This window comes from Nyctibius grandis, chromosome 19 (assembly GCF_013368605.1).
Source record: "Nyctibius grandis isolate bNycGra1 chromosome 19, bNycGra1.pri, whole genome shotgun sequence".
In the NCBI taxonomy this organism is placed as follows: Eukaryota; Metazoa; Chordata; class Aves; order Nyctibiiformes; family Nyctibiidae; genus Nyctibius; species Nyctibius grandis.
This window is the reverse complement of record NC_090676.1, coordinates 4934839-5222337: the sequence shown is the minus strand read 5'-3', so window position 1 is coordinate 5222337 and position 287499 is coordinate 4934839. Positions and strand designations below refer to the sequence as shown.

Genomic DNA, 287499 nt, shown 5'->3' with positions numbered 1-287499 from the left:
AACATTGTGTCTCCGCAGATGTTTGTTTCCCTTGAAGGAGTTTGGAATTTGAGTGGGGAAAAGCAGGGTAGGCAGCGAACGGAGGCTAATGCAGTCTGGGGCAAACTTCCCAACTGCAGTTTTATAAACAGCTCAAGCTGCTCCCCTTTCTATCAGTGATGTCACTCGTACCCTTACAGTGGGCTGCGGCATCGCTATCCATCATCTGCCAGCTGCGATTCCTTCGCCGCCGTACAGCAGGAGGCACGTGGTGTGCGAAGGCGGCTGGAGTCTTGAAGCGTTTCAGCTTCATGCGAGTGGAAGCCAATAAGCTTCAGATTCCCTGGATTTTTCATACAAATTATCTCACCCAAGTCTGCAGATAATGCCGTCTAACAGTCGTAGGTTATAATTTCCAAACAGCAAGATAACCTTCATCATCAAGCAAAGGCAAAAATGCCATTAGCAGATAGAGAGGTGATTTAACTCAACCTAGCCATTTGCTCACAAGTCTGAATTTATGTCATCAGCTGTGATGAAATGAGTGTTTTCTTAGATAGATATGGATGGCTAACACAGCGCAGAACTCGGCAATCTTCAAAGGACTCTGAGTTTTAAATTCTCTGGCTAAAGTCAAACATTTGTCTTTCTTATCACTTTCACTCAAAGGATGTGTTTTTGCAATATTACATCAGGTTCATTTGCCAACAAAGGAGGCCAAAAGGTGACGTCTAAGACATGAACGCTGCCTTCGCATACACAACAGTAACCCATTGGCTGCACTGGAATTACTCTGGGTTTCCAGCAAAGGACTTGACAGCAGGACCATAACACCCTGCTAGAATATTTCTTGTATCACCATTGCAAGAGCTCCGTAAATCCAGCACTTTCCAGCCGAGACATTTCAGATGAGAGCTCAAAGTTGAGGTGATCAAACAACTAGCAAAGAGGTGACCAAACAGTGAGTAACAGCAGGACACTCACCTTCCTCCCCCTGTCCAAAAAATGTGTTAAAGTAGAGTAATACTAAATGCAGAGTTATTCTATGTCTAAACCTATTTTGTCTGCAATTATACCCCTTCACAGCATGAGAGCTGGAGGCTTTGGGAACAGGACATATTCTTTAACAGGTCACCTGCATTTTCTTTTTCTCTTCTCACATGGCAGCACCTTGGATCCTCTTGTATCATCCTTTAAACTGTTTCTGAGCCAATCCTATATGATTCCTTGCGGTGCTGCTCTCATCCCTCAACAGGCCATGAAAATCAAAGCAAGTTTCGTTTGCTTTGGAAGCAGATGCCTTGTGAAAAAGCCTCTGTCTGTTTAGCAGCATGGCAGATTCATTCCTCCTGAAGTCAAAAGCTTTTAAGTTTAGTGAGGTCACACAGTCAGAAATTGGCCAATTGAATACTCACCGAAGAACCTCTGCATAAGTCTGATGTGATTCTATAGGACAAAGTACCTTCAGCATCAGGTAGAATATTAGTGCATCTCTCATTATTCAAATACAGTGAAGTGGTTTCACTGCAGTCCATTGTTATGATTATATACAGCAAATGTTGCTACATCAGTTTTGCTTTCCTGCAGCCTCCCGTGGGGCTCACAGCAAGAGCAAATGAAGTGAGAGAAGAATGATCGTGGGCACTGGACTCCTTCAGGCGTAGGAAAGGCTGAAGGTGACCGACTGTTTTGTGCAATACATGACTACAAATCCTGAGCTGGTTGTTTGCCACTCTTCTAAAGATAAACAAAGCACGCCCCTACTCAGCGCATGCAATTTTCCACAATGCCATGAACTCTGCAGGTGACAGCCTGGGCAAGGGAACAGAGCCAGCTCTCTGCACACAGGCCGACTGAATTTCAATACACAGTTGTGACAGATGTGGATATTTTTCAAAGCTATCTGTGTACTGGAGCATTTGAAATGTTTCTTACCTGAGGCTACCTGCCAATAACTACTTCTATTCTTTGCAGCTGCAAACACCTTCAAAATGAAGGCAAAGTTCCAACTGAGCCTGATGTTCAAACTCCAGCTCCAGCTTTAAGGTATGTGAAGGATTCAATCAACCTACTCGTGCATCTTGTTGAACAAAGATGAGTTGTTTTTCGTGCCCATAGTTTCTGGACAGTGGTGTCAAGCTTTTTGCTATACCTAGCCAAAGACTTGCCTAAACCCAGTTGCATCACTAGGTTAGTGAGGTTAAGTCATGCCAGTGTCTCCACAGCGACATTAAAGAGAGCAACACTCTTTGTGTCACAAGCAGCCACCTTCATGGCTTGAGACAGATGGGTCAGCTGGGAATACCTGGGCAAGGATGACCAGAAGGTTTCTGCACAGAAGCAGCTAAAGAAAAGCACCCTAGCACAGCGCATTTAGCCCTCACTAACGCTTATCAAGTGCATCATTTGAAACAAAAATAAAAGGAGCTGTAATTCCAGTCTCTGAACTCCCTGTCTTCAAAGAGCTTCCAAAGGCAGCTTGAATTCTTCACCCTTTTGCTAGCATGCTCAGAGTGACATTAGAAGCCACTTTTGGCACTAGCTGTTATCACATCCTGGTAACTGCAGCCCCCAGCTAGCCACATGTTGGCAGCAGCAGAGGAACGCAGCTGTGACACTGTCTGACACACACCAGGAGAGTTTGCGCAGCCCCCCTCACAACTCCACTACGCAGCAGATATCAGCCCTACACACTAACTATAGACTTGCTGAAACATTGTCATACATGAAGGACTAATTAGGTGTGCTGGGCCATTAGCCATCTCTGAACATTGACTGATGAAAAACATAATTAATGGCACCTTTCATAAACAGACTCCAGAATGGAGAATTAAATTAAAAGGAAAGCAGCTGTTGCTAATGGAAATAAGGACCATTTCTTGATTAAAAGATCTGCCTGTCTTTCCATGGGAGTTCTTCCAGAATGGTGAGATGGAAGAGCGTAACGAGATCTGGGAGCAGAGAATCTGCAAAGCTTCCTGCTGAAGAAAACACAACTTCTCTGGCTGAAGAGTCACATTGTTTTCCTTTTGCAGATTTGAGTAGAGGAAGGAGCTATACAATTGCCTTGTTCATCTCACTGCCAGTCTGAATGGCTTTATAAACCTTGGAGACCAACCCTGACACAAAAGAATCCAGTTCACCTTTAACATAAGATAATATTTCATATTACATGAACCCACAGATATAGGAGGTCTGGATTTCAAAAGCTACTCTCTAAGGCCCTACGTACTAGCACAGAGCTCTAAATCCAGAAGACAACATCTCCACAAATCTCACTTAAGCACATATATTGATTCCAACACCAGACTTCAGCAATGAATGCACAGCTGAGAACATCTATCAGAGGGAGAATTCCACCCAGAGAGCCACTACGGACTCAATAAAAGTTTGCTGACATAAATGAAAGAGTCTGAAGGACAGAAAATGTCAGAATCAAGATTTTTTTCAGGTCATGAGGCCTTTCCTTCATGCTGTGATGACTCTGATCCTCTCTGACAAGTAGTAGTGCAGGAGGAACCTATAGTATGGAAGAGTTAACATCCAGATTTTCATAGACACTGAGCAACACAGCTTCATCTGCCTCCTGTCGTCTTCTGTGTGACAGAAGTCACACATCTGTGGGGTTGAAAGTCTTCTTTCTGAGTCCCTGAAGTAAATTAGTTTTACATTTCCTTCATTTAGCATAAAAATTTTCAATGTGCTTCCAACTGCCATTGGGACTTGTTTGTCATTAGACGTGGCCTTCTCATGTTTTACCCTTTGTGTTTCAGTGTGTCCTCTCCAAGGCTCACAGATGCTTTAGTCTGCCTTCATACAAAGTCTTGAATCATGTGTTTGATTCTCTGGGAGGGCCCTGAGCACAGCGTGTTACAAATTAATACTGGTACTTAACTGTTGAGCAGCTCTTTGTAGATTGGCACCCCGTTCTGTACCTGGGGCAGGAGAGCCTCTGCTCTGCCACACCGACTCCATCAGTCTTGCTCTGCCTTGTTCAAAATGATAGATCTTTTCCATCACTGATGCCTGAGAGCTAAGCCCTGGAAATCCTATGCCCCATGAAGCCCGCTGACAAGGAAATACACGCTCCGTACCACCTGTGCCTTGAGGAATGAAGGCATATGAAAGGCTGCGTTCAGGCTGCTTTATCAGATTCAAAGTGGAAGCTAAAGAGAGAGAAAGGTCTGAAAGATGAGCCAGCCAGGAATGCCTGTCGCTTTCACCTTTGATCCACGTGGTGCTTTGATGTGGTATTTCAGTCCTTCAGACAAGGTAACTTAACCTAGTCTGCAGCTCGTGGCACCTCCGAGGGATACAAATGAGGCAGCAAGCCGTGCTCTTTGGCTCTCACCAAGGCACTGCCACTTAGCGGCATAATTCAGTCCCGGCTCCCTTCCTATGCCCATTTTTCTCTCTGCCTGCAGAGTCTAGAAGGAAATTCCCTCAAATAAATACAAAAGCACTTGATGTTCATCTAATGGCATTTCAGGGAAAGGAAGCATGTAACCACACAAGTTATTCATCTCCATAAAATGGTTTTATCAGGAGCCCAGAACACAATTCCTTAGCCCGAGGAGATCTGATCTTCCTTGGGAGATGTAAATGCATGACATTATGTGCAGAATGGGTGCTGCTTAACAGCCCAGATAGATAGAGAGCAGGCATGTGGGAATGATCAGCATAAAATATTTCCTTTTAACGATGTGCACACTTCTGCTCCTTTGAGGGAGAACACTATGTGCACTGAATGCTGCAGCACATTCTTCCGGTGATATGGAGGTCTTGATCTGCTGGTGAGGGCTCTGACTTGACACGGTATTTGTATCATTGACTCAGCCACAGTTTTGCCTCTCCACCGCTCAGGATCACTCAACCTCCCTGTGCCAGGGATTTCCCATCTGCAAAATAGAAACAAAGTTCATGGCCATGGGTTCGCCATCTGGGCAATGAGCTGAGCTGGAAAACCTGGCTCCAAACTCCCTGGGGTTTGTCCCTCTCTGCAGTCAACAGCAGCACGGAGTTTATTTTTCTCCTGTAAGATTATCCTTGCTTCTTCTTTCACTGTCACAATAGCATGAGCCTGAACTTCGGAACCCAGGATGACTGAATTATGTCCAAAGGAGCCCAGAACCAGTGCGGGAATGCAGACTTTCTTGCTGGGGGCCTAGGTGTATGGCAGAGGGGTCCTGCTGGGTGGGAAAGGATCTGTCAGGCTTAGCTGCGGCAGTCCGAGGTGGTGGCACCAGAGCCGATCACTGCTTCTCCACTGGAAGCCGCTGCCACAGCCCAGCAGCTATCACAGAAATCACGGCTCGCAGCCACTGCAGTTCACAGTTCATTGCCATAAATTAAATCACCAGCGTAAGGTAATACAGCAGACTGGGAATTGCAGAGGCCGAGGACCTGGCAGACACTTGTGCCTCTCTCCCCTTCCATTATGAAAACAAAGGCTTATACCTTCACCGCCCCGGGAAGATTTGGCACAGTTTGTCTGTCGGAGTCCCAAGCAGCTTGCTGGAGGTCACGCAGGAAATATCTGTCGGCACAGGCTGTCGTGCGGGGTGTTGGATTAGCATCTCCAGAGGCCCAGGCAAACTCACCCCCACAAGACAAACCTTCTCCTCTGAGCAGGGACTGGCTGTAAGCATCAACCCCGAGCCCTTCGGTTACCACCGCTGCTGCCTGCCGGGCACATGCCTGTCAAGCCGCCTTGCGAGCGGGTGGCATGTGTGTTATGAGGAGCATTATTCTGTAGTTGCCTTTCTAAAACCCTGTTGAAAAATCCGTCACAAAGAATAGAAAGAGACATATCAGTTTAAACAAGCACTCCTTAACATGCACATGAAGCAAGCCCTGGAAAGAGAGCAGAGCTGGAGCTATTCTTACTTGCTACCTCCTGTGCAGGCTTTAATTGCACGTTATTCATTAATCCTTTGCTCTTCAGAGCAAACAGATCCGTTTCAAGACACTTGTGTTACATAAACAACCAGAAACCCTTCTGGATGAGTGTGTGTGTACACATCCACCCAAGGGAGCATCACAGACGTGTCAGAGATTTTTATTTCCCTGGGCAAGTGCTGTGCTAGAACTGACAGACATTTGTATTTGTGGTGTGGCTTTGTTGGGCTGGTTTTGAAATTGGTTTTACAAAATCTGCATGGGAACCCAAAAAGAATTGCCTAGCTCTTGGTTAAGTTAGGAACAGAGACACTCTCAGGAGTGGCACTTGGAGGGGGGCGGATATTTGCAGAGCTGCTCTGAGGTACCGGAGGCGTCCTGTATATAACACAGGTTTATAACACAGTCCCTGGAAGGAGGGAGATTCCTCCTCTCACCCACCAGCTGTTAGAGTCTGCTGCCACCCCCGTGCACTTGCTCTGCTGTCAGACCATGCGTGGATTAGATATTCAATTCTTGATCTACAACCATGAGCACTCACTGCAGTGATACGGTGTCATGGTCGCTCTATAGACAGCATCATTCTGGAGCTGGGTCCATGAAAACAGGAAGAACCTAACAACAGAGACGAAGGAGAGGGTGAATTCTCCTCATTGAGGGCTTTGATCTCTGTAACACAGCTGCCATCTTACTTAAAAAAAAAGATAAAAGTTATGTGGAAACAGAAATGAGGGAGGAAAAGGTGGAGAAGCAAATGCAGGGAGCACAGAAAGGCGTTCACAGGTCTCTGTCGTGCTTGGACTGCATGTTCAGGAGAATCAAACACAAATGCAGCTCTGTCGTTCTTTGATTCAATAGGAAAGTGAGCGGCTGGTCCCGCAGGGAGGAGGACGGGGTAACTGGCAGTCAGTGCAGCAGGGAGGCATTTTGAGCTGGATCTGGAGCCAGACTAACTACTGGCCAAAGTCGCCTCTGATATAACACTGCCAAAAGCAGCTCAGCATTCTTCACCTCCCTTGAGCTTCACCAGGAACAAACCTGGCCAGGCTGTGCTCAGCCCGGATAATCCAGCTGTGGTAGGACCCAGGCTCAGCAAACCGAACGGCCTTGCGGGCACTTGCCAACCTGACACGTCTGAGTTCGCGAGCTGCAGATGGTGCTGGCCCGTGTGTTTCATTTTCCCATTTCCCTCGACATCCCCGAGCAAAGCGAGTCAAGCGTGCCTTACCACAGCGCCTGGGAGACCGCGGGCAGTAAGGGATCAAATTTTCCAGCTTTGCCTCAAGCGTGTCACCACATCAGCAGACAACTTCTTTGCCTAATGCCAGTGTATTGTGTGTCACCTCATATTTCACACGATACAACACAGTCCAGTGATGCAAGTCCCTTCTCCTGCTGGCCAACTGGTATTTATGGAGATAGCAATTACCAGGAAGCCAGGATTTAGGGCACGCAAGGGCTGGTGGTGGCATAGAGCCCTTGCTACTGGTGGGTGGGATTCCTTTACCTCTCCCTGAACTCCTGCCAGGCCACTCAGCACATCTCCAGCCACAAGAAGTTTGCAGCTGTTTTGGTTTGAAGCACCAGAGGAGGAGGAGAAGCGGGGGAGGCTCTATCAGCTCTTCCCAGGGAATGCGGTTCAGTTCCTCGCACCTCATCTTTGGTCAGGAAACCGAGATGGGGATAGGCAAAGCTGCTGAGCCTACTTAGACATAATACCTCAAGAAAACACGCGGAGCCAAATTATGTCCCGTTAACTTCTCCCAGCCCACCATCTTCGACAGCTATGCTGCAGGAAAAGCAGGTCAGCATTTGGACCGTTACCTTGGCCCCCTGCTCGTCTCTAGCGTGCTCTTGTTCGCAATGGTGGGGAAAGCCACTGCTGGTAGCTGGGACACTGAAGCACCAAGAATAACCCAGATTCAGGCACACTAAATCCCACCATCGTCCTTGTGCTTCATGTTTCCTGCTGGCTAAGTGCTTCTGATGGACTCTTCCACAGATTTTAAGGCGGATGCAGTGGACAGAAGCCAGGGCTGACATCCCCATGCAAGGAAAATGGGGTGGCTGTGTCAGGATAACCAGCCAGCATGAACTGGCACAGGCTGGATCCCTCCCTCCTTCAGGTACAACAATTTGGACATGGGTCTCTTTATCTCCTGCAGCTCAGCTCAGGGCTCCAAGGATCCCAAGCCCTCTGTGGTCAATGGTGGATGTACTCCAAGCATGAGAAGATGTGACCTGCAAAGCACAGTCAAAGGGCACGGGACTATCTTTCCCAGCAGGGATTCAACAAGGACAGCAGAGCATAGAGATGGGGCCATACGCCCTGGAGATCCTAGATCCTCCTAGCCCAGCCTATATAAGGCAGCACAGAGGTGGGAGATCAAAATAACCCCCTACCCACTCTGGCCACATCATTCAGTGCACTGGATGATCCTCTCCCGGCAACGGGGTGAGTGGGGATTTCACGGCGCAGATGATTGAAGGGGATATTTACGACCACTGCAGACCAGCTGGAGCCCACAGGCAACAGCTGAAGGGTCCTGGCCCAAAGCCAGCCCCTGGGACATCAGTGGGAGGTAAACTAGTTGAGTCTGGGCTGCATGAGTCAGCCAAGGTCAGATATCCCCACCTTCAGAGGGATCAAACAAGGACAGCTTGGAGAAAAACTGATTGTCAAACCAGCATCACTCTCCCTTGCCTCAGTTTCTTCACGTATAAATGGGGGACAATAAGACGTGCTTTCCCGTGAAGCCTTGCTCTGTGGAGTGGAAGTTCACAGATGGTGGTAAAAGGGTTTCTAGAGACACTGTAATTCTTTTGCCTGAGCAACTGGAAGAAAAGAGAAACCAATGAGAGCAGTTCCTTTCTTGGAGCTGCTATTCTCCTGTTCCTTGCAACCCCTCTGTTTTTATTTCAGATGTATGGTTTTCTCTCTTTGTGTTTTTTTTTTCTCTGATGTTATATAAGGCAGAAAGGGGATTTCATCATCTCCCCATGGCCATTCTCAGCTGCAGCTCTGACCCTCCATCCCCGCCTTGCTCCACTTGGTCTAATAAACTTTTTTTTTTTTGCTTGGTCTAGTTTCCTTCCTTGTGCTCTTACATCATCTTTGTACTTATCTCAGATTCTAGCATTTCCCATTTCTAAGCACCTCTGAAAATAGCAATAAACACCATGTACAGCAATATCTTGGCATAATATGTCAGCTGCAGGCAGCAGTCCTACATGACAGAAAACCAGTCTGGAAATCTAAGATTCCTTCTTCAGACGATACCCACTTGCTAGCCACTTGGCACCAGTTCATTAAGAAAATCAGTATTTACTGTTCCTGAGTTTACAGGAAGATCTAGGCCAAAAGATGGAAGATTTGTTAAGTAGGAACCTGCTTTTATGTGCCCTCTGCTGCTCCCACATGGCATTGAAATTAGCAGGATCGTGCCTTCTTTCCCTCTTGTTTCAGAATGATTTATGGCTAAATGCTGTTCATTACAAAGCAGAGTCAGACTACTTTGTGCAAGATAATACTCATTATGCAGACTTTCTGACTAGATTTTTTTTCATTATTTCATTGATTATTTTTACACTGTAATGTGCAAAAACCTATTCATGTCTTTATTAGCCTGAATTGTTTCCTACATTTATGAAAAAGATATTTCTTTGATAACAGTTGTTATTGCTGGAATGAATGTCAGACAATGATCTACTGTAATACATCTTTCTGAATTGCCTTCTCTAATTTTATTACTTGAAAAAAACACCACCTAATTTAAAGAGATAAAACCTCCTGGAAGTGGAATATTGCCACTAATTAGGATAACAAGAACATAGGTATGAGTTGCTGGAGATACTGGAGTCTAAGCTTCTTTTTCTAACACAAGCACGGGCATCTTTTTCTGGAACAGTCTCCCTTCTCTTTCTGAAATTCTGCTGCTTTTGGGGAAACTGTTGACATTAATCTCCTTATCCATTATTCCCTTGGGAAAAATGCTGACCAGGACTCTGCAGCTCCAGATTCAGGTTCTGGGTTTGCTATAAATACCCTGTGCGACCTTGAGCAGGCCACTGTTGTTCTGTGACTTGTTTTTTCCGTCTGTAAAATGGCAGTAATGATGAATCCTGTGTTTTACTGCCAGCTCTTACATTATGCGTATCTGAAGGGGAACTGCTCACTGAATCTCTTCATGGCTTGGCTCCTCATCTCTAAAAAATTAAATACTTCCCTTATCTACTTATTTTGATTACAATCTCTTGATGTATGCATGTACTTGAAGTACTGTGGGACTCTGCCACAGTATGCAAACACCACATTTCCCTCCTCTCTTACTCCAGACGCAGCACTGTTCGACCCTTGAAGCTGGGTTTGCAGAGAGGCTTCGAGCTAACTGCCCTCAGCACTGCAGTGTGTCAGCTGCGGTGGCTTGACCTCTCAAGGAAAGCTGCTATAGTAGTAACTAAACAGATCGGCTTGCACTAAAGCACTTGAGAAGCACCCACAGAGCATACTGTGCTAGCTAAATTGCAGGGTAACATCATTGTTATGGTCCATAGCAAACAGCTCAGGGACACAAACTTCTTGTATTCACACTGCTCTTTCTGTGGATGAACACCTAACCACTGCTGTACATCCAGCCCCACAACTTTTGCTCAGCTAAAACATACATCCATGATAGCTAGGTATCCCATCTTGATCTAAAATCTTTGGATATATATCTCACAAGAAAGAGACTAGTAACAAATTTTTACATTTGATACATCAATTTAAACACAGAATATCTTCACATGAGTACTGGAGAGGTAATTAGGATAAGCAGAGCTATAAATGCCTGCAATGAGCAATATTTTATCTTCTCTGCAGAGATGACCTAACACAACGGCTGCACAGAAGATTTAATATAGTGCCCAGGGGCAAAGGAATTTTGCACAATATTAGATGACAAAGTTGCTCCATTGTTTAAGTACCATAGGCATTATTAGCCTGTCACAAGACTGGAGTATGAGCTCATAGACTGTAACTCTCACATCTGAACAAGGTTGCCTGGCTAATTATGTATGTGAAGTATGTCTGCCTGTAAACACCAAATATTTGCAGCTGAATTTTTGATTAAAAAATTCCTCCCAGCCCTCCAAGCAGACACAGCAGTCTTCACTGCCTACCCAGCTTGAAGTAAGACTTGATTCCACCTGGATTGATTGCATTCCAGTAGCAGGGGAGGAGTACAGACACATTTGCAGGATCCATTCTACAGTTCTTCTGTGTGCAGAAGAGCAGCTGAACTCAAGGCAACATTTAAGTGTAGAGCAGAAGAGGACAGAGCCCACTTAGAGATGTGAATTTCTTTCACTTTGTAATTTAAACGTCCATTACTTAGGGTCTCTGCATAACCAACTTACTATTCTTTTTCAGATGTTCTTCTCTAACTCATTAGTTTCTACAATCTGCTGTTAAAATTCTGGTAAAGTTAGATCAATGTGAAAAGACAGTTTGTTCAACTGCGGTTTTCCAGGAAGAGTACACAATGCCAACTGTTTGAACCCAGAGAAAATAACAGTTCTCCTCTGTTTGTCGTTCCAATGGGTGCATTCATATAGCTCATCAAAATAAAGAAATTATGGGCAATTATGTCTAATTTTCTTTTAAGAAAGTTGGAATACAAAGAGCTGGTTAAGAAACCAAGGGACTGAATCTTAAAAATAGCTTAGGTGATTCTTACTCACATCTCGCTGCCTTGCAGCACCACCTACAGAGAGGCTGTCAGAATCACACCCACCCCCAGAACTCGGGAAACTCCCAGTTCACTGTCCAAACAAATCCTGGTTCAGTGATTAATACACTCTGGAAACTGCGAGTTTGACAGCCCTGAAGCCTGAAAAATCTTCTGCTACAGGATAAGGGCAAGAATATGGTCTATTTTTTCCCAGATCCACTCAATGCCCAGGCAGGAAATGCACCTCTAGCAACGACAGAGCTAACCCAGCCACTTTGCTGATTTCTTGTTTAGAAACTTTCCTGTAGAAGTGCTTCTCTGGCAGCCAAGTGTCCCAGGTGCAAAAGGATGGTGGGATTTTCCAGGGCAAGGTGCACTTAATGGTCCATTAATCCTTCCTTTGGCACAAGTCGATTGTTCTGGCTTCAAAAGACAGCAATATTTTACCTTCTCCGTGTATCTACTCAATTACACAAGATAAAATGTTGTGGGGATTGACCTTCATCTGATCACTGGAGCATAAGGTCTGTTTGCCCTTGATTTAGCCTGGGTAGCTAAATAGTGGTGATACAGGGACTGGACTGTGAGAAAAGAGTTTGCAAGCACAGATTAAAAGCTGGCTTTTGAAATATGGCTCTGATTATCTTCCCATTTTAAAAAAAAAAAGCTTAGCTATTCGCCTCAAAATAGGATGTCCTTCTGAAATATGGAGTAGTTTTGTCTTCCTCCAGAAGCCTAATCCAAATGCCACCCTAGTAACTGGAAAGTTCCCACCGTTTTGGATCAGGCGCTGGCTGTGGGAGGCAGTGGGTGCAGGAATGTGCACGTGCAGGCAGCATTGCCATCTCATTGCTCATTAAGAACAACAGAAAAGAACAGGCATTAAAAAAGTAGATAGGAGGGCAAAGGAAGACACAGGCTCCAAACCTACGACAGTGAGCTTTAGCACCAAGAAGCAACAGCCCAAAATATTAACAGTATATGCTTAGAAAGAGATGTTTAGGAAAATGTGCTGTCTTAGGAGGGGAAAATATGAACCTTTTAATGAACAGATCGAGTGCTACCTTATAATGTGTTTGTTTGCCCTTGCCAGGCCTGCAGGAAAGATATACCAGCATCTCATTCCTCTGATGGTTAAACATTTTCTTCTGTTTCTAGCCTACATTTATTCATTACCAGACAGAATAGATCTACTATCTTTCCTCTGTTTAGAAAACTTGTTACCTTGCAAAGTCATCAGGATATTCTAGCGCTATCCACCTTCAGTAAATTCATGTTGTATTTTAGCCCATTTCTATCTGCCATCATGTCTGGTATTATTCTTTCCTGCTAAATGTATCCAGAAGTCTTGTATTTTATTTGGAACCGACTTCAATCATTTTTCTTCTTTTTAAATGCTGGAACAATTTTTCCTGCTCTCAAATTGTTTTGTGTTGCTCCTGTGGTGATGCTGTTACACAGCCAGATATGACCTTGATAGGCCAGTGCTGTTAGATGTCTAGGTCAGAAATTAGGATATTTCAGTTGAAAGGGAACTACAACAATCCTCTAGTCCAAATTATCATCACATTCTGATTTTTATGTTTTGTTCCACTTGGATGAGATAATTTCTATCTCCATGAATTCATTTCCTCTATGTACATTTCCACTATATATTATGCATTCATTTGTGCCCTGCCTCTCCTCCTTTCATCACTCCTACCTCTTCTCTCCTTGGTCTCCTGGTATGTACGCCTGAAGAACATTTTGCTATTTGTTTTAATTTCCTTTGCGAGGTCTAACTCGGCTTTGCTTCTGGCACATTTCTCTTTATGCCTATACTTCCTAACTTCTAAGACATATTTTTTTTGATTAATCCTTTTTTCCATTCCTTCTACTCCCTTTGCGTATTCCCAATATCCACTTTGAAGTGGTTATTCACCAAGTTAGGACTGGACCCCTTCCTTACAGAGTTTTATCCCTCTGTGTACAAGTCACAAATACTTTTATACCCTCTGCTTAAATTCCAAGCCTGCCCAACATTCAAACCTTTTTAAGCTGTCAAAAATCATGAAGTAAAAGACATTAATTGCTGGCGTATACCAACTTCCAGCACATTACACTTCCCATTGGGTTCATGTTTGCCATCCCACTGTGAGAGATTCCAACTGGTTTTCTCCACACATGCATCCAGAGCTAAAAGATCATGGGGAGATCGCTGACGGCAGGAGAAATTCCTCTCGACCTACAGCCACAGCAGCAGTGCCAAGAGAAGGCTGGAAGGTCATTAGCTGAAACTGTTCTCATAGAATAAAAAATTGTTACAGTAGATTAAAAATTAGCATGAAGAAATGAAGTATGTACATATATTTTTAAAGCCTCTGTCAGGCAGCCAAAATGAAAACAGATTTCACCAGACCACGAAAAATGAAACGTGTGCGCTAGTCCTTGTATGACTGGAGCTTATTTCCTTGCTAAATTCCAAGTTTCAGGTCTCTCCCGCTGAGGCAGAAGGACCGCTCAAGAAAACTCCCCAAATGTCTTATAATAGCAAAGGAATACTTTTTTCTGTTTCTCACTGTACACGTTTGCCCAGGCGGCTAGATAAAACAGGATAACATTTCCAGAAAATGTGGTTGTGATTATAGTCACTGTTCCTACCATATGTGTAAATACTATCCCGTTTTGGGGGTGGGTTTTTTGAGAGTTTAAGCTAAGGAGTGTCCTGACAAGCAGCATGCAGCAGCTGCCCTGGCCTTGCCAGGCAGTGGCTGCTGCTGTTTTCACAAGGGACACGTTGGACATCCCTTGGGGTGCAGACCTGGCACAGGCTGCACAGGAGGGAGCCTGTCGTGTCACGTCAGCCCCACGCAGGGGGGACCCAGACCAGCCTGACAGAGCAGCAGGGAAAAAAATCGTTTCAGTTCACCTTATTAAAAAGCCACTTTCAGAAAGTCAAACTCAATATTGTCATTTTAAACGGCTTGTTCATTTTCAGGGAACATCGTGATTTTTGAATGGTTGGAGCCAGCAAAAAGAGCTGTGCAAGTGTTTTTTGAAAACAGAAAATTCACTGAAATTGGGGGGAAGGTGGAAGGATTCAGAAGAAAAAAATAAATGGGAAAAGAGAAGCCGTCAAACCAAAATAGTCATACAGCAGTATTTTGTTTTGAACCAAACTTGTGCTTTTTGAGGATGATTTGAGCATGTTCACAGCAGTGAGAAGGAGCTGGTTAACTGAAAAAGCTATGGAGATGTCAGGGTTTCTTTGTACGAAGCCATTTGGCCAAGGCTCCCCGCCAAGGAAAGGCAGGACAACCCCTCCAGGGAAAGGCAGGGCAAGGGCCCAGCCACCAGCGAGGGAGCCCAGAGACAGGCATAGAGGCACAGGGGTTGCCATTTCTCCAGGGCCCACACCTGGCTGTCATTATGGGCAACCAACATAAGGCACTAACGCCCACACACTCCCCCCCGCTAAGGCCAGGAGCGGCAGAGGGCTGCGCTCTGTCAGCCCTAAGTGGGTTTTACAGCTGTTTGGGCTGGATGTGTGGTTTTTGCTGCACCCCGGCCCCAAGGCGGGCCGGAACGTTGGTGCAGCGGCCGGCAGGCCCGGGCGGAGCGGGGCGGTGGGCGGGGCGGAAGGCGCCGAGCGATGCACAGCGCGGAAGTGAGCCGGGCTGTCGCTGGGGCTGCAGTCGGATCCGGGGGGGATGGATGGGGCCGGCGGCCGGCGGGGCCCGGCGCTGGGGGCCTCCGCCCGGGCCCTGTGAGCGGCCAGCGGGCCTCGCCGGGGGCGGCCGCCGTCTCTGCCCGCGGGCCCCGGGCTGAGCTAGGGCCGAGGGCCCGGCAGCGAGGCGCCGAGCGGCCCCGGGGCGAGGGGGCCCTGGGGCTGTAGGCCATGGCCACCCGGCGTCTAACGGACGCGTTCTTGTTGTTGCGGAACAACGCGGTGCAGAGCCGGCAGCTGCTGGCCGAGCAAGTGAGTAGTTACGGCTCCTCCAGCCCTCTGAGTTCACGTAGCATGGCTCCTGCGGTGAGTCTCCTCCCTTCATCCTACTGTACCTTGCCGCGCCTAGGGCTGTGTGCCCCGCTCCTCCCGTCTGCCCTCCAGCCTTCCCCGGTCCCCCCTCACCCGCCCCGGCCCTCCCTAGCTCCCTCCTCTAAGCCCTCTCCTTAAAACCCCACCGTCCTCTGTACTTTCCCCCTCTGCCCCTCCCTCCCCACCTTGTTGATACCTTTTTCCTACTACTTCACATAAAATGAATAGAAGAGATCTGTCTTTGTACTGATCACGTTTCTATTCACTTCATAAATAATAAATACAGTTATTGTGCTAATAACTTCATGTTAGCATTGACATGAGGCTTTTTGTCCGTTGCGCTTTTTGATGCCTCCTTTCCCTAAAGAAAAATATCCAAGTTATTTCATAGAGCAGGACTCTTCTATTCACTTCAGTGTGGGCACCGTTTAATATGCTAGTGTAGATTATTCACATTGCTTGAATTTTTCCATAATTTGCTCTGATGTCCATTGCTATTTTTATTTTTTTTTTCCCCAAATACAAATAACCCTGGAAGTCATCTGTGAGAGAGGGGACTCAGTAGATTCTAGTATGAGTTCTCATTACAGAAATTCAAAAAGCAGTTTGTTCAGTGGCAGTTTATGCCGCTTTTTCTAAGTTTTGAGCTAGTCAGACTGTGATGGACTGCTCAGCAGCTCAGCTCTCCTGAGGTTCTTGCACTTCCTGTTCAAACTTGTTTATTTGTAATAGGCACCAGTAAGTATCTGCTGGCAGTCTCATCATTCTAAAATGCTTTGCATTAATGCATTTGTGTTAGGAAAAGCAGTCCTTCGTGCTGCAAATTTTATTTCAACTGATGAGTTGCTGTTGAATGGTGTTTGTTCGTTGTTAACTTTATTATACCTGTGTCTAACAAGCTACATATTAAATTGCATTTGCAGAACAGGAAATATCAATAGCATTATACATGTTGAATTTGGCACTGCATTTAGCTCTTGTTACCATGGGCTTTTGCCAATATTAATATAACTTTTTTTTATTTTTAAAAAATATCACCTCAAAAAGTTAGTGATAGTTTAAACTCTCGTACAGACTACTGAGCAGTGAAACTACACTTTTACTCAACAGAGTGCAATAACACTTAGCACTTGCATAAAATGTTTATTTACAGTGTTAATGTTAATTGAAACTTTTCTAGGATGCTCATTCAAATGTAATCAAAGCTGACAGTGACTGGAAATTGTCACTCTTGTGCAGTGGATGAAGTTAGTGGCTCAATTTTGATCCTGGCGGACAGTTGAGAGTTCCGTAGTTACTTACTACAAGCATACTATTTTAGCAAGAAGTGTAAAGCTGGTAGTGTGAGCTATTTGCCTTTGATGTTGCTAAGGTCAGAGTTGCTGCTAATTACCTTTTCTTTTGGGTGGTATCCCCAGAGCACAGCTGCTGCATGCCAGCAGGGCAGTGTTGCAAAGTCTGGCTTGTAATACGTTGGCTCACCTTAGTTCACTCTCCAGGCTTCTGCTAAAGAAATCTGTTACTATGAGAGAGCTTTGTCAGAAATTGCATTCTGCCCTGGAAGATGGGTTCTCATGTGGGCAGTCAGCCACTCCTTAAAACTTGGATAATCACAGTAGCATACTTAACAGTATAGTCCTGTTTCAAAAGCTTGGTGTAGGATAAAAGAGATAATGAGTTGAAGCCTGCTGCTTTGTTAAACCACAAGTATTTTGTCCTTGTTTTAGATCTGACATGCTTGCTTTATTAATCTTTCAGTGAAGTATCCTATTGCTCACACTTGCCTTCCACAGTACAAAGACTGATGAATACAGAAGGTGCGGATACGTTGCAGATACTAGCCTTGTATTTTTCATATGCATGTAGGATTAACGTTACCTGAAACTAGAGCACAACTGAAGTGTGTACATAAGTGAGCGTGTACTACATTTGCTTTTGCTTTTTGTCTTTTGCTGTCTGTTTTATCCTGTGATAACTGGGGTGCTTGTCAGTGTCTTACAAAAGCTTGTATGTGGATCCTCCAGTCATACTCAAACCTTCTAACTCACCAGTGGGCGTTGAATACTGCAGTCAAGTTACCCTTGCTGTCACACTTCAATGTATTCTATTGCAGTTTTTCTACCCAAAATTTTAGTAACTAGAAACTTCACTCTGCAGTTACTTTGGAAAACAAACCAAGCTCTTAACTTGATCTCTTGCATTCTTTCTGTTTACCAAGCAACTGAAATATTTTTTTTTTAAGTCTGCATCAAGCACAATGCTGACTTAAAAAGTACAATAGCATGATGTATTTATTGAATAGCAGTGTTTTAAAAGCCAATATGTTTTGTTCTTGGTAAACAATCATGCTTAAAAAATAAATCAGTATTTTCTCAACTGACCATACCCTATATCTGTCCTATGTATCTTTTTTTCCCTTTGTCTTTTGCTGTCTCTGACTGGATGGGGCTGATGGGATCCACAAATCACTTCAGGAGCTGGACGAGGTATTGTTTTTCACATTTTATTCTGCCATGGCACATCAAGCATACATTGTTGAGCTAAAATGTTCCTTTCTTTATTCTGCTGGTTTATTAAATTTCATTATCTAGGATGAGGTGTCTCTGTGTACAGTAGGACAAGGCTGCATAGAGACAACAAGCATTTTGTGATATCATGTTACATCGTTTATAGATACATGTATGAACTGATCTGATTTACTGTATACATATGGGATATAGTGACTCTGTACAATGAAGCTGTTAACTATTTTTTATGCTATGTGTAAATTGTACAAACTTTATTGGTCAGGAAATAAGGTCAGGGATAAAAAACAGAAAAGAATTGCCAGGAAGGAAGAGGGACTGTTTTTTTTTTAAAAGGGGTGGGGAACAACAAAGCTTTCCAGGCCTGAAAAACAGAAAATCGGAAATCTGGGAGAAACTAGGAAGTGAAGTTTTTGTGTAAAATCTTTCCTGGAGAACAAACAGTGAAGTAATTAGGTATGATTCAAGTGGTATCACTGACGATACCACCTCTTTCTATCTCTAGCAAAGGAAGATTATTTTATCTCTGAAATTACAAATCCTGGTTCAAATGGCAACAAGATCTATATTTGTCTTCCAATTCCATCCATTCCGCTGCCTGCCTCTCAGAGGCGGAAGATGACTGGAAGCGTCTCTGGCCCCAGTGCTAAATGTTGCTCTGTGGCCCCACATGCTGTTATCATTGTGATATAGGGAAGTGTGGAGTGGTCACCGCTTTGGCTATTTTTGTTTAGCACCTTTTAATTTCCATTAAATAAATAATCTAACAATTTTAGTTGTATGTCAGTTTGCAAGAGTGTTTGTTCTTCACCTGCCTAGTAGGTGAGTGGCTCAATACAGTGTTGTTTGAGAACAATCACAGGATACTATTTTTATTTCTTGGAGATATAATAAACATTTTTATTTGGAGATTTTCACAAATGAGATTGTCAGACTTGCCTGGCCCAATATAAACCATGCTGCACCATTGATTAGTGATCCCTTGGTTGTGAATCATTGTCTAATACGAAATGTACCAACATGAGAATTACTTGAATTCTCACTGCAAGACCATATTTTCTCCTTGAAAATCTGCTAAGTATTTATTCGAAGCATAAGTTTCATTTTTCAGATCCTGTAGGAAGTGGGAGGATGTAGGTCGTTAGCATATGGGGACAAACCAGGAGGTGTGGAGCTTGATCATACCCGCATCATGCACAGACACATTTTTGAGGTTAATTTTTATGGGATGGCATACATGGAGTTTTTCCTAATGCTAAAGGATTTGGATCTAATTTAAGTAAAATTAATTTGCTGTCTTGTCTTATCTTATGTAGCTTGCTGATGATCGTATGGCACTGGTATCGGGGATAAGTTTAGATCCTGAAGCAGCAATTGGAGTAACAAAACGCTTACCTCCCAAATGGGTTGACGGAGCAGACGAAGTAAGTTGTGTGGCAAATCCAACACAGAGTTTGATTTCTCATGTAGGGATTTATTAGAGTTGACAGTTACATTCTCAATTCTGTAAGTTTTATGATAGAAGTAGTCAAAATAAGTGTGGCTTCTAAATTGACACCCTTGTTTAAAGGAAAAAATTTTTTTAATGATCTTTGGTCTGCTTTTTATGTTCTATGGATTTCTTTCAGTGTTTTTTGTCTAGCATTCTTAAGAACCTTTTCTTCTGAAACATGAGTCACTTCCATTTTTTCTTTGTTGGGCTTTCTGTTTTAGATTCAGTATGATATTGCCAGGGTTAAACAGAAGATGAAAGAGTTAGCCAGTCTTCATGATAAACATCTAAACAGACCAACACTGGATGACAGCAGTGAAGAAGAACGGGCAATAGAGATAACAACCCAAGAGATCACACAGGTACAGACTGCTTTCAATTCTAAACTGACAGTGTGGCATATCTGTAATGCATCATGATGAGGCGGTGGTTTCCTTTGAGTAGAACGTTTCTCTTGTAATCGGTGTTAAAGTGAACTAGAAGTCCTGGGCTCTGTGCTTGGTATGCACTTGCTGACTCAGTGACTTCCCAACAAGTCACCCAACCTCCCTGTTCTTTTACTTACCTGTTTGCTTTTCTACTTGGAGAATAGGATTGGGAGACTTAAGCAAATCACATTTACAGATATCTCGGAGAAATATATATATATAAAAATTTTCTGAGGCTTCAGATCCAAGCAGTTATAATGAAGCAAATGTATTTGGTCAGAAGTAGTTGGGTTACTCTGCTACCCTGTTAGCTTTAAGTTGTTTGTTCATCTGTGTTCTGTGTTTCCATACCTTTTTAAACATTGCACTGGGCAATAAGAAATTAATTTTAAAAATCTAGAAATCAAAATATTTAGTCTTCTATTTGGAACTTTTCCAATGTGATATTTAAAGTGTGTGTTGCTGTATGCTTTTTACTAATGGAATTGTTTTCTTAGTTATTTCACAGATGTCAGAGAGCAGTCCAGGTCTTGCAGAGCAGGTCACGTAGTTGTACAGAACAAGAAGCACGTGTTCTCAGGAATGTAGTGTCTTCCTTAGCACAGTCCCTTCAGGACCTATCCACCAACTTCAGGCATGCACAGTCTGACTATCTCAAACGTAAGCATAAGAGATACAGTAATACATGGGCACCTTCTGTGGAAACCACTGATTAAGATGTGCTTATTTTCTTGGATGGGAAAACTGAAGCACAGAAAGGTTAGGTGATACACACAGGAACACCAGGGGTATATTAGAGTGAAGGTTAGAATTTGGGAGTTTCTGGTTCACAGCCCATGTTCAAACTGGTTTACTCTGTCTCTGTTTCTTACTGCTAAAGGAGAAATGTCATGGTTAAATATACCAATGAAACCAGTGTATTTCATCCATCCACATTTTTAATGCGTCATTGCTTCTCAAATTGTGGTCTACAAAGCTACTTCTGTTACACCGGTGAAGCAGCCATTTGTCTTCAGACATGATACCTGCTATTGATTAGTAGTCTGTGATAGGTAAAACTTCAAAAGGTCGTCTGTGATAAATTAAAATTCTGCATCCATAGACAGATTGGAAATGGAGTATCCTCTGTTTAAAACTCTAAAATAATCTTACTTAGCTGAAAACACAATGGCAGACAATTTTAATCTTGGAAGAAGCCCACAAAAATTTGATCTTCAAATTTAATACTGATATGATATTTCTTCCTCCCAGGGTATAAATGGCACAGGTGGAACTCAGGATCACAATTCAGATGAGGCATGTTCCTAAGAGAATTTGTTAGAAAATAGCCTAGAGAGATTGCATTTTAAGGCTCTTAACTTACCTAATTTTTTTTAACCTAATGGAACATAATTACTTAAAATCACTGATTTAATCAGAGTCTTGAAAGTCTGGTTGAATTTGTTACACTTTGTTAAATAGTAAGCCTATGTGACAGTTAAATTTTAGATACTGCTATTTATGTCATTTATTAGTCAGATTTTCTTTCCTGTGCTTTTCTGTCTGGTGCTTCAGACCTTACTCTTACTCTGATTTTAGTGTGTGTAAATATTATGCTGAAACATAGTTTGTCTTTTACAGGCATGAAGAATAGAGAAGAAAGATCCAAACACTTCTTCGACACCTCAGTCCCACTGATGGATGATGGGGAGGATGATACACTTTACGATAGGGTAAGTTAAGATATTATTACACAGATTAAATATGAAGAAACTCTTTAATGTGCCTTTAATTCTAGTATGAAAATATCAAAATGATATTCCATGAGCACCAAGCTACATGGAAATTATATTTCTGCAGATTTCTGTGATACATTTTCCTAATTAGTACTGCTCTTGCAATGTTAAGACTATTGTGCCAGCAGCCTCAGTGTTGCAGTGTGACGGAACTCAGTTTGACTACTGAATTCTCCTTACATGACTGACAAGGGACTAGAAGGTCTGTAAATAGAGTGCTGGTCTTTTTTCATTGCACCTTTCTGGGCAGATGCAAGAGTAATTGTTAGAAAATTGTGTGATTCTGAGTTTGGGTGGAATGTGGCACTCTTTAAAGTTAACTCTAAAGTGTTAACTGAAGATTTTCAGTATTACAGATGGTTGCAAATAATGGTGTAATGATTTGTTTCTGCACAGTTAAGTTGGTATGTCGCACAGCAGTACCAGACACACTTCTTTGGTTTACTCTGTCGTGGAGTTTGGGGGTACTGCATTTCTAAGCAATGGTGGGGTCTGTTCTCTTGCATCTGATCTAATAGTGCCACAGAATACTCTAACAGTAATGCATAATGTTTAACTGAAAACTTATGGAAAAAGTTAAGGCAGCTTTTCAGCTAATCTTGTGTATAAGGTTTTTTCACTATCTCTATATAAGTGTGATGGGGGAAGGATAGTGTTCTGTTGTGAATGGCCTTGGGAGACAAAAACAGTAAGGTGTCTACAGTTTAAAACAAAATTGGAATTGCTGCTGTGTCTTTCTTTACACATTTTAATGACCATTGACATTATGGGACTTTCTGTAATGCTGATCAATCAGATATTCTATAACTTCAAGATACATGTACTATGTTTGTACATCAATAAAAACATTCTTTAGGACAGGTCTTATTTTTAAAAGTTGTTCAGGTGTTCAGGCAGGATGCAAGATTTAAATTTTCTCTAAAACTATAAATAGCTGTCCAAGTTATTTTAGTGGCCCTGAAACTCTGTTTTTAAAATACAATAAGATTATTTCTTAGGTAGTTGTCTACTATGGAAATTCCAAAAGGACTGTTGTGTTATGAAATCTTACAATATTTACAATTATTTCTAGTGTTTTCATGCTGTTAATGTTAGTTCAACATCTAAATCTTTTATTTCAACAGGGTTTTACAGATGACCAGCTAGCATTGGTGGAGCAAAACACATTGATGGTGGAGGAGCGGGAACGAGAAATCCGTCAGATTGTACAGTCAATCTCCGATCTCAATGAAATATTTAGGGACCTGGGAGCAATGATAGTAGAACAGGTACATCGACACCACAGTGTTAGTAAGAAATAGGAGATTCCATGTAGTGTTAAGGCTTCCAGACTCTTACTGTTGTAACGTCCTGTATTCATGTGCTTCTCGCTTTCTCCAAACTTACTTCTTCAGCCTAAGGTTTTCCTCTGCTTGAAATCTGCCAGAAGATGAATTAATGGAAAAAGCAAATTAAAAAAATTCAACTGGTTATGGACATTAGACTGAAAAAAACCCATAGAATCCCAGAGTTCTGGGATTCTTCTGGAGATTCAGTTTAGGTTAAATGTGTCAGACAAAACCACCTGAACTAGACATAAGGTGATAATTAAGAGATGTGATATGAGATGGTGACAGAGCTGCCAGATAGGCATTGAGCAAGAAGGTCCTTTAATGAAGTCCTAACTAGTTCTTCTGTGAAAGTTCATAGTTTACATAGTTCATTAGCTGCCGTGAGTGTTAATTACTCTGCTGCTCATAATAATTGCTTTATGAAGTTAATTTAGGTTCAATTTGGTGCTCATTCTCTCCATTTTATTTAGGGAACAGTTCTAGATAGAATTGACTACAATGTCGAACAGTCATGTATGAAAACTGAAGAGGGTCTAAAACAACTACATAAGGTAAGCTGACAGAATACTGAAGCTGCTTTGCATATCTAATAATATTTTATAATTTAATAGCCATTAAGTTGTTCAGTCATTTTTAATTGGACATTGTCCCCTTTAGAAATGATTGCTGTACAGTATAAAATGTCCAACTCTACTGTAGTAGGAACTTTCTGTATAACTTTTGTTAACATCATGTGTGATGCCTAGTGTTAATTTCTTCAATAACTTTGTGGGCATCCAAGCAATGTGCTTTGATCTTTATATTGCTGACCTGGTGGGACCTGTCTGCAATTCCTCCTCTGTTTTGAGAGCCCAGCACTTGTGAAATAGGACTGGTTATTGCGTACCTCACTATACATTTCAGTCAGTTGATATGTCCTAGTTTGAAAACATTATCTCAATAGTGTGAGCAGCAAGAATAGTTTTTAATGTTTTCTCTTAGCATCTGACATTTATTAGAAGTTAGGCCCAACTTTATGCTTTTAATGTGAAGCTTTTACTATGAACATCTGAAAAGTTTGAATTGGCAGCAGAACACAGAGTTTTGTGGTTGTTTTGTTTTGTTGGCTTCTTTGTTTTGTTTTGATTTTAAGCTAAGTTCTGACTTGTCAGCTCACTTCATTCCTTCCATTGCTGGAAATAAAGTAGAATGAGAGATTTATGCAAAAGTCTCTTAAGTAAAACATTCTGTTTTTGAAACGTGGACATCTTATTACTGCACACTCAACTTCTTCATATTATGGTAGACTTCTAATACATGGACAGCAAAAAAAGTGCTGTTTGAGGAAAAGCAAAATAAATTGTTTATTTTTGTTATACATAAAAGTAAATTGGGGATCACTAAAATAAGGCATTGACCATTGGTGAACAAGGCTTAAAGTAATTGCAAGCAATTTGCACAAACTGAACTGGAAATAAATGAATCTGTTGGAATCAATGCTGTTCCTAGTCTAGTGGTAGTTAATGAATTGTCAGCAAACCCCTGTTTGGATTGCTGATAGGAGTATGGATTTTTTGAAGCAATATATACCTGTTTTCAGTACAGCATAGGAATTTTTTCACCTCTCATGGAAGGCATATACACAGGTCTGAATAGTATTATCAAACATACACTCTGCTGTTTCTAATACTTTGGTAACTTGGTTCTGGTTTAATATCTATAATGTCAATTTTCTTTTCTGTTTTAATTGGCATAATTATTACAAACTACTGAGACAGCACTTTCACTGAAATTGCATTAATTCACTGCAGATCTGGTGATAAGAATCACTAGTTACCAATTCCTGCTTCACATGAAAATTGGAATTGGCTCTAATACTTTGTCAGGCTTTGATACTTAAAGCCTAGTTAAGTAAATAATCACAGTGGTTGCATGTTACATAGTTTCAGGTCAAGAACTCCTCTTTAGCAAATCTGATAATAAATAATTACTTTCTAGGGACTATAAAGGAGAAGAATGAATATATTTTTCCCTTTAAATTTTGAAGGTTTATTAATTTAAAAAGAATTAAATGTAAGTTTTGTTTTGTTTAGCTTCTATTAGCAGACTTTCGTTTGGCTTTTGGAGAGTTTTCTCCGCATTGCCTCCTTTTAATTCCCCTGGGAAAAAGAGGAAAGGGATGAGAAAATGTGGTTAGAAGAAAGAAGGAACGAAGCAAAAAACTAAGAACCAAATGAAAAAGAAAGCTTTTGGTTCTATTTGAAATTAAATGAAAATGCAGACCTGAACCAGGTACAATAAAAATGCCTATTAAAAAATGAAGTTTTGTTGTGAATTTTGATGTCCTTCAAATATAGTACAGGAATCTTATCAGCAAAATAAATGAGTTAAAACATCTTCACAGCTTTTACTGTTCAGACTTTCACATACGCAGTTGCCTGATCTTGTTTCCATGGTCTTCATAGCTCGGTGTTCTTCCAAATGAAGTATCGTCTTCTGTGTATCTTAGGTGTTGTGTGGATGCATAGGGCCCTCTTGAGCACTGCAGAAAAGAAGTCACAGTGAGGTTGCTTAACCAATATGAGGATGCGTTGCTCTTTGTAGAGCTTGCTGTTTAATACACATAAATGTCCCTTCAGTGTACACTTACCTTTGCTGAAGTCTATGGTGCAGACCAGAGTTAGTTTGTGGGAGTTGCTTGCAATATACATTGTATGAAATGTCAAGTTACCAAAGAACAATTCTGAGATACACGTACTTCCCTTACACTAAACAAGAGTCTGTACTTTGTAGCTTTGCACAAACCTAAATATTAATTCTTTTCTGTTTCTATAGGCAGAGCAATATCAAAAGAAGAATCGGAAGATGCTTGTTATTTTAATTTTGTTTGTTATAGTAATTGTCCTTATTGTTGTTCTTATTGGTGTAAAGTCACACTAGGTTTCACTTCATTTCCTTATTTTTGGAGTTTATGTGAACTTTTTTCCCCGATGTGAATGGATGGACCTGCACTCCAGAAAGCTGCCTTTGAATGTATAAGCCCTTGTGCAAAGTCTGTGCAATGTTTCTGTGGAATTCCTCAAAGTACAAGTTTGGTGATCTGTGAGGTGTTTGTAAGGATTATATGGAAAATATCAGGAAGCTTGATGGTCCCACACGAATAATTTGGCGCTCTATGTAGAGGTATTTGGAAACACAGTACTTAAAAATAATTACAAAATTGAAGTTTACCAGTGAGTACAGTAATTAGTGTGTTACTGTGAACAAAAATGTGCTGTCTTCTGTATTATGTCACAGTTGTTACAGGCTTCAAATTTAAACCATGTTACTGAGTCATGGGACTAGATAACAAAAATTGATCTAGATGTAAAATATGTTGAGGCACAAAAATGTTTGACTTCATCTCCTTCCTTCCAGACTCAAAAACTCCGAAGAACTGGATAGACAGCTAAAAAAGAAAGCTTTTAGCAACCAGAATGTAATCCAACCCCTGTGATCTTAATTTAGATACTGCACCGTTACTAAGAATCAGAGTGGTACTTGATCTTGTAAATAACAAGATTTAATCACTGGCATAATTTAACACATTTAGTTAATTAAAAAATTTTCTCAGCTTGAGTAATCATGGGAATGTTTTTCCTCACCAGAATGATCAAGTATATTTTTTTCATGTGCAATTTCTTTAGCTTAAAGTACAGATATCTACATTAAAGCAGTGGTGAAGTTAAACCTAAAAAATAGAGATTCTCCTTTTGGCTTTCTACTGCATCTGACCTACTGTAGTGGGTCTTGGATGTTTCATACTTTAGTTGTTGTATAAGCTGTTTATCTTACAGTGCATCTGTCCTTATGTGTTATGTTTTTTGTGTGACTTCACTACAGTATACGTTACATCCATTTTCCCTGAGAGAAGATGATTTCTTTCAAATGCCTGCCTGGAAGAGGATGTGTTTACGGTCTTCTACTGACAATGAGAAATGTCATACAAATGACATGTTACTAGGCTTTCAGTAGAGAATTTGGGTGTTTTTTCACTATTTTTTTCAGTGGAAAACTTTGCTGTAGGCCATAAAAGAGAAATTAGGGCAACATCTAAGTAATAGAATACTCATGATTTAATTCAGGCCTGAAGTGGTGTGCAATTGTAGAGGGTCTTGCCTTAATAGTTTTAATATGGCTTTTCTCTATGGATTTTTTTTTTTTCCCCAGGGGACTCTGACTTATTTCCTTTGTTTTCTGACCGATGCAGTGCTTCCCATAAACTTGCAGAGATGCTCTGCTCAAAGCCCCTGAAGTGCAGTTTCATAATATTATGATATTAATGTTGCATATGTTGCCTGCCCTGAGTTTATCTTTACTGTGTACTAAGGAGGACTTAAGATGTGGCTTTAAACTGACTTAGTGCAGGAACAGACCTGAAAGCAAAGACTACAAAGATGTGAAAACCTTGGCTTTTTGCGTGGCTTATTGTGAAAAGCTTTGTACCACTCTTGTTACCTCTAAACAAAGGGGATGTTGAACTTCCAAAATTGCCAGTTCAAACCCTTGATTAAATTCATAAAGTAAATTGATAAAGAATGATGCTTGTAGTGGGGTGTGCAGCTCCCCTGTTCTGGTAATAGATCTTTTCAATGATCGTGAGTAAAACTACTGTCTCCCTAGTGTGCTGTCTACATCAGTTGGTGTGAAGCAGCATATTGCTATAATTTAATATACTGTATTTGCAACTTTCTAACATGAGATCGTGTTATTTATTTCTGTCTTGACTGGTGCTTTGGACATTTTATCATGGCTAATGAATTCAAAGAAGTAATAAAACACTTCCAACCTAATTGGGCAATTCATTTTTTTAAGTATAAACTGAAACATACTTGTGATGTTAATGTGTCTCTATACAGTCTTCATAATTAAATGAAAGCAGCACTGACATGAAATATCTTTGGAACAAAAAATGTAACTTTCTGTAGCACGATGTAAGTTGCATTGTCAAGAGTTATTTCCCATGAGCTATGTCTGTGGTATCTTAACTCCGCTGAAGTAACTGACTGCATATTTTTCTATCCAAATTCTGTAAAAGGCAACGCATTTTTAATATACATTGGACAGAAGTTAAACTCAGATGTCAACTGTCCTGTGTGATGACCTGGAATTTATTGAAGCTGATTATATCTAGGAAAAAACAAACAAACAAAAAACACCAACAAAACAACTTCTAGGCTTCTAAATCATTTCAGATGTCTAGCTTGTTACAGTTCAGTCTAAATAATTACCAGCAGCTCAATCACACTCTTAGGCAGTTCTTTGTAAAAATCTCTCTATGTGGAGTGTTGCAGAATCGGTACCATCTGTGCTATCTATTGGGCAGTGGAAGCCCAAAAAAGCCAATGCAACTGAGGAGCAGCTTGGCTTTGGTAGTGGCTGCTGCCTACTCAGGTGTTACGGGAGCAAGAGCTGCCTGAACCTACTGCCTGCGTTTCTGTCCAGCCCTGTAATCATCTCTGGGTGCTGCTGCAGAGGAAGCTGGTACACTCTGTTCTGCAGGTTGTGGCCTCTTCATGGTTGCTGGATGATTATTCTCTGCTTGTGTTGAACCTCTGCTTACAAAGTCCAATGGGAAACGGCATGACTCAAACAGAACAGCGTTGCTAGAGCATCTCCCAAGAATCATGGCTCCCTACCTTGTAGGAATCACCTATAAAGCTGTTGGCTTGTACAGAATTTCTCTGTTAAAATGAGCTGCTGCTCCTTGTAAGAGAAGTGAATTCTAGTGATAGGTGAAAATGGTGGTATTGAAAGCACTGTAATAGCAAATTTATTTCTACTGCAAGCCTCTCTAGAAACTGAAGAGTAAAAGGGAAGAATTATTTTCTTGCTTGGTGATTTTTTTGGAATGCTAAGAATTTGGAGTGCTAAAAATTTGAATTAATATAATTGATGCAGTGTTCACTGAGGCTGCCTAGATTGTATTGATTTAAGGTTTGCTTTTATGAAACATCACAACACAAAGGAATCTTATGTCCTTTACTTTAATCCTTAGAAACCTTGTCTTTGGTACAGCCTTACAAAATGAAAGTCTTGGATCGGTGACAGTGAAACTGATGTTGTTGGAAAAAATGTATATTTACTGTCTCAAAAAAAAACCCCAACAAAATTTGCTTTTTCCTCTCTTTCTGGAATATTTTGTAGACATATGTTTTATCCAAAGTTTAACTTCATGAGAAAAACAGGAATTTAGCTTTTTCCATTTTTATCCCTATGTAACTTTACACTTTCAAAATGAAGAATTTCCATCCTAAAATGGTATTATGAGGGGAAAATATGGACTTTCACCTTGATACAACTGCATGTCAGTTGTGGAGGGAGCTGGATGAGTACTAACACCTTTCTCTCTGAAAAACACCGGATGATCTGATGCATGGAGTGGGGCACAGGGGAACTCACACTTTGCACAGCGATGTTACTGGGGTTTTTTTCCCATTTTCCCTAGAACCTACGAAACTAAAAACCCTGATCCCCTCGTGTGCTTGCTGAAGCCCGGCTCAAACACAAAGACCTGGCACAGCGCTTCTTTCTAACCCAGACCGCCCAGGGCAGGCAATAAGGACCCGCCGTTACACGCGCCGTGTGTGGGGGAGTGCCGGTGCGAACGAGCCGCAAACCGTGCCTGGGCGCGGGCCCCGTGCCGGGGCTCTGCGGGGCCGTGGCACGGGGAGGCCGTTTCGGAAGGGGTCGGGCAGCTGCCCCGCGGGCCGGGCCGGCTCCCTCCGCCGCATCCGGGTACCGCGCCCCGCCCGGCCCGGCGCGTCGCCCGCCTGCGGTGCCCGGCGCGGCCGCCGGGGGCCGCCCGCGCCGCCGTAGTGCCCGCCCCGCGGAGCCGGCGCCGGGCGGCGGGGCGGAGCCGTGCGGACGAGCCGAGCCGAGCCGGGCCGGGCCGAGCCGAGCCGGGCTGCGGGCAGGAAGATGGCGAACGTGCAGCTGGAGTTCCAGGCCAGTGCCGGCGAGGCGGACCCGCAGAGCCGCCCGCTGCTCGTCCTGGGCCAGCTCCACAACCTCCACCGCCTGCCCTGGGCCCAGCTGCGGGGCAAGCTGCAGCCGCGGGTCACCGAGGAGGTGAGGCCGGGCCGCGGCGGGAGCGCGGTGTCCCCGTCCCCCCCTCACACACGCGCACAGCCCCTGAGGCGGCGGCGGCCCCGGCGCGGGGGGGCGGCAGCGCGGCCCCCGCCCCGGCACCGCCCCCCGGGGCGCCCCCGGGCCCCCCCGGGGACGCGTCTCCCCGCCCCGGCCCCGAGCGGCCTCGTGGTGCGGGGGAGGCGGGGGCTCGCCCGGCCTGCGGCTGCCTGAGCGGCGCGGGGCCTGCTGCGGCGCGGGTCGGGCGGGGACGGAGCCTGCCGGGCCCGCGGGAGGGGAGCCCGGCCTTGAGCCCCCGGGCCGGCGCGTTTTGCCCTGTGAAACCGCCTCGGAGCGGCCCTTAACGGAAAAATAAAGGGGAACTCAGCGGGCTCGGCCCGGGGACGGCAGCGGGTCCGGCAGGAGCCTGTTGCCGCGGCGGGGGGACCCGTGCAGCCCTTCGCCACCCGCGGGTGAAGCACCGCGGCTTCGCTCTGACACCCCTTGTGCCCCCCTCGCCGGGTGCAGAGCGCTTTGCCTTCCTCCGAGGTGACACGGCGGGGTCTGCAATTAGCTCAATTACCGAAACACGCGTTCTCAGGTGCCAGGTGGCCAGCGGGAGGCTGCGCCTGGCTCCCTGCGCGGGGGCAGCGCATGGCAGCGCTTCCCCTCTCCTGCTTTCGGCCCCCGCGGTGGGATGCGCGGACCTGTTTTTATTTAGACGGTGTGGATGGCTTGTGGTAAAATGATAAATGTTTTGCATCGCGGCTTTTAGGTCGCTAGATGCTTGGCCGGTTTTTTTGCTGGACTCTTGAGTCTCTTATTACAATATTTAGCCGCCTTTTTATTTTGTACTTTTTAATTAAATTGCTGTGTGAAACAATAACTCAGGACTATTAAATCAATGCATCTATTTACACTAGGAAAACTGTCAACTTAAAAAAAGCTCTGAAGCAGCCTTTGCACTAATGGTGTGTTTTTAAATTGTAATTCATATGGCTTAGAAGAGGTGCTTGTAATGGCAAGTACATTTGTATTTTCTGGTTAATAAACAGCTTTGTCATATTTCCTGTTTCTTTTCACTCTGGAGGTTATTGCATTTAAAAATATGTGCATAATTTTTTGTTTCCAACACCTAAAACCCTGCAATTAAAGAGTGCCTCAATATAGTGGGAATGAGATGGAAAGAAAAGTCTGATACAGTTCTTTGTCTTTAAATTCTTTTTTCCTCCCCAGATATGGCAATCTGCTTTAAGCACTCTGAATCCAAACCCCACCGACAGCTGTCCTCTCTACCTGAATTACGCCACTGTGGCCGCTTTGCCTTCCAGGGTCAGCCGACACAATAGTCCATCTGCAGCTCAGTTCATCACCCGCCTGGTTAGAAATTGCCTTCCAGGAGGTGTCAACAGATGTATTGTTGTAAGTGGCTGTTGGGAAATGCTTCTGGTGAAACGTCTAGTCAAGTATTTTCTCGACTTTTCAGGATTTTAGCTGTATCCAAGGAGACTGGACGTGGGCAAGTTTAACCAATATAATTATACTGACATTTATAAGTGGTTTTGCACTGACATGTAAACAAGCCCTAATTATAATAGCTTATGCATGCTCAAGCAGTTGGAGGGAATTAAGGTTGGATATGTATGGAATGTCTTGAACTAGGAACGTCCGTGCAAAGGGAGCCGCTAGCAGCTTTTTTCAAACTAGGATTTATGACATTAGCACATGCTTTAGAAGATTGACGTAGCCTGCATGCAGGGTGCTATGTCTTGTTGCATAACCCATTTAAGGTGCCTTGTTTGTGTTATTCAGTGAGTTTTAATAGTCTTCATGCAAACTAATGCTCCAACGTGAGTCCTTTGCAGGACAAGCTCTTGGACTGCTTTGGTCATCTTCTGTACGCGCCTGATGAATTGGTTATTTGTTTCTATGGCTTCCCCAGATTAATTCAGATTTCTAGGTTGTTAGAGAAGACTCATACCGTCAGTGTCAGTAACATAATCTAATTATACTCTTCACTTGGAAAACTTATTTGCAAGAGTAATAACTCTCCTTAATTTTTTCCCTTATAGTTAACTTAGAAAATGTTTAGCTAAAACTGCTTTCCATTGGTAATTTCTGTAATGAGCTTCAGAAAAATATTTTATATGTTAAAAAGCTTTTGGGTTAATATTAGCCACGTTCTCATATAATTTCTCTTTGTTTCGTTTGTTTTGAACACATATTGATGGTTCCCATGCTTTTTTTTTGTCTTAATCCGGAGGCTAACCTGTGTTAATTGCATTAGTATAATTAAAGTAGTCCAGCTCCCTTATAAGGATATACTAATGCCCACACAGTCATGTCCAGCAGTGTAATTAATTTCCATATGGGACATGAACTGAACCAGTTCAGTGTGGTGCTGTTCATACTGCCACCCAATCCGTGCAGAACATGACATACAAGTATGTCTTGATTCAGACATCAGTTATTTCCAGCCCCCTCCTTTTTTTTTCCTCTCTTCACCAATAATATCACCGGTTACAGAACCTTTTAAATGTAGTCTTCCACATCCCTAATGTTATCTGACTTGTTTGTCTTCTCGCTGGTGTTTCAGATGGTGTGTGAGCGGTCTGAAGTCTTCGCTTCTGCTTGTGCTTTGGCCAGGGCTTTCCCGTTGTTCACACATCGGTCCAGCGCATCAAGACGCACAGAGAAGAAAACTGTAACGGTAGAGTTTTACCTGGTTGGACAAGACAACGGACCAATAGAAGTGGCAACGCTTAAAGTAAGATTTTGGTTTTTTCCGCCATCAGTTGTTTCCATTATTCCTTGAAATATTTTTTATATTTTTTCTTCAATTTGTTGCATGCACGAATACATCTGTCTCAGGCTACATATGCAATAGGTGTTTTATCTAAAGTAATAAATTATTCTAGGTCAAAGTTCCTTGAAATGGATCAGTTCACAGCACCTGTGAGTAGAAATATTGAACATATTACTGCAGCAAAGGCTGAAGATGTTATCAGAATTTAGATTTCAGGGGTGGAAAACACCAAACAAGTAGCACAAAGAAAAGGTGTCCTTTCTCATGTTTATTATAGATGCAAATAGTGTATTTTTAGCCTTTAATATTACATTGCCTTCAGTGTATGCGCTTCTCACTTTCTTTTATCTGGGCAAAATCTGTATGTGGCTATGCAGGTCAATATCATAGTGAAGTCACTAAAAGTTGCGTGAATCACATATGGCCTCTGCTATTTCTGTCTGATGTACCTCTTTGGCTGAGTTTTTCTAGCAGAACTTTAGCCAGAAACAAGACCCTAAGAAACAATACAGCTTGGAGATGAGCTGTTCATAACAGTTAAATATGTCTCGAGTCATCTTTCAATAGCAGCTGATCAAAGACTATTTCCCTTGTACCTGACTGTTACAGAGAAGAAACTCCACATCAGGTGACTTTTAATATGCTAGGTCATTCCTCTTCAAGATCCTCACGTAAAAGCTCTTCCGAGGTTTGCACTTAAGCTGTCAGGCAACTTCCTCTTCAGTGTTCCAGGCTCTGTGCTTCGGTACAGATGGACACTCACTTAGCTGATCAGTCAGTGAGGTTATACAAATCCCTTAAAAATTTTGACAATGGATTTGACAAAGGGGACCGTGTCACTGCATCTGAAATTTGCAGAATTGCAGCTTTAGGGCATTTTTTTTTTCCTCTCAGTATCTTTTCCTCCATACTTTGTCCTTACTCTACGAACTGGGTTAGCCACAGCAAATGATGCCAGACCAGTTTTCAGGAAAGTGACAAAGACAGACGTGCTATGAGTACAACTGTTGATTGCTCAATTTTTCCAGGCTCCAAATCAGAAAAAACGTAACTGGTATCAAAAACAGTTCCTTCAGATAGGCAGATTCCAAACCACTTGAGTTATTTATAACTAAAAAACAAAGCTGAAATGATTTCTACCTCCTGTTCTTCCCCTTGATGTCAATGCCAAAACTATTACTGGTTTCCTTCAAGCTAAGTTTTCACCCCTTAAATTCAGCCGGCACCAGACAGCTAACACGGAGTGTGGAAAAGGCATGTGGTGTAGGATTTTTTTAGCTAAACCTCCCCCTCGGCATGTAGCTGTATTTTGCACCTACTGCATTGTCCAGGATATTTTATGGTGAGGACTAGCAGGGATTGTCACAGTTTTACAAGGCACTTCTTAAAACTGTCTTTATCCAGGTTCTCTTGAGTACCCTGGAAGCCAAACCCAGGCACAGATTATTTCTGTAAGTCATGTTGTTTCCCTTGGAGTTGACGTTTGGGCTAGAGCACCTCCATTTACCTGCATGGCCCTAATGGTGAATCACTCCAAACGTAACCTGGCTCCTGAGGAGGTCCTTATCCCTTTGGGGGAAGTAAAGCAGTCAAAAGTAATTGTAGGGAATCAGGCACCATTCCAAAGTAAGCCAAGGTTTATGAGTCTGCTGGGATACGGAATGTGTAGAGTCCTTAGGCCGGTCTGGCCAAGCCAAACTTCGGGTACCTCAGCAGGAATAACTGTCCAACGCATCAGATTCCTTTGTAACCCCTCTTGACTCACCCTTCTGCTGTGTGTGGTCTTCAGTGTAGTGCGGCTACTGGAAAGCTTGAACAAAGTTTTCTTCCACCTAGTCTTTTTGTTTCAAGTTGTTGATTCACAGGAGTTAAAAGTTGAAGCTTAATGCCTGGTGCCCCCATTGTCCTTTTTGTCAGGAGGATCCTTCTTTAAGGAAACAGCCTCAGCATGCTCACTCTGGACCATTTTGATTCTGTCCCACTCTTGCTTAGATAAGTTTTCCCTCAGTCCAGGTGAGGGTCAGTCCATTTTGCCACAGGAATGAGGAAAGAGTTGCATGCATGTTTTACAGAAATATGAAATATTCCACATTCCCCGTGGGCCTGCCATAGAGAATGTCTTAGGGTAGTAATCTCTGTTGTGCTCAGCCACTCTGCCTGCCATATATAAACTTTGCGGTTTCCCATGTTGTAGATTAGGTAATCTCTGCAGGTTTCCAACCCAAGCAGCCTACAAGCTCATTGTGACTTCCTGAATTGGCTGCCTCTTATCTTTCTTTCCTCCACCTCACATTGCCTTCCTGGTCTCACTTTGATAGTGGAGAAGGCTACTGATTTTGCCATAACAGTTCACTGTGGGAAGGAATACAGTTGCTTAGAAATTAGAGCACAGGGAAAAATAATTTAAGCTTAACACGCACAAAAAATAACGGTTAGCTTGTTTGACATTATTACTGTAGAACTGCCTGTGATTGGTTGCAGTTAAGCATTAATGTGCTCCAGAGGAACCACACATCTGGTATAGGCTGCATGGGACTAAATGCAAAGCTGTGCAGAAAACCAGCCAAGCCAAGGCCAGTTCTCAGGTGTCCTCACTTCTTTTTATAGTGTCTGGCAAGTGCTGCAGAAGGAGTCAGGCTGGCTGCTCGGATTGTGGACACCCCATGCAATGAGATGAACACAGATAACTTCCTGGAGGTAGGTAATAACACCTGATGAGTAAGAGTTACTAATTGTAAGTCTAGACTACAGTAATCAAGAACTAGTGTTGCTATCTCTTAGCAAAACCTGTATGTCAGCAGTGGGAAGCACATCAAAGAACCTGTCCAAGGATGCTGAGGCTATTTCTTTGGACTTTAATATTTCATAGAACTTTGCTAAGTTGGAAGGAGGCAGAGCGTACAGCTTGGGGTAAGGCACTGGGAGTCAGAAGACATGAGTTCTTGATTCAGTCATGACACTGGCTTCTTTGCCTGTGCTAGTGTTATCTTAAGCGTGATGGTGATAAGTGTTTCTGAAATTATGGGACAGAAGTTGTCATGTTTCCAAATGAGTTTTATCATAAAGATCTGGAAAGCTGTTGAGAACGAAAATATGCCTGTCCCATTGCATCATGATCCAATGGAGTGAACAGCTGGCCTTTACCTCTGAAGATTTCTTTTATTGGTGGAGCTTAAAGGTCAAGTTTGTATTTCAGGCCATAGTAAGTCAAGGATGTCTCAGCGGGATTAGGCCATTGGAAAACCAGCACCACTCCCAACATTGTGTATGTTTGTATGTGTACGCATGCAAAAATCACACAAAACCTTTATGTGGGTACCCATATGTGTGGAAAGACACAAATGTGTCCTCCTGATGACTGACTGACAATGTCCTTTTTCTTTTAATGATTAAGGAAATCAAAAAAGTTGGCAAGGATCTTGGGATTACTCCTACCCTTATTCGAGATGAGGAGCTGAAAGAGAGAGGCTTTGGAGGTATATCTTGTTGAAAATTCAGCTTTTTTTCCTAGCAGTTAATTGGAATATTTTGCCATCTCCTTTGTAATGTTTTATTTGACCATTTTTGAAACAGTTTTATTGCCCATAGTATTCCAAGATGTTTTACAGAAAATAGCCACAGATTGCTCCCCACAGGATTTCTTCCCCACAAGTGATTTACTTCTCTGTTTTCCAGGTATCTACGGAGTTGGCAAGGCAGCTCTGCATCCTCCAGCCCTGGCAGTTCTCAGTCACACTCCAGATGGTGCTACACAGACCATTGCATGGGTGGGCAAAGGTATTGTGTATGACACTGGAGGACTCAGCATTAAGGGAAAGGTACATAAACACTTGTTCTTCTGCTGCCTTTGCTTACAATGTTGTTTTCTGATGGAAATAATTCAGTTAATGTCTGTAGGAAACCAAAGTATATTTATTTGAGTAAAAACTTGATCTACTGTCATCCATATGGACACAAACTACCAAGGGAGAAGACCAAATAGGATTCAAGGAACATTTTACAGAGCAGGTAGATACCTGATATTTTGCCCTTTAACTATTGTCCACTGCTAGGCAAAAGCTAGAAACAAAGATGTTTAATTTCTGATTTTGGAGACAGATCCAAAACCCAAGCGAGTTGGCCTCAGTGCTAATCTTGTGAACAACCTTTTTCTTTTCTCTTTTCTAACAAATTAGCAGCAGAGGTTTAGTGTTTTCCAGTTCTAAGGCAAGATCCGCCAATAAGCAGATGCACGTGTTCTGTGTTTCTGTTAATGGCTGAGCACTGTCAAGACCAGAGTTACACAAGCATCAGAAATACTAGTTTTAGCAGATGTTAATGTGAAATTCTCTTTTAAAGGAAAAAAAAAATCACTATGGTTCTGTTTAAACAGACTACTATGCCTGGGATGAAGCGAGACTGTGGTGGAGCAGCTGCTATTTTGGGTGCCTTCAAAGCCACTGTAAAGCAAGTAAGTAAAATGTGTTAATTGATATCATGTAGCCTAGTATTGCCAAGGAGCAGTCTGGCTTTGGATATATTCCCAGATATGGGGGCCAGTCTAATCCTGAAGTTATGACCTGCCACTGCTGTTGATGATCTTGAGCCACTCTGCTCTTTCTGCTGTTTCAGGAAAATACTTCAAATCTTTACCGGGAACTTGAGAATTGTGAGAAATTCCTGGAGTGCTAATTTTTTTTTTAAGAATCTTTCTTGAATTTCAGGGTTTGTACTGCAGACTGAGTGGTTTCTAGTTCCTTGAATCAGATTTATACCTGAGTTATCCAGTGCTGATTTTGTTTAAGCTGTGGGATTTGGGGCAGCTGTCGTCCCCTTAGCAAAGAAGGGGATGAGTGACTCTGGGATATGAATTGTGTCCATATTCCAAATCCTGTGCCAGTTCTAATATTAACCTACTGGGGAAGTGGTAGCTCTAGGCTCTCAGGAGCTGCATCTTGGTTTGCTCCTGTGGTCAGAAAGTAGTAGGGGAGCTGAGAGGAAGCCAGGTATTGAAATACAAAGAATTAAAAAAATGCATATTGCACTTTAACAATATGAACTGGGGAAAAGAAGTGGCCACTGCCAATAAAACTCTGCCCTCTCCACAAATCCAGTGACTGAGTCTTGCTGACAGAGCAGCTATTGCCTCCAAGGAGTATCCAAAGTTCAAAGAACATTTACTGCTGCAGATTAATGCATAGATCTGATGGAAGCTTTGTCCAGGGAGTGATCAGTGCCAAATTCCCTTTTCTCAACAGTTCAGCTCTGTGCCTTGGCCCTAGCAGCATGTTTCATGTGGAAAGATTGTAAACTTCACAGTTATCTGCAGAGACTTAAAATTGAAAACAGATTTGTGAGCAGCATCTCGGGCAAAACCGCTGGCTTTCCATAACTAAGTCCTTCAGAAAGTTAGATCATGCGTTCGCGAGGGATGAGAGCTGGAACTTAAACAATGCTTTGGGAGAGTCTGGGAAAGCCATGGACGTGGTACCTTCTTTTGGGGATTCAGTCCTTGTGTCCGAAGTAGTTTTGTGTGTAATTATCTGCACTGAGAGAAGTTGCATTCACAATCACAGTAGGTGGGAACCAAAGTGATCTGTCATTTCATACGCAGTTACTGTAACAATGAATAAACTGGCAGCGACATGTTTGGACAAACTGAGCCTGATGAAGCTGTCATACCTCACAAGAAATCTGTGCCTTTGTATGTAAAAACAAAAGTGATCTCACTGCTTAATTTTACGACCTTATGTAAGAAGACCCATTAATGAAATCCCTGCAGAAAATGCATTCAGATAGGCAGTGGAAAGAATTTGGGTTTACTGTTTTGAGACTTTTTTTTAAGTGCTCTTAAGAATAATATAAAGCTGGAAGGGGTTTAAATTAGCTATGCTTTGTCACAGAGACTGAAGTTGGAAACGTGTGTTGGATAGAAAGCTCCATGGGAAGAGGGGCAGAGGTTATTATCCATCTTCAGAAAATACCTACTTACATGTTGTTCAACAATTTTACAATGTGATTTAAAAGGCTTTGGGTAGCAAAATTAAGTAAGTGATTTTTCCTAAGTAGATGCATTTCATCTGATTTGAGCTTCCCAACACAAGGGAGAAGAGAAAAACATTCACTTAGATTCTTGAAATCCTTCTTGATCCTGTGTGTTAACATAGTGAATTCCTGCTTTTGAAGAGCTACAGACAGAACGAGATTCAGGAAAAGGCAACTGATAGTGGAAGCAGGTTTTCACTTTTTGACAGCAGATTAACCACATCTCCCACTTGGAGGAGGAAAATGGTGCAGTCCGGTGAGAGATTGTCAATGTAGTGGGGTTTTTGCTGTGCAGACCGTTTTGGAAGAGCAAAGGGTCGTAGATGGAAGGTTATCTCATCAACAATGCTGTTTGCCCACTGGCTGGACTAGAAACTGCAAAGTTACTTTATGGCTTCTAGATGCTGCCTGTTACTTTGAAAGGTTTTGATTGATGCATTTGCCCTTTAGATTTCAGAATGTGAGCTGATAGAGCAAGTCCAGATTTCTTCAGCTACAGACTTTTATCAAGAGATTAACAGTAAAACTGACCCTGGTTTCCCTAGGAATTTGATGTTTTTAAGGCTAGCTATCCCAGTTGAGGAGGAACTATGTTTTTATTTGTTAAATGCTGCTGTCTCCCTTTCTGTTCCTAAGATCCCTCCACACAATACAGCTGTTGCATAAATAAGAAAATCATCATCCATAAATCCATTTAAAATATCATCCATAACCGTATAAGCACTTGATTTTAAGCCAAAGTACCGTTTCTCTCCTATTGTCGTTACAGGGTTTTAAAGACAATCTTCATGCCGTTTTTTGTTTGGCTGAGAATGCAGTCGGACCACGTGCAACAAGACCTGATGACATTCATGTTCTTTACTCTGGAAAGTAAGATTGGATCTATCCTTTTCACAGAAACATTGAGAGGAAACATCATCTTTGGTTCTATTTATCTGAGTACCATGCAAATTGTGAACCTGTCCCTCACCAGCTTCCCTAAATATTGATAATAGTATTTCAGACAGCCACAGTAGTGAGTTTTAAGTGTGCTTAGTTTCCTGTTGGGTATGTAAATACACATCAAAATATATACCATATATCATGAGCTGAAGTTTCCTTAAAGCACTCAGGTTTAGGCTTTTTTTCCAGTACAGCCAGTTTTCTGTGTCCATCTGTAGTCTGTATTGTCTCAGTTGCAGAGGCAGGCTACCATTGTATAAGAACCTCTTCCTGTTTTAAGCAGAGTATGATCCCTCTTTGTATGGCAGTAATTTGTAAAATCCCAGCTCAACATGCCAGCCATTATACAGGCCCAACAAGTAGACGCAGCCATGGGGACAGTACTATTATAATCCTTTTCCACATACGCTCTGTCTGGATGCTTGCAGCTGGGGAATAAGCAGCCATACAGACTTGCAGAGTCAAATAAGAAAGCACGTTAGGTTTGAGTCTGCTTTCTCATCCAGTATTCTAGTCCAGACAGCTGAGTCCTAACTTCCAGCCTGAAGCACTGGTGTATTAAATGCCCTCTCTTCTTCCTAGAACTGTGGAAATCAATAACACTGATGCAGAAGGTAGGCTGATACTGGCCGATGGAGTAGCTTACGCATGCAAAGATCTTGGAGCTGATATCATTCTTGATATGGCCACTCTTACTGGAGCTCAGGTACTGATACAGAACTGCTAGTGGACAAGGGGGTGTGTGTCCTTCTACTGTCTGTGCATCGTGCGCTGCTTTGCCTCTGTCCTGCTAGTCTTTGGTGGAAGGTAGATACTGTGAACTATTGTGACTGATGGTGGCTTCCAAAACTTGTGCAAGAGAAAGTTGCCAGCAACCACCCCAGTAAATGGTAATCCTCTGTGCACATGACATGTGCTGTGAATGTGTTACATTTATAGCTGCAATACTCAAGCAGGGTTTTTTTTGTTCTTTATGAAACTTTTATCCTTTTGCATACTTAAAAAATGGAATTCTTCTGATGACATTAGGAGCTGATGTAAGCAATCCAGTATTCAATGTTTGCAATTCAGCAGCTTTATAATTAGCAAAACTGATTTGATGGTAGTGATTAGAAATTTTCTTGTCCATAAAACGGCTTACATTGTAAGTCATACACAGAATGACACAAGGGTACAAATTTAATGCTATTGTTTTTTGAAATCTGTTCCTGTTTTATAGAAGGTTGTATTGACGAGCAGTGATTCTTGTGGTTTAATTGCCTAGAAAATGAATTGGTCTTCATATCAGGAAGAGAAATGGTGGCAAATTTTAGAGGCATGAATGTTGCATACGTTCATGTAAACATCAGTCCTTTGAAAACTTCCCATCATTGTCCTACTGGAAAACTGATGTGATGGTGGCTTCTGGGTTTTGTATATTTGGAAGGAAGCAACCTTTCCGATTAATGAGGACTGTTTGTGTGATTGACACACATTGCTGGGGTATCCTCTGTGTATGTGTGTGTGTGTTAGATGTTTTATTTATAATTCATTGCTGATTTAATTTTATTTCTAAGGATAATGTAAAGTGATATGTTTGCTTGCTCAGTAACGATAAAGAAATATTTTTGTGGGACAGCGGTTTGAATAGGCCAGACAAATGCAGACTATTTCACTGCAGAATGGATTTTCAGAAATTTTTAAGGATTCAGCAGTAACTACAATGTCTTTTTCTGCATTTGTAACACTACCTTCTTGTTTTTGAGACTTTTTTTTCTTGGTGGTTTTGTTAGATGGAAAGCAGCTGTTAATGCTGAGAGGGAGTAGTACAGAATTATCTTACACAGCACAGTTAAGATGAATCCTTCCTGATTTTGTCTTATGTCTCACTAGGGAATTGCTACAGGAAAGTATCATGCTGCTGTCCTTACCAATAACGAAGAGTGGGAAAAGGCTTGTGTTAAAGCTGGCAGGAACTGTGGGGACTTGGTCCATCCTCTTGTGTATTGCCCTGAGCTGCACTTCAGTGAATTTACCTCTGCTGTAGCTGATATGAAGAACTCTGTGGCAGTAAGATTTTTTTTTTTCTTTAAATTTCATTTATTACATAAAAATGTGTGTTTTCTAGGTAATGTGCTGGCCTGTTGATAGCTGGCTGAAAGCTCTTCACAAGGGCTGTAGCCTTTTAGAAATAGGCCGTATAATTATGGTCTTCAAGGTCTTTGACCTGGGGATTTTGCAGGCTGTATGTCACTACACTGATATTTAGTGTCAACGTGCAGCAGGGTAGCCTGCTGCAAAGGTATCTTTGGGCTGCTTGCCTTTTAAGCATGGCCCTAAGATGAATGCTGAATTCCTGGATGGAGATGGTTTAAGAAGACAAGTATTCCTTAGGTCATGTGTAACCAACAGGAAATTGAGGACAGAGGCCTCAGAGATTGCTGCAGCTGCTTTTGCTGTGTTTGAGAGTTACAATGCGTGCTAAGTTCCATTAACACTGCAGAAGGAGCATGGGCAGAAGAGGAATTGAGCAGGGCCAGACTGCTACCAAGGATTAAGTCAAAGGATTTACAGGGTAGTTGGTTTGCAAGACTGTGTTTTAGGGCCATTCATTAAGCTCTGAACTAGATTTGCACAACTGTCTTTTCTGTAGGCAAGAATAAAACATTGACATTTTCTTTTCTTGCAAGACCAACTGTATTTTTATTATCTCTACAGGACCGAGACAATACTCCAAGCTCCTGTGCTGGGCTCTTCATTGCTTCTCACATTGGCTTCGACTGGCCTGGAGTCTGGGTCCATATAGACATCGCTGCACCTGTTCATGCAGTGAGTATGTTCATATGACTTCTGACATTTTCCTGGTTGAGCAAGCTGGGTAAAGAGAACTGCTTGTGCCTGCAGATACTCTGAATTCTGTGCCATCAAATTCAAAGCAAGAGAATTAGGTGGAGAAGAGTTGTTTTCAAAAGTGTTGACTCTTCACCTGTGTTGGCAATTTCTTTGTTTTGGTAGCTTCATCTGTTCATATGTTTCATTTTGCTTTTAAAATATTCTAACAGTCACTTTAACGAGCAACATCTTTATCAATGTAAACTTTGACAACTTGCATGCTTTCTGTTTGTGGCAGTAATCCTAGCCTGCCATTTTCACCCGCATTGTTTTAAGATGGTTGACCAGAGTTGATCATCCTGCCTGCTGACCTGCAGCAGGGAAAACATTTGTTTCCTCTTGGGGGTTTCCCCTCCTCCCTTTGATGAAACTTGTGTATGTTCTTTTTTCCTAAAAAACAAGCCAATTTACTCCCCCCGTCTCCTTTTTCTTTAAACCTAACTTACGTAGCTCATACTCCAAATCCATGCTCATGCTGGATGAAACATTCCCTGGCCTGAACAATGCTGGTATAAATCCACCCTCAAGTCAGTGTGAGCTCTGTTCTCATGTGAATCAAGCGATGTGTTGGTTTAATCTAACGGGGACAGATTCCAGTAGCAGCCAGGATGCAGAAGCACAAGCTGAGCAGGCCTGCCAGGGACCCCAAGTGTTCACTGTGCCCATGAGCCGTCACTGCTCTTGTTGAATGGGTGGGTAAATTGGAACTAGATTCAGATCATACAATCTGAAGTGTGAATGGTTCTTTTTTTTTTTTTTTTTTTTTTTTCCCCTAGGGTGAACGAGCTACTGGCTATGGCGTGGCTTTGTTGCTGTCCCTGTTTGGAGGGGCATCTGAAGACCCTTTGCTAAACATGGTGTCCCCTCTAGGGTGCAATGGAGACTCTCCCACTGAAGATATGGAAAGAGATTCCAAAAGGCGGCGCCTGGTTTAACACGCCCCCCGCCCTAGGTGACGGGCGGTGTGGGTTACCTCACTTTGCACTGATTCATTCTCAAGCAATGAAAATGTCACACAGCAGAAATTGCCATTTTTTTTTACTATCATTATAAGATTTATTACTTGTTTCTGATAAAACCAGCCTGATTTATTGTTGGTTTTTTTTTTTTAAATTATTGGTGCACACAGTTGCTGAACAATATCAGTGGTGCAGAGTCCAGGCTCAACTAACTGTATCAGGAAGAGGGCGCATCCTCCTCTGAGCTCCTCACAAAACCTAACTAAGTGCATTAATGCATGAGAAGCTCTCTCTAGTCTGAAGAAGCAACTGCAGCTATTGCTTACGAAGCCTTCTGAATTACTTACTATATGTGAGGTTTTATCAGACATTTCTGCAGGCCCTGATACATCTCAGAACACAGGACAAGGAAAAAAAACCTCTGTAGACTTGGCTTATTCAGTGACAATTTAGCTTAGCAGCAAAGGAGATGTAATGAGAAAAGGCCTATAGTTTTAATAAGGTGCTGTTTCCGCATGTTTAATGTTTTTCTGACCAGTAAAATCAGCAAGAGTGGTCCAGAACATATCTCTACATAAATCTTTCACATACAAATTACAGAATGTATTCATTTTAAATGAGGAAATAAAATAGGAGGACTGTGATTGAGTAAAATCGGTTTACAAAGCAGAGTGGCTTCTTGCCACTTAATAAATTTATTATTATTAAAGCAGCTTACATATCCCATGTGGTGTTTCGTGGTGTTATTTACATTTATGAGAACACTGAGTGCTCCAAAAGTTTGTGTGTGACATCATTACTCTGTTCAAATTCCTTTTCCCAGCACTCATACATCTGAAAACAGACTTAATAGAGTAACAGCTTATACTGGATGGTTTGAGGCAGTTCTGAAGAGCTTACACTGCTTCACTTTGTTCGATTTAACGGGAATCAGGGATGCATCGTATCAGTTTCTGTATAAGCCAGTCACAAGGACCTTCCAAGCAAGAGTTTGACTGGGCTGCCCCTGGGAAATGACTTGCCCCAATTTCTGTAATGTCAGCAGCAGCGCTGGGAACAGAGCGACCAAGCTTTAATCAGTGCTGGTCCCTGCCCGGTGGTTCAAGCGTCAGCCTTTGGAAACGTTTCTTGGCTCAACCAGAGTGTTGATGGTGAAAAATCCCACCCAGCACACACTTTTGGCTGCTTTGCAGATAAAGTCAAGCTGAGTTGTGATGAATTACACCTTTCCCTGTGTCGGGGGTGATCTCTGGAGAGAACTGGTGCTAGGCTTTAGATGGTGTTCCAACAATGAGGTACACATCTGGTTTAGGCCTGAGTCTTTTTGATTAAAGACCTCATGGAAAGCTTAACACAGACAGGAGAAGAAACATTTTTCATTTTGGTTTTGTGGCTATGTTTGATTCTTAGGCAGAATGTAACTTTTTTAAAAAAAACAAAACTTCCTTAGTTCCTGTATTTGCTTCTCCCTTGCTGTTTTGGTTCCCTGGTCCACTTGATCATAGTTTTAGGTGATCTATATATAAATGAGTTCTGCCTTTGGTCATTCTAGACAGTCAATATAAAGCACTAAGGTACCAAAAGGTACCAAAAACTGTGGTGGGAAACACGTTGATGAAGAGTTACTGTCATTACTGACTCAGTCTGACCACTGAAGCTAATGGCAAAATGTTCCAATTTCAGTGCTCTGAAATCAAGTCTTCACTCTCCATCCTGTAGAAACACTCTTCAAATTAATCAATTCCAATTTTGAAATTTAGTGTTTTGCCAAAATGAGGCAGATTTTTACGTAAAAAGTAGCCTGTGGTTTTGTGGTATAAGGCTAAATTCTAATGTTATTCACTGAATGCAGCAAGCCCAGATAAAGGAGAAATTAGATTTTGATGACTGATTATCATATTCTCCAATTTCGCCGTGTCTCAAAGCATATAATTCTGCTGGATTTTATTTGGAAGGCACTTAATAGAAGCCATCTTTAAAAAGAAATGTCTAATATTAAAGAAATCTAATATGCAATACCTGAAAAGCAAATGGGATAAATATTTAGGAAATTAAACACTGAAAACCAGCTTAGGTTTGCTTAAGCAGAGTAAAATAATCAATCCAACACCTAATAGTAAAAGGTCTGATGCTTCCTCAGAAGGAGCTGTTTCAGGGGTACAAAATTAAAATCAAGGCTTTTTTTTTTTCCAATTCTGTAATAACATCACTTGCTATTCCCAATGTACATTATTATTTCCTTCTGTTTAGACAAGAGGTCTGTTCTCCAGAGCAGAAGCTTAGGACCTACACAAGACAGTGATTTGTGAGCTGTATTTACCAAATAAATTACTCTCTTCTGTGTTTCACAGAGCTTGCACTGGAGTTGTTCCTGTTAAGCTCACAGCGTTTCTTAACCTCCTAACGAGTGGAATTTTAGTTCCCCCAGGAGCCCCTTCCACCACCTCCTGGATTTACTTACCCACTTTCAGGCCATGGGCAGCTTTAACTTCTGCTGCAGCGTTTGCCCTGAAGTATCTTGGTATTGCTGGAGGCAATCTGCAAAAGGGGAGATCCCAAAACTGCCTTAGAAGTAGCAGATACTCAGTGTCAGAAATTAATATGTGGGATAGTTACCAAAGAGAAATAAGCCCCCATCGAGCAGCACCGCTGGAGCTTGGTCTCTGCAGCTGCCGCCCAGTTCTGCTGATCACTGTGCGGCCTGAAGTGAGTGATTTGCAAAAGCTCTGTGATGTTCTTACTGCCTCTGCGGCCATCCCGACCGAGTGCTCCGCAATTACTCACACATTTAACTTTACAGTCTCCTCTGTGTGACAAAGGAGCATGGTTATTCATGGGAAACAGTTACAGACACCAGAGGTTGACCTCAGTGGATTTAGGTGACTACACTCGAAGTATCCTCTGACACCACTTAAGCAACTTTAAATAGAAACATTCCTACAGTGGGCAGTGTGCCCTAAAACTCTACTAGGGCCCAGGTCCTCCATGCTGCGGGGTACCCTGGACCAGCCCTTCAAAGATAAGGAGGCAGCACTGGGTTCAGAGGACCTGACAGCAGGCTTCAGGAGCAGCATAAAGCCAGGGAGGTGCCTCTCTAGGTTGTTTTGTAGGAATTAGAGTTTAAATTACTACAGCTGTGGGCCCAGCACTTTTAAGAGGAGGTTGACAATTAAGCACAAGCTAATACACTCCCCCAGGAGATTTCCTTCTCATTTCCTCCTTCTCCTTTCCTCCTTGGAGCTGTGCTTCTGTTACCTGAGGATGGTCTAGTGGAAGCTGACAGAGGTAGCAGGTGAGTTAGCAAGCTCCTCTGCCATGGCCACCCGGTTCTGGGGGCTGATGGTCCACAGCAGACCAGCGCTGCTCTTTATCTTGGAGACAACAATGTCCTCTGGGTAGTTGTTTGCTGTGAACTGCATGGTACACTTGGGAGGGGAGGACAAGGGTGATCTGCTGGTTTGCGTGTTAAAGTGAAGAGTTGTTGTTTTATAGATTGTCCAAGGCCAATGTGCTCAGCCAGGGAAAAACCTGTCCGTGATGTTTTTAACTTGTAAACCTTACTGCAGGAATGGCTTTTTCTGACTTAGCTGTGTTTTGTATGGAGCAAATTAAGCCAACAGCATATTTTACCACGTTTTGGCACTGTCAAATGCTGTCTGAATTGGGGACTGGTGACAGACACACCACCAGAGCTTTATCGAGGGCTCAGTCCCTAGAGGAAAGATGGACTTAAGCAAAATACTGCTTAGGGATTAACTCTTGGTGGGCAGCGCTGACCCTGGGAGGGTGTTTACATGGTGCAGCACGGGTGAATGCGCTCCCTCTGATGCACCGATGCGCTGCTGGACGCGATGTGTGAGCCAGGTTGAGTGCAGCAGCAGTGTGACTGCCAGAGCTCTGGCAGAGGAGCAAGTGCTGTGCCGTGCACGAATACCACAGCGATGCTGTGTGCACATCTTTAAACCATACAGGGGTCCATCCTGCGCTCGCGTGCTGTATGTATCAGGTTCTTGGACAGCATGTACCGGGTGAAGGGCCTGGTGATTTGTTGGGTCGCTGTATGCTGCTTGAGTAAAAGGGATCAAACTCCTCTGCTGAGAACTCATGGCGAGTGATGACTCTGAGAAGGAGTCTGACGGGGTGCTCTGAGGGCAGCCTTTATAGCATCGGGGCTATGTGTAACCTGAGGAGGTGAATTAGCCTCGTCCCTCACCAGGAATATGGAGAGAAACACTATTCTGGAGGATACTGTGGGCTGACTGCCAACGAGGGCAAACTGTTTCCCACTGACTATAGGGAGCCTGGGCTGGTGGGTAAATACCTCCTCCTGCATCGGGGACAGCAGTTACTAAAGCCAACACAATCTGTGATGTTGGAAGGTAGAGAGAAACTAAAGTAGGACTTGCTGCGTCCACATTGCTCATTCTCCCTTACCTTTCTTCTGTCATGGTCCTCCCTGCTGCTTTATACGTGGGACTGAACAGCCTTCAGTTAACAGTAAGGTGGTGTGTTAAAGTCTTTTAGCTATTGAGTTTTGAACTTGTGTGTCATGCTTTGGTCAGAGGGACCCCTTACCTCATAACCACTCCCTGTGAGGAGCCTGGAGATGTCCAGGTGCTGGTTGGTCACCCCTGCCACGGACTGAAGAAGTGGCATACGGAGCAAAGGAGGCCACACGCAAAGAAAGATAATTTTAGTTAATTTGCCACAGCTATTTCAGACGTTTTTGTGAAAAGGGATTGCACAACAGGAGTCACTTACCTTCTCAGACTCTCTCCAGCTTTTCGTAATGAAAATGTTAGCATGTAAATCATATAAACACAGATCCAGCTGGAGAAGCTGAAGGTTGTGTTAGTCCAGACCCATTTTGGTTCCCTTTGGGTGGGTTGGACTTTACCTGTAGCTTCTGGTTTGAATTCTGGGTAGCTGAGCCATGCTGGGTGTCTGGGGGTGGAGGGATCATGGACACCTACTGCTCTCTTTGGGTACAGTATGAGAGTGGGAGGCATGGAAATCCCATCTTGTTTGTAATTTGGACAAAATTTTGGACAAAGTAGTTTTTTTGAACAATCTTGATGTCTTTGGGACATCAAGACAAGCGTCTGTATTCCAAGACTGTTCTAGGTGAGTCAGGGCATCTTTTTATCTTCTAGTACCCATGCACAAAGCTACTATTCATCATGTTTTCTACAGCAGGGCTAGGGCCCTGCTAAAAAAGCATCCCTACAAGCAAAGGGTCGTTTTATACTTACACTACACTGAATCAGAAGCTGCACAAAGTCACACGAGACAATCAAATTGATTTTTTTCCATTTGCATGTGTAAGGGATGGAATTAGTACCTCTCATTCATTCCTTGGTCCCCATTCTGGTTTGTGTCCTGGAAATTCTGTTGCCTTGATGTGTGATGACTTCTAGGCTTTGGACGGGCAAGTAAGAGTTTTCCAAAACTGCAGTGCGAGGATTTTTATTTTTCCCTTTCGTGTTTTCTTTCAAACACTTCTCTTACACAAAACCCACAGAGAGAGTTCCAGGCAGTGTCCACCCCTCTGAAACCAGACATTTTTTCCATAATCTTTTTATAGATTTGATAATATTTAACTCAGCATGTATTAAAAATGTATGGAGAACATAAAATTCATTATAGATGTCACCAAATGGGCCAACGGCTTTTTAATATCACTGCCACAAGACTGCATTTTAACCTATTTCCTGCCTGGATCCATTCCAGTGGCAATTCCAGGAGGGGAATATATTTAGTCTATATTTACTTAGTCTGTTTAACTTTCAGTTAGTGTCTTTGGCTCATCCCGTGGCCATGCTATTTTGGGATGATTTATACAATATTTACATTAAATTCTGCTAATATTTCCTTGCCTCTTGAAGTCGGATTACACTATTTACATCTCAAAGGCCCAAGCTGGAGGAATAAGCAGCTGTTCCAGGCACCAGAGAGAATTTAGCGTAGGGGAGACTGCCAGAAATGAGACCGTGTGTCTGAAATACCCACGGAGGAATTATTTAGAATTGAACCAGTCCTCCATGAAGGGAGGGGGAACACTTACCATAGCAGTAAGAAGTGTGGTTGGTATAGAGGGGTCAGACAATAGCATTCAGATGTAGTTTTTGTTTTCTTTAAAGAATTTCTGGTGCACTTCCCATCAATTGCAAATGTCCCGAGCTAAACCACAGCAGGACCGTGCTGTGGGCTCCTTTGTGGGTAGGACTGGGCTTGCAGTTTTCATTCTCTGTTGGAAAAGCTGAATGTCACTGCTGTGCTTTCCCCTGAAATAAGGGGTGATGCAATTGTGTCTCCATCAGAGCTTCGCTGGGGACTGGGCTGGGCTATAGCCACGCTTGGTCTGATGGTCTGACAAACCAAGATAGGTGCATTTGACCAAGTACCAAAGCTGAGCCATGAGGTTAAACCTCCTGGAAATGAGCAGAGCATAGGATTTCTGGAGTATTTTGAAGGATTTAATTTTAAAGAATAAAAATGTGACTATTTAAAAGTAATAGATTTGACCTCTTTGTTAAGGCTGAATGAAAAAGCAAGCAGACAAACAAAGGAGAGTAGCTGTAGGTCAGAGGAAATTCCCACCACGTCCCTAGTGGCACAGCAAAGCAGTTACCTAAAGGGAATGAAGTGTGTCTCCTATTCAGGCCTCTGTGTGGTGTAGCATGAGAAGTAGGGACAATGGTGCGTAGGTGTGTGATTTAGCCTTTTACAAAGCTGAGAGACACCTTCAAATCAAAGTTTGGATGCTGAGGCCATATTCCCTGAAGCACAAAAGTAAATTTTGGATTTATAACAAAAATTAAAACAAAGTACATTCAGCAACGCTTAATTTAACTGCAAACATGCATCAGAGTCGGGGCAAAAAAAAAATATTCCTCTTCATTTGTATGAAAATTTACCTTCAGGATTGACCTGTGAAGTAACAAAGCAAGCAGCTGGATGAGATCAAAGTGCACGTAGCCAGCCGCCTTCTCAATCCCAACAGTATTTGGCAGAACTTGTTCTTCTGCATTGATGGCACAAGACAATTTAGTGGTCCAGGGAACAAATCCAAACTGTGAAAATATTTGACAACTACTGTTATCTAAAGAAGGGGAGGGGAAAAAAAAAAAAAAAAAAAAAAGAGACCAAATTAGCTGGAATTTTGGACTATAATTATTCTCAGAGGAATCTGCAGATCTTTTAAGTATAGGAGATGGTTCCAACAGACATTCTTAATGGTTTGAAACTCTGGAGAACAAGTCTTGCTCTGAAAGCCAGTGAAACTTTAGGGTGGATAAATATTTTCTCTTTTTACTCAATTTAGTTCTCATTTTCAAGTCAATGAACTTTCTACAGTTCATGAATAAAATGTTTTAAGTCTTACATCCTTGCTAATCCACTCTAGCCTTGGTCCTAAAGGACATTCATTGTACTTCAAAAATGTCTTGTTTGCAAAGTTACTCACTTCAATACTAAGAAAAACTTTAGCAGTAGTAAGAAAAACGTACCTGTGTATAAATAATAGCTGTCATCCAGAAGGATTTTGTTGGCCTTGGAACAGATAAAATGACCCAGAAAAAAAAATAAAAATGGGCAGAACCAAAGTGAGAATTGAAGCATAAATCCTGTAATTCAGAATGATCACGAAATAGCAAAGTCTTCCTGCCTTGGACACCATAGTGTTGTACAAAGCAAAGCACAAGGCAGACTGATAAAACTTCTCTGACTCCTCCAGTTCATTGTCATGAAACATCCTGAACCACGGTGGGTTGGGGAGGGAAAAAATATTCAATGGAATCATTTTTATTTTCTAGGAAAAAAGGTGTGAGGCTGCTAAACAGCGTTTTAAACCCAGACAATTAAATAAATCAGACCAGGGGATGGCATAAGGGAACCTCTTAAGAACTGCAGGTGTGAGGTGGTAGCAGCACGTTAACCAAGTCTGCCACAAAAGCTTTTGCTGACTCAATCACTGATGATCACAGTCCGGGATACTAGATGTATATGGGGCTGATTTATAGGTACTAAAAGAATATGAGTTAAATCATCTAAATTGCACCTGTCATTAACCCCCCTAAGTTACAAGGGTGTGTTTACACTCACACATCAAACAGGGCACTAAACAGCTGCCAGATTACTTTGTCAAAAGTTTAATTTCTTTAAAAGGCCGTAGAGACAATGTATGGTGTGAAAATGAGCATCGGTTCCTGCGTAGGGCACTAGCGATAGCCCTGGCAGAGGCTGCAATCCCGGGGCGCAGACACACGCGCTCTGTCAATGCAGTAACGCTGATTTAGGACAACTGATTTACACCACCTTTTTTGTCCATATGGGAGTCATGTCCTTCTTAGAGGACTGGAAACTATTAAGTGCTATTATTATATTTAAGATGTTTTGCACCAATCACGTGCTTATTGTAACAGGTGGGTTTGCATTTAGGTTTTCATGCCTGTCCAGAAACAGTTCGCTGGCAGCAATCGTAACAGGAACTTCATTTAACGGCCTGTGTGCTTCTTCACTCCTCTGAACTGATGGGGAAAGGATATGACCTGCTGCTAATGACCAGTTCTCCAGGCTGGGAAACTGAGCAGGGGAAGCAGGTGAAGGTTTCATCCTCTGGCATCTTGCCTTCGATGCTGTTCTCAGCTTTCATCTCTTCTGCCGCTTCATCTCCACTTACTTCTTCAGCATCGTGTGTTCCTTTGACCATCTCTGAACCGATCAGAAAAAAAATTAATAGATGGTGATAATTTTAAACAGAGCTAACAGAAGGCTCTTGCCAAGTGGCAAATCTCTCACCTGTGCTTTCCTGTGTGCCCTGGGCCGCCTCCTCCTCATACTCAGCCTCAATGAGGTGCTAACCACCAGTTCAAACCACTAAAAAAGTTTGAAAAACAGTGGAGTTGAGAGTTGTATAGATGATTTAGAAAGACAATTCTCAAAATCCAAAGCAAAATCCAAAGCCTGTAAATCACAGAATCACAGGCTGGTTGGGGTTGGAAGGGACCTCTGGAGATCATCTAGTCCAACCCCCTGCTAAAGCAGGGTCACCCAGAGCAGGTTGCACAGGGTTGGGTCCAGGCAGGTTTTGAATCTCTCCAGAGAAGGAGACTCCCCACCCTCCCCGGGCAATCTGTTCCAGTGCTCTGTCACCCTCAAAGTAAAGAAGATTTTTTCTCATATTTAGATGTAACTTCCCATGTTTCAGTTTGTGCCCATTGCCCCTTGTCCTGTCACTGGGCACCACTGAGAAGAGTCTGGCCCCATCCCCTTGACACCCGCCCTTAAGGTATCTGTAAGCATTGATAAGATCCCCCCCCTCAGCCTTCTCTCTCCAGGCTGAACAGACCCAGCTCCCTCAGCCTCTCCTCATAAGACTGATGCTCCAGGCCTCTGATCATCTTTGTAGCCCTCCACTGGACTCTCTCCAGTAGTTCCTTATCTTTCCTAACCCTTTTAAATCATGCATGTGCTGTTGAACATCTTAGTGCATATGTTTAACTTTTTAGTACAAGTTAACTATAGCATAATGGAACATACAGTTAATATTTTTATTCTCTTTATTAGTATTTTTAATGTAATTTTAATATAGTTTGAGGCAGTTATTGAGCTCTAAATAGGAACATCTGGGAAGAAAATAATTTTCCACATACATTGAAGTGTGTTGGGCAATGGTAGTGTCTGAGAGGGACAGAGTGGAAAATTGTACACATCTTGCTAAAACACACACGCTCCCCCGAAACGAGGGTAGCTCTTGGTGCAGCTAGTGCAGAGCAGCGGGGTTTCGTTCCTGCAGGTCATGGCTGTGTGCAGAGACACATCTTCAGCAGACTGTGTGGTTTCCGCTTCTACACATCATCTTTCCTACAAGTAATGGCTTTTAACTCCCTCGAGGTGTGGTTCAGCCAGGGTTGCCACCGTTTCTTTTTGCCATCATTTTTTCTGCAGGAGCCGAGGAGAGAACAGGGACAGAGACACAATGTGATGCTGCTCTTCCTCCAGTGGAGTCACAGAGCTAGGGGTTTGCTTTGAACTCTCACATTTCTTCTGTCTTATTTTGATTAGTTTCCTCACAGTGGTTGAAAACAAAATTAAGGCAATAAATGCTCTAAATTAGGTGTGCACTTTATCTGAATTCAGTATCTTACAAACACTGTTCTCGTGACAACTCTGTGGCATAGAGTCTGCAACTTCAGTGTTCTAGAAATGATCAGAAAACTCAGAGTTGATTTAGAAATTACTTAAGAAATGAGAAATGTTCATTTTTTTAGTCTACATTTTTTTTTCAACTAGTCAATTACTTTTATTATATTGTATTTTACCACATTTTTTATTTCCTGTCAAACCAGCCCTAATGAATAAAGCCAGATTGCAAATCTGGAATTATTTTTCCCAAAGCCATAAGGTTAAGACTAAAACCAAGGAGACACTGGCTCTAGGTCTCGTGTTTAAAATACCAGTTGTTTGTTATGGGCATTCATGTTCACACACATTACTTTCTTCCCCATTGGACTGTCACGCTCTTTCTCATAAGACTGAGTACCCCACCAACATGCTGCTTTCTGAATTGCACTTCACAAGCCATTTCATAACATTTAGCCACTCTTCATATCTGCCTGAAATACTGCTGGTGATAGCAAAAGAACATTCCCTTTGTCTTCAGCAGACTTAAGAGTGGACAAACTCGCAAACCTAATCCAAAGCCCAGCATATGAATATCATAAGGGATGGGGATGGGTCTTAAATGCATATTTTGTTGGATATCACTTTGACACGTAAGATATAAAGGCTGTGAGAGTACAGAGACTTTTTGTATCTTTGGCCAACAGGAATTTAGCATATGTCTTTTAAAATTGCCCTCCTCCTATGAACACATGTAAGCTTGCAAGCCAGGAAATAATAGAGAGACAATAATTCATCTGAGTATTTATACTACTTCTGATATTATTGTTTTTATTTTTGTGGAGCACAGCTTACTTTGGACCTCGCTAATATTTGGAAGCTCTCCATCCCGAGATCTAATATCCAAAACAGGAAGCGGATTTGACAGGCACATGCAATACTATAGGCAAACACAAAGCAACATCGTAAAGGTTTGGCTCTGGACCAGCTTTGTATGTGATGTTGAAACATTTGGTATTCTGCTTAAGGTTTCTGCAAGGAAACATCTGTGAGATGCTGCAGCAGATAACGTGAAGTGTTTGGTCAATCTTTGTTCACCTAGAAAGGCGTTGAGAAGGCTTCACTCAGTCTTAGCTGTAAGCAGCAGTGAGGCGCGTCTGCAAGACGGCAGCGACCCAAGTAAACAAGGTGGCATGTTTTGTAGGTTATAACATACTGTCATTTAGAAAATTATCCTGACTTGGCTTGTGCAGCTTGAGAACAGTTTTAAGAAACACTTAAGGGGAGGGGAGGAAGACAACTTGTGGAATAAGAGTGTCTATACTTGGAGTTTACTTGTATAAATACAGTGGTGTAACTATACAGATACAATTTTGCCGTATGAGTGAGACCTGTGCTTATAGAAGTCAGAAAGCAATGTTGTTATTTACGGAGTGAGACATTAAAAGCAATATTCTGTTTTTCTGTACAAGTGGGTGATAGCCCTGAGAAGTGATGAGAACCCCTGATACTATAATCCTCCTCCTGCTGTGCAGTGCAGCCCTCGGAGCGTGGTGTGCACCTGCAGTGTCTGATATCACTGATACCACATGGGGAGACAGCAAGGGAAGAGAAGACATCTGCATGTGGCTGCTGTTGTGTATGATTACGCCGTCAGAAATTGGCTTCTGTTTAACTGAGTTTGCTACCGGTGTTTTAATGCCTCAGCAAATTGTTGCTGGTGCCAAGATGACTCCTCCTCTCCTTATACTTCCTCACCTCCAATCCAAATTTGTAAAAACTGTAGCTGACAAAATATTTGACACGGCTGAGTAACACATCATCCAAGTGCTCCCAAGTAATGCTCTCAAATATGATCCCTGTCATGGGTGGTGGCAGATGGTATTGACCCCAGTAGACAAACTGATGGTAATACACTGTCATCTCCATTGCCATTAGCCCCAAAATAACTGTGTGGTTCTTCAAGATCGGTGCGAAATGGTCTCAGAGTTAAAGAAATCCTGAATGTGACACTAAGCAAGAAGTACTGAGAAAGGGAAGGAGTGTCAAAACTCACGGCATCTGAAATGCTGTTCTGTGCTTTCCTCTGCTAGGAAACAAAACTGTTGTTACTGCTCTCTGGGGCTGGTCTTAGGAACAGGAGCCCAGTGTGAACTGAATAACCCGTAGCCCATTCCCAGCCTGGAACACCTGCAATATCGTGATGTGGGAAGATCCTCCTCGTAGTACTGCAGTAATGACAGTAATTAATGGATTGGGGCCAGTGGTAATGTCAAGGAATAATGTTTCTGGAGTTGTGTAATACGGATCCTAGGGGGAGAGGGCCTAAAGCAAAGTGAACTGAGAAACTAAGCACTAAGATAGCTGAGAAAATATCATTTGTTTCATAAATCTCCTCTCTCCTCCATTTGCTGTCACAAAGATCTAAACAGGATTTTTGTTTTAAAGACTCTTTCACACCCTGTTTATCCCACGCAAATAATGGATTATTTAGCCTACTGACTGAACCAGAAGTCATTTAAATAAGTTCTAGCCAACTGGCAAATACGTCCCAGCTCTCTTCAACAGAGAAAACCAAACAAAATAGAAGAATGAAGGTTCGTGCAACTGTATTTTCAAAAAAAACCAATCAGTGCAAATCCTGCTAATACTGTGAGTACTTCCTCCTCTTTGTAAACACCACAGCCTGATATGCAGCAGAGCCTGGTACTGCTTGGACCTCCCATGACATTGTTCCAGCAATCTTTCCATTATTAAAATAAGGCTCCTACCTTGAGGCAGGGTAAAACAGTCATCGCGTTCCTGGAGCCCTCCGCACCGGTCTGCAGGACCAACAGGAGCACGGCACAGTGCAGATTTGTGCGGCAGCTCATTCAGGCTGGCACAATGGTGTAAATTAAACTGAAGTTGAAGAAACCTTCCCCCCCCCCCCCCCTTTTTTTTCCTCCAACAAAATTCAATAGAGATGTAACAATTTACTCCAAATGAAAATCTGCACTAAAGGATAATATTAGTTTGATTTTTCTGCTTACTTGATATTGAGCCACACAGAACTGAAAGACCACAGCATAGAGTATTTTGCATGCCACTATGCTGCCATTGAAGCTGAGAATTAAAAACATGGCAGCACAGAAGTAGCTCCAGTATTTAACTAGCGTTCTCTTAAGCAGAGAGCCAAGGATTTCCAAAAGAAGGTTATGTGGTTTGTCCCCTTCTGTAATAAGAAGAAAACAAATCTGTTGGGCATGATGCTATCACCGTACCATCTTGACACCTTTTTTATAATTATCCCTGCCTATGGCTGCAAATGACTCTCTTAGTAGGTGACTTATCTTGCCTTCACATAGCAATGGAGGCCAAAACTGCAGAGGAGGCTGGCAGTCCCCTAAAGGGATCGTTGTTCCTGAATACATGGAACATGCTCTCTTCTACCATACATGGCAGGCCTCCACTTGTCTGTCCAAAACCCACTTACTCAAAACAGCAGCCAGAGTGAGCTGAACAATTGGTAGAAACAAAGGTATGTTCTTGGCAGCAGAAACTTCTGCTTCAGGAGCTGTGCGTGGTCCTTACGATATTCTGTGTTGCTCCCAGAATGGCTGGAAGGTCTCTACTGTGAGGGTCAATGCATTCCCCATCTCTTCCGTGAACGTTGTTATGAAGCTTGTGATATCCAAGAAGTCTGTTCTCATTCCAGCGCTGAAGCAAACACATGGCTGAGCTGTTTGCAAAAGCACATGTGCAACTGCATGGACAAGCCAGGTAGCTGTCTACACAAATCAACCGCTCATGTTTGCACAGCTGATATTTAGTAAAATTATCCTTAGAGTATTTTGATAACAGGCTCCAGCTTTAGTTTAGCAAGACTAAATGCTTAACTGTATTGCTAAGAGAAGGTCGAAGAACCACACTAGGATGAACTTGGGCTGTTTCTTTATCATTCTCATTCAGTATCACTTCTCGGAGAGATTGTTGTTTATCCTTCAAATGTCTCTCAATTGTGTGTTGCCTTAGCAACAGCCAGACTGTGAATGCATAGAGGATCTGCAATTAAACCACATTTCCACCTTATTTTTTCCACAGAACTCATAGACGTGCACAAGCAACACCTTTCCTTGTTTGGTAATTGATAGAGGTCTAGATCCTTACAAACTATCTAAACAGGTCAAAAAAGCAGCATACTTTAGAGGAGATGTCTGTCCCACGGGCTATATCTTTTAGACATGTAAATTAGGGAGTTCAGGTTGCAAAGACTTTGAAGGCATGAGTTGCTTTGTGTCAGTATTGCACAGAACACTGTGAGGTCTGAGCATCATCAGAAAATGGGGGGCGAAGTCTAATTGCTGTACTTTTATTCAGTAACAACAAATTACTGTTTTCCGTGACAGTTAATTAAGTTAGCATAGGAAGAAGAAGGTTTAACTTGGCTATAGAGCAAGATCTCATCCCAAACTCCACGTCCCATGTTGAAGTGTCTTCGACAAATCAAATGACAAGTGTTTCCAACACCACAGTGCTCTCCTGTGCAGTCTCCAGGACTGTCCATTCACCACTCTTGGCTCTCCTACAAAGCCTAATTCTTGTATGATAAACCCATAGGCCTGGAACAAGCTCCCAGGCTTTAACAACCACCTTTGCAGGTGGCCAGTCCTCAGAGGCTGAAAATATACACACCAAACTGTGCATGTATTTCATGAATGCCTTTGCCAAGGGATTTTTGGTTTGTCCCTCGTATCATTTCTAACATGGAGCTGGGTATTGCAGATTGAGGGAGAGTACAATATAGCACAAGAATAAACATACAGTTTTCTTTTCTCTCAAAGGCTGAATCACCTAACTAGGGAATGAAAAAATGTGGAATCTCTACCTTCATGCCAAGAGGCATGCTTGGCAGTCTATGTGCTTTTAAGCCAAAGCTGATGAGAACTGATTGTGGGATTGTAGGGAAGAATTCCTCTGGGGAGATATTTAGCCCTGCAAAGAAACTTAAGACAATCAGGATGTTCCCATAAGCAGGAAGGAATGGGGAACTACGCAAGGCATAATGCCTCTGGTCACGAGCCATCCAAATGATGCAGGACCAAATCAGCAGAACAAACGTCAAACAGCTATGATGTGCAATGCTCCAAATTTGCAAGGCAACACAAACGCACAATGGAAGAAATGCTGCCATTTCAGTTTCAATAGGCCTCCAAATCAGATATATCAGAAAAGCAATGCACTGTGTTTTCCCCTTGTGCAAAGCAAAATTAAGGATTAATCAGCTCCAAAGTAAAAACGTTGTGTGGCTGCATGAAATAAATGGGCATCCAAAAGTCTGATTTGGTGTGTCTGAAAGGAATGAGGTAGGACAGATAGTCCCTTAGGCAATCAGGGGCCAGCACCCTTTTAAACATGTTCCTTGGCCATTCTGGTCATGGTTTCCGGCACACTTACAGAGTCTGTGCCTTTCATTTTCTGTTCCAAATGCCATTATTGTCCCATTTCAGTAGGAAGCAGATGTGACACTGGAAGGTACTTTAAAATTACCTGCAAACATTATACAAATTATACTGTTAGTGTGTTGCAAAGTCAAGTTAGATAGACTTAACTGACCAGATCAGCATGTTGTATTTGTATGCGCTTCATCATCATAAAGTTCTTGCAAATGACAACCAAGTGGAGTTTTATTTTAAGAGCTTGTCTGACACTGGAAGAAGTACTTTCAATTGTATATTGCCTAGTGATAGTCAAAAAGTGACCGAATATAGCACCTGCCATGAAAACAGATGTATTTCCCTTCCCCCTTGGCCCCCTCCCTCCCCCAAAAAACCCCAACCTTAAGAAAGAATCATTTGCATTTTCTTCTATTGGTAATACTAAGGGAAATAAGTCCCTCTATAGCATGTACATGGCTGACCAGCACTGATCAATGAATGGCAGGCAAGCTGCATTCATGATTCTGTGCTCCCTGAGGCTGTGAATTTACAACAAAACCGCCTCCATTTTTAGGATGGGATTAGGTGGCAGCTTGCTTTGGTCTGCGTCACGCTTAGTCATGTAATTATCATTCTTAGCGTATTGTACCTGCTCAAGAAGGGCTATGTACTTTGCTGATGTTGGTAGGAGCCGTGCAGGAAACGCTGTGTACACACGGCAAAAAGAGAGTGTCCTGCCAGCTGCCACTTGCAAAATGAGCTGCCTAAAAATGAAACACAAGAATATTGTAAGTGCAACCTCATCTTCCCACAGAGGTTTCTAGTGCACTGGTACAGGAAGCTGGAACTGCTCCCCAGGGACCCACAGCTCCTGCGTGTTGGCATGGCTATCAAGGTGTTCGTTTTCTGAATATTGTATTTGTTTGTTAAGAAACTCAAATGGTTGGAGAGAAAAAGCAGGAAAGGAAAAACAATAGCTCTCAGTTTCTCTGAACACATTTGTGTTGATAAGAGGCAATGCTAGTCCATCTTATTCTCTTCATTCTTGGTCAGCCGTAGCATATTATCCTACTCCAGACTTCTGCTTTCAGATGGTCACATTAGGCTTCTTGCCTGCACTCCTGCATTAAATATCATGCCAGGATATCATATTCCTATCACACAGCTACACGCCATCCAGTACCAATGTTACTAGCTGAAAGTAACAGTACACTTTCACCAACACTCCTAAAATTTTTTTCTGTTAGCAGTCCCATAAAAAGCAGGAGGCAAACATCAGCGTGAAGAGTAACGTGAAAACCAAGCTATTGCTAAACAAGGCTCAAAACGTCTTTGATACGCTTTCTTATTAGGGCAGATGGGATCCAGTCTGGTTGTGGTGATATGCAGAACAGTACATAAGAGTCTCCAGAAAGGTCAAGGTACATCTGCGTCTCTAAATGCTATATTGAACATTCACAGCTGGTGTGGGAGAACCTTTTCTGGGAGATCACGTAGGGTACATGATGAACTAGACAAAGTGAAACGTCTCTTTAGAACTGTTTCTTTAGTTCCTGTATATGCTGCGAACAAACTTTACCCCAATTGTATTTTTGCTATTTGTTGGAGTTTTAATTCAGGTAGTGGAATACGACATGTACCTCTTCATTGTTCTCTTCTTCCTCCTCTTGTTCTTGGTCTTCAGAATGAGATGGTATTTTGGGAACTTAGGGCTTTGTCAGGGTTTTTTTGCAAATTCTTGTAACTGTGATGCTATGAAGAAACATTCCAAAATCAGGAATCAGTAGGCAGAAAATGTTACGAGCATTGACTTTGCTGAGCCTGCAGAGCAGAAAGCAGTGCCTAAAAATGTACAGCTTCACCATATTCTTTTGAATAATTACCTTGAAATCTCTCTTACTTCTACCACCAAGGAACGTAACTTGCAGTAATACAGAAAAAAGCACTGGTGTGCTTTAAAACAAAGCAGATTGCATCACAGTAATCCAACGCGCAATAAAGTTGCTCCAGTAAAGCATTTATTCTCTCTTCCAAGGAAAGGTTCAATCAGACCTTTCAGAAGGATTATTACAGTTCTTTGAGAGAAAAAAACAGATAGTGCAATTTAATACTTTTTGTTTGTTTGTTTGGGTTTTTTTAATAGCCAACAGTGAATCTGGTTTGATGTATTCAATACGCCATTTCTTTGTACTGCATTTCAGAAGTAGAGCCATGCTTTGGTATCCCACCTTACAATTCCAACACCACAAACCCAATTTTTCCAACTGCAGTCTAGTAGATAAGAACAAAAAGATGTGTTTACGAATGGGTAACTCCCGATTTTCAAATCCCCAAACACATGCTTAGCATTTCTTCATGCTTTTGTAAAGGGAGCCTGAATTACTATATATCCTGCCCTGTGGCGTGTAAGCAGTAACATGAAATGTTTCTTTCCTTCCCACACCCCAATTAAGTTGCCGTTGGCTTTGGTCAGGACAGTGTACAGGTCCTTTCATGTCGCAATAAAAAGAAAATGACACAAGTAGAAGCTGATTTTGGTTCAAGGAGTTTCAAGAAACTTCTGAAGAATACACTGATGTTATCTGCAGTCAAAATGATGCATTCATCTCTCTACCAGCGATTCTGGGATTTCAGTGGAACTGCAGTTGGTGTTTAAATGCCCAGTGAATCAAATCATTACAGAAACAGCTTCAGTAGTGATTAGAGATGTCACTGAACTGTGACATCTGGACCCTGTCCAGGTAAAAAGGCCATCAGATGAAAAAGTGAGATCAGTATCCAAAGTCCTTTAACTTGGGGGTGGTTGGAACAAGGCTATCAGTGACGGCACTTTGCTCCAGTAAATGAGTTTCTGAGGCTTTTACTATCAAGTAACCAACTGCCATGAAAAATGCCCCTACCGTTAGACAGCAGGCAAGGGTAAGCAATCTGAAATGCCACTTGGATCAAAAGGAAAGAGAAACTGCTGAAACTGGTTGCTCTGAGTAAGGTGTGGGTGCCTCCTGAAACAGCAGATACTGGTTTTGTTGTGCCAACAATAGTGTGTATTACATAAAGCAAAACATATGATGAAGCAAGTACCTTGCTCTGAGTATTTAATAGGCTATGTCACCTAGATGCAGTACCGCAGGGCAACAACGAGCATGTTCCCTTCTCATGCACAGTTCAGATAAAACCACACCAGAGGATCCTGGCATCTCTTGCGGAGAAGCAGCTCTCCCGTCTGTCGCCACTGCAGAGGCAGCGGGTGAGCAAAATGCACAAGCTAACAAAATAACGATGACACAGCCAGCGCTGGGCTCCTTAGACATCGTATTGTGAAGGTCTGTAAGAACACAGGAGATCGTATATTTATATAGGTCCAGTTCATAATGCTTAACTGAGTGGATTAGTAACTAGCATGTAATTATGCAGTATTGCTTGTCAAGAATTTGACAGAAGTCTTCTACCTTTCACTGTGTCAGCTGTAGGTCTAGGAAACCGCAGTAAAATCAGCAGGAAGATGAGACAGGCAACAAAGTCTGTTGTATCGGGTGACATAGCTGTGAAATAAGATGTGACTTTAATTGAGATGGATGGTGGAATTAAAAAAAATCCTACGTCTATTCAGCAATACTGTCGATATTGGGAATGAGGTATTTTATTTCAAAGCCATGTCACCTCTCCATCTTTCCATAAGCCATACCATGTCTCTGTGAGACAGCCATGAGCATGAACTTGACTTCTCTGCTACTTAGTTTTGATTATAACTTTAACATTTTACCTCTTAATGAAAATTATTCTGTATTTCATTTTTTTCCTCTTAATCATCACAATCAGAATGTCCTAGACCCTTTCCCTGGAGTGCCTGCAGTTTGAAGACAGCTCCAAGGATAAGGGAAGAGTTAGAGTGGCCCAGTGGTGGTGGCTCCAGCCTGAGATGTACCAGCTCCTTGCAGTGCCGCAGGCTCTGTGGGGTCTAGAGTAAGTGACCCCAGCTCTTCACGTTAGCTTCCCAGTTACACGTGGGGGTGACAGGATCTTCTAATCACCCAGTGTGTCAGTAGTAATACAAGCTGAATAATCAACATAGTGAATCCGAAGCTTTAGAGGGATTGAAATGTGTTGTATGATTTAGACTGCCTGATCTTTGGATCAGCCTCAAACTGGAAATGTGGATTGCTGCTGCGTTTTGAAGGGGAAATGCTCTGATAACGTGAGGCTGAAGGTTTGGAGGTAGCTAGAGGCCGATATGAATGCAAACAACTTTTTTTTTTTTTTTTTTTTTTTTTTACAATTCTATTAACAAGAAGCTTTGGGTAAACTTTGACTTTAAGATAATGAGAGAGGGTTTGGTTTGGTTTTAAAGTAAAGAGAAGGACTTTTTCCTGGGTTTTCTTCTGCCCCAAATATAAAACATCTTTTATTGAAATCAAGTGGTTCTTGCCTAACCAATGAAAGTAGAATTGAGCTAGTAACTTTTAATGAACAAAACCTGTGGTTTTAATTAATAGCACGTGAAAAATCCTGAATTACTAATTTTGTTTCTTCAGATACAAAACTGACAAAATGCCAGTTTAAAGTAAAACAAGAACTGGCACGTTTTTTAACACAACAAATTTTTATTGCTAATTTTTCTTTCAAGGTGTGGGTCTGTAAAGAGTTTGGATTACTAATGAAACAGAGAAGCATGCATTTCAGTTACCTCTTCAGTGTAGTAGGTATTGCCAAGCTAATAATGCAGTTACAGGGTGCTACTTTCAATGATTGGTCAGTTGTGCCAAAAAAAGCAACACTCATAAATTAGGTCATATATTCATGTTGTCCAATTGTTTCATGTACAAAGCTGTACTATTATTTGCAAAGTTTACTAAGCTAGTATTTTGTTTAAGTGTAAAGAATAACCAAGGGTATATTGTACAAACTATTCTTCAAAACAAGTTTCCAAAAATAATAAACACAGGAAAACCAAGTTCATATCAGATAATTAAAAACTAAGCTATTAGAATTTAAAGTAAGTTTGTGGAAATTATTATAATAGAACAAAGGAAAAAGTTACCCTTATTTTCGAGGAGAGCTTTCCATGCTAAGTTGCACTCATGTACAAGAACTCTATGAATGCTAAAATTTCAGCAGGATAAATGAAGTTATATATGATATACTAGAATTTTAACCATGTACAGTTTATGAGTAAGGCTGTTTTAAGGAGAAGAAATCCTTTACTAAAGAAGAAATCTAACTGCTGATGACGGTGAAGTGCAACTAGTGTCCCTGTGCCAACAGCATGACATTTTTATAGCAACTCTTCCTTTCCAAGCATCATCGTTCTCTCCCCCGCCCCTCTCTTTTTCTCTGAAGTTGTTATGTACAAGAAAATTCTTCTGAAAAAAATGACATCTTCCAAAGTTCTGACAAACAAATATGTCAGAGAATTACTGAGCACTGGAGAGTTTCTGAGGCTACCCTGCGTCTAGTTCTCTTTCCTTCCAGATCTGCCCAGTTCTTTTGTCCAGACCATGCCTTATCTTTCCACACAATGCAACGCTGCTGGGATTTTTTTTTTTTAAGTGAATGTAGATCCTAAAAATCATATTTCTAAATCTCAAGTTTTCTTCTTTTTTTGCTTCTCATCTGTAGTAACGTTTGGTTACATTTTAAATACATGGTTTGATTTCAATCCTGCTTCATCTTCATTGAACTTTGTGTGATTACTTTAGGAGTAAGTTTCTTCCCATCCCCTTGCTGCATTGTTCTGGCCATGAATAAATTGTCTTACTTGCTATCAAGGCAAATGGCAAAACCATTTTTGAAAATCAACCCAGAAGCTAAATTATTCTCCACGATGGTCATGGCACTTCTGTGGCTGGTGTAGCAAACTGTAAGGCTTCCACAAAATCTGAGCTAGCAATTGTTTACACTGCTTAAAAAAAGGGAGAGCAACCTTACAGTGAGCTGTTTCTGTTTTCTTCCCCTTTCTTTAGCTCTCTCAAACAGAAAGCACAAACTCTGTTAATCGATTGCTTGCAGGTACTTTTAATGTATACGTTTCTAATCATCAAACCAAATGCTGGGATTTGTTTCTTGTCCGATAATCCTCATTTGCTCTGAAATGGGAACTATTGATCCCTTATGTTTCACTTTAATCCAGACTCTTTATTGCTGAACAAGTATTCTGAAATGTGGCCGTCGGATCATTCTTTCTAAATTAGAGTTTCTTTGCTTGGTTTCTTTCCAGATACAAATAACTAGTCAGAACAGAAGTGTTCTTCAAATTGCAAATAAAGTTCTGTTTTTTCTTTTTTTCATTAATGTTCAAATACCTAATTCTTGCGTTTAAGATGAATGCAGTCTGTATACAACACATCCTTAAACATTTAACAGGCCAAGTGAAGAGACTTTAAAGAAAACATGAAAACATAAAAGGCTAATAGTCTGTGATTCTGTGATTCTGTGATTCTGTGAAAATTCTAAGCAGCAAACCAAGCATCACAGAGGCCACATAGAGGTGCCTGGATTAGCCACCAGAAAGTTTATTCCGAAGAAAGGTATTGATGCGTGGGCACAAGCTTGTGGAGTGAGACAGAAAATAGCTGTCTATGGACATGGTTATGTCCCCAAATTAACTCAAATACTTTTGATGAATAGCTACAGTATTAAATGTTCCAAATTTCATCCCATATCGCTGTGCCCACTTCAGTGAACAAGCAGAAGCTGTTTGTATCAGCTGTAGTTCCAAGTGCAAACTCTGAGCTCACACAGACCAGTGTTGCCCGAAGACACCAACCCAGCTCTGAGCATACTAGCCGGGAGATGGGGAATAGCAGAAGTACATCGGCACAGTACTTCACCTGAGTTTTATCCTTAGTAATACTCAGAGCAGCATTAACTAGCAAGGCAGAACACAATTAAGTTGATAATATAATACTGGTACAGTTGCCTCACTCAGCAAATCCTTTCTATCATATTAATTATTTACTGAAGCCATTTACTACTTAAACTGTGAAAGCTGAAATATATCTGTTAATTTTCCTTTTAAGCTTTGGCGAACGATTTTGTAGTAGATAATCCAACAGAGAGTATATGGTGGGTCTGTGGTTTTTGTTACCAAATTTATCTGTGAATGAACTTTGCAGCTCTGAAAACACAGAGCTCTTTACAATAATTTGCCAAAAAAGCAATTACAAGCTGTTTGGAGGCTGGTACTTGTGTGCAGTCTCCTTTTACGTTATTGTTAGCTTTAAAGGAAATTAATCATAGGGTGAACCAGAGCTCCCGTCCCAGAGACTAGCCAGAATGCTGTAACATGTTTGTACTAGTCAGCAAATGGATGCATATGTTCAGTTGAAGTAATGCAGGTGGCCAGACTGTACCCTGAGTCACATCGATTCCCAGGGCTTCCTCCAGCCCTGGGCAGCTGCGTGCTACTCCCACACTGGAACGGGAGTTAGTTCGGGGACTGGTGCCTTAATTACACGCTCTGTCCAAAGGGAGTTTGTCTCTGCAGAGTATCAGTCCCGCAGAGGAATGAGTATTTCTAAAGTCCTTAGCGTGAGTGAGTCAATTAAGGAACGACACTGTGGGCTATGTTCACTCGTCTGTTTACGTATTTCATCTCCAAGTTATTTTTACTCTCAGTGGAATTTAATTCTAATTCTAGTGGATTCTACGAACCTCTCTGTGGCATGCAAAGGCTGAATGATAGTTAACATTGCATTCTGCACCTAAAATCCTGTTGGAGAGACCACAGATATCTACTCCAGAGCTGGCTGTAGAAAGAATTATTTCATAATGGGAGCGCAATCAAATGTCATCAGCAAAAGTTAATAAAGCTCATCAAAACTTCCTTTGCTGTCCAGCAACAAATACCGCTTAAGATACGACTGACATCATTGCAAGGAAAAGCACATTTTTCAAATGGAACAGAAAGCAAAGTCTCTTGTATCGTATAAACAAAGGAATGATTAAAGTGATAAGGCGATGTTATAATCCAAAATACAAATGTTTTCCCTGTCCTATAGTTTAGTTTCTAGACACTGGTAGAAGCTGATGTACTGGTCTGCCTTGCTCTTCTCTGCTTTGCCTGACTCGTCCTCACCCTCCCGCGGGGCTGGTGTAGCTGTGGTTGACCCTTGGTACAAAACTTGGCCATGCCATCACAGGCGCAGGGTTTCAACCTTGGTCGCTAGAGTTAACCAATTCTTACTTTGTGGAAAATATAGGGAAGTTGAAAAATATAGCAGTTAGTGAGATAACAGCAAAATATATCTTGTGAGGAGGATGAGAAGGAATATTGTGTTTTTCCCAGGGTTTGTTTTTTTTGTTGTTGTTGCACTAGAAGAGGAAAGGTTGTAAATTACTGATCACTCCCCTTTTGTGCCTGCAACCTGAGCACTGTAGCGTTAGCTAGGACAGGAGAACACGCGGACACCTGGATTGATCAGACACCAGATGTGAGAAAGCAAGTAGTGAAGTTACAGCCGAAACTGTGAAAAAGAAATGAAGTGGTTTTGTGCTTTTTTTATCTTTTCATGAGGATGGTGTTAATACACTGGGGCCTCCTCAGCAACTAGAAAACGGCTTTAAAGATGGCTATCTCGAGGCAGGAGCTCTGCCTTTGCCCTGGGTGCCCCTCGCAGCGGTGGCTCTGCCTTTGCCCCTCGCAGGGGTGGCCCTGCCTCTCCCCTCGCCGCTCGCCAGCCCGTCGCAGCGGTGACATCTAGAGGACTCGAGCTCTCGGGGCCGCAGCTCACGCCGCCCAGCGATGGCCCTTCCAGCCACGGGCCGTTTTCTGCTGCCCCCTAAATTAATTTCCCAGTGATGTAGCCGAGGACAGCACTGACAAACGCTCCGTGTGCACATGTAGCTGCCCCTGAGGAAACACTGCCCTTCCCTCACCCTGCAGCCCTCGCTGTAGTTTCAGAGTCCATCAGCTAATGGTGTAAACTGTACTACAGCAAGCGAAGAATCGAGGAGCAAAACCCATCGCTTCACTGCTGTGACTGATCGGAAGGCCTGTGTCTGGGGAAACTCCCTGACACTGTTCCCAGTGCCGGGGTCGAGTGACGGTGTGTGATGCAGAGCAGACGCAGCTGTTGTGCTCTGGGGAGTGTTTCCACTGTTCCCCTCCCCATCACCGACAGTCTCTTGCCCTGGAAGCCGTGCACGAATAATCAGAATTATGACTACAACTGCAGCTACAGTGAATTGGTGCCTCTGTTTTCTGCAGTCCTAATGAGAGGCGAGAGGCAGGTGTTCAGGCAATGTGAGTATATGAAGAGGTGTAAGTGGGAGCTTAAACTCCTCTGCAGGGCTGCTGCTCCCCATTTCTTTGCGGCATGCTGCTGCAGTACCTTCCCGAGAGCCCTGGGTTCGCTCAGCCTCCTGGTCCTGGCAGCTCCAGCTCTTTACCTTGGCTCGAGTGCCTTGGCACAGAATTGCTGAGTGGCAGAGCTGCCAGGCTGCCCTGGGGCTTGCTGGCAGTGGAGATACCAGCCTGCTTTCTCCACCTCCCATGTCCTGCACAGCCAGCAATGCTTTCATGTTCGGTGCTTTTTTTACCAAGAAAGTAGATCCCTTGTTTCTCTGCCATTTTCTCCTTTAAAGCTGCATGAGAACAATGAAGTCTAGCAGGCAGAGTCAGCCTGGCCCAGTGCTTCCATGGGAAATACTAAACTGGAGCGCTCAAAGAAATGATGAAATCTTTACTGGTAGAATTTAACAGCCTACTTACACTGGAGCCAACCAGGAGAGATTTATAAAGCTGTAAGATAAGCTAATTCTCTTTTAAATTATTTCAAAACCTGAACAGCACAAACTGTTTTTAAAATCAAAGGGCAGATTTGACTTTTAAAAATGAGATTATACTTCGTAAGGCCAAAATTAAATACTGTTGACCCAAGCATTTAACAAGTATTTGTGAGGAATAGCAGGGAGAAGGATTTCTGGTATTGTTTCCACTCAAAAAGGAAATAGATGGTAGTCTCCATCTCTCTTAAGTCTGCCCCTCCGGTCCATACCATCCTAAAAGTCCTCTTCTGTGTAACTTCCTCCCGTGCTCACAATACCTCCGTGCTACTTGTTTGCTTTCTCTCATGCACAAAGCGCTGTGGTCACATCAGTGCCCAAAGCAGCTGGGCACCATGTTTGCAGAGCATTTCTCAGAAACCCCCTTGGGCTGCACAGTCAGACTTGGGACTTGCCACGCTTTGGGCATTAGTCACTTAAAAAAAAAAAAAAAAAAAGAGGCTGTAATTGCTTCATCACTAAGCCTGACAGAGAAGTGGGTAGCACTGTTACCCACTTCAGTTAAGTCTTGTGTTAATTCTGTGAATAAGAGCACTGACATATGAGTACAGTATTTGCAGGAGCTTTTAACCAAAGCAGGATGCTGGCTGAACTCCAGGACATCCAGTTGTTCTTTGCTTATTACACTGAACATAGGGTTGTATTATCAAAATTGTACGTCTGAGTAAGACTTTGCTAGTTCGAGTGAAACGCTTTGCTCAGTTCTTACATGTTTTTTCCAAAAGGTTGTGTGATCTTTTCAGACACTGATTCATAAATGAGTGTTCATGTCCTACAGTTTTAATTAGTCACATGGACTGAACAACACGCTTTCAGGGAAGCACACAGCTTCTTCAAGCTGGCTTGAGCCTTCTCCTTCAGAAAGGCACCTCGTGCTGTTTCAGAATATGAGGAGAGCCACAGAACTGGAAGGATGATCGCTGGGAATTGCATGTTTCACAGGGAACATGGTACATCACCAACTTTATAGGAGGCCCTGAGCTTTTAAACTTATTTGACCCTGCCCACTGGACAATACCATCTATGAATTACTTCTCACTCCTGGATGCCAGCCAGTGTTATTGCAGGATTGCTCGCCCGGTTATTTGCTTCTGCCTGCAAGAGCTATCTCAGTGTACGAAACCAGGCGGTTTGTGTTTCCGTACCTCGGTGTATCGGAGCCAACAGATGTCAGTGCAGGCTGAGTAACGGGGCCGTGGGGCTGCTCGGGGCTCTGCTCCTGCAGCAACATCCCTCCGGGGGAGCGTCACCCTCAGACCACTGCGGCATGCCCAGGAGAGGGGGAGAATGGTGCCGAGAACAGTATCAGTGTGTTAGGGGAGGCCGGAGAGGCTCTCATAGCTAAAAATACCCACCCAAGTATTTTTAAAAACACATTTGAGGGTCCTTATAAACACACAGAGTTTTGTTGACAGAACAAGGCTGCTCATTTATGCTGTGTATTATCCTTGAAAACCTGCTCTGTTTATGCAGGGAGTCCCATGACAACCCCAGCTTGCTAAAGGTGCCACAATGATCTCAACAACAAACGTGTCACTTTATCTGCTGGAGAGGGACGGAGGGGAAGCAGGAAGTATCTGCAGGCTGAGGAAAAGCAGTTAAGAAATGGAAATAAGCCGCTTTATCAAAATATTGCTTTGCTGTTTTCACAAGTGCAATCCCAGTGGCTTTCTAGCCCAACTTGGGGCAGCTCTTAACATGACAGGTTAATGCTAGATATGTATATAAAGTCCAGTAAAATCAGTGGAATTGGGTAGGTCATCTGGTTAAGTGATTTCTGAATGGAAGGAATTTGACAATGGTGTGCTTCTTTTCCACCTGAAGCCATAAATATTTTTTCAGGTGACATCTCTAGGACCCAGAAAGCCACTGTAGGGAACCTCACACATGGTCTTCAGTGGGTAAAAGGAAAAAAAGGGAAAATATTTGGATATTCCTGAAGGAAAATTGGGGCATGATGCTGAAAGCATGGACACTAAGTGTCCGTAAAGATAGTAAAGGGGAAAGGTAGCAAGTTTTATTGGATTCAACAGAGTGAAAAGTTTGTACTTTGGAGTTTGGATGGTGACTCTGGCTGGTTTTGTGCTCAGTGAAGCCTACCTGTCAGGGAGCAGTTAGTCTCCCCAGAGCACAGGCTGCCGTTACTGCTAAAAGACACCTACGTGAATGCCTTCAGAAGTCTGGCAGGAGAAATGGACCCAGGAACAATCAATCACACTTTAATTTATACCCACAATGTCAGTTTGAACCCATAATGCAGTACTCTCAGATATGGGTATCCAAGTCCCACTGCCACCTCTGAATGCCCATCTTCTTGCCACGGCCAGTCTTTTATCCTTCACTGCGTTGTCAGGACCGGAGAGAAGACAAATGCTGGATGAGGTGATGAAGGATCTCATGGGAATTGCTTCAGGATAACGAACATCTGCATAAAATCAATCAGGATATTAGGAAGTTGGATACTTTCCTATACAACTACCTGCGGCAAAGTGCACAACTTTGCTCCTGAAGTCTAGGACTTCTCCCTCTGGCTTATGGGAACCAAAGACAGACTGGAAGGGTATCGACTGGAACTGGCACTTAGACCAGGATGTCGTCCCCTCCTGCAGCCATATTTATACGCTTTGGTCTCCCCACATAAATACTTTGTCCTCTTCACACAAGGGATGGATTTGCGCACCTTCCTAGATGAAGGTGGCTTTGCTCAGCCTACGTCCTCATGAGCCCAGGGTGGGAAGCTGAAAGCCTGCTGTGCAGCAACAGGAATACTGCATTTGCTGACCATGTCCTCAGAACACTTTCCCATGACTAGACACACTAATACCTTTTGTCATTTTATATCTGAAATACAAATCAAATGCAGCTAATTCTACCCATTGTGCCTTACTGAGATATCATTTAGTTTATTTTACAGATTAACTGACTTTTAAGTTAAGAGATGTGACAAGGCCACTGACAGTGGCTTTGTGGTTATAGGTATCAGGAACTCTTGGCTCTCACACTTTCTGAAAGAAGACAAAAAGTTAACAGTTTAGATCGATACTTACACAGGGTTTTAGGAGTCAGACTAGATTTAAGAAAGAAATTTTTTACGATGAGGTTGGTGAAACACTGGCACAGGTTGCCCAGAGAGGTGGTAGATGCCCCATCCCTGGAAATATTCAAGGTCAGGTTGGACGGGGCTCTGAGCAACCTGATCTAGTTGAAGATGTCCCTGCTCGTGGCAGGGGGGTTGGACTAGATGACCTTTAAAGGCCCCTTCCAACCCAAACCATTCTATGATTCTATGAATCCATGATTGAAATTAGGCACTTCGTCACCCTTTTAAATCTAGACTTCAGTGTAGGAAACAGAGGAATGACAGCAAAATAAGTATTGACCTGAAGTAAAAGACCAAACATAGAGACCAGATAGAACCTGCTTCAGCTAAAATTAATGGAAAACACTCGCAGCCTGTAGTGGGTGTTCAGTCATATAGACACTGAGCAAACTTCACAAATGTAGATTCCTCTCCCGACGCCCTAAAAGCCTTGTTTCACAATTGGATGGCACGGTTTATTTTTCAGGGGTGCTCAGCACCCGTGTTGCTCCAGCCACACTGCAAATGGCAGTTACGGGGCCTGTTTGAAGAGCTAACTCCTTCGCTTGAGATGCCTTTAACAGAGGTGCCAGGCTGTAGCCACCTACGTTGGAAAAGCTGAGTGCACATCAGTGCACCGGAGGGGGACTGCCTGTGGGAGGGCAGCGCCAGGAGCTCATGAGCGGGTCTGACACGAGTGTTTTGCAGCAAGAAGTGAACATTGCATGTATAGATCGCTTACAGTAACAGGGGTGGAAGTTTGAGTTCAATCAATTATTTTCCCTCCCAAGGCACAAATAAATGCAAATTTTACTCATTTACATTTCCTTGCTGACAAATTTCCTGGTGTTGATCCAGGTTTTTTTGCGTATGTGTCCATGTCTCTTCTTTTAACGCTGCGGTCTCACAGTTATTGCCTCTCTTCCTCTCTTCCTTGGTATTCTTTGCATTCCCAGATGGCCCGCTCTCCTTTTTAACCTCTCCACTTTTTTTTCCTCCCTGTTGCAGATGGTAGCAGCAACAGAATAAAAATATAGAGAGATCTGCAGCCCAGTGCTCGGGGAAGGACAACTCTCTATTCCCTTCCTTCCCTGGTGGGAGTCAGGAAGAGGCAGGGTCTTAAGTCATCCCCACTCTCCTTGGCTGTCAGAGGAGCAGGACTGGCAGAGGAGATGGACAGCGGAGTAGCAAACTCTACAGCCATGACGCTGCTGCAGACTCAGCACCGCAGAAAGCCCTCTTACATCCCTGATGCGAAGAACTCGTCCTGGGCTGGTACAGCCATGCCTCATCCCAGCGGGCAGCTGAGCTTTACAAGCTCTCGCTTCAACAGGCATGGAGAGGTTCTTCTTGTGATGTTTGTTGCTTAGGGAGTTTGAATGAAGCTGAACACATTGCCATGAGCTATGCAGTTTGTCATGCACCGGCCAAGTGGGGTAGATGTGTAGTCTGTGTCTGTGGGCATGAACAGTGCCCTTTAGAAATATATTCTTCAACTGCATTTCGTGAAACACACTTAATTTGTGCTTTTTAAGCCTGAATCTGTCCCACAGCATACATGCTCCAAGTACTACGTGGATGAACAATATTCACATATGGCAGAAGATGGTTTGATCTTTGAGGTCATTTGCTCTATCTTTGAAACCGTGTGCCATTTCAAAAAGCTGTCAATCTGTGTTATGCACTCTTTGCCGAGATGAAATATGTGACCTTATCCTTGCTGTCACTTTTTGCCACCAACTAAAACTGGTGTAAGCTGGGAAGCTGACGAACCATGCCTCTGACATTGTTAACAGCTGGAATTTGAGTAACTATATCTACACTGTAATTATAGGCAGGGTCGTAGCCAGGAATATACCAGGATCTGAAATTTCTGATTTCCTGAAACAAGTAATTCATAAGTTGTATGAGTTATTTTAGGGGTTTAGAATAATAGGATTTCAGATTTCTACTTCAGATCATACCTGGGAGAGGATGGACATTACAGCGAAGACAGGCTTGGTGTGCTTTGCAGAACTTGTCACCCGCACTGGAAAGGTTTTGCAAGTAACGAAACCAAGACGAACGGATCTGAAACTTGTCTTGCTATGAACTGCACAAGCAGGAAAACTCTGCTTGCCTACCTGCAGAGCCAGGGGAACAAATTTGTAGGCTGAATGCTGCTTTCTAGTTTCACATTTTACCTTTTGGGTTTGTTTGGATTTTTTTTTTTTTTTAGTTCACAGCCTTTAAGAGTTTGCTTTCCTTTTGCAGGTGGTACGTCGATAGATCCCCACAGCATAGTGTGCTTCCCAGAACTGTCCTGTCTGAAGTATAACCTTCCTCTTGTTCCAGCGTTTCTCCAAAAAGCACAGGAAGAAAAAGAAAACCACTATTAATAATCGTCTAGGCTGACCTTTACATTTTCTTGGTATATTACATTCTCAGGGGTGTGTTCATCAGAAGGACGAACTCTCAGTCCAGTGGAGCAGTGGAGACAGAGTGCGAGTCATGGGCACCTCGAGCCTGATGTGAGATGGATTAATTCCTGCAACACGCAGCAACCGTTGCTGAAGCTTGGGCTCACAGTGATGTGTAAAGTGAACCTGTCTGCTGTATAATGGTTTAATTTGTACACTTACTAATTGCTGTAACAGCCAGGCAGCAGGGTATTGATTAGGTGCCTTGAGTGGTACACAGGAAACACGATAAATGGGAAGGAGATGATCTCTCCCTTTGCTCAGGTGATGTCTTTCTCCAGGAAGAGACCCACTGACTTTCCAGGGTCACTTGCAGGAGTGAGGAGGTAGGAATAGGGCCATCAGTTACCAGAAAGTGAGTCAAATAGAAATAAACTTGTTGAAATAACTAACATCCTTCCTACGAGTGGGACACACACACATAGTCTCCTTAAGGAATAGGTGCAAGTCTTTCTGGGCATGTTCCCTCTGTGAAGCATTTGCTCATGTCTCTGCCTGAGCCCAAACTCACAGACCATTTAAACACGTTTCCTGAGCTTTGTTCTGGCATCCCCACTTGCCGTCACTGATTGTTCCTGGAACCACTCTGGGAACAGGATGCCAAGGAGCCAGTTTGCAGAGGCTCACCTCAGGGCTCAGGGTGAACCTCACCGAAACGCCGCCGCTGCCTGCCAGGAGCACTGCTTCTCCTCTGCTTCAGCGTAATGTCAAACGGGTTGATTTAAGGCTGGGTCCCAAGAGTAGGAGTAACAAAAAGTACAAAAAAAGAGAGCTGATCAGCTCACCTGGTTAACGGGGACCTCGTGGGCAGCTCTGTCATTCCTGCAGGGCAGCTCCTACCCCATCAAAGCTGTCCTGCTGAGTCAGCAACAGAAACACTTAAAGGTTTCCTATAGGATTTGACCTGCTCAGCCTTTTGGATGGTGCTATTAAAGAGGGAAGAAAGGGTCACTGCAGCCCTCTTAACAGATCTATCCTTCTGCTGACATAGACTCGCAGATTTGGAAAGAGGAATTTATATCAAGAAGACATCTAACTTGTGAGAAAGCACTGACAGGAGAAACTGAGATTTCCGTGAGAACCACACAGGCTATTTGCAGAAGATAGGCTATGGCAGATAGCTGGTTGGAAAGACCTAACTCCAGAGTGCAGGATGTGTGGCCAGGCCCCCGAGAGTATTAGTCATATTGTAAGTCAATGTTCAGAGCTGGCCGGAGATGAGTATAAAATACAGTATGACAAAGTTGGCAGTACTGTGCACGGAGCGTGCTGCCAGAGAGGGGGATATTACCACAACCAGCATCATCGCCCCAAGCCAGGTGAATTGATAGCAGGTGAGGAGGTGAATTTGAAGTTGGTTGTAAGGAAGTAGATGTGGTGCCTCCAGAAGAGAGGGAAAGGGTGAGAGAGCAAGCGCCATCATTAACTTCTCCACTGGACCATGGTGTCGATAGTAACAAGAAGCCACTGACAAATGCAAGTGTGTGTGGCAGGAAGTAAGAAACAGTAGAGCATGAAAATGGCGCATGTCTCAATGTCACGTCCTTATTTCCAGTGGGCTGAGAAGTTGTGGTGGAGGAGCTAAGCAGCACTGTTCAAACTGGACATGTGGACCTGGGCTCTTCCCACCGGCCGCAGCATCCCCACGACATCCCACAGGCTGGGATGTCACCTCAGCTCCCCACCTGGATCCGAGGCTGGGGCGAGAGCCTCACCCAGGCCGGGGTGAAACATCAAACCAGCGATAGCTACGGTGGTTTGGGGTGCTGTAAATGGGACGAGCTGACCGACGGCTCTCCCGGCTCCCCCAGCCCGTGCCGTGCCCGCAGCGATGGGCTGGCCGGTGCCTTCCCCGCGGGGCAGGAGCGAGGAGGGGGCCCCGCTGAACCGCAGCCGGCCCCGGGCGCAGCGTGACGGAGACACCTTCACCCCGAGGGGCGCGGCGGGGTGCGGCGGTCGCACCCCCTTTCCCCTCTCCTCCCCACCGGGAGGCTGCGGCGGGGGCCGCTTTCCAGAGAATACGGTAAACATGTCCGCATCACGTGTGGCCGCCGGCCGCGGCGAGGGGACCGGCCGAGGGGAGGGGCGGGCCAGGACACCGCGCTCCGCAGCCCCGCCGGAGCGGGGCCACTTTAAGAGGCCGCCGGGCGCCGCCGCCTCGCCCCGCCCGGCCCGGCGGAAAGCATGCCCGCGGCGCGGTAGGGCGGGCGGCTCCGGCACCATGGGGCTGTGCTACAGCCTGCGCTCCCGCCTGGCCGCCGCGCACCCCTCCGCGCCCTACGGCAGCCGCGGCGAGGCGGACATCCCCCCCTCCGCGGCGGCGGGGGAGCACGGAGACCCGCAGGTGCGGCACCGGCTGCGGCAGGACCTGGTGGCCAAGGAGCGGGCGGACAAGAAGCGGAGCAAGAGCATCGACAAGACGCTGAAGGCGGAGAAGCGGGAGTACAAGCAGACGCACCGGCTGCTGCTGCTCGGTGAGCGAGGGCGGGAGCGGGGCGGCGCGGCACGGCGCGGCCCGGCAGGTGCGGGGCGGCCCGGAAGCCGCTGTCAGCGCCGGTGCCCAGCGCGCCCGGCGGCCCCGCGCTGGCGGAGTGGGCGGCGGCGGCGGCGGCGGCGGGTGGGCCGGGGCGGGCCGGGGCGCCGCGCTCACGTGGGCGGCCGCGCCTCACCGCGCCCGGCCTCTGCCGCCCCGGGGCGGGGGGTACCCTCGGCGGGTGGCTGCGCTCGGGTCCCGCCGGTGCGGGGGTCGGGGCCGGGCTGCGGTGCCGTGCCCGGCTGTGAGTACAACTGGCGCTGTGGTGGCAGCTTGTAGCCAGCGCGATGGAACTAACGACCCTCCTCACCCCGCTCAGAGGTACCTGCTCGGTCCCCGCTGAGATGCGATGTCCGCTTCCCTCCGCCGCCCTTAACGAGCTGGTGACATAAAGCCACTCACGGGGACCACGGGAGAAGGAGAGTTCTTGAAGCTGGTGCAATTTTTCTGTGCACAGAAAGCCTGAGTTTTTATATGTGCGTTAATTTTTTGCTGTCGCCGCCTCCGCCTCCCAAAATACACACCGGGGAAGTTTCAGCCTGTAGAGCTGAGGCTCTTTTGATCCATCCCTGCCTTGCCCTCCATGCACTAGGACCTGCTTACGGCATGGCCCTGGGCTGGGCAGGGCTCCCGGGCAGGAGATGCTCCTGCAGGGCGACAGTTCCAGCACTGGGCTCCCTTCCTGAGGGAGGCCCTACGGAAAGGCACCTTCTCTTTGCCTACCTCTGTTGTGTGATGTCTGAGTTTGTTGTGTGACCCCAATGCAAAACGGTCATAGGAAGTCATGTATTGGCCTCCAGGTACGTCAAAGGGGTTTGGAAATGTTTCCACTCCTCCTCCTCTCAGCACACTGCAGGTAGAGCACAGATTATCGATCACAAGTGAATTGCTAAACTCTGAACTTCTTGGAGTAATAGAGAATATTTTCAAATGTCTGCAAATAACTTCAGAGCCTCCTACCCCCCTGAGGCGTGCATGATACCGCAGGTAATATATGGCAAGGTTTAGCCCTCGTCTTTTCCATCTGTGTTTGTAGTCTGTAATAGAGGAGCTGAATTTTAAGGAGCTTTAGGAAAGAATATTGGATGTAGTTTTCTGCGTCTTGGTGGTAAAAGTTTTTATTCTAGAAGTACAGCCTCTTTTGATGTGGTTGTAGCTATACTGATGTAAGGCAGTTCATAAAGGTGTACTTTCTTCTTATGAGAAGGGGGTTGAGCAACGCTTATGTAAAGAGTAAAGCTGGTATGCTGTGACTGTCTTGGTAAGAAATCACACCTCTAACCAATGTGGCTTTCCTTTTAAGCACATGCTACGCTGTAGGTATTTTATGATTTGGGTTTGTTTTTTTTTTTTAATGTATTTGGAGTTTGTTCTGTAGTGAGCAAGTGCTTGAAAAAGGTGCCGTGAGAACTGGTTTGTCTTTGTAGATTAATTAATTAGGGAAAAAACCCCAGCTAATTGTGATGTTAACCTGCAAGTCATAAAGGCTATCTGATAGGCTTCTGTATTTGCAGGAGGCAATATTTCAGTTGCCTGTTTTTTAATATTGCTTCTAACATGTTGTGCCACAGAACTGTTTTTTGCAGAAATTACATTAAACATTGAGTGGGTCAAACAACATATCTTAGCAATTGAAAATTATCTATGGTGAAGCCACCAGAGAGAGCATTCTTTGTTGAAGTGCTGATTTATAAATCTGATGGATATGAGTCAGTGTTATGCTGGCAGTGCTTTATTATATTTCAGCCTCTACTTGAATAGCAGGAAGTCACTTTTTGGCCCTCCTGTAAATCTTGGGATGCCTAAGAGACCCATTTCCCTGCTCCTTGCACAGAGACTGTCAGTTTTCCAGTTAGCTTCCTTCCCTTGCCGCTTCTCCCCTGCATCCCGCTCTCACTGTTACTTTGTGAATCTTCTATTTCTAAACTGGAATAAGAAGTTTGGGGTGTATTTGGTTATACCTGATGTACATCTGCAGGTATTGCTGCCACAGCTGAGTGTCTCTGTGCTGAGGCTTTGCCTACATGCTTATGGATTGCATGTGCAAATAGTGCAGGGCAGTGAAATTGAGCGAGGGGGGGCAGGAGCATCTAGCTGGGATTTAAAGCTGCAACTGAATCGTATTCCAATGGAGTTACGGTGGGGAAAAAAAAGACTGAAGAAGTGCAGAGCCAGGGATGTCTCCTCGCTTGGCGTTGAAGGCTCAATAGAAAAAGCTGCAGTAGGTACTCACGGTTTCTTACTTGTGCTCCCAAGTTTTTAGGCTGATGTGCTCCTGCAGGAGCGTGTCGCTGACATGGACAGTTAAGGACACCTCAGACGGCTGCTCGCTCTTTGAGAGTAACAGGATTTAAATGAAAACTGCACCGATGCTTCACGTCTGGTCTGTCCCCAAGGTTACGTTATTTTTAACGTATGGCTACATGAGCTCATATACTTTCACGAGCTGCAAAGTTGCGCTGCGAATCTAGAGTGTTTCCTTCTATCGCGTGCCGGGCTGCACAGAATACAGGGAGTGCACAAAGTCACAGGTGTCCATGCCCGTGTGTGCTTTGATGTTGTAGTGTATATAACATACCTTACAGCTGTAAACTCTAGTCTGTTACTCTGAGTGTCTCTCAGATTAGTGCTCTTAAGCACAACTGATACTTATGTTCCCATGTTGCAGTTCCTTTTTTGGAAGGAAAGTTCCTCACTTCATCCGCGTGCTCAGGGATGTGCAGTGCACGGGTGTAGTCACTCAGTGGATATCTGTATGTCCTGTTACTTGATTTTTAGGTCTTTTTCATCATTTTTTTTCAATCCTTTTTCATCACCACAGATGTATAAGGTAAACTCCCGATTCCTGAAACTTCTCTAATTTCAGTAGCATAAAGATCTTACATCTGCTCTATTTTTGAAGCAATAATCTGACTTTGTACTTGCAGGAGAGTAGTTTTTTGCTTTGTTTCTGTGAAAGGAAAATGCACAATCAGGTGTAATCTCATTGGATTTTGTTTAGTGTACTGTACAAGTCACAACTCCAAGATTACAATTATTGTTATGTTGGCACCATAGTGTGAGTTCAGGGTTAGTATTGGGTATTGGAGGGTGATTTGCAGTGCGTGGGGGTTGGTTTTTGTTTGAGAACACTCTTGGCTCTGAAATTTAAAGCATGTGCTTATGGGGGAAAGGATTTTAAACTTTGCCATAAAACAATTCCATTCTGCGTGTGCTTTCTCATTGGTGACGGTAATGTGGGTCTTCCTCTATGTTATTCTAAGACTTTAAAGTATAATTCAACTTAAATTGTGTTTTTTATCTTACAACAAATATATGAAAACAAGGAACTGTAGTCCTGTCTGAGGGGGCTTTAATGCTTTTGATCAGTTAGTATTTTCCAACAAAACCCCACTCTGTCCGAAACTGTTGTTCAGCTCCCTGGTGTATGCGTTGCTGTACCATGGCCATCCTCCTCTTCTGTGATCTGGTTTGCTGTAGGAGAGTGAGCTTGGGCTCTCTCCTCTTGGTGCTTTGCCGATCTTTGTGTACTTAGTTTTTTCACTCTCTCAGGCTGAACTCTTACCTGTGTAAAAAGTACTTGTAGCTTATTCCCATATTGAAAAGGAAACGTGGGTATCAATATACCAATATAGGTATATGCACTTGTCATCTTAGGTATTTCTATTAAACTACAATATATTAAATAATGCCCATTCTGAATCTTACCTACATCAGTGCTTAAGTAAAAATGTTTCTAACAAAAATATTTATATTGGTACAAATATGAATACAGGGCATGCAAATTTGAAGTTTTTATAGGGGGAATATATTATACAGGAAGAAAAACATACTTTAAAAAGCTAGGAAATATCAGCGTGAAGACTAACCACAGTCACCCTCTCTGTGTGTATGCTGCATGGTAAGCCCCTCCATACCGTATAATTAAAGACTGTCTTGTATGGTTTACATTGTATTTTTTTTTCCACAGGGCTTGTACTTCATTCAGGGCACAAGATGGATGTTGTGCAGTGAATGAGTGGCTATTCAATATTCTTATCCTCTTCGTACAATGTGTCACCCTGTGCCCTATTTACGACACTCCATCCATACCCTGTACTGAATAAAGAGCTGTTGAACTCATGGGCTTTTCTGTAGTACTGATCACTGCAGGGACTGAATGCTTCATAAATGTCAGTGCATGGCACTGCTGTGAAATGAGGTGGTATCGTTCTCCTCCTTTCGTGGCTGCTGGAGAGGGAAATGCCACCATAGAAGGACTAAGGCTAAAATTGTCTAAAGCTACCACTGATTTTAAATGCCCAATCTTTGCCTAAAGCTACTTTTTCTCTGTAGTACTCGGCTTTTTTTAATGATGCTTCATGTGTTTAGAGCATGGACCTCATGGTTGTGAGCACTCAGCGCTTTTGCAAGGTGAGCTTTAGATGCTCTTAGGTGCAACCCAGGGAGTGAGAAGCACAGATGGGCCCCTGCTATGGAAGCTGCGTGCTGCTCGGTCGGCCATGGCAGCTCTGCAACAGAATGGAGCTCGTCTGGTTCTTCAGGGCAGCATTTAATCCCACAAGATATCCCTTCTCTTGTTGTGATTCCCTGTCTTGCTTGTTTACAGCAAGGTGGTTATCCTGACACTGCTGCTCGTGCGGATTGGGTGGGCGAGGAGGGGAAGACATCCAGTTATGAAGACAGGCATGTGTTCAGGCACTTGGTGAAATTCCATCTTACAGGAGCTTGCCCTTGTTGACAATAGTTTCGTTCACTTACAACTGATCTGTTTTTTGTGCCCTATGTATTGTGAGCTAGAAGAGGGGGCATACACCCCGCAAAAAGCGTATGATCCTTATGATTGTGTAAAAGATGTGCAGAACAGAATAGACTAAAAATGTAGAGGGAACCTTTATCCTGGCACTACCTAATTCTTGAGAACAAGATTTTTGACCCTGAGCATCTTATACCAAGTTGGTATTTAATTTCCCCTTTAAGAAAAGCAGGAGTAGGAAAACCAAAAAATCCTGGGTTCTATCCTAGGGGATGCTGGCGATGTGAGTATCTTGTAACGGGCTGCTCTGCTGAACAAGCTGCCCCCCGCACGCTGCGATAGCGGCTCGCAGGGCAGCAGCACACGGCCATTTTCCAAACGGGCTGTCATTAGTGGTGAGGGAATTACAATATTTTCCAATAGGGTTCCCAGTAATTACCAGATACTACAAGAACACTTGGGCAGGGGAATCTCTGTGGTTTCCATCTGCCCAGTACTTTCCAGTGCAGAGATGATGATCCTGCTGTGGACACCAGGAGGTGGTATGCTAATTATGGGTCGTCTTTGACGATGAAGAGCCTCTGTAAGACAAGTCCTACTCGGTTCCCACTGTTGTATACAAAACGTGCTCTATGGCATAGAGTGCTGCCTGTTCCGTTGGTAAACAGAGATCTTCTGGTTCTGGAGCATGTTCGCTCTGAACAAAAATACCTGGAAAGCTTTGCAGACTTCAGGAAGGCTTTACCCAGTATGCAAGCACTGCTGGCTCCAGGACCTGGGATGTGATTTGGTGAACGTTCACTGAAACTCAGAGCAATGTAGTGTCTTCAGCACTGGTACCTCTGCGCTTTAGATCACTTAGGTAGTTTCTCTCCTGCTCCTGTTTTAAAATTTCATAGAAAGGAGACAGGCAAGCTACTCATCATTCCCTGCTTTTTTCTTTCTTTTGTTTTGCCTCTTTTTTTAACTCCTGATCTTGACTTTTTCACTTTTTTCCTTGTACCACCTCCACATAAACAAAAAAATCATTAACCTCAGGCAGACACATGGCATGGAGAGCTTCAGCCAGCATATTTGAAGTTTGACAAAGTTTGAGCTGCTTCAAACAGGGTCTGGCAGTGGAAGGTGTCAGGAAACCTACAGCTGCACTGCTATAAAAGTGGTATGATGAAGGGCTGCTGATGGATGGCATGCTGTATTGATGCTAGGGTGATGTTCTCTGTATAGACATCCAAACTGCAAAATAGTTACTTGCACAGTTACAGCTAATGCTGAAGGGATGCTCTGTGCATGTGTCCACATGGATTTTTATGGGAAGAGGGTGAGAAGGAGAAGTCTGGGGGATCACCTGATCCCTAGGACCAGCCACAGCTGTGCAGCCACACAGCAGCATAAATGTACATCAGCTCTCCGCTTCCCCAGCGTATATGCAGTCTCTGTGTTAGTGGTAATCTGTATTTTTACTCATTAAGTGCCTGGTGGGATAAAGATCATCATCCATCACTCTAGAGAGGCCACATTCATGTGTAGCCATGGACCAAATTTCTGAAGTTTGTTGTTAGGGCAACTGAGTCCTATGAAGTTATTCTTTGGGAATGGGAAGGGGTCAGGGAAGATTGTTTCTTTATGATCATTTTCTGCTGTATGGATACCCACACATCTCCGTAAGGTGTGTTCACGTTCATTGAGGAAAACCTTGAAGAGCGCAGTTAGTTCTAATTACATGCAGTTCTTCCCTGACTCCCTTAACTTTGGGAGTGTACTTATTCACAAATATTCATGATTTCATTGCATTTCCTTCTAATTGCTGTAAGTTAGAAAAGGCAAGAAATAAAAGCTTGGCAATTCCTGGAGTGAGGACAACTCGGATAAGTGTCGTAAGAAAGCCCAGTTACCAGGTGTGTAAATCCATAGTACTTCAGATATTCAGACCTGAAGGATGTGTCTCAAGAAGGAAATTTGAACTCCACGACTTATTCTCATTGTTCCTCTGGTCAATGAAGCATTTGAGGAACAAGCTACCATATGCTTTATAAATAGCTCAGCTGAAATTTTCTTTACTTCCTCTAACATGTTCCTTCTGCAAAGAAAATCCACAGTATCTGTCTCTGAGCAGCGTTTTGTAAGATTTGCATGTCACTAAGGGGAAAATAAAGATTAATATTTTCTGCATTGAGGAACGTGGGGTGGGTGGGGAGGCAGAGGGTGTTAAACAGATGTCGGAAGGTCACCACTATTTATTCTGTGAACTGAAGGAAGTGGATGCTGGGGAGGGTGGGTCGGTTCCTAACAAGGAATAAGATGCAGTTTTACAGTCTCTAGTCTTGCTCTATTTAGGCACTTTAGTCTCTGCTGCAGTGTGCTGGAAGAGGGGGGTGGAGTGCTGAAATTCCTGGGAAAACCCAGAAAAATTCTGATTCAAATTGGAGGAAGAGTTGGAGAGGTTTCCTCCAACTGAAGGACTATTCCTTTGCCTTTTGCACATCCTAAGCACAATTAAATCTTCTTGCAAGGAGGGATTTGCATATTAAAATCATAGACAACACACCAGGCAAACAAACCTGGTTCTTCCCATCCCCTGGTATGTCTCCATCCCAGAAGGCTGAGCTTGGCACTAGGCTGTCAATGTATTCAGCACTATTTTCAGAAACCAAATCCACACGCTTCTGCCCCAGCGCAGCTTCACACAGGTTTGTTTGTGCATAGCAACACTGCCGTGGCTTCATGACTTTGACCTCAAGAAGTGTATCAGGTTCAGTGGAAAAACAAATGAACGGAGGGCCCAACCCCTCACCCACCCTGTGCATGGCCTGCGCAGGGATGGCATTTATCACGGCGCCGGTGGAAAAGAGCTGTGGGAGCTGCTCGTGAAAATGTCCCCTGCAGCTTCCCCTGTCAGCCGCAGGTGATTTATGTGTGAGGTGGAATTCTGCCAGTGTGAATGGAGAAGTGTTTTTATGTGGATTTTTATGGACGAGGCTTTCATTTTAAAGCACAATGTCAGACGTGACTGGAGAGTTTTCTGAGCTCTCGCTAGATCCTCCTGCCCTGGGCTGTCCCTGTGCAGGGCTGCAATCCCACCCCTGCGTCCCTAGCAGGTATCACATCTGCGCCCACCACAGGCTTCCTCCACATTAAATTACAGGAACACTAACCCAATATAAGTTGCATTTAAAAAATCTAAGGCTTGCATTTTGGGGACATTCGTTGGATTTTGAAATTCGGTGATGTTTCGGCCAAGTGCTGTCGCTGACCACTGAAGAGCAGGTTGCATTGCAGAGGAGCTTGTGAGGCGCAGTGCACGTGTGCTGCTGCCTTGGACCGTTCAACACTGGTGATGGGGTAGTCGGGGCAGCCCGAAACGTGAGCCTGAACTATAAATTGTTCCTGCCATGTTGCAGAGATTTTAGATTTCCCTGATATGCTGTAACAATTCTGATTGTGGTTTTGCTGCTGGTGAATGTGTGTTGTGTGCCAGCATGTGCAGGAACCAAAGGCTGGTGGTGGAAGGGACTCTCCACGCTCCAGCTCTACGGTTTATAAAAAACCTGTAAAGTTGTTCATCACGGACTAGTTGGCACATGTTTGTGGAGAGCTCAGCTCCATTTTCTCATCATTGCAAATTAAAATAACTTCAGAACTACATTTTTACTGTTGCTCTCTGTCCTTTCTCTTTTTGTCAAGGCAAAAATAGCAAAGTACCCCAAGCAGTCGTCTTCATCCCTGCTGAGACTGAAGGGGCTCCATTTTCACCTCCATCTTCCTTTGCATGATGAAAGGAGTTGTGAGGCAGTGCAACAACTAGGCTCATACCTGCTGGTTGAGTAAGTGAGGAGGAGCTACAGGTTTAATTTCAGTGTATGGGTGAGTGCCCTAACTGATGCCTGTGCTACACCTACTCACTTGGGTGCCATTCACAGAGCACAGTTGGCATCTCTGAGAGAGACACGCTTAGTGTTACTCTGAGCTTCCCGTATTGCCATGCACTGTAGGAGACAAGTTTCAGGCATCAAAGCAAGGTGACCACTTTAGTCCTTTCTTACTCTCTAATTTTGCTTTATGGCAGTTTGACTGGGGCACCAACAACTGTGCAATCCCATCACTTTCTCAGAGCTCATGAGCTCTGCTGGCTTCTTGGTGGAGATGACAAACAGGTTTGAGTCCACGTAGCCTGGAGCACAGAGAGCCCGTAGTGGAAACCAGCAGCTTGTCTGTCTGGGAGCTATTACAGAGCGTGACTGCCCCGTGGCAGTGCCTGGAGGGTGGCCCCGGTCCCCCGGGGTGTGCAGGGTGTGGAGCTCGGGCTGTGCCTGATCAGCAGCTCTGACGGGGAGATGCTGCTGTGGAAATGAGGGGGAGGAAAAAAAAAAGAGCACTTTATAGGGTTTGTCCTTCTCTTTTTCAGTGCCACCCTCATCACGTGTTATACCACAACCTCTTCCTCTTCCCCTCCCCACCATCTACCGAACAAAATTTTTAGTTTGTGGGCTGTATTTGTTTGGGTTTGCATTTTTCCTGGTTGTTTTTTATGCTGAAATCTCAAGATCGCTGGTTAGCCGGGAGGTTTTCTGGGGCACTGGGGGATTTGTGGGACTGGGACTTTACAAGGGGAGGAAACGGAGATACTGAGGAGAAGGACATGCTATTGTGAGCTGAAAATCTGCATTCAGATTTTGTTTTTTATAAATACCAGTTAAAACTGCCTGCTTGGAAGAAAAATAATGCATAAAATACTCTCTTGATGCTTTCCCTGCCTCACCTCCACACAGGAAATTTGCAATTTAATAGACCCGATTTTTCTCTGGTGATTAAAAACATATAACAAATATCTGTTAGACTGTAAGAGCTGAAAGATATTTTCTCCTCTAAGCCTGATTCCTTAACACTACCTGTGCTCTCATTTCTCTTAGCTTCTGTGAAGCTTAATCTCTTGTCCGTAGCATTTCATGGTTTTAGGTGGTGAGTGATGCAGAACTTGATTTGCAGATACTTCAGAAGAATATGTATTTTAAAAACACTTAAAATATTCACAAGGAAAAGACTCCTTCTTGTCTTTTTTTTTTCCCCAAAACAAAAATTGAGATAAAATTTTAGTGGATAGTCCTTAAACATGCAGATATTCTTGTATCCAAAAGCATCACGTGCGCTGCTATTGGAAAGTTGGAAGCAATTTGCAAAAGCCTGTTTGATTAGCAAATAGATGAAATGGGTGAAACTTCATTCTTGGCCTTTGGATCAAACCAGGAGTTTCAGTCTTGCAGCCTCCATCGCAGCCCCGGCCATTTCAGTGGGATTATTCACATGAGTGAGGACAGTATCAGCCGTCCCCTCTGTCGAGTGACCTGTGTGCTGCCGTCCCGTCGGCAAGGGGACAGCACTCCGTCCCCTGGGACAAGGCACAGTGGCACACCCAGAAATCGTGCTTAATCCACTTCAGTGCAGAACCAGCCAGTTGAGCCTGAGTATCGCTGTCGGGCCCAAATTGGAGTTGTACTGTACAAAGGAGTTTAAGAAAATGTTATTTGAAACTTACTCTGCCATCGAATTATTCTGTATTAGAAGGTTTGAGAATCTGTTGCTTCTAGTAGAGGTCTAAGCAAAAACTAAATACTGCAAAGATATTGACCATTCAGGCTTATTTTGGGAGGGGGATGAGGAAAGGCCTGATAAGTTATGTACTTGACCGCATGTAGTTAAAAATATTATTTGGAATATAAACTTCCTTGTCTGAAGACCAGCTTTATGCACTAAGTCAAAAAGCACAAAAAGCAGTTCTCCTCCTGGCCTCCGTAAGTATACCTTAATGCTGCTGAATCCTGGAAATTATGCAGGGCATGCTTTTTAAATGTTGATTTTGACTTCTTGCCTGGGACCAAGTGTAAAGTCTTTCCAAGGAAATACTTAGAAGACTTGCAATGAAACCCAAAAGCTGCTGCCAAACCTTAGTTTTTAGAAAGGGAGTAGGGGGCAATCCAGACTGTTAAAAACTTCCAGTTGTTTGTAATTAAATCCACTTCTTCTGTGCACAATAAACATATACTTAGAAAAAGATCATTTTACATAATACTTATGTGGTTTACTGCTGCTCTTCAGCTGCTAAAAAATCAAGCAGTAGGTCCACTATTTTAGTCTGGAAAGGTTACTGGAAGCTGGGAAGCCAGGGCTGGTGCAGCTGTGCCACCGCAGTGGCACGTATCCATGTATCCAGTGGTGACACGCAAAGCGAGCCAGGGAATCCTTTTCTCATAGTGAACCATCTTTCCCACCTCTAACTAGCTAAAGTTTGTTTTGGATTGACAAGGATGGGAATGAAGAGGAGATAAAAATATCCTGTCCACATGTCCCTCCTCGCCAGCAGCAGCACCACTCGTGGCGTTGGTGGAAGCTATGGGATTGCAGGAACTTCTCATCATGCTGCTTGCTTCTTTGAGGGCTGGCAGGAGACAGGACCACTAAATCCCCACTGCTTTCCCCACCCTGAGGTTGGTCTGCCACAGTTCATTCAAGATCGTTTCAAGTCCTCTGCCATCGTTCATCTGGAGGACAGGACGTGTGGGGTGGAAACACCAGCAGCTCTTGCTGACAGCTGCTTCTCTTCCCAGCTGGCATCCAGGAGATGCCCCTGGGGCTGAAGCAACTGGTAGGTCTGTCAGAAAGCCCAGCACAGATACCACCTTGCTAGGGAACAGGGAGGCCAAAGCTCAAGTGAGCCCCTTGTGCAGAGAAGGAATGCCACCAGGCTGGGGAATGTGACAGATTCCTGATGCCTCTGCTTATGTCTTGGAGAAGGGAGTCAGTTCAGGCTGCAGAGTGGTCTGTCTCTTGTCAGTACTGCAGTCACCTTCAGTTTTGTTGTTATTGTTGCTTAATGCCAAATATCAAATTCTGTTTGTGTATATACATGTTTGTAATGGTCACAGAAGTGCCATCATGGCTTTCAGTGTAGACACCTTGATTTGGCCAAGCAAAGTGGCAAAGAAATCTCTGATTTTCAGTTAATGGAGTTGCTTATAAACCCAGATCTTCTCCCTTTGTTCTTTATGTACTGTTTAGCACATGCACAGACACGTAGCCCAAACCAGGAGCCTGAATGAGAGCAGAAGGTTGCTCCCACCAACGATGGACAAAACCTTTGAGACCCCTGCCCAGTGCGTGTGACTGTCCTGCCTTAGACTTCTTGCAGGTGGCAGCGCTAGCTGGGGAGGGGACAGCCTGAGTGTGATTTTATCCAGGAGGTAAATTTTTTATTTACCCTTGGCAAGGGAGGGAAGTTGTTTTTTCTAGGATGGTGCAAAGAAGTGGTCAGTTGTTACTGGGCAGGTTGCAGGAGCCTTTGGGTGCTGTGAAAGAATAGACGCAAGGCATGGAAAGAGCAGAGAGGAGCAGCTGAGAGCTCTGTTATTTAATGTGACATAAGAAAAACCATGAAGCCTTGCAGAGCAGATTTGTTAGGATTTGAGATGAAAATCCATGTTGCTTGCTGAGATTATCCCCCAGCATATGGCGGGGAACGTAACAGAGATGAAGCATTAGTTGCTCATGATGTGGACACCTCTTGAAAACAGATGTTTGTAGTCCTGTATAACTGCGTGCTGTTTAATTCAGCTGAAATCTGGATTACTCAACAGGCTTGGCGTGGTATTCGAATGCTTAGTATCTGCATTTCCCACTGATCTCGTCCAGTACAGATCACCTCTTTCTTAGGAATACTGCTGCAGTAATTTCACCTGAAACTGGAACTTAGAATTCAGGAAATCACAGTCAACGCGGTGAGAGCAGACAGCGTTAGCCAAGGGCCAGCGAGGCAGCATGGGGAGCTGCCGTCATCTCTTTGGGCAACCCAGCACGTCCCCATTGCACCACGTCACAACCCTGCTGTACTGCTTGAGGATGGGCAGTGTTCCTTCGTAGTTTCTTTAGAGGATGACTTATTGATGGATTTCTATGGCTAATGATGCTGCAGGGGAGGAGACATTTGCTTGTGGGTTTAGGTGTGAATGGCCTGGCTTTTGGAGGCAGAGGTGCCGTGTATCGTTAGTGACGCGTGTTTGTTTCTCAGCTGATGCCTGGCCGATACACGTGTGTATGTCACGTGTTGCTTCGGCTGTGCAGGAATGCAGGAGGTAGGAGCAAGTCATATATAAGTGGAGGACTTTATGCCTCCATTAATACCAAACTATAATTCAGATTTTTACGTGTGCAACGTTAGAAAATTCAACACCGTTCCAACAGGAACAGCTTCTGTCAGTTTTTACCAAGTCTTTGTTAAAGGCTGCTACACTTCAGGTCCCCTGCATCTCTCTTAGCTGTTTCCTAATCATGGAGATTGCTGAATTCATTGGTACCTCTCTTGCTTCCATGAAGTTTTCTCGGTAACTGTCTTCCCCCACATGTGCCCAGGGCTGACGAAGACTCGGCACTGCTGCATGGGCACATGCCTAATGCGAAACCCCCTCTGTTATGTGTTTCCCATCAGGTAGTTTTGGTACGCCCTGACTCACCCTCACTTTGAGCTGCTGTTCAGAAATACCGGACTCATCCTCTCCGTTGTTTAAGGCACTGAAGTGAACTTAGGGATGTAGTGAACTTCTAACTTAGGGTTGTAGTTTCCCCTAGATTCCCTTTGGGGTCTCTGCATTTACTTAAGCCTCACTCAAGTAATTTGCTCTGATAATGCTCTAGTTATGCTTATATTTCTTCGTGTTCAAAATAATGCTTCCTAAGGTCTTTTAATTTACTTACCTCAATTTGCATTATTGGAAGACATCCTCCGGGAGTTTGAAGCCTTTATTGTTCACAGGGGAAAAAAGTTTGTTAGCTGTCAGTTCAGTTCATCTTTTTTCCACCCCTTCCTTCATGTTTAACTTCCTTTTGGACTTAGTCTTTTACAGTAAAAGCAAGACCTTAACCTCAACCTTTCTTTGTAAGTTAGATTCCTCTGACCTGGCGTCATCTTTGTTACAAAGCTTCACACGCTGCAGTACAATAATATTTTTCTTGTGGTGCAATGAGCAGCACTGCAGATGCTGTTCCAGATGGGGTCATTTTTTTCCTCTAAATTAGCAACTGTCTTAATAGATATTTTCTGTGGCTTCCAAACTATGTGGTATTGCTTGAACAAAAATGTAATTCCACTGAGAGGTTTCAAGCGCAACTTCGGCTGGGCTTCCAGAAACTTTTTTTTTCCAATTTAATTGCACAGTCAAAACAAGGTTGCTCGTGTACTGCGTTTGCATTTTGAAGCTGCATCTTTAGAAACCGATCAAAAATACTAATATTCTCTGCTATGTTTTTCTGACAGAATAGAATTTTCATGCAGGCTTATGTGTTAATGTAAGGCTTAAACTATGGCAAAATATGTCTTGAAACAATTGAAAGATTTAATCGCATCAAGAGCAGAAAGCCCAGTTCTGTCACCGAAGATACTACACTCATAAGGCTTCACCTCAGACTGGTTAATTTTCTGTCATTTTAAAATAATCATTTGAGAATGTTGGACTTGGAAGCAAGTTGTCCAAATTAAAACTGCAGAGTCATTTATTCACTTGAAACTTCTTTGGAGGAGTGAAGAGGATGCTTTTATACAAACCAGCCGTGCTGCGGACTAGCACGTGAGCTCCCTCATGGTGGTTAGCAAGACGTGAGTGGACTCTCGGGACCATTTGCTTCAGTTCTCTTTTGTCACACACAAATGTGGAAGATGGAGTAAATCAGGAAAAAATCCACCAGGATATACTACAAGCCTTAGGAGCACAGGCACCTTCTTAAAAATTTAAAGCCCTAGGGGCAAAAAAACCCCCAAAAATCCAGAAGCTTCAAAAAATCAGTCTGTGAGGATGGCTGGGGAAGTGCTCAAGGGACTGGACTTTGACCCCCTGCAATAGCAGGGAAGTTGGTAGATGAAATATGAGAGAGGGCCAAACAGAAAAGCTGAAAACAAGAAACTGGGGGTTTTTTGTTTTGTTTTTTTTTGGGGGGGGGGGAAGGGGGTTGGTTTTGGTGTTTTGTTTTTTTTTTTTTTAAAAAAACCCCCACCAAACCAACAACCAAAGACCTTTGGTAAAGGCAAGCTGTATAGTTCCATATAATCCTAAACCCTAAATTTTTTTAACAGTTTTTAAAACAGAAGGACTGTTCCAATTTTTTACGGTTTCATCAAGTGAAAGGCCCTGAACCAACTTTAAGCCTTGCCCTGCAGCATCGCGATGTCTGCTTCCGAGGACGGGCAGCTATCGCCCAGTTTGATTCTCACGCTGCGTTTCGGTGAATAGCCTGGTACAGGGGAGCGTGTGCCAGCTCGAGGGTGATGACAGCAAAATGCACTGGGCAAGACCTGATTCTGAGCAAGAATAGCTCTTTGTGTTTGTGCACTTGGAGTCGAGCACGTTTTGTGTTGGAGTACAGAATGGCTCATCCTGTCACGCTGGAGGTCTGTGAGATGCTGTTGGAGCTATTGTGTTTCAGGAGAGAAAGTGGGATTTTTTTTTTTTTTTTTTTTGTGTAGCTGAAGTGCTAAAGCTGTGCCTGTGGGGTGGGAGGGATCCCTGCCAGTTCCCCATGGGAACAGAGCTGGGAGTGCGTGAATTTCTTATGTCTGTGGGGCTGGTTTGGTTCGGTTAAGCTCTCCTGTGAAGATGTTGCAAGAAGAGTGCGTGTCTTGGTCATTAGGAATTTGTCCATGTTGCATTATTAGATGAGATTTCTATTTACTTTTTAGCTTTATCCTCCACCCGCATCCCACCGTGCATAAAGAAAATCCTGCTGCTGTCACTTGGGAAGCAGAAGTTTTCCAGCACTTCCCAAAATTCCCTCCAGAAAGAGATGATGTCACATCTGACCCAGATGCTCAGGGAAAACCAAGTGTCTCAGCATAATCAGCTCTGGGAGACACCCTCACACGCAGGAGCCGATCACGGCGGTGAGGATAGTGTTGGGGGAAGAGGGCTTTTCCTTGGGTTAACTCAAGTAACAGCCAAACACTTCGGTTTTAATTAGTAAGAGAGAGCCAAATGCTGGCTGGCCCTGTTTCCAAGCTGGATGTTTCAGTTTCTCAGGTGGGAGTGGTGTTCTTGGGCCTCTAAAACCTCCAGTATATTTTCTCCTCCTGTCCTCTGATTAAGGATTTCTTTGTTGACACTCCAGTGGGTTGTGGCTCTAATGACAGCAGCCCTTGTGTCAACCAAGACAGAGCTTCTCTCTGTTGATAGTTCCTGGCTTTGTCTCTGCTTCCTAGATGTGGTCTGATAGAGGTTCAGATGATCTTGGGAGTAGGAAAAATTCCCAGTACAAAAGAGAATTAAGTGGATTTTTGTATTTCTCAAACTCTCCCCTGTGCGTATCTGTGGACCAGACAGATGAACAATGACCATGCTATGCAGATCTCTTTGACAGGTGTTTCTTTTAATAGTTTGCCTGCAAAAAGCAGGTATATAGGATGAAACAGAAGACTCCTATTTGCTCAATAAGTGTTTAAAAAGTTAGCTCTGGACATATTTTAAGATAACTTTTCAATGGAAAATAACTGACTGAGCCTACCATGGTGGTGTTTCCAGCGAACTAAATGTGGTATAAAGTTCACATTTACATTTCTTTTTATAGATCAGAGGGTCTCATCTTAAAGGGGTTTTAATAGGTGCCAAATGTTCTCAATATCTGTCAAGGTCAATTATAGATGAGATTTTTTTTTTTTGCATGGAGCAGGAAACATGAAGCATCTTATTGGAATTGTTCCTAGAAGTTTGAACTTAGCAGATGTATGAGGTTTTCCTATGTCTTGGTAAAATGCTAAGTCTGAAGCTCAGCAAATTACTATGCTGGCTATTAACAGAAGATTCCAGCCATGCTGGTTTGGCAGGAAAAGATAACAAAAGATTTCCACCCCTACCAAATGGAGATCCCTTGGTAGGTATCTGATCCCAGGGAGCAGCTCGGCTGTTGGTCTGCCTGCCATCTCAAGGCGCGTTGAGCCTCCTCAAGGCCTTCAGCAAGCCAAAAGTCGGGGCAGAATGTGCTCCTCTGGTTTCCAGCTAGAAACAGAGGTCAATGTCACGTCACAGCTAGAAGAACTGTTAAAATTGGACATGCACTGTTTGTTATTATTTATTTTTAAAGCTTAACTCTTACTCTTAACTAATCACAGACCAATACAGAAGAAAGGGTTAATTCATTATCTTTGCAGCTAAAGTACTTAGTTACTTGGTGCTCTATTCTTTGTTTTCTTATCTTTTCTTGGCAAGTGTGGATTTCAGGGCATCTTTCTTTGCTTGCTTTCCCTTCATTAGCTTTGTCCCTGCCTTTTTACAATTGCAGATTATTTTTGACATATAAGCAGTAGTCCTTACATGAATGTATTTTTATAGAACTGATGCTGTAGTTGTCTCCAAGCTTTGGCAAAAGAGTCTGTTTACTTTAGGATGTGTTGTCAAGCATACCTGCTTTAATGATATTTCTGCTTTCTTAAAATTAAGGTCAGGCATTTTCTGAAACACTGACAAGGACGTTTTTAAATATTAAATTCCTAAGGACACAGACAACTGTTGAATAAAATGATGGAGAAACCCAGTGCTGCAGGAATATTAAAAGTTGTGAAAGTTCTTTTCAGTCTTCACTGTTTCCTTTCACTCTTTCTCTGTGAAGCAGTTGGTATTAATCAGAAGTTCAAATGTAAAACTGTCCGTTTTCACCCCCTCAATATTTTGTTTTTGAGACAACCATGTACTTAAACTACCAGAATAAAAAATATTGAGCATTCTGCCTAAAACTGAGAAAGAGAACAAAATACTGAAGTCCTGTGATTAAAAAAAAAGCAATGTTATCAAATGCAATGTTGCATTGGCAGAACTTTGGAACAGAGTTTTCTCAGGCTGGCAAGTTGTAACTTCAGTCAAAAGACTTTTTCCTCCAGCCTGTTTCACATTGGAGCAGGAAAAAATTGGGGGACTAGTTACATGAATTCAGAAAAAGCTGAAACATTGTCATAACCCATGGAGAACGTAGGTGTCCATGACCCAGCACTGGAGGTTGATGTGCACTTGGGGTAGAATCTGAAGGAAGCAGTCCCCGATACGGGTGGATCTTGGATCTGGCACTGAGCAGCCCAGACTGCACATCAGTGTCCTGCAGGACCTGGCTCCTGCAAGAAGGACGGTGGGAAGGATGCAGTGGGGGATGTAGCAGGTGGAAAGACGTGGGTTTGCGAGGGCCAAGAAGCCTTTGCAGGGAGGATGCTATTAAAGGCCAGGGAAAATGGAGCAAAACAGTGTAATCAGTCTGCCCATAAAGGACTACAGCAACTCATGTTATCTCCCTTGAGAGAAACTGGTGTTTCCATTTTCACCCTCAGTTTCTTTTTTTTCAGGTCTATGAACCGATTTGCTTTCTCACACTTTATAATTTCACACAGAGCAAATAAATTATACTGAAAAAAAATGAATTCTGAATTAAACTGTTTTCTTGTCCTCCTTCCATTTTATCACTTTGTGCGCATATTTGAAAGGATAGCTGGGTGCTAACCTTGAATGTTTAATGTTAGGACTAACTTCTACTCAGTGTTTACCAAAATAGTAGGGCCACTGTGTAACAGCAATGGTATAAGTAAATGTCAACACGGGTCACTGATATTTTAACAGAAGACTTTAATTCCTAATAAACCTAAGCAGAGGTTTTTAGGGTGAGTTAAATTTATTGCAGCAGCGCCCTCAAGTGCTGCGACACTTTAAAGGTCTGATGGTGTCTCCCACGGGACACTGGGGGTGTATTTGCTGGGGCTTGGTTCCTTCGCGTGTTTAGCCCAGTAAGAGCATATAAATTATGTTGGTGTAATTTTGAGTGCTTACACAAATCTGTAAGACTATTTAAATTAATAACAGCATGAAGGGAAGTGTGCTGGTTTGGGAGTTTCTTTTTTAACTGCTCTGTGGTAAGGAAGGTGTTCTCCGGACCAGTTTGGTTGGAAGTGATGGTAGAAGGAGACCTGAGCAGAGAAGCTATCTTCAGACAGGTCAGTGATGGGCAGGGTCCTGCAGGATGCCGATCTGTAGTTTGGGATGCTCAGTGCCATCAGAGCCCAGTGCATAGCTTCAGAAACTGTTCTTCAGCTCCCATGGCCCTTTCTTAAGTTTAGGCTGTGTAGGTAATGGAGCAGAATCTCCTCTGGTGTCACTCATTACCTTGACAAAGAATTTGTCTGGATTTAGACTTGGTATTCACTCTCATTTGGTACTGGCATAACCACGTCTGGTAGGCTGGGGACCAGTACACTATTTGTCATGGTATAAACTGTATGGATATAACTATGACAGTATAAAGCAACTGTGGTCTGCTAGAGGTGTTACATAGACGTCCAGCTCTCCTTGAGGCAGCTGCCAGAGGGAGCCCTGGCTGCAAGCTTGCTCTTCACCTGCTGAGCAATAAAGCCACAGTCGCTTCCAAAATTGCAGCATCTATGTGAGCTGTCTGGCAAAGCTGGCTATGTGATTTCCTCCATTCTCTAGAATTCCCTTCTGTTCAGCTCTCTACCTCTTGTCTCCCAGGACCTATGATCAAAGCAGGTCAAGTCATCTTTGTTCAAAAGCAGAATTGCTGAGTGATACCGGTGTGTCTGGAGAAGTGAATTTAGGCCAAGAGAATGATTCCATGGGGGTAATGCAATCATAGCACCCAATAATTACCTGTATCCACAAAATGAACATTTGAGGCATTGCTGAGAGCAGAAGGCATCACTTACAACACTCCCTGTGTAAAATTAACACCCTTTCCTCCTAATTCTTAAGGAGTATTTTTGTAAAGATACTTCAAAGTCTCTATTTCATACTCTTTGCGTATACTACTCAAATGTGTATTTTTGTAGTGTCCTTTTGTGTGGGTTTCTCTGGATCCGGAGGGAATAGCAATTGCAATAGTGATAGCAATGTGTGGAATGAAGAGTTGCAACATTTGGGCCATACCCGCTCTTAATATTTGAGTCTTGAATGAGTATTTCTAGAATAAAACAGGAAGAAAATAAGAGGTCAGAGGGAAGAGAATTTAGAAATCATTCGTTTGACTTATGAGAAAAATAAAATAGTGACACATGTTTAAAATAAACAAATATAAAGGTCAATGGCCATCTGGAGATCCAGTAGCCCAGGATCACTTGGGCTTTTTTTGGCCTCTTAAACAAGGAAGTTTTAAAGCCTTTGGCCCAAAGCGCTGCTTTCCTCTATACATGTGGAGTTTCACACAACTTGCGTTGTCTCTGTCCTCTTTGCACCTGCTCTATCATTGCCCTCCAAAAAGCAGGGGAAAAAAGAAGGGGGAGGGAAGGGAAAATAAAGAAGTGGCACTTCCACTTCATGAACACATGGCAGACCTCCAAGAGGAACATGACCAGGACGTTTGTTTTTGCTAACAGAAGAGGGGGCCAAAGCTGCAAGGACTGAGGGTGGGTTTTGGGTTCAGAAAGGAAGAGGGTGAGAATGGGAAAGAGTCAGGGAAGTGAAGGAGCAGAGAAAAGGACCCAGGGGGTCTGCAAGCTTGTGGGGCTGGGAAGCAGTTGAAACTGGAAATATACTCGGGGCGCAGCCTGAGGAGTGGGCTGGGAGTGAGAAGAGCTCCTGGCTGGAGAGGACGAGGCAGGCAGCTGGCTTTGCCAAGTGCATAGGGCAGGAGTACCAGGGAGGCTGTGACCCAGGAGCCTACACCAGGTGGGATAAGGACCTGGGCTGCTCCTCTGCAAGATAACCCTTTAGAGACGAATTCAGAAGAAGGACGTCAGATGCCTCACCAAGTACTGGACAAGCTTGTTGCATTTTGTAGCTGCCCAACCCAGCTGGGTCCTTTTGGTTAAAAAACTGGATCTCTGGGTGCACAGGAGAAGCCTCTCCTGAACAGCTTTGTGCACGTGAGACTGAGGAGGACCAGGGAAGCTGGGACCGTGCCTGCCCAGCACTGGGGTATGGCTGCCACTGTCCGCTGGCTATAGTTTTCACTCTAGTTTTTACATCTGCAATAGGTTATTATTTGCAACTCAGTAAAAAAAAAGTTCCTCGAGCTATACTTCGCCTTAATAATAGTATCAATTTCTGTAATGTTATTGCAGAAGCGTTTATTCATAGCTGGGGTAAAGTTGTATTTTTTTGTCTCGTTTTGCTTCTGCTTTTGAAACCCTGGGGCACAGTGTGTCCACGGCAAATTCAGGGCTTTTGCAGAGATTTCTACTCTCTGCCTGGTTAGAAGGTACTCCCAGCCCTTGGGCTGAACTCTCGCTTGCTCTGATAAATATTTCACACAGCAAAGCAACCACAACAGGACAGGTTTCTCATGGCAGGTCGTCCAGGGATGCTTACATCTTCCTGTGTCTTCTGAATGCATGTTTGACTGTCGTTCTGCAGCAGCTCAGTGAAGACACAAAGAAAGGATAATCTGGATATCTTGCAAACACAGAGACAGTTACAACACTGATAGCAACGTGGCAGTGAAGTTTTCACTGCCCTGCTTAAAGCATCTCCTCCCGGAAAGCCATGTGCAGAACCACTGCTGCATTGTCCTCAAGTTAATGACTTTCAGGATCATGGTTTTCAGTGATTTTGCTTCTAGCCTTTCTGAAAGCAGCTTGAAAATGGCACTTGATTGCTAATGTCAGATCATGGGAGGCGGTTAGTGTGAACCCCTGCCTGTACCAGGCATCCAAAAGCTAGTGGAAATGGGTAGAAATCTGTATAGTATAATAAGAATTTTATAATGCATACAGTGAGCACAGCTCCAACAAGGGCCTGACCAGTTTGCTGCACGTCTGTTTTGCTGATACGTGAAATTTTGGAGAGGCACCGGTACACATGGACACTTTTTGTTCCTGTATAAACAAAGCGATGTGAGCGTAGACGTGGTAGAGCTATGGAGGGAGAACAGAGCCTGAAAACTCTTGTGCAGACAAGACATGAGGTGATATGATTTCCCACTGAGAAGCCAAAATCAAGAAGAATATCAGAAAAGCAACTGAAACGGGGCTATTAGGAGGAATAAATGTAGGTAATGATGTTGCCAACTGTTACAATAATTTTTTCTCTGGGTCCCACCATGGTTATTACTTTTTTCCTCAGCTACAATCCATGGAGCGCTGGCACTGAACTTCTGCTGTCAGTCCAAACAAACCACATTTTCTAGCTCTTAAAGAGTACTGAGAAACCTTTCAAGTGTACCCAAAAGACTCATAACTGGAAGGTATATTTTCCTTTAAAGTCTCATAACTTTGGGAGGGTTTGACCCCTTATTTTTAAGTGGCTGGGATTTGCACGTTTGTGATAAATTGCCCTAAAATATTGTTGGTTTTTGTTGCTACTGCTCAGTGGTGCGTAAGTTGTCATCCTGTCTCTGAACCGGGATTCTTTGTTTCTGTAACAAGGAAGTAAAGTGAGGAAGCCTCCGCTTCTGAGAGAGGAAATTTTAAAACACCAAAGTGTGTCGGCAGTAGATGGGAGGTGGCATTAGTGTGGCACCTGGTTTCCCTAAGCAGGAAGGTGGGGCTTCCACTGAACCGGGTGCTGCGCCTCGCCCTTGGGACTTCGTTTTAGTCCCTCAGCTCTTTCTGCTGCACGCGCAGGTTGTGAGTCCTGCACAGGTGCTAATGGAAATTTTTAACATCGGATTCAGAAGGCGTTAGTAACAGTGAAGGAATAAATCCACATTGTTAAAATCTCCTGCATGAATAATTATTGCAGATAACACTGTGCATTTAAGTCTTTGCTAGTTGTGGTGCCACTTCTAGACCAACTTCTAGAGCTGACTCTAGCATTGCCCTCGAGCTGGCTCCAACCCCTCTCCACCCCCAAACACAAGAACCACTTCTGGAGTTGTCTGGAGTCAAACCAGGAGCCGTTTCCAGCATCATTTCTACAGCCACCTCTAAAGCCATGTCTGGAGTTGCTTCCAGCATCCACCTCTGAGTGCAGCTCTAAGGTTGCTTCCAGAGCAACCTTCAGACCTGCCCCTGGGTCCGGGTCTGCAGTCGCTCCCACCGCTCCTCTAGAGCAAATTAATGTGTGGATCACATATGGAGCCAAGCTGGTGCTGCCTCTGGAGCCCCCCTTTGCTGTGTGCCAGGCGAGGTCCTGCCCTGCGCTCAGGCTGCCTGCCAGCCCCGGACCACCTCTGCTTTCCCTGCCGCCTCTCTAATTGTACATTTTTCAAGCATGCCAAGAAGGGCATGGGGCTGCCTGCATGGCTGACTGTCTTTTATTTTTCTTTTTTTCTTTTTTCCCCGTCCCTTATCCTGATCTCCCTTGTAAGCAGCAGTCGTTTCAATGCGTGCTTTGTGGAAGCAGAGCTGTCTGAGCCCTTTAAGGGGGAGATGAGCTCAGGTAGAAGGAACGCAAAGAGCTCCTTTCATCAGCCAGGGCCCCGCCAGCGGCTTCGGGGCATGTCCGGCCAGTTATAAATGGATCATGTGTTGCTATTTTTAGCCAAGAGAGGATTGTAAATATAAAAGGGTATAAAGTGCAAAACTTAGCAACAGTGGCGTTTGTTTGCTTTTGCTTTTTTCTGGTTTTGTGTGTTTTTTTTTTTTCTTTTACTCCCCCCTCCCCGTTGGCAGGAATGTGTTTGGAGAGGAATGAAGTTAAAGCAGGAGATTTGCTGGGTGATTTGGACTTTGCACCCCGTGCAACTTTTATATATATATATATATATATATATATGTATATCTTCATACAAAGGAGGGGCAGGAGGAGGGGAATACGGGCTTTTCTGATGCTGTTTAAAGAGCTCCAGAATTGCAGCCTGAAATGAAATGCAAACGCTGAAGGGAGAAGCGAGGGGAGTGGGGCCATGGAGGGGAGCAGGGCCATGGCGGGGGGCCGGGGGGGGGGGAGCGGGGCCCCGCCTGCACGGGGACAGAGTTCAGCAAATGGAAAACACTGACATGGGTAAAAATAGTAACAGCGGGGTTAAAAATAGCATCTGGTGAAATAAATGTGCAGTAACTTCTGAAACCCTCTTGGGAACTTTTCCCTTCTGATCCGCTTCTGCCCTGCTCCCTGTTCCCTCTCCAGCGAGAAATCCCCAAGCAAACCCCTCTGCAGATTGAAAGCATTAAAGCAGCACCCTGCACACTGCAGAGGATGGGCTTTGGTTACTTTTTGACGTTTTTATGGATTTGTTTGTTTGTTTGTTTGCTGAAACTTTGTGCCAGAGAAGGGGAATGAATTCCTCTTTGGCTGAGCCTCTCACCTAGTCCTGGGACAGACCAGTTAGAAGGTCCTTGGGGTTGTTTCTGACGACTTTTCCCTTCCTTTTCACCTTTTTGATGTGTTTTTTTTGTGATTTTTTTTTTTTTTTTTTTTTTGGACGGTGGTGTTCTTGCTTTGATTTTTAAGACCCTCTTGTCGCTTCTAGGAGTGCAGACTTCAGTCTTGTCGTCCTGCTCCGGCCCCTCACCCCTGGCAGCAGCAAACCCACCCGAGCAGACGGATGATAAACCTCCCGCAGATGTGCAGAGCTGCGGCTCAGGGGCAGCGGCCAGCCCGGGGGTGTCGGGGAGCACCGGGGCTCCCTGCAGATGAGAAGGTGCAGGCTTTTCTCCATGGGACCGTGGGATGGCAAAGGGAGGGAGCAGCAAACAAACTGGGTGATAGGGAAGGATGGAGAGACCTTGAGTAGCTTGTTCTGTGGAGCAAAGGGTTGGCTGGTCCCTTCTCTTAGTGGGGCTGAAGGTGTTGAGGGCTCTGGGTGTGATGGTGGTGCAGGGAGGGGGTCAGGGAGGAGGAGAGGCTGCTGAGGGGGGGGGGACAGGGGTGCAGGGGAGATGCTTAGGAGGGAGGGAGGGCTTGCAGAAATCTCCTTACAGACCTTCTTGTAGCTCTGGCTATAAACTTGAAACTTGTTTTGACTGGACAAGATAACTGAGGCAGAAACAATTGCTATGACAGACAGGCAGACCTGGTTCCTGGAGCTGCCCCATCATAGGACAGGGACAAACAGAAGGTCCTGTAGTTTAGAGGCAATTACAGTTTTAATCAAATTTTATTTATTTATTTTTTTTTTTAACTAAGCAGCTGAAACTGGCTCTTTATCGCCCAGGTTAAAGGCTCGGGGTGTTTCAGGGGTGCCTTTTGTAACGTCTCCACTCTGGCCAGTTATCTTTAGTGGCTTTGGATGGAGGAGGTGTCGTGGCAGGGTTGGCAGGCTGGACCCGGCACAGCCCATGGACCATGCCCAGCCTGCCCTGCACCCTGAGCTGAGCTGCCCATGGCACCCCTCTGTTTGTGTGCTCCTTGCCTAATAAACACGGAAAACAAACACGATAAATAACGTTACACGAGTTTCTGTGTTGAGACATTGCTGATGCCTCTGGAAGTCGTTGGTTTTAAAATGCAGGTTGATGTCTCCCTCTTTTTTCAGGTCCGCCGTTGGGCTCCAAGGGGTTTGCGAGTGCTTCTGCCATGGCTGGAGGTGCAGGGGGAGGGCATCTCATCTGGCACAGCCAGAAAGGAGGCGAATGCCCTTAATTGTATTTAGCAAGCTAAGCCCTGAGCATTTAATTACTTTTTTTTTTTTTTAAGGATTGGACATTCCACAGCTTGTTTCTCTAGATCATTTCGAATTAGTTTTGATGTTTAAATATACTTCATATGAAGCCTGTCTAAGTTCTTTAACCAGTATATTTTTGAAAGCACAAATATGCTTTCAGTTGATAGAGCAGCTAAAAAAATACTTTTTTGTATTTGAGCAAAGCTGTTTTGTTTTTAAATCAGGTTGTTCAAATCCTTCTAAATTGATAATTGCATATTTAATTCAGCACATAAAAAACAGAAACTCCTGTTACGAATCTAAACTGAACATTCATTTTCTTATCAAAATATTATTATAGAAAAATATTTGTCATTCTTCTTGGCATAGTAAGCAAAGAAACATGTGGATGTGTTAATTTGTTCCAGACCCAGCAGAGGGATAGTTTATATAAGTAAAATAAATAATTCTTGACTATTTAATAATTGGATCACTTTAACAATAGTTGACTAATAGTCAGATGTCTGAAACACATCTTGCCCATTTCTGTTCCTTAGGGAATTTAACACTTAAAGAGTATTTTTTCCAGGAATTGTCATTTTAAAATTGTTACCTTTTTACACACTTAATATTTGTTGCCCTCCATAATTTATTAAGTCAGAACTAGAGAAAACAGCTCAAATGTAGTTGAAATTAATCCCTTGAGAGTCCGCAAAGAAATTAAACTGAAATGATAAATCTTGTGGAGGAGCTGAAGAGTTATTTTAAAATAAGCGCATTATTTTACTGTCTAGCGTAGGTAAAAAAGACTTTTGATTCTCAGAAACAGTGATACATTGGTTAGTCATTTATTCTTTTTGATTGTGTTAATGGATTGTTGAATTGTATATGTCTAATTCCAAATTGCATTGGTGGTACAGGAGTGAAAGTAAAAAAAATGAAAACATTTTTGCATTACTGTAGTATAAATGTGTCTACCTATAGCATATGAAATTCCTGTGTTTCTACACATGGCTCTGCTATTGTTAAATTCTTAGCGTTGCCTTTCGAGTTATTTTGCTCGTGTTCATAACTGCTTTAACATTTTGTTATGTTTTCCCAACTTTCAGCATGCAGGTGGCAAGTCTCTTCATGTTGTAACTGATAACAGCTAGCTAAGATTAACTCCTAGGATTATGTTGTTTTAGATAACAAAATTCCACAATTGTATTTTCTCATTTGTCTGAGCTTTAAAGAAATCAATCCTGTGACTGTTACTTGTAAGTAATAAAATTTAACCCCCCTCGTACCAGTGCTATGATGGTTGAGGATATTGTTCATAGAGTGCAAACATACAGTAAGTACTTAAACATTCATGGGTATTTTTACTACCCTCTAAGATGATAAAAAATATATAAGTATCAGAATCTAGAGTGCAGTAATAATTTACCATTTTATTTGAAAGGGATAACTTATATTATTAAAATATCAGATAAACTGTATTTATTTTACATAGAGAATATATTAGAGAGTTTGAGAACATGTAAAATCTAAGTAATTTTTCGACAATGTAAAGATGGAATATCTCCGGAAAGTCACAGCTGAGGTCTTGCATTCCTTGTTTGTTCAGAATGATTTTTACAGAAGTAGACTTTTTGGATGCGTGGTAGGGAATTCAATACTGTTCTCAAGTAACTTGACAGAAGAATTACATTTTGTTAGAAAAAATTAAGACAGTAATTGCAAAGCCAAAAATCTCTAAAAAGAAAATAATTACCATTTTTCCTGGTAAACTTTTCCTATTGCATGTTGTCAGAGTAAGCACATAAAGGAGGGGGGGAGTTTTGAATCAACTTTTTTGATACTTGCATTTTTCCTTGGAACCTGCCCCCCTCTCCTTATATTTAATGCATTGAGCTCAAGGCATAAATAAAATTTGTTAATTTAAATTATTGGATAATATGCTTTTTCCTCTTATTATAATTACAAATTTATACATAGATGAATAAGAGGGAAATAGTTAATATTTTTCATAAGTTTGATGTAGTTTTAAAAATTAATTTAGAGTTGGTCCGATTTTTCATGTAAATAGTATTACATGATTATCAGATTAGTATACTTAATTTTTGTCAGCGTTACTATAAACTGAGTTCTAAAAGGCATGGAGACACGTGAAACTGCTTTACATGTAATTGAAGAGTATTCTGTACATTTATACTGGCTCAGTGCTAAGGAGACAGCTTTGTCCTAAATGTGAACTGTAACTGTAGCATTAAACATGCAATTGCAACATCTCTATTTAAAGGAAAAGTAGGGAATTTGATAGCAGCAACCATGATTAGAAATTTAGAACTCTTAAATGATGGGAGAAAGTAACACCAAATATTTTGGGGGTTAATTCTAAAAATAAAATTAAAATTCCTAAATCTTGGTGAAAATAGATTTTTAGCATTTTTCTAGATACTAAAAAATGAGCACAAGGGAAACCAATATTTTAAGAAGCTGTAGCATGGCATTTCTAAATAAAAGAAGGAATGCAATTAGTGAGACACTAATTATTACATTTGTGATTGATATTTAGTAATTTTTTTCCCCAGGGAAAGTTAGTTAATGAAAACAAGAAAAATGCTGAGAGTCTTTGAGAGAACAGGAACCCAACTTATTATTGACACGATTCAAATAGTAAAACCCACTGAAGAGTGTCTCGGACCCGAAGACTCGCAGCTCGCTGGAACGGCCTCTGCCTGGAGCTCGCTGGAGATCTGCTCTCACTTTCCCAACTTCTGCACTTCTCTTCCCTGTGTGCAGTAGCAGGAGCAGACATTTAAATTGCTGCTTATTACAAGGGAGCGTGTTAGTATCAGGAGGCCACACTTGAGTAAATGCATGACTAGCTTTGCGAGGATTTTTATTATCTATAACTATTTGGCAATACCAGACCTGCAAAACTCTAGCCCTCTAGTCCTTTTCTATTTATTTGAATGTATTTTTAATCGTTTTCTTGTGTGAGAGATGTAGGGAAAAGGAAGCTTGGCAAAAAACCTCGGAGTATTGACTTGCTGTTTGCATATTTGGGAAGGATTCCCTTTGAAATATTCCTAAGGCTTTAGAAAACTGGAAAGGAAAAAGAAACTTATTACAGTAAAACCACTGATGTAATTAACATTTCCTGAAGTGATGCAAGGCTTTCAGTTACCTAAATAGTTTGTTTCCATGTTAATAACAAAACTGAGAGAAATTACCAACCTACAACTTTAATTTCTTCTGTCAGATCGTGCCGGTTCTGTTACTGTACAGAGATATTAGTTTTAATTGTTGACGTCCTTACTCCTGCTCACCAGCTCTGCAGCCCCAGCCCCTGCCACACAGCTCCGTTGGTCGGTGGAGAGCTGCCCATGGGTCTCCTTCCCGTGGGGCAGCCCCCAGCCCCGGCTCCCCTGGGGCAGGTCTGAAACCTGCAGACTATAAAACGTGTGTCGGGAAGCTGGAAAGTCATGTGTGATTGACTTGCTTGATTTTAACAACTGTGAAAAAAATAATATGTAGTCATGATTATGTATTGATTAATAGTGCTTATGCAGAATTTCCCCTCCCACCCCCCCGCAGATCCCTCGCAGTCAGACGTACATAGCCAGGTATCCAGCGCATACCACTGGTATCTTAAAAAATCACCTCTCGATGATCTCTCCCTTAGGCAGCATATAGCTGCCAAAACAGACTCCTGCCGAGTATCAAAGGGCATCCCCTGCAAAGAAACGAGGTTTCTCCTGGCAGTTCTGACAGAGCAGCTGTCTGGCGTAACCAGAGCTGCAGCTGGATGGTCCCAGCCCTGCTCATCCTGCTCGCTGTAAGGAGTTTATAAATGCACGCTGCTGCTCAGACAGTTACCCGGAGTTACAGTTTTGTGAGCAGATAGGCTGTTTGATTGAGGCAAAAGTACTAAATGCAACGTGCGTTACCAAACCCACGGAAGAAACTGTTCCCAGGGAAAACTCTCCAGCTGCCGGCAGCGGTCCTGGCTGCTGCGCCGCGAGCGCTGGCGCTGGTTTCTCCGCGCTTTCTATATGTTCAAAACAATGGAATGTTCCCAAAAAACTCTGACAGCTGCTGCCAGCGGTTCTGAGGGAGCCCCTGCGCGGGGTCCTTCGCCCTCCGCCATGGGCTCCGCAGCCACGAGGGCTGCAGCGATGGGCTCGCTCAAATGCTTTTACGCAGCCCGAGGTAGATGTCTGTTAGCGCTGATCTTACACACAGCCACTCTCAGGGTTTCATTTATCGCTCATGAGCGTTAAAACTTGGCCTGACAGGGTCCCTCGACCTGACACGGGGGTCTCAAGCGGAGCTCCTGAGCCCCGCTGGCCCCAAGGAGCCTCCGAAGGGAGCAAAGCCCGAGCCTGGTGGAGGGTGCAGATGCTTAAGCCCCCCGTGTCAGCCCTGCTGCAGGCACAGCAGTGATGCATCACGTACAAATGCACCTTTAGATAGAAGGACTGGAAAAAACGTGCTAGCTTTATTGTTATGGGTTCAGTCACGCTGGCAAGTGAACCCGGTACAGAAACAACGTGGCTGCAGACTTCTTGCAAAGCAGTGTCACCCCAGACCCCTCATGGGAGCACCCAAACTCTACCAAGCACCGACGAAGGGGCAGGCAGAGTTTGTAAGGCGCCCGGGGAGCGGGATGAGGCTGGTGCGACAGCGGCAGGTCAGCGTTCCCATATATGGGAAAACCCTGCTCCAATTTTTAAAGCTCTGCGTTGTGGCAGTGCTGAATATGGGAGTTTTATAAGCAAAGCTGAATGCTGCTTGTGTTCATTTGTGTGCCAGTATCTGGAATGCTGTCATTGCCGTTGCCGCTGCAAGGTACGCTTGCAGCCTTTATGCAGGCAGAGTCCCGGTGTTTTCCCACCTATTTAAGATTTTCTAATACAAGCATGAACCAGAGATATGGCACCAGGGAAGGCGTGATGCTGAGATGCTCTAGAAAAGCAAATGACCAGAGGGCCCCATACAGAGGACATTTTGCATTGGTAGTTTGGTGAGATAGCCAGTAGAAGATAAGGATGAGCATTGCAGCAGTAAATGTGCTGGTTCAGAGGCATTATTTATTAATACGTATTATTATTTTGATATTATTTGGATTTACACTGAGCTCATCCCTGTACTGATCTGAATGTTTTACTCCAAGCCGTTGCAAGCTGCCCATACAGCAAGTAGACAACCAGCCTGTCATTTCTGTAATTCTCATAATCTAATTACTGCCTGCCAGGGCAGCGAGTAACTTCTGCTAAAAATCCATGATGTGCTTACTGCCTCGATGCAGATGTCTGATGGGGAGTAAGGATCAGCCAAAAAAGTCCTGCGGGCTCCTTGGTGTATCAGGAGGCTGAGGTGCCTCTGGGACTGGGACCATGGTTGAATTTTTCTCTTGGTTGGTGTTCACCTGTGTGTGTGTATGTGTGACTCTTAATTACAGCAATTAAAAGGCTGAGGAGAAAGGGAAAGAAACAACCATGTTTCCTTCTAGAACAAGGTAGCCACTTTGTCCCGGGAGCAAAGCGTCATATGAACAAGGCTCCTGCCCTGGCAGCGCGGGACAGGCAGACCTCCTCTCCAGGCACTGCTCAGCATTTTGGGTGCTCTAAATCCACTCATTTGGGTTTTTTGTTTGTTTGCTTTTAAGGAAAAAATAGAACATTAATTATTATTTGCGAAGGGCTAGATTCTCACTGCAGAACAGCCCAAGTCAAGTTAAATCACACAGTAGTTACTTTGCTTAAAATATTAAGCAAGGCTTGCTGCCATTGCCCTGCTGACCACTATTTTTGAGCCAGCGAGTGCTGAGAAGTGCCTGGTGGGGCTGTTTGTGGCTCTCCTGATGTTTATCTGTTGATTTGGGGTGGCAATGAAAACTTTCCTTTGATGCAAGCCTGCCTAGTCCAGCAACAGAAGCGCCAGCATGAGCAGGATGTGAATCAAGAAATGTTTTTTAAATGAACTTGTTTAAAACCAGCCATTTCACAGCCCTTCCAAAAAGAAACCAGAAATGAAACCCACCCTGGCAATTCCTTGCATGGTCCAGGTCACTGCTGGTTATTCCCACCACGTGCCCTGTTTTAGGGACAGCACCTGTGGGAATGTGCCGTTTTCTGAGTAGCTGGAGAGGAAAACATTACAGGTACTTGCTGGCTGGAAAAGAAAGATGCAGCAAGCAGCAGTTAGTTGCAAAATAGCCGCTTTAAAGCAGAAGCTGCCTGGCTCTGCCAAAGCTGAAGGGCCAGCCCCAGAATGGAATGCTTATAAAAATAAGATGGTAACCATGCAGCAGCGAAGGAGTAGAGACCAGGAAGTTTCAGTGTTACGTACAACATGATAGTTTGCTTGGAAAAATATTGTCACTATTAGAGAGATATGGGCATGGATCCATAGTTGGAAGGCATAACCCGGTACCTATCATTAGGGTGATTTTAACCTCTCATTTCCAATTTTGTCTGTGGAAGAAACTCTTTTTGGCTTGAAAATTCTCATGTGAAATGTTGAGCCAAAGGAGATGTGTCTCGTCTGGGGAAAAGTTTGAAGTAATTGGTTAAGGCTGGTTTTGAATTATAGAGGGAGAGAAATTTGTCTTATACCATTTCAAAACATAACAGTATATTGATTTATTTTAAAAATTTACAGGATGATGGATTTATTTTAGTTTAACCATGTTGATATTTATTTGATGGTTTGGATTTTCAACAAAATGAAAGAAAGTGTTCCTTTCATGCAACCTGATGGGGAAATAAAAACAAGACAGTGACCTTTGAAAACATGAATGCTGCAGCTCCTCAGTCATCCTGAATAACAGTGGGATATCTTGATTTTCAATACCTGAGAAATCTTGTAGTCTGTACAAAGAAGGTTTTTCTCTCCCCCCCCCTTTTTTTTTTTAAATAGCGGAACCTGATTTCTGTCATCTTGGTTTAAAAGATGGGCTGTTCCTTGAGCTCTAATTACATCCAGAGAGACAAGTTTCTGCTGGGAGAGGGGTTGTAGATATGCAGGAACTAGTGTAAACTTTCTGACTTCATTCTCGTTCAGGAGTCAGAGAGATGCTTCAATAAGGCAGTGTGGGGCACTGGAGAAGGGACAAATCTGATCAGAGGAGGAGTGCTGGGCTGACACTTCTCCTGTTTGTGCTGTCAGCTGGGAAGACGCTAAGTTCTAGCACTCCTCCGGGTTTAAAAATTATTTAAGAACATATAGTCAAAGTGCTAGAGAGAAGGTGTATTAAGATTCCTGCTAGCCCAAAATCTTACCAATTTGGGAAAAAATGCTAAAGCACTATTTAAGTATTCTTTGTCTCACTGTCTTGTTCTCTCCCCCATTAAAGGCCACTTCAACAAAAAAATCACTTTTTGGCTTTCTAATGAAGATGTCACTGCTAAAAAGTGAGTTGGTGTGCCTTCTTTTGAGCTGTGGATTTACAGGCAAGCTGTACCTTCTTGTGGTGTCCTGGCAAGGAATAAATTACAGACACTTGACCACTCATTACAAATGTGTAACAGCCTTTACAATCAGAGAAATGTGCTCACATAAGAACTTAGCCTATAGAATATTGTCCCAACAATTAATTTACTTTCCTTGCTTTTTTGCTCTTATCTTACCACAGTAGGGACAGAGTGGTTCATCTCTTGGCTATTGAGTTGCAGGGCAGACAGTTTGTGGGTAGGTGGGGGGTATTCCACAACTGTTTTCCCACACTGTGCATTGTCTTGAACTTTCAGCCCTCTTAGCCTGGTCTTCAATGGAGCACCCAAAGGGGAATCACCCTACGGGCCAGTGCTTTGGTTATTTGTGTTATGTCAGGCTCTATCGGTGTCTGTAAAAAATGCTCTTCCAGCTCTGCGTGGGGTGCTGTGTCTGTTGTGCTAGAGGTTTTGCAAATCCTACCAAGGCTAGAAAGCACTGAGAGGAGACCCAGCCCTTGACTGCATCATTTGGGTCCAACCCTCCTCTCTTGCAGCCCCAACATTTGATACACGGACTGGTTTATATCACAGCCCCAGACCCTGCTCTGGTTCTTTCGCTCCTGCTGTCCTCAGTCTTTAATGGATAATGCTTTGAAAGCATTTTATTTATTAGGAAGACCTTGGCTGACATGATTCACCTCAGAAAGCAGTGAACATATGTATATGTCACCTTTACGAGGTCTACCAAGACACTCTGTGGGCACTCAAAGGTGGTGCTTCTGTCAGAGTTGTTGGTGTTTACTTTACAAGCAAGGCAAAACTCTTTAGAACCAGCAAAAACTAGGTCTAACAAAAATAGTTCAAGTAAAAAAAAGATGTTTCTCTTTTCAGAGGAGGTAGATGTGCCTGTGTACGGACATGATCCCTAGGGAGTCTGCCCCACCACAGAGTATAAATAAAAAAAGATCCACAGTGGAAAAAAAAAAAAAAATCAGCTTTGTTGCTCTTCCTTTTCAAGCATCTCATCATTGGAACACGGTTGGTTGGTGTATGCTGGCTGCTGCCTGATGGTGTTTCCCCAATAACATTTTCCTTACTAGCTGTCTTGAAGATCAACAGCAGATTCCTCCTCTACATGTGTGGCCAGAGAATTTCAGTTTTCCACCAAAATTAAATGGGGGCACATATAACTTCATTGCATGAGCGGGAGCGGGTTGTGTATAGCAACATTGCAGAGTGTCCCCCTCCCCATCACCTTAGCCTTGGTGTAAACCTCTCCCTGGGTTGAACCAACGGGATATCTCTACCTTTTTTATAGATGTAGTTGAAGGGAGGTGACCTTTGTTACTTAGCAGCTTTATTGTCATCTGCTCCACCTCGGTATCACCTGTATTTCCAGGAAAAATACAAAAACTTTTTGAAGCCTGCAGGACGGAGGTCATCTTTAAGAGGTATCCTACAAAGTTTCTTTCCTTGGGAAAGGATTTGTTTCTTGTTAAGAAGCCTGTAGCTCTATTTAAACTTTTTTTTGTAGTCCATAAAAACAGAAGGAAGATGCTGTAGCCCAACTGCATAGCCTGTCTTGTATTGCTTGAAAACAAATTGTTTTCCTTGACCGTGGTGGGAGTTTGGATGAAGTTGCAGCAAAGGAATATAGCTTAAAATAGAGGGTAGAGGATGATGTCTGCCCCCGTTTTAATCTGTGTTAACCAATAAGCTTAAGTAACTTCATAAGAAGTACTTCATAAGGAGCCTGAACAGTGGAGAGGACTAGTATTTTAATTTTAATAGGTTATGATCATTTGTCTAGGCAGAAAATTTAGTTCATTTCTGCATCAAGCTGTATTTTTGGCTTATAAGACTTAATGCCTTTAAAAAACATCAGTCGATTTCAACACTTTAAGATGTAATATAAATACTTGGAAATGCAGACAGCAACATTATGTTATTTAAAAAAAAGTAACAGAAAAATGTAATATCTGTGATAGTATCAGCATGCCAAATATCATACCACCTGAAACTTCTTGGGAGGTTTTCTTACAGCCCTGTTAGCTCAGTCCCTGTGTGGATCAACTTTTGCACATTTTTCAAGTCAGCAAGATTGCAAACAAGGATTTAGAGACTGTAAAGTAGTAAAATTGCAAAGGAGAGACACTGGAGTTGGAGAAAAGGGACTCTTGCTATTTAGTTTCTTTTTCTTGGCATTATTTAGACTTCCAAATGACAACGTTTCTAGTTTTCTAGCACAAAGGGGGCCTCATGCTGTTCAGGATCTGCTGTAAAGTTCTAGTACAGATCATTCTGTATCCCAAACAATTTATCTATTTCAATGATATTTTCATTTCACAGCTACAGTTTATAGACCCTAGTCTAATAGATAGTATTTTTGGAAACCTCCCGTTTATCTAACAATAAAAGCCAGGATGGAATATCAGCTTCCATTTAGATTTTCCTGAATTCTCTCCCATTAAATCAATAACATTATTTTTTTTAATTAAACTTTCTTTTGCTTTTAAGGAGAAAGATTAAAAAGGAAAGATTAAAATACTATCTAAAACAAATACTGAGGCATAAAAAAGATGTACAGCATTAATTTCAAATAAGTTAAATAATCTGGGTGGGTTTTGTTACAACACTTACAGCATAATAAAATGTAATTTAATCGCAGGAATGTAACTGATTTACAACATATACTGTGAATGCTAGAAGTAAACGTGAGCAGCCCATTGTAACTTTTAGTTTGTGCACATCAGTCTCACGTCTTAAATCCGAGCTGTTGCGAGAGAGACCGGGAGACTGGAGAGAGAGAATCAGATCAAAAAACTTTTTGACAAATTGACTTCCAGAAAATAACAATATGCTACCTCCATTTTTGACTAGACCCCGGTACCTGGAAGGAGCTTTATGCACAGAACCAGTCGCAGTAGCACTTTCATTTCTGTCACAGAGTTCTAAATAAATGAATTGGCCATCTGCAATTAATTCGCATTGTACAAATAGTTTGAAGACTGAGTCGTCTGTCTTCTGAACAGAACAATCTATTTTTAGCTTTTCAAGCAAGCCTGTTTTGTGTTCTTTGTAGAGTCAGCGACATTCTTTCAATTTTTCAGCTTAATTAACACAAAAGAAATTGTAATCTGAGAAGGCAGCAGAAACAAGAACCCCCTGAAAACCATGAATTTGCAAGAAAGCAGAAGATGGCAGCTTTGCAAAAGATAGCTGGCAAAAAGAAAGAAAAAGAAAAGTTCAGAGCAGCTTGTGGGATTTTGGCTGGATACTGTATAGGTTAAATTTATACATACAGTTTGTTGATTTACAGTGAGTGCTCACAGGTCTTGCAACTAATTTTGGATTCTTTATTCTGAAAATGATGAGGGCCATAGAAGGAACATTTTCACAGGAGATAATAACTACAACAGAAGAATACTTGTGAATAAAGCAGATTTCTGTACAGTTACGTACACACGTCTGGCCTGGGTGTGAACCTTGGTGTGTGCTCCCTGGATAGCTGAGGGAACACCGAATCCCCTCCGGATGGACTCTGTGTGCTTGCAGTTGTGGGTAAATCCTTATTTCAAGCTCAGATATAATTATATATATATATATATATATATATAATTTTTATTAGAATTATGCCCTGGGAAATGTGAAAATACCCATGCATCACAAGATGTATTCTGCACTACGTTAGATAGAAGATTTGTAGTGATCACTTGAGGCAAGGCAGGCACAGCTTAGTGTTAGAGGGGTTCAAGTTGAAATGTTAGTTCTAGGTACAAAAAAGGGAAGTGAAAAGCTGAATAAACAACAGAATACTGACTGCAATTGGTGAACGTTCAGAAATAGTACTTTGAAATAATGATGGGATTTCTGTGCCTGCTGGCAGGTACTTTTCTGTTTAGATATATTAAATATACAGCATTAGCATTTGCTGTGCATTAATATTATGCATGCATAGCACATAAGCTTCCCAATTAAATATCTTCCCAAGTATCCGTTTGTGGGTGCTGTTTGAAATACACAAACAGAAGGAGGAGCAGTCATAAACACTCAGCCTCCCCTCTTTGAATCCAGGCAAAGAGCTCGAAAGCCTGAAGTACAGCTCCAAAAAGTGTCCTGGGGATGTCGGCAGCGCTGCTGCGGGACAAGGAGTGGGAACACATATTCCTGCAACAACTGGTGTGGCTATAGCCTTACGTGTCTGAGCCGCTTGCACCATCTTTTGAAAATAAAATGTAGATTTTAAGTCATATAATGTGGAGTACTTAGAGGCATTTAGTTGCCTAAAAATACAGCAAAGTTGCTAATGGGATTCTTTTTCAAATACTGTGGTAGTTATGGCAAATAGATCCAGGAGGAAGCCCTTTCAGAGGTCTACCTGCATCTTTAGATACAAAGGTACCTTTTGAAATCTGGTCTCCAGGTGCTTTTGAAAACTATTCCCCAACTGATTTCACCAACCCAGCTATTCTGAGTGTATCAACTTTATCCGGTTCTTTCCCAAAACTTGTCTATGAAGAAGTCATATCATACTGTGCAGAAAAAGAGTTTGTTTAGCAAGCTGAATTTAGTTCCCAGAACTGTAAGTACCTTCAAGTGTATCAAATTAAAGTAGAAGCCGTGACTGACTTCTGATGAAAATAAGATTCTGCAGTTTGTTACAGAAATGGGCTCCTGTAGGATGCCACCGACTGCTCTAGCTCTAACCAGTTTTGCAATAAAAAAACACAGCATCACCTCTTAAAATAAGTGTTGGGGGAGATTCCTTTCACTGCCAAGGGCTTCTAAGACTGGAGCCTCTTTTTGGTTCACTGTAGAAACAGGCTCTATTTTCCATCTGTAAATGAAAAGTGTAGCTGAGCAGTTAGGTGGGAGGAGGAGGAACATCAGTGTTCTTACTAAGAAACAATAAGAAAGTTATAAAGCTGTTGCAATGTGAAGGATTAAGAAGGTGTGTAACTGGTGCGTGCAATCAACTGGCAATGACGCCGAAAATAAAAGGGGATCGCGAGCCGGGGTGGGACGGGTGGTTTGCTTGCCTAGAAACTCAGGAAACTCGCGTACCGTAACCTGTAACAGTTTCTTTAAAAGCTATCATCTCACTCGTTTGAACTTCAAGGTCTTCACAGTGCCAAGTTTGATATGCAATTTTAACTGCAGGTAGTATGAAAGCTGCTGATCAATGCTGAAAGTTGGTGATGAATGTTAAATACTACCAAAAAATCAGTTTGCATGCTTTTGCATGAATTTGCACTGTGAATTTGCCCCACACAATGCTAGAGGAGGTAGATGAAAATGGAATTTACCATCATCGTTTTCCCTACCTAAAAGCAGGCAGAAGAAAGTAAGAGGCACAACTAATCAATGAACTGGGATTTAATTATTATTTGAATTTTACTTGCAGAAGTTTTCCATTCTGGGCAATATGCAGGCCTGCCTTTTGTGTCTCAGGGCTAAATATACTCATACTACTAATATGTTAATAAGTGTTCACTGCTTTGATTTTTATAAAGATTTATGGGTATTCATTAAACAATTTTTTGTGCATTAAAACCAAGATAGATTTCTGTGATCTCCATACTCTTAAAGTTAAATTTTTGAATGTTTGTTTAAGGAAAAGTAGATTTAATTCTTAAAGTATAGTTAAATACAGTAACAAAACAGGAAATGTGCCCTAAAGTATGTTTGGTTTAAGCCCCCTAAGAAAGTCTATTTAAGGATTCTTCTGTAAGGATGTAAATTCTGAAATACCTATTTAGTGTAACAGTTGTAAAATATGTGAGGTAGTCAATCATACCTTTGGCTTTTATACTCAGACAGGTTACTTGCCAACATAAACAAAGACTTAAAGGCTTATTTTTTAGACATTTCAGACAGAATCCAGTGTAAACCTTTCACTTAATGCATAATATCCTAAATGTTAATTAAGTATTTCTGAAAGTAATCAACCAAAATTGTCATTTCTAAAGACAGCATGAAGTATCTTCCACTTCATCCATTTTATTCTCACATGCTCATTCCTTAAATTAAATATTTCCTTTTTTTTTAAATGCAAGGCATAATCTGTTGATCATTTCTTTAAAAGGTCTGCACCCAGTATATTCTCTGTTGAGTCATAAGTCTGCAGATCACTGCGTTGTTAAATAACAGCGAATATTCTTTGCTGCTGAATCACCCATGGGAAGGATAGAGCACCCAGTCTGTGGGCACGGAGTGCTCCAGCAAGTAGAGGGACAAAGTACTCCATGCCCTTAAGGATTCAAGAGAATTGTTTAGGTCCACAGTCCTTCTCCATACTCTTAGCCCTGAAAATATCCTTCTCAACAGAAGTGAAGAGACATCTCCTTTAAACCTCTGTCATCAGCTGGAGGCTAACCTGGCACAAGGAGTTCTGCAACAGGCTTCTTCCCAGAGACAGCAGGTTCAGTAGCAGTGTCAAGGACCACGTAACAGGCAAATCGCAGCTAATCTTTAGAAAATGGCTCGCCCATTTTCCGTGAGGAATGGCCAGAAATCAAAGCTGGACAGTTCAGCTGTCCCATCAGTTGCATTCTTTACTCCCTACCCATGGTCTTAGTGACCCTACACCTCTTCAGGGACTGGCGTGAGTCCCTTACCTCTTTGCTTTACATGCAAGTCACACGAGGTTCTTCAAGAACATTGAGAAGAGGTTTCACTGCTTGGTATTTTTGGGTTTTGTTTTATTTTCTTCACAGACATTACCTCATTATGGCATTGCATGTAAACATGAAGGCAGTCTTCAAGTGCCACATGCGTGATGAATCAGATACCTTCAGGATGTGTTCAACATAACGCATCCATTTGGCATAGATAGCCTTGTCATCTAGGAGGCTGGACAAGCAGACCAATGGTATGTGTGCATATAGTTTGTTCTGCACGTCCACAGTGGCCCTTTGGTCACATCATATCTGAAAAAAACACAAATGTATGGTATTGTTCGTTCAGTTGATGCTCCTCACTGTACTGAAAGGATGCTACTTGCTGGTCTCCATCAGTATGAGCCACATCAGAACACAGATGAAGTACTCCAGCAGTCCAGCTCTCCAACAGTAAGTAGCTGTGGTGCTTCACTGTTTGATCTGTAGACAGTGCTGACTCCAAGGCTTGTTCTCTGTTCCACACTTCATAGTCCTCAACAGGAGCTTCTACTTGTAATTTAAAGTTGTCTTCACCCCTTTCATCTGTCTTGCAGAAAACAGGGGGAAGCTTCCATATTCATGAAAAGGAATCACAGAAGGGTCACCAGGTCTTCTGTTCCTCCTCCTCTCCCCACTTTACAGATGCTTACTGCCAGTGTAGAACACAAAGATGCTTTTTCCACGACTAATAAGGAGTGAGGGGCCATGTCAAGCAAAAGCTGTGGGTCTAACTAAGCATAGCACAAATCCGTGGGTCAGAACTTGGAACTCAGCCTCCTGTTCTCTTATTGAGGACTTGTCTGGTCTAATAATCAAAACTGAAAGAGCCTGGCCTTTTAAGGGAGGGAGGAACCTGAGTATTTGTGGCTTGCATTGATTTTGATGGGCGTTGTGGCTCCTTGGCTGTTCTGAAGTATTTTATCCTAGCTGCCATAGTTGCTTCATGAGGCTCCCTCATTTCACACTGAGCAGTCCCAGGAGAGCAAGACAAAATGTCTCTAATTGATGGAGTTCTGGATAAGTGGTATGCTAGTTGAAGAGCTATATTTTTAGGACCTTAATATTCTAAGTATGCATTTTCATAAGTTTCTTCACGATATATTGCTATATTGCTGCAAAGCCCATCAGACAGTAGAGGGAGCACAAGTTAACAGTCCCTTTTCCCAATGCCATGGGATAGCAACACTAATTTTATGTAAAACAGCTAGCAGAAATGGAAGAAAGAAATAGAAGGGTGAAAGCCATGTTGGTTAGTACTATACTGGAAGTGGATGAAAGGGCTGGAGGGAACAGGTTAAATGCCTGAGTATTATGGAATGAGGGGCTAAATATGGCATCTTAATATGGCACGTGGCAAGAGCCCAGATCTGTTAGTTCATAGATCTTAACCTGCTTCCAATATTTGGGTTTGAGCAGGATTAAAAACCAGGAGGGGAGTTTTTTTGGGTTCTGGTTTCAACAGCGATGGAATCTCTGAAGAGCAATTTCAGTGCTGTGGCATGCAAACCCAAATTCTTGTCTTGTGGGACCTCAGGATCCAAGCCGCAACCCAGCGTCATTTCTTCAGTCTGTCTGTATCAAACATTTAATAACCATGCTCTACAAAATAATGTGTGTGCAGCTACAAAATGTAGTTAGGTGATCGTGGCTCTCTGGAAATAAAACGTAACACACTGACAACTGATGTTCATATCAAGAATAGTGTGCAAATTTAGCTTCCACCCCCAGTTTAAAAAATGTAGCATCTCCAAGATATAATTTTTTTTGTGCTCTGCATTAGACATATTTACGTTATGCAGTACCAGAGCTAGGAGAAGTTGCTAAAATATAAGGTTTCTTAGGAATCAGCTGCATTAATGACTTTGTTATAACTGAGGATATAAATGAGAGTGACATTTATATAACAGACTTTCCAGTAGAAAAGCCAAAGTCAGTTGGCAATAAACACTCAGAAGGCTTTACCATGAAAAATTACAACAATCAGGGGTTAGATGTTACATTTTGAGAAAATGTAGGGCGAGATGCATTAATATGCTGCTTTTTTCATTGCCTTTTTCCAAGTGGAATGACTTGAGCTTGAGTTAACTTTTTCTACTTAAGAAGATTATATGGTTCATAGAAAAATAATTCAAACTGCTTAATTTTTAAAGCTTTTTTAATAAGAAAACTTCAAAGAGGTTCATTTTAGAGTAGGATTCAAGTAATGTAGGTAAAGTAGTTAAATACTCCCTCACTGAAATGTAGTTTGAAAAATAGACTTTCATGGCACCTATACAAGTATTTCTATAGATCCTTATCTGTAAGAACAGCAACATATTTCTTTTTTTTAATTAAAGATCATTATAATTGCTAATGTATGATTGTTTGGGGGCATACATGAGTCAAACTGCGGTTTTGAGAACACAGTTTTGAGAACACCTTAACCTTCACCGAATCCTTCGCCCTGTGCTGTAATGTCTGGGCTGAATTAAAATACAGGCCGGTGCTGGAGATGCCCTATGTCCTTGCCAAGGAGAGGAGCACCTCCAAGAGGACAAATGAGAAAGCTGGGAATCATTCAGAGTAACTGAGGAACAGAATTTCCTAAGACAGTGACCATTTTGCAAAGAAGCTGATTAGCAGTTTGGGAAAGGAACAAAACAAAGAACCTTTGAAACCAAAGCAAAGGGGCAGGAGAGGGATTCAGATTATTTAGGGAAGGGTGGTTCTCCCCCAAAGAAGCAAAACTTTCTAGAGAGAGCAGAGGCAGACTCATTGCTGCTAGGAATAGTGTAATCAGGCCAAGAGGTGAATTCAAGCCTGTTTGTTTTTTTCCGTGTATTTGTTCCTTGCTTATGTGTTTTTATTAGACTTTTATTGTTTTGGGTTTTTTTTGGAGTGGTGGGGTTTTTTTTTAAGACTTAGGTCTCTATGATTAAGAGGTTCCTTTGCTAAGCCTATATTGCTTTCTTTCATAGTCCTTTAAGGATACTACTGGAAAACCAGAGTTTCTAACAGCCAATATACCCTAGGGTACTGTACCACAAGAACTGTCTCCAGAAAATTGTTCCATCACTGTTGATGTGTCCAGATAGTGGCTTACATCATGGAGTGCTCTTCATCTCGGGTCTTCAAAGCTAGTCAGTAGTGATTCATTCACAATGTATATCTGTCTAGACATGAGAACTTGATGCAATAAAAAGGTTTCTTGCTCAGGTATTAAGAGACTCTTAACAACTACATAATTGTTACTAGGGCAGGAGGTCTCAAGTCATGGTAGATTATTACTGTCATGTCTTGCCCCTTCTTCTTTGCATGCAGACCAGTTTGGAGTATTTGGATCCAGCTAGTGAATCTATGTGCTTCATTGATGCTTCTACAGAGACCTCCTGTGGGACACTCTTTGGGGCAGTGAGATCCTGCAGTCCATTTTGTTTGCCTGTGAAAGCACTGCTTCAGCGCTTTACATCCTTAATTTCAGAATATAATCTCAGTTTCAGCTCTCTGCTAATGGGAATTCCTTTATTCATCCTTAGGCAAGGAATTTCTTAGCCTTTTTAACTTTACTCTTAAGCAGTACTAAGTGTATACAGATCACTGAAAAATAGCATTATTGCAAGTCTGCACTGCACAGTTTGATCTTGTAGCCCTGTGTCTTCGATTGGGTTGCTATCCCTATGCCCATCAGCTCTTCATGCTTTCCCTCTGATTAGCTTGGCCAGTGTGGGCTGATGCAGTCCCTTTCACAGAGAGTCTGAAGTCCATTCTTTCTAGCCCCCTTTCTTCCCTCCAACCCAGCTTTTAGGGTGGAGAAACATTAATTCTTCTTATTTCTAGAATGAAAGTTGACGGTCTGTGCTGGTAGATCACGGTGGCTCTGTTTCTGCTTTGTGGCCATCATCATTCAGCTGAGTACAGAGTCTCTCCAGCAGCATAAATGCTTTGATACACCATGGAGGGTACGATAACAAATAAATGTAAACAAACCTTATAGCCAAGATTATGTTCACAAAATAAAACGGGGTTATCGTTTTGATGGAGAACTATTTTTGGTGTGTCAAAATTGCCTTGGTCCCTTTTGCCTGCCAGAACTGTGAATTTATAAACTCCCTCACTAGTTTCTCACTCACGGAAAGCAAAACCAGGAAACTTAAATGCCATTTTTCTTTCAAATTAATATTAATGGCAAACATTATGAGGTATTTGCTCAGCTCTGTAATAACACACATGTCCATTCATGAGATGGTCCAGACAGAACAGAGGATTAGGAATACAGAATCTAAGACTGAATTCGAAAAGGCAGCACAGGAACTTCAGGCCCCAAAATATCTTCTGAAAGTTTGGCTTTATTTCATGCTGTCGGCCAGGATTCTCCTTAACAGCACCACGATATTCATCATAAAGAAATAAATTCAATCCACCCCTTCCTGTGTGCCTAACAACACAGAGCACTGTGCATGCTCAGCACATGTGTAGCTTCGATAAAGAGACATTACTGAGCCTGAAATCATTTTAAACAAAACAAATAATGTGGCTGCCCAGCACTTCCTCTGGAAGTAGTTCCTTGGACAAATCTCGCATGTATGGAGTCAGTATATATATCCCTCAGTAACACCAATTCATAGAAAGAATTTTTCGGAATAAATGTACAGCTGTGTATTTTATATATAGGGTGTGAAGTGCAGCCATGCAGGAGGGCCCTGCCTTCAGGCTGGGATTGCCAGTGCCAGGAGGGACTCAGCATCTTCCAAATGCCCCAGAGCACAGGGCAGGCAGGGGGGACCCGGTGTTGGATCTGTTGGATCCCCTGCCTCTTGCAGCATCCCTTATTAGACCTTATTGCTGTCTACAACTGCCTGAAAGGAGGTTGTAGCAAGGTGGGGGTCGATCTCTTCTCCCTGGTAACAAGCAATAGGACAAGAGGAAACGGCCTCAAGTTGCGCCAGGGGAGGTTTAGACTGGATATCAGGAACAATTTCTTCACTGAAAGGGTTGCCAAGTATTGGAACAGGCTGCCCAGGGAAGTGGTGGAGTCACCATCCCTGGAGGTATTTAAAAGCTGTGTAGACGTGGTGCTTAGGGACGTGGTTTAGTGGTGGACTTGGTAGTGTTAACGGTTGGACTCTATGGTCTTAAAGGTCCTTTCCAACCAAAATGATTCTATGATTCTATGATCCTTGGATCCTTGGCCATTCTGAGAGCAAGGTGGCTTTCCATGCAGAAGCCAGCAGAAGCCCTTCTGCTGACATGGCCACGATCCCACTGAGCAAAGGGGAGGAGGGGCTCTCCACGTGCAGCGCTGCAGTCTTCGTTCACGCTGGGCTTGCAGGGAACTCAGTCACTCGGGGCTCACACCCAGAACACGGGTAGCAGCCTCCGAGGCTGGTTCAGGTCACAGGGTGGAGAGTGCTCCTCGCCTCTGAGGACCAGGGGCTCCGCCACGCCGCTTGCTCTCTGTTTACATAGCGTAGACTAAGCTGTAAAAAGCCGATTGCTTCAGAAGCGAATAGGTCACTCTTAGACAAGAGAGCATGCACAGAGCAATGGAAAAACAAATTCGTTATTGTAACAGCAGAGAGCATAAAGCAAACCTGGAGGTGACCTGCAAAAGAACACAGCACCGGGTTTCTGCCCTGTTTGGTGCTTTATGGTGTACAAAGAGAAATTGAGAAGTATGCAGGCATTTTTTTTTCCCTATTTTCAAAATAAAAAGTATCTTTGTCTGGTACTTTGAATGTAGCAAGCATGCTGATTCTAGCTTTCCCTGGTTTTGCTCGAGGGCCTGTGGGAGAAGGACTCAACAGAATAACTAGCAGCTTTCTCAGCGTTTTCATTTAAGAAAAACAGTGTTAAGATTTTGAACAGAGCCTATTTTTTCATCTGATGTTGCTGAGAATGTCTGAGTTAAAGAGGTGTTAAGAAAACGAAGACAGACTATTAAAAAAAATTGCTTCCTTTTTGAATAATTATTTTATGATGAAACGTGTAGCAGAAGGGCTTAAAGGTCACCAGTGAGATCAGGGCCCCTTGGTGCTCGATACTGTGCAGACATGTCGGAAGTAAACAGCTTACAACCTGTACGAGAGAGGCAGATAAAAGATCGTTGGAAAAAGAGGCACAGAAAGGGGAAGTGGCTCGTCCAAGGTCACGCACGGATCGGTGGCTGCGCTGGATCGAACCATCTGCGGTAGATCAGGTCTCCTGGATCCTGTTCCCATGTTTGATCCTCGCACTCTTCTCTTCTCCGTTGACATTTTGTGAACGTTCAAACAGGCCCGAGCATCCCCCTGGGCTGGGTCCGTAGGAGGGGATAATCCTTCGCCTCTGCTGGTTTTAATCTGGCAGAGGCAGAATCCCAGTGTTGGACCACAGGTTCTGACCCAACCTGGGGCTGGAGCTGGGTCCAGACCCCAGCTCCTGCCTGGTTCCCACAGCCCTGGCAATGGATGTCTTTGCTGGCTTTGTCTGAAATAGGACGACAAGGGAAACCTTTCATTGCACACCTAAAGACTGGGAGATAATTGATTGTTTTATGTACATTTCTAAAATCTAAGACACACAAAAAAAACCCACCAGAAAGACTTATTTGGAAGACTGGGAAAGGGTCTAAATTCTGCAACTGCCCTAGGGTGTGTGGGGCACTCTTAATTTAACATCAAGGCACTTAAGAAGTAATGATGCTGTTAGTTTGCCAGACAGGCAGATTCTTTCAGGAAAAATAGGGTACAAAAGACCCCTATTCTATAGCTGTGTCTGTACATAATTTTAGGATCGAGGCTTAACATTTTTCCATCTAAAGAAAAAGATGGGAGAAAATACCCTTTCTGAAAGGGAATGCGTTCAGGCCTTTAGCAGTGCAGAGACAGAGGAGCAAAATCACAGTTCTGTTTTCCTTGCAGATCGTCTCTAATAATGGCTCCTGGTATTGAGAGTATTGTGGTTTGCCAGCACTAAAATGTAAAGTTATTTTGAGCGTGAAAGCCTGAACGTCGTTCTATTTAAAAAAAAAAATGTAAAAGAAGGACAGGAATGTTTACAGCACATTAAAACCTGTGTGACAACTTAGCAAGAACTATTTTAACAATCCTCTTATTCCCCTTCCTGTTATGCGCCATAAAATGAGAATGCAGTGTCAGTAATAAATAATATTAGCGCGGAGGGCTAGCTCACCGTGCTGCTGGAGAGCAGGCTGGGTCAGGCTGAGCCTGAGCTACACTCAGCCCCAGCTCCCACCCTGCTCCGGTGGGAACCGCGGCCGGTGCGGGGCTGCTGTGTGTGCTGGGGAGGCGAAGCCAGGAGCTTCTCCTCCTCTGCTGACCCCCTCGGCAGGAGAAAGGCTTGGGAGTTTCGTGCTGTTTTGCAAGAGCTAACTATAACTTGGTATTTAGAAAACACAGCCCCTACTACCACTGCCTCCGTGGGTTTTGTGACCCAAACGTAACAAGGATTAAAGCAGAATAATTCTTTATTAAAAAGTTTGCAGTTGGGGGTAGGTCTGCAGTGAATGTTGACAAATATTGAAACTAAATCTGAGAAAAGACTTGTTCCAATTTTTTTTTGTAATCGGCATGCCATATGTGTTATGCGGAGAGCTAGGATATGCTGCTACTCCTGTTACATAAGAGGGGTTTTTTTTAATAAAGTGCAGTGCAGAATGCATGAGTAGTGAGAAGGAAAATCAGGAAAAAAAACTGCAAGAAAATAAGAACTACTAGGTAAAAAGCTCTTAGTGTGTTGTTTCCATAATTCCAGGAGTTCCTTAAAGTCTCTTTTAATGTTTCTGAGGAAAAGCCTCCAAGTGAAAGGAGGGAGGCAAGCATTTTTTTTTTCTTTGGTTTAAAGGAAGGTCTTGGTTAATTCTATCAGTAGACTTTGGGCTTGTTTTTATTTAAAAACAAAACAAAATCCCTCTCAAGTTTAGAATTTCTGTATGGAAAAATTCTTCTTCTTTGCCAGAGAGGGAAGTATCTCCTTTTCATTGTTTGTTTTGGAGTATCTGTACTTAAGTGTTTTGTGTTTGTTCTTTATTGAATACATTAGCGGTGCATTAATTTCTTCCTGATAATGCTCATTTCACTGCGTTCGGATAGGCTCACTTTTTCCCATATGACAGACAAACTTGTCGTTTTACTTGATAACCCTGCTTTGCTCTCCCTGGGTTTGATTGATAATGGCTCGATTTCCTACCTTATTTACCTTTTGATGCTTTTTAAAGTGATTTTTGTTCTGGCCACAGCAAAGGAAACAGCTGAAAAAAAAACCCCATATTGGATTCTTGTTCCAATTCCAATCTGTTTGCTTTGTTTTTCCTTTTTAGATTATTGTTTGGCTTTAATTTGTTTGTTTCTCCTTTAAACGGGTTTGAGATTACTCAAGGGTTCCTTGTTCAGCAGGTCAAAGAGTAACTTGGAGACTTTGAAACCGTCTCCCTTTTTATCACCAAGTTTCGTTCTTCCAAGAGTCCAAAGGATTTTGCAGGACGATAGCTTGTGGAGGATGCCTCCATCTAAGGAAAGTGTGAGCAGCAGACCTGAGTCACTGCAAGAGGCCACGGAAGGCTTTTTAGTGTTCGAAGCAGATGAAAAAAACACTGATCTAAGTCAAAATCAGAACCTTAATTAATCCTTATATGTAACTAACTAAAAGACTAAGTTAACTGGGGATTAAATACATTGAGATTGATAGGTTTGATACTCAACTACCGGTCACTTCTGTGGCCCAGGGTAAAGGCCCACAGTTCTGTATATCTGAAGGTAAAAATTGTAACAGACTTCAAACCAGAGAGGTATCAATACACAAAAATATACAGTGTGTGCTATTAAAAAATGTCTTTTAACTGAAAGAGTCAATCTGTCCCAGAAGTAATCCCTGCTTTTGAAAGAGGGAAGTCTGTTCGAACTGCTCAGCCGTGGCACTGTGAATTTGCAGGACAGCAAAATGAATCGTTGGGTAATGTAGGCTCCTTTACAAAAATTCACAGCTACTTCTTATTTCTGCATCAGATTTTAATCGTCAAAGGTGCTATGCACAGGGGGAACTTTTTCTGCACCTTTCTACTAGAAATTCACTCCCTGTTTATTTTTTCCTGGTAGTTTAAATCCCTTGAAAACCTTAGCAAGAAAAAAAAAAGCACTCCTAAAATCTCCATTTCTCACAAAGATAATAAATTTCAAATGAATCACAGCATGGAGAAGAATGCATAGATTTTTTTTTTTTTTTAAACAAAGCAAGGTATAGATGTTACCCTACAATAGTGTATGTTCAGCTGGGGGGGAGAATTATAGGGTTGCAGATTCTCAGTGAAAAAAGATTAAACTGTTTTCCCCTTGAGACTTCCCCTTGACATGGGGATACTGTGACAGCTCTGCCCCAAACTCTTAGGAGTGGATCAGTCTCACAGGTGTGAGGACTAGGGAGAGGAGATACCTGAGGTGCATGGCTGTAACTGCGTTTTCACATTTGTAGTGAAGTGATTAGTAGTTTGTTGTACACTGATCCACTCCTTGACAGCTTGAAATCAGAGGCTATTTTTCTGTGTTCTTTTTTTTTTTCACACACACAAGCCTATTTCTCTTTCAGTTCATCCTGATATCATAGAGAGGAATGTTACAAAGTTTACAGTCTAGGTTTTCAAATGGAAAGACTTTAAAGTAGATAGAGATAAAGGTGTTGCTATAAGAATTGCTTGTTTCATGTGTTCCTCAGATTAATCGAGCTCTGTATCCTTCCATGAAAAAGACTTTCTGAAAATAGGCTATTTCCTATAAACACAAATAAAGGAAATTGTATAGTTAGATCACCATTATCGCTTTTACTTTTTGAGCTACAAATTTTGTCTTCTCTGCCATGTCTCCTCAGCCATAGTAGGAACTGCAATACAGGCTGTTCCAGTGGCAAGGAAGGCTGACAACCTCCTCAAAAGCTGCAGTGCCATTTCAGTGCGGTTGCTAAGGGATGCTCAAGCATGATGTTAGTCTCTGTCTTCCCTTCCAAACGAGCACATTGGTTTGGTCACAACTCCACCCCCACAGTTCACAGCCAAAAGTTTATGAGGTCATGTTCACTGTGGACAGCGTGAGCCCGTAAGGAACTGTGCAACTGTCCCATCCAAAAACTAATGAACCATTTATTTTTCTGTAGGCTGGGGCATCCAAAGTGCTCAGTACCTGCAACTTCCTAACAATGGGAATTGTTGGCAATAGGAAATATGGGTGTTTGTCACCTGGAGGGTGTGGAAGGCGTCTGTGGCATAAGATGGACATCCTGATCTGGGTCTCACAGTCACCTGTAAAAACAAAGAGTAACTAGAGTCAATTCAGAGCCAAACTCTGAGAGTAAAACTGATTCAACATCAGAATTGTAAGCAGAAAGTTTTATCCATTCAGTTAGAAAGAGAAAAGAATGGAATGACTTGAAGTATGTGTCTCAGAAGCGTTTTTTCAACAGGCTCAAAATCTACTCTGTTAAAAAAATAGTAACTCCAAGAACAACTCTTGCATCTATTTTTTCCAGCCAATGTTTGTGAATTTTTTAACAGTATTTTTTTGTCTCTTACCTATACAAGTGTGAATATCCTCATGCATAATAAGGGAGACTACCACAAGGAAAATGCATTAAAATATATTCAATGGTCTGTCAAATATGAAGTAAATCTATTAAAATAGGAAAAAGATAGTATTTTTCTTGAGGTTCTTTTGAGTGATTATACCAATAGGTATTATATGTAAATCTTAAGACGACAGTTTGTGTGTATAGGGAGGGGGAAGCTTAAGGGGCATGTACTTTTCAACAAGTTCTCTCTCACTTGTACCGTTATCGATGGTGTACTTCTACTTTATACCTAAATCTTTCTAACCATTTATAAGTCAAGCTAATATAGTTGTCCTAGCTGGGAAGAGTAAACTCCGCATAGATGATGCACGTCAATAGAACTACTCAACTGAGTAGAGTACACGTTTATTTACAGGATCAGGCCATTGTTACAAACCTTCCCCCAGGCTCAGGCACCAAACAGTATTTTTGGGCGCAAAAGCTGTGGAAGGAGAAAAGAAAGAAATTGCAATGAAATTCCTCTTTCCCAAAAAAATAAGAAAATTAGGAGATCTGATGATTTTCGTTAGAATGTAATAGAAGTTAGGCCAATTAAAAAAGCCGTTAACTGAAGTTATCAAGTGAAATGAAATGGATTATAGATAGATGAAACTTTACATGTCCCCCACAAATACCCATGAAAACGTTATTCACTGTGAATTATCCTGCTGCCTCTCCTTGTGAGAGCTTTCCTGGTTTGAGAAGTGAAACAGCAGAGTATTGTTTCACACTGCCAATCCCCCTGTTCTTTCCTGAAATCCTTGAGCTAAGATGCCTGTTGGTGTCTCAGAGTCTTTGCATTTACTTTAGACTGAAAAAATATTGCAACAGAATCTGAGGCTGTTGGCTGTTATATTCAGACACAGAAGGAATATAATTGGATTTGAATTTCATCTGTAAGTGCAACGCTCACAATCTTCTGTGTGTGAACTCTTATCTCCCACTAATTTAAGTAGTGCAGGATTGAGTCAATAGACTAAAGTCTTCTAATGTCTCTGAGAGCCATTTCCACATTCATGTTACCTTGCATTTTTGGAAAATATTTATGCCTAACATGCAGCAGTGTCCTTTAACACTCTCTTTTGAACATTTTCAACCCTCAAATAGATTTTTAGCACAGAGGCACTATGGCCATGCATATAGTTATTTTATCTTTGCATTTGTTTGTTCCTAAGACTGCAGGTTCTTCAGAAGTGAGCTTTGATTTTAGGGTGAGTTAGGGGTCAGGTCTTGCCTGCACTTACCCTTCTGATGGCAGTAGTCTTATGAGACTGAAGTTCACAGATTTTTACAAGATAGAAGCTAATGCAACTGGTTCCAATAAGAAACAAGGTTTACTCTAAGGACACATCAGTAGCTTTATGTTATTTAAACAAATAAAAAAGAATGAGAACAGCTAATGTATTGGTATGCTCACTCTTCAAATGATGCTCTCCTAATCAGGACAGCACCAGAAAAAAAAATGATGGCAATTTTGTGGATTTGTGAAGTAGGGTTCGTGCCTTATGTCTTGTATCCTGTCATATTTCAGAAAGACAAAAAAAGTCTGTAATTGCTGATAGGTTTAACAGCTTGGGAGTTTTCTTTTTGTTTTCTGTAGCTTTTGACACTTTCACACTTTAATAACATTTGTAATACAAGGAGATAATTCTTAATTCTGTCATGAGTAACTGGGAGTTTTGTGAATTATCTGAGTGTGTTCTCCCTTTTAAACTACCTCATGCGATGTTCAACAGCTTAGAAAGACAGAGGCATGGGGTGTATATATCAGGAGGGCAGCAATTCCTGTGCCCCAACGCAGTGGCTCATGGCTGTTAAGAGTGGACCTCGCCGAGCCCGTCCCAGTTTGCGTTTGGGACAGGGATGGGTGTGCGCTGCTGGACAATGGCTTTTACACAGCAAGGACTCCTTTGTCAGAGGATGCTTTGGCATATTTACTGCTCCCCTGTCCCTGTGCTAAGGCCACTCACTGTTCACTAAGATTTTAGCCTTTTGTATATCTCCAGCAATAATTTTTATCTTGTTTATGTATTCCTTTGTGAACTGTTTGGAGCCTGAGATAGGCTCCCTTCCCCCCCAGCTTGGACCCTGGGGGCAGGGGCAGATTTTCCCTTCTGCGTGAGGTGGCAGATACTGGCATTTCTGCATTCTCTTCATACGTGCGACCATAAAAATGTTATGAGGTTTTATAATTTTCAGTCTAAATTCTGCTGAATTCCTGTAGACAGTTAAATATATTTGAATAATGTATATTACATGGAAACAATACAAATTTATAAAAGACATATAAAAGATATAAGGAATTATAATAATATTTGCTTCAGATGAATCTGGGCATTGCTGAGCCAAGCCTCTGTAACACCTTTTAAAACTGTCTTGACCTAAAATAACACCTGCAGAAGTCAGTAAGAGTCTCTCCACTGACTTCAAAGCTCTTGGGTTCTGTGTACCCCAAAATTGTGACAATTGAAAATAGACGGAAAGTGCCAGTAAATCCTCAAAGATTGAGATTTGGTGGTGGTGGTCGCTGTTTCTCCTGGGGTCCACCCCTCTTTCAGCAAGGGCAACTAAACAGATGCATCTGATGACACTAACTGTGACCTTCTCTTGTTTGCTCTATTCACATTTTACTGTAGGTGGTTCTGAATATAGTAACTGGATGACATAGAAAGGTGTGTTCGTGGGAATAGTGTTATAGATAATTGAATTTTGCAAATGAGGATAAATAATTCATGTATAGTAAAGGATATTTCACTAATTCAGGGAGGTAGAGAAAAAATGCCTGTGTATTTTAGGGAACTGGGTTTTATGAAGAGCAAAGCACCAATCTCTGTTTTCCGGATGTAGCCGATAAGCCTGTGCGTGAAAACTACTGTGTTGTTTATATAATGAGGTTTAAAAAAATATTTTAGAAAACAAAATGGAGCTAGAGAGCTGGCAAAACAGTACGTAGAGGCAACTGCCTGCATCAAGTTGTACTCCACCGGTCCACCCTGCATGACTCGGTAGCTTGTTGCCCGCTGTCCCTGGCCGCAGCCCTGCGGAGGGCACCGCACGGCGGGACCCAGCGCGCCGTGTGCGGGGGAGCTGCCGGCGCTCGGGAAAGGCGTGTGCCCAGCAATACCCGCAGTGGTAAAAATTAATGCGTGCACATCAGCCCCTGCAGGATCGTTCTGTAGGTCGCTAGGCGGATATTCAAAGTTCATCAGCTGAGAAAAGGTATAAATAGATCATCCGTAAGTATTTAGTACAGTAACTTCTGCAATAAGTATTTTTCAAGTGTAGTATAAAGTGCTCCGGGGCACGACTCCGTTAAAACTTATTCAGAATTCTATGAATTTAACCCCCAACTCCTGCAAATATTTTCTCGGCTGCTTTCATCCCGAAAAGCCCTTCCTAAAGACCACTCGCCATCAGAGCCACTGCCGTACCCCCGCGGCTGACCGTCCGAGGGGATGGGGTGCCGTTAGTTCCAGCACCGTGCAGGGCTCCCAGGCCCTCCCCGGGCTCCCTGCGCGGCAGCACCCGCCGGAGCGGAGCGGGGCCGGGGCCGGGGCCGGGGCCGGGCTGCCTGCGCCACCGCGGGGCGGGAGCGGCGGGCCCGGTTCGAAGAGGGCGCCGGCGGCGGCGCGGGCTGACGCGGGCTGTCATGTGAGCGGCCCCGCTCCCAGCGTGCAGCGAGGGCCTGCTTGCCCCACCCCGCCGCTCCGCCGCCTCGGTGCAGCTCCGTAGGGGGAAGGAGGGGGGAAAAAGGGGGGATAAAAAAAAATAAAAAAGAAATGCGGGAGAGAGCAGGGAAAATCCTCCCGTGAGGGGCAGGTTTTGCTCGGGGGGAGAGACGAAACGGGCCTTTTTTTTTTTTTTTGCTTTTTTGCCTTTTTTTTCCCCTCCTCCCGTTCGCTGGAGAAGGAGGATTCAGCCGCCTGGAAACCTAATGTGAAAAAGCAGCAGCAAGGAGAGAAAAAAAAAAAAAAAAGAAAAAACAGGGGGGCTTGGATTAGACCCCCCCCGCTCCGGTGAGGGAGGAAGGACCCGCGGCGGCCGGAGGGCGAGGAGCTGCGGCGCCCGGCGAGGGAAGGGGACCCGACCTCCGCCGAGAGCCGCGGCTGGCGTGACCCCCTCGGCGCTTCAGCCCGTCGGTGCGGCGGGGAGAGGCGAGGAAGAGACGTTTCCCGATCCTCCCCGCCGAGGACTTGGGGAGGTTTCCGCGCCTGGAGCCCGTGCCTTTGGATCTAAAGAGGATTATTATTTTTTTGGGGGGTGGCACTGAAGCTGGATTTGTTCCTGTGCGTGCGGCGCGGGGGGGGGCATTTCTGTTCCCTCTAGAGGAGCCGGCGGCCCGGCCGGGGGCGCGGAGATCCCCGCGGATCGCTCCGCATCGAGCCCTGCTGCCAACCCCCCTCCGGGGAAAGGTGCGCTGAGGGGATCGGCGCGGGGCTGAGCGGGGGGGCGGGGGAGGAGAAGCAGCTGCAGCTGCCGGGGAGGAGGCCCGGCGGAGCAGCAGCAAAGTCATCGCCATCGGCCCCCCCTTGGCTGGCTCCGGGCTCGTCTCTCTCCATGTCTCTGGCTCTGGGCAGCGGCCGCCACAGCAGCGAGTAAGGGGGGAGGAGGAGGAGGAGGAGGAAGAAGAAGGGAGCCCGGGAGAGTGCCTCCCTCCCTACCTCCCTCCCCCCGGCAGCCCCGGCCGCCCTCCCGTCCCCTCGCCCCGCGTCCCCTGCTTCCCCCTCCCCAAGATGGGCTGTTTAGGGAACAGCAAGACGGAGGATCAGCGCAACGAGGAGAAGGCGCAGCGGGAGGCCAACAAGAAGATCGAAAAGCAGCTGCAGAAGGACAAGCAGGTCTATAGGGCCACGCACCGGCTCCTCCTGCTGGGTAAGGGGGCCGCGGGCAGCGCGGCGCCGGGGCAGCGGGCCGGGGGCCGGCGGACGTCCCCTCCCCGCCGCGGGCAGGGCGGCGGGGCCGCGCAGCGGCCCCCTGGCCGAGCACGGGGAGGCCCGAGGGAGAGGTGGGGCCCGGGGCGAGCGGAGCCGCAGGGCCCACCCGTTCTGCGGGGCCGGGGGGCAGCCGGCGAGCCCGCTCCCTCCGGGGCCGCGGGGATCCGCTAGTGCCCGGGGGGGTGGGCCCGAGGGCGCTGAGGAGACCGGTGCGGTCCGGAGGAGCCAGCCGGGCTCCTCGGCCCGGCGGCGGCAGGGAGATCTCGGGCACCACCCGGGGCGCCGCGGGAGGCAGGCCCCGCAGGTACGGGGCTGCGGCTCGGGGCCGCTCTCCGCCCGCGGGGGCAGCGCCCCGCCGCCGGGGCAGAGCGGGGAGGCAGGCCGGGGCGGAGAGCGGGCCTCGGGGGCGAGCCTAAGGAGGTGGCCGGGGATGCCGGGCCGGCCGCCGGCGAGGGGCGCGGGAGCGTCGGGCCCGAGGGGGAACCTGGGAGATAAACAGGGCAGGGCGCTGACAGGGGCCGTGGGCCTTCCCCGGGCGTGCGGAGCGGGGAGCAGCTGCCGCGGGCAAGGCCGGTCACCGCGGCCTGGCAGGAGCCGGGGGCCGGGCGGGGGAGGCGGCCGGGGCTGGGCCAGCCCGGGGCGCTCCCCTCGCCGGGAACTAAGGCAGCGGTGCCGAGGAACGTGCGGCCAGGCCGGGGAGAGGAGGAAGAGGAAGGGAGGGAGTCGGGGAATCGTTTGAGGGAAACGGAGGGAGGATGTCGGTCCCGGAGGGAAGCGCGGCGGCCGGCGCTGGGGATGAGGGAGCTCCGTGCCTGTGGCGGGGGCAGCAGCGCAAGGGCCCGGCTGGGAGCGGGCGGCCCGGCGGGTCTTGGGCACGTCCCCCGTCCCCCGGCAGACTCGTTAGGCTTGGTTCTGCCGAAGCATGAATTAAGGCATCGTGGGTTTGGAGGGAGGGGAACGTTTGTAGCTTGGTTTCAGGTATTATTTGAGCGGGTGATTTAGGTTACATGCATGTGTCGTGTTTTTCAGCAGATACGTTTAAAAATGCAGGTTATGGCTTCAAGGAAGGGGAAGGTCCAAAAATGGTTATCGGAGACAACAAGAAAATGTTTGTCAGACTCATTATTTCTAAGTATTTTAAAGTAGTATTTTAAAATGAGATGCAGTTATGAGATCTGAGCTGTTTTGGTCACACTGCTTGTGCACGTTATGCAGGGGTTTTAGCGTGGAGCAGAGGCTAGGCCTCAGTGAGCTGACTCAGTTCTGGTGTGAAACAACCGTAATTGGAAAAAAAAAAAAAAAAAGAATTTTTGAAGGTTGTGTATTTGGAAGTGTACTCTTAGCGGAAAAATCTTTCAAATAGTAATTTGAAGAAAGAGGCTTAACATAAATGGAGAGTGACTGGGACTACAGCCGCACCTGCAGCACTGAGGAGTCCGCCAGGGCTCCAGCAGAAATATTTTAACAGGAGGATTTGGACTTCAGCTCTTGGGGAATGTCTTGGACTTCCAGATTTCAGGCTGAACATTATATAGATATGTAGAAACCATTTGTCATCAGATGAGTTACTTTCATATGAGGCAAAATTTCAGAAAACAGAAACATGATGGGCTCGCCTGGATTTTCTTTCTGGTTTCTGTAGTTTTGGTGGCTGAAAAATAGTTCAGATACTTGTAAATAAAAAGTTAAGTGATGACTGTAAAGTCATCTGTGTGTGTGTGTTTCAAAGTGATAGTTCAGCTGTTGCAGTTTCTAGCAGTAGCTGTCATGAAATGTGGACAGTCTATAACACAAACTCACCGGTAAAAAATAAAGAAGCTCACGTCTCTATTATTATGTTTACTTTGTGAGACACGTGAAATAAGAAAACAAGTACTTTGAAAGTATTCTTAATATTTTCACATCATATTGAAATAACAACAAAGAAGAGCTGCTAAATATTCTAACGGGTTTAGACTGCTCTTTGTAGGCCCCATTGCTGTACACATGCTTGCCCTTCTGCCACGAGCAGTCTCGCTGACATTAATGAACTCTCCTTGGTGGTGAAGTTAAATGTATGCATAATTGTTGGTAAGAATAGGGCCTTAATGAGTAGACAAATACAGAAATAGACTTATTCAGAAATTTAGATGCAATACTTCATTTTGGTTCCCTGGCCTTGTACCTGATCCAGAGAACCTGGATATGTCGATACTGAACTGTATGCATTTATAGCAAAAGCAATAACTATCTCCTCCCATTCTTGGCCTAAGTGAAGAAAAGATTTTGGCTCCCAGTGCTTATAATTATAAGATGTGATTTAGAGTTACAACTGAAATTTTATTATTAATTATTCTGAATGGAAATATGATTATAGCATATACCACTATTCCTGAATTATTCTTAGTTGTGAAAGGGACCCAGTCTCTGTCTTAGCTGGAGATACTTGTTCTTGATTAGTTTTGCTGCCTGGCTTCATTGCATGGTGCAGTATGCCTGAAGAGACAGAGTATGTATGTTATAAAGTAGTAGTTTAGGGGAGAAATGGTGCTCGTATAAAGAGTTGTAGATAAAAACTGCTCTCTAAATGCTTACAAAACATCAGTGAGCAAGGAGAGGAAAAAGGGGTAAGGCTCTGGTATTAAGGTGGCAAAACATGCAAGCAGATTTTATGGAGAGAAGGGCAGGACTATTAGGAATTCATGAGGGAGAAGGGAGAAAGCAAAGAGGAATGCATCTGTCAGAAAATGAACTTTGAAATATAACTGCTGAAATACAGTTTTGAATATGAGGCTCAAAATGGAGGCTTGTGCTGTCAGTGTGTGCTAGCAGAGGCCTGGCATCCTATAAATACAAACTGTACCTCTGTGCCCATTTTGCCACAGATACATGTTTTCTGTTGTTGAGACATAGGCTAATGAGAGGAATAAACGAGTCGTCAGGAGATGAGAAGGGAAATCTTTCTCAATTTTGCCAGGTTATGATACTACTCTTGCAAAAATACATTTGCTTTATATAGAAAACTACCAATCTGGCCGCGTGGAGCAGCTCAATTAAATGCTGCTGTTTGAGTCTTTTTAGCGTGCATTGGAAAACGGGTGCTATAGGCAGATGGGTTGCCCTGTGCACTGGCATCCGTGCAGCACAGCAGAAATAGCATACATCTACTTATGGAAACTGGAGTAAAGTGGAGTGGTTTTTTTTTGTACTGCAGGTATATAAGGGAATCGGAGGAGAGCTGCGGGGGGGCTAGTTGGAGCACGCGGCCACACAAGGTGGTCTTTGCGTCTCGTTGCGTATGTGATTGATTTGGAACATGTAGAGAGGGTGGGAGGTTGCTTACAAGACACAAATTAGAGAAGGAGATTTCTGTAGCTTTGTGGGTGGAGGCTTAAAGGGGATGCCTTCCTTCTTCAGATGTGAGTATCCACATATTTTATTTCTTCTGGTTTACGTTACAGTCTTTTGACTGGGTGATGATAGCTGCAGCCAAACTTAAAATATTTCAAGGATCTAACAAAAATGCTTCAGTTTAATATGGACTTCAGTCAGTCTTTCCATCAGATAGTAGTGACAAGGCAAGCAGATTTTGATGTTCTTTATCTTGTTCCGTTTAAAATGTTGAAGTTGTCCTTTTTCCTTCCAAACCCTGCAATCTGCTTTTAGCGTTGACACTGGAAAAATGGACAGTGAAATGATCCAAGATTCAGATCTGACACATGACTTCAGCTGGGCATTTATTTTTAGCTACAACTGAAGTTTCCAGTGGCAATTATTTCTTTTTCTTTCACTTTTCACTCTTGTACTGAGAAAACCAACTTTCTCGATTTTTACCCTGAAGAAAAAATTCTAGTGTGTCCCTTCATCACTCATGCTTCCTTCTGAAATCGATTTACTTTCATTTTCTAGGTGCTGGTGAATCCGGTAAAAGCACAATAGTCAAACAGATGAGGATCTTGCATGTGAATGGATTTAATGCTGAGTAAGTAGATTTGTTTTTTCACTTTACAACCTACCTTATGTCTGTGCACTGCACAGTATTCATTGCTGTTGTTTTGTATCTTGGTATATTTTCTTCTTGCTACAGTTTAACGGTCTCTAGAATTTGGATGTGTATTTTTAGATGAGATTAATAGACATTAACTTGAAGTCGTGCACCAATAATAAGTAAGAGCTAACGGTATAAAATTATTTATATCAAGATTCAGTGTAGTTGATTTGATTAAGGCTTAAGTTTTGTGGTTTTTTTTTTTAAACTGCAGTTTCTGTCGTAACATGGCTGACGCTGATTTACCTCTGCTATAGCACATTGATTCATACTGCTGTAAACATGCCTCCTGTCAGTGTACAAAATGAATGCAATTTTCTTTATTTAGAGCAAGTAAGTCTTTTGTGTCTGTCTCCTCACAAAATGAGACTGCACTATGAATTTGGGGGTAATAGGTCAGATTTTCTTCTCTCTTCTGTTGTGTTTGCTTGTCCAGAGGTTTGTGTTAAATTATGTTTCTAAAAGCTATTATTGTTTACACTTAAAATTTGTTCAATTATTTGATAGTTGTGAGGAGGGGAACAGCATTAGGATAAGGAAAATGGAAATCTATTGTCTGAGAAAGATTTGTGTTTGCTAATTTTTCATCTAACCTTGCAAGGGAGTAGGAAGAGATTCTTCTGCATGTTAGTTTATGCTTGCAAGGGTCCGTGTGTGTGTACCAAAACCTGCTGAATTAATTCTAATTGAATTAAGGTGTTGGAATTTCAGAGCTCGTTCTCTGTGATTAATTTCTTTAGATTATATTACTGAGTTTATCTTCATTGTTTTCAAACATAATATTTTTGTATTGGCATCCTCTAGCTTCTAGTAGTATCATCTATTTTGTGAATCCTGCCTTTTTGGGAAGATGAAGGTTTCACTAGTCTTTCAGTAGTTAATTCTTTAGTAAGAATGAGCTAAAAGTTTAGCCAGGGAGCCTGGACAATACTTCTTCCTAATCCCCAAATGATAGCTCAGGATGAGGTACGCAGTCTTTGGGAAGAAAGTTCAGACTGATTCGTAATAAATTACATTCTGTGCTGCATCTTTTTAGCTCCTCTTTATAGGGAATATTTTCTTTATCCAAGACAGCTCTTTTTCCTAAGTGCCCAGTCCTGCATCCTGTTACTGCTGAGCTGTCTCTGTTATTTTGGCTGTTGTTGTTACTAAAGACCTCTTAAAAGACTTGCATGACTTAAAAGATTTGCATAAGTTGACTTTGGTGTAGTAGCTCTCAACATTAGATGCTAAGTAGAAAGTTCATCAATGGAAGTCAGGGATCCCTGGCACCTTTAAAGTATCAACCCATTTAACCAACACAGTTCTTCTAAGTTTTCTAAGCATACAGATGCTCTTAAAGAGATGATGCTGCTGTGTAATGAATGGTGTATTACATGGGTAGATAACCTTCTCAACCCTGCAACCTGCATGCCCAAATTTATGCGAAACTGGGAACCCAGAGACCCGTTACACAAAGCCTGCAGAGCTAGAGAGGGACTGGGACACGCTCTGTGATTTGCGTTCCTGGAGCATCTCACTTCTGTGTTGTAGGTTGGGGCTGAGCTGAGTGTGCAGCTGGGTTCCAGGGCAGCATGGCAAATTTGGCCTCAGGAGCCTCTGCTGGCTTCTGCCTTGTCATAGCAAGGGATTTGGATTACCTAGCAGCCCTATGCCAGCACAGCCCTGCTGCCAATCACAGAGCATACCCCAGTGTGGGAGCCACGCTTGGATTGCTGGGGAGCTGCATGCAGCTCAGGAACCATATGTTGTCCACCCCATGGCACAGTCTTACAGTCAGTCCTTTGTGCTTGTCCTTTTGTGGGTGGTATGTATTGGAACATTCAGGTGCATAAAAATCAAAATTAAAAAGTGGTATGTATAAAATATACAAGAAATAAGTTATAATGCATCTAGTTTTAGGGGTTTGTTGCCAAAAATAATCAGTAGATCATGACATAAACTTTACACGGGGGAGAAGGCTATTTTTCAGTGTTTTGAGGCTCTTGCAAGTTACACATTAGTAACTTGTATTTTCGTCAAAGTAACTAACTGCTCCCTGTGTTGTCCTGCTTTCTCCGGTATCCTTTTTGCCCGATTCATTCCCTTTCTACCCTACTTACCTTATGGAAAAATGATGTGGGATTCAGCTAATGAGAGAGATACCATGGAGTTTTTTTGGAAGAGTAGGAAAAGTAAAGCATTACTTCTCTTAATGTTCTTGTCAGTTGTTCTAGAACATAAACTTGTTTGCATACACCACAGTTGATGTGATGAATAACAGCACAGAGGTTGTGAAAACTGTAGTATGCTAGAGATTGAGACATTTTTTTAACATGGACAAGTTATTGTCCATGTACATAACTGTAGTTTTGAACTATTTCTGTTGATGCGGCTTTTTCATGTGGCTTGAAAGAAAGCCAGTTTAAAGTCCTGTCTAAAACTTGTTTGCCTTTGATTTGGTTGCCCTGTGATAATTGATGTTTGAAGCAGAAGGAGGATACCTGTTACAAAAGGTGTCTCATGTGCTATGAGTAAGGGAATCAAAAGTTTTTCTTTAGTGTTACTCAAATACTCTTCCTAATTTCTGGTGACTAAACAGGATATCTAGTGCTAAATGTACAGTGAGTGTGGCGATTTTTAATTTGTTTTGTTTTTAGGATTCTGCCCCTAAACAGGCGAAGGGACAGTTGTCATGTGCATTTAGGTGAATTGGCCTCATGTAGAGTTGTAGCATTTAACGAGGTGAAATCTATGTGGTTCTCCAAAAGTAGAAGAATTTCCTCTGGGACTCCAATCCTTGATCGCTTTAACTAATTAATTATTTGAGGAACTGTATGGAATCAAGTGTTCCAGGTCATTAATATGCTTAATAGCTAACAATGCTAAGGTGAATTTGAAAGTGGTTAAAGTTCTAGCCAGGTTAACTACAGTAAAGACTGTTTAAAAATTTTTCAATGTTCTTTTTATAATCTGTAGTTGAGTTAGAGGCAGAATTTTTTTTTTGTCTGTGTGTTCCTGTTGTGAAGGTGGCGTGTGGGAAGTAACAGCGCTGTAGCATTGGTAAGCGGAGTAGAATACTGGAGAAGCAAGGCATGGTCTACAGCGCAGGTTTTTCTGGATGGAGTTTTTGGAAGGGCTTAGCCCGCTTCCAGCTCTTGCAGGATAGCTTCAGTTGGCTGTGCAATCAACTGACATCTTCCTACAGCAATTTAATAAGTAATGGGAGTGTGGCTTCCCCGTGGTATTCTTCCAGTGTGCCTCATCTTTAATGTGGAAGAGCTGCGTTTTAAGCATAATGAAAACTCCATATCAACCACATTTTCTACTGTTTGCATTACTGCCAACAACAGAGCCCCTTGTGATGTAGGAAGGGTTTAAATTTGGCTTGTAATAGCAGGAAGCCTGTGACTTCCCTTCCTTTCCTTCCCTCCCTCCTCAACACTTCAGCTGTCTTTTCATGAGGCTGTTCCAGAGGAGCAGGTTTCTGCTGTTGCATACTGCATTTTGTGAGCATCCACTGATAAAGCGGAGCTAAAACATTCTGGTTTTGCCTGTGCAGAAGTTCAGATGCCAGTCTTTATGAACCAGAAAGGATTAAAAATGTGAAAGTAAGGACAGGAGGAGTAAGGAATATAGTTGGAAGAATTAATGTAGATGTATAGTTCAGGCTGAAGAGGAAAAAACCAACTCTTTTCTATGTTATCTTAGGGCTGGGGTTTTTTGCTTCTAAGATGATGGCCTTTCACTGAATTTTTTTTTTTTTTAAGTCATCTTTCCCCTCTGATCACTGTGGGTTTGGCTGACAGACTCTAAGGAGAGGGTCATTGTCACGCACGATTTTAGAAAGCGGGAAATTGGCAAGGGCGATAGGCAATTTTGAAGTGTCATGGGAAAAACTGGGACAAGCAGAAATATTTAGATAGAAATAAATTGTTGAAATGTGACTTACGAAATCCACTACAAAGATTGACAAATAAGGGGAATGTGCCTTTGTGATTAGTAAATTTGGATAGTACTTATGATTCAGGAAGTCTTGAGGTTATAGGGAATTTCAGATAATGCTTCTTGGCCTCAGTTTCCCAAATGACATTGTATAATGATGACTTTATTTCTTCAACTGCTATGTTGAAATGTTGAATAAGAGTTTGTGTGTTTATCAAATCTGTGAATGATGATGGCAGAAGCAGAACTGAATAGCTGTATTTTCAAGACTTAGATGGCAAATACGTTTGCATTTCTCTTGTACTTTTAAAAATTATTTTGTGTTAGTGGGGAAGTGGAGAAAGCCAAGTCACTGTCTTAAAGGTTTGGAATTTCTTCCCTTTTCTCACCGAGATTTAGCAGTTTGTGAGGAAGGAGAAGTAATCATTGATACTTTCTCATCTTTTTTTTTATTCATCTTATCCACCATAAGTTGAACTGCAGTGCCATCATTACATCACACAAACCAGTAAATGGTGTTATCTAGTCACATTGGTCAGTGTCAGTCTCTTTTGTGACTGAAATGACTTCTGTCTTGGTAACTTTACTCTTCTGCTATCCAATACTGTGTTTTGTTTTCTAACTTTGTTTTTTTTATGTGTGTGACTTCATGGAAGGGAAGTTACTGTTACGAGTGAGGAAAAAGTACAATATTTATAACTAAAGTCTTTTAAAATAATGAATTCCCTCCTAATGGCTAATATTAGTTTGTATACACAAACATTATTGCTCTTTTTTTGCAGTTCCTTTAGATTTGTGTACCAATACCATGTTTTTAGAATGGTCATATCAGTTCCTTGCCAAGAAACAAACTGACTTTATTGTATTTTACTGTACTGGCAACAAAAATTATTTTTTTTCCTGGTGTTTGAGTAACATTGAAAATTGGAGAGGGGGGCTTGGTGTGTGTGCGCTTCCCCTCTTCTTTCTTTCTTTCATTGCATCACAATGTGTATTGGGAGGCTTCTGCAAATTTGAGGCAGACAGTGGGGTTTTTTTTTCTCAGCTCCAGGACACAGACTAGGTGTTACTGTGCTGGAAAATTTGTGTGTACATGTCTGTTCAAGACTATGAAAAGTTCCATTCCAGCTGAACAACTAGTTACGGGTTTTGATGAGAATTTGTGCCGTAGAACATAAAGTGAAGGTGTGGGCGGAGAGGGGAGCAGGATGTGTATTTCGGTCTATTTTAGGTCTTGTCCTAAGAACTGACACAGTGGTGTAATTGAGTTTTGTCAAAAGACAAGAATATGCCAACAATGAATAAATACTGTGATTAAGAACCGAATACTGCATATAGCTTGTAAAAGTTTATGCAAAATGTTTATGTAAGTTAAATACAACTTCCATCAACTTGAAAGAAATGGGAGGTAATATCTGGTGATATTAAACAACCTAAGCAAACAATAAATTCCTTAATTGTTAGGATGTTTAATGTTATGTTTATGTGCTTGAAATCATCTTTTCTTTGGAAATACTTCTATTTCTACAAAGGGGAAAATTCCATTCTGTGGAAAAGTAAACCTGAGCTCAGTGAAGCAGCATTAATATTTTGTTATATTATAAAGAAAAAAGGAAAAAACGTTTCCAGTTTTTGTTTTTTTTTTCAAGTTTCTTGTGGTGTCTTGCCCTAGGATATGAAACGTTCTCCATTTGGAACATGTGCAAATATTTTCATTTAAATCTACTACTCAGGTGTGATATTTAAATGCTGTAAGATGAGTTTTCAGAAAATTCTGATAGTTTATAATACCTACACTGGGCCTTATTTGGCAGAGTATTAACATACTGTGGTGCTGAATAGTCTAATAGTCAATGGAATAACTCCTTTACCTTGCTCAGAGGCATTCTGAAATCCAGCCATTAAAATATTTCCATGTGCAAGTGAAGTGATTTTTTTTTTTTTTCAGGGCGCAAAATGATGTTATTTAGGTTCCTGAAAGTATTAAGAAAAGGGATGCGTGAAGGAATCTAAAAGTTTAAAAAGCTGGTTAGTTCTGTCTCTTTTTAGATGCTTCTGGTAGGCTCAGGCTAACCACAAAGGGAGAGGTGACAACACGGTATTGAAAGAAAGCATAGACTTTCATTTTTACGTTATGCTTTATTTTCAGCTGACCGTTTTGTGCGTTTGCTTTTTCAAGAAACTCTTACTTAGGTAAAAGAAGGAAAGTGAGAATTGAACATAAAAATTTCTTTATTTTTATAATTGCATGGGAAACAAAGTGTTGCTCATAGCAGAGCGCACGTCTTACCTGCATTTACTGGTTGCTGGGAGATGTTGAATTCTTCTAGCAAAGCAGTATTTAAACTAACAGTTTTATGTTGCATGTTGAGACCTCTCTGTCCTCTGAATTACTGTTCCTGGCCTTGGAACTTGACATTTGTGCTTTCAGTTAAATATTTCAGTTTTCTGATTTAAAAAAACAACAACACAAAACACAGTAGTAAACTTGTCCCTTAAGCTAAATTTGTATATGTTGCAGACATGATGTGGCATGTAAAGGGACTGGCTAAAAATATGGCAGTAGTTTTATTTGTTTTGAGGTTTACATTTCACAAAAGCTTTTTAAGTATGCATAGGCAGCTATCAACCTAGTAGAAAGTTTTGCAGTTAGAGTTGTAAAGGGACAAACACACTAGGTTTTAACATAATGAAATTGAAAAAAATTCCCCACCTGGAATGACTGGCAACAGATAAAATGTAGCTGTGTAATGAAGGGGAATCTTCAGGGATTGCAATAATGTGAAGGTATATTTTTAATACCAAATATATATTTATTATTTTTGGTATCTGTAGAGGGATTAATTTATTATTAATAAATGCTGTGCCTTTCTCAGCTCCTTCTAGCAATATAGATATGAGCATTATTTCTTGTTCCTGTTTCTTAGGTTGCTGGGCATCCTGCGTTGTTATGGTCTCAGTGGGACAGGGTCAGTAAGAGCAAAGATTCTCCTGCCATTTCTCTTGGACTGGGGAAGCATGTTTTGTGGGGTACTGAGGTATTTTTTTTAAAAATGAAAAACACTATTCTTGTTCCCATTTTGTAAGCATCCTTCCCGAGTGTCTCCTAGATCAAGGCAGGCATAGCTAATGCTTTGAAGTATAATCCAGCAGGCAAATTTATCTCTATTTTTAGATATATCATGCGTTTGTATATTAGGGTTGCCCACGTCCCATCTCTGATGAAGAGCTGAGATACAGAAATGTTCAGCTTAATTTTGGTCATTCAGAGCTCTCAAGTTGAAATGAAGGAATTTCCACTGATGAGGGTTTTTTTTTTTAAATGTAACTTGAATCCTGATGTCAAAAATACTATGCCCTCCATTTTACTTTGACAATTGAATCTTGAGTTCCTAGTAAATGCAAGTGTTTAGCATACAGTGCAAGTGTAGCTGTACCAGCTTTTAATAGTTATTTCTACAACTGTACTCTAATGTAAACATGCAGTTAATGAGAATTACTTGTTTACAGCTGAGCCTGCTTGCTTAGAAACAGCAGTACATTGAGGTATGTTTTTAACAGCTAAGGAGCAAAGTTATCCGCTTTTTGAGGAATGTAGTAGTGGAATGTCTTGATGAGATGTTCTGTTGTAAGGTGTTTGCTATTACAAAAGTACGAGAAAGCTTGTGACCTTCTCTATTAGCTACCTGTTGCTGACTGTATTCTCCAAAGTGCTATTTAATAAGTCATTGTGTTCATTTGTCTTTTTAGTTGAGGCACCAGAAAATAATCATCTCTCCCAGCTGCACCCTTGTGGCCTCCCAAGAGCAGTGGGTGAACTAATGGAGCAGGCAGAGGTGTGCAGTACTTCCTTCTGAGGTTTAGTGTAGTCCCAGTAGTCGTTACGTTTAGCCTCGAAAGCTGGCTGGGGGATTTACTATTGCACTCCTAATCATTGTGATTTAAATACTCTGTTCTTGTCTGTAGGTCTACGTGCATAGATACGCTTCTGTTTCCTTCAAGTTTGAACATTTTTATTCTGTTTTGCCAATGCAATTATCTATATAATATAAATGTTCATATTAATTAGAAAATGTTGCGAGGAAATGGGTGTCAGTGAAGTAGGTTTCTTCCTTAAGTTTGTCATGAGAAAGGATGCCTTGCTCATATGTTGCTTGATTTTGTTTTTTTAATAGATAAAAACGTGTAATGGGACACTTAGCACAGTACATTCAGAAAACTATGTGTAATACCTGTTTTTTAAATTATACCCTGATATTTAAATAACTTTAAAAATAAATCTGCTGGCTATATTTGATTTAACATGGCATTACTGAGGAAAAATTAAACTAATTGGTTTAATGAATTTAGGTTAATTGCATAACAGTGATTGGCATAGCTTCACGTATTTTGTGTTGCTTTTAACAGTTTAAGACCATTTAAGATAAAGATGAAAACTTACAGTTGTAATAACTTTTTTTTTTACTTAAGTAAAAGATAATAATCATAAGGACATAGCCATTTGCTGAAAAGATTTTATTAAATACCTTTTTTTTTGTTTTCTTAAATGAGAATATAATCACAGCACTGCATTATTCATGGAAAAAAAACCTATAAGCACAATGCAAAGCTGAGGAAATTTTTTTTTTCTTTAAATGGCTGAGAATACTGAAAGGAGAAAGGCTCAGTTAAGTACTCAGGGTTCTCGGGAAAGATAATACTACTCTGACTCAATCTACTAGACAAGCCCCAAGTCCATATGCAGGTCAGGAAGAGCAGCTCTAGTTCTCCTCTCCTGACCCACGCTTTCTACGCTTCCAAATGTTTGACAAAACCGTTACAGAGGTCAGTGGCAGGAAGAATTTTAAGTTTTCTCATACTTAGTCTCAATGTATTTTGCAGCAAGCATGTTATACAACTTTCTGGAAGATTTGCTTTATGAGGTTGTTTGGGGTTTTTTGGTGTTAAATTTCTATAGTGTAGGAAGTCACTGAATTTTCAGTACTGGGTTTTAAAGCGCACTAAAATAGATGCCTGTGAATTAGATGCAACCTTTTACTTTTGGTATGTAAAAATGATTAACGTTGTTCCAAGATAGTTACTCATAGAAACACATTCTGCTTATGCTGAACATTGTAGATAAAAATATGTTCCATAACTTACACATAAGACACTTAAAAATTGCAAATGTAACTGTTTTAGTTTTTTGAATTGAAAATGGGGGGGAACTGTGTCCTGGACTGTAATGTCACCAAACCGTTGGGAACCCAGGATGCTCTGTACTGCCTCTGTGCTTTGCCTTCACTTAATTGGACAGTCTTCATTTTATGTAATCGCATCTTATATGATCATATGTTTACTTTCCTTATGTTTATCACCGAAGAACTTCATAGCGTTCTGCTAACTCAATATCTTTTTAACACCACTGGAAAATAAGGGATTAGAAAAAAGGGAAAAAAGACTGAGTTTAGTAAAGTATTTCTGCTTATTTTGCACAATCATAGGGAGTCAGAAAAAAACACTTTGAAATAATGTAGGCAACGTACTGCCTGGCTTTCTTCCTCACAATTTTATTCATACTTTGCTGCAAATTACCTGCTTCCTTTGCAGCCATGGGCTTTTATTTTTGCTTTTATTACTCTGAACATCATTATGATACATGCAATTCTGTGTTGGCATTTGAAGCCTTGAAACCTCAGAGTCCTGTGTTTGCCTACAGGCATCAAGAGAGGTGAGGAAGCGTGGGGGCTGACTTTTGGTTTGGTTTTTTCCCTTTAGATAGTTCTCTAGTTGTGTTTTGTCACTGTTTGCACTTCCTTCTGAAGCATCAAAGATTGGGCAGGGTCTGAGGTGATGTTAGAAGATCCTTTTTTTGCCAGACTGGTTGATTCTTACTCACATGATCCAGATAAAGTTAGTTGAGGAGCTTGAGATAAGAAAGAAACTCTTTCACTAGGAACTGTTAGGCGTGTTTCCATCTTCTGCTGCATAAGGCTTTTCTGACCTCCCTGAATTATTAGGGCAGACTTTTTGTAATCAGTTCTCTGCCTTTGCAGGAGTCTTGGGTGCTCAGTCTCATCTAGTTTCAGATTGTGGCCTTCAGAAAAAATTGTTTCATTTGAAATTTAAACTTGATACAAAAGTACATAGAGAAGCACAGTGGCTTATGGTACACTGAAAGGCAGACAGAAGTATTCTAGTATCCTCTTTGGCCTAAAATTCTTCAAAATACTGACTAAACATCTGTGTTACCCGATTGTTCCTTGCTGTACCAAACTGCTAACCCAGGTAAAAGCTCTGATTCTGAAGTCTCTTCTGTACAGGCAGACACATACGTGCCTGAGGAGGTGGCTTAATGGATTTAGTGGGACTCTGTGATTGTGGATGTCTGTATTTTGAAAGAAGTAGCAAAATTTCATCTTAGTGTGGATAATTCAGATTGGTAGTTTGAGCACATTAGTATCTCTTAATGAAACCAAATATAGTTCTCTTCTGTTCCATTCATTCTGGACCTTATCTCTCTTTCTGATACATCTCACTAGTTGCCAAGCAACCTCAACAGTAGTTCTGCACATCCAGCAGCATTAAAAAAAAAAAAAGTGAGTAGTTGTTGCTGAAAATAAGATGCCTTCTGATGACATGAATGAGAAGAGTTACGAGAGAAGGAAATGGGGAGTGGCAAGTTTGGAGCTGATGTTCTGAAAAAGCTAATAATATTTAGCACTTAAGTAGTGCTTTTTATTTTCCAAGCACTAATCAAGCAATCGTAAGATTATTAAATAAAGACTATTTTTTTTTCCTTTCAGTGAGTGAAGCACAACTATGTTTATGCTTCATAGAGCAGAGGGCAGGATTTAGTCCCAAGAGGGCAGGAGTTAGTTTAGTATATGTATTTCTTTCTCTGACCTGTGTTGACTTCCTGTGTTTCTAGTTGGACTGCAGATTAACTGGAAGGTTTTAGAAGATTTTTGTTGGTGTGTTTGCTGATACATAGCCATCACTATCTACTAATTTCATGCTGATGCACCTGCAGTGTGTTGAGTTTCATTAAAATATTTATCACCTGGAAGGCCTTGCAAACTAGAAGCATGATAGGTTGTGCGTAGGCCCTTTATTACTTGATAATGCTGTGATGCTTATAAAGCAATAAATAGAGTTTATATTTATATTCTGTCTCGTGTGTGAAATGTGATCTGAGCAGCAAACAAACTACTGTGGCAAAGGATATCGTAATGAAAATGAAATCTGATTTGGGAAAATGATTCTGGTTTTAGATTAAGTTTCTGCGACAACTTCATCTTAGTTCAAAAAGAGAACTATGTATTACACGTCGACTGACTAAAGCAACGTTATTGAGGACACAAATAATTTAAAAAGTGTCTGAATTAAGATTGCCTTAATTTGAGTTCATTTTAATTTAGGACGCCATTGCCAATGACTGCCTATATGAAAAGGTAATTTTAAATTCTGTAACTAACTCCTAAAAAGCCATAAGTAATTCTAATGCATTTTCTTTAAAGCAGGTTCTGACACTGTGCTCACTTTCCCTCAGTCACAGTCTGCCTGGCATTACTGAGTTGTGTGCCATTGAGCTATCAGTGAACTAAGCTATCCCACAAGTTTTGTTTTGGAGGACTGTTGGTCCCAGTTACAATTTAGTGCTTTCCTTCCAGCTCACTTTTTTCTGAAGGTGGTAGTCTTAGAAACTCACTTATTCCATTTCTGGGTGAGAGTAGTAAAAAAGAGATGTACTGCAAATGTGTCAGAAATGGGGATATGTCAAGTCCCTGGTTCAGTTTATACACAAACTAGGATGTGTTCTGAATTACACATTCAGTGTCTACAGACACATAACATGTGTCAGAAATGCTTCAGACATAGTAAGTAAGGCTTTTGTATGCAGGGTGTTTTGTGCTAAGTCTGTGTTTACACACTGGATGTCCACATAGGTGTATTTGTCAAGAGGTTTCCATTTTGGCATTGTTCAGGATAAAATGAACAAGAAGAAACAGTATCATATAAGAGGTATTTTCTGTGTGATGCAGATAAACACAAAAAGTTAACACTCAGTGTGCAAATTCACAGCTTATCGTTGCAAGGGACTTCCTGCTATCCTGCTTCTGCAGGAGTGTAAGATGTTTTAAAGGTAGTATGATACTTTAAGCTGTTACTAAGAGAACATACACATTTTGAATTACAGGCTGTATGGTCATTGTGTGCATTCCAGACCCAAAGGAGCACATGCCTGAGAAGAGTTGTTTTTTGCCGTATATGTGAGAGGGGTGTTACGTTATTCACCAACTGCAGTTACAGTGAATTTGAGTCAGCTGGTGGTAGGTTACTTGTTGCTTTTAATGTGAGGACTAAAACCAATACTAGATAATTCTAAGTTTAAGGATAAATTGAATTAATGAAGGCATACAAAAGAACTACACTTGAAAATGGTTAAAACGTAATGAAAAAACATCCCCAGTGTTATGTAGTGTTTTTACCACGTTCAACATCTAAGATTTATTTGTGCTGGACTAAAATTTCTTTTGACATACTGCAACTAATAGAGGTAATTTAGAGATAGAAAAGTAGTCTGTGTGTGTGTGATGTGTCTACAGAAACTGTTTGTAGTGGTGGTATTTTTATCCTCATCTTCTAAGAGAAAAAGACCAGTCCTAGTTCATGCTTTTTCGTAATGCATAAACTGTGTGGATTTTGGCAGCTGTCTCTTGCCTCTAGGCTTATAAGTAGGTTTGTCTGTGCAAGATGTGTGTAATTACTATATATATGTGATGTGTTAGCTGCTGCACCAGTATCACCATGTAAACTTAGTTGCCCTGTTTTATGTATCTGTATTCTCTGTATAGTTAGTTTTAAACGGGTAAATATAAACTGGTTGCTCAAGAGCAGTATGTTATAAAAAAAGTAATAAGCACATCAGTAAGAGTGTTGGAGGTAGTAATAAAACTGCACTATAATCCTTCTACCAAGTTATTGAACTCTAGCAGTTGTTACCGATGACAATTAACTGCTACATATTGTATGTTAACCCTGTGTATAGTAGTTGTATATGGAATGGTACTCAATATGACTGCAGTGTCTTAAACTTTAATTTTTGTTTTCAGGCAAATGTGTCATCTAATTTGATAGTGTTCACGGTTTGTTGCTTTTCTCTTTTTGTCTAGCTTTTGTTTCAACAAAAAGGACATCCAGTTACTTTGTGGAGAACATCTTTGTGACAAAAATAAATGTCCTTTTTGCAAAATGAAAATAAACACATCACTTATTTCAGATTTTTCTTCAATATCTTTAAAAATAATAATTCTTCAAAAGGTGGTAAACATTTAAACATGGAAATCTCTACTTCTTGGGTTAGATTTTTTAAAAAGCTTCATTTGAAGGTATTATAAAAGTGATTACAATGGAATTGTATCTGAATGTCGCTGCATGTCTGAATTCTCTGTTAATTCTGTTGAGGAAATCTAATGAATTAAGGTTTGGTAGGAGGCAACTTGCAGGAGCCCTTGCAGTTGGTGCACATCAAGGAGCTTGGCAGATGTAGCGCATCATCTGCCATCAGGTACTTCTGCCACTGCTGGGAGAACGCCTTGAATCCCCATTCAGAAACTGCCTGTTTCAGGACCTCACCACAGCCCGTTTAAGGACTCAACAGCCATTTATGTGTTGTAGAGGTTAGTTGGTCTGGGTACAGTCAGAGGCGTGGGTCCAGGCCCCCCTCTTGTCTACAGGGACAGCGTCTGAGCTGGTGCAGGAGAAGCCATGAAGGGCCTGCAGGTACCCGCCAGCAGCCTGCCCTTCGGACCTCCCTGAGCTCATGGCGTGGAGGATTCATTATGTGTGCGGGTGCCTGCTGAAGCAGTTGTCACAGAATCGTAACACGGGATGCCTGTGCAATGCTGGGTGTTGAGGAGTGGTTTTGATTCCTAGAGCAATTTGCATGTGCTTAGTGTTCACTAAAAGCTGGGTTGTGTAAGCTCAGGAGGGCAGCTGTAAATATTTTTAAAGTTGTGTAGTGCATGGATGATACTAGGTGAGGTGAAATGGTAAAGGATTGCTTCTCATTAAATACAAGGAGTCCTTCTTAGTCTAAGGTTTAAATTTTCTAAATTCAGCCTTCCAGAAAGTGATTGTTTATATTTAAAAATGTCCTAATATGTCCTCAAACTGTTGAGGAGCTGGAAGTTGAGACTACAGCTTTTTAAATTCAGTTGTCTGTTGCTTTGCCACAGAGGTGGAGCTTATATGTGCTGCTGTAGCCAGCATCCCTTAATTCCAAGAAGATCTTTAAAATGGCAAGCAATTACGTTTGAAGTTTGGATCTCATGATGTCAAAACAGATATGTAGTAAAATATTCCAGGGTGTGGTGATACTTAATCATTAATGATTGAGACTTGGGGCATTTCCTGAATATTAATGCTGGATATGAATGTTGATTGCCCAAGGTGAAATTATTACCCAGTTGCTTATTCTCTCCCTTCTCCTTTTTATCGATTGCTAATGCAGAAATGATAAATACATAGTTGGGTCAGACAAATATTTGAAGCATTCTCTGAGGCACGGTGCTTGAGACAGAACGCTTCCACTACCTTCATACCTTGCGAATTGCATAATTACCATGTAGTGTGGAAATGGTTATTTTAATTTTTTCCCTGTAGTGACTTGATATGTAGTTACACAACTCAGGCTGTAAGTTGTCCACTGGGATTTTTTTCCCTCAGAATCACTTGGTAGAACTCAGCATTATCATAGGCTTCTGGTTTTGAATTATGAAGCTGATAGAGAATTTGCGCTAATTGTGTATGTGTAACTGCCATTAAGGGCAAACTGATACAATGCCACACCTCAGATGTACTTTAATACTTAATCTACCCCTTAGGAAGGGTTGAGGATTGACTAGCTAATGTCAGTGCAGCACTTTATTAAGAACCTACTCATAAAAATGTTTATGACTAGGTTTACATTATCTATGTTTTTAGAGAAATGTAGCTTTTCTCTGCCAACATCAACTATTAAGAACCTACTAAAATACATGACTTAAATATTTCATAAATGTATTTGGACCATGCAGCATATGCAGTTGGTTATGTTGTGTTCTACAGGAGGTCTGAACTCCTGAAAAGTCTTGCTTAATTCCTGCACGAAAGTACGTGAGGAGATGCCAGTGAATATCATTATGCTGTAGGTAGATCTGTGTTGTTATCTGATTTCCAGGTAGTAGATTCATAGGGCATTTCTGCATATTGTTTGCATGTGTTGAAAATATACCCTTGTAGTGTGTGGGAATAAACTTGGCTTCTCTTTCTGTTAAACTTTTCCTGGAGAAAGAGATTTTGTAATTCTGTATGTTGAATGTTTTGGAGGAAGGTCTGGTTGTTCTTGCTGTATGTTAGCGATTACTAAAGCGGGGTACATCCTAACCTTTCTCCTCCCCCGAGCTGGGAACAGGCCTGGGAGGAGCACAGTCTGCCAGGGCCAGGGGCGCAGCAGGAGCCACAGCATCCGTCCTCTCTGCGGGACCCATGACAGGCTGAGCAGTTGCTGGTGGGGCAGCTCCTGCTCATCCAGCCTTCCCTCCAACACACAGCCTTCCCAGAGCAGCCCCAGCTCTCCTAAGCTGTGTCTCCCCACTGCATTTCAGCAACTTTCTAACAGCGTACCTTCCCCCAGGTACAGTCTAGCCCATTCTTATAACAGGGAGGAACAAAAAAGTTTGAGAACTGCTGTTTGAGAAAGTTGGCTAACAGAGCTGAGAACTGCGACTGCAGGTGACAGAGAGCTGTACTGGTGAGCTGTGCTGAGCGAGAGCGCTGTACTGGTGAGCTGTGCTATGTGAGAGCTGTACTGGTGAGCTGTGCTGCGCTGCTGCAGCAGCCGAGTTGCGGCAGTATTCTTGACAACGTTGGCAACTTTCAGTAAATTGCTATTGGACCGCTTTGAATGGTCAGGTATATAGAAGTACAAGTGTTCTGGCTCTTTATTGAGGCAAGTTGTTCTAATTTGTTTTCATTATTATTATTATTTTTTTAAAGAGGGGAGGGAGAGAGGAGACATGCTTTATGTCGTCTATTGTTTCCTCTCTCCCCCCCGCCTCTTTCCACCCTACCTTGTGTTTTACCCCTTGGCTGAGAAGCAGCTTCTCTTATTTAAATGAAGAAATGTTTTATTTAGTCTGTTTTATATATCAGATAAATAATATATTTTAGAATTTTACAGCTACTGATGATTTGCCAGATTATTTTTAATTTTTTGATCAAAATTCAACGTACCACGTAGTGGTACTACGTGCATGTTTTCTGTAACATAGCGGCATCTTGGTCTGCTGAAATTTCTCGGAGGAGAATTTCTAAGAATCCATGCCATGCTAGGTTAGACCAGTGGTTTGTGTAGTCCAGTATCATGTGTCAGAAATGGCACTTGTGGAGGATTAGGGAAAAAGTGTAAGAGAAAGATTCACAGTGATTCCTCTTCAGGTCTCTTGCCAGGTTTTGCCACTGGCACTTTAGGAACTCCAAGGAGTGAGATTCCTGACAAGTTCTGAAGTTCAGTCACATTCAGTATGTTTTCCCGTTTCTTTAAAAAGACTAATACTTGGATAATCTAAAAAAAATCCTCTTTTTCCTTGGAAGTTTCTTGTTTTCCTTTTTTCATTTTATTGTCCATGAATAGAATGCAAATCTTGCAAATCAGTTGTGCTGCCTGGTTAATACCTCTGCATTAGCTGGGACACCACTGAGGTCAATCAGATTTACATAGAGCCAAGGTATCTCCAGCTTCTCAGGGCTTTTGCTGTGTTTATCTTGCAGCCAAGGTAGCAGCTGGTTGGATCAATAACTGAGCCCAAGCAATACTGTTGAAGTAATTTGCAGTGTTATAACTTACAGCAATATACACATTCTCTTGAGATTATTTTCTTCAGCAGTGTGTTTCTCATTTAAACAATATTATTAATATTTAAAGGACCATATGTTGTGAAAGTAATTGGACAATTATAGCAGAGTGCTATATATTCTAACTAATTTGCTAAGTATCAGCAAATTATTTCTCATATAACTTTTGGCCTAACATTCTCATTTATTATATACTGTTGGTATGAACTGTATCTTTTACTTCTCTGTTACCATTTAGAACTAATGTCAGGTCAGGGCCAGGACATGATAATTGTGCCATTGTCATAGTTTGACTTAAATTACAGCAGTATAACTTCCCTTTTATCAGGGGAAATGATAATAAATGTGCTTATTCAGGTATAATTAGTTTCCAATTTTAAGCTCACTAAACAGTCATTCTTCTTACTGGTTGAGTCCAAATATATGTAGATGTTGAGTGCAGTAAAGTGAAAGTTTCTTCACTGCATCCATTGTGACTTCCAGACTTCTCAGTAAGAGCTGTTTCGAATTTTTCCAGTTAATTTGTGTTGCGTTGGAGAAGGTGCTAAGTTGGATTCAGAGTGTTTGTCCAAAACATCAATGGACCATCCTAGTTCTAAACGGTACCTTCCTGGTTACACGAACCCTCCTGGTACTAAAGGTGGGGTTCCCTGGAAGTCCAGAATGATCGTCGGTTGTGGCCTGTGGGGAACGTTCTTCACTTCCAGAAACAGCATTCCCTAAGCAGATTTTTTTTAAAAAGTATTTTTTTTGTGTTTTACCCAAAATGTTTGGGTTTTTCGTGTTATTTTAAATGGAAAAGACTTTCATTTTGGTCGTGTTTATTTTCAACAACCTATCTGTTAACCTGAGCAGTTGTTCAAGTTTCCTTTTTTATACATTATACGTTCAGGCTCAGGTTTGCACAAACGGGAACTAAGTAGGCAATGAATCAGGTTATAGATGCCCTGTATCTACTTTATGCTTGGTTTGAATATCAGTAACTCCACAAGGAGTGAAGACTCAGCCTCTTGGTGTTTGTTAGGAAGTAATCTGCATAAGAGGAACTTGTGTGGAAAAACTACTCTGCCAACTTAAAAAAAAATGCTTAGAAAGTACTATCTTGTAAGATTCAACTGCCTGGCACAGAAGCAGATTTTGTAAGGCACATGAGACAAGAAGCTGAGAAGAGAATTTTTTTCTATCTACCCATCTGTTTAGGGCTAACTTAGGAGTTCAGGAGTCGGTCCTAACTGTATGCCTAAAAAACATAGTTGCGTACTGTATTCACTTAAGCTTTTGTAACTAAAAATAGGAACGGTAAAATTGAATTGTGAAACTATTGTTCTCTTACGATGCAGTTTAAATGAATGGGCATAATGGGAAGGATAATAGGTAAGGGAAACATATCGTGTTTCATTTCTACAGCACCTCTCTACTGAAGGAGGAGTATTTTTTTTTCTTATTAAATATATGGGATTTGTTTACTAAAACATTTTGCCAGTTAACTTGTAGTACAGTTTTAAGTAAATTGACTTACTCCAGAGCAAAATTATTTCAGAAGCAGCAGTACAGAAACTTGTGCTTCTTTCAGTAAATTGACTCCAGCTTGTCTGTAAATAGAGCCCTAGATGGCTAGAAATAAAATACGTATTTTTTATGTGCTTTAGTTGACAGTGGCTTCTAAAGTCAGGCTGGCCAGAAGAACAGGTAGGTGGAACCTGTTGCCTGAAACAATACTCCCTGACTCTGGCTGAAGAATTTCACTAATGGATTTAATGTGATGATGACTATGTCTGTGCTTGGAAGGAAGTGAGGGTATTTTTGTTATTGTTGCCTGGTAATACTTGATGTTTATTTCCAAATATTTTTCTTATATCATCTTCTCTTCTGGTAGTGCAAAACTTCTTTTAATAACTGGAACAGAAATGAAAATATTTCATATAATATTAAATATCATTATAGAAATCAGTGTGATACTTTAAAGGCAGCTGTTGCTTGATGCATGTTGAATTCTGGGCTGTACTTCTTGCTAATTTGCTTTCAGAAAAACCTTTGTGTTTGTGTTACTGTCAGGAACTATTTATGTATTTGATTTTTATTCAAATTTCAACATTGCCTTCCAGTCTAGGTAGAAAATAGAATATAATCTTACAAACTCCAGGTAGAAGACGAGTTTTTGTCTGGCTTTTTTAATTGATTCTATGTTGGGGGGGCAGTTCTCGTGGGGTGAGTTGTCTTCGTATCAGCAACGCAGTTCTCATCCAGAGACTCAGCTGCCATGTGAGGGTCTCCCCATGCTGGCAGCACCTGGCAGCCCCTCTCCTATCTCCTCCCAGGTGGGAGGGGAGGAATGTGGAGTAACAATTAAAACCAGTTGAAGTGTTGCTTTAACCTGTTCCAAGTACACTGTTTATACAGGTGGTTGCAAACAGAGGTGGTTACAGTGTTAACACGGAGTAGTATGCTCTGACATTTTTTTTCTAGACCTCTTCTGCTGAACTGACATGGGCAAAGTGGTGGTTCTGCTTGGGTTTGCTGTCCTCTCCTGATTTCATTGCAGTCACGTACGCAAATAAGTATTGCAAATTTTTTTTTTTTTCTTAAAGCATGGACATGGAAAATGATTTAAAAAGGCACTTAGATAAACTCTGCAGAAATAAAAAATCCAGACCATCAGAGGTACATAGTACTCAGATCAGTTTGGGCTTGTTACCAGTGTGGTGTGGCCTTTGAGACCTGTTCGGTTTTGGTGTCGAGTTGATTTTTGAGAATTTTATGCACAAATTTGTTTCTTTGTGCTTTTATGCTTACTATTTCCAGTGCTGGCTTTGAAATTCAGCATAGTTCATCTCTTTTTGCATGGAAACTTGATCATAATTAAACAATTTCTGTGTGAGTTCTTGGGCTGCTGAGAGAGTAACTTTGTTTAAGTGTGTCGAGGTATCTGTGTGTAAATACATCAGAGCTTTACTGAGCATATGAGGAGAGTGTGCTAACAGCTACAATTTTAATTTAGTTTTGAATGAGTTTAAAGTTCAATTTGGCTATACTTAGAGACTGGCTTTCTTATGATCATAATTTCTTTTAAGTGATTTTTTGCTCCTGTTGCTTTGTGAGGGACTAAAATAGAGAAAACTTTTTCAGAATATGAACCATTGTCCAAAAACGCTGGCAATTGCACAAGTAAGGTGAAATGGAAACTTTTCCTCCTGTAATTTTACAGTTTCAGGAGACATAGGTGTTGGTTGTAACAATAGGAGATTTTAAAACATCCGAAATGAGATTTTAAAGCTTACGTCCTTTTGTATCAGGAGAGTCTGTGCTTCCTTGACTTCTTTGTTTAAGACTAATAATCACAAAGGTTTCCCGTGAGGTATGTAGGAGACGTGGATACTTCTGTTGTTCGCTTAAGAGATATAAACTACACCTTTTTCTTTTACGTTGAGTGCAGCCATAACTTGGTATGAATGACCCTTTGCTATAGCTGAGCCAAAGCTATTGTACCTCAGAGCTTTAGGATTGGAACATGCTAATCTAGAGGGTAAAGTTTTCTGTTCTCCTAGAGGAAAGCATCGCTCAAGTGAGGTTATGGGAGGTGTTAGAACAGCTTCAGTGTTGCGGTGACTGTCTGCAGAGGAATGTCACCAGTGAAGTGGGGGGACCTCGCTTAAGAAAAAGCGGGTGTTGGTTTAGACCAACAAGCTTTTCGCTGCTGCAATTTCTTTTAGAATGGTGACTTTCCCTGCTCTGTGTTGGATCCCCTGTTGCGAGTCGTGTTCAGCCCCCAGTCCCCACAGGAGCAGTGCGTTGTCGTAGCTGGTCTGAGCACTTCCCAGCTATGGTAAGCGTTGCAGTCCATGTCTCGTGCAACCTCGAATGTTGGCACAGTCTCGTCTCAGTAAAAATGTAGTAGTAACATTAGCAATGTGGGAGATACTATATAAATAGCAATGCAGTCAGGTTTCTTGGAAGTCTGTATGCGGGAGTTTTGATTTTGTGACACAAATGCTCTTTTAATGGAAATAATTCACACTGAGTTCTGCTTGTTTTAATTCTCGTTGCCTCATGCCATGATGTAGTTGCTTCTTACTGCGTAGAAATGAACAAGACATTGTGTGACTGTAGCATTAACAAACCTGTCCTTGATAAACATGAGGTTGGGTGTTAATCTGTGAAGCTTCATGTGACCTGTAAGAATAAACCTCAGTGTTAGGGGTAACAGAGCTAGGTGTTTTGTTTCTAGTGAATGTTGGTAGACTTGCTCTGTTGAGGACTGCCTGCTCACTGGTACTTGTGAGGTAAGGGAAGATCATTTAACTACGATTGGGACTTAAAATGGTTTTAAGATATTTTTTCCAGAATAAGGAAGAAACTGCTTTGAATTCCAGTTTAGAACAGAATCCAGCTGGCTCTGTGTTTAAATCTAGAATAACAGAGCCCTGATTAATCAATATTTACTGGAAGCTGTGAGGACACAGCAAAGTTCACAAGATGAAGTACCTTTCTTATTTTAAAGACAGGAAATGTGGTGATGGCATTGGACGTATTAACCTGAAATAAAGACAACCTTAGCTGAGAGTTGTGTGTGGTGCTGGGGAATTCGTCCAGAGAAGAGTAATCCCGTGTAGTTTTTTGGAGGCGTGGTGTGTTGTGGTTTTTTATTTTGGTTTGCTTTTTGACATCTATTATGTAGGAGCCTAATATTAGGTTCTATTAGGAACAGTCAGAGCAAAAACTGTACTGTACCAAATTTTGAGTGGTAGCAATCAGGGAGACCTTTAGTTTAGAGGTATGAGACAGCATTAGAATAAAGACAGCCCTACAAGTGGTGGTCTTGCACAGCCTTCATTTTCCCTGCGCTTGAAAAGAAGTTTTGAGTCCCCCTAACTTACACCGCAAGAAAAATAGCAGAGGTTGCCCAGCTGCTTTCGTCTTACACCGCATGGTGTGCTTACGTGATGTGATGGGGAAGGAAAGACAAATAATAATCAGCTTCAATTTTATTCCGCTCTAAAGCGAGGAAAAAGTTTTGAATTCTTGAAATGTTTGGCAGAAGAGATTTGTTGCCCAGTTAGCCATGCGTTTGCCTTCCACATTTGTTATTGACTGGAGATGTGGTAGTAAGCAGGCAGAAACTGTAACATTACCTTTGGTATGATGGGGAGAGTTGGTCCCTGGGTACAGGGATCATTTAATTGACCTTGACTTCTTCTCCATTGTTTGTTTCAGAGCAGATATTACTTGATGTTATATTAGAAGCTGTTAAAATCCACTGTACATTTGGGACAATATGGCTATATAACATAAATTTTTCTGGAGCTTTTCCGACTTATGAGTGCAGGGATAGAACTAGATGACTCTTGTGTGTTACTATTTAGTGAGGCTGATCTGACCTCCTGGAAAACATCTGTAAAGGATTTTTCAGATTGTTCCATTCGCTTCCTTTTTTAGAAAACTGTTTTCTAAAACTTGGTAACAATTTTTGGAGACATATTCAGATAAAACAAGATCCAGAATTTTCTAGTGAGTTGTTCAGAGATCTGGTAAGTCACTTCTGATTTACAGAGGCCGTCCTAGCTAGAAATCAGCAGAGCAGGTGTTTTTTTTAACATCCTTAACATCAACTGTGTAAAATACTTTAAAGAAATAATATTTTTACTTAAAAACATCTGAATTTGCCACACATTATACATATATGAGAGAGGCATGTGTACAGCTTTGAATATCCAAAATAATTGATGTTACAGAGGAGTTACTGAACTATTAAGCCAGTTATAGTTGAAACTGTATTACACCGGTGTCTGTACAGGCAAGCTGACATTTGAAAGGCTGTAGTACTAATGTTTTCAAACTGCACCTGGTAGCATTGTATTTAAGAAGTGTAACTAGTAGCTGAGTTTGGTCTCTTCTGCATAAGACTGCTTAACTGTGATCCCCCTGTGTTTTGAAGAAAAGTGTGACACACGGCCATAACACAGAGCTGTCAGAAAAAGAAGGGCAGACTGAAGATATGTGGATGTCTTGCACGTGAGAACTTGCATTGTACTTTATCTTCAAAGACTGCGGAATAACTTGCATCCCCATGTTTACATAAGCAGAGCTGTGTTCAACTTATGGTAAATTTTGCTTCCAAAGCTTTTGTAACTTAATTTTTCAGTGGAAGGATGCTGGTTTTTCTTTGTATAACATAGGCCATGCAGCGTTCTTAAAGGTTCTGCGCATTCTGGCCCCCATCCATCACAGTACTTAAACCATGAGTAGCCCTATTAAAGTTGATAGAATTACTCATGTGCTTAAAATTAAACATGTGCTTAAGTGCTTTGATGGATTAGAGCCAAAGTTGTCAGCACCTTGCTTTGTTACAGGCTGTTACACCTGCCTCTCTGTGCACTAGCCTGGATCTTTAAGGGACAGGTTTTCAGATTTGCTCGTTCCAATATTTAGTTACTCTGTGTTCTAAAAATGCGGTTTACGTGCACAGTCATAATAAATTCATACACTGTCTGGAAGTATAAATACACAACAACTCTTGAAATCTAACAGTACGTGACAAATTTCACAAGATTTTTTTCTGGGGATTTCAGTGGGAATGTTTTGCTAATTGTTTACCTGGAAACAAGACATCTATGACGTTTTTCACAAAACTAGCTTTCTATTGAAATCTGGATTTTAATAAAGTGTATAATGGAAATCACCATTTAGATACGACAGCACACTGTTAAGAATGACTGTGAACTTGAACTTCCCAAAAGCTGAGATCGATAGGGGCTGTTCTAGTTTCTGCTGATAATGCTGAGTTTGTGAGCATTTAGGCAATTCTTTAAGGCTTATAACTAAGGTTGCATGTACCTGACAGCTCTCCATCCTTGGAGATAACTGTAAATCATACAACACATTGTATGAATTTGAACCTTCCCCTTTTTCTGTCTCTGTGGTGCTGTTGTCTTTCTGATGTCTGTGTCTTACTGCTAACGTGCAGGGTTTTGGGTTAAAAACATTGGGTTTTGTCGCTGTTAGAGGCAAGCACCTTCCAGATAGCCTGTCTACAATATCACATGCCAGAAGTGTTTCAGATTGTAATGGAGATTATAATCACTTAAAAATTCAAGAGATTTTTAAGACTGACCATCTTCCACCTGTCTTGTTACTGTCTTCCCTACTGCATTGCATCCTGCTTGGGCTGGTCTGTGGGTGTACTTATTTGGTGTCCAGTGTTCCAACCATTTTTATTTTAGGGCTTCTTTCCATTTAATATTGGCACTTAGCCAGCTGTGTACTTTTTTTAGTTTTAAGTAGCAGTGAGGTCATTAGCCATTATAGGAGCTATTCCTCTCATTCTTGTACGCAAACCCCTGAAGAGCTCTGGGATGTGATTGCCCTCTTTGGAAAGCTTCATACCCGATCCTGGCTGAAGAAATTACTAGAATATAGACATTGACAAAACAGTGTCAGAGCAAATGAAACTCATAGGGCACTCATCAAATTAATGTTTCAAAGTTTAGACAAAAGTGCTTTGAAAGTGCCTGAAAACTAAGGTGAGAACAAGACCCCCAGTTACGATGCCGTTACCTGTCTGTATTTTAAAATAAAGTCTCTGCAGTGCCAAGGGTGAAATGATGAACAACACAGCAAATACCCCGGTTTTCACAGAAGGTGTTGTGGGTCCATGTATGCTGCAGTGTCTGGTCAGTATATACTCACAAGACAGTATTTTTTCTGGACATGAAGAGATAGATAGACCCAATCAGGTAACTCAGGAGACCCTAGTAGATTGGATCTGCTGTGAAGGATGGCTGTACAAGCAGACAACCTGAAACAGTGGAGAGTATGTCCTGAGAGGTGGCGTGTACTGTATTTCAGTGCTATTGCACAGTTGGACATAAATGTTTCAAAAAGGTGATGCCCAAAGTGCATGTTTCCTTTTGTTCTGTGTTAATAATGACCTCATTCACAGTGCTAAAATAAGTAAATTTTTTAAAAAAGTCTTTGTGCTTCCTGACAGCAGGTTGAAATGGTTATCTCAAAATAGTGAATTGTACAAGGCAAGATGATTCAGCAAGTTTAACTTGAATCCTCCTATTCCTGCTGGTTGTGAGAGGTGTCCTTCCGTACCAGAAAAGAATCACAAAGTGTACCCTGAGGACTCTAGCCTTGTTAATTATTGTATTATTAAGAGAGAATACTGAACTTTTGAGGATACCTTTTATTGTAATATGCTTAATTACTTGTACTTAGAGCAAGAAAATGAGACTGGTGTGTTACCCTCTTTATGCATGCCTGAAGAGCTAGAGACCAAGTTTGCAATTTACAAAGGTGTTTAATTGCCCGGTATGAATTAAAGGGCCTTTGTCAACCTCATACATCACAAAGCTCTTTGTGAACACCTCTGTTTTCATTCCTTACCTAAACTATTGCTAGTTAATTAGCTGAGGTAAATGGAGCAGCATAAGCAGAATTATGCTGCTTAATATTGGGTCTGTGATGGTCTCTTTGTGCCACTTACAGGTATAAAGGGACTGTAAACCAGTTAAACTGGTTTTACATAGGAATTTGCAAAGCCGAAGGGGAGCCCCAAGGTGGCTTAGAGCCAGAATAGCATCTCTGTGCCACATCCACCGCGGCAGATGGAGGTGTGTGTCCTGCCACCCTCCAGGCTCCTTGGACTTCATTGGGAGCCCAACCTGCCCACAACCAGCCCTCGCATCAGATAGCCATGGAGGCAGAGTACAGTTACCCTTTAACCTTTACACCTGGGATGTCACAGTGAGAACAGGTAAAATAAACGTTGAGTTAATTAGGTTTGTATTTAGGGATGCCTTTTTTAGAGTTTTATAGTAATTTCATTATAGTTTTGTTACCTAAGAAACAAGTCACACTCCTAGCCCCTAACACTCCAGTGTAAATAATGATGAAAAATAACATCACCTCTGCTTTCACAGAGCTGTGATAGGTTTTTTTTATCAGTGCTTCAGTACTTCGTATTTCTTGCCTTTTAACTTAGAGAATGATTTTGTCATTCCGTAAATAGAAGGTATCTCTGCACTTACATTTCTTATCGTATCTTCATCTATTTATGGCCGCATAGTAAGATGTGCATGTAACTCATGGAGGTAAACATTGTTATACATTAAAACAAGCAATGGTAAAGCAGTTTATAGTGTTTTTTCCAGTATTTAAAGGAGAACTTGTGGAAGCCCTGTATGTGTTGTCTATTCTATATATTGTGTCACATGTGTGTGTGAAAGTAATTATGCTTCAGGGGATAATTGAACTAAGTTCTCCCAAATCATTTAGGTCACAATTAGATCTGTGCAACATGATTAATTTTTAACTGTGTCTTTAAATCAAAGTGTATAATGACAAAATTATTCAACCTGTTAGGTTTTTCTTTTTCCAAAAGATATTATTTATAGAGAAAGCGAATAGTCTATCCTCATAGTGGTTCTTTTTCTATTATTATTATTTCTTCTCACAGTAAATCATCTTTGGTAGCTGGATAATACAATTTGTTGTTACCCAGAATCTTGAAGAAATAAAACCAAGACTCTTCAAAGTTTGGGGGGGGGGAAAAGGTGGTGCAGGAGGAAGAGCATGGTATTAGGGAGGGGAAACTACATTTCTGCATCCAGCAGCAGCAAAGGTCTGTTGCTTTCAGTGAGATGCTTGATAGGTACACGGTCAGCGTTACCAGCATGGCACTGACTGTGTAGAGTGCTCTAGATTAAATTTTGTCAGCTAGCTATGCCTTTGGGTAACTTTATTTCATTGTACAAGGTGGCAGAGTTATCAAGAACAAAGTATTAATGTGGTTAGAAAATCTCTTTCCATTCTGCTGCAAGTGAGGACCCAACTAAATCATATTTCCTGTCGAAAGCTGTACAGAGCTGCTGCTATGCAGCTGATGCATGGTGGCTGCTACCCGTGGTACCGCGTGTGCTCGTCCTTTTTGTTCTTGAACAGTACAGAACAGAAAATCTCTTTGAAGTTGGCAGAATTACTGAGGTATCTCTGTGGTATGGTTATAAATGAAGAGTTTGATTTGCAAAAGATATTCAGTGGTTTTTGTTATTGCATTTTAACAGTTTTGTCGGTAAAATTGGTACTTTGTCATAGATCTAGGATGAATTATTTCAGCTTCAGTCTGAATACTCTAGGCACCTATTTTCCCCCATTTTCAAGTGCCTCTAACTTGGCCTCTGCCCTGTTTGCTGTTCTAGCTGTTATATTTTGAGATAATTGCCATGTTGTTCAGTTAGAAATAACCCAGGCTGCTAAACCAAATTTATCTTATTGTTGAATAGTAAAGTACCGCAGAATTTTTGTAATGTGGATTGGTAGCAAAATCTTAATTGAATTTCCTTGCTTGTGGTCGTGCGTCCGAGATCTTGCCTGCACTGCTCTGTTTTTATGAGGTCAGTTGGCAGGTTTGCATTTTTGTTAACTTCCATAAGGTGCAGTAAACAAATTTTAATGCAGATTTTATGGAATGTTTATGAAATCTATAAGCATGTTTCACTGCACCAAAGACACCTTATTTAGATTAATAGCTATGTTTAAAGCCCACGTGCCTGTGAAGTGCATGACTGCCTGTCAGAGAACCAAATTCTGTTTTAAAATGAAACTGATATATTAACGTTTCATTTGCTTTCAATGTGTAATTGCGATGGGCTTTTGGAGGTGAGCAGAAAGGGGACAGCCCATGGCTGCTTCCCTGTGCAGTTCATGTTTGTTGGTAATACTTGAAAGCGAAGCCAGATGCACCTGTGTTGAAACACAACAATGTCGTTTTCTCCTATAAAAAGCCAGAGGGAATTTAGTTGTTTTGTAAGATTTTTGTTCTGGCTCTTATACTTGCAAATTGATTCACTTACCTGGCAGTGCTTTGCATGGGCAAGGGAAGCTTTTCACTAGATAGAGTTGTTATGTCAGCAAGTTCAGGAGTGAGCGAAGTTTGACAGTGCTTCAGAAATAAAGGTAATTTATGCATTATACCGATCACTGAAGGTGGCAGAAGCCAGGCTGTTTACAGTCTTGTAAGACAAAGGCTAATGCTCTGTATTAACAGTACGTGATTACATTTTAACATGCTCTGTTAAAATGGTCTATATATACTCTTCAGGCGTGTACATTTTGCAATACAAGTTTAAGAGAAACTTTCAGCTTTTTTATTATTTGCAACAGCATCCTGAGAAGGACAAAAAATTGGGAACATAATTAATAAAGAACATTTTAACATGGTTTGGGGGGATTATTATATAATACAAAGCCAGTCATTTTAAGTAGGTGTCCTTGTGTCGCATGGCATACTCTGCCCGTGCTGTTACGTACCCTTGAGGATTCTAGACAGGCTCACTTGTGGTGAAATAATGTATACACACTATTAAATTGCAAACCATTATGTGGCATTATTTATTATGCTAAGGCTGCACATAGGAAATCATGTGTTAAAAGACAAAGTGAGAAAGAAAATTACATTTTGCAAAAATGAAAGCTAGCGTTTATGTCCACAATATGCAAAGAATGTTCCAGTATTTTGTATTCACGTTGTAAATATTCATGTTCCAGGGTATGTTCCTTTTTTAGGCCATGTTCATAGTGGGATTAATTGGCAATCATAATTTACCCTCATTAAAAGCCTTTTTCTGTTCCATATTATCTGATCAAAGTCTTTTTACTTTCACTCAACTGTTGCATCCCACAGCATTAAATTCACCTCTTTGCAGTGTTCTTCATAACACGTCTAATGTTTGGTTCCTAAAATATTCCTACATTTAAAGTGTGGAGTTTCCTGTATAATCAGGGGATTTGGGGGAGATGTGGGGAGGGTTTCCCCACTAGCTTAGATAATTGATATATATTAAAATGATAGTGCTGTATTATCATGGCTATCTTTCCTTCTAAAGGAAAAGAAAAATATTATTGTTGTTGCTTTGCACTGTGCACGTTTCAGATTTTTTTCTAGATATCTTATCGTGGGTTTGTAGAATTTGAAGAAACATATAACTTCATTTCCGTTCATAAAATCTATTTTTTGCTGGGAAAAAGAAGTGATAGACTACATTCTGATTTAAAACTAGGTAGTTCTTTGTATTTTTCTCTTCAATCTTGTCCAAACTCTGCCTGTTGAACAGAACTTTGCAACAAAGCATACAGGTTCTTTACCTGTCAGTAGTGACCAAGAAATTCAGACTTCTTTGCTTTCGGAAATTTAGATTAATGGCATAAAGAGGTCGCAGGAATTATTGATTTATTACTTTTTTTCTTTGCTTCCCTTTTTTTTTTTTTTTTTTTTTTTTAAGTTCTTTAACATGTTTTGTTTTGACATTCATTTCGGCACCACATTTTTTTTAACTTTTCTACCTGTGAGATGTTTGTACTGGGCGAGCTGAATCCTTGGTCCTCTGGAATGTTCTTTTAAAATTTTAAATATTTTTTCTAAGTTCCAAGTAACGGTTATTCATATTGTCTGGAAGGTAAACCAGAAATGAACATTAAAATTAAATTAGTTTGTTTTCTGATAATCTGTTTGGTAATGTGTTTATTGGATAAGATTTGATAAAGTCTGAGTAAAAATGTTGCAATTTTTATAGTAAAACTCAGCCACAGGTGGAGTTGTTCTTTACTAAATACTGATTAGGTTTGTTTTCAAGGAATATTTGATTTTCCTGACCTTTTATGTCATTCTAATTTCATGTTATTTGAATTAAAATGTCATCTCTTTTTATAGTGCCTAAAATAGACTTTATTAGTTTTCCTGAAAGCTATGTGCAGCTTTGCTTTGGCCCATTTAAATACTGAAAACAGCAGGATTTGAGATTTTTCTTATAATCCTCAACTAATAGAGTTTAATGCTTTGTTTGGCCTTCCCTACACAGCCTAAAAAAAAGTTTTAAACAAGATTAAAAATATGACCTTATTAACCCATGGCATCTAAAGATACAGAACAGGCCCGCGGAGCCATCAGTCGTTCGTTAGCCGGGATAGCATGGTGCCATTCCCAATCTACTCGCTCTGTTCCAGAGGAAAACATTTTGGGAGCCCAGCTTTCTTTTGCAGTTTTGGCCGTCGTGCCAGCACCTGGGAATAAAAAAGAAAAAAGTTAAGAATCTGTTTCTAAGTTGAATATTCAGTCTTCGTGGTTGGGGAAAATAAAGTTCAATTACTTTTGGAAATTTGAGGTGCAACCTGGCTGGGATTTCTCAAAAACAATTCTGGCAGAGTGAAGGGACGGCAGAGGTGGGCTTAGGTTTTATTTACTGCACTTCATTAGTCCCTGAAATGAAATGAGTTTCACCTTTCTTATTTTGAAGAGAAGTTACAGTTGTATGTGAGCTGTTGGGTAGCTGATTCATGAACATGTTGATTTCCAGAAGAATAAAGTATCTCATTGTCATGGAAGATTTATGCTTAGTAAACATTACAAAACACAAAATGACATGATACATTCATTGCTGTGTAATAAGATTCCTTGTTTACTGGGCATGCTATAGGGCCATGGCAACAAAACCAGAAATAGGAACTATGAGTATTCTTGTTGTAAAGATGATGATGGTTATCAAGCAGTTTGTTAATTGCTGGAGTTTTACATCACTCCGTATTCATAATCACTTTGCAGTGCTGCTAGTGGCGTGAGGATCGGTGAAGAGGTGTGAATGTGAAAGTTTGACCAAAACCTATAGTAAAAAAAAAATGTATTTTATTGTATGGTATGGAAGAATTGGGTAAATGTGCATTTAGCTGATGCTTTGAGACAGTTATCTGCAAGTGTTCCAGGGGAGAGAATGTAACTACAGTTTGCTAAAATAAAAACAAAACCAAAAAAAACACCAACAAAACCCAAGACTTTCTAAACTTCTGTCTTTCTAATGATGTTCCAAAACAAATCAAAATGACTGAATGTTATTTCTTTGCTTAATCCTTTAAAAATACTGATACCTTGCTTAACTTGTAGCGTATCAGTTGCCCTTTTGATCTCAACAGGGCAGAATCTGGGTACATGTTGATTAAGTTCAAGGCCCAGTTGAAAATTGGAGACAAAATCAAGCCAGACAAATTGCTTACGCTGTCATTGATAAACATTTCCTGCTTTCATACCATTATTTACATTTTTTTAGTAAAGGAACATCATTTTAAAAAAACAGAAATTAGCTGATGTTTTTGCAACCATATGTGCACTAACTGAAAAATACAGTATTTGAACACCTTCCATACGTCTTGGCTTGTGGAATGGAGAGTTTAAGACCTGGGGCAATAGAAAGCATTGAAGATGGGAAGGAAGAGGGTGAAAAGGCCTCAGTTTTTCCTCTCTTTTTCCTGTCTTATTTATTTTCCTTAGTTCAGTGCTTTTGGCCTTTCCTGGCTTAATGCCACCTTCCCATCAGCAGTGCCAAATCCCTAAAGCAAGAAAAATTGGTAGCCTTCAGGAATAAGGTGGTCTGTAGGTAGATCAAGAAGCCTAGGGAAACCAAAAATTCCCATCTGATTATTGATCATTTCATTTTCTTTCTGCATCGAGCTTCACCGACCTCCCTCGCCCTGCCCCATAGTTTTGATAATATACGCGGTGGTCAGTGAGGAGGAGCTGATGTTCAGAGATAATCGTGTTTCTGTTTGGTAGAGTTGCGCTGCCGATTCAGACGTGTTCTCTGCACAGCTAAGTCAGCCCGAATGAGGTGATTTGGTGCTGCTGTTTGCTTTCCATCTGTAAGAGCAGCACTTGCATTGCAGTCGTGCCTTCACGGCCGTAGAATGTATAGTAAGATCCTCCGCGCCTGTATCGAAAAGGCAGCGTAACACGCGGCTGGCACGGGAGTGTTTTCCTTCACCCTGTCTTTTGCAAAAGTTGCATCAATCTTTCATTGATAACGAAAATTCCCACCACTCTTGGACGTCTGCGTCTGCCTTGTTATTTAAACCGTACTTTTTTTTTTCCTGCTGTTCTTCTGCATTCTTGATTGGTGAATATGCTTTCAGTTTCGTTTTGGTGGTTGGTTGTGAATGATTATAGAAAGGAAAAAGTGATAAAAGGCATTTGCAATATGAGTACTTAATTAACTCAGTAAAATGAGGTTTTCAAGCTGTGGTCTGTAAACTGGAAGTGTGAGCAATACCTTTTAAAGGGTAAAAAAGAAAACATACTGTTGGTAGCTTCAAGTTTCTGGGATACTGTGCTGGAAAATGTTAGTTTTCAAAATGAAGAAAATTAAAAATAGTTGGTATAAATATTCAGATAATGAAAGCGTTCTGTAAAAACAATTTAATGAAGATTAAAAGGTCACTTTAGACAATTTAGGTCGGTTTTTTTTTAGTAAATGCATGGCTAACTTGGTTAACCTCAAAGTAGTCATTTTATGCTGTGTATAGCAAGAAATTAATAATGTAAAAATTTTGTTATAGCGCATTAAAATTAAGTTACAGTTTACAGACTCAATGCTATTAATGCCTTCAGGATGCTAATTCCTGGTTATACCAACTGTTTGATCGTGCATTTTATTTGATTGCACTATTTAGCATTGAGAATAATTATTGTCAGAGTTGACATAAAATACAATACAAATATAGTAGAGGCAGGAATTTACACTCTAGCTTGCTTGAGCCTGATGCTTTTTAATTTGGCTGCAGTTAATCCCAAATGATAGTGCTCATATAAAGCATTCCAAGTGGGTTTTTTTAGCTTACTCTTCTGCTTGTAGTTAAAAGGTAATTTTACATATTTGCATTAGTCCTTTATTATTTATTTTAGATTTTATGTCTGAACTGTTAGTTTGAATGTCTTGGTCAGGTTGAGTTCTCTGCTCTAGCTTTTTCTGCTGTGACATCATTTTTGTGTTTTAATTTTTTTGTACTTTGAGGTTCTTTGATCTCCTTTCATTTGTTTCTACTTTTAATAACTTACACATTTTTTTTCCTCTGTTTCCAGTTTGTGCTCTTCTAATAACTTCCACATATGTCTAGTATTTTGCATTCAAATGAATTAAAATTTGTTTGATTTTGTTAATCAAGTTTATCTACAAAAGTATTCAATGACTGGGAGCGCTTTAGTCAATAGTGGAAATATAGTTTTGATAGAATAGTTTTTAAGTTTATGTTTTGTTTCAAAAAGGTATTTGCTTTTATGGCTTACAATTTAATAATGTATTTTTTTATTACAGGGAGAAGAAAATGAAAATTCAGGATATTAAAAACAATATTAAAGAAGCTATAGAGGTAAACTTAGGAGCTATTGTTTTTAACCAAAGTTAGATATTTAGACACTCTCTGCAATATTTTTCTTTTCTTTGCAGACAATAGTGACAGCAATGGGCAATTTGGCACCTCCAGTTGAACTAGCCAATCCAGAGAACCAGTTTCGAATTGACTACATCTTAAATTTAGCCAACCAGATAGACTTTGATTTCCCACCGGTAAGTAAATAATTTGAGTTTACAGTCATGCTTTTTTGCAAATGATTATGTTTCACTGCACTGTAGTAAATATTTACAAAAACCAGTGAGGTGCTCTTTTGGGAATTACTACAGTAGGTGTCTTTGGTCAGTGTTGATCAAATAAAGTATATAGCAATGGAGCTAGAATATTCAGGCTGATCCTTTATGAACACAGAGACCCTTGTCTACTCTCTTGTGCTCTACCAAAATAATCAGCTACAGTTAAGATGAGCAGCGCTGGCAGTAATGTTTGGATATTGTTGGGAATTGCTCTGCCCAAAAGGAGTGAAGTTATGCACGGCAGTCGGTTGATGATTAGCTGGCATTTAGCAATATTGTGTTTTTCTCTTTTGGAAGAACAGTAAGAGTTTTCTTGCTGATTCAGACGTGTTTTCTGACAGCTGTGTCAGCCAGACTCTCTGCAAAGGCTCCACATACTACGTCCTTGCCCCAGCCCTCCCAGTCCTAGTTAATCATTCAAAATGTGAGCAACCCCAGAGTAAATGCAGAAAGTGTAATTATTTGTTTGATGGTATAACTTTGTGCCCACTCGCTGTGATTATTTCTACTGTATCTCAAGCAGACTAGTAGCAGAAGCCCATGAAAATACATTTGGCAGACACTGAACTCTTAAACGCTGAGAAGATATTAATTACCATGAAGTACCTTATACTTGCAGTAATACAGGAGTGTTTCAAAGCTTGTATTGTCTCTCTGTGCACTGTTTCAGAGGGCTGAGGGTAGGAATTATGATGTTATATCAAAATCATGATCCATTTACACTAGAATTTTGTTTCCAGCAGTAGTCAGTTCCAAGTGCTTGAAAGGAAGGCTCAAGTGCAAATAGTAGTAAGATGTGGGATAGTTTGCACCAGAGCAAGGTTTTCGTAACTCTGATTTATAAACAGTATTGAACAAGCTAGTCTGAAAGCAATGACAGTTACCTTTTGCAACTGTTGTCCCTTCTGGGAATTCCTCTCCTTCCATCTGCCTTTATTAAAAGAAAAAAAAACAAACAAACAAAACCACATACTTTGTGTACAAGGCAGAAATCATGTGCTATTAGGAATTAATTGGAAATATTATCATTGTAATCTTCAAATCCAGTAATGTTCAAAGTTCAGCAGGCACAGGGAGGTTGATGGAGAGGGGGAAGTATGATTCTTCCATAGCACATAAAATGTTGTGTTAGTCATTGTAGCTTAAAGAATCTTAAATAAATTGGAGATTTTGAGATTTTCAACTTGACATCTCTTTAATTTTGACACTTGTCAGTGTTATTCATAGGAATATTTAATCCCTTCTTCTGCTAGAGGGACAAAAAATTCATGCTTTGAGAATAGTTTTAGGAGAATATTCGAGAGAAAGGACAGTGGCTCCTTACTCTGCTCTGCGTGCTCTTGACCTGGCTGCGTGCCCACAGCTCTCCTACTGCCCATTGTTTTGTGATAGTTCAGGTTGTGGTCTATAACAATGCTGTAACAAGTTCCTGTGACCTACCTTGTACTGAAATACTTGATTTTCCTTGTCTCTTCTATCTCAGAGTTGTTTTTTTTTTCTTCCATTCAATTGGAATGCAGTGATTTTATTTTTTTTTTTCCCCCTGAAAGCAAGGCGTAGTTGTGTCGTAGTAAGTGAATAAGCCAAGTATGTATGTGTTACATACTGAATAGTACCTGGTTTTTATATAAAAATGTATTATCTTTGGTAGGATACGTGGTAGCAAGCCCTTGATGTCTAAAGCAATAGAAATATACTTACCAGGTCCATAAATAATTTCAAGTTCAGTGAAGAGTCTTTGATGTGTTGAATGACACACAACTTCAGAAATAACAGTGCTCCAATAAAACTAGTTTGTCTTCTCTGAGCAAAGGTATTGCATTAAATTTTTAAGCCCTGAGTCTACAGAGGTTTAGGCGTGTGCATAACTTTGACTAGTGGCTAGTTTCATTGGCATGATTAACTATTTCAGATGTAAGTGTTTGTAGGGTTGAGGTTTTAAAATGGATATTAGCCACTAATTTTGAAGGAGTATTGCTGGCTCCCGCTGCCCTTGGTGATTATGTAAGCTAATACGTATCCGTGTTCTGAGTTTGTGTGAATGTAGGTTGTAGTCCTTTGGTACCTGAAAAACTGAACCTGCACTTTAAGTACGTATTTTAAATCAAGTTAAGATCTAGAATGTCCCTAGATGCCAGCTCTCAATGCATAGTGTCAAAAATGCACAATCCTTGGGTAGCTCTATAAAAATAATTTCGACTTTGTTACAGACTAATTAAAAGTACTTTGAAGAAAAAATAATTTTCTGTAAGTGGAAAGGGTCGCCTTATGCTAGTTATGCTTTATGTCTAAGGCAATCTTGATTATCTACTTTCTCCTTCAGTACTCTGGTGGGAGAGTTTCGTAAACTGTCAGCTGAACCTTTTCCTTATAGCGTATTAATGCAGAAGGGAGGGGAGTTTTTAGCAATGTTAGCAGTATATAATGCTGTCTATTTTGAGTTGTAGAACTTGCTTTCTGTCTCTTCCATTTTCTTCATGGGAATCATATTTCAGCTGTTACGAAGACATACTTTCCTCAGTATAGTGTTTGCTGCTGCTCTTCTCTGCCATAGGAAGAACATGAAGGTAGGGAGAAAGAACACTCATGTACTCTTTGAGGGCTGTGAGTACTTAGCACCATAGTCTTTTTAAAATACAAGGCCATTTTGCTTCCCTTTAAATTCCCATTCATCTTTTCCTAAACATTAATTTAGCAAGTTCTCCAGAAGGCAGTGCACAGACATACAGAGTTTAGCGCTAGGATTGTGTCATTTCTTCTCCAACTACAGGAGATCTTCTTTAGAACATGAAGCCTCATCCTTCTGTACATGAAGGAGTATTTTAAATGAAATTTAAAGTACACACCAAAATCTGTGTTTATAATTACCTGTTGTGCAGATGGAGCTGGAATTCAAGTTTCCTAACAGCAAGGTTCAGTGTAATGTGAAAGGCAGAAAAAAGTAAAGGAAGAATGTAGGAGCTTTAGAGTGTGATGATAGTATAGGGGTCTGGCTCTCCCTATCTAGGATTCAAAGAGCAACTTCTGTATTCTGATACTCTAATTCTTTTCTGAGTGTGTGCTTTTTTTAGTTATTTCACGCTAGCTAAACTTTATAGGAATAAATTTTACTCTTTAATTTCACGTGTAACCAGATTAATACATGCTTTACAGGGACAATGTGGTGTGTAAGGCCAAAGACCTCACAAGTCAAAATTTCTGGCTGTTTTTACAACTATTCCATCAGTTAAAATGGAAAATAAAACTAAATTATACTCGTAGTTGAGGCTTCCAAATGACATTTTTATCACTATTGTCCTTTGATGCATTTAGCTCAACACAATTGCATGTATATGTTTTCAATGTCAAAAATCAACCTTGTAAGTATTTTCAATAATTCTGACTAGCTGTGTATCTGTTTCAAATATGGGGTGGTGTTGGGTTAGCTGGGTTATAAAGGTGATATTTTTATTTCTGTTCTGCATACCAGACAGTGGTTAGGATATTTTCTCCATCACTAGTACCAGGTAGAATAGTGGCCTTTTTCTCATCCCTTTCTTTTCGCTCTTACTTTTCGAAGAGGAAAGGAAATGCTCTTGTTCTGTGAACATTTCTGTTTCCATGATCAACCAATTTGAACCAAGCTGCCAAATAAAACCTACTTATTTTGGGTCACAGTCTCTTTATAATTCCCTGGTTTTAATGAAATATTCAAAATAGCAGAACAGTGTTTACAACTGCCTATTTTTAATTGATCTGGACTCAACTGAGGAAGATGTCTCTTGAAAACACTGTAACAACTTCAGAAAGATTGTGTTCAAAAAGTAGTAGAATCAGAATATTAGCTATTGAAATGCAAAATAACTGGGGAATCCACCCAATCTATGGCTCTCTAGATCTAGGAAAACACATGCCTAGAAGAGATGGGATCATTTTTAGGGTGTTGGTGAGATTGTCTGCAGGTTTTGTGGTCCGGGTTTATTTTTTATTACACTGCTCCATTGTAGTTATTTTGAATCTCCTAATACCAGTGCTACTGAATAGTTTTATTATGGTTTCTGAGTGGTATCTTAGAGGCTGAGCTTTACCACATGCTGGCTTCAGCCTCAAAGCCATCTTAGCATCCTCTCTGCCCACAGCCATCCCTTCCCTCTCCTCCACACCATGATGTGCCACCCTCACTTGCACCAAAAAAAAACCTCCATTGGGTCCCCAGCATAAATCAGACCATTGAACTGATCCAGGTTAAAAATAACCCTGGTAACCCTTACTCCTTCTCTTGTCTATTTTGGAGAGGTTATTTTTAACAGGGATCAGTTTTGAGGGCTGGTTTACGATGGCCCATAGGCAGTGTGGTACAAATTGTGTAATATGTTAATACGCAGCAGGGTTGGACGTGGGGGAAGGAATCATTAAAATTATTTTGACACCAAAATCTTCAAGAAAATAACAAGAGAATATAGTCTCACTAAGAAAAGATGTGAACTGGGATCTCTGCTGCCAAAAGTGTTCCTTACTTACGTAGGCAACAGAACAAAATTATCTGTCCCTATAGATAATCACCCTGATGTGTATGATGATAGATATATTATTATTCCTGTCTAAATACATCATGGAACAAGAAGAGAGCTGTTCTTGTTTGACAGCATCACTAGCTTTATAGTGTAATGACAAATGTACTTGCTGTAATGGGGGACATTTCCCATGAGGCTGTCTTAAATGTCACAGATTTCGGGGTGGGGAAGTAGGCAAAACATTTTCTCTGGTGGGTATGTAGCCGTGGGAAGCTGGGCGATGGAGCCTGGTTTCTTGGGTGTCTGGATAATATTGTATGGAAGTTGGGCAGCTATCACAGCAAGAAAATTCAGGGCTCTTGCTCTTTCTTGTCCAGACTTGCTTTATTATTTTGAGCAAGTCACCTCACTGTCCCCACTGTCACTTTTTTTTTTTAATGCTCTATATATCTTGTAAGCTCTAAAATACTGATAATATATGTATCTTGGAGATGTATTTAAGCATTTTGAGGTGCAAAACTGGTAGAAGATGTGAATATGTGAAGTATTTTTAACTCAAGAATGTTAATGTTGTTAATAAAAAGGAATGGGGAGTATTACAGACAGTATCAGCAGAGTGATGTGATACTAGATCCTCTGAAATAATCTGTACTTACTCTTGTTTAATCTCCATTATCTTATCTACACAGAGCAGCTCCTTCTAACTGGACTTCCAGATAATCCAATTGAGTTTACCTGATCAGAGTTTAACAGGGCTTAAATAAAGCTGGTTCTCCTGTCCTTTAATAGCAGAAATAAATTCTTGAATACAGATTAATTAAAGAGTGCTTTTGAAGCTGCCTTTTAGTATAGGGACTCTGAGGTAGACAGCCACCTGACTTCATTCTGTTTCTCATAATTAAAATATGTATAACTATTAATTATTTGCAAATGAATCTCCTGAAATCACTGATTTTTGTCCACATGGGTAGATGCCTGATATGAATGTTTTATTCTTATGAATGAAGAGCAATATCTAGCAAATGCTGACATTGCTAACCTATTTATTCAAAGTGATTTTTTTTTTTTTTTTTTTTTTTTTTTTTAATTTCAGGTTCAGTCTGCAGTACCCTAAGTTTTAGTTAGGAACTAGCACATTGCATCATACTAAAAAATATTATTTTGACACAAAGCTTTTTTCATGAGTAATTGAAGTGAAAATACCATTTGTAGCATCCTGTAGAAAAATTAATCGCTCTAGTCCATTTACTTTGCTATACCATTCAGTAATTTGACATTAGACGTTAAAAATAGGTTAGTTTCATACTAAAACTGGAAAAAAGAAAAAATATCCTTGAAAAGTACAGACTCATTGCTTCCACAAAGCAGAATGCTGTGGTGACTGGAAACTATTTAATTCACCAGCTGCATAAAAAAGCTTCTTTTTAAAAAATGTATTTTGATAAGCCTTGAATTTTGCTATACTTCATGCATCCGGCTCAAATGACTTATTAAATAAAGTTAATATGCTGTTTTTCTTAATTCAAATGGAACTTTGGTCTCCATCTAAAACAAAGGTAATGGGCAAAAAGAAAATGTAGCAAATAAGAAAGTGGCACTGCCTGGCTGGTGATGAAATAAAGTAAAAATCACTTTAAAACATATTAAGTTATAAAACTGCTTACATCCATTTACACAGTATTCATCTGTTTAGCAAAAGTAACACACACAGACTATGTATCAGGAAATCAACATATTTAATGGGTGCCAACTAATAAGGATGAAGCTTTGGCTAATATCAATTTTAATATTATGCATAGTAAGTTTGAGTTCGATAATTTAAGTCAACGGTTCATATTTTTACTTTAATATAAAATTTGGTTTATCTTACTGTCTAGTAATGAAGGTTGCATATTTTTGTTGATTTGTCTACTTGTCCATCTTTTCCTCAAATATAGGTTAAGTCCTCTAGTTTTCACCTTGTTTTAGAGTTTCTTTTCTTCCTGAGTTCTAATTTGTGAGAAAGAGCTTGAGAATCGCTTTTTCTGAAGAAAGTAGAAAGCTGTCAACTAGCAGCATCTCTGTAGGAGGAATTTCATAAATTGTTAAGCCTGTATTCAGTAAAATTACATACATATTTAGGCCAGTCTTTCAGAAGAACAGTAATACCACAGTACCTTTACTTTATATATAGCCTAAATAATGAGTACATATGTATTTAAAAAATAAAAAAGAAAGCCAGTCTCCCTTCTGACTTCTGTGAACAGAAATTAGATGAAATGTAAGAGCTAAGCAGCTTTACTAATTAGCATTGCTTTTCTATATAGCGGTTAGTCTCTTGATCTGTTTGCTGCAATGCTTCTTGCTACACCTGATTCGATTCTTAAATGTGGCAGCATCTGCAGGAACAACTCTTGTCCCACCTTCTGGTAATCCAGATTTTATTGCCAGTAACAGCAATTTCTAACTACAGTGAAAATGGGGATGCTGTTACTTCTTATGCTTCGGTTTGCTACATGCAATAAAATAAAACGTATTCTGTGCATGAAGTGAAGATATTTTTGGCTAGAAAAATTTAAGGAATGTGCCCTTGGAATTCTGCAGTGCTTTCACTGAGGTGTTCACGTAGTTCTCTTGAAATCCCATAAAGTATCTCCTTAAATTGGAGAATCTATAATCCAGGACTTTAGACAATGACATTATCTGCACATCTTTTCTGTAGTGCAGTCGTTTTTATCGTAGCAAAAAACCACCCTATATTTTACTTTATTATTAATTTATTTGATTAGCATTTGAAGTAAATGCTAATGCTTTATTCCTCACTTGTATGTTTATCCAGTAAATTCCCACCATACCATATTTATAGGTTCATAACTTCATGTTTAGAAATTCATTTGAAGAAATCATGACTTAATTTCTCTTGATACATCTTCTTTGTTTTCCTCAAAGCAGTCTTAAAGAACAAGAACAGATTAATTCAATTTATGTTGAAATAGAAGAGCTGTCAGCTGAATTAAACAGGAAATAGGCATTAATTTAATATAGAAATTCTTAAGCATTTTCTGGTTTTAATCACAGTAAGAGACTTATCACAAAATATTGGTGTACGCATAGAGGAAATAAAATTTTACCTGTGAGCCTGCCTGGTATTACAATGGCTTGAGAAGAGTTTCTGTGAGAGACTATACGAAGACTAAGCAACCTGTAAATATGCTAATTGCCCTCTGGACGTGCTTTTGGGACATACAACAAAAAGTGCCTTTGGGCATAAAAATTCTGTAATGTACAAAGACTTCGAAATGTGCTGGTAAACCTGCTTCTAAAAAAATCGTGACTTTGGTATTTAATTTAATTTACATCATGTCAGATGAGTAATGGATGAACTTGGATGAGCATGGAAGTAGCTAAAAAGAAAAAAGTGAAAAATATTGTGATCTTTTTTACATTTTGATTCTGTGCAATACTCTTTGCTCTTTTTACATGTGTCACTCAGTGACAAATTTAAAGTTGTTTTTCATTGTTCCAGTACCAAATACAATGTATTGTATTATGGCTTAGTTGTTCAAAGTTACCTTCTTAGGTGCAGCCATCTGTGACTTCCCAACAGGGAGACTTTTACATGAAACTGAGCAACAGGGAGTGTGCCGTTAGTTTATGAAGTTATGATGGAATTTTAAAAAAATGCCAGGTCCCAAATCTTGAGATCCATAAGCACAGGCCTTTTCCCTTGTCAAACTCAAATGGAAGTTGGCGAGAGCTCGTGTGGGAATGAAGGTGTGTGGATGAACAGGTATTTGCTTCTGTTTTTTCTGTGTGCATGACTCCGAGTTTTGACCCTGCCACAGACCTGTGGTGCCCGTAGCTGGCTGGAGCTCTTAAGGGAATCGTGTTTTCCAAACACAAGCATCTCTTCTGGTAGAGTCCTGCTGTTCAGAGAACAAGCAGGTTGTCAGGGTTTTCAGCTTGCATTTGGAGAGTACATGACATTTCATCAGTGTTCCAGTAAAATTTAAGATTTCTTAAACTCCAAGGGAACTGGGTAGCATTTTACTCTTAAAAAAAAAAATCCCAGCAAATAAACAGAACTTGTAACTAATCTATTGTAAGTGTATGTGAGCTTGATTTCTTCATGTAGACTGTATTATGAGTCTGTGAATACTTTTATGAATACAGATTGTTCTTCTTCAGAAAGATTGTAAGATGGTTAGTGGTCTGTCCTTGGAATTCATCTGAATTTAGAATGAGGAGGAACTATTTTATCTTTTACTGTTTTCTGTTGATTGAAGTTTCTGGCAAAAATAGGCTTTTTGTTTCCAACCTGAAAGGGGGTAACAAAGTTGTGGTACAGGCCTGGGCTCAACCCATTATTTGAAGTGGCGTTTGTTCTTAGCACTGCGTAAGGTAATAAGGTAATTTGATTTGACTATTTAAGTTTATTATATATTCATTACACAAAAAGCAACTAAATGATGTAGTATGAAAGACATTTTTCAAACCCTAATTTAAGGCTCAAAGGAAATTTCTCAGAGTTTTATTAAACCAACCTTCTTAGCCAGAGGTTTACAAAAATAGATGATGGTTGAAATGCCTCTATTACTGCTCTCTACTGCCCCAAGAGAGAGCTGGAATGGCACAGAAGACTTCTTTGTGAGCCTTTTATGCTATCAGTAAGTTTAATCCATTAATGAATTGCCTTCTTCCCATGTACGAGTATACTCCGAAGAAGCAGAGGAACATTCATTACTCAGTTTAAAATTGCAGAGGAATCTTGACGAAATGGGGAGTAGGTTCCACATCTGCCAACTTCCATCTTAGTGCTCTCACCAAAAGTGAGTTCTTCCTCCCTAATGAGTGTGATGTGCTTTAAAGAGGAGTTGTGTGAAAGGATTAAATCTGAGCAGTGTTCTAGTTTCGACAGATTAAGCTTCTGTGGCGATTAAACTTCCTGTGAAAGTAGAAATAAAAGAGAAATAGTGTGATATTATGCTAGTGAGGCCTTTTAACCAAAGGCACTTTGTAGATTACGGGTATGGAATTGTGTGTTGGCACATTTCTCAACTACTGTGGTGTTTTTAAACTCTTAACAAAGGGGAAAAATTAAAGTTCAAACTCCACAGGAATTTCTCAAATAAAATCCCATTCCCATTGTCCATTCCTTGCAGCCACATCCAGTTTAATTTGTGCTGCTAGAAACATGAAGATACCATAAACAGAAACCCAAAAAATTTCAGCATCATTCTTCTTTCCTAAGCGTGAAAAACTATTGATAATGAGATTGAATACTTGCTGAAAGTATTTCTGCCTCAGTTATGGGAAGTGCTGAGTACTCTGGCCTCTCCCAAAGAGTTTTGTGTTCAGCTCTGGAGACATGCCAGTAACTGGAGAATATCTTCAACTATTTGTAGGTATGTGTTTCCTTTGTGATATCATCGGCATATTTTTCCTAAAATAGCAAGCAATAATTAACACTTGTTCACACCGTTAGGAATGCAGATGTTTCCCTATTCAAGTAAGTGGCTTATTAAACTGTCTAATTTGACAAATTTAACACATTCTGGTATCGCTGCCCAAACACAGGGAGAATGACAAGATGCCACCAGTTTCTTTCTCTGAGTGGCCTTAGAGTCAATAGTAATCACTTGATTTCAGATATGAGCAATGAAAAATAAATCAAGTTGTCGTGTATTTACCTATCCTGTAAGGAGAAAATCAGCTTGTGCAGTTTGTCTTGGAATGCACCGTGCTGCCCTGCCATCCTGTGACTTTGTCTTGTTCTAAAGTGGTTCATTATTGGAATGCAGCAGAACTGCCTGACTGTCATGAAAGTAAGGTTCATGTGCCCCCCACCTTGCAAAATAAGTTTGTAAAGGGGTTTGAAACCTATGGTCAATGTTATTTTTAAAAGCTGAACACATTGGGAAGCAAATGTCCTCTAAGATACCATTTTACAGTTAGCAGCTGGTTTGGTTTGACCTTTAATCATTAGGTTTGTAAGTGGATGACCTGTTTAAAACTCTTATTATGAAATGTGCAACTCCATGGGACAGTGAACCTTGCCCAGGAATTGAATCCCAGTTTTAACCACAACATTGTGTAATGGTTGTACACACCTTTTAGTAGGTAAGGTATTTTTTTTTCAATGGCATTGACTTTTGCTGGAATTAGTAAATAAGCTGTTCTAATGACAGGTCCACCTTATATTACCTTTTACAAAGAAAAGGTAATGTTGCATGTCCATGCTAAGGTTCCTGTGAACGTGGTGTCATAGTGGCAAGAACTGTGCCAATGTTTTTCCCTGCCAATGTCCTAATGCCTATAAAACATTGCTTCATAAACATTTTTTTTTAAAGTCTCTTGGGTATTTATATATCTGGAGGGGACCAAACCTTGTAGACAGGATGTCCAGTTTTTCTCTTTCGTTTTCTACAAATATTTTAGAATTCTTTTAGAATGCCTCTTAAAAGCTGATCTTGGTTCCTTTATTTTTTTCCCAGGCCTGGAGTTTGTCTCTTGAGGATTACATTTTTTTTTACAACCAAAACGCTCAACCTCCAAGTTCTTTAACACTTTCTCTGGATTGACTTTTAATAAAACCACTGTTTATGTGCTGCTATTTATCCAATTTGCTGAAGTTTTCTAATACAAGTAGGTTTTTAACTTGAATCTGCATTGTCCCTTTCTAATCCAGAATTGTGTCAGTAAGATCTTTCTGGAACAATGTACTGTTTTCCAAGCATCCCTTTTACAAGATGATTTCTGCTGATGGGTTTTTTCTCTAGACATCTGTGTAGATTCCTGTAAGTGAATACAAGCGGTTTACAAATGTTGCCTATTGACTCATTGTGTTGGGAAACTTTCAGCAGGTGGAGAAAGTGTTGTCTAATAAATAAAACATTGACACTGAAATACATTTCTTTTCACATGAATGCAACTTTTTGAGTATCACAGTGTTATGGTATGATGAGATGAGACTTCCTTGCCATCAGCAAGTCATGGTCCTTGATACTTTGGTTATCTAAGACCAGAGAAGGTTTACCCAGACAATGGATTTTCTCAGAGTTTTTTATAGTTTCACAGAAGCGTAGCCTGTTAGTTAGGGTTTGTGCCTGGTATTCAAACTATGCCCCTGCCCAGCTTAAACACATTCAAAGTCAAGCCCTGTTTGTTCTGTTCAGATTTGTGTTACTTTGGCATCGTTTTCCCTAAGTGTTCTACACAATGATTTCTCCCTCTTTAGGGTTATGTTAGCGCTTTGAAAAGTGTAAAGTCTCGTCTGGTGGTAAAAAAATGCTACAATCTTGACATAATTCCTAGGAAGAATTCACTTCTCACCTTCCTTGGCGATGCCATACTGTCATCACTTATGTTGACTTCTCTTGCTTTACACAGCTTCAGCTATAGTTTAAACAGGATCTTGGGTGTGTATTGTGTAACTGCAGCGTTTTTTTTAATGGAAAATGACATAACTTGAATATTTTTTTCAGTTCTAAGTATGCATAGGGCAAGAATGGATAATATGACCATACTTTGAAAATACTATGGATCATTTGGAACCTACCATTTAAATCCTGTTTATTGTGGAATGTCATCTAAAACCAAATTGTTATTTAGTAGTATTTGTTTATTTTAGCTGTTTTGTTAGGAGTTCCATTTTACAGTGCAAGAGAAACCTGTGTTGATGCTGCTGTAGAGTCTGTTATGTTAGAATGTGCCAGCAAATGAATCAGTGTTATGGAAACAAGAACCAGACATGTAAGGACTAGTTTTCTGGCTATTTCTTTTCAGGAAATTTGCCTGCTACTTTTGGTTAATTTGTTTCCTAACTCATTATTTTTAGAGATCTCATACAAATTAGACCTATTTAATGCAAAAAAAAACCAAACCCACCCTGTCACTAACTTGATTTTTCTAGTGGCCTCTGAAGCCGCTGTTTTACCTAAATACATGACAAATCTTGTGGTTTTACTTGCTTTCCCTGAGAGTAGCCCCAGGCTACATTCCATGACTCAAATGGGAAGCTGAGGATTTCTTATGTTATTCTTTTTCTTAAATATTATTTCAGAATTGTGGTTAGTGTAGGTGTATTGGGGAGGAGGCAGAATCTGTTTTCTTGCAACTAGCTACTATGTCTTAATTCCAAAGTCAGTCACTAGCATAAGGAGGCTTCTAATGAAGCAAGAGGGGAAAGTCTGTAAGCCTGGTTCCAACTTTTCTTTGGTGAGCACCTTCTAGTTTACAGTTGCGTAAGCTGGATCAGCATTAGTTCCAAAGTGTGTGGAGATCTATTTGGTGTGGCCTAAAGACAAAATGTTGTTTATTAATAAAAGGCCTTCATATTTGGCTATCACAAGTCATGTAGTTCAGTTTTAAAAACAAACAAACAACAAAAAAGACTAAAAGAGACACAAAAAACCCATCCCCAAAAAACCCATTGTGTCAGTATAATAAACTATTACTCATTACTTGTTGTAGATCCTGATTTTGAAATGCCAATAAAAAGTTCAAAGAATGTGGACTTAAATTCTTTTTCCATCCCACATGGACAGTTAATAACTATATTGAAAAGATTACGTAAGTATTGCTGGTTATAGTTCAGATTAGCAGTACAGATATAAAGGCAGTATTAAGTATTTTATTGCTAATTTGGCCTAACAAGGCACAAACACTGGTCATTATCCCATTATTGTAATCCATGTATTTTCTTAGAAGTTAAGAACTGCCCTTAAAACACAGGGAGGACTCTTCTGAACAATATGTAACTTCTGTTAAACTAAATCCTAGGCTTTTTATTATCGATGTGTTTATGTTAGGGCCAGGAACTGGATTTACTTTTCATCCCATTTTAAGAGTCTGATTGCAGAAACTACTCCAAATATGTCTCCACAAGGTATGATGGAGTTCATAAGTTGTTTGAAATAATTGCTTTATATCAGTTCTGTACCAGAATGCCATAGTTGTAGTGAGAAACAGTAGTGAGGAAGGACTTTTGTGTCTCATTTTTGTGGCAGTTTTACTATACTGTGACTTGTTTTCATTAAGGCACTGCCTCTTTTCACTTTAAGTGTACATCTGTTAGGTGATGAAGAATCTTTATGTTTTATTGCATTTTCTGTGAACTTATCTTTGCCTAGTTATTTGTTTACTTACTGTAATGCTGGATGAAGTGAGTATTTTGGGGTATATGTGGAGATAATTGGCTTGGCAGATGCTGACCCCAGTTTGAAGTAGGTGTCTATTTTAGAACCATATCTCTGCCAAATAGTTCAATTAACTATCTGAAGTCTGGTGTAAGTTATCTTAATTAGATGGGAAATTTAAATGGTGTGTGTCCATTTGAATCAACTCCTGTTTCAGCAAAAAAACCTCATACAATTGACGATTCAATTTTTTAGTTTCCCAGCTTTGTAGTAATAAGCTGCGTGAGTCATAAGATGTTCTCTATTAGACTACTGTTACTTCTAAAAATAAATATATAAAGCCACCCCAAAATGTGTTTGGTTCAAATACAGTGAGATTCCAGGTAATTCCTCCGCTCTCCTTTACTTTCTCTTTGGAAAGGTATTATCCTCACTATGCTGTGATACAGTTGAAGATTGAAGGTAATTACAGTCCCCCAACTGCCAAAAAATTGGAAACCTTCAAAATGAAAGCATCCAATGAACGTAATTCCAGCAGTCGGAGAAAGAAAACTGAGGACTGGAATTAAGAGTTTGATTGATCTTTTACTTCCTTTAATGGCAAATGGTCATACAATCTACAAATGCTAAAAATCAAGTAAAATCTTACCTACTTACGAAAGAAATTTAACTGGTGTTTTGTTCATGAACAGCTCATAAAAGCATGGAACAAACTGAAAAGATATTTCTAATACTATGTATAAACTTTATCTTTTCTTTAAAAAAAAATAGAACAAAATTTTACCATAGTGTTTTAGGTGTAGTGTGCATTTACTATCATTTGTGTGTATGTGCAGCTAGTGAATATTCAATAGCAGTAAAAGCAAGATCAAATTTACATGTCATAGGCTGTTTGCATCATTGATATTCACAATGTATGATTACACAATCACATATGCATCATACACCTGCCAAAAAGGATGGTTTGAAAATCTGCATCACTAAATTTACTTTAAGATGCCATTCTGCATCTTTAAGATGCTGTTTGAAACATCTGTTGTTCTGGTACAGTTCAGGTATTAGCATTCTGGCAGGAAAGTAAATTTTTTAAAAAAATATATTTTCAAGTGAAACCTTGGAAGTCACATTTGGATGTGACCCCATTCTTTGTGCTACACTGATAGTAAAAGAATACAAGAGACTACTATCCCAAGAGAGGGAGCGATTCCGAAGCTAAGGTAGTGGAGGAACCTTGAAGCAGTAAACTGACTATTTAAAATAATATATTCTTTTTCTTTAAAATGTTTCTGGTGTAAAGAAGAGGGATGGAGAGAGAAATAGAATATATACAGTAGCTATTTTAAAGGTCATGTGCTGTCCTGGATGCAAAAAAGCTGATTACCTGAGCCACTTAAAATCAGAATAGAAGTATTTAGTCCAAAAGACTTTAAAAGCTCTGAGAGAGAGCCAGGAAAAGTTCACGATAGTTGATAAAAGTAATGCCCACAGTGGTCTGTGTATTTAAGTCTCTAGGCTGCTGCTGTTCTAAGTCTGTTCAAAGTTCGTAGAGTGATAGCCAGAAACAATGACACACTGCACGTGCCCCGTTGGAGCCAAGGTGCATCTTTTATATGCAAAAAGGAACGGGCTTCTCGTTGTGTTTTATACTTGTGTTACAGGTTCAACAAAAATGAAGCATTGCATTTTTGGCTGTATTTCATATCTTGGATTGTAATTTTTAAGGTTGACAGAATCACAGACACAGTTTAGCTTTGTACGTTCTGTAGTTCAATATCCTTTTACACTGTAAAAGAATAAATTCTGCAGATACTTTGAGTTAAGTGGTACAGAGTTAAGTAAGATACAGATTTCTGTCTAATCCCTGAAGATCCTCACTAACTTGGAAAGTCAAGTAAAACCTAATCATCATTTGTTACCTTTATGTAAGAGTTACTGACTAGTTTTTCATTGAAGTCAAAAAAAATCTCGACAGACAAATAAATACAACATGCAGTGGAATTGTTAGTTAAAGAACAAATGTTACCAGATAGTATTGATTATTAAAAATGCCATCAGAATTGTCATTAATGAAAAGTTAACTCTTTTTTTCAATATATAGTTGGACTCAATCAAAACGACTGCAAAGTGGTTCTTTAAGTGTTACAAAATGTTGAAGTCAAAACAACTAAGAAAGCCAACTGAACTTTTGGTCAGGTTCTAAATAATGTTTATTTTTTTGTTAAATATGTTACCATTTACTGTTCTTTACAGTGGTAACAATATGTTACCATTTACTGATTCTCTTAATAGATAATACATTTTGCTAATACTGTTTTTCCTCTTTCAGGAGTTTTATGAACATACAAAAACACTTTGGCAAGACGAAGGTGTGAAAGCCTGCTATGAGAGATCTAATGAATATCAACTGATTGATTGTGCACAGTAGTAAGTATTGTTTCTATTCTGCTGTATATTGACTGCGATACACAAAATTTTTTATTGAATGTCAATGACAGTGATTTGGATGGTCCTGATGCTTACGTTTCCTTGCCTTGGAAAAGGAGTGTGTGCTACATAGTGTATTCTTGGGAGTCAGCTATTCAGAGAGGTAGAAAAAACTGGCTTTCAGTTAGACAACAATATCTCTATTGAAAACCTCGCAGATGTTTTCAAATGTTCTTAATACAGGCTGACACCTTAATGCAGTGGACAATTGTATTGTCTCAAAGACCGAATTTCCTGCTTTTTCCACTTAGACCAGTTCCTTTCCAAATGACAGCTTCAGATACTGCAGCAGGTTTTAGTAAGCTGGAAAGTACATTGGTGTGAAACATCCCTGGGTTTGTAGCTTTTGTTTTTAGTGCAGTTTATTTATCTGAAAACAAAGAGATGGCAGCAACAATCATGGGCAGCAGCCTGTGATCAGTCACCAGGACTTCTGCTTGTGTGCCTTCATGCACATGTCTGAGAATGATTCATTCTATTCTGCTGTTTGTACCACTGTGATAATTAGTGTTGTCATGAGAGACTGCTGCGTGTTTCCCACATATAGCAATATAGTATAGTTCAGAATTTTTTTTATGGCAAGATGTTAGTGATAATTGTGACGATTCCTGGTATTTTTGTTGCGTATACTCAAGAATTGCAGGACTTAAATTTGGAATATTAATGGTTAAAACTGTTCTTTGTTAGTTTATACTCTCTCTGCTTCTTTTGGAGAAGCTGAAATAACATTTAATGGTCAAGGAAATGCAGGTTTCTTATTTCACATGATGATGGACAACTGCAGTTTGTCTACTACTGCATCTCTTAAAGAACATTTGATGAAATAAAATTTGTAAGGTGCGTTATTTGTTTGTTTAAATAGACTTAAAGGTAAATCAACAATTAGCTCTCTTTGAAAAGAGACCGGGGAGGTAATTTTACTATGACTTGCACCGCTCCAGGTCTTTAGGAGCCTCTTTGAAGTTTTGCCATTGTTTCTAGTGTGAATTTGTTTGATGTGTAGCGGTGTCTTTTGCGCTAGATGACTAATGTTTGGTCATTTGGCATGGATCTTTTTGCAAGTTCAGTTGCTAAAAAATAAAAAAATTCTACAAGATTTTCATTTTCCGTCAACTATCCAGTAAATTTTGTTTTTTTCTAGTGTAAAGCTGATAGAAATGGGGAAAAACTAGTTTTGTTTCTGATAGTGTTTGGTTGTCTGTTGTTTCTGGTTAGTATTTTTTAATAGTCAACTTCTATGATGGGAAGAAGTCAATATTGTTAAGCACTAAGGGGGTTTTGTGTTGTCCTTTTTTAGAAGAGGAGCAAATTTTGTTCTGCCCTGAATGCACAGAAGAAAGCTAAAATTTTTATCATCCCTGATTGCTGGACATTGACTTTTTCATGGGTCAGCAAGGGGGAATGGCTTTTATCATGGTTTTACCATCCTACTCCATCTAGTGGAACACTTAATTCTACATCATGGGCTGTAGAACCAAAAATAAACCTTGTACATTGCTGACAAATTACAGATTTGTTTTTTCTAAGATACCATTGCTGTCTGCTTCTAAAAATATTTCATAATTCTAATATTTATCAAATTTGATAGTAAAGTATATGACACCATTTTCTTGCAGAAGGAGATTTCTCATTGTTAGTTTTGGTAGTTCTCGTCCTTTCTGGCATTTTTAATCATGCAGTGGCATTGTTTTTAATAACAGAATTTGCAAAGTAAGAGTTTTTTAATGGCAAAATGTTTGCTTGGAGGTTAACATCACTTTGAAATTCTGAACTTGTTTTTATCGTATTAAATTTTCGAGGGACCTGACAAAAATTATTTCCCGTAAAATCTGACATGACTGATACCTTGAAATTAACCTGGTGAGCACACTCTAAAAAAAATTTTAAAATATAAAATGTAGCTGAGATTTATCAAGTGAAGACTATTTTAATTTGAATGTGCAAGGTACTGTTGTTAGGGCTAATAGATGTTAAAAGAGAAAGTTGAGCAAACTGTGTTGGAGTTGTCAGTTCTTTCAGAGAAGAGTCTTGGGTTCTAAACGCTTTCTCCTTTTGAAGTCCCTGTTTAAAACAAGAACTGCGTACTTAAAATGGAAGGCAGAAAAGTGGCTTTTCTCTTTCAAGATCAATCCAGCTTCCAAAAATCCCTTCTTCCTCTTGAAAGTTGAATACATTCTTAAATATTAATGGATTCTTTGTTTGGTGAATTACTTTCAAATTCTATACAATGTTTCTTCTTCACAAGAATTAGCTTTTTATAGTTGTTTGTCAAATTTTAATTTTTTTTAAAACTGTCATTTTTTTGAAGTGTGAATCGCTTAGTGTAAAGTTTGCCTTGGTTCATTTAACAGTGCATTTTTTAAAAAGAAGGTTTTTTCACTCTTGGAGCAACACGGTTATATATAGGAAGCTTTGCAAGGAAATTCTGCCAAATGTTTAAAAATCAATTTTGTCTCTCTTTTAGCAGGGAACAGTGAGGAGTGTATATCTTACAGGGCTTTGTTTGGCTTTCAGAAATGCTAATATCAAAAGGAAATTAATTTCTGTTTCTGCCAAACCTGCATGAAATGTACGCAGAGCTTCTTCAGGGGTCTTAGAGCTGAGGGGCTGGTCTGCATCCCCCGTCCGCAGGGAGTGGGCACGTTGCAGGGCTTGGGGTCTGCCTGCTGTCCTCTGGGGACTGGCACCAGTCCTTTCCCTCCTCTTATTTCCATCTTTTGTTAATGGCGTGATGGTGGCAGTGAGGACTTACCGAGTTCCCTTCTGTTCGACATTGCTGCTTTTACAGTTCTGCTTTTCATGGCTAAAAACTGGTCCTCTGTGTAGGCAGCTTAGCTCTAGTCCAACAGAAGGTCTTTTCAGAGGTAAGGACTCTGTGGCTTAGCTGCAGGATGCTGGAGCATCTTGGAAAGAAAGATGTTGGGGAAATGGAGGCTTAAACTCTAGCAGAGTTTGTGCCGAGGAGAGAAGGGAACTAGCTGATGAGTCGGGAGCTCTCCTAGATGAACAGAGGGCGAGGGGAAAGCCACGTTTTGCTGACTGTCCTTTCCCAGGGAAGTGGGAACGAATATAGTTCTCAACCTAATGTGTTGTATCTACCTAATTTGAATGCAAGTGTTTAGTCTGGAAATGGTATTTTTCACCTTCTTCTGAGCAGTAACTTTAAATACTACTGTACTTCCTGCTGACTCGCTACAATTTTTCTGTGTCTCCCCATAAGAAGTTAACGTTAATATGGACTGTTACTGCTGGTCCACCAAGTTCCTGGTTGCATTGGCTCAGAAACGAAGACTTTACCAAAAGCTGGAGGTACCATCCTGGCTTTCCATTTAACTGCGGTTGTGATCTTTGGAGGTGTGAAGCTGGCAGGCCCGGCCAGTAAACCTCATCTGCTGGAGAGCCCTTCTGGTATCCTGCCCTTTATCCTCAAGCTCATTGGCTAAATGAGAACGTCACTTTGGAGGAACCCTGTTCATTTTGAAAGAGTAGCTGTTTCTGCTCATCATGAGCTTTACTGTACTTCCTGCCTAGGCACATTTTACAGTCTTGAGAGGCAGAGAAAGGAAAGGAGGCCATTTCCCTTTTCCTAACTGGACTTACCAAGTAATTAGTTTCTGTTCTGCTTTTAGAACAACATGGTCTGCGAGGTTGTCACCAGTTTCTCTCTTATATGAATGTATTTTAGCTGTGATGAGGGAGCATTGTTTATGAGGAGACCAAGTTTCATTGCTCTTGGATCTTGTGGGGATGAAGAGAACGAATGTTTGTACTGAAGCTGCCATGTGATACCGCTCTTGGCTAATAATAAACAGAAGAATGCAGAAGTCTCTAGAATATGGAAAACCCTAAACAGTGATAAATAAATGATTTACCATCCTTCATATTTCTTCTCTGGAGGCACAGGATTGCATTTTATTTAGAATATATTACTTAATACAAAGAATATAGAAGCCATTTCCAGTGTAATGTGCCAAGACCTGTTTGTCAAATGTATGCCTTCTGTCGAATGTAAACAAACATGATCTCCTTGAAGTGCTGCTGTTGCTAATACGTCTACCTCGGTTTTCATTTGAGGAGCTCTGTTCTTAAAGCCTTACAAATACACAGCAGAGTAGTCGGAGTAAGCAGGATCTCTCCCATGTGAATGTGCTGTTTGTGGCACGAGGGCATGAAGGGTGCCAGCACCATCCTGTCAGGTCTGACCCAAAGTCTGTGGATGTCCTGAATAAAATTGCTTTGATGTCAGTAGCCTTTGGATTAGCTGTGTAGCAGATCAAAAGCAAACCCGGGTACGTGAGCCTCCTAGTGCTAATGAGCCTCCTAGACTTGCTAATATTAGGCTGTGCCCACGGATCCTTGAATTTTTGCTTTAGTTAGCCTTGGCCACCAATTTGATTCTGTGCTTCATTTTACGTTATGCTTTCTCTGCGTTTCTCCTAGCTGGTGCTTCCTGGTTTTCGCTGGGGTGGAAGAGGAAATAATGTGAGAGACAGTCTTTGCAACACGTTTCGCACCCTCCGCTATCAGGAAGGGGTGGAAGTAGCACGAGGGAGCCCATTCTCACGCTATTTCCTGCCGCCCCGGCGTCCCTCCTGCGCTGCCATTTCGGGGAAGGAGAGGGCACGGGGGCGGCTGGTCTAGGTGCAGAGTCGCGTTTCTCGAACTTCAACACCAGCAGAGCCATTCCGATAGCTTGAATCTGTGCCAGGCTGCTCCAGAAGAGTTTTATGAGAAGTATTTTTTAAGATGTTTGTTTTTAAAATACTTATCAAAGAAAGGAGGGGAGTGCAGCTGTTAGCCAACTGCTGTGCAGGGCTGCTAAAGGACCAGCAGATGTGGACGCACTGTTTTTCTAATTTCTAATTTGTTATGGGTTGTAAATTCTTTATATTTTTATTGAGATTTATGGTGTGTTTTATTTCTGGATTTGCTGACTTGTAGAGAGCAATTAAGAGCCCCGATCTGAGCACTTAATGATTTTCTTCCATGTTGATTTCACTTCACGACAAAGTTCCCTTCATGGAACATGTAGTAAAGTGCGTTTCCTGAAAGTCTCACCTTTTTAAATAGCGGCTGATTTATCAGTGGTACTACTGTTAGTCTAGTTTCTTATTCTTTTTTTTTTTTTCTTTTACTTACTTTCCACTCGATGTGATTTTGGTAGAGTAGTTACTCATGTCTCCTCCAGCTCTGCAAGCTGTGTCTGCATATTCACATTCAACAGGACAGGAATTTCCCTGGCCAATATTCCTGGCATACATGAACTTCTTACGGACATTAACAATTACATTGTTAAACATTCCTGTGAGGAAGAATAATATTCGTGTCCCCTTTCGCTGATCTAAAACTGATGAGCTTGCCTACTGCTGTGTGAATTCTTTGGCAAGCCAAGGAATAGACCCAGATTGTCTAACTTCTAATCCTTAATCTTGATTATAAAACCCACCTTACTTTATTCCAGAGCACTTAGACATAACTAAATTAGGGTCTTTTCCCTACTTTTCTTCAGCCTGAGGGAATAGACGATCATGTTTTAAACAAGGTTAAATTTCAATTTAAAAAAAAAAATACAGCCCAGGTTATATTTTCTCTGAAATCCAATGGGGTATTAGGTGCAGAAATAGGTTGCTGTAGATTATGGGTAGCACGGTAACTCCTGTCTTTGCATGACTTTAGTGAAATCACTACCAATAAAATGAGTCCAAATATATAAGTAGCTGAATTATACCTAACTACTCCATGTGTCTGCCCTTTCTTGCTGACTATTGATAGCAGGGATGTGCCTGCTGGCAAGTGCTGTGAAAACCAGATTACCTAAATTTAGCCAATAAATGGATTATGAATCCGACACATGTTCCCACTGTTGTCCCAGCTAATCATAAATTCATAATTTCAAGCTACACTCAACCCCAGATAAAATTCTCCGTCTTCAAAATAAATTGCATCCCAGTATGAAGCAAGATAAAACAAAAGGTGTCCAGGAATAGCTTGCTTGAGTCTTACAAATTAGGAGCACCGAGAAGTGAAAATACTAAAAGTGATGAGCCATAGTGGCAGAAAGACCTTTACAAGTCCAAAATGTGAATAATTTCAGAAATCGTACCGCAGGCTTTTGAGGTCTGTGCGATGCCCACCGCATCATGCTGAATTACTCTGAAAGAGTTCAACCGTTTGCTCCAGGAATCCAATTTCTGCCTCCACTTTCACTCAGTCTGCCACTGATAACCCCCCTGCACCCATCACCTTCATTCATTTGCCATTTTTATTTCTCCTTTGTTCCACACATCTGTTAATGTGTCAGTTCCTTTCTGGCCTTTGGCTGCAGATGCAACTTCCTTTCCGTGTCTAGTTGTAAATATTAGGGATTTGTCTTCAGCTGAAGGCAGGGCTGACCTGATCTGAGGAGCGTGAGACGGGGCTGGAACTTCTTCCCCAATTTTGTGACCTAGTCCTGCATCCAAATTGTCAAACTTTGCCTTTTAGTTTAAGTGTATCACTTGCTAATGCCCGCAAGAGTTAAGAATAAACCTTAGTGCAAGTATTCAGGGGTGCCTGATGTAGTGGAAATGGATGTTCATTTCTCAGTGCTTTCATGTGCAAATACTCCATTTGCAACAGTAGCTGTTTCTCTGTTTCAGTAACAAATTCACATGCACAAAATTTGCTCAGGTTAGGCACACGCTTGCTCAAGAGTATTTTTGAAACTTTGGCATAAATGTTGACATTTTATTTAAATAAAATTTGTCCATAAAATAGTGAATTTCCTCTGTGTTCATATGTAGACACCCACATGATTTGTTCAGTAGATTGCTGTTTTCCTCTGACAGATGAGTTTCATTTTGAATGGCAAAAGCACATCAGACAGTGTCATGAAGGCAGGACTAAATAACAAGAATATTGACATTTTAGTTAGCAGTGAAGAATACTGTGTTGAGTCCAGTTGGTCGTTTGCTCCGGATGTATCTCTTAGCTAATATTTTACTTTAATAGTCTGCTTTAAAACCAAAGTTGATGTTATCAAAGAATGTAAATGTGTGAGTGACTACTGCTGTATAAACCTAAGAATGATGCAGCTTCATAAGATAATTCTGTACTAAAAGTATTTGGCTACAGTTCAGAACTCTGCAGACAAAGTTGTTCTGTAGCCCAGTTTCTTGATGGTTTGCCTATACCCATAGAGTTAATTAACACAGAGTTAAAAATAATTCACTAAAGAGAATAACAGATTCCTCGTTACTAGTGGTAAAAGTGGCAAACTCTGTTGTTTGATAAAGAATATGATGCTTGCATCACCAAATGTTTTTAAACATTTTAATAAATGAATAATACAAATGACAAAATGTGCATAAGCCCTGATATTTCTGTTTCAAAAAGAGAAAATAAAATAATCTTGAGGTTTTTTAAAGTAAATGTCAGATGCAGAGTTTTGTAACTGCTTTCAAGTCTGTTTGGTTCAGTAGTATCTGGACTTCTTAGTCAACATATTTCTGATACCTGCCCATGCTTCTACTTTGTTTTTTGTGGCACTTTTCTCTGCAAACGTACAAATTAAAGTGCAGTGGATTTTTTTTTTGTGGGTGAAGGGGAAGGGTTGAAATGCAATACATCAGGAGATGAAATATAAGCCAAAACCTTCTCTTAATTAAACTTGTACTAATTTGTGCATTTTAATGGCAATAAGGTCCACGTTCCTTCCCACTCTTTCCTTTTCCCGTCCTCAAGTTTTTGTTGGGGCGTTAATTAATAGTGTGAGAGGATAATGCTAGAAATAGATGAAAAAACATCTTTTGTTGGCTGAGGCTTTTGGAAGAGATGCTGGGAATATCGTATTGGTCTCTTGCTCTGTTGATAGGTACGAGTTTGTAATAGAATGAGAAGTGGTGAAGTACGCTGGCAGGGTGCTTGTTCTGCACATAACTGTGTGATTTGTATACACGTGTATACCTAAAGCTAAACTTATCTGGGGTTAGTTATGCAAAACAGTTAAAGAGTTGCCACCTTGAAAAGTAGTGTTTTCAACTTCTAATCAAGGAGATGTGTAGGGTTGATTTTTGTTGATTGTTTTGGTTGATTATTTGTTAAGTTTTGAGACTTCATAAATAATTTTCCATGTAAATGAAAATTACCACTATTTTTCAAACAACTAATATGTTAGTAAACAAGATTTCATGTATGCATTCAAAGCCCTGACTCAATGTCCAGTCCATTTTTGAGCGATTAATCAGCGTTGTTATAGACTTGACACAAAATAATTTATTCAAGAAATTAGTATGTTGTGGTGTTACACAAGATCATTCAATGCAGCTACTAACATAGCGTTACTACACAATTTTGGTTTTCTTTCATGATTGTAAAGATTAAGAAAAATTCAATAACGTGGTGTCATCCTTATAGGAACTCTCCTGAAGTAGATGGAGTTTCTCCTACTGTGAGTTAATTCATTAACAACATGTTTCACAAATATCACTGATTGCATAGATTCCTTGGTGTTCTGCCGAGCAGCCTTTCATCCTTTAAGCAATGCCATGTGTTCCTGGAGTGAGGGGATTTCACTACTGTAGTAAACACCGTATCGGGCTGCTAGTGCAAAGCTGATAAACACACAATTGGTGCATTTACGGCAAGACAGGCCCAACGTTTCACGAGGTTTGATGCGTTCAGAAGGTCAGACAATTGGCGGAGCTACGTGACTGCTGAAAGCTCAAGATTTTTTGGCTTGCCTTCACTGTACGTGGATCTTGCAGATGGTATTGCCCTTTTTCTGTATTTTTTTTTTATTTTCACTATGCAAAGAATATACTTTTTTATGGTAGGGAAGGTGCAACAAATTCACCATAAAAATCACTGTGTTTGCTGCAGGTGAAACTTCTCCTGTAATCTCAGTTCTCAAAAAAATACACATACTTTGAGAAAATTTGAACCAGTAAAATAGGTTATTGTGTACACGGTAATCCTTAAATCCTCTGTTTTTTGTGAAGACAGCAGTCAGTCTGTGTGTTACAATGAATTAGTTAGGATGAGAACTTAAGAGGAGGAGTTGTGTTTATGTAAACTCTGTAAGGTTGTCATGCACCTAGGATGTACTAGACTTCTGTTATTCATTGAAGTTTTACCCATTAATTTAAAAAATGTGCTCAGTTTTACTGTAAAATTCCCATAACTTCATTAAAAAACAGAGTAAACAATGTCTTGAATTGTTAGCATTGGACTTAATGGTATAGTGGTCTTAGATTACTGTAGTGGTGTAAAAACCAAAGCTACCAAGTACTGAGAATCAATGAAAGCAACTGTTAAAACTTGTATTAGTTCCCGAGAATTAATTTTCACTCACCCTTTCCTCCCACGCTTTTGCAACCTCCCTTTGTGCAAACAGAAAAAGCCCTGAATAAGGTTTGTTTTGAGCCGTGATTCAAACAATTCAAGATGATACAGAAACGAGCGGAAGACAGGACTTCCACGCGGGCTGGAGCAGCCTTCGCTAGGGATCCCTCCCGCAAGAGGAAGGTCTGCAGGCACAAAACACAGGGCAAGCTGTAAATAAATGCTTGAGGAAACAAGAAAGAGTGCAGCGTTGGTTGCACCACTGTCGCGCTACCTGCGTAGCAGCCAGGCTAATCCTGGGTGGATTTGGTGATCGGGGTGCCGGGGCAGCTGATGCGGGGCACTTGGAGAGGGGGACCCCTCGCCTCTGTGGCAGCCACAGCGAATGCTGCTCCAGCAGGAAGCGCCGTGCTGAAATGGTGTGCTGCTCCTGACGCTCCTGTGGCAGCGAACGTGGAGCAGGTGTGACCAGTATTTTTAGGGTTTTGCCGTTTACTCACCTTGGTGGGTGAGTAGCTGCTGGAACGTGTTGCCTGACCTTGGGATCTGCTGTTTCTGATGTTTGCCATCAGCAAGCACGGCAGCTTTTGGAGCACGGGTGGGTGTTTTTTTTATGAGAGCTCTTATCGCTCGTGCTGTATTGCTGCAGAAAAGGAACATTTCAAGATTAGAAGACAACAATTAGAATATTTTTATCAAACTAAAACCTAAAAAGATACTGTAAAACCTCATTAAAGACTTGCTTTAAAAAAGGAATTAAAAGTAAGTGTTCCGAGAGATAGAAGGCAACAGAAAATTTCTGATACAAAGATGAATTGAGGCCAGTACATTTGCTGGTACAACCTGAAAGCACCAGGTTCAATTCCCAGTTATTCTCTGGGTTGAAACACTGCAAATACATCACTGCCAGTCCCAGGGAGAGGGAGCGCTCAGTGCCGTTGACTTGGCACGTGTTCTCTCTCCTTTTTCTCTTCTGTGAACTCCAGCGTTTGATAATACACCGAAGCCTTTCCTTCACTGGTGACCTAAATGTACATTCCTTTTGTCCGGGTGCTTGCCTGCAGTCACAGGTGTTGCTGAATTTGTTATTTTTGAGAGACCCCTGACAAAGATGTCTGGAGTACATTTGGTATAAATTTACCAGCAGGCTCCAAAGTTTATTGAGACCATGTGCTTGCATGCAGAGAACATGGTCATAAAATCCTTACTTCAGGAGGGGCGGGCTGAAAATAAAAAAATAGATTAAGCTCATATTAGGTGAACAAGTTTATCAAACTGAAGCTGAATTTAAGTATTCTTTAGGTATTTTTTGTAGTATGTGACTAAGTCCTAACTAAACTGAAAGAAATTGCTAGCTAATTTTATGTGTGATTAAGAACAATTTTGTGGGCAGGATGTCATTGATAGGTTTTGTGATCTGAAATACCATTTTTTAACTGATTACTCTGTAGTATATTATACATAGATTTTGTAGACGAAATGTGTTAAAATCAGTTGTTATAGTTAAATATGACTCCATGATAGCTGTATTGGTATTGTGGTACACTAATTAAGTCTCCAAGAAGGGTACCCACCAATAAAGCTAAATTGTAGTATGTTCATTATGCAAGTGAGGGTTTTCAGTGTCTGGATGGTAATTTACACTTGAAATGTGTTGGCTGCCCAGTAAATTTTCTGTGAAGGCTGTGAAGTGCCTTAAGTACTCTGCAAGGTTCCCCTTCCCCCAAAGGGCTTGTGTAAACTGCAGCAGGAGTAAAAGCCTGCAAGGGCTATTTTTAGCAAGGCTGTTGCAGCTGGGGAAGGGCAAGAGCCTTGGGTCCTGGAGGAGGGTCTGCCAGAGGAGCGTGGTGCTGGTGGGAGCCACATCCAGCCCAGTTTTTACAATTAAAAAAAAAAAAAGAGAAAAAAGAAAAAAAAAACTTTTGCAGCCTAGGTAATTTTTACAAATAAATGAAAATAGCAATATACACGCGAAATCCTCCCAAACTGTGTTAATTTGCCGCTTTTGTTTGTATATTGCTGATGTTGGTAATACTTGCAGAGTTGCTGAAGACCATGTGTGAAACGCACTGTCCACCACTTTTGCTATTGAGGCTTTTCAGTTGGATTTTAATTACTCATTTATGATGTTATAAAATCAGGGACAGCGTGGAGAAGTTAGGCATCTTGAAGGTTTGTATGTGGCAAGGCACTCTTCTTACCTAGCTTCGTAAAGAGTGTGGCTGTTCTTTGGCTATTTTTTCATCAGATTGAGTCTCAAGAGTGAACCAGTCTTGCTCTAGTCTACTGATTGTTACTTTATTTTGGTCTTTTCATTAGCTCTGCCTATCAGTGTGCGTGTGCCATGAAGAACAGATTTTGCAGTTAAGGTGTACAGTTGCAGTTCTTTTCTTAGTTCAGCCTGAATGGCTTCTCTTCACCATTTCTGCTGGAGGACTTCACTGTTCACCTCTGTTCCACGGAGCTGAGCTGCTTTAGGATCCACACGTTTTGTTATCAAAAGCCAGACTGGGGTGAAACTTAGTGTCCCCATTTGTAAATTGGTGTTGTGATATGTCTCTTCTTCAGGAAGAACATGAAAGCTCACAACTGCAAAAACGCTTGGATGATTTTGGATAGTGTGAGGTTTTAAATGAAATCAGATGAGTGAGGGATGTTATTGTTCAATCTTTCATGGTACTAATGCCAAGAAGTATTGCAATGTCATCAAGAATCTTGACACAATGAAGTGGTTTTGTAGAAGGGGTGAGAGGATGGATTTAGAGATCTTCTGTCTTACCAGCATGGATGATATATTCCCCAAATGGGCATTCCAGACTCTAGGATCCTACTATGTCACATTAAAATGTTGATTTTAGCATGTTGTCTTGTGTATTTTCAATGCTAACTCTAATTCTCTACCCCTGTTGTTTAAAGTTTGTTTCAGAACTAAGGTGTGCGGTATGTATGAAGTGTGGAATAGTCTTACGTGAGGTTACAAGTATAAAATACTCGTTATTGTCACAGTGTGTTATCAAGGGAACCAGTAATTAAAATGTCTAGTTTTAAAGAGCTATTTGGAAAAGAACGTGTCAGATTATAACTCACTTTATTGTGATTTATGTGGCTCGTTCAGTAAGTTTGCAAATACCAATATGCTCCGTGTTGTGAATTCCTCTGTGCTCTTCCAGAGCTCTTTGCTAGGCGAGATCCTTGACCCTTCACCATTGCCTCTGGAGTACTTCGCTGTCCACCTCTCCTCCCCGGAGCTGAACTGCTCTAAGATTCAAGCAGTTTGTTATCATTTGTTGTTTTCACCAGCTCTCTTCAGACAAGACAAGCTCCGTTCCTGGTTGCCTCTCCGCCTTCTCCTTGCACGGGCGGGTTGCGAATTGTGCGTCTGCGCGGAGGCATTCCCTGCTCGTAAGGAGGGTGATTGGGGAACAGGCAGGGAAAAACAGGGCAAGGCAGGACTGGACAGGTCAAAGCAGAACTGCTTTTGTTAAACTAAAGAAAAAAAACCCAACCAAACCCTGAGCCTGGCCCTCAACCAATTTTTAGGATCAGAAAGGTGTTGAGCCATTTCCCAGTTTCAATCTGATTGGAGCCAAGCCTTAGCAGACGCTTGGGAAGCCGTAGCTCCACTGCTGCTTAATTGCTTCTTGTTTTGAAAGATAATTAGGAACTTTATTTTAAAATAGTAACTTTAGTGTTCGGTCCATTAAATTTGTCACCAAGATATTTTCATTAGACTCCCAGCTGTTTTCTTATTGGAATTGTGAACTAAAAATAGGTAGGATTTCTGCTGTTCTGTGCAGAGCCATTTCGTCTCTGACTTTCCCTAATGATGTGAAATGTGTTTGTTTCCCTCAGAGCTTTCTTCTGGGCTGTATTTAAGAAGGTCCTGCTAATTATGCCAAAATTGTGCGCTGTGGTTTTCTGATAAAGTCACGTGGCTGTACAGAATATGAAACTGATTTCCCTCAAGACAAGTCTTACAAATGAAAGATTAGTGCCGCACCCAGTATGTTTTTCTTTTTTCACCAGTCTGTAAGACATGTTTGTAATAATTCAACAAATACCTTTTAAAAACAAACACACACTAATGAACACAGGTTTGTTACTATTATTATGAGGGGTGCAATTTACTCTCTCAGTTCAGTTCTCATGAGCAGTCCCTTTGTTGTGCATAATTGAAATCACAGTGTAGATTGTGAAATAAAGTGACAATTACCGTGTTTATATTGTATGAAACATGGCATTTTTTTGAAACAAAACTCTGTAATTACCAGAATCTGTACAAGCATATGCTGCTTTTATACATATATGGATAACAGGGTGAATCGGGTTGTAGTATCCACATTTAAATAGTGTATCTTTTAAGTTCTGAACTGTTTCACATTTATTCCTAACATCCATACCACAAAGCATCATAAATGGATTAGTGCTGGGCACGCAGAAAATTGAAACAGATTTTTACTCTACAGAGTTAGACACATATACGCCTGTGTAAAGTGTGTGGCAGTTTCCCTGCATACTTACTTAGAAATCAGTAATACATTAGAAAAGTTGCATTTTTCAGTTGTGATGTTAGCTGGAGATTTTTTTTCTTCTTGGGATACCTTTTGACTGTAACTCCACTAAATATCTGCGCTGATAAAAATGAATGTAGGTAACAGGAAGAAGTTCTACTGTGGAGCAGTGTGGGGCTTGAGTGGCTGGTTTTTTTTTCCTTTTTAAAGGCTTGGTGTTTGGAACCACAATCAAGAAAGTCAGTGACCTGAATGTAAATTATATCGGCCTTTATTTTTTTTTTCTTCTCCATTCTATTGTCTTTAAGCAAAGAAACAGAAAATCATAAGTTGTGTTAATGAAACCTAGGTCTCTCAAATGAAAGTGGGCTCATGCAAAGGAGGAAATTTTTCTTTTTTAGTTAAAATGAAGGATATGCTTATCTGCAGAAGTACAACAGTGATGTTCCCTTAAAACCTGTATTTAGATGCAGTGTATAGTTCTGGCATGGTTTATTAGCGTCTCAGATCTTTTTTTAATTTTCTCATCTGCTTGTTGGCAGTCTGTTCCTTGGACTTCCTGTGCATGTGCATTTATACAAAGAAGATAACTGTAGTTTTACAAGCTGAAGCTGTAGGATCTAAATGTGGGTGGGATGGGGAGAGGGAAAAGTGCCATATTGAGAGCTCTGCACCTGTCACCAGTTTTGAGCATCACAATCGGTACGGGGCAGCTAGTGTGTGCAAGATGCTGCAAAAATGTCTTAGGCTGGAAAATGCAGGAGAAAACAGAGAATGGCTATATTTAGTAGTTGCATATTATTAACTTCTGTGTAATATATTAGTTGCTGCACTTAGGCATCCTTTTTTGTGGTGAATCTAATAATTTGCTGCTGAGTAGAGGAAGTGGAGTTCAAATACTGTAGTGTGATAAAAGCTATGTTTAGTGTATGGTTATAATGTTTTTATAGACTGTGTATGTATAAGCACCTGATATGGTGTAGGTAATGTAAGAACACACCTCCTGTTCACCAGAACCATTGAGCTTTCTCTCCAGACTTTCTCCCTATCTGACCCGTCTGATCTGAGTCTCTTCCACCTTGCAGTCTTTGCTGCTGTTCTTAGTGTAAACCGTGATCCGGAAGCTCTAATTATAGTAATGCAGAACAAATGGAAATCCTGGAATTGTCTTCAGCGCTCTTAAATCACATAGTTTCTAGTTACAGGTATCAGAGCAATAGGTGAGCCAGTCCAGGCTACAGCTGGGTCGCAGTCCTTCCACTCGAGCTGCCGCATGCCTCTGCTTCCTAGCACAGCTTGGAATTGCACGTTTATTACCAGATCTGAGGGCTGTGAATGGCAGGTGCCCGCTAAGTTTGAGGCACGTATTTGACCCAAGTGCTACACTGAAGGGTGCTGTACATCCTTTAGTGCTTCTTTGCAGTAAGACATTATAAGAGGGTTGCTGGGTTTATGTCCTTCTGCAAAATAATAGACTTGGATATTGAGCACAGCTTTGTAAGGGTGGCCAAAGCCCCAGCTGGGTTCATAACCCCTTAACGTATGTTTTTGTGGGAATAGGCACTACATTTGGGGAAGAGAAATACCTTCTTAGACCCCTTCTCATCTTTCCCACTGCAGCATTTCTGCCCATGATTTTTAGTGTCTGTTTTAGTTCAGTTCTTTTTCTGAGACTGTTTAAATGTTCCTTTCATGTAGAAGAGGAAATTTTTAATCTTGTTAATAAATAATTTAGGTTTAGGGTTTCAGCCATTTAAAATGCAAACATGAGACACTGCCCTCTGCAGACAAAGAGATGGTCAAGATGTGTGTGTGTCCTCTGCTCCAATCGTATGGCTTTTAGTCATCCAGTGGAATTCAGAAATTTTCTGGAACTTTAATGCACACCTTGGGCTCTTCACTTTGGCTTTTTTTCCCCTCTGATTCCTTGCTGCCCGGTTGTGATTGAGCATGTGTGTAGGGGGAGTCCAGCCACTTGTGGTGCAAAAATGAGTTGTTATTCATAGCTTTGTGATACTTTCTTTTCAGTGTAATAAAATTAAAAAAAAGCATAAACCAGCATCACTGGAGTTTCAGAATTAATGCCTGCTGAGATGAAATTCTTTTCCACCTCTCGGTGTTTGTTTCACACTACATGCATAGGTAGAGCTCACTTCACCATTTTGTACTTGCTTCACAACCATAATGGCTAGAGTCTTTCTCCTTCCCCCCATCCCATGAGGAGAGGGGGCTAAAGATAAGGTTTCCAAAGAACATGGCAGTAATTTAAATTTAGCAGAGTTTTGTACAGTGTACCTCAGAGCAGAGGTTCTCTTCAACTTTAGTAGAAGGGGGTGGTTTGTGCTCAAGGCTCTGGCTCTGCCTGGGAGCACGGGGACCCATGTCAGAAGAGAAGGATGGGGCTGTGGGAGAAGACTCCCTGCCCAGCCTTTCTCAGTCCTTGGGCTGTGTAAAGTCGGCTGACAAGGAGGCCAGTGAGGATGCTGAGGCTGCAGGAGCAGTGCCTATGTGTCACCTTTAGTACCTCCTGAATCTTAATGTTCTCCTGGGTATACAGTTCCATTTCAGATAGAGCTATTCATTCTGCTGTTGAGGGTTTTTACAGTTACAATGCTGAAACAGTTTTATGAATAATATATTTAGTAATTGTTTAGGTAATTACAACACTTTTATGTAACTGTAATAAAGAATCAGTAAAGCTAGTTTGAAAGAACTAATTCCACCTGAAGCGGCTGCATTATCACTTCCTCATTGTAACATTGTCTTAAGCTAGTTAGAGAATGAGGGATTTTAAAAGTCCTTCCAAAATTTCCCCTCACCTCCTTTTCCCTGTGCTCTCACCCCATAACTTTCTCACTCATCCATCACCCACACACATCTCTGCACACTTACTCCAGCCCTGTCTCAGTTCCATGTTTTGCAGCACCTGACTGCTCATCTGTGAGTCAGGGAACTGCGCTGGAAAACCTCTCTGTGCCCAAACCAGCAGACGTGACTCTTGGCTGAGAGGAAACAGGCTAAGGTTGTGCCTTGTCAGGGATTTTTGCTTTTCCTGGGCACGCTTCATTCTAAATTGTCTGTTACTTTAATCTTAAAAACATGCAGCTTAGAAAAGTCCATGTTAAAAAATATATTTTGCAAATGTTAAAATATGTTTTGCAAATATAAAGTATATCCTAGTGTCTGTTTTATAGATATTTGAATGATTAGAGCTTTTAATACTATTTTTGAGGTCTTTTATAGCCAGTCTTCTGTTTTGAGAGATGAGATTTAAAGGAGTTCGTATTTTTATAATGATTAAAATTCTGCTTCAGGTTAAGTTGAGTCAAGTTAGCAGGTCAGTGGGGAAGAGAGGCGGAAGGGCCAAAATATTTTATTTAAAAGATTCTAAAATGGCATATCATGTCACTCGCTAAATTAGTGCAGTTTGTGAGCTGTTTTAAAGCCACAGTATTCTGTGAGGTGTCCATTTGAATTGTAAGCTTAAAAGCACTACATATTCAAATGTGGTTTGGGGAAACATTCCATAGTCAGTGACTATGTCTTGATGTTATCACAAACAACATGTGAGTAAGCGAAGGTGGAGGGTCTAAATTAGATTTTCCTTTTAAGAGTAGCAAAAATCTAAGCAAAGAGCAAAATTGTGAAACTGGATGACTGAAAGTTCTTTTTGTTTGATGTGTTAAATTTCTATGAGAATAAAAGAGGGCTGCACTTTTTTCAGAAACATGGTCACTCCCTGTGACTGGCTTTCCCACAGTAGTATGTTCACCTTTATTGTTTGCCTTTGAATTTGGCTTCAAGCTTGATTTCTTGCTCCCTTTTATCCGCCTGAATGTAATGTGTACCAGGGAGAGACAAGCACTTAAATTTGACTTCTTCATTTTATTGTATGGCAAAAGAACACAGAAACAGATATTTGCAGGTGATGCTTTTCACAGCAGCCAAAGATTAATGTCACTGTACTGCTCAAAATTAACAGTATAAACTTGCTATTGTAGCTCTGTATGACTTGCTTGTTTTAAAATGATTCTTTAACTATGTCTGGTATGAAGTTTCTTGATCAAGCAAATGTTTTCAAGAAAAAAGAAGAATATATTATAACTCGCTTCAGAACGAGACGTGTGCTCTTTACAGATGCTTTTAATAGTAGCTGCCAGGTTGTGTGCCTCCTTTTACTACAGAGGCCTGGAGCTGTTTTTCCCAGGTTTGAAAAAGAACGTTTCAAAAAAAAAAAAAGAGGGGAGGGGGGGAAAGTGTGCCTCTGAGAAAAGCAGAAACTGGAACGTGAGCTGCTGCGAGTTGTTTAAACTGTGGGCTCCCGAACAGGTATTGGCAGGTAGTCGTGTGGAGACACTGGCTGCCGTTCCAGCCCTGAGTGCCTGCAGCAAGCGTCACGTGTGATGCTGGCGTAAAAGAAATGAAACATCTGAGTGTCCTATGAGCAGGATAACAGCCAAAGTACTGCCTTTCTGCAGAACCAAGCTTCCTAAAATACTGAACAAAAATCTCAGTTGGGATGGCACCTAAGTAGGCAGAATTTCAGTGTTGGATTTATATTCTTGCATGTTAAATATGTATGAACTATTTTCTCTGAGACCTTTGTACAAGTGTGTTTAAATATGGCAGTTTAAATAACTCCCTACCACTCTGCTCAAAACCCAGCAGCCGTTTGTCCTCCCATTGTTTTGGGCTCATCTGGGGCCCGATTCCTTCCCTGAGCTGTCACCGCTTCCCTAGTTCCTGCGGAAATTCAGTCCTGGGATCAAAATTCCTTTTCTGTCACGTGAGATCATGGCAGCTCCACCTACCTCCGTCTCTCAAATTTCTGTTAAAATGATGTTGCCTGATTTTCAGATAGCAGCTGGGGAAGTGCCTGGTTCTGCATTCTCAGTGTTTGGGGTTTAGTTTATACAAGCCACACACAAGCTGAAAAATGTGGGAACTGTCTGAACCTTTGATTGGTCCATTTTTGCATAGTTCTGTTTCTTCACATTATGGAAATTGGTATGAAGTATTAGTTTATTAATTCTGTTATCATCTGAAATGCATTGTGCAAATTCCAATGAATGATGCTTATAAAGCATTTTGGGGCTATCAGATAGTACAGTTTTATTCCTACTTGAGATCTAGCTCTTTGGTTGTCCCTTTTTTTTTTTCTTTTTTTTTTTTTTTTTACTTTGGCTGTGTTTTTTGGTCCCAGTCATTGAGGGAATACACTTTCATTAACATTTTAAATTATTAGCATAATTTTTATTTTATTTATCAGTGATGTCACTAATTTTGTCAGAATAATGCAATTTAAAGATTATATGTACGTGATGGTCTTTATCAACTGAAAGCAATTCTACTGATTTGATGGCACTGGAGGGAGCTAAAGACCATGAGGACAAGGTTCATATAAATACTTTGTTGAAACACAATGAAAGGATATCCCATTAGGTTCACCTGTTTTAATTGCTCACAGCAGCCTATGGTAGGGGACATATACTTAAAAAATGCATAGGTTGTTGCCATATTAAAAATGACATCTGAAATTGAAGCGAGCATTCATTTGCTGATTTGAACTTAAAGAGGTTGGGTCATTGTCAAACTAATTTATCTTCTATAGAGGCTCTCCTTAATTCCATTAAAAATTATTCTTATTGATTTTTGCCTAAATGACTTTGCTTAAACAGTCTCCTTAGTCTAAGTTAGCAGAAAATACTCTTAAATGTGTCTGAGAAGATCCCTATTGCACCTGATTAATTTAAATAGATTTTTGAAAAATTATTAAATTTAAAGTTTCCCTCCAAGTTTAGCCCCCGCTGAACAGCCCGGGAGCGCAGGCTGCCGCAGCAGCTCACCCGTTTGCCATGCCCGATTCCCACCCTCGTGCCTGGGTTTGATTGCCCTGGGAGCTCTCCGGGCCCAGCGTGTACCGCTTGCCCTCCGTTCTGCTTCCAGCAATGCGTGAACTGTTTAGAGGTGGCTGATATTTCGATTTCTGATTAATTTGCTTCTTTTTTTATTTTAAACACTGATTCATTAATAGGGATAAGTAAAAATGAAAGCAAGCGAACATAATTGTTTTGAAGTGTAGAGAAGAGGTAACATCCCATATCTAAAGCAATAGATTTGATAGTGTTTTGCAAGAGACGGGATCATTGATTAGATCCGAGTCTCTGGTGTGGTTGGCCCACCAAAATTCAGAAAGAAAAGTTGGAGAAGAGGGGCAGAAAGCGAAGTGAAGTGAGAAATTTTGTTACATGAACGTTTAATTGCTTCTCCTTTCCCCGTGTTTTTTGTCTTTTGCAGCCTACTTAAAAAAAAAGAAAGAAAAAGTTAATAGGGATTGCGCCATGTTCCTCCCCACTCACTCACACCATGTTCCCGCCCCGGGCTTGCACTGGAATCAGATCGCGACGTACCGATTTCATCCATACCGTTACCTTTAATTTCTGTACCCAGCCTTGGCCTTGGATCAGCTTACGTTTCTTCCTGGCATGGCGAAGTAATTTTCTGGGGCGGGGTGAGGGGCTGTTCTGAAGTTATTTGACATATACGGGCTTGTATTGCGGAGCGAGCCTCGGAGGCACGCCGTAGTGAGTTGGTTTTAATCGGTCTGTTTTGGTAGTTGTGAGAGTGTGAAAATACCTTTGTACGAGTTCGCAAAGTAGGAGTGAGGGCAGCTGGAGCAGCCTGAAGGGTTTGGGGTTTGTGGGGGGAAGCTGTGTGGGATGGGTTTCATTTGAAAACCGGTAATCGGGTACGGTCACAGGCGGGTGGCTGTAACGTTCGGGATAAAATGTGGCCCCGGTCAGCGGGGAGCGTACAGGAGCATGAATGATGTGCTTGGGGGAGGCAGCCCTCCACAGCCATCGCTGGAGGAGGAGGGATCCGTAAGCAGCATCAGGTCTAGGTGAGGCGTTAATGGCAGAGGGGATCTGGTGGGCGTCCTGGGGTGCTGTGGAGGCCCTTCCAGCGAAGGACTGGAGCACTGGCCAGGTTTGGGTTACCTTGTAGTGTTTTCTGCTCTGCAGCCCTTTGCACCTCATCTTTCTCCAAGACAAAACTGGAACGTTTGTTCATTGTATGAGCCAGAAAGGGCTATCTCGTAATAGTTTATAAATTGCTTTCTTAAGCAAGAAAAAAAAATATATATAGGGGTTTTTTATATAATGTAAATCAAAACTTGCAGTTGATTATAGGCTCTTAAACTAACTTGGAGTATCTTTATAAAAACCATTAAATCCTGAATTGCACTGCATTGCATGTTACAAAGTAAATTTTCCAAAATACTTCTGTGAAAATGGCTGTTTTCTGAAACATACATTGTTCAGATGGCAAATGAGCAAACTGGATGTGGTAAAAGGAAGGGGGAAGGGGAGGGAAGTTTACATACAGTTTTAAGTCTGGATGTAAGTTACTCTACAATTTTTAGAAATGAAAATATCTGTGTAGGGACCTAAAGGAATCCTGTGGGCTGATGGTGCAGTTTGTGTGGAGCGCGTGCACGGTGCCTTTATGGCATACGGCAGATATTTTCCTGTGGCTGAAATGCTTGTTATAGTTGCAGGTTTTTGATTACCGTCTGTAGTCTCTGTTGTTTTTTGATAGAGCAACTAAGATTTTATATTTTGGGAGTGGTGTTTGCTGTGTTACATCATGCTGACTACTATTTCCAGTGCCTGTGAAATAGCAAAGTCTTACAACTTCAGTCTGATTCCTGAACTGTTGCTTTCATATGCTGTAGAAAATATTGAATCTCCTGATTATACAAATGTCTTCTGTTGGGTAATATTGACAAATACACTGAATAACATTTTTGACATAACATTCTGTTCCCACACAGATACTTTGGATGTAATTGAATGGGTTGATCAAGAGTCTGTGCTAAAAATACGACATTTTCTCACCCACTGAGTGAAAGAAAATGCTTGCTCAAAAGGCAGTTTTGTCAAGCTGAGCTGTTGGAAAGTGGGCTGGGTTATGCCGCGACTACTGATTCTGCCTTCCGCCTCGCAGGGCACGGCTCAGGTTTGGCCTGAGCTACAGACACAGCCGGTTTGTAACCTCAGCGTAGTCCACGGCTGCAGTTTTGTCCCTGGTGTGAGGGTCCAAAGCGACGATGTTGAGGGTGAAGAGGAGAGCAGCCATCGCTGCAGCCTGGCAGAGAGGTTCGGGGAACCCCATCTCGTACCAGGCTCGTGGAGGCACTGAGCAGCCTGCGAATGATTTTGGCTGGGGCAAAGCACTCCAGCCCATGCAGGATCCCATCCGGGATGCCTGTCAGACTTGCCGGAGTGCTTAAATACACTTGAGCCCAAAATGTACAGAAATAGTTAGAGGGGGAAGTTTTGAAGATCTCTTTTCTTCTGTTTTCCCTTATTTTAATGGTCTCCTGGGCAAAAGACTGCATTGTTACAGTTTCAAAAGCGGTATGGTTTTGCTGCAGATGAGGGGAAAAGAAAGAAAAATAGACCTTAGAGAAAGACTCACTGTTTAGTATGCAATAAAGTAACTTTTGTACTTCTTCCCAATCTCCTATCAAATAAATCTCGTGCCAGCAAGCAATCAGAACTGTTTCTCTGCCCACCGCTCCACACAAGCCGAGCCGCATTGTACCTTTCCAGCCTTTGAAACTGCCTGTGCCTATTTTTATTTGTCAGGCCGGGGCTGGGCTGGCCCCATTCCAGATGTGTCTCACAAGATTTGGTGCTGATGAGCTATTTATAGCTCTGTGGTTCCATTGTCATGGCAACCGTGCTAGAGGCCAAGGCGGCTGGGAGCTATTTCTGGACTTGTGCTGTAATGTAAAACTGATTGGGAAAGTTAGTGCATCCTCTAAGCCAGACTAACTTTAGACAGGCAGAGGAGGGAAAAAAAAAAAAGAGAGACAACTACAACCTCTTTAAATAGATTTTTCTTTTTCTCCTACTTTTTCCCCATTTCTCTTTTCGGTCGCTGGCAGGTTTTGAAGGGATGGTTTGCCTTCTGCGGGATTTGTCTAAAATTCATTCATGCCTCCCGGCAGATTACGCTTTTTTAATTATGCGGTTTAGGAAGCCGGGTGCATAACCAGCCTTGTTTTTAGGGCAAGGTTTGTATTTCATGGCAACACAAAAGTAAGGGGGCTTTGCTGGCTGGTTGCTGGGGTATGTTTAGGGATTTATGCAATAGTTGCAGATCTTTATACCCCATAGTTTTAATATTCTATTTTTTGTGTGTGCTTCATGCTCTCCACACCATATAAGGAACTGTAACCTTGATTACCACAAGATGATTCCAAATATATGGAGTCATACTTTTCAGCTTTCTCGTTATTTGCTTCAAAATTAGACCCATGGTGCCCCTCCGCCTCCAAGCGGCTGGAACGCTGCGAGGTTCTGCGGTAATTACAGCCGGGGCCGCTGCAAAGTCACTTTTCTGGGATATGTCCACATTAATACCATCTATAATTAAATTCTGAGCTTTAGACTGGTTTTAAATCTTTTTGTGTGACTTGCTACTTCGATAAGGAAATCGTAATAACTGTTTGACTTGAAATTGGAAATAAAAAAAATATTTGCAGCTTCTTGGGGAAGTTTTCTAAAGTTATCTTGGTTTACTTCTGTTCAAGTCTTACACTACGTTTGGAAGTTAGTTTCCAATGTAAATCTGGTTTTGAATGTGGTCCTTATGTCTGAGAACTGACATGCAGAATTTTGTTATAGGAACATCATACGTGAGATGTTTTTATGTGCAATGTAGTGCTCTCATAATTATACCAATAATATTTGTTACACTACTGTCCCTATGTGTCTGTCTCTAAAAGCTTTTTTCCCCACCTCTTAATTTTCTTGGTGAAGTAGTTAAATTTAATTAAGGTTTTGATGGAATTTTTTTCCTCTCTCATTATCTAGTTTTGTTTAGGGGGGAAAGAGCTGTGCCGTTCTGAATATTTGTAATCATCCAGTAATGTGTTTGTGGCATGTCTTCTGTGACCACCTTAACAGTAAAAACTCCACCTTTGCAAATCACAGAAAATATCAGTATATCTTTGAAAACAAACAAACAAAAAAGGCTACTAATATCCCAATATTAATTTTTAACTTCATTTTGAGGAAAGCCATGACAAGTTTGATTTCATACACTGTCCATGTTTGCAGGATACCGTAATTACTAGCGGATTGAATGTTTGCTTATTTTATTTTCATCATTCCTGTAACTTTGCCTTCTTTTCTGCTTCTTTTGCAAAATAAACTAGCTGAAATGTAAAAGAAATCTTTAAGTTGAAGGAGTAGGATTTCCCCCCCCCCACCCCGCCCCAATATCCTGCTCGCTCCCAAGAACAGCAGAAACTGGCAGACTTGAGGGGCGGTCGATGCGTACACGCACGCGTGCAACTGAAAATAACCCCCGTGCCCTGGAGTGCTTGGCAGTGCGTGGGCCTGGCTGGGGAGCCACCGCTTCGACGCTGTAACAGACCTGGCTTCGCAGGCTGTGGAAAACTCTTCTGCATTAATGTGTTTTTAAACTGTGTTAAAGTTACGGTACATACATCATATATTTCTCAGCTCACAGATCCTTTTAAAGAGAGTATTACATCTTTGTGCTAATCCGGTGACTCTGGCTTCAGCATAGACGAAATAGCTACAGAAAGAATTTATCAAATAGTTAACTGTTTAGCTTTTAGGGAGCTGTTGCTGAATAACAAAGGATTATGGCAAGGACTAAAAAGGGAGTAAAGTAGAAGTGAAGCATGATCTATTCTGAGAAATAAAATATACATTCTTGTTTATAAACACTATTAATGTTGAGTTAAATTTCAGCTTAAAACGACTTTAGGGAGCTGTGAGTTAGTTTTGTAGTTCTGAGAGGGTATAGATAAATAAAATCTGCTGAGCATTTGCACAGTTTGGTCTTTAGTAAGATCAGTAAACAAATATTAATTTCTTTTAGGACATAGAAACCTGAATTGTAAAGACTGTTTTAGAGGTGATCAGAGTAAATACAGTTTTAATTCTTAGTAAAATCATGATAATTCTTAGTGATATTCTGGTTAATTCTTAGTAGTATCTTGGTAAAAACACATGACTCAGAGGAAATGAAAATTCCGTTTCCACTGACTCAAGGGACTCTGGGCAATTAACTTACTCCCTGTGTTACCTACCTTTAAAATAGGGTTAATGCAAGGTGTGCGTTTCAGGATGCGATGGTAGAGGCAGGAAATGCACCATGAATGAAGGCAGGCAGGAGTTGTGAGTATGATTTACTGTCTGTAAAATACCTTGAGGCTTTCAGAGGCAAGAAACTTCACAAATACGGAGTTCCAGTACTACTGTTGAGGGTTATAAGTTATAAACAAATGTTGTATCTAGTTGGAATTGAAATTTTGAATTCTTGATTTGCGGTGTCTTACGGGCACTAAAGATGAGATCTTAATATGTCTTTTAAGAGAGACATTTTGTATACAAATTCAGGTTATGACTTGACCAAAAAAAAAAATCTGATGGAAATAAAGCTCGTCAAATATAGGTGTGTTGTCAGTTTGAAGAGACTTTTCCAGTGTTGTTCTAGACTGAAAACAAAAGCTCCTCTTCACAAAGCAAAAAAAAAAAAAATCCTTGTCTGCCAACCATTTTGTCAGATCACAAAGAATAAAATTTCAAGTTACTGTTTATTGAAAAGACTGTCAGGAAATGCTCAGGGAACGGCAGTCTGCTTTCCCCCTCATTCTTCGTAAAAGAGTGAAGTTGTGTTTTTCTTGAGGTGGAAATTTAACGTGTTATATTCCTTTTCAGTGGGGAAAAATGAGTGCAGGCTGCAGTTCTTAGTCTGGCAGCAGCATTGTTCATTCAGGAAATTCCCCCCACATAGGGATGAAACAACTCTGTATGAAAGAACTCGAGAATAAATTAGTAACTGGCATATATCTTGATCTGAAAATCGGGACATGGTTTTGACATAATAGGCTTATTAAAATTTTGGAAAGGTTTGCGGACACGTGTATGGCTTAATTACTCGGAGCTGCAGGAGCTAAGGAAAGCTTCTGTGTATCTCTCTGTATGAAGTCTGCCTCCGAAGTGTACCCCTTAAAATTAAAGACACTTGATTCTTCATGAAGGTCTGTTTAAAACATTTCACCTGTGTTTTTCCTTCCCCAAGCTGAAGAAAGGGACGCAAAAATAAAGTGCATTTTTTATTTCAGATTGTTTAAAATCTTTATTAATACCTTTCGTTTAATATCTCAGGGACACATCTACTGCTGTCCTAGAGACGATGCTTCTTCAGTGTTGCTGACTACAAATGACCTGAAGTTTGGGGGGTTTTTTTGTTTGCTTTTTTTTTTTTAATGTGTCAGAGTAGTATCGATGTTTTGTAACACAGGCAAAACTGCCTTATACTAAGTGACGGTATTTTGCAGAGCAATAACTGATGCTGTTATTTAGTTATGTCCAGAATCTGGCCCTCAGTGAGAACTGGCAGCGATGCTGAATGAATGATTTGCTTTCTGGAAAATAGCTTTCCCGTATAATCTCTGGGAAAATTTTACAGAAGAAAAAACTGACTTTGTAACTTGGTGCAAGACTTGCTTGCAGTTTGAAATTTGGTTTCATGGTTTGACAGTTTTATTTGAATTATTTCACCAAGGTCACTTTTCTTTCTCCCTGTGAAATTCATTGGTGATACAGTAGATGGGCGTATCTCCAGTAGACTTAGAACGATCCATAACAGCAGTGAATTCAGCACACAAAGTAGTAGTTGAAGTGGCCTCACTTGTGTTTTGAGTAGAGCATAACAAGAATTAAAAATAGAAATTAAGGATGGTGGATTTGTTTTTATTTTGAATTGGGCTTTGTTCTCATCTGACTTGATTGTTAGTTTAATTTACTGGATAAATCATTTGGTCTTGACTAACGTTGACTTAGAAGTCTCTGAACATAGTGTATTGATCTTTCCTGAACTCTCATGCTCCCGCTGTAGCTCCTTATTTTAGATGTATCAGACTAGATCGAATTTCTGCTACTCTTCTCCTTACAGACACATTTATTTTTCAGTTGAACAACTGAAAGAATGATCCCCTTTCTTTATGTTTGAGCAAAAGATCAAACTGTTTTTTAAAGTCTTTCGCCCTTTCTAAAGCTACTAGAGCAGACTTTTATGAAAAGGCACATGCACTGGAGGAAATCTTCATTTAACGTATCACGTTGCTTCGCTTTCCCTAAAATGCCCCTGGAAGCAGGGTAGGTTTTCTGGTAACTATCACACAGTGAAAGACTTCCCTCTTGAACGAGTATTGTTACGAGTATCGGATGTTACTGAATGTTGGAACTTGTTTTGGGGGAAAGAAGAAATGTTTATTCCATTCGAACTTGTTTTACCTGGCATGAACGTTGCTATTGGAATTCATCTCAAGTACAGTACTGCTGCTCCTATGTGGCTGATGTTTTTCAAGGAAATCATAGGCCTAAAAATAGTCTGCATAAACAACAGTAAGAGGTTTGTACTTTCAGTTCCAGGTTTTAGCAATATCTTGTTGTTATTTTCTAATTGTCAGTTTCCAAAATCCATTAAGCTGATTAGCAGTGTTTAAAAACAAAACAATTAAAAAAAAAAAAAAAAAACAAAACAAAACCAAAAATCCACCTTTTATGGAACCTTGCGTAAAATGTTACGCTTAGATAAATTCAGTACAGAAAGGCTGGGTCACTGTAGTAATCACCTGTGTATCTTTATGAACATGCTATGTTTTGAACATTTTTCGAGCATGGTTCAACTTTTGAAATTGCCACATGAAATTGCCACATGAAATTGCCACATGATTCTGAAACTGTGGTCTTAGGGGAGAATATAATGTGGAAACACTCGTACTGGTTGGAATTCATGATTGTTGTAGGTATTTAAGATCCTCTGTGTACTGAACAAAGAGCTTTACTTTTTTTCCTTTTAATTAAAAAAAGAAAAATAAAATTACTTAACAGCCTGGAAGAGATGAGGAAAAAATCCAGCTTGCAAATTGCAGAAGACAATTTGTCATCAATTCTATCCTCGCGTATCTGTCTCCATGTCACCTTTCACAATGGAAATTGATCTTTACACTTTGTCTCATGTTTTTAGTAGCGTGTTGACTAAGATACTTTTAATATGTTTAAAATTCTGTACTTCAGAATAAACAAAAATTACTTTTCATTTGTCTTGAAACAAGATGGTCATCTAGTTCCTGGTGAAAAGGGCATTACACTGAAGCTGCTGTTAGAACATACAATTATTTTTCCTCCTTCCCCTGCTCTTCATCAGGTGTTTTAGAAAGTCAGTTAGGAAGCAGGGGCTGAAACTGAGGGCTAAGACCCTTGCTGATTTTAATGGGGGCTGGTTTCTAATTTGTGAGTCTGGGACATGGCTACCTTTTCCCCCCGCTTTAAATTGTTCCCTGCAACTGTAGTTCATGCACTTTCAGCATCCCTGCCTATGTGTAGGGATTAGAAGGGAAAACCCACCTTTTCTTTATTATTTCTGCTTCATAAAGAAAAGAATTCATGCAAAGGAATTTAAAAGGAAACTTAAAAGTATATATTGGTTATAAGACTGTGATTAATCATTAATATTACAGATAAAGTTAACTGTAGAAGCATTGCTAGATCTCCCAATAATACTGAAACGGAAGGTGTCTGAGCACGGTGTAGCCCAGCTGCACACTTGGTGTGGGACAGTGTGTTGGGGGTGCAAACAGCATAAAATCCGCACCCTGAAGCTGCTGGTTTGCTACGACATCGAGTCTCACAGTAACACCACAGTAAAACAGAGTTAACAAATAGGTTGCTTGAGATTTTTGCTCTTTGAGTTGAAGTGAAAGATAGTTAGGAGGTTACAATTAATTGGTAAAAACATTTTAAAGACTCCAGGATATTCTCTTCAGGTAATGCCTAATGAATTTGAATAAAGTATATCTTTTTATACCTATTTGGCCTACTACTGCTACTCCTCCAGAAAGTAAACTGAAAAACTGGTACCAACAATTGACACAAAAATCAGTATTCCCTCTCACTGAACTGAACTTTTAATAAAAGTGGTTTAGGGATTTCATTTATTAAAAGAATTACAGTGACGATAAATTTTCAAAACTATTCATCTTACTTTCAGGAAAACTATATGTAGGCAATTTATTTGAGACATTGTTTTACTGTTAGCAGTAGCAGATTATATTGTACAATTTATATGAATAAATTACCTAAATTAAACTACTTGTATGTTTGTTAACGGAGGGAGCAGAGTGGGAGGGGGTTGGAATGAGATTACCGGAGTAATAAAGCTGTGAAGCTGGCCCTCTGCTGGGAGGTGCCAGGAATGCATGTCCTAAATACTAACCCACATACATCAAGAAATTTAGGTGTATTCAGCATTTTGTGAATCTGAGTGTATTAAAATATACCAACTCTTATCTGTGAACCTGTCAATTAATAAAGAATTAGATAGTTTGTCTAATTTGAGAATGAAAAGTTAATCTTTTTATTTTCTCTCCCCAGTTTTCTAGACAAGATTGACATAGTCAAACAAAACGAGTATACGCCGTCCGACCAGGTAATGAAAGTCTCATCAAGAAATTACACAACTTCTCTGCCCTCTATGTCTTTGAGGATAACTCTCTCGTTAATTTTCCAGTTGCCATTTGTGGCACTAATATAGGTATCACCGTGTACTGTACATATTTAGTAGTCCAGTAAAAACTACTGTGTCATTTGGGTTGTTTATACATGTAAATGTACTGTGAAATGAAAATCTGCCTAGATTTCAGGCTTACATCATACTTCTGTGACACTAAAGCTCAATTATTGAGTCATTCATAATGTTTTGCCTTCCTTGCTGATAACGGTCATGCGCTTGCTTCCTTTGATGCAAAGTTGGTTGGTATCTTCTTGGCCCCACTGGGTCCCACTGTAAACCAGATCTTGTAATAATAGCCTCATCAGAAGATTTTATTTTTTTATCAGATTAGGCATTGTAGTTTTCATTTTGTTACAGACAATCTGAGGATCTATTTAAGACCAAATCACTAATCCAAAATCACATGTATATTCGTAACTTTCTGCCCATAAATAATGCAATTAAGCATCTAGCATGCTTTTATAGGATAAATAACCAGAAAACATATTAATGTCCCAAAGCTTTCATGGACAATATTGATGAGGAGAGAACAGTTTGTATCCTTTAAAGCTGTTCAAGAATAAATTAATCATTCATCCTTTTAAAATTTTGATTTTTGTAATAAATGAGGCTTTCTTATCATTGAAATCATTCTATTTTCAAGCAGCAAGATATTAAAAATACAGGTTATTATCTTTGAAATTTGGAGCAACTAATCTTAAAATGTGAAACTTTAAAACAAGTATCAGTTTTATATTGGAGGCTAAGGGTGTCAGGGGTTTAACTTGTATTTACTTAAACTTTGTATATAGTGCTAAGTATAGTACTTACAATTTACTTACAGTAATTACTTAAGCAAGATGAGTATTTAAGCAGTTAAGTAAAATAATTACATACCTCTGTAAGTAACAGTAAGCACAAGTACTTATGGTGCTTGTTTGGGACCATTGACTGCACTGAAACTCCCTACAAGGATACTGTAAAACAGGCCCGTTGGGATTATCCTCTGGGATGTTACATATTTCTTCTAAAAGAACTCCTGAGTGTAATAATCAAATCACTTCTGTTTTTTTTTTTCCCTTGAGGTGGGTGAATGCCTTTTTTTTTTTTTAAACACCATACTTGTATTGATTTCTAGAGATGCTGAGCTCCAGAGAGTCCAGTTTTCCAAATTTGCTTCTGTTTATTGGGGCGTTTCAATTTTCAAACTTTCAAACACAAGTTAGAACAATGTTTAAATATATACATATTTCAATAAGAATATTAAAATAGCCAGACAACAATCATTTACTATCAGAAAACTGATGTTAAAATGTAGCCATTTTGTTTAATGATTTAACAGTGTTGTCTAACCTTTGGATTTTGTGTGGTTTTGACTTCGACTAACCAGTTTGGTACCTATCTAGTAAGAACAGAGCTTTTATTGTGCGTATAATTTTTTTTCACAGTCTGTTCCGCTTACACAATCTTGTCTGCTGCAAATATTACAATTTATCTGCTATTTAGATCTGTTGTGAAGAAGACCAAAACTTTTAAGTCCTAAATTAGAAAACCTTTAGTTGAATTCAAAGTGGTATTTTGTAGTTAGTTATATTTGGACTGTGTACTCAGTCTGCAGCCTGTGCAAATCAGGTTCTTCTAGATCAATTACCCACTAGGCACTGTATATGGCTGTCACTGCTTTGCAATAGACAGTGGATAAAAGCCAATACAGTTTGTTTTTAATAGGAATTTGTAGCGCTTATAACAATTCCAGTTGGTTGTAGCTCACAACTTCTGATTATCATTTTTGTCTCTACAGGAAATTTCAAATTTTATCTTTGAAAAGCCCAATTCTTCTAAGATTTAAGTGGTTGAGCTCCTGGTTCTTTGAAGGAAAACGTGGAAAATTCTGAGACCTAGATACTTCTTTTAAGAGCCAAGCACTGAACAGTTGAGGGGGAGATCTATCTTCTGGGGTTGGCAATTATTTGGTGGTAGTTTAAAGATGCTGTTGTGTGCCACAGTCCCACTGAAACCTGTGAATGGGGTCTGTGCTGTTCTCAACACTTGTGTTTGCTTTAAGTGCCCTGTTCCTGTTCCGAGCTTGGCACTTACAACCAGCTTGTGAAAATATACGTACCTTAAAAGTTGAGCCCACCCATATGTGTGCATACGTGTTCAAGATCAAAACCTTAAATGCAGCTTCATAATGCTCTGTCCCCTGTTTTTGCAGTACAGCATACACTGTCAGCACTGGGTTAAAAGTTTTATTTCTGTTGCTGGATATATGAAGAATTATGAAGTATCTGTGTTGAATCAATGACTTTTCCTTTATGCTCTAGGATCTTCTCAGATGCAGAGTTTTGACATCAGGAATTTTTGAAACCAAGTTTCAGGTGGATAAAGTAAATTTTCAGTAAGTATCCTTTTTTTTCTTTTTTTTATTTAATACAATGCAGACAAATACCAAGGTAAATTGGAGGACAGTCTACCATATAGTCATTGAGACTACTGTATTTCTCAAGTTGATGTTTAATAGAAAGCAAGTATTTTATGATCGTTTAATTTAGTAGTCTGGCTTTAAAAAGAAATGCAAACTGGTATGCCATTTTCTGCTTTTATTTTAAATTGCAAAGAACAAAATGTTTTAAATTTATTTTTACTAATGCCTTTTCTGAGTATTTGATTCCTTGCTAGTTCATATAGTGAAATATTTGACCAAAAACACTGTACATATCTAAGTACCAGAAAATGCATGTTCTCTTTACTGTCCCAGCTTAGAAAGATTGCTTGACCTGAAGGAAAACTGCTGAGTTTTAGTCTGGTCTTGTTGACTTTAGATCTGTGATACTTGTTTCAGCAAATGACTTTGTTGGAGAACCTTTTTTAATGTCTTAGCTTGTGAGTGAAATGAATCTGCAGCATACATATGCCAGAATTTCTTACCTTCAAGTGTAGGTGTTAGTGAAAGTAAACTTAATTATGTTTTGTGATGAAAGGTCTGCGTGCGCATGTTGGTGGGCTGTTACCTGTTCAGGTTCTCATAATCCTCGATTCCTTTTAGCTTCTATGACACAGAAGTCCTAAAATTTCTTACATTTTCTGTTTGCATTGGGGGGAAGAAATAAAAAACAAACACAAAATGTATCCTGATTCCATTTATGTTTTTTTCTTAGTATGTTTGATGTTGGAGGGCAACGAGATGAACGCCGAAAATGGATCCAGTGTTTTAATGGTATGATTAGAGTTTGTTTGTTTTATAAAATAGTTCTCTGCAAAATTTTAATGCCCAATCTTAATTCTCTCACTGTGTGACAGCCATCTTCTTTTCCATGTAGCTTGATAAGGAATTATCTGAACAGTCGTACGGGATGGAATTTTTCTTGACATGTACACTGATGTAACCGCATAGAACATCTTTAGGGAGAATGTAGGTGGAAGGGAATTCAGGTTTGATAACTTAACATGGCTTGTCCATTTTCTTCAGTTTCCCTTTCTTCATTTAATTAGATTTTTTTGAGATGGGTTTGTGCATTATTTCCCAGCTATATGAGTGCTAAATTCCAAGCTATATTCTGTCTTCCAAGTGAAGGTTTACTGTTTGTGCCTATACAAAATACACCATGACAGGATAATTAACATATGCATAAAATCAGAATATCGTATTTTTCCACATATTTGCAGCCACATTGCTATGTCATGGGTGCTTCTTTCCGAAGCAGCACCAACCCATTAATGCAGTATGAGATTGTAGGGAACATCTGTCTTGTTAGACATGGTGTCACATACGGTATGTAATATACTACAGCACTGTATCGTGTAGCCCCAAAATGCCCTTGTTGAAAATGTTTATGATGGAGTTGATAAATCTGCACTTCTCTAGGGAGCCGTGCATATTAATATAATTTCTTGAAAAACAGCCCGAAGGGGAAGGCCCTTACTGAAAACATATAAACAAATACCCTCATTGAAGTAACCTGCATATAAGCTGGATTCCTTAGAATGCTAACGTAGCACCAGCCGAGGTACAGGTAAGACCTGAAACGTCTGCAGGCATTTTGTGAGATCTGGAGTCTTAACACTGATGTCCCCATCAGTTTAGTTCAGGTGATTATGTTCTTAACTCCCATACAATTTAAATTAGGTAGTTTTGTGTGTATTCTGAAGTGTTGCATGTACCTTCACTATGGCTGTTTATTTTACTATGTATCTCTGTTCAGATGTGAAACCTTTCTCCACACAAGTTTTCTTAAAGCTAGAGTTGGTGAAAATATTTTTATCTTTTTCTTTGTTGTTTGGACAAAATATTTATGAAGCTATGTAAAAGTCTATCTTTTTGTAGAAAAGTTATAATGAGATCCTACAGAACAGATAAAGTAGAATGCAATTTAGAATTCATCATATTTTCTATGGTTACTGTCACAGAGTATCACCTGAGACACTTCATATATGTATGGAACTACTGTGCAATATTTTCTTCTGTGCTATTAGTAACAGGTTTGTTTGGATTTTACCTCTGCTCCTTCCTCTTCCTGTTACCTCATGATCTCACTCATCTCTTTTGCTGTTGATGTCTGGGGTAGATGAGCCTGGAGGTCAGTGTAAGGGGTCTGGAGCAGCACAGGCACACAGAAGCACTGCGATGTGGATTCTGTGATCCTGGGAGTATCTCCCAGGAAGAGATAGGGGCCTCTAAGCAGTGTAGTACACTATAGGAGGACTAGAGCAGTTAACCGTGAATTCACAGCAATCTACTATTTTTATTATTATTGTTCACTCAGATCAAAAGTGCTGTTTGTCCCAAGGGCTTCCCTGTCCTTTCTTGATAGCTCAGAGTTGCTTTTTAAATTTCTTTACAACTTTTAAATCTTCTTTAAATTCTCCTCTTAGCTTTATTCAGTTTCTCTCTCTTGCTTCTGTTTCTTTCTTTTCTACATTTTCTGTCATTCTGTCAGCTTCTGTTCTGTGGCCTGCCTTTCCTATCTTTAATGGTTTCTTTGCTTTCTTTTTTTATTTCTGGTACTTAGAAAGCTGTCAGCAATAGCGTTCCAGCCTGTTCTCTTCATGAAGCTGAAAGTCTAGCAGCTTTTTACTGAACTTTGGGATTCCTGGATATTTCTTCTGAAGTTTGGTATTAACTAATGGATATTTCTTGATTTAGATGTGACTGCTATCATATTCGTGGTGGCAAGCAGTAGCTACAACATGGTTATACGAGAGGACAATCAGACCAATCGGCTTCAGGAAGCACTAAACCTCTTCAAGAGTATCTGGAACAACAGGTCTGTGAATTGAAGTTTCATTATTCCTATCACATAAATTATATCACATAACCCTATTTTATACTATAGTCAAGACTTGTGTACTGGGCCTGGTTAGGGTAGAGCTAATTTTCTTCGTAGCAGCTCATATGGTGCCATGTTTTAGATTTTGACTGAAACAATACTGATAACACACTGATGTTGCTGAACGGTGTTTGCAGAGCATCAAGGCCTCTGTTTCTCACTCTGTCCCCCCAGTGAATAGATTGGGGGTGCGCAATAGGTCGGGAGGGAACACAAGCAGGCAGATAACTCAAACTAACCAAAGAGGTATTCCGTACCATAGGACGTCATGCTCAGCAATAAAAGGGAAAAGGGGGGGTTAGGAGGGTTAGCCATCTTGCTGGGTATTGGTCTGCCCACGGGAGGTGGTGAGTGATTGCCTTTGTATCACTTGTTTTGTTTTGTTTTCTTCTCTCTTCCACTTATCCTTCACTTATTAAACAATTATTATTTATATTTTTTATCTTGACCCCTAAACTTTCTTGCTTTTATTCTTCCTTTCCTCTTCCTCTGTCCCACTGAGGGGGAAAGTGAGCGAGCGGCTGTGCGGTGCTTCGCTGCCCCCCAGGGTTAACCCAGCACAGCAGCGTAGCCTGTGCTACTCCCTTCTCTCAGCGCAGGCCAAGCTCGGCTTTGGTCACAACTGCCGACCTGTTACATTAATGTCTAATACACTCGTCTAATTGAGGAAAACTCGAGTGTTACAAACGGGTGGTTGCCGTATTGAGGCTGAAGTAATTAAAGCAGTGATAGAGTAGCACGCTAACAAGTGCTCACCTCCGCGATGTATTTGGATTAGCAGTAGAAAGTGGGCAACTTTCATTGCACACGTTAGAAGCACACAAACCGAACTCAGGGTGTGTACACCCGGAATTGCACCACTGGTTTCATGTGTAAAAGGAACCTTTCAAAATTATTATAGTGTGTCGTATGACTGTTGTCTCCAGAACTGGACTAAGTTTCTTCTTGCTGTATGATCCTAGCTGCGCCTTCTCAGGGTGTTTGGTTTCAATTTTCTATAGGTGGCTACGGACCATTTCAGTAATTCTTTTCCTGAATAAACAAGACTTGCTAGCAGAGAAAGTTTTGGCAGGGAAATCGAAAATTGAAGACTACTTTCCAGAATTTGCTCGCTACACTACACCAGATGATGGTAAGAGTTTTAAGCTTTATTAGCAATTTATGATTTCCTTGTTAATCACTGTAATGTTTTTGGTAATTTCAGCTAAGACTTGAAAACTCTTAAGTAGGTGTAATCTTCATTGTCTTTCAGCCAAACTGTAATGTTACATTTTAGGTATTAATAATGAGAGAATCCTGTCTTTTATACATTTAATATATTAATAATTTCATCGTGCCAAAATCCTGTTACTTTGCTGGTGTAGACCACAGTACAGCTTGTCACAAATATGTCCTCTGGACTCCCCCTGCTCATATCTGTGGTCATTTCTGTAACGTGCCAAGTGCCTGGTGCTATGGCCACTGTAATATTGCTTTGTTCTCCTGAAATCTTGCTGCTTTAAAGAATATGTTAAGGTTTGTCTTATCTCATAGTCAGCTTTGCAAAGTATGTTTCTATCATATGTGAGCAGAAAACAGAACAAGTTACGATTTTTAGGTGCTATCACCAAAAAACATCTGTTTTAATGAGATACTTATTTTATTATTAATCAGCAACACCAGAGCCTGGTGAGGATCCCAGAGTTACAAGGGCCAAGTATTTTATTAGAGATGAGTTTCTTGTAAGTATTTCTTTTCTTTCAGTATTTCTTAAGTGATTCTTCTCAAATACAAGCTCTTATGTGCCTTCTACTATTGCAAAATGCTGTCACTTTTTGTGCTGTATTTAACATCCACACTGCATAAAACACTGTTACGTTTAAGAGCTTTACTGCTGTTTGTTAGCTGCTCTTAGGATGACACAGTACATAATTAAATAGCAAAAGAATTGGTGAGAGTTAAGAAACCTCAAATAGAATGGTGAGTGAAGTCCTGCTGTTATTATTGGGGCCAGATTATTATTCCATGCATTATTTCTAAAGATAAAGGCTAATCAAAAGATGCATCACCTGTAAAATATTAATGTTCTTTTCATATTATCTTTCCCATTACTGGTCAGCTGAAGCTATAACAGACATAGATTTTTTTTTTTAAATATTATTACAATTACTTGTAATGGTAAGCATGGCAATCAAATTGTGGACTCATTTTAAAATGGAGGAAAATAAAATGTTGAGAGAGGCTTTGTAAGTGCAAAGCAGGGATAAAACCTTGTACAAGGAGGCAAAATCCCGCTTTCTTAGTGGACAAATTTACTAGGAGTTGTGTGGCTAAATTCACCAAAGTTGCATATAAATAGCACTTTCTTGAGTTCCCATTCAACTCTGAAATTCCCCAGTATGCAGTGACCTTCTCACCGTGTAATTCTGATGATTTTAAATGTCATGTTTTAGGTGAGAGACTGAAAAATGGTGGACGTTTTGCCACTTAGTTACACTCTTTGAAAAGACAACTCACACATAACATATCTTAACCTTCATTCATCTGAGTTTTGAGAACACGGGGGGTTTTCCCCAGTCAGTTGTATTTTAACCCAGTATTTCTCTCTTACTTTTAACAGAGAATCAGCACAGCAAGTGGAGATGGAAGGCACTATTGCTATCCTCACTTCACATGTGCAGTGGATACAGAGAACATCCGGAGGGTTTTCAATGACTGTCGGGACATTATTCAGCGCATGCACCTTCGCCAATACGAGTTGTTGTGATGGAGAGCACTTTTTTCTGTGTTTTGGACTCCTTATTCCTTATTAAAAAAAGAAAAAAAACACCCTTGCCCACATAGGGTGGAAGAGAACTGTTTGAATCTCCCATTGATTTGCACCCCTCAACTTTTTCTCCTTGCTGGACAATAGCAGCACTTCTAAGCTTGCTTCTGTACCCCTCGGACAGTTTGAGATGGCCCCTAACACTTAAAAGGCCATTTCCATGAGGATTCCCTAACACTGTTATTAACAAAAAAGAAAAAAAAAAAAAGAAATCTAATTAATTAAAAGCCCTGAATGTGGAGCACCTGAAAGAACTGGGGATTAAAAGTTAAAACATAAAAATTGGGGAGAGAAAACTTTAGGTAATTTAGCACTGTTGTGGGCATAATCGTATAACCCGTGATCTCCACTTTGTATCTCACTGCATCAGACTAAAGAAGGTGCCAAGTCACAGACCAACTTTGAAGACAGACACTTGAGTTTGGTTCTCTGACTGTAATGTGGCTTTGAGCGGAAATACTGACAATTCTACAACAGACCTAGACAGTGCAAAAACCAACTGCTACCTTTCAGAAGGGTATTTTTAAAACCAGTCTTGGTGGTCTAAAGACAACCATGGACATTTACGAATTGAACTGCGTATGGCCTGTGATTGCAGAAAGAGTTAACCACACACTGTTTTCAGTTTGTCCACTGATGATCCCGTCTGCTAGAGAAATCATTATCTGGACTGTAGTCCTCCCAGTCTTTCCCTTCTTTTTCTTCTTCCCTCCCCTCATTTTTTATTTTACTGCTGGATTATTATTCTTGTACAGACTGTAAAATGTATTATTTTGTACAACTTTATTGAAAAAAAATAACTTGTAGAAGATCTTTGTGCCTTGATTATGGCTGTACCTGTACAATGAGCTAAGATGTAAGTATGTTTGATTGCGCTGTACAGCTTTGTCAACCCTATCTGCAGCATTAGCTCAAGGTAGGGAAAATTTATCTGTAGTTTAGTTTTTCTGGTTTATAAAAGAAGGAAAAATACTGTTTAGTAAAAAAAAAAAAAAGGAAAAAAAGAAAAAAAAGAAAAAAGTACAAATTGTGCAAACTTAACCACTTTAAAAGTGAGGTCTTCAACAAGTGACCAGATGTTGCAGCATCATGCTTTTTAATTTCTAGCTTTAATTCATTTAAATCTCTATCCAAATGCAAAACATGGCTTGTTTCTACATAAACCAAATTTTGCTACAAATTATAAATGTTAGTCTTTGGTCATTCATAGTCCTTTTTGCTAAAGACAAAACCAGAACAATAACGGACACATAGGGCATCATGCAGGTCTGGTGACCATCTCTGGACTGGGCCAAATACCCCACCAACCTCCGCTTACGCTGCGTGGGCATACTACTACGGAATGACAAGGTGTGCACTGCCCTTGGATTTGGCCACTGAATTCCAGTTTCAAATGACATTTTTATTTCTCTTTTAATAAAGAGATACTTTAGAACCTTTTTGTTTTATATTAACTATATAAGTAGCTTAAAGTGAAGATGTGTGGATTTTTCTTAAACTTGAATAATTTATGCAAATTATATGCTTAGAACAACATGTGGTACAGTAAAAAGAAAAAGAGCAAAAATCACTGTAGCAATAAGAGAGCATGTAATTTTAGTAACTACTACACTGCTTTATATTTTATACCTAGGTGTTTTATGTCTCTGTGAGTGTGTTACTTTTTCATGTGTCTAAACCTACGTGTACAATTTGTACAGAGTCAGAAATTACAGCTGTAATAACACATCTAGAACAGTGTTAGCCTATATTACTCAAACACCCCTGTTCTCCCTTCATTTACACCCCTAAACTGATCTGGATCTTACTGCAGTGACTTTAAAAGGAAAACAAAACAAACAAAAAAAAAAACAAACACCAAAATACTTGCCTCTTTGCCTTTCACACTAGCTTCCCTCCACCCAAGAGACTGTGTTAACTTTCTTTTTTGGGAAGAGGTCCAGTTTAAATTAACGTTGGGGTGTGGTCAGTTATGTCTGTGCAGCTAGATTTGCTTCAGGTATCAGATGCCTTTTTAATACTAAGAACTGCAACTGTTCAGAATTGTGAGTTTTCATTGCTTTTGTGGCTAAACTTCTAAATGAAAATTAAATCACCTAGTCCATTCTCATGGAAAGAACAGGGACTTGATGGAGTTACTGTCCCATCTCTCTTAATTCAAAATCACTAGTGATCTTTCAGAAGACACTAAATCGCCTAAAAATTTTAGCTGTGGTTGCTACTCATTTTTGAAAAATGGTCTTTCCTGTTCACACGTTTAGAAAGTTGCCACCTGAACTTTGCAGAACTGTGGGTGAACATGACCGAAAATAGCCCCCTGTGATATAAGAATGTATCCAGTGTCTGTAGGTTAAGGGCTGGTGTTTCCACTAGCTAAAAACAGGACACGCAAAGTGGAAAGAAGATGCATTGTGAGCCTTAATTTTAGTTACAGGAGCCAAAATCTTTAATTTTGTGCCAACCCTTATCTTTTTAAGCCTAGGAGGAGTTGGTGTGAACACCAAATTTCTAAATGGGGAAAACCTGTAGTGGTGTGAGGAATGTAATCTCTCATCTGAGAGAAACAAAGCACCTCCATTAAAAAATATATTTTTAAAAAAAAAGCTTCTTCCTCTGGTAATGAGAAGGATACATAATAACAATGAGCTATATAAGACAGCAACAGTTTAAGAAACCTAAAGCTTTATGAACCGAAATGTTTAGGGGATGCATTTTTTTTTCTAAAGTGAGAAAAAAAAAAGTGAGAAAAAGGCAATTGTTTTGAATATGGTTGAGTTGCACAAGTATGGAGAGTGTGTGTGTGTGTCTTAATGTCTCAGTATTGCCTTTGTTAGTCTCTATTAGTCCATGCAGTTTGGTGGCCTGATAAATGCAAGTCTTTATTTTTAACAGCTTTCTTTTTTTTTTAAATACAAAACCATAAAGCTTTAATGCTTGCTATTTAATAACTAACTGTGTTTTCTTCTGTCTCTAATTTAGTGGCCGTAATTTGCAGTTAATTGAACCATTCCAACCTAATGCTTACCCATATTTCCTAGTTTTGTTTTATTTATTTATTTGAACTTTTTGTTTTCACGATTGAGGACTTTCACTTCTGTCTCATTCATCTGTTCGGAAACTTCTGACCTTACAGCCAAAACTTAACTCATTCTACTCAGTATTCATCGTGATGCTGAAGTGTAAGATACCTGCAAATGTAAACACTACCACTTTTATTAATAAAAGCAAATACAGTGTTTTAGGGCACATTTGCATCACTATAGTTGAGGTTGTGTCAGTATTTCCATAGAGGGTCTATATCTTGGCACTAAATTGCCCTAAGCTAAATCTTTGCCATAGAAGGCTTCTGCTCAAGCATGATTTGGTGGGTTGGTTTTTAAACAGTTTCCAACACAAACTCTTGTTTCTCTTTCAAGTTACACAACTGTTTTGTTGGATGGGGGTTGGTTTAAAAAAAAAAACAACAAAAACAACAAACAAACCTGGTTCGATTGTTTTTGGCACTTCTGTAACTCAGAAATGGTTTTGATTTTAAAACATAACCTTTGGCAAGCCAGTAACCTACAATATGGTCTGATCACTTTGGGTATTTTGTAAAAATAATAATAAATTGTAGAGATGTTGTGGTTTCAAAATCAGCTACTGTGCATTTGCAGTAACTTATTTCAACCCAAGAACTTTTAGTAATTTGTACATCAGTACACGTGTTCAGCAGCCAGTGTGATGCAGCAGAATAGTGATAACTCCTGAAGGGTTTTGTTTTAATAATGTGGAGAGGTAAATCCACTACAGACTAAAAAAAGATTCAGCTGCTTCTGAAAGCATCAAAAACTGCTCTCTTAGAGGCTGAAACTGGAGCTCTGTAAGTTGTTAGGAGCAGACTTTGATGCAAAAGCACATGAAGGCATGCTGGATCAGTTGTCATAGACAGGAGCCCTGAGGGCTTATCTTCATTTATCTAAAAACTATTTTGAATCATGGTATTGAGGATAGGATTTAACTTGGAGTATGTCGTTAACTTCAGAGGAACTGAAGCTAATTCTGTTCCAGTGTGTTGCACGTAATTGATACCTGCAGGATAATTTGCTTTTACCAGTAAATCTATGCACAGAAATATTAATGTTCATCACTTTAGAATCTGAGCACCTTGTAATTAGTCGTGGCGCAGTATTTCTGTAAATTATGTAGGATGTTTTGTATTGTATCCTATTTCCCAATGTTGAAAATTATGTACCAGGAAAAACAAAAGATAGAAACATGATTACACAGGAAATTGAGCACAGATACGGAGATAGACCCCATGACAGCTGAGTACCAGTCCAGTGCCTTAGTGATAATACTGTTGGTGATTGGTGCTATACAGATGTCTAAAATTGATAAAGTTGTTATAAGTTATAAAATCAGGTAACTTATTCTGGAAGAGAGTAAGTTCTCTTCTTGCCCCAACTCTATCTAATATGCTATGTGCATTTCTAACAATGCTGGCACTCATAAGACCTCTTCCATGGAAGCAGATGATAAAATCCCTACTAACTGTAAGACACAGGGTCAGGGCCATAGATTACTATCAGTAGAAATCTCACGCAGGAACAAGTCCTCATCCCTGGAATACATGTTGAGTTTGTATAACTCTAAAAATATTTACAAGCGAACATCTGTTTGCAGTCCAAAACCAAAACTGTACCCTTCTTCCTCAGCTTGATATTTCTGAAAATTCATCCATCGGGAAAAAGTCTTTCTGTTCTATGACAAACTTTGAAGTGTCTTTGTAAATAAAATAAGCTACAGAGGGGGTTTCCGAACCTCTGCTGCTGAAAGCCGTTACACTGAAAAATATCTCTGGTGACTGACAAGATAGAAATTCCAAGAGTGAACCTGTTTTAATCCTGGTCATAACCAGTTAGCTTAAATACTGTGAGTGAATGTGTTTCAGTTACTAGGTAGGTAAACTGCTTTAGAGTATTTTACTGTATTGCAGAGATTGCTAAAAGTTCAGCCATGAGTACTGGCCTCATCATACCCTGATTCTCATCTTATTAAAAGTTAAAACTTCTTTTTACCCTGTCTACTTTTAATGTACTGAGCTGAGCAAAATGGGTGCAGTTTGAAGCACAAGTCTACTTGGAAAAGGAACTTGGGAGGAGGTGGGGAGGCAAACTAACCTCTTACTGTATTAAACATAAAAATAATAAGGTGGGGTTTCTTCTAACTTCTGGGCCCTGTAAACTTAGCCTGGTTCTGTGGAAAAAATAGGGAGTTCTCTAGGTTAACAACAGTGAGTGCTCACTGATACCTCTGCAACAAGGGGTAACTGGCCAAATATGTAAGAGATAATTTGCTTTTTAAGAAAAAATAATCAAACCAGAATTTACAGGTTTTACTTTTTTTTTCACTTAGGAAGTCTGCCTCAAAAATCCTTCTTTTAATGACAGGACAAAATAAAGCCTTTAAATATTGTCCCAAATACAGAGAGAATGATACATTTTTGAGGGAGAAGATGCTGAGGTTAGGGTTTTTTATGTAACATAACATGCTTTCTAAGGCTGGGGTGCCAGTAGACAAACATAAGCAAATACAAAATTAAAATGTGAATGTATCTCCTCACTTTAGTTTACCCAGTTCTTTTATTAAATGAGTTGGCTAATACTTTTTTTTTAAAAAAAGTATACTACTACGCAAGTTTGGAGAAAGAACAAGGTTAGGACAGAGGTAGTAATATTCGGAATTCTCTCAGTTCAGTTCTGTTATGCAAACTAATGTTTTTAGGCTGTGAATTTTACATGAATTATTAATAATGAAGTATAGCATTTCTATTTGTAGTTTTCTGGTATTTGCTATGACTTTGGAATTGTATCATTCTTGCAACTAAAATGCTAGAGTGCCAGCAGAGATCAGGCAGAGAAAGGAGCTGCTGTAGAAGGGTTATGAATCACCACATCAGGCTGCCCTGAAAGGGGGCCCGTTCTAGTTCTTTTTCACTATGTTATCAGTTTTCTGTTGGCAGGATCAGAAGAGCTTCTATAAAGAGGCAAATGAAGGGGTTGGGTGATAGAACCAAATACGTGTCTGTGTTAAGACCTCAAAGTATTAATGAAAGGTACTTCAGACTTGTATTAACCTAGAGCCATAGGAGACAGCAAGTCTTTCCTGAAGCGTGTGTGTGATGATTCATATGGATCTCAGTATTTTTAATCTCCATTCTCTCTTTGCTTGAAGGCACAACATCCAAAATGAAGTGAGAGGTCTCTTGAAAGTTTTGGTGCTAACCTTGAGTTCTGTTTCCCACAGGGCAAAACTCTGCTGGGCCTCAAAGGTTCATCTGTGTAACAGAGTCTGGAAGCCCAGTGCTGCCACAAGCAACGGCCCTTGTTAATCTATTTGTGATTTAAAACTGGGGAGCTTACAACCAATTGTTCTGTCCAGCATCATGGCCCAAAGACTGCTACCTTTGGATTCTGATACTTTCTCCTGTCCTCATGCCCCCACCCCAACTACTCTTAGAACATGATATGGTTGATAAGAGAGAATAGAGCAGCTATGGAAGAAAGTTATGAGGCAACTTCACTGAAAGTTCAAAGGAACTAGGGAAAGCTAGATAAACAAGACTCCTAAATTCATCACCTTGGACACTGAAAAATATATTTATGGGGGAAATTCTTCATTCCCCAGGTAAGTGACCCAGTTTGGGATCCTTATACGAATTTTCAAGGTCAGGGAATGTATTTATCTAAAAAGGCCAAGATACCTCCAACTAAGGAACCACAAAAAATGCACTCACTACAAACATTATAGAACTGAGAGATAGTCCAGTGAAGTATAAGTTTAACAATCAGTATGCAAATCAACTGAAACTTGCTTTGAAGCAAGAAAATGTTTCCACTATAGGCTCATCTTGAAAAGTACTTGGGGCATTGTGGGGCTATGCTTTTAAGCAATCATCAGTATATAAATATAGTTCCAACTTCTAAGTTAATGCTTGAAGGAGACTAGAGTGACAGTATGTCGGCAACATAAAAACCACCTCGTTTTGTCTCCTAATACTTCTCAGTTACCCAGCAAAGTGTCATGGTGTTCGATGTCTGGAATAACACTGTTACCAGTAATTGTGAATTTCAAGGTACAAACAAAAATGCTTAACCTTGAGGTTCTGCTTGAGAAGGAAGAACTCAGCCAAAACTCATTAGCCTCACTTGATGCTGCTGTAATTTCCTACTCGATTTGAAAGTTATTACCTTACCTCTCGTTGAATGTATTGGCTGATTTGTAAAGGGCTAATGATTACAAAACACAAATCTATGCTAAAAGAATTTGTAGAGGACAAGGAGCAGAGGTAATTAGCATACAGAGAATGCCAGGGTGGTTATTTTTTGAAAAACATATGAATAAAAAGCAAACAGTTTTGTTGGAAGCTGGCTCTTCTGTTTGAGATTTTTCTTTTATTCTAGGAAGGAACCAAATGAAGTTGGATGGTTTCATCAGCTGTATTATGTTCAGTGCTTCTTTAGGTAGGAAATCTTGAAACAGAGTTGTTAAGTAATTTGCTCAAACATAAAGCAACAAATTTTGATGGTTGAGTGGAAATGAAACTTGAGCATTTGATACTTGGTTTATTCTTTACTCCGCTAGGAGAGCCATTCCCAGCTTTTATGAAATCAACCTTCATTTCTCTTTTTTTTTTTTTTTAAAAAGGTAAGAAAAAAGAAGGTAATTTTCCACATTTATCTAGATCTGGCTCTCCACACACATCTACTTTCCAGGATGCCTTTACTGCTTCTTCAAAGCATGCAGCAGAGACTCCAAGGCTGGCCTTCACAGTATATTTTTGGGGCTCAAAATTTTATCTTTAATACACTTACTGCCACATCAAAATCTCATTAGTTGTGAATTGTGACTCAATAATATTTTACACACAAAATGTAGTCAAATACACATTTAGGGAAAAATTTGTTGCATTCATTTGCTGGATAAGGTAATCTTTCAGGGACATTCAAGTAAATCTAAGTGCTTTTATCTATTAACATTTCACTGAAACTTTGAAAAACACAAATCCATATGGGAGAACACAGTTAAACCCAAGAAGAGAACCAACATTGTTTCCATTCAAAGTTGTAGAAGTTTAGTTTGCAAAATCAATTTCTGGTACATTTAGTGTTTCATCACAGTTTAAATGGTACATTGAAAGCGTTCGATCTGACTTCGCCTCTCGTTTATTGACCTGAAGTGGGGAAAGCTGGGATATTGCAATTCTTCTGCAAAGGGCTATTGAGCACATGTCTGGCTCTGTTACAGGTCCCTAGTTTTCTCCTCAAGGAAAGTTGAAAGTAAATGCTTTGAGTATTGTTCATTCATTATATATGAAAAAAAAATCATTTTCAGTTACTGCAATCACAATAAAGAGATATATATATACAAAGACAAAAGAATGTTTACTTTTAAGATTCAGACACTGAAATTACTACTATCATTAATATCTAATAGCACTATGTCTCTCACTGGCAGTTGGTGCTGTGGACTGTTCACTACTTCTACTCAACTAAGCAGTAAGTTTCGTAGCATAATTACTATTGAAGACCTAGAAGTCCAACAGTTGTCACTAGACAAAACTTTTACCTGCTCTGAAAATGCTTTACTGAAGGTAAGATGTACTATGTATGGCCATGAGCTCCGTGCACAATGAAATTCTCCAGACTGCAGATCCAAATATCCTACCTAGGAGATGCACAGCAAATTTCAGCCACGGGAGGAAGCCTCTCCTACTTAGATAAAGACATCCATCATACAAAGCATATTTATTTGAGCCTTCTGTAAAGAACTAGGATCTCCTCCTAAGCCTCACAAAGTCTCAGCTTTGTGGTTTTCCCATCCAGTTTCATTTGAATGTTAGTTAAGTTCTGGACTCGCTTTTTCTCCAATTTTAAATTTTCTGAACCTTCTGTTAGGGTAATATAATAGTTACTCTGATATCACCTAAGATGTAGGACAAGTTCTCTGAAGAACACTGTGCATCATTACAAGCCAAAAAAAAAAAAAAAAGAGCTGATGAAGCACAGGAGGTGTATAGATGTTTCTTACTTGACTCACAGAAAATACTTTTTCTTTCTTGGTTTGGGATAGATTAAATTCAGGTCCAGTATTTTCTTAGGAGCTCTGACTGGTTAATCATACTGTCTGTTGTGAATATGCTATTATTTTCTCATGTCTACGAGATGGAAATTGCCTGCTAACTAAATGGAGGTAAGCCAAAAACTTCTTCTCAAGGATATTTCCATTGGCCTCCAGCCTCAGCCTGTCACTTCACTCCCAGTTCTTTCCTCGTAAGAAATGGCCAGTGCTTCCATAAGCGTTGAAATGTTACCTTACTGTCTTCCTGACTGCAGGTGATCGAGCCAATGTCTAGCACAGGTAGAGAATGTGTCTGTTGTGCCTCTTCAATACACGCCTTTTATTCTGAAAAAGTCTCTTTTCCTTCCTGTTGACAGAGCAAAAAGACTATTCTCCTGGGCTCACAAGAAATGTTTCGGAAAGGGTTGCTTCACCACTGTAGGGCAGCATATGACAGCACAACTGGTGCTGCACAGCAGTTCAGGTGGTGGTGTGTATTTTCTATACTGAAATTTTAAGCGCAGTAAGCCCTTTAACTAGTACAGTGACCACACTTGAACAAGGACTGCATCTCTTGAAGATCCTATGACAATTTATTTCTGATCAGGGTTTTTTGGCCTTTCCTACCAAGCAATTTCTTGGACTGCATTGAAGACTGATTTCTTTTTACTATTTTTCATTAGAAACTGAATGAGAATAAAGGACCTTTTAAATAATTAATCAGTATTGCTGCCCTCTAAATCCCAGAACACATCCTCACCCTCCCCTTTCTCACAGCTGAACTCATACAACTGAAGAACAGGAGTTGATCTGAAGAGAGACAAAGCGACTCTCTTCCTCTCACATGGTCTCCATTCCAGTAATGCCCATCTCCTTGCCTGAGGTCAGGTTGGATGATCAGTTTTCATTTTAGATTTCGCCCCTCTTCATTTGTCTGTAACTTCCTAGTCCCTCCCTTTGCTGGGGGCCCTCTTGGCCTGTTTCCTTTGGTCAGCACCCCAGCTCAGCCGGTCTCCTTCGAGACCCTCTCTCTCAGCACCCCCAAGAAAGGCTACACTAAGGTCCCTAGGTGAGCACAACCACTGCTCTGGGGATCCAGCTTCATGGGCAGGGGAACAAATTCTGTGTAATAGGCTGCCCTAGGTGGTTACAGATGGCCTAAGAGCCTCAGAAACAGAGAACTTGGCTCATGCAGCACAGATCTCTCTGCTGCACAGAAATGAAACTAACACCCATAATGCCAATAGTGATATTTATAGGGATTACAGTTGGTTTATTATGATTTTTTTTAGATCAAAGCTTTCAAGATTTTGTCTTAGGCTAAAAGAAGCCCTCCCCAAAATTTGTTTGTGATAAGAAAAGGCATAAATGTTATTTAAGTTGTTCAGCAGCAGGTTTTGGGGACACAGTTACACCAGTTACGCTGGTCCTAAAACTTAACCACTAAAATCTGGTCCTAAAAATCTTACCACTTCCATTCCACCAAAGTTATCTTTGCTGTTCCTTAACTTTTTTTTCCCTACTTGTTAGTTTTTTAATTCAATTAACATTTGATCATTACTGTCAGTTTGTTGCTGTTTTTCCACATCCTCTTCACGCTTCAGGTGTGAGGAAACTGCAGTTACTCAGCTGCAGCCAGAAGACCAACACGTGATTTTTTCCTCTTCCCTTGCAATCCCCATCGAATTGCCACTGCACTGGGAGGCTTTAGGAGGTTTTGCAGCGTGGGGAAGTTTGCTTTGAAATTTCCATTGGCTTCTTTTTTCCCTCTGACTTTATTTTTTCCTCTCTCACTGTATGCTGTCTTCTGCCTTGGCTCTCCAGCAGCGACTAACCAGCGATGCACTGCTTGAGCTGGGACAGAGCGAACCTCCACCGCCTTGGGAGCCACCGCCACGGGGCCAGCTCTTACGTTGCTGTATTCCATTTCGATCTGCTGGCGTTCATGTACAGTTTCAGCCATTATTCGACAAGCGACGGCTTCGCCGTGGACGCCGGCTCCAGCACGAAGCAGCGCTGAGGCGTGAGGTAACGGCCGGCTCCTGTCAGCCCGTCCCGGGGCGGGGGGCGGCTCTGGGGCAGGAAATTCCCCACCGTCCAGGAGCGGCAGAAAGGTGACGGGTTTCACGCAGCTGCCACCGCCCGGCGATCCCTTCCCCGGCCCGGCCCAGCGCTGGCAGCGGCTCCACCCTCCCGGCGCCCGCCATTCCGCGCCGCTCCTCCCATGGGGGCGGTCGCGGCCTGGTTCCGGCTGTTACCGCGGCTTTTTCGGCCCGGGGCGGGACGGGAGGAGCGATGGAAGACGCCGATTACTTTGAAGCTAGCGTGGTGGAGTGGGGGAACGAGGCGGACGGAGGGACGGTGAGCGCTTGCGGGCGTCTCAGCGGCGGCGCGGGGCTGCCCGGTCGTGCGGCGGGAGCCGGCGGCTCGGTGCCGGGCCTGAAGCGGCCTGTGACGGGGAGCGCGCTCCCTCCGCGCCGTTCGGGAGAGCGGAGGGCTTCGCCCGGGGGACGCCGCCTGGTCCTCGGGTGGGCCCCGGGGGAGCCCCCGGGCCCTCTCCTCTGTGGGCGGATGGAGCCGCGTCTGGGGCTCCGAGCTGAGGCGAAAAGCGCCGAGCGTGAAGGCGGCGGGGAAGGCTTCCCTGTGGTGGGGCCTGGGGCTTGAGGGGGTTAAAAAGCAGGAAAACAACTGCAAGACGGTGCTTGGTTTTGCGCCTTCCCTGTTAAGAAGTCTATTTGAGTCAGCATCCCTGGAGGTATTTAAAAGACGTATAGATGTGGTGATTAGGGACGTGGTTTAGTGGTGGACTTGGCAGTGCTGGGTTAACAGTTGGACTTGATGATCTGAAAGGTCCTTTCCAACCAAAACGATTCTATGATTTGTCTGGGGAGCAGGTCGCTTGCTGTGGTGAAGTGAGGTGTGTGCTTCTGAGGACAAAAATAGCCTAAATATGGGAGTATGGGGGGCAAGTGGGACAAGAAAGGTGTCTGACTTGACTGTGCTTGTGAATAGCAAGACGATGAGGATGGGGAGGGTGAAGATGATGCTGAAGTCCAGCAAGAATGCCTGAAGAAATTTTCAACCCCAGACTATATAATGGAGCCATCTATATTTAACACGTTAAAGAGGTGAGTGTACCCTTATGCGTGTTACAGGTGCAGTATTGTCCCTATGTGTGGAAGTGTCTGTGAAAATGTATAAATGCTATTGTTTCCCCTTTATTTAGAGTTCAATTGTTTTTGGTTTTCAGTATGACTTTCAAATAGTTCTTTTCTAACCCTTTCATCAGATATTTTCAAGCAGGAGGTTCTCCAGAGAATGTTATCCAGCTCCTCTCTGAAAACTACACTGCAGTGGCACAGACTGTAAATTTGCTGGCAGAGTGGCTCATTCAAACAGGTACGATAAGCGATACAGTATAGTTTGGGTCGATAGTCTTTCTTTTGTCAGAAATACCTGAATTGGTGGCAAATTTGGTCATACTCAGGGAGTGGATCATTATAAAGGTGTCATCTTGTATGTGTATGTGACTAAATTCTTTATAATACGTTCATTCTGGTGAGAAAATAAGTAATCTGTTGATGAACATTTTGAAATGCCCACAAACTGTATTATAAAGGGTAATATAGTTGAAGCTACTGCATAAACTGTAGTTTCTTTTTGTTTTCATGCACAAGGGCAAGGGTACCGTATGTAGATTGTGTTAGCAATAATTGATATTTTGTAATAGTATTATATAATTAATATTGAAAAAACAATTGCCTTATTACTAGTTACTATTCCCTTTCAGTGAATCACTGGTTAGATGTAAGGTTCTCATACAGATGTCTCTATTCTCTGAGACAACAATTCTGTATTACCAGTCTGCTTACCAATTCTTCAGCAGCTTCTTGCAAGACATGTTTAGCATTATCTTGTGGTATCTTTGTTCCTTAGCTAGTATGAACTTTTGTTTACAAATTATCAGCAGAATTATGCTCTGATCTCAGGAATGTAGAACTACTTATTACTACTTTGTGTATTGTTTTGTAGTATACTATCAAAGCTCCTGATAGCCAATATATTAAAAGGATGGTCTTTAGTCTGGTAACGTGGGTTTGTGCACCAACCCTGGTAATCTCTCCTGTGTTTAAGGTATATGCATTTTGGTATAGTCCCCAGTGACAGTCTTGTGGGATGACTGGCATTGCTGTTTACGTGAATGATGAAGAGGGCAAGAGAAAGACTGGTGTAACCTGCCTGTGATCCTAAACAGTCTGCATTTAGGAAAAAAGACTGAGACTCTCTAAATCTGTCTGTCTCAGTGTGGCCTGATAGTAGAACTGATGGCTCTTCTCTCATCTCCTGTGTGTGATACATTTCTGAGTAGTTTCTGTTCTTGTTGAAAAATTTAAGATGTTGCTGCTGTGTTTGATTGGATTGCATCTGCTAAGTTTTTTGTTCCTTCTGTACAGGTGTTGAGCCAGTGCAAGTTCAGGAGACTGTAGAAAACCATTTAAAGAGCTTACTTATCAAGCATTTTGACCCTCGGAAAGCAGATTCCATCTTTACAGAGGAAGGAGAGGTGTGCATGGAATCCATGTTGCTATCTTTACATGAGTGGATCCTATATAGATGCCTTCATCCGATGGAGCAGTAGATAGTGGGGGAAGGGAAATTGTATCTTCAAAGGTCTTTTCATTCAGAAAACCAACGGTATTTCACTGGAATCCTCAGAGGCTTAGAGAACTTGGAAACTGAATGCATCCTCCTCTGTAATAAAATCCTGTATAACAACTTGTAGGACTCCTGAGAGGTAAAAGCCTTATTTTTAATGATTTTGATGACTAGATATCCTTACATTTCTCTCTGTTACTCTGATGTTTTCAGACTCCAGCCTGGCTTGAGCAAATGATAGCACATACTACGTGGAGAGATCTCTTTTACAAGTTGGCAGAAGCTCATCCTGACTGTTTAATGCTTAATTTTACTGTGAAGGTAGTACACTCAAGTCTAATAAATGAGAATATCCATAAAGGGCTTCAAGTATTGGCTGTGGTCTTGCCTGTGTCTTTTATATTTTCCTGCTAATAGTGCTTATTCAAATGTCAGAACAGTGCAAGTACATATTGGTGGGAGGAATTGTGTTACAGGTTGCAAGTAGTAAATGTAGTTTCCCAGTTTGCAGTACTGCTCTTTGAGTTTTTTGTTGGGGTTGTTTTGGTTTGGTTGGGGTTTTTTGTTGTGTTGTTTTTGTTGTGGTTTTTTTTTTTTCTTTGATCTGTATTTGAAAATTCTGAATTTCTGGTGCAGTGAAACATTTCAGTCAGTTTTGTATGTTTCTGTGACAGGCAAAGAATGTTATGATATATCTTGGTGTGCTCTGAAGTATTCTTAGATCATTATGGTTTACTTTCTTTTTACTACATCTTTATCAGTTTCCTTTTCTGTAGTCTAAAAGATGAACGTGAATTCCAGAAAGTGTATGCAGAGGCAAATCTTACATTCTGTGTGTTCTTCTAGACTTGTTAGAATATCTGAAATATAAATGTAAATAATGTAAGTTTTCTGTGATGTTTTTGTTTTTATAGCTTATATCTGATGCTGGATATCAAGGGGAAATAACTAGTGTTTCAACAGCATGTCAGCAACTGGAAGTATTTTCCAGAGTCCTACGTACATCTCTGGCAACAATTTTAGATGGAGGAGAAGAAAACCTTGAAAAAAACCTCCCTGAGTTTGCTGTAAGTTTTTTTCCTTTTTATGTGGAAACAGAGTACTGTTTTCCTTTCTGGTTAGGATATGCAAATCATTGCAGGATTGTAGAGAATCTTGACATCTTATCGAGTCTTACAAAATCTTATGATGAGAAGGCATATCTGAGTTCAAAAATATAAATTTGTGCTTTTTGATCATTCTCTGACCAAGAATTCCTTGGGTTGCTCACATGACACTTGTTATATTTCTGAAATGGATTGCAAAGTGATGTAGGTAAAGCTGTTGTCTTTCACATTTAATGCAAGATCCAAAGATCAGTCTCGTCAGTCCCCTGGCAAATTAAAATAATTCTTTTATTGTCAGTGTGAAAGTTGCCGTCTGAATCAACACATGTTCTTTGTTGTGAAATAGCATAATGACTTTTGGGTGGCTTTGTACTTGTCTTTTTAAATATTGCAGAGAAAGTACTGAGTGTAAGTAGGACAGAATTTCCTCTCAATTTTGACATTTAATAAACCTCAGTTGACCATTTCTTCTTGTATGGTATCAATGTATAGTGATACTATGTTTTTTTTGTACTTTCTTCTTGGCTGTTGGGTTTTTGGTTTCTCCGTTTAGTTGTTTGTATTTTGTTTTGTTTTTTCTTTGTATTGGTAGATTTCAGTGAAATCTTTGCTATTACAGCAATGTAATCACAGAAGCATGCTTGCATATTTCCTGTTGACTGGTAAGATTTTTGATGTGTGCATTCACAGAAGATGGTGTGCCACGGAGAACACACGTATCTTTTTGCTCAATCTATGATGTCCATATTGGCTCAAGAAGAGCAAGGAGGGTCAGCTGTCAGACGGATTGCTCAGGAGGTTCAGCGATACGCTCATGAGAAGTAAGTGGGAGTTATATTATTAGTGAAATGTAAGTCACTGCAATTTGTAAACTGCTGTCTTTTGCTCATTCTTGATTACCTTTTACCAGCAAAAGGAGAATTCTTAGCAGTTCTTGTAGCAAGCTTTAATTCACAGAACAACAGAAAAGTTCAATGTTCTGGACTGGGAGACCTGAAATAAGAAGAGCAAAGAATTGATGTTTCTGTCTATTAAAATATACGTAATTTTATTATTCTACAAACATTTCAGAAACAAACAAGGGAAATACAGGCCTATTTCTATAATTACCCAGGGTAAGGGGTTCTGCCCTAAGGCATTACCTTCCATAGGACATGCCCTGTTGACTCAGTGAGGCTAAAACTAAAATGTCTGAATTAAGAAAATAAGTTGCTGTGTATGTTTGCTTTTCATCTAGAGGCCATGATGCTAGTCAGATCACTTTAGCATTGGGGACTGCAGCCTCCTATCCTCGAGCATGTCAGGCTCTTGGTGCAATGTTGTCCAAAGGAGCTCTGAATCCAGCAGATATCACTGTCCTGTTCAAAATGTTTACAAGCATGGACCCACCTCCAGTAGAACTGGTTAGTACCTACCTTTTTATAATCTCTGAAGCTTAATTCTATTACAGTAGCACAGAAATATTAGGTCTTATGTTAAGTGTGGTATCAACACAAAATAGAAGTTAGCACTCAGACTCATCCCTCTATAATTTTGTCGTGTCTAAATGTGAAACTACTACTTGTATTCTGTTTTGCATTAGCTTCTTGATTGATTTGTTTGTTTTAATCATTCCAAGTTGTCTTTTGACATATAATTAAATTAATTAAAGAACTTCTCAATAGGAGATAAAGATGGCAAGGAATTAATTAACTTAATAAAAAACCCACCCAGATTTGCAGTTTGTTATAAGCAGGCCTAAATGGCACATTTCAGATTTCTCACTGCCTCGTTGTAACCTGGGTTCTAGTAACAAATGGTGGCATTTAGATACTTTAGCAATATAGTCTGTAACTCTGTTGTTTCTTTTTTTTTTTTTTTGTGTCAAAAGTTTGGGTCTCTTCAGAAAACTATCTAACCTACTCCCATACTATCTAACCCTATCCCAAGGGGTAATGTGTTATATCTCATTCTGTGCAAGGTATATCAGATGCAAAAAATTATATTTTTAGGCACCTCTCATAATTCTCAGGCTCTAATAAACCATTCATTTTCCTTCACAGATTCGAGTACCTGCCTTTCTGGACCTCTTCATGCAGTCATTGTTTAAACCAGGTGCTAAGATCAACCAGGACCACAAACATAAATATATTCACATATTGGCATATGCAGCTAGTGTAGTAGAGATGTGGAAAAAGGTAATGTTCAGTGCTGTGAATAACATTATTTTTACATACAGTGGCCTGACTGTGCTGAAGAAAGTATATGGTCATGAAGTTGCTCAGATTAAAATAATGTATTCAGCTTGATTTACTTATTTCAGTGTGAAATGTTTCTGGCTTCAACTGAAATGACTAAAAAATGTAGATCCTGGTGATCAAATAGTACTATAAAAAGTCTGAGGGCACTCAGTAGTTTTGCTTTCTTCCTCCACCTCCACCCAAAGGTTATCAGTAGCAGTTCTGTGCTACTAGAACCATATGTGCTTTTTCAGAGGAAGAAGAATTTAATTCTATGGAGTGGATAAAGTAATTCTTAGGGAGTTAAATAAAGCAAATATCCTTGTACTTCAGCTCATCGATACTTAGTTCTTCTGATACTTGTATTTGAGTCTAATTTTTGAGGAACACAATGTAATCTTAGGCTTATCACAGGTTACAATTCCTTTCCTCAAATAACCAAAGACATCCTGTATATTCACAACTCTTGCATTTGAACTTTGCAACTTTTCAGAACAAGAGAGTCAGCATAAACAAGGATGAACTCAAGTCAACTTCAAAAGCCATTGAAACGGTTCACAATCTATGTTGTAATGAGAACAAAGGAGCATCAGAGTTGGTTGCAGAACTGAGCACACTCTATCAGTGTATCAGGTGAGCAGAGAGCTTCAGTTCTTGGAAGGGAAGTATTATTTAGGAGAGGCAGTACTGCTAAAGGGGAATGGCTTTGTGGGCTACTCTGTGGGAACATTCTCACTGTAGGTTATGTGAAGCTGTGGTCTGAAAGCAGCTTTCAAAACTGTACATCTGACTCCTTGGAATCTCTCTCATGAGGACATAAATTCTGGCTTTCACTGACAACTTGACTTTCTTGTGTCACACAACATGCTTTTTTCTGCCACTGGAAAAAAGATGACAGATTACTTTGTCTTCCTAATAAAGCTTTCCTAGCAATAGATGTGTCCTTTCTTCTCCTCTTAGAAGTATGAAATAGCAGATATTGAATAAGCTGGAACAAACTTGGAGTATACATGAATTTTGTTGCCTATTTTGTGCTGTGCCGGGACTATCTTTGTAGAAAGACACTCCAGCCTATCTATTTTTATTTCTTTTTCCTTTCTTGATGAAAACTACTCTTGATATACTGGCAACTTTTCAAGCAGAACTTTTTGAGCTTTATGAATTCTGCTGTAGGTTAAATTGAACTCTAGCAACAATTAGAATATACTGAAAGATTATTTTTTTTCTTTTAACTTACTGGAAATTTCTTGTGTTGTTTTTTGGGGGTTTTTATGCTCCTGTGCTAAAGTGATCCCTTTTCTGTAGGTTCCCAGTGGTGGCAATGGGTGTATTAAAGTGGGTGGATTGGACAGTGTCAGAACCACGATACTTCCAGCTGCAGACTGATCACACTCCGGTTCATCTGGCATTATTGGATGAGGTAAAAGCATATATAAAATCTTGCTGGAGAGTAAAATGAGTTTTGGCGCTTGTAACTGGAAGTACATCCAGTTCACTGGATGACTATCATTTGCAGTAAGTCAGTAAATATACAGAGATGAATCTGTTTCTATTCAGAGTTAATTATTTGGTTTTGTCATTTCAGCATTATTTACATTAAGAAAACTTTGGCATCAAAGAAAGAAATGATGGAATACTTCTCTAAAATAATTTACATCTGGCACTGAACATCAGTGTAAACTTGTCTAATAAAGACTGGTGCATTTGTTTTTAAATTGAAGTTCTGAAAATCTAACTTTCCTGTCTTGTTTGCAGATCAGTACGTGCCATCAGCTACTTCATCCCCAAGTTCTACAACTTCTTGTCAAGCTCTTTGAAACAGAACATTCGCAGCTTGATGTAATGGAGCAGGTGATTCTCGAAGGATTCAGTATTTGTGTTCCTTCCTGTTAGTTACGCTTATTCAAGATAACAGCTTTTGCTGTCACAGCAGTTTTAAGAGTTTAATTTAGGAATATGGTCACGGTTAAAAAAAAAACATAGCAGATATTGAATCAATAAGAATGAGCAATACAAATTGCACACTTCCGAGAGCAAGTTCTAATCTGTTGGTTTCTTCTCCTCCCCCTCCACCTGCTGACCCCTGCCATCAGCTGGAATTGAAGAAGACTCTCTTGGATAGAATGGTGCACTTACTCAGTCGAGGATATGTCCTGCCTGTTGTCAGCTATATCCGCAAATGCCTGGAGAAGCTAGATACAGATATCTCTCTCATCAGATATTTTGTTACAGAGGTCAGCCGCAAAAATTTGTGTTTACTAACATAAAGAAATAAACTTTAATATCAGTTGTACGTGTTTGGATATTAAATCAGCTTACCTCAGATTCAAAAATATTGTATGATATGAGATTAGATTTTGAGCAATGTATGTAGTGTCAGTGTTCACTAGGATGTGTCTTAGTCCGACTGACTCCTGACTTCTGAAAGTATTAAGGTACTAGGTAGAGTACCACAAGAATATATAATTAATTACTTGTATGGAGAACAAGAGGTTTTAAGTGTAACTACTAGTATGCTTTCAAGACTAGTATTGTGACTTAAATATTGCCCCTACTACCTCTCTAACTGGAATAATAATCCATTTTTGTCTGCCGTTTCAGGTGCTGGATGTGATTGCTCCTCCATATACCTCAGACTTTGTACAGCTTTTTCTTCCAATCTTGGAAAATGAAAGTATTGCAGGTACTATTAAAACAGAAGGCGAACATGATCCTGTCACTGAGTTTATAGGTAAGTCACAGTTATTCATTGTGTAGCTACTTCCTTTTGTATTTGTTACAATTTGCAAATAATGTTTAGGAGGAGGATTGCTAAAAATAGGAACGCCTGGCAGATATTTTCACAGATAACGTCCCTTTTAGGGGCCTGTGTTTTGCAATTTGCTTTTAATCAAGAATCTCTGGGTAGTGGTAAGGAACTTGGAGACAAATACTGCCTTTTGAGAACTAGTGCTGTAGTAAGGAAAGGATGGGAAGGGTGGTAGTCTGTCTTTAATACACCTCTATCCTCAAAAACATCTGTCCAGACCCTAAAATCTAGATTATTACATAATGCAGAAATCCACATGCGAACAGATAAATCAGAGTAATGTGCTGAACACTTTCTTTCATTTTTTTTTCTTTTAAGCTCATTGCAAATCTAACTTCATTGTGATGAACTAAGCAGTGGAAAATATCAAGAATGTAGAGCACATGATCGCTACTTTGCCATGCTCTCCACCAGTAAGGTTCTATAACTGGGCAACACAGCGGCAAAAATCCCCCCACAAAAAACAAATCAACAAACCCAAAACAAGGGAGAAGGGGCTGAAGGGCATTTGATTGACTTGCATGGTCACCTTGAGCTTCAGATCAGGTAACTGTTAATGTACTTTGGAAAATGGAATAATACTGAAGGATTTTGTTGTCACACAAATCTGCATAAATCTGAATATTCTGAAGAGGACAGTAGGAGAGAAATTTGATTTATTCCAAAGAAAAAATGTTATTTTGGTTACTTGCAGAATTTGTCACTGATTCTTTGTGTAATGTACAAAACCTGAAGAATGGGGAAGGTAGTTCCTACAAAAAACACTTTGCAGCTAGTTTTCTGAAGACTAAATCTTGAATGCTGTAGTTTTTGATGTTGCAAGTTGTAAAAAAGGAATGTGTGTGATTAGCTCTGCTGCAGAGAAGCCACAATGCCTCTTTCTTACCTTTGCATTATATTAGAATTGTAAATATCCTACATATTTACTGCTGTGAAAAAAGAGTTTTGTGTAACCCAAGTAGCGTTGTAACAGTCAAGGCTAGTTTTGTATTAACAGATGAATCCTATGTGTGTTATCTTTCAGAATCTATTTTTTGTTAAATAGATGCCTCAGATGTTACCGGTAAGTTTCATTACCGTATCAGAATTCAATTGCTGTCCAAAAATACATGTGCAGAAATTTCATTACTGCTTGTTGTGGCTTGGGTTTTATACTTACCTCTAATCTGTCCTGGTTGATGCCAAAAACAGTGGGGGATACACCCAACATTATAATTTACCTTTAAATAAAGGTTTTTTCTTTTCCAGAGATTTCTTTTAAAGTTTCATTACAACTACTGTTTCTTTCTGTTCATCAGGCTGGATTTCTCTTAAAGGAAATCACTTTATTCTTCTCTCTTGATTCATGAATGTGAACTCTTAAGCTACCTTGATAATTCTCGAGACAGCAACCAATTGTATAGATTTTTAACTCCTTTTAAAAAGGAGTGCATCTTCCCTCTCCTCAGCTGGTCCCTCACATACATGCTACACAGTGACTGAGGTTACCATGATAACACTTGCAGTGCTGTAATCAACTTAAAGCACAGCCTGAAAAGGGCAAACCTTGCTTCTGCAGAAGCTGTTCTGAACTTCTTTGCGTATCTTTGAATAGAAGATCTACTATCATTCCAGCTAACTCTCACCATTTAAACTTGCATGAGACCTACTTTTTGTAATATTTAAGTAGAATTAGCAGATGTTTGGCTTTTTGTAGCCCCTGACTTCCTTTCTTTGTGGAATTAACTACAGAAACAATTCACCCTCTAGAGCTTCATTTTAGGATGTAGCCCTGCCTCTTGTATTATCTTTTAGGGATAATCAAGAGCAGTTTGTTCCTGTGTCCATTGCAAATTTGCAAGCTGTTCAAAGTATACTTATGCTTTCCTCTGTGTCCAAGTTTGGCATAGCTGCTTCTAAACACTTGAGTTCCTCTGTACTTATGCAGAGAGAGGATTTTTAACTAATTAAAACATCCACGATGCTGTCATACTACAACGTTCATATCTCCACAGAACTTAAGTTACAGCAGGCATTGCAGGTTGGCAGAATTAATCCTTATTGGCACTATGGAGTCATTTTGCTATAGTAAAGCAAAGCCAAGGAGACAGATGTCTTGTCTTTTGCCTAGACTTAAATGTGCATTATTGTCTTTCATGCTTAAGAAGTGAATGGTGGATGAGGGAGATGATGAACACCTAATGATTAGAGTATGATTCTTGTATGTAGGAAGCCAAAATTAGGCCCGTATCAACCAGAAGAGTCAGTCTTTGAGTCTCCTAGCCTCCAGGAATATGGTCTAAACTCAGGTCTAAAACATGTTCTCATTGTCACAATACTAAAAGCTGTGCTGCTTGAAACCCACAATTCACCCTATAGAACTTCATTTTAGGATGTAGCCCTGCCTCTTGTATCATCTTTTAGTGATAATCAAGAGCAGAATAGCACCATCACCTCACCTTCTTCCTACCCACTAGCAGCCTTACTCTTACGGGTCTTCACCATTCTGCCAGACTTAGAACCTTCTAATTAGGAGCAGACTTCTTTCTTTCACAGATAAAACCAAGCTAAGTTGCAGAAAAGACTCTTTTTCCTCCTCTGTACCACTAAAAAGATTTAACTTACAGGTTTGAGTGAGGCATAATTCAGAGGCTGGTTTGATTTATGGTAGGCTTTGGAGATTGACATTTAAAAGTGGTGTTCTACAACATCTGAATGTCTCTTCTCTCCCTTGCTTGTTGAAGTTGGATGCTTCCTTGTAGCTTGTATCTTCATCTCCAGTGTGGGTAAGGGTAGTGTAATTTAACTTGAGTTGTTGTTTGAACCATCATAGTTGCTGTAGAGACTGTGTTGTCAACCAACCCTTTCACAAGAAAAAGTCCAGTAAAAGCAGTACTATCCTAGGTAAGCTTTGGTAGCTAGTCTGCCACATGAGACTGCTTGTTCAGTACAATAGAAGACAACTGAAAACATGATTAATAAGCTCTTATAATACACATACAGTCACGTAAGAGAAAGTCTGTTTATTAAATGCAATTAACAATGCTAGTTAGTAACACTTGATATGGCACTGATTTGCCATGTAGTAACTGGCTCAGTTTAAGGAAGCATTTGCTACCTTTCTTCAAATTAGTGAAGAGTTCTGGGTTGTGGTGATTTATACTTTGTCTCTTTAGGAGAAAAATGGCACAGCCAATCACATTAAAGCAAGGAATTTGAGCAAGAAGACAAGACTAATTAAATAACTAAGAAGTGTTCAGGCTTTGTCTTTTGATCAAAGTAATTCCTGTTTTATCATTTTGGTTGGATAAAAGCAACTGCATTGTATGAGACTTCCAACAACGCTGTTTCACCAGGAGGCCAAGAAAACAACAGGGGATTTCATTCTTGAACATATCACGTCCAGACTTAGCTTTGCTTTTTCATCTGCATCATTGTGAGAGGATACTTGCTCAATACTGTCAGAGAACTTCATATAAGCTCTACACCCAAATATGGAGTATACTTTTTCCTTCCCAGTATGTCTACATAATTTGTATTTAAATAAAATAGATTTACATACAGTTTCTGTGATTAAGCCAGTATGATTTAAATACTGTGCATCAAGGCAGACAACTTCTTCATGGGTAAATTACTTATTTGAAGTTGTAAATAATTACCTAAAGGCAGCTCCGTATTTATTTTACTTTGAAGACATTGTGTGTTACGATCTGGACTGATTTTGCAGAACTGCCTGATGGTGTTGAACTGTGAAAGAGTGTTAGACTACTATTCTTGTAAACAGAACAAGGCTGTGCTGGGAAGCTTCCAAAGTAGTTCCTAAACAAATGTACAGTATAGAATCAAGGAAGTATAACATCTCCATATGCACAGTCCTCTTCAATAGCAAGATTGTACTCTGCTCCTCTTCCACCTTTATATGCACTTGTCACAATTCTCAGCCACCCTCTTTCACCCTGTAAAGAATTAATTTGCATTGTGAATTAGAAAACATAACTGCAGCAAATGTATGCTGTTGAGTCTGTTCTGTCTTCCTAATATGAATGATTTACAAGTGAATCTAGGAATTCACTCAAGATGAAGTGTAACACTAGGTTTGCAGGGCAACCTTGTTTAAAGGGGCAATCTGCCTTGGTGACTTTACATCCCCCTCATCTATTCCAGGTACATGAATTGATTTTTGCCTACAACTAACAGTAATTTACAGGTGCCTGTAACAGGAGCTGCATGTTCATGGAAGGGTAGCATTTGGGATTGAGTTGACATTACTCAAGTAACTTTGGCTGAATATCCTTGTCTTCAGATTAGTGAGGTTTCATTTTTCAATTGCTAGTCTAGTTCAAAGAAAGTTTTACTTTTCCTATCCACAGGCTAGCTTTGCAGCTTCCTGTTTGCAAGTGAAAAACCCCACCTTTCCTCTAAAGTCATTCTGCAAACGTGTTTGTTCCCACGTTTCCTTACCCAGGGTTCACCCCATGAGTTACGGACAATCCAGTATTCTGTTCCATTTTCTACGCCCCAGCCAGCCACAGATACAATGTGATTCACCACAGGCGAGGGGCTGTACTCCGTATAAAGTCCTCCAGTGTAAGCATCCAACTTTTCAGTAGCCATTATGCCACAGCTGTAATAAAACAGAGAAAGCATTTTTTATACAAGGGGATCAGGGCAGGGGCCTGGCTGAAACACAATTGGCTTTCTTGCAGTTTGACTTCAGAGCTCAGTTTATCTACAAACAAGCTAAAGTATTAGTGTAGAGCTGCTAACAGATGCTAGAGTGGAGAAGTACACTTCAGTCATTACACTGAGTTAAGTATTTCAATCCCAATATTACTAGTAGATAAACACTTTCTTTTTTACCACTCAAGATTTTATTTTTTACCTAATTGGTCCATTAGTATAGATTTCTGCCATCATTTTTTCTCTTCCACTGACAGACCCATAGTCAGCAACTTTCCAGAGAGTGTAGTTCTTTATCACATGGCATTCTCCAAAAGTGACACAAGTTCCACACTGGTTAAACTTCTTACACTCTACAAAACAAAAGTGAGATTATCACTGCAAGAGAATGCTTTTCTTCAAGTGAATTAATGACATGACACTAAGCTTTTTTTTCTTTTAACTTATTTGAGGTGGATATTAATAACTTCGGAGTAATTACTAATACGTACTCTCTCTGGTGAACTAAATTCCTTTCTGGAAACCGCATTCAAAGTCTCTACAATCACTAGTTACTATTCTTTACTTCATAGGCGTTAAGTGCTTTGATGAGGAAATGTTTCAGTTGTGCTTCTCTAGATACAGGAACTATTCCAGTCATACATGACCAGACAAAGGTTACATTTCTCCTTTGTTTAGCTTGAGGTGACACTTGTAAATATTTCAGTACATTAGAGATTGTATATCACGTATTTAAGAGATTAAGTTTAAACAATTTAGCTGTGCAAACTTGTCTGGGCATGATTTAATGCTATGCTGTCTGGCTAGAATAAAAAGAGACACACACAGGTCTGTAAAGAAAACCTGTTCTGTCAGTCCAACAGTAAGTACTACACTGAAAGGCATGAACCAGTATGCTGAAAACCCAAGATATTAAGATCTGCTAAACCTGGGATGAAGCCCTACAGCAAAGCAAATAGGCATCATACTTTGATTCTTAGCTTGGTAGTTGTTGCAGGTCTCATCTGGAATGCCATGGTCGTGGGCATACTTCCAAACACCTGAGTGGTCTCCACCTTCACAGGATCCTGCGTCAGCACAATCAATCACGTTCTGAACAGAGAGGTAGGCAGAAGGCCACGCGCCTTTTCTCTTTATGTTGATTCGATCTGTAAGGATGAGAAATTGGGTTTTGTTAGTGGAATACGTGGGTGGCTGCACACTGCAACTAGTGTTAGAACTGTCTCTCCTTCATTCAACCTGGAAGTGTTTGCAGGCAACAGTACTTGTGGTTGGAAAAGCCTCTATTGTTGACAGTGAGGCACATAGCATGACCTAACTCAAACCGGCAGGCTGAGTTACTATTGTGGGTTTCCATTAGAAGTTTTTTCCATTAAAAACTCAGCAAAAATATGCAGATGAGTAAGATCTGTTTAAAGCCTTGAAGTGCCCTAGACCTCTTTTAATTCCAGTCACAGCTTCTGAAAACTTCCAGATCTGTTTCCTGGCTTTGACAGCAAAGAGTTTTCAAATACACATCATAAAACCAGCTCTCACTAGCCTCTTTTACAGGAGTAAAGATTTATGCATAAACCCACACAGAGAGTCATGAGCCCATGCAGCCCAGGTCTCTGGCTCTGGGAGACAGTCTTCACGAACTTAAAGCAAGAAAAAGCTTTCAGAAGTATATCTTCGCTGTTATGTCAACATTGCACTGTTATCCTGCCATCTCAGACAGGCATCGCCACCCTGCTTCCTTCTTTTGTCAGAAACAACTAGCTTACTTGGCAGAAAAGCTTCCCAATGAGTATTTATAAACTGCTTCTCACAGTCCATTAACGGTCTTAACTGATGCCACTGTGGTACTTTTAATCCTATTAGTACTAACATCATTCAACTATCCTTGACAGAACTGGGAGGCATTATCCCAGCCTAGTCTTCCAGCAACAAGAGAAGGAATGAATGCTTTAACTATTCATAGCCGTTAAGAAAAAATATCCTGATTTTTAAAGTCAACCTTTGATACTTATAAAAATGCACAACTGGCATACCTACATACACAATTAAGTTTTAACTGAGGTTATATAACTAAGAAGTTGCTATATTTTATCTATCCTAGTACTTCAGTACATCATGGCAGGTTTCATACGTGTCTCTATTCTTGTACTGCTTAAGAACTGACCCTCACAATTCCTGCTGTCTGCTCCTACACCCGTGTTGTCTTCCCATTTCTGCACAATTTCCTCTATTTCACAGTTAATCTGCTTACAGCCTCCCTACACAAACAGTACTTCTGCAGCATGTTAGTGTTGCATGCGAATCATGTATTTCCCTTTTACCAAGAAAAAAGGGCTGATAGAAATCTGCTGAAACTACATTTTTCTGTATGCTGGGGTAGTCAGTTCATTTGAGCAATAGGGCTCTTGAAGCCAATACCCTGCAGGCCCTTCCTGCAAGAGGCAACTTCGTTTCCTCATATCCAGGCATCGCTGGAGCGGCCCCTTGCTGCAGTAGATGTGCAGCAGGCTGAGGTACCAAAAGAGGGAAGGAGACGCGATAGCTTCTTTTGCATCTGCTGCTGCCATCACCACCCCTCAACGAAGAGGGGCAGAAAACCCAGTTCTTACTCCAGGCCCTAAAAAGCAGTTTGGCAGGAGCTATGAATGCATTCCTTCTGCAGACAGCTTTTTACCCATGCCCCCTCGCACAATTTTGAGAGGGTGGGGACAGCCTTACCCTGATTGCTGTCTCTATCAAAACCAAACCTCCTTGCCTTCAGCTTGGGAATTCCCACTTCATCCTCACAGATGTCTCAGTCTTGTTTTTTGCTGCATTAGTCACTGCAGTAATTTGGCACCTCTTCTTTATACCAGCTATTTTGTAAGCAAAAGATAAACTTCCCTTTGCTTTACCAAGAACTATAAATCAGTGGGGGGAGCAGGCGGCACGCAGCCCCGAGCCCAGCGTTACCTGCTAACGCGCTGGTGCTGCCGTGGGCCCAGCAGGACCCGCAGTACTGGGGGATGTGCTGGTTCCGAGTGGTGCTGGCGTAATTGATGCCCTTCACGTTCCTCCAGTCCCAGCTCGCGGGTAGCGCCGAGATGTCCAAGTACTCGTGCGGGCGGGGGTAGGTCCTGCGCGGAGGCGGACACGAGAACTAGCCCCTCGCTGCCCCTGCCTGGGTTTGCAGGCAAAGGAGGGGAATTTTTTTAAACAAAAACGAGATTTCTGGGAGTTTCGTAACGAGGCCCCGAGTGTCCGGCGGGTCACGTGACGGCGGGCAGCGTGACCGGTCTCGTGACCGCCACCGCGCCCCGCGGAGCCCCCCCGGACCCCCCCCCGAGCCCCGCGGGTCCAGGGCCGCCCCGCGGAGCACCCCGCGCCACGACACCCGGCGATGCCGGGATCGCAAAGCCCCCGTGCAGGCGGGCGCTGCGGCTGTGCCTGCCCAGCCCCTTCCCAGAGGCGCCCCCGGGCTCCTCGCCGTGACACCGCTTGGAGGGGGCCGGGGGAGGCGGCCGGGGCTGAGGGACGGGGCGGCGATGCGAACCTCACCTCAGCCCGGGAGCCTTGCGCGGGGCCGGCTTGTAGCAGTGCTGCCCTTCCCTGAAGTAGAGGCCGGCGCCGGCGGGCGGGCACAGGCAGCCCCAGAGCAGCAGCAGGAGGGACGCGAGGCGCTGGGGCAGCCCGGCCATGCTGGGGGCGGCAGCACCTTCCTCCACTGCGCGGCCCCGGCCCCGGCATTTAAGGGCGGAGGAGCGGGCGGCCCTGGGCGGGGCCGGCGGGCGGAGCGGCCGGGGCTCTGGGGGCGGCACGGCGCGGCACGGCACTGCGGGGCAGGGCAGGGCATGGCATGGCAGGGAGCGGCGGGGCACAGCAGGGCATGGCGGGGTGCTGCGTGCTCGCCTGCGGCGGGGAGGGGATGCGGAGCCCCCCCCCCCCGTCTCACGTTGATCAACGTCTGTCCGCTGGAAACGGGGCTAATGCCGAGTGCAGCGTGTATGTCGCGAAATCCTTCCTAATGGTGTTTAAAGTATTGTGATGATTCGATACATTCGATATGTTGTCAACACAGGGTTTGTGACAGGAGGACTCGGCTCAGGGACGCAGGCCCTGTGTGCCTGGGTTACAGGTTTCTTTACCTTTGGCCTAACACATCAGCATTGTGCAATGCTGCGCCCAGCGACTGTGTGATTGCACAGAGCAGGCAGGCTGTTTTTTTTTTAATTTGGTTGGGTTTTTTTGCTAGTCCCAAGTTTTGTATTTCTCAAGCCCTTTTATGCTACAATTTACAAAGGAATACAGGCCTGTGTCCATTTTTGAGGCTGTTCTTTAGGGTTCAGGACATTTGAAGATTCTTTACTATCTGCTACAAGATTTAGTCAATAGTAAAAATAGACTTATATTTTTTTTCCTGCAGAAGGTTTAAGAATCTGTGTGAGTGGGCTACCAGTCTCTTTTCCATACGTTGGCTAGAGCTTTCATGTTTGGTAAACAGGTTTAGTAAACCACAGCCAGTTCTTCCCTCATAGCTTTTCTTCCTTAGCTCTCAGCACTTTTTATAAAAGGCATGAGATTCATTAGCTCCACATTATGAACAGAGAAACTGAGACCCAATGCAACAAAAGGAACAGCAGAGCAAGAACTGTGCCTGGCTGCTGCGCAGGGGACCTTTTTTGGCAATTCATCCCGTGATCCAACCTCAACAGTAGCTGTGGCTGTGGCAGTAGTGCCCCAGTAAGGGCACTACCCAGCAGATGAATTCACATGCTGCAAGCCCCAAGTTTTTGCTGAGTCATAGATCTGCAGCGTGGGGAGGGTAACGAACTGCTCGGTTGTCCACTCCAATTGTACCAAAACCCTTTTGTTTGAACATACGGGCTCATTACGCTGGTGATAACTAACAGTGGGCAGTCCTGCCTTCTTTCCTGTGAGCCACTTGCCAGAGGGAGGCAATCTTTAAAGAGTTTTCCTTACTAACCGAAATAAAAATGTGAAGTAAGTAGTCTTTATTGCCTGTTGAATGCAACATTTTTTGGTAGCATTCCTAAGGATGTTGTAGCTAGTCCAGATTAGTTGAGACTAGCATCAGCTCATCTGGTAGGCATTCACAGATCTCTCTAAAATTACCAGGTGGCCTGTAGCCAGGCTTATCTCAAACTGAATGGGCTTTCTTCTCCACAATCTTCTCTGCTACTGTGAAAAGCTAGTTTCTCCCAAACAATATTAAAAAAAAAAAGTATTCCAGAATGCCTCCTGGCACATGCGTATTTGTTGCTGGTGGGTACTGTGGTGCCATTTAAAAAAAAAGACAACCAAGAAAAACAGAAGCAAAAAACACCAGTAACAAAAAAAACTTGGTTTATTTGTGGTCTTAGCTTATGCTCCTCACCAGGGCTTTGGTATCTAGAGCCCACTCTGCAGGCAATGGAAGCAGTGGGCAGCCTGATAATACACACTGCGGGACCGGCTGGTAATAGCTGTGCCCAGTGCCAGGCTGCTCCTAATCTCCACAGTGCCAAAAGTCCCTCGAAGCCAACCCTTCCGCCAGCGTCTCCTCTCTCTGGTGACGCTCACAGCGCTAATCTGCTGTAGCACATGTTCAATGGCCGTGCCTGGGAAGCGTGCTCAGGCACTTAACAGGCTTGAGGTTTCTCAGAGCTGAGGAATGACAGGCCTGCAAGCAAAACCTGCAGAGAAACAGGCTTTTCATAGACCAACTGTGGTGTAAAGACAGACTTGGGGCTTCACAGAAATGCCCTTTGGGGAGGAGAGGGAAAAGAGGTGCAAACCCACCTCAGCTTCACAAAGCACCTCAGGTACTTTGTGTCATGTGCCTTAATTTTCAAGACTCTATAAGGAAGTGTTTCAGAGGAGACACGTGATTCCAGGGAGCTATTTTTAGCAAGAGAAAAAAACAATGTTAAGTGATTGCATATTTCTTTCACTTCCCTCTTTTTTTTCTTTGCTTGAGAGATACTCTCAGTGAGTATATTTATTGCTGAAATTATTTTGCCAAAATTTTTAGACAGTGAATTAATGTCTTCAGCCTCTTTATAAGTTATGGCTATTGTAGATTAATATATTGAATATTTTAAGTAGTATTTATTTGCTGTCAGTAGCTCTCTGACACATTGTGTCGATGCAGCTCCCATTCAGAATGCAGCAATTGAATGTACAACTCAGAATTGCACTATTACTTTTAGCTAAGCATAGTTGGAGAAAAGAAATATGAAATGTGCATGAAGAAAATGAAATTTGCTTTCAAAGTAAATGTCCAATAACCTTTCCAGAATTTTGTCTTAGGAAATTGTAAAAGATATCCATTGCCATTGTAGAAAATGCCTACAATGTGCCAATGGAACATAACTGTTACATTGTCTTGCTAAGTAAACTAAACTTTAGAGAATACTTTTCTTTTTTGAAAACAATAAAACTATTGTGTTTTAAGGAAACAAAATTAATCTACCTGAATTTAAAGTCTTGCTTTTATTGCTCCCTGCTGAGGACGGCTCATGGCTTGGCAGAGGATGACAATGTTTGCTAGCTACTTTTTTGCGATACACTTCTGGTGCTAAACTTTGTCTTAGGAGGAGTTGCCTGTTCCTCCCTTGGCTGGTGGAAGAAGTGGAAGTCATCTGTAGTGGGGAAGTTTGGAATAAGCTGATTTTTCTTTTGGAACACTATGGAAACTCAGACATTCCTTACCTCTAGCAACCCATAAAGTGGTAAAGTGGTTGCTTTCAATGAGTCAAGTCCTTCCACTGCCATCTTTTTATGCAGAAAAATTGAAGGTGCTTTCCTAATTATAGTTTCTTTTCCTGTCCTTAAAAGGAACACTTGCAAAGCACTGACGGTCGTCTGACATGTAATAAAAACTACTACAAGCTTCCAGGAGACAGCCCCTTCTGGGGTTCTGTTGCTCAGTGATATTAGTGCTGTTTATCAGCAGGCAACATGACTGTGTCATGTTTTGCTCAGCCTTGCATCGTTTCCTTTAGTGCAGTGAAACATTTCACACAGTGGACATGATAGTTAACACCAGTGGAACTGTGTTTTTACTTCTAGCATTTTCATGGCAAGTTCTGAAATACTACATCTCAGATATAAGAAAATAAGAAATATAAGAAATACTGTATTTCTTAATGGCAGGGAAAGAAGAGAGAGAAAGAGAGGAAAAGAGAGAGAGCACATATATGCAAGTTAGTCACAAGTTGATTCGGATTTTTAGATTGGCTGAAATTGATGGTTTCTTATTAAATATTTAGGGAACATACACCACTGAGAGTGTGGCGTGATATTTATGTTTTACAAAGTATTTTTTTTGTTACTGATCCTGTCCCACTCCTTCATGCAGTTAGACACTGAGAATGATGCTTATTAGTGAACAGCAAGTTTACCTGGCAGTGTGCTGAATGTTGTCATCATAGGAGGCTACTGCTCAAAAGTTGTTATTGGTTTGATTGTGGATGTTGTCCTGTATGACTCATGTGATGTTAAAATTTAAATTATGTGGCAGAAGCACATGTACTTAATAAATTAAGATCGCTCATTTTTGGCTGTACTCTCTATATATGTATATATTTCTATATATATGTTGTATATAAAATAATGAAACACAAATACAATGTGCACAAACTATTCATGAATCACACTGTTTGCTGCACAGAGAACTGGAATTAATTGTAAAGGAGTACGTGTGACAATTTTCTCTTCCAAGCTACTCAGTGATGTACCTGTGCTGTTGTACCCTCTACACAGGCAGTGAACAGGCACTTTGCCTCCTTGTGAAATGCTTTGATGAGCAGCCTGAGTTGCTGGCTTTGCTGGCTACTCCCCTTGCTGGCTGACAGTGCCACCAGTATAAAAAGGCCCCTTGGGGCGGACTGCACTGGGTGTAGCTGATACAGCAGCAGAAAGAGGGCTTGTTCTGGGGACTGCAACTAGAAAACCTTTGTCGGGTTGTAGCCACCAACAGGTCTAAGCTACACAAAAAAATGCGTGAAATTGTGCATCTTCAGATTGGCCAGTGTGGGAACCAAATTGGAGCTAAGGTAAGGTCTCTCTTCAATATTGGTCATTAGTAGCATGTGCTATCAGTGGTAGCAGGTCAGACATCATTAGCAGATGGGGACTTTCGAGGGGAACAATTATTTTGTTAACTCCATGGTAGGATGCATGGCATGTTAGCAGCAAATATAAGTATTTTAATGTGAAAGTCGTAAGATGGCTTGCTCCTCATGCAAAAGTTAATGTTAAGACTGTTAAAGAATGAAACATCTGCAAGAACAATGGCACAGTGATCATCAGAAGTGCTCCAGAGCATTCCTGCTGGGACTCGTATTCCCAAGGGCACTAATCTAGTCTGCAAAATGCTGGGACAAATGTGCCAGTGGTTTAGTACAGCCATACAGTGTAACTCTGCCACATTAGAATCATTAATATGGGATTGTATTAGTCAACAGAATGACCTGTGCTGTCAGTGACCAATTAGGTTTTTTTAAGCATGGCACAAAGTGCAGTGAAAGATTCCTGCCTCAGTGGCCTCCTGCGAGAGGTAATCATGTCATTTGGAGTATCTTCGTGTAGTTCAAACACTGGCATGCTGTTACTTAGAAGTTGCTCATTGTTGACTTTGTGTGCTAGGAGTAAAAAAAAGCAAACAAACATTGCTTTTTGCTGTGTGATATCCATTTTTTTTTTTAATTGATTAGTAGGAAGTTATCAAAAAAAAAGTATCTGGGTTAATTTGGGTTTGGGAGGTCTTTGAGGACACAGGATAGCTGAAGGATTGTTCCGTTGTGTTCTTCCTCCATTTCTTGCTCCCACAAATCTTACCTTGAATCCTTTTATTGGAACATGGAGCCATGGATGACCAGGGAATGTCATATTAGACCCAGATAGTTTGAAAGCAGCCAGTGTGGTAGCTGAAAGGTTGATATTTTTTTTTTTTTTTCTGTTGGCTTTGACCTGGAAACTGCTTATGTCTAATAAGATCTGTAGAAAAGCACACATGCACTGAAACACCACACACTTTGGCAATGGTGTATTTGTACACTCAAAATGAGACTGGATGCTGAACCAGAAGACCTTTAAAATTAAAATAGCCTGGTCATTATAGTGGGTGGGTGTGTCTACATTAACACTGCTGTGCCTGCTGCCTAGATAAGAGCCCCGGTACAAGACATCCATATGAATGTCAAGATAGGACGTTTAGGACCAACAGCTGTTTGTGGAAAGCATTGCTCACATACAAATCTGTCTGAGCCAGCTTTGCCATGCCACAGTCCCACTTGTGCACCACAGACCTCAAAGCAACCTCCTCAATCCACACCCCCCCACCCCAACTTTTTTGTTAAGCTCATACCAACTAGTACCTGTGTTATTTAAATTAATATCAATCTTCCTTTTACTATAAAGGGAAAAAATTGAGGGCCTCCACCTATTAGAACATGGGTGCTAGCTAAGCAGCATAAACGATCTACTAAACTTTTCCCTTGAACTTATTTGGGAAGGGGGGAGAGGAGGATCCCAGCTCTGATCTAATACATAAATGGCAAAACATCCCCCACTTCAGGCACAGTTCCCACTTCATGTGCAGTCAGGCATGAGCGCAGCAGAGCTGATGCTGAACACATTGTGCTGAAAAAAAAAAGATAACTATGAGTGTATTGAACCTCTTCCTTTTTTCAGTTTTGGGAGGTGATAAGTGATGAACATGGGATTGACATCGCTGGAAACTACCGTGGAGGTGCATCACTGCAGCTTGAGCGAATTAACGTATACTTCAATGAAGCTTACTGTAAGTGCTTGGCACTGTTAGGGTGTTGGCAGAGCAATTTGCAGAGCCAACATGAAGGTTAAAATAAGCAGTTTAAAAAAAAAAAAATACATCCCCCAAATCACTGTAAGTGGGTTGGATTTTTCAGAGTAGATTATAAGCCTGTCTCTTTGACTTCTACCCATAATTGTTCACATTCATTTTCTTTTGTTCTAGCCCATAAATACGTGCCCCGTTCTATCTTGGTGGACCTGGAACCTGGTACGATGGACAGTGTACGGTCCAGCAAAATAGGCCCACTCTTTCGACCTGACAATTTTATTCATGGTATGTACAGCATGCTGTCAGCAAACTAACTAGAGTCAACTGTCCCAAAACAGCCTTTTAATTCTTTGTAGACTTTAAAAAATTCTCGTTAACTTTGTAGCTGTTCTTTCTGCAATTCTGTTTACAGGTAATTCAGGTGCTGGAAACAACTGGGCTAAGGGCCATTACACGGAAGGTGCCGAACTGATTGAAAACGTTATGGATGTGGTCAGGAACGAGTGCGAGAGCTGTGACTGCCTTCAGGGATTCCAGCTCATCCATTCTCTTGGTGGTGGTACAGGCTCAGGTATGGGCACACTCCTCATCAACAAAATCAGAGAAGAATATCCCGACAGGATTATGAACACTTTCAGTGTTGTGCCTTCACCCAAAGTATCCGACACGGTCGTAGAGCCATATAATGCCATCCTCTCCATCCATCAACTAATAGAGAATACGGATGAAACCTTCTGCATTGACAATGAAGCCCTATATGATATATGTTTTAGAACTTTAAAGCTTACCAATCCCACCTATGGTGACCTCAACCACTTAGTGTCACTCACGATGAGCGGTGTCACAACCTCACTCCGTTTTCCTGGTCAACTGAATGCAGATCTGCGGAAGCTAGCTGTTAACATGGTGCCCTTTCCTCGCCTGCATTTCTTTATGCCGGGCTTTGCTCCACTGACAGCTCGAGGTAGCCAACAGTACAGAGCTCTCTCGGTGCCAGAGCTTACTCAACAAATGTTTGATGCACGCAACATGATGGCAGCCTGCGACCCTCGTCGTGGACGTTACTTGACTGTGGCATGCATCTTCAGAGGCCGAATGTCTACCAGAGAAGTGGATGAGCAGTTGCTGGCTGTTCAGACCAAGAATAGTTCCTACTTTGTGGAGTGGATTCCTAATAATGTCAAAGTGGCTGTGTGTGACATACCACCACGCGGACTGAAGATGGCAGCTACCTTTATTGGCAATAACACAGCCATTCAGGAGCTCTTCATCAGGGTTTCTGAACAGTTCTCAGCTATGTTCAGAAGAAAAGCATTTCTCCATTGGTATACAGGGGAAGGTATGGATGAGATGGAGTTTTCTGAAGCAGAAGGTAACACCAATGACCTTGTGTCCGAGTACCAGCAGTACCAGGATGCCACAGCAGATGTAGAGGAATATGAAGAGGTAGAAGTGGAAGCCAGCCCAGAAAAGGAAAAATAATGGTAATATCAAAACATTCTCCGAATAAGCTTGTTGACACTCACTAAAGAAAAAAGCAGTAGCCATCATCTGCATGCCAAAAATAACACCTTTCTTAAGAATTTTTTCTCTGCATCTGGACAAAATCTATCCAATATTACAATACAAAGCTTTTTAAATTAATGGCAGCTATGCTTTACTTTCCTGAACAACTGTTGTCACTGAATCTCTCCCACAAAGGAACCACTATGAGGACAAGTTGTCTCATAACAGCCTTTCTTGTAAACGTATTCACTTTCAGAATATTATCACCAAATACTGAATGTAACAGGCTCTGTGTCTGTGTATATATGCCAGGATCATAAGCAACAGCAAAACATGCTATCAACTCATCAAATTTATTTATTCTCAGGTAAACACAATCCATGTTTTGTTTGTGGACTTGTTACTGTTTTAGGAACACATGCACCATCTGTAAGGCCTATAAAAGCAGTATCTATTTTATTACACACTCCCCCGACTGATCTACATCTGCAGACAAGTTCAGGGGGAAGAGAAAATATGGGGCAAAAGACTGAATATGTACATTGTTACTTTTTTTGGAAGTACTTCAATAGTTCTGTCACACTGCTGGCTTATATTATTGCAAAGCTTGTATTCATTATCATTGTGTGGTTTGTTTCTATTTCAAACTATAGACTGAGTTATATTAGCATACAAAGTTGTGAACACTTGTGTAAAAGTTTTGGTGTGGTATTTTTTTCCCCTCCATGTACTCACTACTATAAATTTTCTTCCTATCATTCAGTACAGCAAATGCATGGAATGGTTTGCAGCTAGTTAGATATGAGTTCCACAGCAATCACTAAATCAAAAACATATCTTCACTTCAGGAAAAAAAGTTTCTTGCTATTCACAGCCATCTATTTAAGACTGTATTTATAATATTCTTTAAAATAAAAATTATATACCATTCTATAAATACTTTAATACTTCAAACATTTGATAGACAAAATTCATATTTTATTCTTCTAAGGACTAATTTTAAATTACATGAAAAAAAAATTGAGCTTGTTTGTTTTATTATACTCTTAGAAGAGAGGGTTTATTATACTCTGAAGAAAGTACTGCCTCACATTTGAGTCAACAGCAGACGTGTCTAGGTGAGCACAAACCTGAGGCCAATTCTGTAAGCACGTTGTGTTTCTTCCGGTGCACTGGGACAATGTTAGACTTGCTGTGGAGACACACAGCAGCAGGAACACGCAAACACTTCCCCAAACCAACAGAGCTGAAAGTGTGCCCCCCCCCCCCACCCCAGAGCAGATGGAGTGTCACCTTCCATTCCTACCGCTCCCCAGTGAATGCCTGTCCTTCTCCCTCCCAGCAAAGTGACAACAAGAAGGACAACCAATAGCTGAGTGATCAGGGTACAGCCCAGGGACTTCTGCGCCTCTTCCCCACCTCGTACAGGACGCCAGGTCTCCAGCACCCGATTCACTGCTCAGTGTTCTGACAGCTCTGGAGATCAGATCCCCTGCAGCACATCCACAGCCAAATATCCTGCTTCCTGTTTAATCGTAACCCTAAGCCTCATCAAACTGATTTTCACTGAGGTTTGTTCTATGCACAAATGGAAGATGAACACCACGATGACAGAGCCAACAGCGTACCACTTCCAGCAGAGAGAACTGACAGAAGTATTTTTAATTATCAAAATTATATCCCTATATTCTCTGTTGACATAGGTTTTAGTGAAGAAAACTTTTCTCCAAAGTAATCATTAATAATTGAAATGAAGTAGGCAGAAAAGTTTTACAACAACAATTAAATCTGTCACTCACTGATGTACCTGAAATATTAGCATGAAATCCAACACGAGATTTGCCTTAGAAACAAACATATGTTGCTACTGAATGGTACACTGGGATAAAAAGTCTGTTTTAACACAAGTGAAAGATAAATGTCTCTGCAAAACAGAGTACTTTGCTTCAAAAGGAACACCATTTCCACACATTCATTAGTTTATCAGAAATTACATTTATTAGCATGCTGATTTACATACAGAGGCAAGTCTCTCAGTTAACGTGATGACATTATATTGCAGAGTCTTGATCTTTCCTACAGCTTTGCAGTTTGCCGTTAAGACTATTCACCACAGATGAGTTCCTATGAGAGATGTAAAATACAAGTTATTCGATTCAAGAATATGTACAAGGTACGCTTCAAACAAAAGGTAATTAATATGTAATCTCAAATCAGGAATAGAAGCTGTTCTTCTTAGACTAGAAGAGATTTCAGCTGCTTGTGATGTATGCAATGACACAAATAAAAGGTAAAAGTAGCATCTATCTTTCACAGATAGTAGATAACCCTTACACAAATAAGTCTGCTGATTAGGGGAAATGGTAGTTTGGAGAGGCTGCCTCTTGCCTCAGTAAAGTAAGAGACAGGACACCTATGAACATCACTACAGAAACCCAGCTGGTTTTGCATAAGTCCATAACAGCTTTGACCAATCCTCAAATCGTTCAAAGCAGGGCTTGATGGAGAGAACACCTCACTTTAGTGAGCTAATGAGAGTGCAGTTTCCTACCCCACGCGTAATCAGGATGCAGAGACACCCGCACACAGTTGCACTAAACCAGTCAGCAACCCGTTCCAGTTCCACGCACGAAGATCTGAGCTTATTTTCCACATACAGCACGAGATGAACCAAGCAGTTAGACTGTCATAAACCCCACTGACACTGGGAAACCAAAGCTCCTCGTATAAAAAGCTACAATAGGGCACCCCAGCCCACTCAATTTACTCACATTTTATTCCTTCTTGAGTTTCACAGTTTTCACGCTGGCCACTGCCACCCTCTCTGCCTCCGCTTTGTACTGAGGCTTCATCGCCGCTCTAACGACCTGGGCACAGATCTGGGAATACCGGATGTAACTAAGGACACAGAAGGGGGGAGAAAACGAAGGTGAGACCCAAACCCGTCCCAAAAGCTTCTCCACCCCCTCCCGCGGCACCGCTGTTACGCCGCCAGCCCTCCCGCGAGGCCCCTTCCTCCGGCCGTTACAGCTACCGCAAGGAAGTCGCGACAGGCGCCCTGTCGCCGCCAGGCGGGTACCTGAGCCCGGCCTGCCGCCAGTACGCCACCATAGCTGCGGCTCCGGGAGACGCGGGGACGACTGCGCGGCTCCGCTCCCGTGCAAGGTCAGCGCCCGCCGGAAGGGGAATGATTACAGTGCTGCGTCCTGGCCAATCAACAAGCATGAAAGATCCCTCCGCCAATCGGAATCCGAATTACCTCAGGAAGGCTGACCAATAGCAACTACTCCGTCGCCCCTCCAGTAGACCAATCAGGGGGCTGAATGAGGCACGCGACTCCCGCCCTCTCCCTCAGCGGAGCCCCGGCCGCGGCCCGCCCTTTTCCCCTCGCTGAGGGAGGTCCGCGCTGGCCCGGACCAGGGAGCGTGGAGGCGGCTGTCCTCCCGCAGGCACAGGGGTACGGTCAGCACTACATTACGCCAACGTGTTTCTCCCAGTCCCCCCAGTAGAAACTGTTTGGGAAAGGTTTGGGGCCTTCCCTGTTTGGGAAGGCCTTAGCTCCCGCCTCCATGTGCGGCCAGCTGGGACCTGCCTCCGGGGAGCAAAAAGCGGGTGTGTGGGGGGCGGGGTGTGTGTGTGTGTGTGGTCTTCTGTGATTCGGAGCTGGTAATTTGCCAGAAACAAACACTACACGTCAATTTCCTAAAGAACAGAAATTAAAGCCTGACTCTTCCGTGAAGCTAATAGCTAGTTATATAGCACTTACGTTAGGTACGTATTTATTCATTCCTAAGTAGTACTATTATAATCTAAGAATCCAATCAATCGGTTAAAAGCATGGTGTTTTTTTTTTTTCCAGCTAAATCAGTTGTCATTATCCATCTATGCCATCAGTTCTTAGTTTTTTGTAGATAAGGCTACAGAAGAAAATGGCTTACAAGCATACAAAGCCAATGATTTTTATAAACACAGACTATCTTCAATTTGGAGTTTTAATCTGTGGCCAAGCTGTGCCGTATTCAGAGTTTTTATCCCATCAGACACGATGCCTTGGCATGGGATTCTTTGGATGTAAAACTGTTTATGCATACACCTGAAATTATATTAAGTCATTTGCTCTGAACAGATAGATAAAAGACAACATAGCAAACGAGAAGCTATCATCATCTGTCGACACTTGATGGAAAATAGACAGTTTTCTGTATAGAATAAGCAAAAAGTTATGAGAAGACTCGAATCATGTTTGATAAGGAATCAATTTGGTCCTAATCTAATGTTAATTTAAATAATTAGGACTAAGGATTTACGGAGATTATGGATTGGGTTTTTATTAAATTCTTGCACTCTTCTCTCTATTCCTTCAGTCCAGAGCCAAACCACATCGCAAAATATATATGAATCCTTCAAAAGCTGTACAGGTCTTGAGGGAAACGCTGGTGTCTTTGGTCCTCTTTGCACAGAGGCCTTGTGACTTCCTGCGAGTTTTGGTATCTGCTGAAGTGCAAACCCTGGAAATCACGCAGCGATTTCACATCACTACACAGCGATGTTTTCACTTACAGTACATTTTTAAAGCACAGAATAATTTCCAGCTTTATTAGGGATCTCAGTCCAAAGCCATTACAATTAACAACCCATACATCATAATGTCAGTATAGATCCACCAGAACAAAAAGAGCAATTGTTCAGCTGATATGTCGGAGTCTGTCTCCAGGATAGCATACGACAGCAAGAGAGGATTGCCTATTAGTGTAATTAGTGCGAATACCAACCAGGAAGAAAGAGTGGGAAGATGGAAAGAATTTCCTGTCCTTAATTTGCCTGCTTAGTCTATCTACTGAGATTACTGAAGACTTCTCTAGTTAGTGCCACTTGTGGTGACATTTTGCAAGTGGACACTTTAGGATGCTACATTACACTAGTTCCTTCCATCTGGACCAACGATTTGTTATTTTTTTTTTTTTTAATAACTGCTAAATGACTTTGCTCCTATTGAATTTGGGGCTCATTTCTAAAATCCATGTATTACAATCTTTCATACTTAATTTTAAAGAAATAACTAGTATAAATGAGGCAGAAAATAATTATTATTTCATGCATTTATGTCCTTATGTATTTTTTTTGTGCGAGCCATTTTTGTCCTCCTAATTTTGAGACATACACGGCATATCAGAGCAAAGCTTTCCAAGTTGTAAAAATTAAATCAATTAAAAAATGATTGTTATGACAGGCAACATTTTTACACAGAAAGGGTGCCAATGATATGATTTTGAAACAAAACATACTTGTTTTCTAAATACCCAAATATAACAATGATGAGAAAAAAGCTACAGGCAAGCACCAAAGATTTAAGGAAGCCCCTCTCTGCACTACTTACATATATTGAAAAAGGGTTGTTACATACAAATGTTTTAGTGCTAACGTCTGATGATTTGATAGGTAAAATAATTATCAATAAGATTATTTAAAGCCTCATGGGCAGCCCAGGCCACAAATATGGCTTGGCAGAAAAAAAATCATACTAGCAGAGATGAACATCTTTCTTTCAGCTACGTGTCCCTCTATTCCCACCCCACACCTTCTCTGATTCCTCTCCCTAACCCCTGTCTCTCACCTGTTGTTTTCCCCCCCACCCCAGTTTTCTTTTCTCACCACATCTTCACTCTCTGTATCTTCATGTAAATTGCCTCTGCCAGCAATTCTGTGCAACGTACTCAGATTTAAATCCATAATGAAGACATACAACTTGGATGTAATTATTTGCACATTTAGCTCTATTTATAGCTCTATTGAAAGGTAAAAATTCAGCATGAATTAAAAAAGGTAAACCTTTGGGAGAGGTACCGTGGTGAGACAGAATGAAAATTAGTGACAGAAATTGTGCTCTATGAAAATTCCAGAATATATATTGATGTTTATGCATCTGTAAACAAGGCACCATTATAGATTTGTACGACCTGTTTTCATGCCCAGTTCTGTTTAGATGCTAGGATATATTTGTAAAGCACTAAACTTTCCCCAGATAAGAACTTTCAGAAACAGAACACGAGAAATAGCACATAAAGGAGGGAAGTTTAGAAAGGTATAGAGAGGCTGCAGAGAGAAAAAGGGATATGTTAAGAGGGTTAGATGCAGAGATCAAGAGAAGCTGAAGCAGTGTGATTAGCAACATCTAGAAATGTCAGAGTGGATAGGTCTGGGGGAACTAAAGATGTGAAATTAGAAATGTCCAAAGAAACTGAAGTGAGGGAAGAAGCATCCTGACAGGTGAGATTGGAGACATCCAGAAAGGGTGTAGAGATGAGATTAGAAACATCCTCAGAGGTCGATGAGGATAATTCAGAGGAGCCCTGAAACATGAAATAGTTAAAGTCAGTGAGATCTAGTGATTCCCAAGAAGCTGAGGAGGTGTGCTCTGAGACACCTAGTGAGGGTGGAGGGATTGTACAGGAAAAGTCCAAGGAAGCTGAGGAGGTGAGACTGGAAACATCTAGGGAGAGTGAATTGAGACTGGAGAGGTCTAGAGAGGGTGAAGAAGTAGGACTGGAGAAATCTGGGGAGGGTATAGAGGTGAGACACGAGAGATCTAAGGAGATTGAAGAACTGTCATCAGAGAGATCCAGAGAGCCTGATGAAGTGAGACTTGATAGGTCCAGTGAAACTGAAGATGTGAAACTGGAGTGCTCCCAGGAATCTGAAGAGGTGAGACTGGAGAGCTCTAAGGAGATTGAAGAGGAGGTACTGGAGAAGTCTGAAGAGGCTGAAGATGTGAGACTTGAAAGGTCCCGAGAAGGTGAAGTGAGACTGGAGAAGTCCACAGAGGATGAAGAGTTCAGACTAGATAAATCCAAAGAATCTGAAAAGGGGATTTTAAAGAGTTCTGAGGAGGCTGAAGTCTTGACACTGGAGGGGTCCAGGGAGGCCAAAAAAGTGAGACCAAGTAGGTCCAGGTAGATTGAAGAGATGACACTGAAAAGCCAAGTAAATCCACAACATGACTGGTGGTAAATCAGAAGTATTTTAAACTAAAGATTTCTAATAACATGCCAAAACAAAACAAAAAGACATAATGAACCCAAATAATACTACCTTTGAAAATAACTAAGCATACAGTTTTTATGTCTCTCAGCAGTTTCTCTTATAGTGCAGAAAACCCTCGTAATAGGAGCGCACAGACTTATTTAGAACATTGCTCCTTCACAGAGGACCAGTACAGAAGTACAAGTACAGAATCATATGTACACTAGCAGACATTCTTCTGTCCTGGCATGTCTCTCCTCCTTCAACCAGATTTTAGCATCTCTGATAGCCTGACAAAGAATACCCTCCTGTCAAATGCCATCTCCCTGGCCTGAAGGTCTGGTATAAAATGATAGTTATGTAATAGAACGGAAATTAAAAATGTTTTTATTCTTCTTTTCCAGATACCATAGGATATTCAGATACTAGGCTGCTTACTGGTTATGGAGAGAAATTTTTTAAAAAATACACAGTTGTATATGGCAACTACAAGTCAAACTGGGACTCTGACTGTAAAGGTATGAGGGATTATTTCCTTTTCATTCATAACATCTAACTAAAAAATGTAGATCTTCCTGATGATGCAAACAAAAATGGCAAAGCAAGCAGTATTTTTCTCTGCAGCATGTGCAGGATATATTTTTGGAAGCTAGCAATATGCTAAACTGATTCTGTCACTAAGGAATACGTATTTCAGCAACATCAGTTCTACTTGTTTTTCAGATAGAGGTCTTATTTTATTACTTTTACTTTGTACCTCTGGACATAAAACCGGTACTGTAATAACAGTAATTTTTAATTTGTGGTTAGTTTGAATTGTTTAATAAAAATATACTAAAGAGAACTTCTGATAGAAGGCAGACATCTAATTAAAAAGGTAACAGAACAGCTTATATTTCAGCTCATAAAGCTGTATCGAATTATAGTATGAGTAGATCAAGAGGCTGATCTACAGCTGCCTTCTCTCGTCTCAAGACTGTGCTGGAAGCAGAGAGTAGTTGCAACCTGCTGTTGTCTTTCCAGACGTAGGCACAGGAATGCACATGCAGTTTTTCAGAGAGTCATCACAAAAATATTTTATGGACTGAGAAAGTAAAAGATACACACATACAGGAGGCTGCAGCTTCTCAGGTGAATACACCCAAGCTTTGCCCATGTTATTAGACAACTGATGTCCAGATGCGTGTATAATGGATTTAACATAATCACCATGGGTGGAACTCCCACTGAGGTCACCTCTTAACTGAAGCAGGTGTCTGCTGAACGTGGGCTGAAGTTGACAGGAATGATGTCTTACTATGCAAATATTAAAATTGTGGGGATTTAGCACAACTCAAAAATAACTAGACAAAAAAAGAGCTGCTTATGTACCAATGATGAGACCTGAAATAGTTCTTGATTACACTTAATATTTATTCATAATGCATCTGTAATTTTAGAGCTCATGCAACATGGTTGTAAGTCTATCAAGAGTACAATGTTTATAGATCAAAAGGCAAAACAAATGAATTTTTCTTAACGTGCATAATTTGTGATGAAATTACAAGTTTACTTGCTGACGTATATTCTTAATAAAACAACAAAAAGAATTAACCCCTTTAAAAAAAACTTGCTATCTTGCAACATTATAATTTTGTGACTGACTTTATCTTTCTTAAAAGATTCTCAAGTGTATTGTATAGGGGAGAACAAATAATTATACAAAAGGCAAATTACAATACAATAAAAAGCCAGCAACAGCCAACAGCCTGTAAATTCCATCATCCCTTCACTGTGGTCCTTCTGCCTTAATTTAAAATAGCAAAGTTATTGCACATTTTCCTATGAAATAACACTGTCAAGAAACATGGAATTATGACCACTATTGTATTAAATGTACAGGTCAGTAATAATGCTTCCTACCTTTGATAGCTGTGGATTTATCTCCTCTCTCTGCCTGTGTAAGCCATGTTGGGCTGTGCTGGTAAAGCTCTGCTGTTCTCTGCTGATGACCCTAATCTCTTCTACAGCTACTGGAAATCATGCCATGCTGATGACAATACTGGTCATCTCCTATTAAATCTCCTCTTGTCTAAGTACAGCACTCAGCACAGCACCAGCAGAAAACATACTCCGAAATCAGCTCGAATCTTAAAGTTGCAGTTCTGTGCTGTTTCCTATTACAGGACATTTTGAAGGTTAGTTGATGAAGCAGATGAAGACATTAATTTTTAACTTTTGGACACCTGGATTCAAAGTGAAAATAATTTTGCAGTGTCATCAAAGTTCTCAGCTGTCCATCCTACAAAATCTGGCATAAATAGTCTGTGGAGGGACCCAGGATCTGCAGAGCAGCATTCAGGTACATTCAAGTTTTAAGAATCTTGCGCATTGCTTTCTATTTTAATGTGTTTAATAACTTTTGTTAGCAATGTTATTTTTTAAATGTTGTTATGATAAAATAGCATGATAACGTAATACATTCTGTCTATAGTTGATGATAATATTGAATAGAAGTTTTAAAACCACCTAGGTGACATCAATGGCTGGAGCCTGTTTTCAGACATTTTTAAGTCTCAGAGGTGCTTATGCTTCTTTCAAAGACAAGGGAGACTTAGGGTCTCAGGTAAATAAGGGCCATTGTTGCATCTCACTTTGCAGACAGGGAAATAACATCATCTGTGCAGTAGCACCCTGCTTCCATTTGTTCTCTCTAGTCTTTCACAGGACAAGCAGGGCAATTGCATAGCTTGCTGAATGTCCCTCAACACTGGCAACTATAAACAGAGAAAATAAAACTGTACAGAGTATCAGGCTAAGAAGGTTAAGTGCTTCTAGTACTTCAGCTAGATAATTTGGAATATAACACGACTAGAAAATATAAATAAATTCAAAGTATGGGTTCTGACACACACTTCCTTACTCCCAGTTTCACAGCCTACCTACTAGATTTTGTTGCAGCTGCCATATGTAAATGAGTTTAAATCTACATAAACCAAAGGTGTTGTCTCATGGGTAAATAATACCTACATAGTCCCAAAAAACCTGTTAACAAGTACTCACCCAAATGATGCTACTTGCCATATTATAAAGCAAATTTCTTACCAGAGTGTCCACAAAGTTGAACAAGCTCTAGGAATATTGAATTTCACAGCAGGGGCAATTGTTTCCTTTAACTTGGTGTAAAAAGGATTTGGTACATGATTAGGGAAATATTTACTACATATGTTGTTCATGTTATTATATTCTAGCTGATATATTCAGCTAGATTTTATATATATATTATCTAGCTGATACTATTTTTTTTAGTTCAGTGTTTTTAAATTTTTTTGATTAAAGGACTGTCAAACCTTTCTGGAGAAAAAGAAAACGTAAAAAAGCCATCTGATGTTGAACTTCTTGTGATATGTGTGTCTGAGAAGAAAGACTAACTTAACAATGTTACTGTTCTACAAAACTGTATTTTTTTCTGATATAATAACATACATTGTTTACAGCATCAAATACTCTTTCTAGTAGATGCAATATGAAGTTATTGTAATACACATTGCAGAGGCAATATAATTTCAGCCCACCTGATAGTTTCCTATAGATAAGGAGATTCTCCACTGCTCCTCTTTCAGTGTGTCTCACCTTGCTGTTGGCTGCATAAAGATTATACCACTTCTCATATTCCTGTTTTTTTGGCTCCACAAGTTGACTTGGCTCAACAAAGGGTGTGAAGACCACTATCTTCAGTGCAAGGGAAGAAGTAGGACAGCACAGCCAGGAACAAGATGGCAGGCAAACCGACACAAGACTGTTTCCTTTCACTGAAGGTAAGCAATTAGTTCAGTGTAGTTGTAACATGTAACCTCACCTTTAGAATAATTCAATCTTATGGCAACATATAAAGCAAAGCTATCAAATCATTTGAGAAAGAACTGAACAGGCCCTGTGCAAGTGAAAGAACAACCTTCACCTTGAGAAATGGAAGGATTCTAAAATAACTCAGTGCTTTCATACAAGCTCTCTTTATCGGCACTTTTCAGTTCTATAAACGTGAACCTCAACAGGATGCTGATCTTTCCTTTGAACCAACTATCTGTCAATGCCAGGGGACTTTGAAAGGTTGCAGTTACTAGACACTGTGTGCTTAGTTTTACTGTATATGACATTTATTGGAAATATGCTAGGCTGTACAGTTTAACTGCAAATATAGACCACAACAGACAGATCAGCAATGTTGTAGGAAATGGCGGTTAAAGATTTTTCTGTTTTTTTCCAAAACAAACAACTGGTTTACATGTCTAGTTAACTGCTATATGACTGAACAGGTGCTGACACCCATTGTCAGCAAAAAGAAATACTTCTTAGGTAAATTAAGCCTTTTAAAAAATACTTAATTTCTATTGCTGACTGAAGAAAGTGGTATTATTTTACTGTTCATATAGACACAAGTCATTTCAGTATCACACCAAATTTTGGGGTTTGCTTTCTTCCATGGTAGGCAGTTTTTATCATTTCATATCGTCAAAAGCAGTACCTTGCAGAACATGAGAGTACTAGGCAATTAGGAAGGTGCACAAACACAAGTCTTTAACAAGTTTGTAGTGCAGATGGGTACATGGAAGCTAGACAACTACACACCATTGAAAAATTTTTAAACCCTGTAGATCTGTTGTTCTTAGAATGCCTTGCAGTAAATGTAAAACAAGTTAATCCATTATACACACTGCTGCTTTAGCTATCCTGAGCCTGTTTAAATCAAGAAGTGAAGGACAAGGTGAGTGTAATTTACAGTAAAAAAATCTTTACTAACCCCAAAATCCCACTACTGGTATGGCCAATTCTTATATCAAACCTGAGGAAAAGTAATTTTTGTATTTCTTGTTTCAACTTTTAGATACAAATCAGGTAATCAGTTTCATTCAGAAGAATCTTTCCATAGGCATATGGCTATGTCCATACAAATATTTGAGAATTCAAAAGCACTGTGTTTCTGTTAGAACCAGCAGATGATGTAAGTGTTCAGTCTCAACAGAAGAGGGCATTAAGCTTGTGCCAAGACTTCCAACTTCCAGCTACTGCAATTTAAACTTCTGGTTTTAAATTAACTGTAATAGCATTTCTGGACGCAACTTGCTTTAGAAGGATGCTTTGGAGACTTGTAGCATGTCTCTCTCCTCCTGGCAGACATCATTAGTAGCTGTGTTCGAGTACTTAAGGGTCACAGGAACATGAGAAAGGCATCCAAAATAATTAAGACAATGAACAGCAAGGGAAACTAATGTTTTATTACTAAAAATTTCAGAAGGTGAGCAGTGAGAACAAGAGATTTAACAGTGCCATCTTAAAGTATTCTCCAGGCCACCGAGCTTTGGATCTACAGCTTACTCACTTTTGTTCTATTTCTCAGCAAAATTACATGGGTGAGTTTGAAGTTTTACTGATTTAGAAGCCTAAATCTGCAGATAAGGTAAAAACATGAATCCATTTAGGCAAGCTGAAGCAGGTAGGGATCCACCAGAGACCACACCATCGATGCATTCACATCACATTCCTCCCCGTCTGCCCCTTCCGTCCCCCTCCCCTCTCCCTCCTCCCTTTTTCCTGGTCCTTTAGTTTTGCTCCTCCAGCTGTAGCCCTTTTCTCTTACCCACTTCCTCCATTCCTTCTAACCACCAGAACACAGAGCTTCTCTGCACTACCTCAGGTCACACTCACTGCAGTATCAGTGCATTCATCCATAGCACCTGACGTTCACTGGAGCATTGCCAGCCGTGAGGCAGCCCTGCAGTGCTCTGTGAAGCTGATCCACAGGGAACACAGGACTTGCTGAAGTGGCTAGCGAAGAAACCAGCTGCGTGTATATGCCTACCGAGCACAGGGCAGGCACCTACTTCCTTCTCCTGTGATGGGACAGGACATACTTTGTAACTGCTGCACCCACAGTCCCCCATTCCCCATCAAGCACAGCTTCTTCAGGTGCGGTCTCCCTTTGTGAGAATTGCGGGTAAACAGGCAAGCTGTTAACATGACTGTACAGACCCAAACATTTTGTTCTCTTCTGCTCTTAACAGTAGTGAGCATTAAGAGTCCATGTGCAGAGACGCATTCCTTAACAGGTAAATTGTAGCACACAAATCCCAGTCCAGGTAGACTGACAATCTTGCCACAGAATGTAGCAAATTCTGAAATCTGGTTGCTAGTTCATGTGTCACATTTGCAGAAAAAGCAGTTATTAAGAAGCAAAAAAAGACCACAGCAGCTGTAAATGTGCATTTCAATAAAAGAACCTATTGACTCCGGAGTATTTCTTCACCTTCACCCTCCTCGTTTTAGATTGCTCACCTAGCAGTTAAAAAACCCAAATTGATCAGAAACTTTCAGGAACTAGCCAGAACTCAGATAAAATTTTATTTTAAAAGTGCCACATACAGAAAGCCATACTTCCTGGCAGAATGAGAATGCAGGCATATAAATAAAATAGAGCAAAGAAAATAATGATCTTTCAAGAAGTTGTTGAATGCTTGCAAAAATTAAAGTTTTTTTTTCAGTGCAAGGGCAAACTGTGAGTTCATACTATATAGTTCTCAGTGCAGAAAAAGTAGGAAAAGAAAAAAAAAAATTGACCTTAAAATACCAGGTGATGCTAATGGCTAAACAAACATTTAAGATCAGTTTCAAGCATTGCTTTTTTATCAGAAATGATGGTACAGTTTCGCAGAAGTTTCACATACACTTTTTAAATGGAAATGCTATTTCAGTTGTAATAACCTCCTGTAAAAGCATGGCAAACCTCAATGATTTCGATTTCTTAAGGTAGTGTCAAACTATTTCTTCTTAGAAAAACACTTAGAGTAGTTAAATTTTTAGAAATATATATATATATATATATACCCACACACCTGTTTTTTCCCCCTACACAAATCTTACAGAAGATTGTGTTCCCATGTGTTTAACACTTAAAATAAGCTCTGGTTCTCTACATAGCAGACACTACTCAATAGGAAATTCTGATATAACAGAAATGGCATGCAATGTAAAATGTGCTGGAAGAGGGGACATTACAGTTCTTAAAAGGCTAAGAGAGAGTCTTGAAATTACTTATAAGCTTAGAATCAAAATTCCAGGAAAAGCCTCAGGCACCAAAACACAAGCATCAGCTAATTCAGGGATATGTCTTTCCATTTTTCCTTCACACTGAGGGAACCTCATGGGACAGAAAGCCTTGGCTGAAGTCACCAGGACTAGCAGCAGACTGCTATACTATGTAAGGCAGGATGTCAAGGTCTGACCTTTAAGTTCCTACAGCTAATGACTGGTGACAGTACCAAGAATCTACAGTGAGTACCAAGAAACAAACACAAACTGTAGAAAACTTTTTATTCTCAAGGTTTTCATTTAAAGAGCCTTGTATTGTGAGCAAATTAGTTCAAAAGGTGAAGGACCTTCTGGAACTTAGAACAGTATGTTTAAATTAAAGGACAACGCAATATTCAGTTGACAAAACAGGTTATTTTTGGAGCATGATCAAGTTAATGAGTGCATTGTTAACATTCTTAAATATCACTTCCTCTTATGTTTAGGTATCTCTTTAGCCAACTTCACAAAGGTTTTTTAGTCCTTTAAGTGGTTCTTTGAAATTTTGAAGTGAACACCTACTATTCTTAGATGCCCTAGCAGCTTGCAAGATTTTAAGGCTCTATGCTTATTGTACCCCTTTATTTAAATGGCTTTCAGAAATGGAAATACTTATTCTAGAAGGTTAAGATAAATATTTTTTTTAAGTTACAGCACACCCAGCTCATTAATGTCACGTTTAGGAACAGAATTTAGGTTTTAGTAGGTAAGAGACACTTTGTATGTTTTACCTATATTGACACAGAATCACAGAATGTTAGGGATTGGAAGGGACCTCGAAAGATCATCCAGTCCAATCCCCCTGCCGGAGCAGGATTCCCTAGATCATATCACACAGGAACGCGTCCAGGCGGGTTTTGAATGTCTCCAGAGAAGGAGACTCCACAACCTCTCTGGGCAGCCTGTTCCAGTGTTCAGTCACCCTCACCGTAAAGAAGTTTTTCCTCATATTTATGTGGAACCTCCTGTGTTCCAGCTTGCACCCATTGCCCCTTGTCCTGTCAAGGGATGTCACTGAGAAGAGCCTGGCTCCATCCTCATGGATGAGCCATGACTGAAAAACAATTTGAGTCAAATTGACTGAAAAACAATTTGAGTACCATGTTAGCTCAACCAAACAAGTTAAAAAGCTTATCAAAAAATATTTTGTACATTCTTTTGTATTTCAAGTGTCAAGTAATAAACTTTCTATAAACCAAGTTGTATCACACAACTATCAAATATTAACAAACAGAACAATGTTGGAATAAACCATTCTGCTTAATTTTGGGCTTGGTCCCAAAAGAGGTAGTCCGTAAGTCACACAAAAATAAAAATTCCACAGAAGTTAACCTAACATGCCAGTCTCCTCCACCATATGCAGCCTCATCACTAAATGAGGTTATTTCATATCTAAAACATTATAAGTTAGTGTTCATGTAAATACAGGAACTATAAATGAAAATTATTTCTTCATCTGTAACCAAAATTCGGTCCAGCTGAACCAATATATTATCTAGGCTTTGTGCAACAGCCTCATTAGTAAGAATTCAGCTTTTATTCAAATTAAATTTGAAACACGCCTAATATACAAGTATGCCTTTAAATAACAAAGGATACATGTGTTCAGGTTTGAAGAGAAGCTTCAGATTGTTAAACCTCATTAGTAATATAGGTATATTTACTATCATTTCTCTACAAATGCTGCTGCTGCCATTGAATTCCTCATGGTTTCTCTTGCTGAAGCTGTGAACTCTTCAATTTCAGCATTCAGTCTATTAATTACCCATTCCAATGCTTCACGGCCCTACAGTTAAAGAAAAGTTTATCAGTGTATAAAGCTTAGCAAATAAGGAAATAGGTTAAACCCTGTCTTACTGAAAAATGACTAAAGACACAATAATTGAAAAAGGAAGAAAGTGTACAGAAATACATACCTCTCTGATATTTTTTCCTTCAATAACCAGAGTACTGCAGGAACACGTACTGCCTTACATTTCATGAAAAATTCCTTATGTCAGCAGTGCTCATGCTATGAGCCACAAAAGACTTTTTATCCAGATTGCTTTATCGTTCTTGAGGCTGAACTCCAGACAACTATGGATTCCCAGAGGACAGACTCTCAACTAAAACACCACTTCATTACTCCCACATAACTACTTCAGATCTGTCTGGATCTATATCCTTTTTCAATAGCAAAAACTAATAGATGGCATCAAGAGGGCAGCAAAAGAGCAACAGTGCCAGACTGTTAAATGAGTGGAGATGCTTTTTCCAGTGAAGATTCAGAGAGCTTTGCCAATAATAATTTATTATCTCCACTCACAAGAGGAAAAAAAAGAGGATGTTCAGCAAGCTGAGCATTCAGTCTCTACAGTAAAGGCAGTAGGACTATGTGGACCCTTCCTAAGATTGTTGACAAAGCCAAAAAGTAAAATAGAGATTTTTCTTCCCTTTGTCATTTAGCCAGTGCTCACACATTGTACGCAAGGGTCATACTTACTTTATTAGCATTGGAAGAAATTGTGTTTGCCATTAGCCCTTCTAGGTAACTGCTGAGACTGACACCTTTTACAGATATTATTGCTTCTTGTGTCAAAATGGTTCTGAAACAGAGAGCAGGAAACTGAATTACTCTGACTACTTTGAAAAAGAATGCATTGCTGAAGGAAACTCGCGCATCCCCAACATGTACATTCCCTCATCAGCTTCGTTGTATAACGCAGAACTTCTTGCTCCATAAACACAACCGACTTCCACAGTGCTTAACTGCTTTATGCTTCTACTCATACAATAAAAAACAAGAGTCCTCACTAAGTCCAAGCATCCCTTTGTGGCAATCAACTATTTATCTCTTTAGCAGCAGCAAGCTAAGAGTGGAAACAGCAGATATAGTGTGAAAAGTATACTAGGAAAACGGTACTAAGACATCCCCTTCAACAACAGGGATTTAACATTTTTGACTGTCATGAAATAAAAAAACCTCTCATGTTAGAATCCCTAGAAAGATCCTTCAGAATTATCACTACTTCCAGGAGTACAGACTCGGCAGGCTCTAAAGATGCCTTAAAAAAAACCCCAAACCAAACACCAAAACCCAAGCTCAAAAATTATAGACTAAAGGCAGATAAATGTGCCGCTAGCACAGTTTCTGTGCGCAGGCTGATGAAGAGATTGGAAAGAAGGAGCTGATAACTGAAGACCTATACAAACTTAGTTCCAGACAGGACACAGGACAACTCCCGAAAAAGCTGATCTAAACTGGACTCCATCATAGCAGGACATTAAGTTTCCCAGTAGCGCTCTGCAGAAGCAATGTCACTAGAGACAATGACAGTACATTTAATTCTTTTTTATACAAGTTACCATAAAAAAGGTGATTTAAACCTCATCAAGTTCAAGGGAAATCACAGGAATTTTCAAAGCCAAAGTCTGCACTAGAGAGCAACCTCAGAACAAAGAGGTACTCACTTGTCTGGTTCGTGAGGGTGTGGTTTATAGACAAGCCTCTCATCTACTGACACGAGGTTTGTAAATGAAATCTGTAGAACATAAGACAAAATTACCCCTTCATAAAAATACTAAAGGAATGTAGTAAATAAAACTGCAGATTCAAAACTAATGCTTGTATCTGATTTAAACATTATACTTTTCCTACAAGTATTAGGGTTGTAGAACAAGACAGAGAAATCTCCGAGTTCAGCATTTGCTGATCTAGTTCCCTTTCCTTAAGTTTTTGGATCATGTACCAATATACACTACCACAGTTATAAGAACACTTTAACAGTGGGATCAGACAGATGGAGTAGTAAAAAGAGCAAAATGTGACATGATTAGGAAATGGTGACAGTGTACACCAAATGGCTTTTAAATTTTTTTTCCTAACACCCTCCCTACCCAAAATACTGCTATCCTCCTCGTCAGTACGTTCAGATGCTTTCGTCCTGACAAGTTCCAAAAACCTAGTAGCTCCTTTCTGAAAAACAGAACCGGTCAACTATAAACACGTTACTTAAACTTGTTCTAATGCAATTTTCAAGTAATTTTCAAGATGATTTTCCTTTTCAAATTTACAAGGAATTATTATAATCTGTAATCTATTTCAATTGCATAAACACAGGTACTTACATTACTGGATTTAAGCTCCATTGTTTTTTTCACTGGGTCAACAACAGAGTGCTCCTGAACATACGTCTTTGTTCTGCACATGCCAATGAGCTAGAAGACAGGCAAACATATACGGAATTATTATGCTAACCAACTGCAATTTTTTTAGTGCCTTTAAATGCTAAACTACTAAAGGTAACGCTTATTGTATTGAACAGACACTGAGACAACAGAATTAGGGTTTAGCTTAAAATAAAACTATTCAGTTGAGGTGGATCTCATTTTCAAGATGGAAGCAATCTAAGATCTAAGCAATTTCTGGCTATCAGGAAGTTGCTATGAGTACTACTATTGAGATTTCCTGATACGTAAATGCTTATATTTTTAAACCATTAAAGTTATGAAATGATACACATCTATTACAACACCTGGTTCACAAGCTTCCCCTCCCTCCGGCATCCTTTTCAGGCTCTGCAATACAATATGTACCGATTTCACAATGGAGGGTATTCCCCATTCTGTACTGAGGAGTCTGTGGCTGTGCAGCTTCCCACTGGCGTCTACGTGTCTGTCCAGGACATCTACTCCAACCACGCTGGGGTTCATGGGATTTGGGTATTTCTGCATGGCAGCTGTCGTTACCGTTTCCCAGGGGTGACTGCCAAAATAGAATCAAGACACAAAGTTGTACACTTTAGTTTTTTAACAGGACTTCTATTAAAACTGAACACAGCAATTGATTTATATTTTTAAAGCAGTTCTATTTCCAGTTCTCAACCCTACAAATATCCTTCCCTAGAGGAAAGGACTGGACAGTGGTACATGCAAACTAAGCATACACCACACCCAACTAATCAGGGCTCCTGAGTTCAATTACCTTCTGGCCTATAATTTGATAAGAACCTTTTTCCTGTGACATAATCCTGAAAGATTGCAATTTTTTTCAGGTTTCAGTAATGCTACAGTAACTTATTAAGGTGTTACTTTCCTCTAACAAATATTTTCTTTGCATTATTTTTCAACATAGGTGTTTTGGAGCACTTGAGCCCTGACAACATGAAGCGACTTATAACGCTTTGGTCAGTTCCTACACCTGGAAGGCGAGGACAGCATAAAGGTAACCCTTAACGCGGCCGACACGGCGGCTGGACCCGCACTACACCGGTGCACCTCCGGGTCTGCTTTGTACGTGGTTCCACAGCCCCCCCGGGTGCGTCTCTTCAGAAGCCCCCCAGTGTCACTCGCACACACACTGCCCGCCCCGCTGCGACCCGGCCGCCCGGGCTGCACCCCTCCGCGGAGCGGCCTCGCTGGCAGCCGGCTCGGAGCTGTGCCCGCCGCGCTCCGCCTCCCGGCGAGTGACCCCGGGGCCGCAAGGACACGCGGGGGGAAGGTCAAGGGAGGCGAGCGAGCCGCGGCGGCCGGAGCCGGGCTGCGGCGCCGAGCCGGCCCGGGGGGCAGGCGGCCCAGAGGCGGCGAAGCCCCCTGCGCCCTCCGGAGGGGCGCCCGCCCGCCCCGCGACCGGTCCTGCTTCTCCCCCTCACGCAGCCCCCGCGCTGCACTCACTCGAAAACGTGCTCCGAGGTCCAGATCTTCATGGCGGCGGCGGGCGGGGCCGGGGCCGGGGCCGGGGCCGGGGCCGGGGCCGGGGCCGGGGGCGCCGCCGCGCTCTCCTCGCACCCCGCCTCTCCGGCACCCGCGGAACCAGGTGCGGCCGCCAGCAGCCGCTGCGCCTGCGCAGTGAGGAGGGAGCCGCAGCGGTGCCGTAGGGAGCGGAGCGCTGGCCTCCAATCGCCGCCCGGCACCGCGGTGACGTCAGGGGTCACGTATCGCGTGAAGGTCACGCAGAAGGTCCTCGGCCGCTGCGCCCCAGCAGCGCGGGGTGTCACCTCCGCCCGGCCGCGCTCACTGCGCTTGCGCGCGGGGCGGGGCCGGTTCCGCAGGCTGGGCCGGTTCCGGTGGCGGGGCGCTGCGGGCGGCGGCCTGTGCTCGTGGGGTCGTTATTGACTCACACAATCAACCAGGTTGGAAGAGCCCTCTGGGATCATCGAGTCCAACCGTTGCCCTGACACCACCCTGTCAACTAGACCAGGGCACTAAGTGCCATGTCCAGGCTTTTCTTAAACACATTTTTCTAAACACATTGACTCACCGACCGCGACGTTTCAGGGTGACGGTACGGCAACAACTGTCAGTTTCTCGAGTTCTTCCTCCTCCGTGAGTCGAGGTGTGGATAGAGTGCGACTGAGGAGCTTCCGTCAACTGAGTTTCAGTTACATTTGAAAACGTTTCGAGTTACACAAGTGTGTTACAAGACGCTCATTTCATAAATATAACCGGTTAGCTTTTGTGAGACGTAATGAGTTGGAATTAATATGCGTTTTATACTAACTCAGACCTTCAGGAGCCCATCTCCCACTGCCTCGGGTAAAACGTCCCAGCTGCTCGCGGGTACCGCGTATCGCACCGTAACGCCATTGACCGTGTTCGGGTAAAGCGTCACCCGGTTGTCGGTCACCAGAGGGCGCAGAGATCCTCTGGGTCTCGCTGGTGTAACGGGCATGTGCTGGATGGAAAGGACACGTACAAATGTTATTTAACTGATGCATGAGCAGTCATACCAATGCCCCACCCAGGCCAGCTTACTGGGGTCCTTGGCCAACTTGTTTTGTAAGTACACTGCCTGGAAGTTATTTTATAACAAAGTTACAAAACAGTTACTATTTTCCATGTTAAGAAGCACCTTCTGTAACAGTCAGGCTGTTCCAGAATGGAAGGGTTTCAACTAACTGTCCTGAACTGTTTGTCTTACTCATCCTTGGAATAAACCAGAAGTGATTTACAAGGTTAATAAAGCAGTAAGAAATCGATTATAGCAACAAACCCACATACATTTCGTGGCACATCATCAAGCATTTTCTCCTAAAATTCTCAAGATAACAATGTTGAAAGTGCCCTCGAGATGTGTAGAAATTGTATTTTTTTCAAACGGGGAAACAGCAGGACAGTATTTCATGGACACAACTCTCAACCAGTAAGTGACTGCTATGTACTCATAACTGCACAGTAATGGCCTCAGTGGGAAAGGTTGAGACGGAAATTTCCCAGAAACACGTTACTTCACACAGTGAAATTTCTAGCATCTTTCTGCAGTGCCAGAAACCCTAACCCGTCTGTGGAAAGACTCAGATTCAGTGAATATTCCCATGCATTCTTGTTCGCACTGAAGATCAAATACAGAAGCTATATACAGAGAAGCTACTATTTAATGATAAACTACCAGATTCAGTCAGTAGCAAATACTTAAGTGAGAGCTGTTAAGAGAATAATTTTTTGCTGGAGAGACCTATCTTGATCCTATTTTTCCTGACTCTTCCACCTCATGGGACTATTCCTAAGTATTGTTGACATGCTAGTAATCTATCATAGTGTACAAAGTTATTTCTGGAAGGTTGCAAGTCAGTTCTAAATCCATTCTAGTCTTAATACCCACTGAGTGATTTTTGCAACTGGAGAATTTTGCAAAGGATGTTAAAAATGCTAAGCATTTTGAGAGGTCTCAGAATGCAGCACATAGTTGTGGAAGATGGTGACCCTTAAATAGACACTGGCAATTCAGCAGATACCCACCTCCTATCCATTAGGCTATCTGTAGCCTCTAATCATTTTTTTCTGTAAAAGAAATGTCAACTACTGGAAGCAAAGCAAAATGGTATCTCCAAGAAGGAAGCATGCCAACATATGGTGCAGATTAGGAGCTAGATCTCAACAGTTCTTGCTCATATAACCTTCAGTTTATTTTAACAGGAATTTTGTTCAAGTAAGTTTCTGTATTTGAGTGGTATCAAGGGCTGAACTACTTATAAACCTGACTTTTAAAAGGAATAATAAAGTTCTAAATAATAAAGCCAGACTTCAGGAAAATAAAATGCTCACTTGTAACTGCAGAGGAAAAAGTTAGAATTCTTTACGTTGGTGATGTTGCATCTTGAGAATATTGTGTCCCATTTTTATGACCAAGAATTTAATACTATAAAATCTGATATTTTTTCCCTTATATGTTGACAGTATCTGTCTAATAATTGAAATCAAAGAAAACATTCTTTCGGTTAAGTCTGTCCAGTCCCAGGTACCACCAAGATGATCATTAAGGACCATAATGGACATCTACAAAAGAATATAAAAATCTGTGGAAACCCCTGGTGAGATTACTTAGTTCATATGTATCTTTCAGGGCCTGTTTGCTTATGGCTCTGCTAAATGCATCTGATGTGTGAAATGGGCCTGGTGATCATATCTTCATATAGATTTTGGGAGAACAATCTCCTTGGCATGACTAAGAAAGACTTGAAATTGCTCTTGGAGTTGTGTATGAAAGCGCTCTGAGATTCCAGTGAATTTATTTGCAGAACAAGGCATTATGATTTTGTATTTTCAGACTCGTGTTTGCCAGCAGTGAGGTATGAGTTGTCCCCTTTAAGCAGCCTCATAAAATATCCATCATTTTGACGGAAAAACATAAATGTCAGGAAACAGCTCACAAACCAAAAGTCACTTTACATCTACCATTAGGTCCAGATCATTCATACACTCCATAATGGCTACCAAAAACCCAGACTGTCAGACCCACTCAGGCTTAGACAATTGTGGTTTTAGCTTTCTGTAAGAAAAATACAGGTATTGTGTCACACCTAGAGAAGCAAACACCATCCTGGTTCAAAGCCCTAATCCCAGAGATCAACTAGACCACTCTGCAGTACAAAATATCACTAAATTCTAAACTGAAAAAGGTTTGGTGACAACGGCAGTGATTCAAGCTGCACTTCTGACTGAAATGAATGCAGGTCAGAAGTGGCATTCGTAATGGATCACCACAACCCAATTTTACAGTGGTAACATTGCAGATGGCTGATACAGTGAAGAGTAAGTGGGGAAAGTTCCGTATTTAACTGCTGCGCTTCCTTGCAATAGGCAGGATATGAGCTTTGGTTGCTTACCCTGCCTCACGTACTACACCACTTCACAGTTTTCAGATTACAACTGAGGCAAGTTTACTATTTCATACACTTAAGAAAAATGTATTTGGTGGTGTTTTTTCCCCCCCCGTCACATTCTGAAATATAGCTAACACTACAATAATGCTGCATCAGTTCCTTGATCTGAAATTAAAAGTTTTGATGTGTTTGAAATATTGGTATTCACATACAGTATTAATGAAAACCATTCGAAGGTCTTGTGCTTTTCTTGAGCTGGAAAAACAAGTTCACACTCCCTTTGTCAGTCTGGCAGTTGTACTGGCAGAAAACTGACATTATCAATGTTTTCTTTTCCAGACATACCTCTTCAATGACTTTCATTGGACAATTCTTAATGACTACCCCATCTATAAACACTCTTTCACCATCAGCACTCAATTCAGTGTATGAAGCTGTTAGTGCTTGGCTGTATTTTCCTGTATGTACTTCTTAAAAAAGCTTTGCTGGATAGTTCTCTTGTCAGTGCTTCCAGAGTCAGCCGCTTAATGCCTTGCAAGTCATTATACATCTCTGTATGAAAAAGTCACCTCAAATTGTAGTTTTAATAAGCAAATACCCTTCTTTTCTGAAAGAAAGCACAGCAATATCTCAGTGTCGGATAGTACCAACTCTAGTTTTTGCTCATATTTTAATAGTTTTGTTCAAGTGATTTTGATCCTTCCAGATTTCTGATGAGTATCAAAAGAAGACACTATAGGGGAATGCCACCACTACACAATGTATCAAGAAGAGATGAAATAGCAGTAACCATATCATCTTTCAGAGGAAAGCTGCAGGTATATATATTTTTATTCAGAAATAAGGTTGAATCGATTCGTGCCTTCTGTGTGCAAAAACCGCAAGAGGGGGCTAGATTTCTATGAGGTTCTCCACGTGAGGACCTGTTGCTTGCTACTCCATCAGAGGGAAAGGACTCGTACTTACAGTCTCACAAGCTCACCTCGAAGTCTCCACATCTCTAAGCGTTGCCATATGAAAGAGGACAAGGTCCCTACTCTGATTCTGCGTCCCAGCAGCAACCACTCTCAAAGGGCCTCAAACCCTCTCAAACCAGCCCTAAATCCAGAATTTCTACAGAAATAAATTGTTCCCTGCTTCCATGTTAAAGAGTGATCTAGACAGAAATTCCTTGCTGGAAACAAATTGGAAAGATACGTTCAGGTCCTTTTGTCAGTTCTTCAAAAATATTAATGAGAACTCAACATTAAAGCAATGAATCATCCCCAAATAATAATAATAAAAAAAAGGTCCCTTTTATGTCCTCTAGTTAAGCCTGGTTAATTTGGCAGAAACTTAACCCTACAAAAAAAGACCTGACTTACCGCTGGACCAGTTTACTGATATTACTGGCTGCTCAGCTGCATGACTCCAGCAGCAGAAAAATGGAGGAGACAGGAACGTATGGCCTTTTGATAACAGCATGATCTTAGACCAGTTTAAATAATTTCTGAAAGTACAGCCTAGGTGGCCCTGCACATACGCATCATAGTATTTTACACCACAGGGAAGTGCTACCCCTCCAACATGCTAGTGATCTACACTCATCTTCTGCTAGTGAAAAGGTAAAAGGGACTGTAACTGGCAATCTGATCTCTGACATAGGTAACCTGCAATGAATAATAAACATATACCTCCAAAAATCCAGTGCCTTCCCAAAAGGACTGAAAAAAACCCAAAAGTTTTCAGGTAATGAATATAAATAACAATTGTCTAGTATCTTTGTATGCTTACCTTCAACGTTTGCCTTCATCACAAGGACAAGTGAAATATAGGCAGCAGGAATCCTGTGAGACTCTAAAGATTCAGAACATCTGTTTGCCTGGCCAGAAAGTTTCCAAACCACTTTTTTTATGCCAGGAATTTAAATCACATGTAAACCTATGGCATGGAAATAAAGGACAGAGAAGTCAATTGCTCACGAGGCAATATCAAACCCAGACTCATACTAGAGTCTCATACCAGATTCTATGTACTATTGCTCACGTACATGTCTTACTGCAGAAATGAAATGCAGTGAGTGCAAAACAGAGCATAGAAGTTTGCCTCCGACAGCTTTTCTTGTCTTTTTGGGGAAAAAAGATAACACAAAAGGCAGAGTGTATAATGAGAATTATTAATTCTCAGCTGCCACATTCTATTATTTCGTGTATCATAAAAAAGGGGAGATATACTTTCTTCCTTCTTATGACTAAAACCAATAAGGTACTAACTCTTTTCCACAGATTTATATGCAGATTCAGAATTTGTTTTCCAATATTGATTGCATAAAAGGGTTCTTCCTGGATGTTGTGGTTTTAATGCAACAGGGCACTAAGTACCTCGCAGCCACTTGCTCACTCTCCCCTCCCCCCCCGGGAAGTGAATTGGAAAGGTAAAGGTAAAGAGAGACTCGTGGGTTGAGATAAAAACAATCTAATAATTTAAATAAAATATAATAGCAATAATAATAATGATAATGATAATAATAATAATAGAATATACAAACAAGTGATGCACAGTGCAACTGCTCACCACCTGCTGATCAATGCCCAGCCCGTCCCTGGCTAGTGATCCGGGAGGAGAGAAATCCCGAAACTGCAATCCCTGAAGAGAACAAGAACTTCCCGGCCAACCCTCATCTACATACTGAGCATGACGTTGCACAGTATGGAATATCCCATTGGCCAATTTGGATCCGTAGCTCTGGCTATGCTCCCTTCCAGCTTCTTGTGCACCTGCACACTAGCAAAGCATGGGAAGTTGAAAAGTCCTTGGTTTCTTAGCAACAACTGAAAACATCAGTATATTATCAACATTCTTCTCATACCAAATCCCGTACTAAATCCAAACTATAGCACTATTCTAGCTGCTAAGAAGAAAACTAGCTCCATCCCAGCTGAAACCAGGACACTGGAGTTTCTTAGTATATATTATTTTTCTACTGCTTAAATCTTTCTTCCCCAAATAACCCCCACACCCTGGAAATAAACCCGCAAACCCCACCAACATCCTCCCCTTGCCTAAAAAAGAAAAAAAAAAAAGAAAAAAAAGAAAATTCAAGCCCAGGCATTATCTTTGCTTCAGAACGTTTAGTTTAAGATAGGGTATATTAAAAATGTGCATTTAATAGAATGATCTGGCACTAGCCCTGGAACAAACATTTGATTTTTAGATCCCTTTTATTCTATTCTTCTGCCATAAAAATGTTCTAAGAGGCCTAAAGCTGCACACCTTGAGAGTACTGTTGCCTCATATGCAAAACTGGCCAAATACCTTCCTTATCAGGCATGTCATACATCTACTGCAGTTGTGAAACATACCGTCTAACACTGTCTACACTAACTAGGCTCTAATACTGTTTATATAATTTGAATGCAAATAATTGTTTTTCTTATGAGCTTTCTGCCCCACCTGACGACATACAACATGTGAAAAATAAATGTACACGCAGCCACACACAGCTGGCCATCTCCCTGCCTCATCATTGGCATACTGGCTACTCTTACGGTTAGGTCTTCCACCTGCGATCTGTGGTGGTTTGTTTTAACACACTGAAATTGCCATAGTGAAATGATAATCCATATTATACAGGTGCACTGGTATTTATATTTTGCAGCGGAGGTCTTAAACAGGTAAGTTTATGGCCCTTATATGGCTTTTGGCTAGGGAATGATTTAGTTTCAATTTAAGAACTGACTCAAAATTTGTAATGAGGTATGTGCTGTATGACTCATTAGAACCATGAATTTTGACTTTTTTTTTTTTTTAAATTGTGCAATTTCCTTGACGTCCATAGTTCAGGGAGTTTGATTATGGCTATACAAACAGTTCCATCTTGTCCGTGCCATTAGCGGGAGCAGCAGCTGCCACCGGGTGTTTGACTTAAGTGCAGATACATGATGGTGTACAGTTCATGGATGCAATATGACTATTCTGTTGTCTGGGAAACAGTCTCTTAAACTCTGCATAATATGACAGTTACCAGCCAGATGATGTTTTTTCTTCCAAGCATCACAAATGTGCATGTGATCAAGTAGGCAGATGATAATCACATGTTATTACCCACAACTCATGAGCAAGCCCAGTAACAGCACAATTAAAGACAAAACCATGTATTTTGAAGTACTTTGAAATTGCTGATGATTTTGTGTTGTTTGGAAATAATGCTTCTCCCCTACAACTGATCCTTGTTTAATTCTAAAGACGATAACTTTTCTTATAAAAACACACCCTGCTATCAAACATTGGTTGAACGCAACTTTCTAACGCAAAACCTTGAAGAACCAGTGATAACAGGTAGTAGCAGTCATAACATATTACATGTTAAATCACAAACATAACTCATGTTCTTCAAACCTTGCTCCTGTATCCAACATTTATATAAAGCTCTTTGTTTCAGAAATCTTGTACTCAATCAGCTATCTTCTGACATGATTTAAAGAAACCACAACCTGGAAACAGAAGTTGAGAATTCTTCATACACAAACTACTGCATGAAAGTGGCTACTTAGTCATCAGTGCTGACATCTTAACTATCACAGAGACAATTATCAGATCAATTATAAACCAAGTAAGTCTTGAGACACCTCTAGCTTACATCTGCCAGTGGCTGACCACAGAGCTATGATGAAGCCAAGCCATTAAATCATTTTTGTTCAAGGTTTTGTGGGCCAGAGAACAGGTAGATCCTGGATTTAAGCCTATTTATGCTGTCCTTAGTACTGGGATTGTATTTGGCATCTCTCTGGGAGGGGGAGGATCCAGTCTCAGCAATAAAGAGCACAAGACCTCATCTCTGTGACTACAGACCTTAGATCTTTGATAATAATAGCTAGTTAAGGCTCAGTCCCAACCTCCTCAGCTGGACTTGACAGCAGGAATTCCCAACTCCAAGCTGAGAAGATATTCCAGTGTTTGGATGGAGCTGATGATCCACAGAGAAACTGCTAGCCTGAATGTCAAAAACTGCTCCAGAAAATGCCCCTTCTCCTTCTGGAGATGAGGCTCTCCAGCAGTTTAACAGTTTTGGTATTTTATCAGGCCAGTGGTAGCTTCCTGTTTGTAGCTTCCCCGAAAATACATATCTTTTCCAAGTAGTTTTCTGAGGGTTTTTCATGAGTTTATTTCATCCAACCTAAGGGATAAACTATAAAAGAAAAACAAATTAAAAAATATTAATCAAATAGGAGTTTAAGATGGAAACATAATGCAAGTATCTTCTATGCAAATAAAGTAATAGAATACTCTTCATGTACTGTTGGGACAAAAGTATTTTCTTTCATGGTATTCTCTAACAAACATTTTAAACTAATAAACAGATTCCATAAAATCTTCATTACTGTAAAAATAATAGGTTTCCATTTAGGAAAAATCAAAATCAAAGGCAACAAG

The 287499-nt window shown here is 41.1% G+C and overlaps 8 protein-coding genes across 14 annotated transcripts; 5 read left to right on the top strand and 3 right to left on the bottom strand.

The window, feature by feature from the left end:
• Nucleotides 1–15296: 15296 nt before the first annotated feature.
• On the top strand, nucleotides 15297–27968 carry STX16 (syntaxin 16). Of its 4 annotated transcripts, none has more exons than XM_068416420.1 (8): nucleotides 15297–15600; nucleotides 19448–19555; nucleotides 19845–19985; nucleotides 20549–20711; nucleotides 21672–21763; nucleotides 22951–23094; nucleotides 23628–23708; nucleotides 25230–25354. In XM_068416420.1, the coding sequence occupies exons 1-8, from the start codon at nucleotides 15466–15468 to the stop codon at nucleotides 25317–25319; spliced, it is 954 nt and encodes a 317-aa protein (XP_068272521.1). In that variant the 5' UTR covers nucleotides 15297–15465; the 3' UTR covers nucleotides 25320–25354. The 4 variants fall into 4 exon arrangements, with proteins under 4 accessions (XP_068272521.1, XP_068272520.1, XP_068272522.1 ...); XM_068416419.1 differs by lacking the exon at nucleotides 25230–25354 and adding an exon at nucleotides 25972–27968 and having other exon boundaries at nucleotides 15300–15600; XM_068416421.1 differs by lacking the exon at nucleotides 25230–25354 and adding an exon at nucleotides 25972–27968 and having other exon boundaries at nucleotides 15302–15546.
• A 2055-nt stretch (nucleotides 27969–30023) lies between these two features.
• Nucleotides 30024–44571, top strand: NPEPL1 (aminopeptidase like 1). The gene is made up of 12 exons (XM_068416143.1): nucleotides 30024–30246; nucleotides 31480–31665; nucleotides 32840–33010; nucleotides 35657–35746; nucleotides 36444–36525; nucleotides 36725–36867; nucleotides 37422–37499; nucleotides 39843–39943; nucleotides 40598–40721; nucleotides 41888–42064; nucleotides 42713–42823; nucleotides 43663–44571. Exons 1-12 carry the CDS (start codon nucleotides 30097–30099, stop codon nucleotides 43819–43821), a joined length of 1572 nt encoding a protein of 523 aa, XP_068272244.1. The 5' UTR covers nucleotides 30024–30096; the 3' UTR covers nucleotides 43822–44571.
• A 32355-nt stretch (nucleotides 44572–76926) lies between these two features.
• On the top strand, nucleotides 76927–230432 carry GNAS (GNAS complex locus). Of its 3 annotated transcripts, XR_011049568.1 has the most exons (13): nucleotides 76927–77179; nucleotides 135953–136025; nucleotides 169028–169082; nucleotides 169160–169279; nucleotides 185296–185393; nucleotides 214774–214828; nucleotides 217216–217289; nucleotides 218050–218108; nucleotides 220035–220155; nucleotides 221220–221350; nucleotides 221872–221939; nucleotides 222818–223880; nucleotides 229313–230432. XR_011049568.1 is itself a non-coding variant. In XM_068416453.1 (12 exons), the coding sequence occupies exons 1-12, from the start codon at nucleotides 76927–76929 to the stop codon at nucleotides 222962–222964; spliced, it is 1254 nt and encodes a 417-aa protein (XP_068272554.1). In that variant the 3' UTR covers nucleotides 222965–226662. The 3 variants fall into 3 exon arrangements, 2 of the variants coding, with proteins under 2 accessions (XP_068272554.1, XP_068272555.1); XM_068416453.1 differs by lacking the exon at nucleotides 229313–230432 and having other exon boundaries at nucleotides 222818–226662; XM_068416454.1 differs by lacking the exons at nucleotides 76927–77179; nucleotides 229313–230432 and adding an exon at nucleotides 130871–132002 and having other exon boundaries at nucleotides 222818–226662.
• Nucleotides 230433–234347: 3915 nt separating this feature from the next.
• On the top strand, nucleotides 234348–257287 carry NELFCD (negative elongation factor complex member C/D). 2 transcript variants are annotated; one of them, XR_011049507.1, is made up of 16 exons: nucleotides 234348–234487; nucleotides 235139–235254; nucleotides 235416–235525; nucleotides 236581–236690; nucleotides 236996–237103; nucleotides 237697–237849; nucleotides 238579–238709; nucleotides 239126–239291; nucleotides 239931–240065; nucleotides 240601–240740; nucleotides 241413–241527; nucleotides 241863–241958; nucleotides 242201–242341; nucleotides 242709–242838; nucleotides 243235–243462; nucleotides 257248–257287. XR_011049507.1 is itself a non-coding variant. In XM_068416113.1 (15 exons), the coding sequence occupies exons 1-15, from the start codon at nucleotides 234422–234424 to the stop codon at nucleotides 243267–243269; spliced, it is 1752 nt and encodes a 583-aa protein (XP_068272214.1). In that variant the 5' UTR covers nucleotides 234348–234421; the 3' UTR covers nucleotides 243270–244115. The 2 variants fall into 2 exon arrangements, 1 of the variants encoding a protein (XP_068272214.1); XM_068416113.1 differs by lacking the exon at nucleotides 257248–257287 and having other exon boundaries at nucleotides 243235–244115.
• CTSZ (cathepsin Z) lies at nucleotides 245899–251299 on the bottom strand. Its single transcript, XM_068416243.1, has 6 exons — nucleotides 251110–251299; nucleotides 250525–250688; nucleotides 248544–248723; nucleotides 247778–247928; nucleotides 247357–247519; nucleotides 245899–246851 (listed from the first exon to the last, which is right to left on the bottom strand). The coding sequence occupies exons 1-6, from the start codon at nucleotides 251247–251249 to the stop codon at nucleotides 246738–246740; spliced, it is 912 nt and encodes a 303-aa protein (XP_068272344.1). The 5' UTR covers nucleotides 251250–251299; the 3' UTR covers nucleotides 245899–246737.
• On the top strand, nucleotides 255459–259021 carry TUBB1 (tubulin beta 1 class VI). Its single transcript, XM_068416114.1, has 4 exons — nucleotides 255459–255608; nucleotides 257248–257356; nucleotides 257552–257662; nucleotides 257790–259021. The coding sequence occupies exons 1-4, from the start codon at nucleotides 255552–255554 to the stop codon at nucleotides 258857–258859; spliced, it is 1347 nt and encodes a 448-aa protein (XP_068272215.1). The 5' UTR covers nucleotides 255459–255551; the 3' UTR covers nucleotides 258860–259021.
• A 1837-nt stretch (nucleotides 259022–260858) lies between these two features.
• Nucleotides 260859–262073, bottom strand: ATP5F1E (ATP synthase F1 subunit epsilon). Its single transcript, XM_068416303.1, has 3 exons — nucleotides 261963–262073; nucleotides 261655–261781; nucleotides 260859–261007 (listed from the first exon to the last, which is right to left on the bottom strand). Exons 1-2 carry the CDS (start codon nucleotides 261992–261994, stop codon nucleotides 261658–261660), a joined length of 156 nt encoding a protein of 51 aa, XP_068272404.1. The 5' UTR covers nucleotides 261995–262073; the 3' UTR covers nucleotides 260859–261007; nucleotides 261655–261657.
• A 12452-nt stretch (nucleotides 262074–274525) lies between these two features.
• On the bottom strand, nucleotides 274526–278744 carry PRELID3B (PRELI domain containing 3B). Its single transcript, XM_068416153.1, has 6 exons — nucleotides 278660–278744; nucleotides 277583–277751; nucleotides 277115–277204; nucleotides 276458–276528; nucleotides 275490–275592; nucleotides 274526–274793 (listed from the first exon to the last, which is right to left on the bottom strand). Exons 1-6 carry the CDS (start codon nucleotides 278689–278691, stop codon nucleotides 274674–274676), a joined length of 585 nt encoding a protein of 194 aa, XP_068272254.1. The 5' UTR covers nucleotides 278692–278744; the 3' UTR covers nucleotides 274526–274673.
• Between the last annotated feature and the right edge of the window lie 8755 nt (nucleotides 278745–287499).

Excerpts from the sequence above, each read along its gene's own strand:
- STX16 (XM_068416419.1), top strand. The coding sequence starts at position 15,466 with ATGGCCACCCGGCGTCTAACGGACGCGTTCTTGTTGTTGCGGAACAAC. Across the intron at positions 15,601-19,447 it reads CACGTAGCATGGCTCCTGCG|CTTGCTGATGATCGTATGGC; the intron begins GTGAGTCTCCTC and ends TATCTTATGTAG. Across the intron at positions 19,986-20,548 it reads CAACCCAAGAGATCACACAG|TTATTTCACAGATGTCAGAG; the intron begins GTACAGACTGCT and ends TTGTTTTCTTAG.
- NPEPL1 (XM_068416143.1), top strand. The coding sequence starts at position 30,097 with ATGGCGAACGTGCAGCTGGAGTTCCAGGCCAGTGCCGGCGAGGCGGAC. Across the intron at positions 35,747-36,443 it reads ACACAGATAACTTCCTGGAG|GAAATCAAAAAAGTTGGCAA; the intron begins GTAGGTAATAAC and ends TTAATGATTAAG. Across the intron at positions 42,824-43,662 it reads TCGCTGCACCTGTTCATGCA|GGTGAACGAGCTACTGGCTA; the intron begins GTGAGTATGTTC and ends TTTTTCCCCTAG.
- GNAS (XM_068416453.1), top strand. The coding sequence starts at position 76,927 with ATGGGGCTGTGCTACAGCCTGCGCTCCCGCCTGGCCGCCGCGCACCCC. Across the intron at positions 185,394-214,773 it reads CTGATTGATTGTGCACAGTA|TTTTCTAGACAAGATTGACA; the intron begins GTAAGTATTGTT and ends TTCTCTCCCCAG. Across the intron at positions 217,290-218,049 it reads GTGGATAAAGTAAATTTTCA|TATGTTTGATGTTGGAGGGC; the intron begins GTAAGTATCCTT and ends TTTTTTTCTTAG.
- NELFCD (XM_068416113.1), top strand. The coding sequence starts at position 234,422 with ATGGAAGACGCCGATTACTTTGAAGCTAGCGTGGTGGAGTGGGGGAAC. Across the intron at positions 234,488-235,138 it reads ACGAGGCGGACGGAGGGACG|CAAGACGATGAGGATGGGGA; the intron begins GTGAGCGCTTGC and ends GCTTGTGAATAG. Across the intron at positions 241,528-241,862 it reads ATCTGGCATTATTGGATGAG|ATCAGTACGTGCCATCAGCT; the intron begins GTAAAAGCATAT and ends TCTTGTTTGCAG.
- CTSZ (XM_068416243.1), bottom strand. The coding sequence starts at position 251,249 with ATGGCCGGGCTGCCCCAGCGCCTCGCGTCCCTCCTGCTGCTGCTCTGG. Across the intron at positions 248,724-250,524 it reads CAGCACCAGCGCGTTAGCAG|ATCGAATCAACATAAAGAGA; the intron begins GTAACGCTGGGC and ends TCATCCTTACAG. Across the intron at positions 247,520-247,777 it reads TATACTAATGGACCAATTAG|CTGTGGCATAATGGCTACTG; the intron begins GTAAAAAATAAA and ends GTTTTATTACAG.
- TUBB1 (XM_068416114.1), top strand. The coding sequence starts at position 255,552 with ATGCGTGAAATTGTGCATCTTCAGATTGGCCAGTGTGGGAACCAAATT. Across the intron at positions 255,609-257,247 it reads GGAACCAAATTGGAGCTAAG|TTTTGGGAGGTGATAAGTGA; the intron begins GTAAGGTCTCTC and ends TCCTTTTTTCAG. Across the intron at positions 257,357-257,551 it reads ATACTTCAATGAAGCTTACT|CCCATAAATACGTGCCCCGT; the intron begins GTAAGTGCTTGG and ends CTTTTGTTCTAG.
- ATP5F1E (XM_068416303.1), bottom strand. The coding sequence starts at position 261,994 with ATGGTGGCGTACTGGCGGCAGGCCGGGCTCAG. Across the intron at positions 261,782-261,962 it reads TGGCGGCAGGCCGGGCTCAG|TTACATCCGGTATTCCCAGA; the intron begins GTACCCGCCTGG and ends CTGTGTCCTTAG.
- PRELID3B (XM_068416153.1), bottom strand. The coding sequence starts at position 278,691 with ATGAAGATCTGGACCTCGGAGCACGTTTTCGA. Across the intron at positions 277,752-278,659 it reads ACCTCGGAGCACGTTTTCGA|TCACCCCTGGGAAACGGTAA; the intron begins GTGAGTGCAGCG and ends CTATTTTGGCAG. Across the intron at positions 274,794-275,489 it reads TTTCTTCCAATGCTAATAAA|GGCCGTGAAGCATTGGAATG; the intron begins GTAAGTATGACC and ends CTTTAACTGTAG.